Here is a 288,358-nt window from a genome sequence, read left to right as displayed (position 1 = left end):
TTCTGGGACATTTCGATGGGAGTGAGCAGAGGGGGGGTCGATTGCAGAGTACTTAGCTGGAGTTTTAAACCACAGGTTTAAACCTCTAGACCACAGAGCTGCAAAACAAGCGGAGCGGCTGACCAAAGCTGCGCAGTGGGGATTAGCTCTTCCAGTTGAAATGCAGCTCTGTGGTCTAGAGCTTTAAACCTGAGGTTTAAACTCCAGCTAAGCACACTCTGCAATGGACCCAAGGCGACCGGTCTGTTGTTGAAGATGTTCTCCATTTTCCCCCTTGGTTTTGCTGCACTGGGCAAGAGACTGGTTTAGTTACCATCCAGAGTGACCCATTCCAACAAAAACATACCTGTAGTGTGTGGTCAGAGGGGCATAAGATGACCTGTATGGGGGGTACATTTCCACAGCAGTGCGAATTTAATTTTTTTTTTACAAAACTGACATGCAGTTTTAAGCTGAAAATGGTAAGAAGTTAAAACTGGAAGGAGAGGCTTAAATCTGACTGCACAGTAGTAACCGACGATGGAAGTGAAGCTAATAAAACTAAGAAAGCTAATAAAGACAGATTGACGGTGAATCTTAAGGATTGCGGTTCTTTGCATGTTAATGTCCTTTCCTCTGAACACAATATGGCCTGTCAGTACTAAGAGTGTGTTAATTACCATGGTGATACACCGCCTCTTTCCTGCTAGATTCTGTCTGACCATTCGGGATAATGACTGGAACTTAAGTCATTAAAAGAGGAGAACAGACATTTTTCCTGTGTGGTACGGAAGCTGATGGTCCGAGGCTGAGCGCTCCTAACGAACGCTTTTTCGATTTTAAACATTTCGGCGAATCAGTGCCCAGGCTGTAGTTGAATATGCGATCCAGTCTTCCATGCCTCCAAGTTTTCAGTTAGTAAAATGTTCATTTGCAGAAAGAACAATCGACTTCTGGCCTGTCTTTTATTCCTTCTGTTTTTATTTTTTCTCTTTTTGAAACCACCCCTGCCCCCCCCCCCCAATCCCCCAAAAAAACAAAAAACAACTCATGCTTTGATGCTTGCAAAACCTTCAAAAAAAGGTATCATTAAATTGCCAGTATGACGGGCACACTTGAAATATCAACATAGACGAGAATGTTTTTCATCAAGACGATCAGGAACTGCATCTCACATGATTATCTTCGATCCGTAAAGAAAAGACTATGGGAATGGCTAACGAGACAGAGTTTTAATTAATTGGCTGCCGCCATTTTATTTATTTATTTTTTCCCCAGGATGAGCCGCTTAACTCCAAACGCTCGGTTAATTTCGGTCTGCGGATGGGTCAGTGGCTGAGCAATCCCTCTAATTGCCGTGCACCAAATTTACTGTGAGCACAAATGCTTCAGTTTGCCCTCAGTAAAGATGTCTGATGAGCCAAGCAGTCTAATATATCGAATGAAAGCGATCAATCTCTTCCCTCTTGCCTACTGCAGGGCCAAAATAATGACAGGAAAATATGCTTGGGTGATAATGTGACCCATTTTTATTTTTAAAAATGTATTTATTTATTTATTTTTGTCAGAAAGGAGGACTGCGTTCCCGCATTTTTAATGAGCCATTTCTGCCTCCCTGGCGTGGGCCCGCGCCAAGCAGATGGAACCAAGCTGAGATGCAACAAACTCCGTGACCAATCGCTGCCCAAATACGGAAACCAAACGAAACCTCGGACTGCCGTCCCTCTCCCACCACCAGGAATAGAAGTGGAACTAAAATCAACAACAAAAACACTGTGTAAAAAGCTGTGTATGTCACTCAGAATCAGAGTATCTGCTAAATGCCTAAATTAATTTTTAAAAATGAGATATATTATTTCATATATAAATATATTTTAAAAATATAATAACAATAATAATTACAGTATTATAATGAGTGATAATGATAATAATAATAAAAATAGACAGCTTGTGAGCACTGAACATTAAGTACTTGATTAAATACTTGACCACCATATACTATATATGTATATGTACATCTGTACTTGGAAGAAAAATAGAGGGAGATACACAGACATGAGAGCAAATAAACTGAGCTGGTGAACCGGAGGCAGGGTGGTTCTGCTTCTCTCCATTGGGTAGAGGAGAGGTTGGTGCATCTGTGTGAAGCGTACGTGAAATGAGACTCAATATGACTCGGTACGGCTGAACGGGGGGGGGGGGGGGTGGAGGGGCGGTCAGCCCGGCTGCTGGATATTAGGCTTCCACGATGACCCCCCTCCCCCCCCACGCACCGAGGAAACGAGTGTGACCGCCCGCAGCTGAGGTCTGGGGTTCGAGTGAAGGCCCGAGCCAGGCCATCGAGCTGGAGCCGTTCCTTTATCCACACAGAGCGGGGGATTTTACGCCTGGTTTAACACGATGCCCAGGCCCGGCAAGCTCCGTCCAATTTTGCCCGTCCCCATCGAACGGAACCGTGTGCCAGCGAAGTCCATATCGGACCACCCCCCCCCCCCACCCAGCCATTTTTGGGTCTCATACGGATGCTCGGAGGTTCTAGTCCGTTGATCTCTGACGTCTGCTTCCCGGAGAGGAAGTGAACTGAGGGAATTTAGCAGGGTTGAGGCAGGTGGGGGCTGGTGTGGGGAGGGGTGGGTGGGATGTAGGGGAAGGGGGGGGGGGGTATTCTTTCCAGGGCCCCACAGTGTGAATGTATCTCCCCAGAGCGTGAAAGATGTTCAGCTGAGGAAGGCGTTTCATACACCAGATGGGTCGGAAGAAGAAACACGTTTCCACTCCCCCGCCTCCCCCTCCCCTCCACCTCCCTCCCCTCCCCTGCCGATTTGGAATTGGCGATCTGGCGTCTCGAAGCCACAGCTTCCCAACGTGCATCCGTGCTTGAAGGCTACAGCTGAGCCAAGTACAGGCTCAGTGTCTCAAAAACCCCCCTTTAGCCAGGACTGCATGAGCACTGGGGCTAATCGATGGAGAGCTGGATCCCTCACCCAACACAACCGGACAAGGAAAAATATACTGTACATTACGCTTGCATTGTACTGTATGCAGAATGCAATTGTGTGTCATTTTTTTCCAGATGGGAACTAATTTAAATTTAGTTTTTTTTTAATTCAACCAAACTTCTCTGATATCTTTGCAAGAAAAAAAGAAAGAAATAAAAAAAAAAACGTTAACATCTGCTTTGGGCTCTGAGAAAGATCAAATCGATGCAGATTTCCACCGCTCCTGACGCATCGCGCCTGAAGCGTTCTCGTCCCATCGCGGGAAGGCTCCGTAAATGCGACTAATTAGCGAGCGTCTCCTCACTTAAAAAATGCCACTCTGCCTTTTCCCGTCTCCTTCAGCTCCTGTTTTTCTTCATCTACCTATAAAGCAACAGGAAACGGAAAAGTTCGCCAAAACCCCCCCCCCCAAAAAAAATCGACAAAACTTCTGAATTGTTTTGAAGACCCTGCCCATAATATTGCTCATGGAAAATCACATGCATCCAAGTCATAGGAACCATATCCAGCTTTGGACTGAAATCTTTATTGCATATGGCCAAGGATGTTGTAAAATTATGCCTACGTTAAAATTTGAGGGATGAACTTGAAGAACTTGAACTTGGCTGACACCAGCTTCCAGTGTTCCAGTGTTGTATGAAGTTCAGTGTTTGGCTACCCTGGTTCTGGAGACCCACTGTGTTCTCCATGCTGGTTTTGTTCCAACCATGGTAACAGGTTCTGTGTTGTAATGAGCTTTTAATCGTCTAATCGTTCTTAATTAGACTTTTTATGTCTACTGAAGGACAAATTACCCTCTTAAAGCCACGTAGTGCCAGAAATAGCTACAGCATGTATGTCTTAAAAATAAATGTCCCATATTCACATTCCAGGAATTTCAATCAGACTAACTTATGCTTTCATTTGCTGGGCTGTATGTTCTGTATGGCCAATAATTTCATTCGAAAGCGGTTTAATTTTTTTATTTATTCAATTACAAACTGACAGGTGAAATCAGCTGGGTCCTATTTGTTAAGAGTATGGAAGTCTTAAACCATTTGTGTAAAATGGATGGAGTTTAGCGACTGTAAATGGCAACCAGCCAAACACCCATTCTGTTAAAATAACTATAACCAGCACAATAACGGTAGAATACATTTTCAGCAACCTTAATTGACCAAGATTTTGGCTTGGATAGAAACCGGCATAGGAATTACATTCTCTTTTTATAGATACATAATACCCCGCATTTGTCTGTGCCATTCAATTGATGCTCGGTTGGTATTAAAGGGCCTATCGTGTGCCAAGAAAACATTACCCAACACCATTACACCATCCACCAGTGGCATATACCACTGGCACAAGGCGGGATGGATCCACGGATCACACCGAATTCTTACGGAACAGAATTCCGGCTGTCATGAATCACGCTTGCAATCACGATCTAGTTGAGAAGGTGTGAAAGTTCCTGATTAATGCACTGTACTGTTTTTTCCCCCCCCCCCGGCATATATACCTTCCAGCACGTTCTAATAAATATGGAGCAGAGGCAGCGGTGTGATTGGTTCTGAACGACTGAAAGGTCAGCTTCCGCTCGGATACGTGCCGGAGTCTCTCTTTCCCAAGGTCGGGCCAATCACGATCCGTCACCGCGTTCCCACGGTTACGCGGTAATCCGTAGGCAGTTAGGCAGTTATCAGCTCCCCCCGCCTAATACAGGGGCGGAGTTATATTTTACGGGGAAAAAAAAAATGAAGAAATTAAACGCGTATGCATCTAGTTTAGCTTTGACGTGAGCAGGGGGGGAAAAGATTTGTCTTTAGAGAGATTTCCTCACAATGAGAACGATATTTCTGATTTCTTCATTGCGTGAGAACAAAAATAAATAAATAAATAAAAAATTAAAATAAACCCAATTCCATTTAAAGTCTCCATTGGCTAACGTGGCAGTTAGCAACACAGCATAGCCGATATAAACACACACACACTTTTTTTTCAGGATGTGTTTTATGGGGACCAGAGATGGCGGTTGAGCGGACAGAATGAGGAGCGGTGTCCTGCCGTACCGCTGCCTCAGGGACGGTCCTGCTGAGGCAGATTTTTGATTGACAGCAGCTGGGCCTCTGACTCTGCGGCAGCCTAGCTCTGGAACGAAGAGTCAGGTCGTCGTGGGCGATAGCCCGCCAGGCCGGACGGGGGATGCGCGGCGTGGTCTGGCGCGGCGAGGCCCGTGGCGTGAAGGTTAAACTCACCCTAAATGGCGTCCGCCAAAAAACCCGCCCCGGCAGAGCGTGACAGTACAATTAGCGCTTCTCTCTCCAGCGTCACTTTCCTGTGTGTCAGCAACCAGCTCGTTCCTCCTTTCATTCTCTCTTTCTCTCTCTCTCGCTCCTTTCATCTCGGCTGAGTGTTCGCACGGTCGATCAATTCTCAATGCGTGGCGAGGGAGAGGGGAGGGCCGATCGCTCGCCGCCCCCCCCGGGGTCCTGTTCCATGCCAACACCAACCCCGCCCCACCGCCACCCCCCCGCCTCCATCGCCTCACCCCCACCTGTCCCTCTTGTCATACCCACTACAGGTACACCAGTGCTCACATGTTATGATGAAGTGGCCAACATCACCTTTCCCATCATAAAAAGAAACACACAGCAAAATGTTCAGTGTTAAATCAGCTCTCGCAGAGTACATATGATCCCTATTGGAGTGGAATTAACACCAAACATTTTACCTGGTACCTGGTCTCAGGTCATCAACCCTCCAAGTGTGGCATGTTCAAGGTCTGAAAATGTATTGGCGTCCCTGTGTGTTAGATCATTGAACACATTACAGTATAAAAAAGGTCTGTTTACATTTGTGAAAGTTGCATATTCCCCTTAATTCTTTCCTGTGCTGTAGTGTGGATAATGGGTGTATTTTACACAGCAAAATTACTAGTGTTAAATCAGCCAAAACACAGCCGACTAAACATTTTGTCCACATTTGCAACCAGAGAAATTAAGGGGAGGTTCTTTATCCAAAACACAAAAACAATAATCGTTTCACTATGTGGCTGATTATGCCACTTGGGGCAGAATTTTGGGGTGGAGTTTCTCCCAGTTGGGTGAGCCATAGTCTGGATTCAACATGTGTCCTTAAGTTCGGTTGGAGATAATGAATACGCTCTGCCTTGGTAAGTAAACCAACACTGGTTAAAGGGTAATTACACCCTAGATTACTTACTTCTTTTTCTTAGCTGAAAACGTGTTTGAATGCCTACTTTATAATGAAGCATCATAATCCATGCTGTTTTTTTTCTTCTGCATTTCTGAAATAATATGAAGTATATGAAGGTTTTTATTGAAGACCACATGCTACAATGTTCAGGGTTGTATTAACTGTCACAGTGTACATGTGGTGCCTGTTAGATTCATATAAACTCTGATAGAGTTGCGTTAACATTGGACATTTTACTGTGCATGATTAGTAGAACCAGGAGTTGCAGGACTGGGCTAAAGAAAAAACTTGCACTCATATCAGGCCAGTTTCGGATATGGCAGGATATCCCTGGTCTAGAAGCAGAGCATCTAGGATTAAGACAGGACCCACTTTATTCTGCTTGTCCGGGCAGTGGCCTCTTATAAACAGAACTACAAAGAATGACATGCTAATGTTTTGTGCAGACGAAAACCTTGCCTGCAGACAAAAACCTTGTCTTGTCAGAAGTTGTTGACTGTAGAGGACATCCAAAGAGTTGAAAAACACCTACTACCCCCCCCCCCCTCCCCCGCCACCCACCCCCACTCCCCCTATTCCCTGCCATGCATGCACACGCACACAAACACACGCATACGCATACACACTTTCTGCTGAGTACGCAGAAACCCAGACAACAGGAATAGTTCCTTTACACAATAAAAGGCACCGGGAATGCACAAAGTTTATGAGCTAAATAAATAAACAAACAAACAAATAAAATAAAACTAAATATATATATACGTATATATATACGTGGCTTTTTCTATTCAGTAAACAAAAGATGAGAGATTGTAGAAGCAGAGAGCATTGTTCAAATGAAAAACAGCACCTTAGCACGACACCGTCTTCCCTCACCTTGGAACCAGACAGGAATAAAAATGACTTAATAACACTTGATACCGCCAAAAACACCCGCGCAATACCGCCAAAAACACCCGCGCGGAACCAGCGCTAACATCCACGCGGACAGGTGTCGGTTTACAACGAGCACGCTAACCGGTTTGAACCGGATACGTATGCCGGAGACTGAAACAAAATGTCCGTCTCTTCCGTAGGGCCATTTTATCGGCGGCGGCATCGGGGGAACTGGAATGGAGGACCTCGGCGGCGGAGGTCTGGAAACGGGATTACGCGCTTTGGCGGGAGAGCCCGGCGGGGTCATCGGTACCCCCCCCCCGGACGCACGCCGCCGAATTCCGCCGCGCCGGTGAGGTAAAGTCGAAACTCGAAAGATTCTGGGCCCCTTTGTTCACGAAATAATTCCTCGGTAAGAAGAGGGCGGCGGTGGCAAAGTGGCAGAAACCATTTTCTGCCTTTCCGATAAAAGCGTGTCGCTTGAGGAAAGGGGGGGTGGGGAGGAGGGGGAAGCACTTTCTGCTTCAGCGAATAAACATCCCGTACAATCTTGGAGACGTTTAAAATATTAAACTGGAACGTGGAGGCTGGGCTCAGTAGGGACTTCAGACACCTCTTTGTCTTTGTCTGTGGGAGGACAATAAAAAAAAAGTGTACATACATGACTAGAATGGCAAAGTTGAAGTTCTGAAAGGACCGACTGAAACTCTGTAATTGGAAAAACCACGCAGTGTCACAAAGGGAGAACTTTCACTTAGGATGATGTGTTGCGCTTAGTTGTGAGTGGTGTGTGTGCGCGCGCGTGTGTGTGTGCATGTGTGTGTGTGCGTGTGCGTGTATGTGTGCGCATGCATGTGTGTGTGTTTCCATTCTGTGCATTGGGGCATCAAAGCGATGAGGAAATTAGCCAAGGTTATGTCTATAGGCATCACTCACAGATCTGACACACAGTAGTTGGTCTCATTAAAACGGCGGCTGTTTTCTGTACAGTATTTCCACACAAACCCAAGTCTTAACCTTGAGAGGTGGCAAGAATGCATGAAACCAAAGGGGTGGCTGACTGTCCAATCAAATTTACTCCTCCCAATGATCCTTCTTCTTCTCTCTGTATTTCAGAAAAGAGAGAAAAAGAGAGAGAGAGAGGGAGGGTGAGAAAGAGAGAGAGAGAGAGAGAGAGATTTGAGATTTAAAAACCCCTTTTATTGGGACATTTTCCAACCACAGAAATTACTGTACTTCAAAATAAAAATAATAGACGAGGAACATAAAGAGAAAAACTACTCAAAAAACTAACCACAGGCAGAAAAGAGAGAAATAGATAGAGAAAAGAAGAGAGAGAGAGAGAGAGAGAGAGAGATAAAAACACTGCAATCAACATAAAGATGGGAGACAGTGGCTGGTGTACGGGCCGGGGGGAGCTGGGATCAGGAACTTGGACGGGGACGACACAAGCTGCTCTCCAGGCCGCCATAACGGGCGGACCCCCCAACGCTCACAGATCTACGGAGACGTGGGGGGAACACCAACACGTCTGGTGGAGGTCTGCTCCAGTGCGACTCCATTTTATTTATACCATTTACAGTTAGTCTTCCTCCTAAGGCCAGCCAGGCAATTCATTTTTCTCCCCTGTGGGGGACATGAATCTCTGGCCTTAATCTCAAGAGCCATATATTCTGCTACTCTGTAACCCACAATACAAGGGACATTCAATAAAAATAAAATATATTTGAAAGTATTTTCACTGCAACATGTAAAAGTCAGCCAAGACACTTGTATTATGTAATAAAAAAAAATGAAAATCCTTTTTTTTTTTTGCTTGGTCTCAGGAGGATATCGATGGGTCTTTTGAACAGCATGAATGAACTCTTCCCCACCTCATCCTTCCCTCCCAGTGACAGATGGAAGATGTTTATTTGATGGACCACATGGAAGAAAGACAAGCTTTACAAACCCATATATCTCCTTGTTTACATAAATCCATTAAACACCGAACAACCAGTGCGGGACTTGCGCTACACCGGTTTCATTTATTTAGTTTATTCGCTTACTCGAAGACAACATGCGTGTGAAAGGAGACACGCTCGTCAAATGCTAGACGTGCGCATGACAAGACTGCAGATCTGCTTCGGGAGGTTTTAACAACAATCAGTCATAGGGACATATGCAGAATACAAACATCTACAGAACTGTGCAAAACACATCCATGCAATAATATAGCCACGCAGAATATTTTATTGCCTTTAAACAGGATTGTGTGATAAGCTTTATTTATACAAGGAAATCCCATTGAGACCAGGTTCTCTTTCACAAGGAAGCCCTGATTATTACACTGAGCAGATGCATAATTACAATGAAACAATTCCATAAATACACAACAAAACATTTTATCAGAACACAAGTTATTTAATTAAAACATGCACAATAAAAGGAAAAAACTTTTTTGATAAGGGTTCCAAATTGCCCCAGATACATAATGTAGCCTAATGAAGAAATCAATTAAAGATAAATTAATATCAATTATATAATAATAATAAGAGTAGAAGTAGGAGAAGCATTAGATGTTTTGATGTTGTGGTGTTACAATTGTAGCCACAGTGCTAGCAAAACAGTTGTCAGTGCGGCTGACTTCATGATGGTTGGAGCTACTGTGCTGTCAATCACTGTCTCAACCAATCAAAAGACAAAAAAAAAAGTTTAGTCCCAGGTTTATTTCATTTCTCAACAGCCTGGGGTTAGCATTTCCATAGGCCTGCGCATTTCAGCCAACCACATGTGGTTTGAACAATGTGCTCTTTGTGAGGATAAATGCTTAAATCACAGGCAAGAACACGTTTCTTTTTTTTCCTAATTATAATAAAAATGTCTTATTTTCACGCCGGAACATTTGCAATTATTTCTTTAGAAATTCTCACTTTTACTTTTAAGAGTCTCTCAGAATCATGCAAAAAATAAATTAATCAATTAAAAAAACCCTCATTTAGGCACACAACCTATGAGACAAACGGAAGAACTCTTGCAGTACCTTCCAGAATATGGTGTGGGCGGTATATATGTCTAATTAATTACATCTACTACCCATTTGGGCTTTTGAAAATGACATTTTCACCCTGGTGCGTTAAGCAGAAATGTTCATTAATCAGAGCTCAGTGATGGCGGAGAAATACTTGCTATCTCTGGGAATGTCATGTCTACATGGTCATTGGAAAGAACCTGTTGATCTTTGCTCCCCATTCTTTGCAGTCTACATTCATAATAACTATATTTTCATGTTTAATGATAAATAACATTATGCACTGCACAGTACCAGCATAAACACAATATAACCCCTTCATAAACAGGCAATGCACCAGCCACTGACACAACATGTGGTAATGCCATAGATTGTATGGCCGTAAGCATCTATGAATGTTCATATGGTGCTTATAAAAGGTGATACATAGTGCTTGTGAAAGGATGTCTATGAAAAAAGGACAACTCACAAAATGAGTTACTGAGATTCTCATGGTCTCCTGGAAATGTGCCTTTGAGGACATACGGTACATTTTCTTTTTTCTTTTTTAAGAGCACTGTCTTTTCTTTTTAACAGACAGGCATGTCAAGATGAGTTTCCCCTCCGTGGTCCGAACCACAACCAACCCTTTGCTATTAGTTTCACGTTTCCCCCCCCCACGCCCCCCCGCCCCACCACCCCACCCCCCCGCCCCCCCGCCGCTAGCCCCCGTTTCAGATGGGAGTCACGCGCGAAACATGCTTTCTTTCATCTCGCCTTTAAACCCGTTTATGTTTTTTTCCATTAGGAGCTCAAGGCGGGGGGGTGGGTGGGGTTTGGAGCTCGCGTGCCTGCGCTCTCCCTCTCTCTCCTCCTCTCCGCCGCGCCTCACCTCGTCCCACCGTGCGGGGCAGGAAGCGAGCCGGTGAGGGGGGCGCACGCCAAATGCCGGGAGACAGAACATGATAGGCTCACCTGGTTAAAAACCGGTTTTTAATGCATTATTGTACAGCCGGGGAAACAAGAGCGGGCGGTCGGAATAATGCCATTGGATGGGTCTTCAGTGCGCTGGAGTGATGCTGAAAAATGACCCCCCCCTACTCCTCCTCCTCCTTCTCCTCCTCCTCTTCCTCCCCACCCCTGAATACAGCCATACCAACCTTCCTGCTTTTTTCTTCTTTTTTTGGAGAGTATAGATGTATAGTGCTATGTTCGGAGTGCGAACATAAACTGCTGTAGCGCTGATCCCCCCTTGTTCTGACATTAGGGTCTTTATGAGGGTTTTACTTTCATTTCATTACCCAACTGCCAGTCCTGTTTATCAGCCGTGCTGTGTGACCTCTGCCATCAATCCATCTATCCATCCATCTATCTATTTATCCATCTGTCTAACTATCCATCAATCTATCCATCTGTCCACAACCATCCATCTATTTATTTATCTATCTATCTGTCTATCATCCATTTATCCATCCATCTAGATAGTTACCCAGCAGCCATTGTTTCTCTATGAATTACACATTTTGGCATTTTCAGGTTTTGTGGTTAGGTTTTATTTTTCTGTAAATGTCATGTGAGAAAGAATGTTTAGCATTAGCTAAATTGGTTGTCATCAAATTTTGTCATAGCGTACAAGGAATAGCATGCATTTCTTCATACTGCTAATCAATAAAAGCTTCTGCTATATTTACTTACTTGGGGGACTCTTGCTAATGACCAAGGGAATTTGGATGTCCAAAATCATTAATGGACTTGGTTTTTGGGTTTTTTTTCCCCCTGTCATATTCCTCATTAATTTGGCACTGTGCCTCCATTGAACATGCTCTGTGTTGAAATTTCTGTGGTGTTTGCCACAAAAAGCCTTCCGCCTAATTTATTAGACAATGCCATGACTATTATGGAGATGGACACATTCTCATCTTTCCAAAAACAAGCAAAAAAGAAAAAATGCGGTCTTGCGCGTGTATCAATGCCTACGCTGCATGACAAATCGAGCATTCTGAGCCACACCCTGGAGAAGTTGACTCCTCTCCTCCGGTTCCTCACCATAAAGAAATCCGTCCGGAGCAAAAGCAAAGGAGTAGAACTGCACAAACCCCCCCCATCAAAAAAAAAAAAAGAAAGCTGTTCATTGCACAAGTGCCTCTCTGACCACTCGCACACACCTAGAATCATCTGAAGAAGACTGTTGTGTGTTTGTAGTGCCGCGCGATGCTGGCAATCTGAAGATTTCATCGCGGTGATTTTTTCTCTCAGATTTCAGACTTGCTGAAAGAGAAAGCCGCCCCTGCTGATGCCTAGCAGGAATTCTTTTTTTTTTTGCAGTGAATGTACATTGAATTGAAATGCTGGAGAGAGGGGGAGAGAGAGAGAGAGGGGGGTGAGAGGGAGGGTGAAAGAGAGAGTGAGGGGGGTGAGAGGGAGGGTGAAAGAGAGAGTGAGGGGGTGAGAGGGGGAGTGAGAGAGAGAGAGAGAAAGAGAGAGAGAGTCAATTTTCATGCATTCCAAATTCGCGTTTTGATGAAAAGAAGCAGCCTTGCGACTATTTATTATGATTAGTATTGGAATAATAAATTCTTGTTGCTGTCACCAGAATGTCGAATTTTATCATATTTCATTAGAATTTGAATAATTTGAAATTTAAATTTAGAGGGATAGAGAAAGAGAGAGTGGGAATGAGACACCGAGAGAATGACAGAGAGAGAGAGAGTAAGTCTTGTCATTCATCCTGAAAAAAAGTTGAGAGATTGACGAGACTGATGGTCTGATGAAGCATAAGAAGAGGGAGAGTCTGAACTGCCTGGAGTTCAGGGTTTCGATCTCTCTGGCCGAGTCCAGACTTCTCCCAGAGTTTTCGCTTTGTCTTTCGAAACATCAAAATTCCCCCTCAATCTCGCAAAGGTGCTTTGGGCGCCCCATCGGTCCACCTGGCTGGAGGCGATGTCTGAGCTGCCTTTTTCACCGCTCAGAAAACAGCTAGCCGAGGGTGATGAGAAGCCTCACCTCTCCCTAAAGTGACTGAAATACGAGCGGCCAGAAGCCGGCCTCGCTAACGCCTAGCTTCACCTGCCGGCCCCCGCCGTTCGAAAAGTAATAAAGGTGAGAACCCGCCATTGTTTTTTTTTGTCTTACAGAAAACCGCCGTATTTTTCTGGCGCTGCTTTGAAGAGACGTGCCCGGAATCAGGTTTCGTGGGAGCCGTAGTCGTCCCGGCGAGGCTTCTGGGAATGACACAGATTTGGGGCGAACGCTGTTCGAACTGGGGAGTTTTTTACGCATAACGCCTTTCTGTGTGACGCACTTTAATGTTGGTTATTTTGAAAAGTAATTCCATTTGTGGAGCTTGCTAACTGTATGGCAACCCAAATTCAGGAGGACTGAAAATATCAAATGTGGGACAGAAGGAACCAAGGGTGTCCTGTATAATTATTTTTTTCTTTGCTGAAATGGCAAGGCATTATGGGTAATACTTCCGAATAGCCTGTCTGTGTGTCTGTCCGCTAGATGTCAGCTTTCCCCAATGTGGCTGTGCCCAGACCTTGTTCTAGAGGCTACCATTGCCCTAGGGATGGGGGTCGAACCTTAAGACACATCACTGCCAAAGAAAATGCTCCTATGCCACTGCTAACCTATAATTCTCCCGCTACCTTTCATCATAACCTGAAGGCCCCTGTTTTCAGGAAACACACCCCCCTTCTCCACTCCCAATTCCGATTCCACAATTCTACATCGTTCCTTTATGTTGCTCCATCCAAAAAAGGACAAAAAAAATCCTCTCTACCTTCCCTTCTACATGTTAATTCTAATGACGAATGGCACCCATTGTTACTCTGGATAAGCCTTCAGATAAATGTCTAAAAATGTAAATGTAAATAATCCGCTGATGTTGTGCCGGCTATGGAGCATGAATCGGAAAAAAAATAAGAAAGGCTCTTTCATTAACATAGTCAAGGCCGAATTCAATGACTTACCCTCCTTCCCCCTCTAAAGCCAGTCTCATGTGTTGTTGCACAATCACATGGCCAACCCTTTTGGGGAAACAGTGTTGTTTTCTTCCGCCCCAATCCCCCCCCCCCCCCCCCCCAGTTGAGGTTGGCCAAACTTCAGTCGCTGGGACTCACTTACAGACTGACTGGCCCCCGCTGACACAAACAAAACTCTCTGCATCAGTTACCGCAGGGTAGGTGTGCGTTTCCATGGCAACGCTGGGGGGTTCGTGGAGGCTCCCGCGAAACCCCCTATAGGGGTTTTTCGGTTTTTAATTGTTTTATTATTATCGGTTCAACAAACGCCCCCCCCCCCCCCCCCATTTCATTCTCCCCCACAGCCCCATGGGACCCAACAACAACAACAACAACAAAACTGTGGGTCTCAGTTTACAGATAAAAATAGGATACAAACTAACTAATAAAAGAAATAAATCATGAAAAAAAATATATATATATGAAACAAATGTCATTGTACAATCTAGAACCACTGCAGACTAACCCGCACAGATGTATATGTACTAGGGAACCACTTCAGGCTCTAGAGCCAGACTCGAGAACCTCTGGATTCTGCAAGGGGGGGGGGGGTTGTTCAGGGTTTACTGGTCTTAGCTGTGGTCAGCAGCTGTTCAGGAGTCCTGTCATTTTGCACTGACTTGCATGTGATGCTGACCTCAGCAATAGTAATTCAGTTAGCGGAGCAGTTGTTAGACACTCGCAACTGAAAGTCCTGTCCAGAGATTTAATCGAGAAATGAAAACGTAAGAAGTAACAAAAATGTGTTTTTGCAATGAAAACAGTAACATAACAAAAACAATAATCTAACAAAAACACAATAATGTCACAGAACAAAGCGCATTGAATCGCACTACAGAACAAGGACAGGAATGTACCATACCCAAGACAAATTGAAGAACATTAAAACACGATTATAAAAGTTCAATGAAACAAGGCAACATAATGCAACATGAAATATCGATAAAGTACAACTAAAAATAAGGGGGAACTCACTTAAAAGCAAGAATGTGTAAATGAGTTCTTGAGAAATTCAAAAGGAAGACACAAAATCAGGTGCTTTCAGACACATTCCTGAGATGTACGTTTATAAAAACCAGGAGCGCTTTTGGGTCATTCAGGGACTTTAATGTGCCGTTTTACAAAAAAATAATAGATCTCTCTCGACACCTTGTTATCCGCCACCACAGGCTGAACTTGCTGACTCCCCCAATCAGCGAGCGACCCCCCATCTGACCCCCTTCTCTTCACAGCCTCCTTCTCCCAGCATGCCTGTCCGTCACCGGTCTGTCCCCGGAGCTGCATGTCAGACAGCCAATCTGTGCTGGGCCTCAGCCTTCTCCCAGCCAATCCGCGCTGTGCTTAGCCGTTCCCAGCCAATCCGCGCTGGGGTTGCTCTGTTCCAGCCAATTTGCGCTGGGCTTGGCCTCTCCCAGCCAATCCGCGCTGGCCCTGCCCTCTTCCAGCCAATCCTTGCAGGCCCTGGCCTCTCCCAGCCAATCCGCGCTAGCCCTGGCCTCTCCCAGCCAATCCACACAGCGGCTGGCCTCGGCCACTCATCCACCTCCACAGCTGCCGTGGTAACGCTAACAGCCCCTGCCGACGGCCGGTTACAATCCATTACAGAGTGAGAAACCGTTATCAGCTGTCCGAAGACCACCGGACTCGTCTCATTTTATAAATTGCACAGCTTAATAAAAAGTAACACGATAAAAAAAGTGTTTGTGCGTGTGTGTGTGTGTGTGTGTGTGTGCGCATTCTACTGACTTTATGGTTTTTAAAAGAGAAGAAGCTGAGGTCTTTGGCTGGCACTACGCCTGTTGTAGATATATCCGTGTTTCAGGAAGACGGACAGCTTTTCTTTTCCTTTTTTTTCCCCTCCTGCTTCCTAAGCGTGCGTCACCATCAATTCCAGCAGAGGGTTTTCATATCCCCCCGCGTACCGCGTACGCACCGGCCATAAATTACCGCTCGTTCCGTCCATCTGTGTTTCTCGAAAGCGCTCGCCTGGGAAATAAAAACCTGGCCAGACATGCGTGGGCTCGTAAAGTTTAACACGCCAGGATCATGGGAGATTTTTACGCACCCCGGAATCAGCCGGCGGTGCCGTCGACGCCGCATTAGATTGTTATACTTTTAATCACCGGCTTTATTAGTCAAACTCCGGGGATTTGGTAGATTTCGTGTGGGCTTTTATTTATGAACGCAGAATATGCCAAACAGCACATGGTGGATTTTATTACACTTGCATGTTCATATGGTTTGGGACTTGTTCATCAGGAAAGGTCCAGGGTTCGAGTCCCAGCCTGGGCCTTTCTGCGTGGAGTTTGCGTGTTCTCCCCTGTGTCTGGGTGGGTTTTCTCCGGGTACTCTGCTTTCCTCCCACAGGCCAAAGACATGCAGGTAGGCTCACTGGAGACTCTAAATTGCTCATAGGTATGAGTGTGTGAGTGAATGGTGAGTGTGCCCTGCGATAGATTGGCGGCCTGTCCAGGGTGTATTCCTGTTTCTCACCCAATGCATGCTGGGATAGGCTCCAGTACCCCCCACGACCCTGTCCAGGATAAGCGCGTATAGATAATGATGGATGGATTTGTTTATCAGATCTCAATTTCTAAGCAGGTACATGTACAACTAACATATTTTTGAAATATCAAAAAATAAATTAACCTTAAATCAAATCAGAAAGTAAACACTAGCCAAAAAATGCATGTTGATGTTAGCCCTGCAGAAATTATAGTAATATTGCAAGTAAGAACTGCACTCTGTCCACATCTCCAGGGTTGCGTGATTCAATCAAAGTCATTCAGAGAACACAGTTCTGTTCGTCTTTCAGTCAAATAGCCTCCGCGTCGAAAATGACACCATTGCCAGAATCTAGCGACATTCTGCTCAGCGTTCCGAGGTGAACGTTCCGTGCCGAGTCGCTACTGCCTGCCAGGCGACTGCGGCATTGTGGGAATGTTCCGGAAACTGGCCTGGCTGAGTTTCCTCATTCAGCACTCCTCCAAATCACTGAACCCCCCCCCCCCTCCCCCCAGAATAGGTCAGGCCTGCTTTCTGCTGATATGAAAACAATTCAGGGACAGGAATAATTACCAATGACAATTATCTCTGTGTGTTCATAGGCCCCCCGAAAATGCAATGAAAATTAGCAATTATTTCTTGTTTAGAACTGTGTGAGAATTTTTTCTTTTTTGCTTTGCTGAAATGCACCATCATTTATTTATTTTGCTTTGCTTTGTATATAATCTGGAGAATTGTTGAATACAACTACAACTACATTTGCCTGTTAAAGTTAATCTAAGAAATGAAAGTACACAGTCTTATATCTGGGGGTTTTTCTCCCCTGGTTTTCTATTAGAACTACTTGCTCACTGAAATAGCCTTGTGCATGACATGCAGCCGCAGTGCATGCTCTCTATCATGTGTCTGTGGGGACTGCGTTCACGTTTTCTGGGTATGTTAGCAAAACAGCTTTCTCTGTAAACACATTATATGTCACTATGATCAGCCGGACAGTTGTTTATGAGTTTATTCATCAAATGAAATGTAAAATTACGAGCACATCTGTAAATATTACAGCGTGACCACTTTGTCAACAGATGTGCTCGTAACTTTGCGTTGCGGCCCGTGTTTATCGGATTTGATTGGATCAAATTTAGCTGATTTGCCGTGACAGAAACTAATCGAATGTTGAGCCATCCTCCCATGATCTAGCTGTCACTTAGCTAAGCAGCTTATGCTGAAAAAAGAATAGGAAAAACCACAACGTGAAAAAAAATATGTATTCAATTCAGTGATATTTTAACAAGTCTTAAAAATGTGTTCATGTTGCTACTCACAGCAGCTGACATTGAAAAAAAACTATAGCATTGAAACCACAACATGAAAAAAAAAATGTATTCAGTTCAATATTTTAACAAGTCTTAAAAAAGTTTTCATGTTGCTACTCACAGCAGTTGACATTGAAGAAAACTATAGCATTGAAAGCTTGGCTTAGCCCCTTTCAAAGTAAACACATATTTGACAAATTCATTGAATATGGTAGAGTTCGGAAGGGTCAGTATCTGATTTTCAAAAACCTCTTTACAAATTCGCAGGGGAAGCATTGTTAATTTGATCCTATTCTCAAACTCAAAGGTTTAGCCGAGCGCTATCCTGCTTTTCAGGAGACATAAATCTGACGTTTATTCAGGCGACATTGTTCCCTTTTTCATTCTAACTGACAAGTGGATAAGCGAATCAGATCTCGAGATTACAAAACAAAAGGGGATGAATCTAACATAGAACAGAGGGAGTGGAATGCAAAGGCTTTACTTAAATTTAAAAAAATATATATATTTCATATGAGGGAATAAGGATGTATTTTCACTATTTTGGAAAAAAGAGGCTTTCTTTCTGAATGATCACAATACAAACGACATCAAGGTTTTCCTGAATAATAAACAAATGAAAAATAACGATACACAAAATAAACTAATTATAAAGCACTGGAAAGTTTTTTGGAAGCACTCAAGTGAAGCAGTGCCCGCCCGTCCCAGAACCATAACTGCCTGTCAAAAAATAAATAAATAAAAAATAAAAAACTACCCCTCTCCTTTATGAGCAAAACATTATCAGGCTGGAGAAGAGACAGATGCCACTACCTGGGAAAATAACCTTGGCTCTCTGAACTATGGAGATTGCCAGAGGGGGGGTGGGGGGGCACTTCATTTCGTACCACCTGAGCCCGTTGGAGTAGAAAGCTAGAGCCGCTGTTGTAAGACTCTGCAAAATCACCACATGCACTTTCTTTGGTATTGCTGTATGGGTGGATCCTAAACATTACATTACATTGCATTACATTCATTTGGCAGACGCTTTTATCCAAAGCGACGTACAAGAAGTGCATTTTCATGATCGTAGACAACTGCTGAACACGGGTTCAGTAAGGTACAATTACTTATTTTGTACAGCTATTTCTAGCTGAGAACAATGAACACTATCCTGGTCTAACATCTGCAAAGCCAAACTAGGCAGAAGATTAAGCTAGAGTATTAGGACAAATACAATTTACCAAAAAAAAAAAGGTTTTTTTTTTTTTTTTTTTTTAATATATATATATATACACAGCATGGTGGTGGTTATTCTAGGTATAGTCTGAAGAGATGAGTCTTCAGGCCACAGCGGAAGATGGATAGTGAGGGGGAGGTTCGGAGAGGGACGGGGAGTTCGTTCCACCACTGGGGAGCAGGGGGGTGGGGGGGGGGCACTCAACATAAAATTGGGAGAATCAACACAAAAACAGCTGTGTCTATAAAATTGTAAGACATAGAACCATTTTACATAAAAGCATAAAATTACCAGTAAATAAAAGCTGATTGTCTCTACTTCTTTTGTCCCAAATTTTGATGTCAAAGCCAAATGCCGTATATAGCGAAGATAACAAGTTTCACTCTACTGTTCATATACTTTTGGAGGGAACTGTATACATGGGAACACTATTTACTGCTCGCTTTCTATTGATATATACAGCGGCCGAATTAAACCCCAGACACCGGGTGTGTGGACTGCATCAGTCACCAGTGACTTCTCGTAAATATTTGAACACCTCGATTTGAATTGCATCCTTGCTCGACCTAACGCTGAACATTCAACATTCAGCTCTACCAGCTCCACCTGTGCTGCATTTAACACTACAGTCAAATCAAGTCTTCTGTATGAAACAATGCATTCTCAGTGTCCCTCCTGGACCGTTATACTGTAGGTTTGCGTATGGACTACTTCTAAGTTAGTAATTTATGAGGGGTGGTTTAGTTATGGGCTCAGAACCAACTCCATGTTTCATGCGTCAGCAATTTCTCAGTTTTGACTGCACTGCAAACTTCAGACTGACACGATGCCCTGACAATGCTTCTGTGTTATGAAATGCAAGAAAGTGTGGTAGGAATATATTTTCCAAGAGTTTTGTGTAGATTCAATGTTTGACTTTTTGGTGACTGATTGATCTTTTTTGAGATTATTTCTGTTCCGCAACAATAAGGTATAATGCATAGTGCTAATATCTGACTGTGACTCTGACACACTATGACACTGTGACTCTCTGAATATCTGACTCACTGAGACTCTGACTCACTGACTCTGACTCTCTGATCCTCTGAATCTCTGACTCTCCGAGACTCTGACTCACTGACTCTGACTCTCCGAGACTCGGACTCACTGAGGCTGGGTGCTTTTTCATACGTGTCCTCGCATGTTGCTTTCCGTTATTTTATTTTATTTTTTTAAAGAACAAATAAAAAAGAAAACCCCAACGGCTTCTGTTCTTCATGACAGCTCTGTTTGTCAAAACAATTATCCCGGCGCTTTTTGTTTTCTTTCTGAACGTTAACAAAGGGAGAAGGCAGGAGGATGGAGGAGAAATGCAAGCCGAATCGCATGCCTGCTAAAAAAGCAGCTGATTTAGTCTGCGTTGTCTGTGGCATGATCTATGCAGTAAAAAATCCACCATGTTTCCTCATGCTATAAACCATAACCTATAAGCTATAACAAAATTAACATGGTTTACCGAAGGCTGAATACATTTAACTGGGCGAGTTTTAAAAAAAAAATTTTTATAACATAAACATAAATAACATGCATTATAAGTACAATATTGTATATTTATGCGTCATAAATATGCATACAGAAAAACAGAATCCATTTAGTTGTGGCCCCCAGGAAATGTTGATGAAGGTGTGCAGCACATGTGAAAATGCATCTCCCAGGTCTCTGTGTTTCTCATATACTGATATTATTGTTTTTGTAAAAAGATCATGCATAATTCGATACCGCAACAGCATATTGATTGATGCACATACTTTCTCCCCACATATAGAACTAGGAAAAGAGAGAGAGAGAGAGAGCACAAGATAGAGAAAAACAGCAGAAATAAATAGCCAGGATTTGGTGGTACATTTTGAATTTTATGAGACTGTTTTATTCATCGGGTTGATGCATCCTGTTATGTCATTTTTATTTTTTTATTTTACGTTTTTTTTTTTTTAAAACATCGCTTTTAAGTTTATGCAGCTGTGTTCGGAATACCCAAAGGCCTCCTGACAAGCCTCAGGCAAAGCAAGTAACGCATCTTACTGCTGAATCTGCAAACTTTAACCACTTCTCAAAGAGAATGAGGTCAGTAACTTGCTTGCTGCACACACACGAAAAGGATGAAAAAAGAAAAAAAAAAAACAGGCAGGAGAGCATTCCTCATTGACCTGCTCAATCAGGATCATTCAACCCCCACACCCCACCCCCTCCAATGAAAATAGACCCCCCCCACCCCCACCCCCTCCAATCAAAACATATGTATGTCAACCTCCTTTCAGAGATGCTAGGGATGCTTATTTAAAATAAAAATAAAAAAATAATAAAAAATTGGTTGACATATTTATATGTTAAAATTATATACACCATTGCATTACAGCAAGAAATTCAAAATAAATTAAATATAGTTTGTTGTTAAAATAGTCAGAAACTGATGTCTTATGCTGAACGGGTTCAATAACACATGTCGTGAATGCACAGGCCTGGAATATTACACATAATCCCGAAATGCTTCGAAAACAGGAAGTGACATAAACCAAAGGTCATCCCAACCAAAACTGCATGGACAATGATGCAAATATTCCTATTATTTCAATGAACATGAAAATTTAAGATTTTCTAAAAATATATAGATCTTGAGACCCACCCTTGAGTCCCACCCTTGTTCTCTGAGAGAACCACAGTCTCCAGCTTTTTGTTCTGAAATTTTCTCGTTTATTCTGAAATTTTATGTTTGGTGGAACTGTGATGCTATAGGCTACTTCACAGCGTATCACCACCCATTGTGCTCTCTTTTCAAACAATAAGCTCGGAGTAATGTTGAGTTATTTGTTATTCCCACAATAACTTCATGCTCGTGTACCTCTCTCACCTTTAAAACAAAAGATTAATGCGAGCCTTAGCACACTTAAAAAGAGCAATTACTTAACGTAAACAGAGAGAAAAAAAAGGCTTGCGCTGAGAATTTGCATCTGAGGAGCCTCGCTAAGGCGGTTTCTTTAATAGATGAGTCACACCTGTTATTCCGTTAAACATATTTGCCGAACATAAATAAAGTGCTGCGCGCTATTGTTCTCGCATAATGCAATAAAACAAGGAACCGGCTGCTCTCGGGAGTAAACCAATCATCTCCCGTTTAGCGGCAATGCGCCTTTAATCAGGACGACTGTGCGTTTTCCCCACACACACCGCCGTGGATAAGGAAGCAGGAACGGCGAAGGCGCTCAGACGCAAGCTACAGCTGCAATCTAAAAGCAGACGTGTTCCCTGACAGGCCCGTGCCCCGAGCGCCCACCCCTTTTGCCCCGATGTACCCCTTTGATTCGTTAAAAATAATATTCGAATTTATGTCGTTGCTGTCATTCATTTTCATTAGTTAATTTTGGCTGAAATACATTCTCTACAGTAACCGGGTGGGGAAAAAAACGGTTCTTTTTTATGTCGTTGTGTCCTTTTCTCACTTCGAGCACCTGCCCCTCAAAAGGTTTTTGCACGGCCCTGTTCTCTCCCGTTTATATGTGCAGAGCTCACACTTTGTCAGAAATAGAAACTCTGAGGTGTAAGTTTTGGAAAGGCCACGAGAAGCTTTAACCTGAACCGATGTGCCTTAAATTTAAGGCAGGGGTGAGCTGAGGTAACCGAAAGAAGAACAAGAACAAAAAAAAAAAAAACAACGCTCAAACTAGCGCCATGAAATATTAACGTTCTTTGGTTTGGGAACCTCCTCCGGTGGTGAAATGATGATCTTTGTATAATTCAAAGGCACAAAACGAGAGGATCAAACAGAAATCGTAATTAATTGCCTCAGCTTCTGTTAGAATTTGAACAGGTTACAAGGTGAAAGAAAACTATTCTTTTTTTCCCCCGCAAAAAAAAAAAAAAATAGAAAATGGGATTTGGTGAGTTGAGAGTGTATGTGGGTGGAATTTCCAGTTCTCATAATTATGTATTATGTCCTCAAGTTTTGGTCATTCTCTGTGGTCAGTAACGGCCCACTGAGTAATTTTGGTTTCTAATGAAACACTAATGGATCACAATGAAAATATGGTACTTCAGTAGAAAATTACTCTCCTGGTAAAAAATAATGATAAAGATCTCCATGAAAAGAAGTTCAAAAGTAAAAATAAGTTTTAGAAATAAGTGTCAGGCTGACACTACTTCCTTGTTCATCTTCCAAATTTCACTCTGCTTCGTTTATGATATCAGGGTTTTGTTTTGTTTTTTGTAGTCCTTGTGCACAGCTCATCACCATGGCAACAAACTCCGGTAACTCACTCGTCAGGTAAGATATTGAAAGGAATAGCGAGCTAATGTTCCGCCAAATGAACAAGGCCTAACTACCCCTAACAAAATGTGGCAGTGTTGTATAATGGGTAAAGAACTGGTCTTGTGACCTAAAGGTTGCGGGTTTGATTCCCAGGTAGGACACTGCCTTTGTACCCTTGAGCAGGGTACTTAACCTGCATTGCTTTAGTTTATATCCAGACGTATAAATGGATGCTATGTAAGTTGCTCTTGATAATAGTGTCCGCTATGTGCCTGTGATGTAATGAACTTGACATTGCCGCAGTAGCTTAATGTGAACTGCAACAGTAACACAGGTTCTGAAGGCTAAGCAAAAGCAGTTTCCCAGGTCATCAATACGTTAATGCATGAGCACCATCTTCCACCGAGATACTTAGTTGCCATCTGCGTAATTTTCGTTGACTAGCAACCAAAATTACTGAGTGGGCCTGCAAGTAGGGTACAGTCAATATTTGATCTGAAGTAAATAACAGGACTGCAGACACACACAGGCAGTGATGCTTTGGATCCATTGGGCAGCACTGGGGAAGTGGCTCAATCTATCCAGTGACATTGAGAGAAAAAAAAACATGGGGGGATTTTATAGAATTTTATTACTATTTATTACAATTTTATTGAAATAGGATTTCGTCATTGTATCTTTAGCATGCTTCATGTTTTCGAACATTGTTGACTACACGGTGCCATGTAAGTCACTGGGTTCTCCAAATATAGCTTAACACATTTAAATATGGTTTTACTCATTACAGATTATTTTTGCAATCTTCTTTTTTTTCCATTTCATCTTCAAATTTAAAATTATTCAGCGGTTTATTAATAGAGAATAAACAAAAAGGCCTTTAGAAAGTGCATATTAAACCCCGACACTGCAAACAGCGCTAAGCTCTTGATGGTATTGCTGTTCAACCATGAATAAAAATGAATAATTGTAGCATAATCCTCTGACTGAGCAGCCTTGCGTGCTCATAAGCGACATTTATTTTCAGCTGCTGCGAACGGGCGGGGAACAGAACTGATCAATCAGGATTTCCCGGAGACGGCTAACGGTCATTATCCAAACTGGGGAGAAAGCATTGCGGATGTCTTTTTGCATTTAGTCTTCATCAGACAGAACATTTTACAGACTTGTAATTTTGTCTGTGACGATGTGTGCAGGGCCTTACCGTGCACAGTGAACAGGATATTCAGAGTAAAAAGTGCATTTGATCCATTTGATTAACACTGCTAGAGTTAACACTGAGCATTTTACTTTGCAGGGCTAATAATTGATTTGGTTTCTTAAAAAAAGAGAAAAAATTATATTTCAAAATTGTTACTTTTTTTGTAATGAGGGAACAAAACTGAGAAACACTGAGAACCATACCTGCTCAGTCCGGCAGTATTTACTGATTTTGATCTCCTGGAACAGGGTTGGGCAGCCTTGACACAGGTGACTGACCTTCTCAAAAATGGAGGCCTCGAAGGTTGCCGAGGGGCTCATCCTGTTAAGGCCCCTGGTCCAGTGCATTGGATGGGCCCCATAGGCTAGCACCAAATCTGGGCCGTGCCCATGCTAGCTGTAGCCATCCACTGCAATGGGAGATGCATCGTTTGCTTTAGCCTCGTCCCAGAAGGCACGGTTCCAGCCAGCCGGGACGACCATGTCTGGTCGTGCACCGGCGCCCCCTACAGGTCGATGGAGATTCTCGCGGTTCCCCTATTGAGCTGCCCACGCGCCATTCCTCTGGCTCGAGTCTTTGCAGGCCTGGCTCATTGACTACGGCGTGAAAAGGAAAGAAGCGGTGGTGACATCACATGCCTCTGAGGTACGCGTGTGCTCATTTGCGCTTCCTGCATCAGCCAAGTAGACAACACTTTTCCAACAGACTACAAGATCGATGTTGGGCCGGGCAGGTCACATGATAATGTTAAAATCTTACATATTGACCACGCAAGGAACAGCTTCCGTTTACCATCAGCTGGAACACGTGTAGCTATGCGAGCCTGTATGGCTGATATGATGCAGTATTGGGCGGAAGCAGCCCCCAGCTCAATAGCCCACAGGGGGAAAGAGTGTGCTGCATGCAGAAGCACTGACGCACAGTGCAAGATCTCACAGCATGCACATGTGACGTCTGCATCCATTAGCTAGCCGTCACGTGGAGTTCCTTCTGAGAGCGTAAGTGTAGCGTGTACTTATGCCAAGCAGGTCCGTAGCCCCCTGTGGGCTAATGCATGCTGTGCTCCACAGCATTGCATGAATAATCCCCATCTATACCACAAAGGGCTCTACGTACATATAGCTTCTATTCCCACTCATCCAATCAGGTAGCCCTCTTGCCACTCTGTAACTGCATTGTTCAATGGTGGTAAATAGGGATAAGGTGTGTTATGTCACTACTTATGCCACAAGTGAGCAAACAATTATAAGTGACATGCTTTATGGCTATTTGCGGTTGTGGTTATAAGCATTTATGAATGTCTGTGTAGTGGTCATGAAGAAGATATACAGTTCTTATGCAGGTAGGATCTTCTATACCACTCTCTTATCCTGGAGTAACGTGCAAGTGGCCACATAGCATTAAAGGAGATGACGATGTGCTATTTATCATTAAACATAAATCTCTGGTAATTATGAATGCATGTTTCAAAGAATGCGGGTGAAGAACGACAGGATCTTTCCAATGACCGTATGGTTGTGCCAGCCGGAGAGATGGCGAGTATTTGTCAACCATCACTGAGTTCGGATTATTGAACATTTCTGCATAACGCACCCAGGGTGAAAATGCCTTAGATTGGATGTAGATGTAATTACTGGCAGAATGTATGACATGTACCACCCACGCCGTAATCTGATTGGTCTGGCCTTTGGCATTTTATATGAACACCGTAAATTCTGTGTATTTTTTATGTCTCTTTATGTATATTTATGTATGCCCCACTGTGTACCCTTGAGCAAGGTACTTAACCTGCATTGCCTCAGTATATATCCAGCTGATGCAAATGCAAATGCTATGTAAAATGTTGCGTAATCAGAGCGGATAAGAGCATCTGCTTAATGCCTATAATGCATTGTCTATGTGCGATTACCTGTATCCTGTGTATAGCATAACGATTTCCTATTGGATACGACGGAGCTGACATCACGGAACCCTACCTCACTTGAGAGCTCAGGTCTCTCGACGTCAGAGCTTCAGTTTTATCCATCCGAGGCGGGACAGGAGCTCAGATCTCTCTCTCTCTCTCTCTCGTCTTCTGCCCATTCCTCAACAGCGGGCGTGGCCGACCGCGCGGTCCATCAGAACCCGCGGCGGCGTCTCCCCGCGGTTCCGCGCGAAGGCTTTTAATTAGCGGCGGAGCACGGCGGCGCGTGACTTTAGGCGTATATCTAAGGACGATGTCATCCAGACGACGCCCCGACAATAAATATTTTCTTTTATTTTTTTTTATATATCGCGTTGACGTCGTCGCATCTTCCCCATCACACTTCAGCCCGGGCGTTAAACGTGTCAGCGACGGGACAGGCTATCCAAACCGTCCGTACCCCACCGTAAACAACGAGGTGTGACGCCTGCTCGTCCGCACGTGAATTAAAACGACAAAGGAGGGTCGGGTGAGTAATGTATTCACGGCGCGAAAAAAACGAACCGAACGTCGCGGATGTTTCCGTAACGCGGATTTGGAAGCCACTGTGCTGAGAATGAGGACGATCAGCACGATGGGAATTAATCTCACGGGAGGCAGAAGAAGTGTAAAGAAGAAAATTTCACTAAAGCCCTTTCTTAAAAGTTTTTAAACTTCAATTCCATTTTTGCTACCACCATGGAACTTAAGCACAAAGGTAAAAAATTGAGATCAAAGATGCACTATAAAACACGAATATATCCTGAAGTGAAATATGTTTTAATAACGGTTGGATAACAATGTTTTTTTTTAAATCCTTCAAGCAAATTATCACAGTCAAAACTAGAGCTTCAAGAACGTTGGCATAAATCTATTGGCCTAAGATGTTAGCAAACTAGACAGTACGCATGGAAATAACTTGAAATGATGAAATGATGTAGACTTATTGGAGCTGCAGATATGCAGAACAAAATGTGTGACATTGAAGAAAAAAGTCTTCCTTAATTGACAGACCACATGCTGCATTTCCTCTCCAAGCAAGTAAGCACTGGAGTGTAGAGGAGACAGTGGGAATTAATGATCAAAATCTATAGAAATTCTGTAAAACTCCATCATAAAAAGAGTAGTACTGACTGACATATACACATACGCACACAATCCATACATACGTACGCACACAGTCCACCTTCAATTCCCCTCTCGAACTTAAAACAGAACTCAGATCCACAAAATAAGAATGTGAAAACAACTAAAAAGCTTGCGTGCATACTTGCATGTGGTGTGTCTGCAAAATCAAAAACAAAACAAAATAATGTATAAAAAAATAACAATAATAAAAGCCCAAGCGCATTTGGGGTCAAAGCAGCCACATTGCAAGCAGTTCCCTTCTCTCCCAGGCCCTTATGTAGGCCCTATAACTAGACAATGAGCTGCTGCTGTCCATGGTCCTGCAGGACTCTCAGGTAGCTACACTGGAAACACTGGGTGCTGAATGGACAGCGCCACCTTAAAACACAAGAGTGCAGCCATCTTTCCTGCTGTGTGTGTGTGTATACATATGCATGTGTGTGTATATATGTATGCATGTGTGTGTGTATGTGTGTATATATACGTATGTGTGTGTGTGTGTGTGTATGCGTGTATGTGTATATGCGTGCATGTGCGTATGTGTGCATGTTTGTATAAAACAGTTTGTCATTTTATTTTATTAGTAACGAGGTCTGCTTTTCCAAATTTCAGAACTGTTAATGGTTTAATTAAGTCAAGTGCAACATTTTCAAATTGGTTTTGGATTGAATTAGTGGCCGTAAAACGTAAAAGCAAAAAAAAAAAAAAAACTCTACCGCTTCAGAGCAGAAAATACAGCCAGGCGGGCACCGCACAATAAAAAAAAAAAAACACTCCCGCTGCCTGGGTCACCACTGAGAACACAGAACTTTCTTCAGAGGCTCGAAAAATCAAATCCGCACTTAATACACAGCGGTGGAAAGATAGCCGTTGTTCTGTCTCTTTCCCGTTCATGCATTCCCAATAATTAATACCGGCTATGTTCGACAACTTTGCCAGCAGTGGCGGGTGCCCCTCCCCAGCAAAAGGTGCAAAAATAAAGGATCGACCGAAGAAGAAGAGAGAGAAGCAGGCTTGAGGACTCCAAAGACTCAGATGCTACAGAGCATGTGGGCTCCCACCCCCCAGGGAGACACACACACACACACACAGTACTAAAATAGAACATTTAAGATGAAACCGACCAAGTGAATTATTTTCTCGGCCAGAAGTGACTCACCATTTCGTTTCAGGCTTTAATATACAGTGGGCGAGGGACTGGGGTTTGAGGGCTCTGAGGCTCAGTGAAATTGTAGGAAACAATAGCCGAGAAGGACATGGCCTCCTCCCAGGGGGGTAAACCTCAGCACAACCGGCCATGTGCAATTACCGATACAACATGACAGGCTGCCGACCACCCAGGACCTTCAGAGAAGAACCCCCTTCCTACAGCTCGATTCTGCCCAAGGTTAGAACGCACGTCTTTCCATGGTGTCATTATGCTGTTTGTCACTCGGTTTAAAGTCGCTTTTTTCCCTTTTTCTTTCTTCTTCTTCTTCTTCTTCTTCATCTCTGGCTTGAAGCGATACCGGCTTGTGATGCCCTCCTCCCCCCACCCCCCCTCGCACCCCACCCCACCCCACCCAGTTCAAGCTGAGCAGGCTGTGGCTTGGGTAGTACCTCAAAAGGTAAACGACAGAAATTCAGGTCGGCGATGGAAGTTGTGATAGCGGGTGAACTTCCCTCTGGGCAAACAAAAAAACCGAATGTCCCAGTGAAAAGGCAAGGACAAAGTCCTTTAATAGACGCGCCGCTGCAAAGTTCTCAAAGTTAAATCAATTCAGACGGACTCCAGTAGGGCGTATTTGTGCAATCTGTAAGTCAAACGTACTCCACGGAGTTTGATTTTCACGCTGAACATTTCTGCTGCGTAAGACAATTACAGGAAGTCCTGACTCAGTGCGCTCGTTAAAAAAAAAAAAAAATCCCATGCCAATTACCGCAATCAACAAGGAGCTCCGCTGTGTCTTGGCAAAATTCCCCATGCAGTCATCTAATCATACCCCCGAGTCGCATATTGGGACTATAAATCTCTGGTCCTCCTCCTCGGCAGTTAATGTGTGGTGAAAGCTGTGATTGAGAATGGGTTTGCGATGCATTACCCAGGTGGGGTTGCTGCAGAGTGGTTAACTGTTGAGACCAGGCGCCATCTTCACCACAAAGCACTTAGTGACCCTTTAAAGGGGATTAAATGTACTCCAACAAAACAGTTCTGCTGTACTGCTATTGTTACTACTAGTCCTGCTCCCCCTCCTGCTACTAATACTAATGCTCCTGTTGCTACTACTACTGCTACTAATACTACTACTAATGCTGCTAGAAAAACTACTACGAACAATACTACTACTCTTGTTGCTACTACCACTACTGCTATTAATACTATTACCAATACTACTACTACGACTAATACCGCTGCTGCTCCTACTGCTACTGCTCCAACCACCGCCAACAATAATCACCTACATTGTCATCATCACTGTAAAAACAAATAACAAATAAAAAACATAATTTAAAAAACTGGAAAGCTCTGGGGGGGGCCCAAATAACTTTGAGCTCCACTTTTGCGATTATGTTTGGCTCCAATTTCGTGATTATGTTTCGTTGTTCCAATGTTTGATATTGTGTTTACAAAACCTACCGAGTACCCAGAGTGCCGAGGCAGTTGCTAGCCTCCCTCGACTTCAATTAAACGCGGCGCATTTAATGTTTAAACATTTCAATTGAAGTGCCTCTGCGGCAAATATTTAACAGATGTCAGATGATGTTCTTCACACAGAAACATTTGATAGCTGGCTGAACGGCCTTTTATGAGCGCAGATGCCAAATGCACCGTTTAAGTTCTGTATCAGTGGCCAACTAGCTTGCCATGTAGCCAGCATATGGGTGGCTGATATGATAGGATGGGGTAGAAGTGTAGTATCTCTCAGCATGCATTGGGCGAGAGTCAGGAATACACCCAGGAGAGGCCATCAATCTTTCACTATTATTATTATTATTATTATTATTATTATTTATTTCTGAGGGAAGCATGGGCTACTTTCCTCACTACTGTAATTTACCGCAGTGCCATATTTTATCGTCTTCCATTTAATGAAAATATGCACCGCAATTAAATAATATTTTAAGGATACATGTGGGAAAAGGGTATAAATACGCCCGATTCTCCACTCAAGGGCCTCTCCTGACGTCGACTGCTGAATTTCAGCTACGCGAGCGAAACGGTCACATGACTAAACGCTGCCATAATCGTCCTGTAAAAAATCGGCTCGGTCGCACGCCGAGTTGCTGTCGCCGCTATGTTTCCCCCGAACATCCCCCAGGTCCTATAGGCATTAGGGTCCTCCAGCTTCCCATGAATCCCCATTTCTCGCCAGGATCCACAGACCCGCTCCCCACGGGGGGCCCGAACAGGGCCTCCTGGATTGTTCGTTCCACACGGGCTTCTTAATTACCTGAGATAATTACTTTTCCCGACGAAGGCAATTAAAGCAGCTCCCGCAGGTTTAATTCTGTCGCCGTGGCGACTCTTGAGGAAAAGGGTCGCGGGAACGCGAGGGACTTGGACATCGAGACGCGGGGGGAGAACGCAACGTGGCCAAAAAAGGACATCACGCCAACCTCAGCCAAGGTGTCAGCGGGCGAAAAAAAAAAAGAAAAGAAAGAGGAAAAAAAAAAAGAGATAATTGCTGTAGTTGTAGTCCTCCGATACACTATGTTCTTCTTCCAAATCAGCCTGCCAGGTTAAGTGAAACTAATTAAAACATGCTGGAGCAAATATCTCACAAATTGGGCGAACCTGGTGCACAGTAAAGCATTCAGTGCAAAATCGACTCCCATGGAGTACTTTCAGCTTCCCTCGTTGGACTTTGACACTGTCAGAGTTGATTTAACACCGCTAGAGCTGATTCAACACTATGAATTTAGCTCTGTAGGAGATCGCGGGGGAAGGCCTAGAGCCACAGGAAGGCCACGGGAAGCAGAAAGGATCCCACAAGCCGAAGAGGAAGGGGTGTGGTGGAAGGCGTCCGTTTCCAAGATGGACGAAGGACAGGGCACTGCTCGTGTCAGGAGAGTATGTGCGGTTTGGATGAGGGGATTTATTTATGGCCAAAGCTTAGACAAACGCTTGTTGCCCCTCACCCCCCCCCCCCCCCTCTATGAAGAGAAAGGACAGGGGGCTCCTGCTGTGTGCTTTTACTATGAGTGTTCATTCCTGTCAAGGGCAGCTGCTAATGCCTCAGTCACACACACACACAAGCACACACACACACAGTCACAGGGCAGTATCAGACCAGGGCAAAACAGGGACAGTTTTGGGAACAAGGACCCTGTCTCATTGGAAAAAAGGACACAAAGGACAAAAGGACTTTGGGGGAAAAAAAACAACCAAACTAGTTCGAAAAAAAGTTTTTGAAAGTGAAATCCTTTCTGATAGCTTGAAATACTGGGAAAATAGAGGGGGAAAAGAGAAAGATGGTGTACAGACATCCAGAATCAGCGGCAGTGAAATTCATACAATTTAACAGCGACTGAAAGAAAGAAATTGTGCCCATTGTTAGATGCACAGCGGGAAGGACCCTGCGGGCTTTCAAGCAATTCAACCACATATTCTCTACGACCACCACACACTATACTCTTAACACCAAGCAATTAACACTTCCCGATGCCAGTTTAATACGACTTCTGATTAATTAATTAAGAAGCCAGACCGAGCACACAGCTATGACAAAGGACATTCCGTACTGCAGTGCGTCACTGAAAACAACGATCATCATCATCATCATCATCTAGAACCTTCCGTATTTAAGAAAGAGAGAGGATGGAAGGGACATTGGAAGCTCAGTATCTAGCGGGTCTGTGGATTATGTTATTGAGCCTGAGCGTGATTATATGACGTTTCACACAGGAATATTCAGGCAGAGGTCTTCAGGTCCTCATCTGGCCTGAAAAAAAAGCTATAGCCGATGTAGTAAAAGTTCAGTGTTTGGTAACCGTTTCAAATTTGATGAATTTGGAATGCACCTCATTTACATGACATATTGATAAAACTCACATGGCTAAATCTCAGCTATAATGCAATCTCTTTACTCGCTCTCTTTAAGGGGGTAAAGCTGAAACCAGTACACTCTAAAAAGCAGAACTCACTTCCTGAATGTATACTACTTATACTCAGCTTTAAATACATTTCAGACGCATTGAGCACTGCGGATATTCTGTGCGCCTTAAATGCCAAACCGCTTGCCATTCCTGAGCAACTTGAGCCACATAAACCTCCCTGTGGTTAAAATCTGTGGGGAGCAGCAGAGAATACAGGTAAGTCATTACGGGTAATACAGCTGAACTGTGAGACACATTGTGTATATGTTCTGAAAGGAGGAATTTCTGCCATGCAATATGAAAACTCGAGAAACTAACAGAGGGAAGGTGTATTAATGCCTCATTTGACACAAAATTAGAGTTTTTTTTGTGGTATTTTATCAGACGGGAAAAAAAGACAGTTACAACAAACCTCCGCAAACTTGAAATGCTAAGTAAAAAAAAGAAAAGAAAAAGGAAGGAAACATCCCCTGCTGTGAAGACCTTTTTCCTTTCCCCTGAACGGGGTGCGGTGATAAGCACTTGCGAGGACCACAGGTGCAAAATAGCCGCTCTTCAGAAGGGAAAAAGGCTCCCGTGAAACACACTCAGCTTAAGAGGACCATCGGGGTTATTTTCAGGTTTCGGTGACAGAGTGAGGCCCATTAGACTTCCTGGGGGTGTAAAATGGCGTGTGGCCGGGCCCCGGAGAGTACAGGCGAGTGTCTCAAAACGTAACGTCATTCTGTGAAGTAGATGCCCAGTCCGCATGAACGTTTCCGTCTGCGTATTTTATTTTACTTAAAAAAAATAATAATAATAATTTGTTTACCTTGACCAAGCATTTGCAACCTCCCTCATTCTTTCTTCGTCCTCATTTTCTTTCCCTCTCCTCTCTCATTCTTTCTCTCTCTCTCACACACACACTATGTGGAAGTGGTGCGTACTTGTATGTTTATTTTTGGTGAATTTGAGGGAAAAGCCTAGATAAACACCACACAGCTTGAAAAGTTAATTTTCTCAGCCCCTTTAATACAAGGTCCTCTCCACCGCACTCTCTCTCTCCACTGCTCTCTCTCTTTCTCTCTCTCTCTCTCTCTCTGGGCATCAGTCCTCTCAAGCTGTTGTGCTGTGTGGCCCAATTCTCTCCTGCTGGATTTGGGGTTGCGTTGATCCGCGCCCCGCCCTTCACTAGCATCTGTTAGCGGCATGGCCCTTATGCACCCAGGGCCTTCAAACCTCGTCTCTGCGACTGCATTCTGAGTGTGTGTGTGTGTGTGTGTGCATGTGTGTCTGACTGAGTGTGTGTGTGTGAGTGGGAGACCTACAGGGAAAGAGAATGCATGTGTGTTCATGCGTGTTCGTGTGAGCGTGTGTATGTGAGAGAGAGAGAGAGAGAGACAGGTACAGTGAAAGAGAGTGTGTGTGTGTGTGCATGTGTGTCTGACTGAGTGCGAGTGTGTGTGAGTGGGAGACCTACAGGGAAAGAGAATGTATGTGTATTCATGCGTGTTCGTGTGAGCGTGTGTATGTGAGAGAGAGAGACAGAGACAGGTACAGGGAAAGAGAGTGTGTGTGTGTGTGTGTGATCGTGTGTATGTGTGAGAGAGAGAGAGAGAGATACAGGGAAAAAGAATGTGTGTGCATGGGTGTGTGTGTGTGTGTGTGTGTGTGAGCATGAGAGTGTGTGAGACAGAGAGACCAGTAACTGAGGACCACAAATGATCCATTTATGTACGCAGAGAACCATGTTTAAATGTTTGATTGTGACCAACTGTGGCTTTGCTTAAGTATGCCAAGACACGGGACCATTAACAGAAACCTCCAAGGTTAGAACTTCAATAAGGAGTCTATGGAGGTGTGCTAACTCAGAGACATGGGATGTTACCACTGATCCCTTCTCCATGAGTTCAAATTGAACGTTTTCCTTGTGGAGCTTCAAACACCTAGAGGCTTCTCGCGAATCAATGCAACAAAATAAATCAAATGCACTGATGTCACTCTTAAAAACACGTACAGGTTAGTCATTATTACAAGGCAGGTTGGTTGTTATGGCAAATTTGTATGCAGTCTAATTCATGTACACAGTGCAAAAGATATATTATTCAATATCTAGGGGATCAATTTTTGCTTTCATTTAAAAAAGAAAATCTATATCAAAAGATTAAACATTATTAAAAATGCCCTGGCTAAAGATTTTTCCTCAAAGGAGAACATAACTTTAACAAACTATACGTTTATATGCCTGTTCATTTTCATGCAGTTTTTTTTTCCAGTGCACTAATTAGTAGTCAATCTTTAATCCCATGAATAAACATTGATTTGCCTGAATTCAGAGCATCTTTGCGCTTCACTGCTGAGCCTTAGCAGTATATTAATTACTCATATTAATGGCTCGGGGTAATCTAGCTGTGTATTTCTGTAATTTGAATATCAACCACACATGTGAACTAGAAAATGAAAGGAATTCAAAAAAAAAAAAAAAAAGAAGAAAATTTATCAAATTGGTTGGAGACAGTTGACGTGCCCCGCTTGACAATGGCACTGGCCTGACCTTCTCTTTCAAGAAGTATTTTTTGGTTCATGTTAACAAAGCGACGCGTGAACATGTAAACAGAAAGTGTTTGTCTTTGTGGTGTGTGTCAAAGTCAAATGTTATCGAAGACCACAAATGATTATCCTTCTGTTGCTTTTTCTCTCAACTGACAGAAAAAATAAAATTAATTCTTGTGCCATTAGATTGCTTTGATTGTTGCACACATCATCCACAGCACTACTCTTACTCAAAATATAGACCCCAGCACAATATGGAGTCTTAAACATTGCCAAAGCTAGAGTTTGCCTATGACAATTCATCCATTGTAGAATCTGTGACATATTTCATGAAAAAGGGGGGAAAATAGAAATGTGCAGATAGTGTGTCTGTGTATGTGTGTGTGTGTGTGTGTGTGTGTGTGTGTTGGCGCACATGGGGGATATATATGAGTGCATGTCTAGGCATGTGTGTTGGGGGGTGGGGCTATGTGTAGGTATGCGTGCATGTATGTGTGGGGGGTATATGTGTGTGCATGTGTAGTGTGTGTTGTGTGTGTGTGTGTTTGTGTGTGTGGTGTGTGTGTGTAGCATGTGTGTGTGTGTGGGTGTGTGTGTATGTGTGGGTGTGTGTGTATGTGTGCGTGGGGGGTATATGTGTGTGCATGTGTATGGGTGTGTTGGGGGATGGGGGGGGTGTGCACATGTACGTGTGTGTGTGTGTGTGGGTGTGTGTGTATGTGTGTGTGTGTGTGTGTGTGTGTGTGTGTGTGTGTGTGTGTGGTGTGTGTGTGTGTGTGTGTGTGTGTGTGTGTGTGTGTGTGTGTGTGTGTGTGTGTGTGTATGTGTGTGTGTGTGTGTGTGTGTGTGTGTGTGCACATGTTTATACCCTGCGCTGCTGCCAGGGCCCTTCCTGAGGGCAGGCTCATGCCCAGAGCAGCTTTGTCCCGTGAATGGAAGCGCGGCACAAGCAGTCCAGCCGGCTGCTGTTTACACTGAGAGCGCAGGCTCCATTACCCTGATTCTGAAGCGGGGGCCGTCGTGTGTAAATACTGCACCGCGTACATTCACATTACCTGCAGAATTACCTGCTTCCCTCACCGGGGAAACGCGAGCATTTGGGGGGGGGGGGGGGCAGGGGGGTGCATGCTCGCACGCCTCGCTTGCTGATGTCATCAGGCCCCCGTCCAAGCTTTTAACCCCCCAGCCATAAAACAAACCCGTTTAAGCCCCAATGCACCGTGGTTTGTACAGGAGACAGCAAGAAGCACTCATCCTCCAGCAGAACAGCACTGTCAGCGTACCGCGATTGCTTCCCCCCCCCGTTCGTTTAAGGCAGCGTTTCCCAACCTTTTCCTTCCGCGGCACGCTTTCTACATTTACGGAATCTCATGGCGCACCGCTCTCAAAAAAAAGCATAAAAAATAAACACCATTACCAACATTAAAAAAATTTTATTAAAGGATTTTTTCACACGGCACACCTGACCTCGCCTGACGGCACGCCAGAGTGCGGCGGCACACCGGTTGGGAAACGCTGGTTTGAGAGAGTAATGAGCCACAGGCTCGCAGGGAAGTTCAGGCAGTGCGCAAAACGGCATTGCCAAATTATTAATCGCATTTACTCTTTGATTTCTCGTCCTCCTGAGCCGTAAAGAACATCTCGGCGCATGGTGTCCGTCCAGCACACGATTGATCTTGAAAGCGAAGCTAAGGTTAATGGGACATGTAGTTTCCGTGCGATCTGCTTGGACTCACAAAGTTGAAAGCCAGAACTACATTACTGGCCAATGGTCGAGTACGTACTGTACCTTCCTTCTCCTGCTTAACACATTCCCGAAAGTTGGAAGGATTCACTTTGAACTTGGTCAGGCCAATAATAGCTACTTAAGGTGAAGGTTGGGACAGAGATTGAGTTTGGATATAGGCCAATCATCCATTAATCTATGTTAAGTAAGGACCTTGTACATGGTGAGCACTTGGACTTGCCAATAAAATTCTCAGACACAAAAAAAAAGAAAAAAAAGTTATTTGCGTCTTTACTAAAACATGAAAATGAGTGTAGATGTACTTTACATGCTAAATGATAAATGTAATGCAAACTAATATATTTGTATTTCTTCTTTGCAGGACACAGCTGCCAGCTGCCGTATAAATAAACAGTACACATGTAATAGCTAGAAAGCCGCCCATAAGAAGCTTAAGAAGAGTCTGCTTGAATAGACCCTGTTCAATCCCATGTAAAATAAGTCCGACAGAGTTCTCAACAGCATAAAAGTACCGACCGGAAGTCAACAGAGCAGCAGACACACAAAAAAAGGCAAGTCTAGGTCCATACTTTTGTGCCTATTGTACAGACGGCTTCCAGACCGGGGAGTTTATTTAATAATTTCACCCCCCATTCTTTGCTGTGAAAGGGATTCATCTTATAAACTCCTGACCGATGTAAACAGGATCTGCGAGCAACAATCGACGGGTCTTCCACCCAAGACAGGAGCACTTCATCCAATTATATCGGAAATACAAACATGATTACGACAACAAAGGGGGGATTACGGAGGCAACGAACGGAGGGGAAGTTGGGGGATGGGTGGGGGGGGGTGAGGACAACACGGATGAAACTGACAAAAAAAAGAAAGAGAGTAAGAAGAGAAGAAAGGATAAGGAAGGAACGGAAGAAAGGCTTCAATTGGCTCGGCGGTGCTGCGGGTTAGTCGAAGAACTTCAGCCGTCTGCCGTGGTGTCGGTTATCGTCTTTCATCGTGCGCTTAATTGACAGCGCGGCCGAGATGAAAGGAGAGGGGGGTCAGTGGAGACGTGCGGTCACTTCAGGAAACGGGATCCGCGCGACGAACACCATCGGACGCTGAGACTTTCAGCCCTCAATGCACACTTTACATACAACAGCGAATATAATATTTGTCATGTGCATTATATTATACGATATGAAATATGTTAAACGCATGCAAACAATTTCTAAAAAATCACACTCCATAGATCAAAGACAGGCAAAAACGTGAGGATGACAGTATCATTTTCATGATGAAACAACATTGTTGTTTTTTGTAGCCTCACAATCTCCTGTCTCTTTCCTAAATGAAAACGAGGACATCCACCATTGGGGGTGGCGGGTGCAGAAAAAAGTTAGATGCAGATTTTTGAAACCTGAATGCATATGGGTAGGTTCAGATGAAAGGAGAGGGAGATTTGAGAGAGATGGAACAAGTGATGGAGAGAGAGAGAAAGAGTCTGTGTGTGTGTGTGTGTGTGTGTGTGAGAGAGAGCGAGTCAAAGAGTTGGGAAGATAGGGGGAGAAAGAAAGAAAAAGACAGAGAGGGAGAGATATAGAGAGACGGGGAGAGCGAGATACGGAGAGATAGAGAGTAGACAGAGGGAGAGAGGGAGAGAGAGAGAAGGAGATAAGACATAAGGCACACATGGGGAAAGGGTTATGAGACGGCTGTAAGAGGGGTTAAGGGAGAGGCCATTCCGACAGGCTGGAGGGCTGCTTTGACGTGATGGCGTTGCCTTGATTTAGTGCTGTTATGAGATCCTGATCCTTGGGAATGGGAAAGGACCAGGATATGTGCCACAGTGGAGATTACAAATGCAAATGAACAAGAAGGCTGTGTGTGTGTGTGTCCCTGAAGGAAGAAAAGCAATCTCTATATGATATGATGTAGACACACACACACACACATCAATGCCTCGCATGATTATATGTATGAGTATATACAGAGCAGCCCATAGGTGTTTGGGTAGTTTTTTGTTGTCTCTCCGTAGGGAATACGAGTCTCTGGTCTGAATCTCAAGAACCATATATTCTGCTAAGATGAAACTCAACAAGGGGCATTCAATAAAAAAAGAAAATCCTATTTTTGAAAATACATCACTATAACATGTTTCTGTGATCTATGACACCTGTATTATGTTTAAGACCCCTGCTGGGTCTTGGGAAGATAGAGTTAAAAGCAAAAGCTTTTGGGCAGTGCATTTTTGTTGCTTGGCTTAGCACTTTGGACTTGAAATAAAACAATGAATATGAGGTTAAATTAATTGCTGTTCAAGTGTTGTCTTCAGCAAGTGAAAGGGACGCTCAGTTGCATTCAGGATGGGTGATGGACTTGGCCAGTCACAAACATTCCACTTCTTTAGCAGCAAGTTTGGGGTCATTATTCTGTTGCAAGGTGAAGTGCCGTCCAATGAGTTTAGAGGAATTTCATTGGATCTGAGCAGTTGTTTCTGTACATTTCAAAATTCAACCCGTTGCTGCCGCCTGACACCGATCTCCCAATATAAATATAAGTACCCCGAAATTAACTTACCCCCAAATTACTTTAACCTCATATTCATTGTTTTTATTTGAAATCCAGTGTGCTGGAATAAACCACAAAAAATTAGTCACTGTCCTAATACTTTTGTATTTAAATGTGTGTGTGTATGTATGTGTGTCTTCATTCTTGTCTTCAGCAAGTGAAAAACACAGACAGACACACACACACACACGTTCAAAGAGAGCATTATGGTTTAGCATAGCTCGAGACGGCCATTACCATCTTCAGAACGAGCCGATTATCCTTCAGACCGAAGCCTGAAGTGTTTAGCAATCAGTCTGGAGGACGCGCCGAGCCAAATGGAGACCGATAAGCCATCCAAAAAAAACCAAAAAAAAAAAAAAAACCACCGGCACCACGCACGCTGGGTGTACCTGAAATCACCAGGGTCACACTTCGGTGCTTTACTGCAATGGAGTTTCCGAGCAATGGCCCCACCCACGTTTGGAACGTAACCGACGATTCTTAACCAATCACATCAACTTGATGAAGGAAGTTCTGGAAGCAACACTTGAAACATTAACTGAGAAAAAAAATTGATTTGAATATGGAGAGAACAGTGGGGACTGGTGAGAATATCCATAAGTGGGGCTGTTCATATAGAATGCTGCAGATAATTTTTTTTTAGCTTTTGCAGCTTTTAAGTTGTTAATTCTGATCACTACTGAAGGCAGATAAGATAAATCATACTTGTTATTTTAAAAAATAGATCATACTTATTTTTCACATTAGTAAAGCAGGACTTAATCTTATTTAAAAGCAGACAGACTCATTTGTAAAAATAATGAGTTTTATTTAGATATTTCGGTGCCCTGCACACACCTTTTGAAAAGTGCGAAGAACAGTATATGCACTTGAAGCGGTGCAGGGAGGGCTTGTTCTCATACTGATGGGATGGTTCAGGACTTTCGTTGGAGGTGGGAGACACACAGCTACAAAGGGCGGGGTATTCCCAGGAGGAGGGAGGTAGACCCGATGTCAACTAAGGGAACGCTTTCTAGAGGTCTGGTGTGGTAAACAGGTATATCAATGTCTTATTTATAATCCTATAGGATTATACCTATTACCCTCTGTGTAATGGTGTGCTTGCCCAGCTATAGATTGTCCTGGGTGTATTCCTGCCTCTCGCCCAATGCATTATGGGATAGGCTCCAGCATCCCCCCGTGACCCTGACCAGGAATAAGCGGGTATAGATAATGGAAGGAAGGATGGATGAATGGATGGACTCCCCTGTGTATTCTGCTCATCTGGTAGCCTCAGCCTGACCCGACCCTTTTGGTCCAGGGGCCAAACGGAGCCGTGGCTAAGTCTTTATGCCGTTCTTCTTTTCTCTTAACCCTACGACCGTTTGTTCAGACAGACGCAGCCACTTCAAGGCCGGATGAGATAATCAGTGGAGAGCTGCGTTTGGTTGTCATACATTCCATGGGCGTGCCCGATGCGTAGGGATTCTGATTGGTTGCCAGTAAAATGACGGATGTATCAGACAGTTTCCTCCAGAGCTCTCTTTGACTGTCCATGAGAAGCTCTCCCTGTGTGCTCATTGGTCAATAACTGTCACTTATTTAACCTGCCGATGTTGTCTCATCCTTGGGGGTTACTGAATCTGTTCCTGGGGTGCTGGTCACTACATCAACTTGGCGTCAGGAACAGGACACTTCTGCAGAGGTACAACTAAGATATAGGAACTGAGGGCGAGCATGTTACGTGTTACAATGACGCGCTAAGTATTCTTTGACTTGAGAACGTGAGAAAATGGAAGTACGCTTGCTACTGTAGCCAACATAAGCCTTCCCTGTATATGCCGTTTAAAAGTGCAAGCAAAGAGCAATACACACAATATAAAAGTGCAGTAATATTGATATTCTAATAAGATTTTGGCTGAGACAAACTTACTCTTCTCTAATAGTGCAGTCTAATAGGGCATTTTAGACAGCAATTTACACAAGGTTTTTCGGATGTCTCTGAGATGCAATTTATTCAACGATTTGAGGAAGCCAGAATTCATTTGGTCCAGTTCCTAGAAAATATTCTTGTATGCTGGTTGCTTCTGTCGGATGGTTTGTGCTCGATCTGGACGTCAGGTTGTATGACTTGCATTTTCTCCGTTAATGTTCCCCTCTCAAAGGGTGCTATTTTGAGGAATTTTGTATGCCGTGAATAGGTCTTTATGGGGTGGCAAACAGCTAAGCTATTGTTCTGTGAAAGATTTGGCATCTGAGCAAACTCCAATTCACAGATCTCTAAAAAAACAACCACGTTTCACAAAGCTGTGGGTTCCACAGACAGGAACACTGAGAATAAACTGAGTAACATTTTATTTCAGGAAGCACACTATTTCAACATAGTTAATCATGCTGTCATAGTCTTTTTTTTTTTTTTTTGCTAGGGGGTGGGGTGGCACCCTAGCACCCTCTAATGGCAGGCTGATGGTGGTTTTGGGATCTCTTATGATTTGACCATTTTGATTGTGAGACTACAGCATGTGATCTCCCCAACCAATGCTCAGAAGGGACAGTGTGAACCAACTACATGCCTTCACACACATGTACAGAGCGGGGGGTGGAGGAGACCCAATCATACACGTGCAGTCAGGGATCCACAGGTGCCCAGACGGATAACAGGTGTCACTTCAGCAAATATACAACGCTATCCCTGCCGACTGAATCCCTCCCATAATTCCCTTGGGGTAACGCAATGCCAATTGCATGCCACCCCTGCCTGACTGCTGGTCACAGTCACGGCACGGGTTCGATCCGAGACCACGGCGCTCACTCGTGTACTGCAAGCGGCTCTTTTACCGAGTGAGCCACCCAGCAGTCCTGAGACACCATTTCCTTTAAACCCAGAAAAAAAAAATCATATTTTTGGCATTGAATGCTCACTGTGCATGAGATAAATACATAATTCATTCTACATGAAAGATGAAATACATATTTTCTGAAATCCAGTGAGTCAAGCTTATCATTATGCACTCAGTATGGTCTTGCTGCAATTTAAACACAAATGTTAACATCAATTCCAAAAATTTTAACTTTAATATTCTGTGCCAATTTCAAGCTGCTATTTTCAAAGTAATGTCTCCACGTAGAGGTTTACTAGCCTGTGAAATTATTTTCCTTAATTAAAGTTCCAAGAAGCATTTTTTGCCTCTGAGAGGTGTTTATATGATGTAAATTATATAAATCTGCTTCGGAAAGAGTTCGGTCTGTGAATAAAATGGATATGTTAAACGCCTCAAAGCAAAATATCCAGCCAAACATTAACTCCCACGGACCAAATATCACAGATAAAAGCTGCATTTATTGATACCAACACATAATTAATTTAATTGATGCTATGTGCTATGTTTACATTTAAAAAGTATATTTGAGAATTTTAATGTATTTTGCCAAAGTTTTACAGAAAAGTCATTTTAAGTTTAATTATTTCGCATTTCTGTTTGTTGTCCTTATCCAGAAAACAAAAAAATAAATAAATAAAAACTTGGAAATACACAGAATACCTGAAAGGCGTGAAGATGCCGGAAGGTCTGCGGTTATTTTAATGCGATCGGGCGATTTTACAGCGTCACAGTCGCGTGGGCGTTAGCCACTCTCAAACGAATGCAGTGTGTCAAAAGCCCCAGGCAATGAACGTGTTTACGCACCTTTGGCCACTGTGTAAATCAGCCGAGGGAGCGCGCAGTGGTTCAGACAAACCGCCATTGTGGAAAAAAAATGTAATTTTGGCGCCATTACAGAACATTAAAGAGCGGCTCCCTTTCCATCCTCTCCTTTCACGTTCGGCTTTTTGAACCGCCGTACAGAAACCTCTCTGGCGGGGGGGGGGGGGGGGGGAGGGGGAGGGGAATGAAAAATAAAAACAACGAGACGCGCAAACACTTAGCGGCCCCCCGCGTAACGGAAAGTGCGAGGGAGAGAAAGCCGAGGCGTTTCGCGGAAAGAACGCAATAAATCTCAATTAGCGACGCGTTACGGCAGATGCTGCGGCTGAACCGACCGTGCGCTCTTCATCCTGTGTTCCGAGCGATGGGGGGGGGGGGGGAGGAAGAGGAGAAGCAGAGGGCTGCCGGGTCGTTAACCGGCACATTGAATCGAGTCCGGGGGGGGGGGGGGGGGGATTTCACACGAGTGGAGCTCTGAATCACACAGAGTGAGTGTAAACAGTGTCGTATTTCTGAGATCCTCTGCTGCACTGTAAGAACATTCCCTTCATCAGAGCTGTGTAACTATACAATAACACCATCCTGACACCATATAAATAGGCAACTGGTGAGCTACGTCACCTCAGATGCACAGGGTGACTTCACCATGGCATACCATGGACTATTTTTAGTTATTATCATAAGCATTTCTAAATGATACAAGTAGTACTTATGATGATGTCATGTAGTACTTATAAATGAGTTATATGGTCTTGTAGTGGAAATGATAAATGTATATAGGATTATTGGACTGATTTTTGCAATGATCCACGCAGCGTTGTAACGATGGAAATATTTATTCAAACATTTTCAATTCCCAGAATGCAACAGGGATACAAAACTGTTACCTGCAAACATTCTATTTGCATAAGTATGCTATTTCAGAGAGGTTTCGGCATGATTAAGCACTGTAAGCTCTAACAAAGACGCTATTTTATACTTATACTATACTATTTATAATATTTACTTTTCTTGTATTACCATTAATGAGTCAGTGATTGGATGAGCTCAATGGTGGGAGTGATCTTTTATTCTCCCTGGTCATTAAGACACACCACACACACAACCCTCTCCGCACGCGCTCAGTTCAGGCTGCCTGTGCGCCGTGGTCGTCGTCTGCCGACTCCTCGGGCAGATCAATTAGCCGATTACGGAGCTATGGGGCGGTCGTTCGTTAGCGAGGGGGGGGGGGGGCGAGTCAATTGCCACGCGCCGCGAAAGAGAGCTCTCCGGCCGCCGCGAGCGTGGAGGGGATATCGCTCTGTGCTCCGCGAGAGCAGCGGAGGCTCGGCTGCACGCGTGTCATAGGAGGCTGGGCTCAGCCAATCGGGAGAGCCCTGGGGTTCTCTGCTGGTGAGGGAGGAGGGAGGAGGGAGGAGGGAAGATGGGGAGCATTCAATACACGTTTGCAGTTTTCACTAAAAGTTTGTAAAAGAGCGTATCTAATTCTGGATCTTTAAACCTTTTTTTCTGATCCAGGGACAGCCCACCCAGCCTAAACTACATCCAGGGGCCCGTCAATCATAAGCTGAGAAAAATATATATATTTTTAAAATATAACCTATTTTATTTTGAAATATTTCTCCAAATCTATGGTATATATATCTGGCCTGGGACCCCCTACAGTACACCTTGAAGAATCCCCAGGGGTTCGCAGACCCCCTGTTGAAAAACCCAGGATCTAACTGGCACTGAGAAATAAGAACCCTGAGCATTACGATGTCTCGGTGCCGATGACGCAGGAGCTACCCAGTTACACGCCCGCTGGATAGCTGCCGCCTCATTCGAAATGCATGACAGTGAAACTGCCAAATTACCGCCCGCTCAATAGCAGAAACACTCCCGGGCGATGTCCCGATGCGGCGTGGAGGCTTTGTTAATGCGTGCGAATTCGACGCGAGGCGCATGAATTAAACAGACCTGCACAAAACAGATACTGAGAATCAGCGAACGTCTATTGAGGCTTAATTATAGTGTTCGACAGTTAAAGGCAAAATTAAAAAAATTAGAATATGATAGTGGTGATGATGATGGTGGTGATGATCATTATTATTATTTTTATAGTTTTACAAACATTTTATGCTCACAGATTTGGACCTATTTATTCATACCATAAGACTTTTTTTCCAGATAATTTTTTGGGCCACTTAATTAAGTGAAGACTTCAGACTGTCCTCGTTGCTTTTTCCAAACAGCATTCCTCGCGTTCCTTAAGAGTTTGATCAATCAACACTGGCCATTTAACTAATGTGCCACCTCTTGAAGGATCCGGTTCCCCGACCACTGAACTACAGTGCTGTGGTTAAAACCGTTCAGAGACTCCAGAACCCTGTCCGCATTAAGGAAATCCAGCACGCATCAATCCCAGAAGGCAGCTCGCGACACAGAGCTGGTTTCACGGAGGGCTGGTGCCAGGCCAGCATACCCAATGGGCCATGCCAAGAGGCTGTTCGGCACTCCCCGACAGCTGTTACATCTGTTTTGCTTTTGTTTTCTTGTTTTTATTTATTTTATTTATTTTATCGGCACAACTAATTTGAAATTCACACAAAGGGGATGGCATGAACTGAGGCTCAACATGTTGTTGTTGTGTCCCCCCACCCCCCCCCCCCCCCCACCCCCCACCCCCCCCACAGAGTTAACACTTTTTAAAAAGCATTTTTGTGGGCTCTGAAGGTGATCTGGGACCGGCCTCAGTCCCCCAGCTCCCCCCAACCTCCCCCACCCCCCATCCATAATTACCTTGCCCAGGGCATAGATTAAATCAAAATGTTGACCCTCCCCTGTCATTGCAAAAGCATCTAAGCCCTCTGCGGTTAACAAATCATCAATTCAAAGGGAAGGAAAAACAAAAAACAAACAAAAAAAAAAACAGAACATCTCACAATAATGAGGTCTGCAAATGGCATAAATTTGTTTGTGCCCTGACATTAATGCAGGAGGCTCACACACCTGATATATCTGGAAAATAAAATTGACAAACCAGAACCTGAAACTTCCATGGCAAGACAAATATACCGACGTATAAAAGTATACTCAAGGGAAATGTGATCTTTGAGAAGAGTTGGCACCTTATTACTGCAGAGAAGGTTTGATTACTGAGGGACTGATTGATTACTGTCTGTTATCAGGTTTACTGCGTTGGTTTGCTATAGCAACTATAAAAACATGGGCATGGAATTATCACTTTCAAATTTGTGATGTATTACCAACAATGCATAAATCAACTGTGTATTAAGCCTTTTAAAATATTCTACCTTTAAAACATGCTCTTAATGTGCATCATGACAGAATCATTGTCCGTTTCTGCAACATGTCTCTGTGAAAGCACTATAGAATTTAAATCGAATTGAATATGGTTCTTATGAAATGACTGAGGAATTACAATGGGATGCCCTTCTCCTAAACCCAAATGGTTGCACACCCCTCAATTAGAATTACTGTTCCTATCTTTGCTGGGTTAAACTCCAGTGGTTTAGACAAGGGATGAGCAAGGACAGCCATTGTCTGTTTCTTGATTTCATGTCAAAATTGGACCGCAAGTATTATTAGCTAAATAATTTCCATTATCTGACATTTTTGCACAAGTCTTCATTAAGCTGAAGTCCGTTGAGCAGAATGGAAGTCCTGGTGGAAACTCCGGATTGGTTCCAGACTGTGTTTAAGCTGGTCCAGCTGGTTTGGAGATGGTCAAAGTGCCGACAAGGTTTGGAAGAGCTGAGCCGACTTTAACAAATCGGGTATCATGAGCAGCTGAGCAGTTCAGACCAAATAGAATTTTGCAGCGATTGTTCTTGTTTTCCTCTATGAAAGGTTATTCTGGGATCTAATTTGTGAGCAAAGTGGAGTTAGTATATATCTGGCTAAGCAGCTAATTGAGTAATAGGAAAGAGCAAAAACCTGCACAGAGGAGCCTTTGGGTGGCACTTCCTGTTAAAGCACTGCAGGCAGGAAGTGAAGGTCGCGTGGCTAGCTAATGCACACTGGTGCCCGAGTGAATCTGCATTCTCTGTGAACTTTCGAGTTTGCAAACAAATAGGATTAGAGGTCTCCCCAATGTCTCCCCAAGCAAGCAGAATATTTATTATGTTTTTTTTTTAATTTATTTATTTTTATAAAGTTCTCTACAGCTGGGAGACACGGTCCAATCCATATTCTCCTGTGTTTTGACTCTGTGATAAAAGGCCTTTTATTTGCCAAGAATCAAACAAATTTTCAAAGGGAAGTGACACCTCAGGGTCCTCAACAACAAACAAAAGTTCCATTGACGCGAGGGTCTGTTTCAAAGGCCCAGGTGTTTGGCTGACTAAGCAAGGTAATTTTTATTGTCCTATTCCGCTCCGTCCTTGATCGCGGGACCTTGAATCATCTAAAGCTGCTTCTGCAAAGTTTGTGTGAAATGTTCCCAGAGGAGAAGTTGACCCATGTATAGTAAAAAGGAAAGGAGAGAGAAATCAATCTGAAAAAAACTCCCCATGAAAGCAAGTACTGAACAAGCAACTCTTCATTTTCAGATGCGACTCTGCTGTCCTTGTTGCCCTCTAATGTTGTTACTGCAGGAGCAACTCCGAACTAACCACTATGAGACGTGGCTGTTTCTAGAACCGTCTAATCCAGTCGCAGCCAAATAAATCTGACAAATAGGAAGACTAGCAACTTGAATGAGCGACTTGAATGAATGAAAGGGTAGAAAATATCAGATGTCTGTTCTTTAGATTTATGTGAACAGTTGGGTAGCAGTAGCTTAGACCAATCAGGGTACAATGTTACCCCCACAATTTTAATTGAAGTATGTCTGTTACTTAAACTTCAGCAAGTTTACTCGTGTTACTTGACAAAATATATATAGACTGGATGTTGATGTTCTGTTCACATTCAACATCTTATGCTTTTAGTAGATGCTCTTATCCAGAGAAAATACACAGCCAACAATCATTAAATAGAGTCCATTTAAGCAGCTGGATATTTACTGAAGCAATTCAGATTGATTTCCTTGCTTGAGAGTACAATGCCTACAAGGCTTTTTCTTGGAAAGCACACATTTAAGTTGATTCCAGCTTCAGCTTTCTGGCTATCATAGTTAGGATCAGTGAGTCAGGGGGAAAAAATATGTTACAGTTTACAGTAGTAAACATGTGCGAAGCAAAGGGAAAATTTACCAACATGACTGTACTGAGAAAAATGTATCTCCTGGTTAGGGTGTTAACACAACACCTTGTATGATGACTTAAATTTAAAAGCTGCTTTCATACAAAAGCAATAATGCTAATAATAATAATACTACGACTAACAAAGGAATACATTAAAAAAATTATTTAATGTTAAATACTTGTCAAATGACTGAAAGTGATCAATCAAAAAAAAAAGTTTTGTACAAAATAATTAAATGATGATTCAAACCAACGCAAAAGCATGGACTAGACCACAGATTCATCTCGACTGCAACGTTCTCCTATTCTTTTCACCATCTTACTGCCCCTAGTGGTAAAATACAGTTACTGTAGTAGAAGTCTCTCATCTCTTAACACTAACACTAACCCAATATGCCAAAATGTCAGAAAATGATGTGCCTTATGCCTTGAACCAGATTCCTCTTCAGAAGAACGTTTAGAAGGTTTAATTTCCCGTAATAAACTTTGCGCCACACATTTTCTTAAGGTTAAATTAAGAAAGGAAACATTTAAAGCAGGTGCTGTCAAGCCACCGTTTCTTTTCACACCGCAATTCACACTAAGCTTTCACAGGCCTCAGACAGAGCAGACACCGGGTTCATTCCAATCTCCTATTTTATCCGTCCTCGTGTGACCTGGGAATACATTGAGTTCCACCATCTTTAAAGGACACTCCGATCTGTTAAATTCTCCTTGGAGGAGGAGGGAGGAGGCTCACAGTGAGGATACACGAGTTCAGTGGAAGTCTCTTTTTTTTTTTTTACAGAACGCATGATGTAATCGATTGACCTGTGGATCCACCTCTCCACATCTGCCATCGATGCGGCTTCGAACTGACGCTTGGCCGATCAAGGACGTTCCATTTGCCTGATACATGCTGCCTTATTCCTTCTCCTCCTCCTCCTCCTCCTCATCCTCACACCTCTTCCTCGCATCTTCAATCGAGCGGAACTAAGGAACGATGCAAAGAGTGAAAATGACCGATTGGATTGAGCCCAATTTACTTGGAGTTTGAGCAAGTGGACTGTGGGCAGCTAATTGACCAATAGGGGGGGGGTCACCGGTGAGCGATGAGACCAGTTGGGTGAAATCCCTCCCTCATCAATGCTACAAGGCAGTTATTCATCACCTTGCAAGGACTTCTAGCCACAGTCAGATCTGGCACAGTCTGGATTCGATATCAGACCGCGGGGGACCCCATTCTCACACTGGAGCGGCACAGTCAATCATTCTGGCATTTAATTACCTGGATTTACAGTAGGTGGACTGTATGGTTAAGCTACATGTGCACAGGAATGGCACTGCATTAACCTCGTGGTCATCCAGAGGAGATACGTCGGTCCTGCGGTTGGCGGAAAAGTTACATGGACAGAACACTATGGGGTACCTGTGAGTTTTCTAGGGACAGAACAGTCCATACAGTCCAAGATTTGTCCAAAATCTGAACAGATCATGGAAAAAAGCAACTGCAGATCTGAATGTGCTCTTCATGCTTTGGAGTTTCTATTTTAAGATGAATAACTAAAAGCAGTGCTGGCACGCTGAGGTGTAAAGGTTTGAGAGCTACGCCTGCTGAAGAAACGGAAAGTGAACAGCGCTCGTGTAGTTAAGTCATTTGACAAAAAAGACATTTAGGGAATCCAAAGATAGATTTTCCATCTCTGAACGTGACATCTGTACTATTTTTCTACCTCATTTTGAGGGATGTATGTTAGCACATTTTCAACACTGAGACAAGCACATTGTCTGGTTTGCCTCTATGGAAATGCATGCCATTACCTTTACTTTATGCTTTACATTTCAGAAGGGATTTTCTTTTTCTTTCTTTCTCTGAGTAGCTCAAACTTCCCCCCCCCCCCAATGAGAAGAGAGCGCATTTGGGGACCAGCCTCCTGTGGCTGGAATCAAGCCTTTCAAAAAGGAGGCCCCCATCCCTGCCAAAGTTTCACAACAAGCGTGAAGTGTGATTATTTTCCCAGGAACCTTCAGCGTTTTCTTTTTTTTCCCTCCCTCTTCTCTCTCTCTCTCTCTCTCTCTCTCTCTTCACACAAACTCTTACATGGCTGTGGGGAGCAGCTGTTGCCATGGCACCTGAAAAGATTCTCGGGGAAACGCTCTCCCGGTACCTGCCGGAGCGGAGACGTCCCTGAGCGCAGAGGCACTCGAGTCGGCCCGCGGGGTCCGTTCGAGGACCCGTGCGAACGCCTTTGGGGGAGCCCCTAACAGCACCAGAGGACCGGGACAGTGCCGGAACCATGGAGCTACGGACTGGAGCTTCTCGCCCCCTCTTATGCAGGCCTGCCAGGTTTAGCATACCGTTGTGAAAAATGTGCCTTTCTTTCACAATGGGCTTGCATTTATGTTATTTTATCATCATAATCATCATCATCATCAACTTTCTTTTTATTAATTCAGAAAAACAAGGATGTTTTAGCCTTGATTGACAGCCATCTTGCAAACTAGATATTGCACAGCACATCCACTTACTTCTGTGTCAACTATGACGTGCACGTGAAGTAATGTCTAACGTACACACACACACACACACACACAGACCCTCTCCTTTCCTTTAAATCTGGATGGGCATATTCATAAAGAACATAAGGACCAAGGCACTGGCCTTAGAACTGAAGTTGGTCCTTGGGCACTGCACTGTGGCTGCCCACTGCTCCTAAGTAGCTAGGATGGGTCAAATGCAGAGGAGAAATTACCCCACGGGCTCAGTATAGCATAGCTTTAATAAGACTGGCATTTAGGCTTTTAAAGTGCAGGCAAAGGTTCCAGTGAAGCTGCATAAGTGCTACTGGATGCTCAATGGTACATTGGGTTGGGATTCTCCCTCGACAGGTCAAGGGCATGTCTACAAACTCCAACGCACGTTCAAACTGTGGTATCCACAGTCTTGTGGGACAACGGTGTGTGAATTCGCACTGAAACAACCACAAGACAGCAGCCCAAAGTAATGACAGAGAAAAAGGTTTAACTAATTTTAGTGACTAATTAACCTAATTAACTCAAAACCGTTTCGGGCTAATCGAAAGCCTGAGCCTTGCAGGTGTTCTATTTATCTTCTTTTTTTACCCCCACCCTCACAATTCTGGGTTCCTGGCACCTTCTGCACCTTATGAGTTGGCGTTGCCGCCTCTAAGAATCTTGCACTCCTTCAGGTCTCCTGGGGACTGTGCACATTTCGCTCACGCTGGGAAAAGATGGGAGAGGGAAGGAAGTTTCCGGAAGGAGAATGAGATCGGTTTTGTATACAGAGGAGAACGGTCTCACTGCTCGCGTGCAACCTGAGATATGCTTCCCCCCCCCACCCCTTTCCTGCTGAGAACCAGATTTCCCTCCCACACTGAACTGCGGCTTTCCCATTTGTCGGTTATTTTTTAAAAATATTTTTCGCCCGTACGCCGCAATGCTCCGACAGACAACAGCGAGTAACAGGATGTGGCCTGGCTCTATTTTCAGATGTAACATTTCAAAACCTGCAAAAACACAGCGTGAGGAGAAGGGAGGGTGGGGGGGGGGTGGAGGGGGTGGTCGCGGGGGGAAAAAAAAGAACTGACAGCAAATACGCTGTGGTGCATTTTCAGCACGCAGTCAGCAGGCAGCACGCAGCTCCGTGTCTGTGTGTTGGGCGGGCAGCACGCAGCTCCGTGTCTGTGTGTTGGGCAGGCAGCACACAGCTCCGTGTCTGTGTGTCGGGCAGGCAGCACACAGCTCCGTGTCTGTGTGTTGGGCAGGCAGCACACAGCTCCGTGTCTGTGTGTCGGGCAGGCAGCACACAGCTCCGTGTCTGTTGTCGGGCGGGCAGCACACAGCTCCGTGTCTGTGTGTCGGCGGCAGCACCAGCTCCGTGTCGTGTGTCGGCAGGCAGCACACAGCTCCGTGTCTGTGTGTTGGCAGGCAGCACACAGCTCCGTGTCTTGTGTGGCAGCAGCACACAGCTCCGTGTCTGTGTGTCGGGCGGCAGCACACAGCTCCGTGTCTGTGTGTCGGGCAGCAGCCCAGCTCCGTGTCTGTGTGTTGGGCAGCAGCCACAGCTCCGTGTCTGTGTGTCGGCAGGCAGCACACAGCTCCGTGTCTGTGTGTTGGGCAGGCAGCACACAGCTCCGTGTCTGTGTGTCGGGCAGGCAGCACACAGCTCCGTGTCTGTGTGTCGGCAGGCAGCACACAGCTCCGTGTCTGTGTGTCGGCAGCAGCACACAGCCCGTGTCTGTGTGTTGGGCAGCAGCACACAGCTCCGTTCTGTGTGTCGGGCAGGCAGCACACAGCTCGTGTCTGTGTGTTGGGCAGGCAGCCACAGCTCCGTGTTGGGCAGCAACAGCTCGTGTCGTGTGGGCAGGCAGCACACAGCTCCGTGTCTGGTGTTGCAGGCAGCACAGCTCGTGTCTGTGGTCGGCAGACACCAGCTCCGTGTCTGTGTGTTGGGCAGGCAGCACACAGCTCCGTGTCTGTGTGTCGGGCAGGCAGCACACAGCTCCGTGTCTGTGTGTTGGGCAGGCAGCACACAGCTCCGTGTCTGTGTGTCGGGCGGGCAGCACACAGCTCCGTGTCTGTGTGTTGGGCGGGCAGCACACAGCTCCGTGTCTGTGTGTCGGGCAGGCAGCACACAGCTCCGTGTCTGTGTGTCGGGCGGCGCAGCAGACCGCGTGTCGAGTGTCGGCAATCGGCCGCACACGGTTTCCGTGCGCGAATGGCGCCGCGCGCGACCCGACAGAGCCGCGATGAGATATCCGTTCTCCTCCTCTTCCTCATCTTCCTCCTCCCCCTCCTTGTCGGTGCTCAAACCCCTGACAGAGAGGGCGAGAGAGAGAGAGAGAGAGAGAGCCTGGTCTGGCGGAACGGCGACGGGTGACCGCCGATTTCGAGCGAGACTTCGAAAAGGGGAAAGAGGAAGTAGGGACACTCGCGGCGGTGTCCGTCTGATCGTTATCGGCCTTCAGTTTCTTTATTTCTCCGACCCAGAGGCCCAACCGCTGCTGCCGCCGCTGGCTTATCTCTGGGACGCGAGGACGTTATCTGCGTCGGAGTCGGGAGGGGATTCGATCCAGCGCGACCCGTGTCAGGCGCTTCCCTCTCGCGGCACCGCGGGGACAACGGAAGGTTCCGGATCTAATCAGACCCACGGCGCTTTTTTCCCAAGGCCCGGAAACAAGCCAGCGTAGACCCGGGGCGAGATTGACCCCGAGATTCCGATTAGATCCGCTTTGCGAAACATTATGTCTCGCCTGAGATTGTACCGGATTTCTAATTAAACGCTTTTAAAAGCGTGACTCTGGTGCGTGACCAGCATCATGCTTACAGCTGTGGGGGACGCTACCGCGCCGCTGTGCATTTCATCACTTTTTCCACTCGCTTTTCCGACTGTTTCTGTATCAAAGCCTGATGAGAGGTTACGGCTTAATGAGTTTTTAACCTTCGCTTAAATCAGGTAAGATCAGCGGAGAACTGAGCTCTCTTAAGCCGTGATGACCCGGCCAATCGGTGTGGGTAGGGAACGCAAGAGAGCCAATGCGGCCAATCAGATGTGGAGGACGATTTGGCGGCCAAATGTAGAGAGCGCCGGTTTTTTTGTAGGAATTTGTCCAGGACTCCAGGGCTAACAGCACTACCCTTTCAAGAGAGAGAAGGGAAAAAAAAAGTGGCTTGGGAACTTTAATGACCACAGTGAGTCAGGAAGTTGGTTTAACAGCTCTCCCGAAGGATGAATTGAACGAGGCCTTCCATTTCAATTAAAAATGTATGATATTGCGAACGTTGTGGTAGTTCCGTCTCTTGAGAGAGTGACTTACTGGTGGATTTGAAACTGCCAAGTCATAGTATTCAGCACTAAAATAAGAGTTTGCTCAGGCCGAAGCTTGTAGTGTTATGACAACGTGGCTGGGCAGTTTTGCTGGCTCCACCCAGGACAAACTCCATTATTTATTTTCATAATGCTACCAGATTAGCATCGCTAGATGCTTTGTCTACATTTCAGGTATTGGATAGGACTTTTCCATAATGATTTATCAGGTTTGATTAAATCCATAATACTTAGCATTATTTACAGGTGAGAAGTTTTGTATTTTGCAAAGGCATAACAGCAACCTGAGAAAATGACACCAGTTTAAATTTCCCCCCGCAGGTGTCTTTGTTGTAAGTCAATGTGGATGAGAGCGTCTCAGATTAATGCAGTCTACTTAATTTCTTCATCAGTTTCCAGGGCACATAACTACAGTAATTATGCCTGGCCAGTTGATTTCAGGAGGAGTCCCGAGACAAGAGCTGTTAACTGTATATTTTTGAATTTGATCTTTCCTCCCTCCATTTCCTAGCCACAATAGTCAGGAAGTAATCCAGGAGTCAAGCACTGGACTGTAAACAGTGATTTGTCCTTTCAAAGCAGGGGGGGATGGGGGGCTTAAATCTCAAATGAAACTACAGGTAATCTGCCTGCTATTTCAGCTTTCTGCGATGGTGAGAGGAAAGCTCTTCTCTCACGGAGAACTGGGGGGTGGGGGGGGGGGGCGGGGGGGGGCATAAGAGTGAACGCCAGCGAAGTGTTGCCATGACAACTTCGTTTAAATTGTCCATCTCTGGGCCTATGGAGTAACAGTAAGGGCTCTCAGCAAGGAACCCCTGGCATTTTATTTATACGTATTCAATGATGATTTGTCTTCATCTCAAATTTTTTATTTGAACAAGGGATTGGATTCGATCAAAACTGTAGAACTGAAAGGCTAGGCTTAGCCACGTCCTTCACAAACTCATTTTCGATTCAGTTCAGCGCTCGCCAAAATTAAACGGTGAAAAACGAAATGCAGAAACTTCAGGACAAATGTTGATTTAATGCAAACCTGTGTCTGAATAAACTATAATTCAATGCATATTGAATATAAAGTACAAAATTGTAATTTATAAAAACAACAATGTATTCATAATTAAAAACATTAATAATCTTTCAGTAGCACTGCTGCAGGTGGCATATCGTTTAATTTTTTTCAATAAAATATTTTTTCTTCATCTCTTTTTCTTCATTAATCAGTGTCACACATTAGAACACCCTCTATCTTAAGGACAGATACTCCAGGGGCTCTGTTCTCTAATTTAATATTTAATAAAGTGGTAATAGTCCACTATATTACAACATTTTCTAGATCTGTACTTTTAAATGGATTCTTAATTAGATTCCTCCATTACTGTATGACCTGTTTCATCCCGACACGTAGACCTCGGTTTTAGACTGGGGTACAATGAGAGTTTATCAACGATCAGAACCAAAATTTAGTTTGACTTGAAATTTATCATTTGTAAATTACAATAAACCTCTCATGTTAATCCCTTCCCATTAGCTATGGAGATATTGTCGTTAAAGAGGTAATCAAAAATCGTGCTGGAAATTACTTGGGCAATAATAAGATTAATTTAAATACTAAATGTTATCACATACACACTAATTATATCCTTTAAGAAGGCTTTGGTGTAATCCTAACATTAAATGGAAAATGCAGGGTACAGCTTGTTGAATTTGGGCCAGGGGCAGCTTGTTGTAGTGACTGGTCCTTGTTTTTTTTTGTTTTTTGATAGTGTGCATTCATATTTAGATGTTAAATATGTCAGAGGTTAGTAGTTCCTCAAACTCTGTTTGCTTTCTGTAAGAAAAAAAAACCTTATTGTCAATTCTGTATTGCTGTTACAATTGAGATTTTTATTGTACAGGTGAATCTCTTTTAGCTTGCATTTCAGGTGATTTGTGATTACCCAGGACACTCTTATTGTTCTTATTCATGGGATCTGTAACTCATGGCCAAGGTCAGCTGAGACGTTGGTTGAGGGCTCCTTCCGATTGCTTTTTACCTCCTTGCATCCTTTTCTTGTGTCCTTTCCTTGCTTCCTACGCTCCACCCAATGGAGGACACCAGGAAAGGATGTGAGGATGGAGGAATCGAGGAAACATGTATCAGGCAAATGGAACGTCCTTGTTCAGCCAAGCGTCAGTTTGAAGCCACGTCAATTACACATGTGGCGGACGGGGAGTCAATTCTCAGGTTGATCATTTCCGAAAGAAATACTGTACTTCCTTGCTCAAGCATCCTTCAGGAGCCTCCTAGCTCCTTCAAGGAGAATTTAACGGGTTGGAACGTCCCCTTAAAGACAGCGGACCTCGATCGATTTCCCAGTCAGTTGAGGACCGAGGAGACAAGGACGAATAAAATAATCGATTGGAAAGAGCCCCAAATGTCTCATCAGAAGGTTTCTCAGCATGTCCTACAGCACACTGCCCCATGAGTGGGGTGGAACACGATGGGATTTCATCTGGTACTCTACAGGGGGGAAGATCGCCTCCTACTGGTCCACCCACAACTCTACCAGCAGCAACTTCACAGGCCTCTAAACCAATTACCAACCAAACCCAGTCCCTCTTAGCTTTAAGCAGTTAGCCAGGAAGAGATTACAGGGTGGTACAGCCGCTGCTAGAGCCATTACGAAGTCAGGGAAAACCCGATAGCGCTCTCAGCCGATTGAACAAAACATGCACAGATGCTTCGTGGGGGATTTTACATTACATTACATTATATTACAGGCATTTGGCAGACGCTCTTATCCAGAGCGACGTACAACAAAGTGTATAACCATAACCAGGAACAAGTATGACGAAACCCCTAGAGAGAAGTACCGGTCCAAGTACAGGGAACAACCGCATAGTTCAACTTGGACCCTGATGGTTAAACTGATTAACACTAACAACGAGAACGGCAACAACGCAATCTATGGAAAAATAAAAATAAACAAAAATACAAGTAGTTCTGGATTTCCAGAAACCCGCAAACAGGCAGACTCTGAATCGGTCTCAATTTCTCGTAACCGTTTTCTTCTCTCTCTCTCTCCACTGCGTTTTCCTTGGCGTGACTGACAGGCACCGCACTCTCTCTTCTGTCTCAACTGCACATGGATGGGATTTCTCTCGGCCTTCAATCCGAATTTCTGGGATCGTTCTCTTGGCAAGGCGAGAAGCGACGCTGAGCTAGTCCGTGCTGCAGATTCTTCACGAGCTAAAACGGGGAAGGAAGGTTTGCGTTGTGGCAATGGCATTACCCTCTCTCATCTCCCAAAGCCTCCTAGAATGTGTCATAATGTGATCACACGAACATTTGCATTTACGTAGTACCTTCAACCTTGGGCAAATAAAATTACCCTTCTTTACATACCAATCTTCCTGGATACCTTCTTCACCATCCACCCACCCACTTTCCCAGGGCATGGCAAGCCATTAGAATAACTAATCCAATGAAAATGTATATTAAAGCTGAGTGAGGGCCATGACCGGTCCAAGACCCCTCCCACCCTGTCCCGTTACGCCACGTCCACTATTTATTAGTCCATTATTTTTTTGCATCCTCTCTCAAACCTCCAAAGAATTTTGGTTCCGTTTCTGGTCCTCTGCCGTTTTGACAGGAGAAGTATCGTCTGCAGACTTATTGGCCCATTTTTAGTCCCCCACCCCCCCCGCTGCAGAATTCAGCTTTGCCAGTCTCTCTGGCTCGCTCGCGCCGTCGCGTTCGACTGAAATTCCGGGAATCGCGCGGCCGTCACGGTGACACTCGGATTGTAATGTACGGCAGAGATTTCACGGAGGAAAATGTGCAACCCGTGCGCTTTTCGATCATTCCGTAGATTACCTTCCACGTGTTTTTTTTTTCTTTTCTCTGAAAGCTAACAGAAAAAAAAATAAAATAAAAATTGGATGGTGCCGGATGATGTGACATCCACTTCAGATTGGACTTCGTTTGTCACTAGAAAGGAGCTTGGTTCTCTGGATGATAAATTATTTACCTCCGCTTAAGAGTCGTCGGGTTTAATGCAGTTTAATTCAGTACCTTGGTTATATTTTGAAATTTTTGCAATGTACTGTGGAGCTGAAACCCATTTTTCAAGCTTTCCTGAGAAACATAATCCCTTTATTGACAATACAGATGAGAGCCGTCTCCCGGTAGCAACAGATGCAGTAAAACCTCTAGTGTGTTAAATCATCTCTAACAGTACACACGAGTCCAATAGGGAGCATGTGCACTCTGATAGTTGATTTAACACTGTACAACTAAATTGAGAAATACAGAATATTCACAATAATTAATTTAATTAGTGACAAGATTCAAATAGACAACAACCTTCTGTGGAGTGATATGAAGAGTTCTAGGTTAAAGCGGTCTGTTATTTTCAGCAGAAATATCTGACCACCAGAAGTAACCAATCAGAACTGAGCATTCAGCAAAGACGTGTATTAAAAGAGAATACACAGCCCTCGTCTTTGGGCACTTTTCCTTCCTTCGCTGTGACTGCCTGTGCTCTCTTCAAATGTTTTTAAATGGTTCTCCTGGTTAACCCTTTCCCTGCTGGGTCTGATAACCTGAAGTTTCAGAGGATAGGGTAGAGATCACTGTGTCACGTTCCATGGTCTGCAAGAACATCACGTTGTGTGGACATAAAAACACATACACACAGCTAACAGCAGTGTGAAAAGACAATTCTTCCACACCAAGTCTCCTTCCCTGGGCCAATCGTTTGATCTCCTAGACGGGACCAGCCACTCTCTAAACTGTCTGCCCCAGGTTCACTGCGAAGAAGAGTCCGGAACAGCCCTGGCTTCTCTCCACCGGCGATCCCACCCTCCCGCCTCCCATCCCTGTCCTGGGACAGAGCCCTTTTTCTGGTCAATTTCCTCAGTCCTCAGTCGCCCCTTCTCAGCTTTATCATCTTCTCCCTGGCGGTCTCTCAGGCCGCGCGTGGATCCAGTCCCTGACTGAACCTCCACTCTCTTCCCCCTTCCCTCGCCCCGACCTTCCACCCCCCCCGCCCCCCCCCAACCCTCCACCATCTGCTGCCGGCCGCCAGTATCAGCCCGCTGCCAGACCCTGCTGCCGGTTCCTTCCCCACGGAGGAAATCGATGCTATCTTCCGCCACCGCCACACGCTCGCTGCCGCTAACGCTCAGCGGCAGGGCTTCGAGCAGTCAGCGCGCGGGTCTGGAGAGCGATGAGGATGGTGGCGGCGGTGATGATGATGATGGTGGTGGTGGTGGTGGCTGATTATAATAATGATGTTTCTGCTGATCAAAATAGGAATAACCACAACAAGGTTCTAAGCGACATTTTTGTCTAAATGGGTTATACACAAATAAATGGTGTGTTTATCATTCTTTGTGTGTGTATGGTGTGAAAAATGTGAAACCTTTAAACTCTGTTTACCATATATAGTTATATTAAAATGATGAACGTACAGTATATGGTCATTCATCTCACATTTAGCATCTTAGGTTGGGTAATCTTGTCAGTAAAAATAAAATGTTACTGGACTTGCTGTTCAATGTAGTTTAAATCTGCAAGATTCCCAGAGTTAAAAATGTTACCAGCTTAGAAGAACCCCTGCCTGAACTCATGTCAGCCAATTTAGTCTATTTTGCTCCAAACCTCTGAAATGGGTGAAGCATGCTTGTGCGCGCTTCTGCTCAGAAAAATTACAGTCTCATGCTCGTTTCATTTGTTATGTTTTATTTGTCATATTCAGTGAACTCGTAGCATCAGACGCTGGAACCAGACTCAGCAAGTAAGCAGGATACGTCAATATTCATTTGCCTGCTGGGAATATTTATGATGTAATCTCATTGCGAGACATGTCTGCATCTCTTCCTTCGTGGAATCAACTTAGGCACAGAATTATTGACAAATGCTGGTTGACTTTTCAAAAAATATCAATTCGAAGCACATATTAAGCTTCATTCACATCTTTGCTGCTAGATTTAGCAACACTGTGTGTATTTGGATGGGTTTTTGTCTGTGTGCACGTGTCTTGTCGTCATCGTAGTCGTCATCATCGCTATCTACAAGTCCATTCTACATTGTAACCCTTAGAAAAACATCAATTTCATTGCTGCATTAAACATGAGGATGTATAATGTATTCGGGCATACAACTTTAATCAAGGAGCCAAGATGGCTGCAAGTCTATATGGTTATAAACCTAGCTCACATCAAAGGAAAACAAACAGATCTTCATAAGGGGGGCTAAGACAGAAGCCTGAACTCTAATGCTAATAATGCTCCAGGAGACGCAATTATAGAAAATCTTACAACTTTAAACTCTCAGCAGCTTCACACCCTTTTCAAAATATGTTTATTCGATAAACTGAATGTCAAGAGCGTTACTTGTATGGTTAGTAGTAAGTACTCTGTATCATTACGATTAATGCAAAATGCGATTTCGTTTTATGTTATAAATACGTTACATGTCCTTTTTTTCAATAACTTCAAATTGATACTTACTGTTACTGTAACTGCCAGAGATGGGCAATTTAAATACTCAGAGTAACACTGGCATTTAACAGATACTCTTGTCTGGAGCGACTCACGCAATTTGACATTTTTTGCACAGTATTGCATTTCTACATCTGGGTATTCACACACAAGCCCTTAATTGGGGAAACAAACTTGCAATTTCTGGATAACAAACCCAGTTCCCCTAACCATTATACTACACGGCCACTATTCAAAACAAGGAATGAAGGTTGAGGTAGGGAGGGCGAGTAACAGTAGAAACATTGGATACTGGTGAGAGTATCTATTTTTACCTGTACGAAAAACCAGGTAACTGCATAAGGGGTCATCTTAAAATTCCTCTCCCAAATATTTGTTTAACTCCAGCTCTCGAACACTTCGGGGGACTGCTAAGAGAGCAAAACTCGACAGTATAAATCCAGCTATTAAAACCATTGCTATGTAAAAGTATATGCAGAGCAGAGCTTCTCAGCCCTGCCCAACCAGTACATATATTTTAAAACACTACCAGGCTGGTTCTCAGGGCTCCCCCCCCCGTCTCTCTCTCTCTCACTCTCTCTCTGCCTCTCCCTCTCTTCTTTCTCTCTCTGTCTTTCACTCTTCCCCTCTCTCGCTTTCGCTCTCCCCCTTATCGTTTGCTCTTTTGCTCTCTGTTTCCCAACTTAGCCACTTTTAATAAGTCCCCAGACATAGCCTGGCCCCAATGCCACCACCTGCCCTCCCACTGCTCATCCAAAAACCCTCTGCCCCCCCACCCCCCCCAGAATACCCCACCATGGCGGACCCACAGCCCGGTTTCCCCTCACGCTCTGGCGCCTGACTCGCTGCTTGCGGGCAGGTCAGAACCGATGACAAATTAACGGCGGGGACATTTTGTCCGGCCCCCTGCTTCGCCACACAAATCGATACCGATTCTCAGCCAATCAGGGTTTTTGAAGGACCCCCATTTCTCACAGGTAGGGGATAAAAAGTGGGTTCACTTACCAGACCTCATTCTTCCCAACCCCCCCCATCCCCCCCTTCCTCCACCCTCCTACTCTCCATCCTATTACAGCTGTTGCTGTAATTGCAGAACAGTGCACATTTTCCTTTTGTTTTTGTCGCGTAACGGAGAAATATGCCCGTGAGCGAAGAGGGGGAGCCGGTGTTTAGGTTCCCTCACATTTCTTGGCTTGCTTTTCCCATCCTTTGTTCTTTCCGCCGTTGCTCCAAAATAAAAAAAAATAAAAAAGACGAACAGCGTTGTCGTCACGTTCGCCTCACCACAAGCTTAATCTGAAATAACTGTGAGGCTCAAAGCTGGTTTTATTCCCGCGTGCAGCTCAGCCAAGTCCTCACGTGGCTTTTCATATTAAAATAAATAAAACGTTTTCGCGCGGACGCTATAGCGAGATTAATGTGATGACGGCACGCCGCGTTTACCGCTCGGCCGACCCCCCGCCGGCGCATTCCATTTTAACCGCCGCCCCATCGCTCACTTCCACAAAGACGACGGAGGACGGCGCCCGCATGCGTGAATTAGGCATTTCGCAGTCTATTATTAGGCTACGGCCCCTGCCGTTTCATCAAAAGAGCAGCTAAATATATCTGCTCTCCACCAATCCCCCCCCCCCCATGTAAGATAAACAAGGTCGAACGGGAGATTTACATTGCGCACATTTGTACAAAGTTTGTACCCATCAACCTTCAGGTGCAGCACAAGTGTGTATCTCTCACAGAAAACTAGAGAGCAAGCTTAGTTTTCAACAAGCATGGCAAATGTATGAGTTTTCCTTTTTGCAAAGAATGACTTATGAACAAAGCAAAAATGCATTTTTTCTTTACTATGACAGATACAAGGGAAAATAAAAGCTGATTATGAACAAGGTAGTCTGTTCTCATCATGTGCTTTAGACTGCTTATCTGCAACAACATGCTGGAATAAAAAGCTAGTTCCTGTCCTCTAATCAGGTGACAGGCAATCAAACTGTCATTGTCAGCTGTATGTGTGAGTTATAGTCTTTTATCATTTAATAAGCCACCAAACACCCATCCCCCCGACACTTAACCCTATGAAGAGTCATCTTTTTTCCCTTCCTTTTTTTCTCCTCTCCAGCGTTCTGGAACTCCACTGCTTTCAATTGCCGGTAGTGATTGTGACATCAGCATTAGCATGTTCAGTTAAGAACATTCTAATCACATATTTGTGATGTCACACCTTAAAGGCTTAATCCACATTTCCAGTAAGGCCCTATGGAATCAACATCTAAGCAGACAAAGACAGACTAGCCTGGGACGAAAGTAAAATCCCTTGTGCTTGATCCATAGTTCCTTTTATGCCGCAGTTCACCCCTTACACTAAGGGTGTGTCCAATGGGGTGGCCAGGGTAGCACTGGCCACTTCTGGAATTTTATTGGCCGCCCCAATCATAATGCACTATTTTTACACCTATAATAACGCTTTCTCGTTAGCTAATCTAACTGTTGGCGATTATGTGGTCCCCTTAAATCAGTGACCCCGCCCCCAGCCACCCCATGAATAAAATCCAGGTACCACATGATCGGAATTCATGAAGTGACAAAATGGCAGCTTGGTTAATTCAAAATGAGCCATTTATCTGAGGTGAAAAATATCCATGCAAATTCCTCTTAATGTAATTCATGCAACGCAAGCACTTGCATTCTAACAGGCAGGCTGCACTCAAATTGCCAGTGGCAGGCATCTTACAGAAAAGGATTAATCCTCGCGTCATCATTTGAGGTAATATCGATCGTCATTCGGGGTCAAAAGCATAAATAAAAAAAACGTGAACGTTTTCCCCGACAGAGGCGACGGGAAGAAGCCGAACCTCCTCGTCAGCTGAAGCCAATTAAGGCGGGAACTGAAGTGATCTTCAGCTCGACGAGGAAAGGAAGCACTCCGGGAGAGATTAATAAGAGCGTGCTTGTGGACCCAACGGTTTCATCAACTCGTTTCATCAAGTGGGTGATGCAACATGAGCTTATGAGGACACGGCCTGTTTCCTGATGAAACGTTTGCATCAGTTTATCACTAAATTTCCATCTGGAACTATACACCATAAAGTCTACACAACACTGACATAAACATGACATAGCAACCGTCATAAGCAGCTATGATAGCATAACACAGCTTATGAAAACACCATTGTGTTTTTTTTTTTTTTAAATGCACAAAACCGATTCTGAAAAACTGGTTCAAAACAATGCCTGTATACATTACGGCAGTGTTATGACATTGGTCACGTCCTGAAATACGACTGGTTATGACCACAGTTGAAAAGTTTAGGGGGGGTCAGAAAGTAAAAAGTCCCGCCAAGAGTTTCTCCCACCCCTGAACTCCAGCTCATTTCACGAATTAGTTCTACCTCCTGGCTGAACGATTGTGCAAATTAGCAAATTATCCAGGTGACTGGGACAAAAAAACAAGGGAGGTCCATTTACTTTCTGAATCTGGATTTTTCCACCTCTGGTTACGAGCAGAACTATGCCATGTTAAGTCAAGTCTTATGTATGACGCACTTATAGCCCCCCCACCCCCGCTCCCCCCTCCCCCCCCCCCCTCAGTTCAGACAGAAAGCAACAGGGTTCGGGAGAGCAGGCCTCAGAAGGCCATTTTCACAACACTGGTGTCTCCTGGGTCTCAGCTGGGCACTATTGATGCTGGTGGCCAGGACAGCAGTGGCTCCCATGCGGGATTAGGAGCTTGATGTTTAGCATAAAGGGATAAGCACGACCATTGATCTCCCACCACGCCGCGGCTGTGTTCCCCCGCTGCGAGGCGGAATCACTTTCATGGATTTGGAGAGAAGGGGGGGGGAGGGGGGGAGGAGGAGGAGGAGGAGGAGGAGAGGAGAGTCTGTCCTCAGTTCCCTCGTCGGCACGGAGACGTTTTTATTGCTTCGTTGACAAAAAACAAAAAACACAAAACACAAATGACTGACGGACCACTTTGAGAACTCTTCCTTCACGTAGACAAGTCTCTTCAAAAGTGAGCCAAGCATGCATGCACACACACGCATGCACACATCTCACTTCAGTCTGAGGGAGGGCATCTCTTGCCAGGCCCTGTGATAGGGCCTCTGTCAACCTTACAGAAATACTACCTAAGCGTATGTATAAAAACCACACATCACCACCACACTATAAAAATCATTAGAATATTCCAATTTCGTATTAAAATCAGACTTGACAACACACACACACAATTTGCCTTCAACATGATACTTAATAAAAAAAAAGCTCCACAAGAGATCATGCCATAGAGCTTCTAATTTGCAGTTTTAATGGATATCGAATTAGAGTTTTTTTTTTTTCCCCTCCTCCCTCAAGCGTGAAAGAGCCTAACGGCCGCGTTCCGTTCTTATCGTCTGCACAGAAACGCAAAGGCCAACATTTCCCCCCGAAATGAGGACGAGCGATAAGGCCTTCCCTTTCTGAGAGCGCCTCCTCTTTCTTGTTCCTGGTGAATATTCACTGCAGATTGGAAATGTACCGAAACTGACGGACAGAAGACTCTTAATCGTACCTCTAGAATCATGGCTTCATTCGGGGTAATGGAATGACATTCAGTATTAATAATGTGTATGAACAAAACAAGTACAATTTCATGTATGTATGTGTGTGTGCGCGTGTGTGCGTGTACATCTTTGCTAATGAAAATGGCTTTGCAGTCTGGCCTGAAGTCTGGAGATATCAGTCCTGCTGACAGTGCAGAGATTTATCTGACAAAGGAACAAGCAAACTGTCAAACTCAAGAAAGTGATAATCCACATATACAGCAGGAAGTGCACACAGTCGCTCAGAACCTGCTCACGGTTACCAGAAACATTACACCATATATTAAAGAACATTTCCAATGGTGTCATTTCAGTATGGCGATAATGAATAGATGCAAGCTATAGCCCTGTATGTATTCTACAGGGAAGCACGTTAGCACGTTAGCCTTCTCGGAGCATCCAGGTCCACCCCCCCACAGAAGAGAAGATGGGAATGACGCCATTTTGTTCAGGCGACATGGCGAGTGATTGATTATAACTTCACTGATTACAGTGCCAGGCAATTTGTGATGTTGGGTCTTTGACAAATTGTGAGGTGGGGAGAAAAAAAAATAAAATAAAGTAAAACAGGTGTGTTGGTGTGCTCCGTCTTGATGGAGGCTTGTTGCCGATCGATAACCGGGACTTGGGTTAAGAGGCATTTATTTTTAGAGCATGCTTGACCGGTGAAAATTCAGTGTTCTGCTGTGAGCAATTTGTTTCTGTTTTCAAACTGTTTTTCCTCCTTCCTCCACGTTATATCGGTGCAGTCAAATAACGTTTTTCTCCAAAAGAACGACAGGCGCCAGCCTATATATCAATATTATAGCCACAGTTTACGAGGGAGAGATTATTTTCGTAAAAAATGAAACTCTGAGAGGAGAATTTACTGAAGCGATAATTTTTTGATGAGCAGTAGAGTAATTGTCCAGAAACCCTCTTATAAAGATATGGCTTTATTGAATTGTGTGTCTTGTCTCCTGTCAAGGTCAGTGCAGATATGCATCTTCGTTGTGGACTCAGAGCGCCTATTTGAAGTGTTTGTGGCCTGCAACTGTCTAAGAACAAAATGACTTACCTTACCATGCTTTCTGTCTATCCTCAGTCCTAAAGAATACCTAATATTGCTATGTAGCAAGGTGAAATTCTCTCTGTGCCACAGCTGACAGGGAGAATACCAGAACATTCTTTCACCAACTCTACTCGACAATCTAATGAGCCCGTCTGAGCAGCTGCCATCGTTGTGAGAAAGGTAGCGATAATTTCCCAGCTATCCAGAGAATATCTTTAAGGCATTCGTTTAAGGTTGTGGACGTTTGTGAGAAATGTGTTGTCTTACCAGGGCTTAGACAGGTTCTTAAGTCTCTGAAGAGTAGAGGTTTTTTTCCCCTCTTAAGTCAGTGTTCTAGAACTCCATTGTTTTCAGTTACCAGTAGTGATTGTGACATCAGCATTAGAATGTTCAGTTAAGAACAGTCAAATCACATATTCATCATCTCACACCTTAAAGGGTGAAAATGTAAAAAAAAATTTCTGTGGGGGATAAAGATAATAGTAAAGTGAGATCAGGACCTGTTTACAATGTACCTTGAAAGTTGTGATTTAATAAATATTGTAAAAAGATTACTAGTGCCACAAAAAAAAAAAAAAAAAAACCCTGCAGATAAGAGGCACAGGAAAAGTCACAAAAAAATAAATACATAAATAATACATACATAAACTATCACATTCAACATTCAATGGCAACACAGACAGTGCACATGTAACATAATAATTGCCGCACAGCAATTATCAGACAAACAAACACATCACATACAAGTGACTACAGCATTCAGGGCCATTTCCAGGTTCTTTTTTGCGAGCCCCAGGTTGAGGAAGGAATTGGTGGCTTACCTGTTATTTATCAGACCATCTTTGAGCCGAAATCAAATTTCCCCAGAAGACACCATGAAATTACAGTCTCCTTTCCCCCCCCCACCCCCTCCTCCCCTCCCAGGCCTTCAGGATAAATTTCACAACTTAAGCTCCTGAAAGTCCCCAAGCTGTTCAGTAGATGACACTCTGACCACATCCTGTGTTCTATCCATTTATTTATGAATTATTTCCCCCCCACGCAAACTACTTTAGATGAGCTGCTTAGAGGGTCACTCATCCATCCAGTGCTATTCATTGCTACGGAAACAACCCCACTTGCTTTCTGCTGGTCGTATGGCTTCGGGTCTGATTGATCGCAGCAGTTGTAACATCACAAGATGAGCTTGTGTGCGCCCTGCCTGTCCAGATGTGGCCTTTCCCTGCAAACTAATGGAACAATGGAAAGATAACCAATAGCCCCTTACTCATTTACTGATGGTGTAGCAATTTGGCAGCAATTGGCGGGTAAAAAACTATGCAAACGACACAGAGGCGCAGAGTGGTGCTGCGTGCAAAATTCAGGAACGCATGCGGGGACCTGCGCGGGCATGCGCAGGCATCCACACACGTAAGCGCAGGCATGCGCACGCATCCGCACACATGCGTGCATACAAGTCCGCTTGCGCGCGTGTGCGGATGCGTGCACATTCCATGTCGTTAACGCGGGTTGGAAAAGCGTGCGTGCTCGTGCGTGTGTTAGCGTGAGTGCCACTCGGCGTGCGTGTGCACACGCGTGTCCCGCGGGCCGCGTCCCGGGGGGGAGACTGAAAGTGGACGGCGCTCGCGAAAGCGCCGGTTGACGAGTCGCCCGTGGTGAGAGAGAGAAGCTCTTTTTTTTTTTTAAAAACCGCGCTGCCGGGGATCACCGCACGCGCTCAGAGGGGATAAACGCGCGGCCCGATGGCGAACCCCAAAACGAGACGCCCTCCGTTTCACGCTTCACAGGATGAACCTCCTCGCCGCGCGTCTGTTTCCGCCCCTCAAATCTCACAAAAAAAAAAAAAAAAACATCCACAGGTATGTGTATCGACTCCAAGGAAATTAAATGAAAACTGATGCGTGCGGTTTTGATTGAGTTATTAATTTTTTATTATTAATCTGAGCGTTTGCGCTGGAAACGGCGAGCTCTGCTCAGTGAAGAAAACCTGAACGCTCTTAATGTACTGCCTGAGAGTCCAAACAAGCGCAGCGAGTCGCGCTTGAACTAATTCTCCATTTCAAAAAGGCAATCTGAGGCGGGACAGGCCGAGTTCCCACAATGCACCGGACATTAGCATGAACCACTCAGATAATCAACCGGAATTACACACTTGGATAAAGTCAACTAAGAACTGGAATGAGAGAGTCGCCAGAATCTCCATTTTTATTAGCATCTAATCGTATTCGCTCATTTGAATGTTCTAACCCCTTTGGAAAGACAGAGTCCGGAACTTGACTATGCAAATGCTCAATCATAAATTAATTTCTGGGTCCTGAATCGTAAACACAAGTTTTTTTTTGTTTTTTTTTCTTTCTCCGCCACCCCATCGCACATAAAAAGCAAGAATCCCTCTTTGGACCCGAGATTCATAAAATGGAAAACATATTTAATTAATGCACAAAAGGCGTCATTCAGATTCCGTGATATCCCTGGCGGACCTTACATCAGATGAAAACACTGGGCTATTCTGCCGAGACCTTTTGCGCCGTCTTATCGTAATGAGAACTGCGCACTGCCGCTTAAGAGAGCAGCGGTAGCTCATGGTCTGAAAGGCCCTGAGACAGGGGCTGCACCGCAGACGGGGTTGACGGTGACTGGGGGGGACAGGGGGGGGGTTCAATCGAGCTCGCCGGACTAAAGAGGTCAGATGATGCATTGCGAGGCAGCGGTTAGAGGAGTTTTATTCTTAAGGGTTTTTCATCCAGACGCAGGTTAGCGCTGCTTGTGTAGTGAGCCTCTTTCTGCTTGTGCAGTGTTCTCGTGTGTGGGGGGGGGGGGAGCAGAACACCCACCTGCAGTACTTATCTTCAAAAAGAGTAAGCAGTGGGCTGCTCTTGGTACTTGGTATTGAGAGTAAAAGCAACACAAAGCACTTTTGTCATGAAAAACCAACTGAGGCAATAGTAAATGTGTAGGCGTGTCTGTGTGTGTGTGTGTGTGTGCCTGCATACACGTCTGCGCATGTGTGTGTGTCTGTCTATGCATGTGTGTGTGTGCGTGCATCCGTCTGCGCATTTGTGTGTGTCTGTACGTATGTGTGCTTGTCTGTCTGTGCGCATCTGTATGTGTGTGTGTGTGTGTGTGTGTGTGTGTGTGTGTGTGTCCGCGTGTCTGTGTGTCTCTAAACTCTAAAAACTGCTGTCACTAGAATGGCAGATGTCCTCTGGGTCCGAGAGGGGTAGGAGAGACATCAAGAGACAAACGGGCCTCAACCCACAAATCCTCAGTACCCAGCAGCCCCGGCACCCTCTGGGATCCAATTAGTGTGATATCTGCCCGACGACAAAGGAAACCGCGGCTTCTTTTCCCTCCTTCTCATCTCATTTTAAAAGTGGAACGATTGTCTCTGGTCGTTTCCCCTTCTGCGAGCTCTGCGATGAGTCGTCTCTCTGTGTGTGTATTTATTTAGCAGGGGCTGAAGAGGTCAGAGGAGTAGTACACGCACAGCCTTCAGTTATTTTTGGGGGAGTGGGGGGTTTAAATTTTTTTTGGGGCGTACAACAAAGTGGCAGTTGATCAGAGGTGATCAGAGAGCCTTCGGCGAAAGACGGCTCGCGTCGGTGTCGAACGGCGAACGCATATTAAACACGATTAGAGGATTCATCTGGCATCCCCTCAGCGTCTCCGTCTCACCCGTGATTGATGGTTGCCAGGTACCATCTGGAGACTTAACGTGGAATAACAAACAGGCGCTCTCTTCCAGTAATTCTTAGAAGAAAAAAAAGGGGGGTTGGGGGGGGGAGTCCGTGCTCTTGCTTAACACCAAATTTAAAAGTTAGTTCTTCGTTCAGTGTAGTTCTCCATTTTGTGGCCTGAAATGACAGGGAAGGAGAATAATGAAAGTTTTTCCCATTCTCATTAAAAATTTTTTTTGTAAAATATGGTATACATTTATTTTAAAAATATGTTGTGAATATTTTCTTCTCCCTGTCATCATAATTAGATTGAAACCCCGCCCGTCCCCCTTGACACTTGATTTAACACACATTCCGGAATGTTCTTTCGCAAGCGTGCGCACATGCGCACACACACACACACACACACACACACGAGGCACTGTTTTGCGCCTACGAGCTACGAGCCGCGAGATCCCGACGGGGTCGTTTCGGGCTCATCATCCGCGGCGGTATTCAAGAGCCAGCCTTCCGTGAAGGGGGCAGCCCACAATTCCAAGGGGGTGGGGGGAGTAAGTAAGAAGGAACGTGAGGAGGTGTGAGGAGAGAGGATGGAGTGATCTGTTCTCAGTCTAGGTTCATTAATGTGGGCTGTCAGATCAATAGGGGGGGGGGGGGGGCAAAGAGGGAGGGCAAATACTCTTGAGGGGCAGGCGTGTGGACTGGGGATGGTGGAGCTGGGAGTTCATGCATCTGTTAAAACCGGTTTCTTCACCCACAGGTGATTCGACATCCTTCCGTTGGAGGATACAAGTCTTCTCTCTCAACGGATACAGATTGGTTGTTCCTCATTTGACCCCATACTGTAAAAGGAGGGCCTCTCCAAAAATTGGACCCCAGCAGTGAAAAGCCACTGGGCGCTCTGACCAAGATTGCATTCCCACCCCCAACACAACAAGCTTTTAATTTCACTTGAGTCAAAACAAACCATTTTACAATTATCTACCCTCCAAAGCCACATCATGTCAGAAGACTGCAGCATTGCAAATCATGACTCACCACTCATAACCCGCAGCATTTCTAAGTTATTAAATTAGGCCCTCTGGTTGGGAGGAAATTTCCGGAAACATGCTGAAAAACATCACCAGTGCCTGGCCTTACTGATGCTCTTCTGGCGGAATGGAAGCAAATCCCTGCAGCAATGCTCCCAACATCTAGTATAAAGCCTTCCCAGAAAAGTGGAGGTTATCATAGCAGCAAAGGGTGGACCAACTCCACCCATATTAATGCCCATAAGTTTGGATGAGGATGGATGTCAGGTGTCCGCATACTTCTGCCCATGTACTTCATGTCTAATTGCAAAGGTAGAAAGGCCATTTACACCAGAGCCAGACTGACCCACCTCAGTGTCTTCAACTGGTACAAACAATAAGCTTAAGGATTCAGGAAACAAGCCATAGCAACTTTTAGGGTTTATATACTTAGAAATATTTAGAAAGATGTGCTTATCCAGAGCAACTGCATATGATGCACTTATTTATCCAGGAGAGAGTCCCATTGAGACCATAATGTTTTTAAGGGGGGGGGAACCTTGGGGAAGAAAGTATAGAGACATCCATGCCATATCTTTTTGCTGAAGCAATTCCGCTTGTGTCCCCGGCTCAAATTACAACAGCAGCAGCTCACCTGGGCTTTGAACCTACAACCATGCAGTTATAAAGACCACTTCCCGAACCATGATTCCTTATTGCAACATAGCAGGGCTCCCCTTTGCTGGCATTACAGAACATGAGGGGCTTGTACTGTAAGTCACCCCGGATAAGTGCCTTCTGTTGTAATCTATGTAATTTATGCAATGTGCATAATGTTATGTGGGCAACGTAATGCAATGAGTCAGAAATGAATGCAATGTATTGTAATGAGGCATAATGCCATGTAATGAAGCAGTATGTAATGCAATGAGCCAGACTGTAATGTTATGAGCTGTAATGAGTCAGAGTGTTATGCGATGTTACGTAATGAGGCAGAAACACAGAAGGGAGGACACTCTCAGTTTTGAACACATAGGACACAGATGTCCTTGTAGGAAAAGAAACGTTACTTTAAGACCGAAATTAAATATGCTGCAGCATTGTAAACATAAGGACACTTTGCAAAATAAAGTATTTCACTGTTGTTAAAGAAATACTGCAATATCTGAAATTAGTGATAATTTTTTAACTGGATTTCAAAGGGTGTTCTGTAATATGAACAGCTGCGCTGCAAGCTATACAACCTGAACACATTTAATAAATAAATGAATAAATTAGTTAATTTTGGTTATTGGCTGTTTTGAAAATTTGTAATCCAAAAAATTAAGGGCCAATATTGTGGAACCCTGACAGAGAATCCAGACTCTCCCCCCCATGTACTTTAAATGTGTGAACATGCTGGAAATATAGAGCATACAGCCAATACGCACATGTTCCACTGTACAAAAAATCATTGCCCAGCTGTTCAAGCAAATCTCATTTATAACCGTCAGGAAGCTCACTCAGAGCAGATGTGAACTGAAAAATAAATGTAAAAAATAACTGATGAAAAATAAATAGGCATTCGAGGAGACACTGCGTTGTGTTAAAATAAAAAAAATTAAATATCAGATAAAATGGTATTAAACAGGACAGCCGTCCGCTAAGCATCCGACAGTGTACGTGTAACATTACTGAGCTTTACATACAATTTTTAAATAATACATCGGTTGTCAGGGTAAGAGGATTGACATCAGTTATGTGGTCAGTGTAGCACGTCCTGTGTTATGGAATTTTGTATGCCTTCAAGCCTTTACTCATCAAATGAAGTAGAGCAAAATTATTAAAGACTCACAAAGAACCTCAGTGTTAAATCAGCTCTAACAAGAGTTTAAATTCCAACAATGATCAGATGTATCCATCCATGCTATAAGCCCATTTTTCCTGTCAGGCCATGGTGGCGGGGCGGGGGGCACCGGAGCCTAGCCCAACATGCATTGGGCGAGAGGCAGGAATACAACCCGAGACAGGTTGCAGTCATCAGCAACGCCTTATGCCCTTGCCCAGAAAATGAAGGCTTTTTAAATCCATGTGAGACCCTTAGAATTTCTCCTTTAAAAAAAAAAAAAATGCAATCCACGTTTAGTTTATTTATTTATTTTTAATGAACTTTCTCTCCACCGTGTATGACTACACCCGTGAAACAGTACTTCCTTCACTTCAGTTAAACAAATCAGATGTACCATAGAGGTAAAAAAGTACTCAATAAAAATTGATTTCACGCCACGCGCTTCCCGCGAATGACTTCATATCCGAGCGCCTCGGCTTTTAAGACAAAACGGGATAATGGAGGTAGATGGATGCCTCAGGCTGGGGTGTCTCTCCCTCATTAGTCATTTGTATTCCGCGTTGTAGCCTCTCCTGCTATTGTCCCGGTCAACCCAGATAAGGGCGTCCGTTGAATTAATTTAATTAACATTCAGGACTGACCAAGTCACTGACAGGAGAGACCCTTTAGAGGGCTAAACCATCCCCCCGGGGGCTTCTGGGAGTCAGACCGGATCAATCAGCAGGGAAAGATATGAATAACCTTATCGTATATATTTTCATTAGCTCAGCAATGTCTTTCCTTGGGGGAAAAAACACATCTTAATTTTGAAAGAACAGGGCTGAAAAGCAAGATGAACTACAAAAAGCCCTGCAAAAAGTGCTTTAAGTTTAAGTGGAAATTCAATAAACACCAGATACATTTTTGCACATTTCCAATGGATGTGATTTAACTTAAGAGGCCAGAACTTTCATACATTAAGTTAATCCATAAAAAGGTCTGGATTCAGTCCATATTTGTCCTTAAAACTGACACACACTTAAATACAAGTGCTACTTGTTTCTTGCTTCATTTCTTTAATTCAGTGATCTCCAAAATGAATGTGCTTGTGATGAACAAACGAATATAAAAAGGAATTCAGCCCATAACCTCTCAATGTGACAATTATTTAATTTGAATTCATAAGTATAATAAAAATACTACAAAGTATAGGAGAACATAAATTGTGCCCCTTCAAAGAGCATATCTTGCTTTTGTTCATCTTTATTTAGCCAGGTAGGTGAAGTGTAAACTGATTTTCCTTTTTCCAGAGATTACCTAGGCAGGGGATGCAAGGGTTTGCGTGGCCCGGTCAGATACAGACAATAATTGGGGGGGGGGGGGCAGAAGTAGACAGTTTAGGAATTTGGCCACTTTAGTGATTTGGCCATGGTACCAGGGATCTTTTTTGAACGCGGTCTCCCTCAGCGAATCGGGACCTCGATTTAAAGTGTCATCCGAAAAACGACACCCCCTACACAACGCAGCGCCCCCATCGCTGTGACAGTGCGTTGGAATCTTGTTTGACCCAGAGGGAAGTGCGCCTCCTACTGGTCCACAAACGCCTCTTCCAGCAGCAAATTAGTTTGTCAAGGGTGCCTGCCATCTCAGTGTTAATCAAACCCACCCCTGCTATAATTCAGCAGTTTGGTAAAACTGGACAGGTTATGGCTGTTGGCCTTGTAGCAGGTAAACAGGTGAAGTGTGGATTTATAGAAAAGGCTTGGTGCTTTTTTTTTATTGAGCAAGGCTCTAAGCAATGCCCAGCAGCGCATATAGGACTTACCAGTCTTTCTGTAATGGACCCACAGAATCACCATGACGACCTCTGGCCTCTATAAATTGGTAACATGGCATAAACAATGCAAGCAGCACATTTCATCTTGGGCAAGTATATCTTACGAAGAAAATAAATCTTGAATGACAGAGGCCTGTGTAGATTGATTAACCTGAACAGATACAAACGCATTCTTTATGACTGCACTTTTGGGTTATACATTTGTGCCTGTTGCTATGGAGACAAGCATTGCATTGTCTTGCATCGTTTAAATCTGAACTTAAACGATAAGAATTGCAATGAGCTGGCGATCAATGGACCTCAAAGCTTTGAGTTTGATGACACAAACAAACATTTGTACATTTGTAGTCAATTCAGGTCTTCGGTCAATGATTTTGACAAACTAACTCTTGATTGAATATTGGCCTTTAAGTTACTTATACAAAGGTTAAAAAAGTCCATTGATGCTCTGGGTAATTGGACATTACATTAGCCAATTGATTACCAATTCAATGCATGCTATTTGGAAATAACGAGTCTTGCTAATTTTAGCCATGGCTGAATTTGTCTACTTAATTTTTCCCCCGTTATTCTTATCGCTGAATATTTACATTCATACGCAGCATTATGCTTTTTTTAATCTGCATTTAACCAAAAGACAAATCTCACCTTGATTAATGTGGGCTAATTGTTCTCACTTTTGTATTCTGAATGACTGGTGTTATATACAGTTTGGTTATAAGTAGGTCTGCCACAATCACTCAGTGATGAAGAACTAGAAACACATTCAACACAGTTGCACATGTGCATACATGTCTGAATCTCTCAATTTAACATACCTTCAGCAACACCAGATGCTTTTTTTTTTTTTACTTAATGAATATAGAAACGTGACAATATCACGCTTAGAGTCACATACTTGCAGACAGTTTCTATGTTAAATGCAATTGTGAGATTTTTTCCCCCCATCTGTATGTTCTAGGTGGAAAAAACATTAGAAAAATACTGTTACAATTCAAAGAAAAAACAAGAAACAAAAAAAAAAAAAACATACTTGTATAGCAATTAAGGAAAGTTTTCCTGCACACATTTAGTTTGGCAGTGCCCTATGTTACCTTGTTGGTCAGGTCCTATTTTTAGTGTAGTGTAAATTCAATTTGCATTAAGACAGTGCCCATTCTCATTAACTCCCATTCATTTACAGTATGGCGAGCATCGCAACTTTACGAGCGGCGTGTAGTGAGTAAAAGCCCTTGAGAAAGAAGCCTGTTTCCATCAGCACAGCACGAGGAGGTGACCTGGTGTTGCGGCCCCCTTCCAAGGGGACAAGGAGGGGGCAAGGGGGGACAAGGAGGGGACAGATGGCCCTTCCATCTCGCATGCCGGCCGTCCCGGGGAAATGACACGACCCGGACCTTGTGCCGTTCGGCACATATGGCCACTTCCTGTCTCCCCCCCCCGGTCACCCGTCCCACCCCTGTGGAGCACAACCATAATGCACTTGTCATGAGGGGAAGCTTGAGAAGCCGTGTGCACGTGTGCAGTTTAGGGTGTACAGGCCGGAAGTCAGCTGATGTCATCACAAGGCACCACTGCACATGCTGTAGTCCGTTTTTCTTAAAGCAAAATACCATGGCCATGTACAGGCGTGCTGTTAAACAAAGGAGGTAGGGCCATATTCATCTCAATTTTGAGCCTTTTTTAAAAAGAAAAATCAAAATAAACCCAAGTGAGCCAAGGAGATCACCTTGTTTACATTTGCAAGTAGAATGTTTGCATTTTGTTTCCCCAATAAAATAACGTGAATAAATTTACTGGCATGACACTGCAGAGGTCAGCTCATGTGAAAGATGTCTAGAAATTCAGCAGACTTCAGGAATGCACAGGATTGGGAATATTTTCCTCGAAGAACAATACAGTAAAATATTAGAAATGGTACCTCAATGCATTTTGAGGATTAGAAAAAATAAAATGTCAATGACAAGCCTTTGATGTACTATACCATAAATAATGCTAGTGAGCTGAAACTGGGAGCATGCATTACCTGTGACCAGGAGCTGAATATGACCTTTGACCCTTATCAATTTTCAAACATACAAAACTAAGCCTCACAGGAACCAATTAACACCAGTGCTGCCAGAACTGAAAATGGTGGCAGACATCCTCCCAGTAAACAGTAATGTTTCCCTCCACCCTTAACAGGAGAAATTGGCTTGCTTCCTTTGAAGGAATTGTGTGGGGGGCGCTACTCTCCTTGGCAACAAGGACCGGGATTTGGAAGTGAAACTCGTACGACTGATTCCGCCCACCTCCCCCGCTGCCTTCTTCAGCGCTCATCATCATCGTATCTTGGGTTGATGTGCAGACCCCCACTTCTGATCATATAGCTCTGGCTGTAGCCCGTTACTGCACAGCCTACCCACCCACAGCCTCAATGCAACACACACAAACCCACTAAAACACAGAAGGCAGAGACTCCATTTGGATGGAGAGGAAAATAAACGAATAAAACGTATTTCATGTTTCACAATAGGAAAGACAGGCTGGTTGACAAATCAACAAAATTAACAAAAAGGGGAGGACTGCGCCCCCCTGCAATAGGAGGTTGAACCCAGGATCCCCCCCACGAAACCAAAGGGATCAAAACAAACTAAAAAAACCAAAACGAGAACAGACTGCCAGCCTGTGAACAAACATTAAATAAATATAAAGTAAAAATAAATAAATCGATGAATCCTAATGGCAAAACAAAAACCTGCAGCAGCTTCTCTGCCAGAGCTCTATGGCCAGGAAGTGAGAATAGGGAGCCAGAACAAACCTGCAGCCCCAAATTTATGCCCCTCCCAACGACACGCACCTGAACCCGCCGCCCTAATCAATGGAGACACAAACAGGGGAGGGGTGCAGCACAATTAGTTCTAAAACCTTGCCCAGCTGATTTAAAGCCACGCCCTCAAAGTTTAAACCGTCTCCTTCCAGCGCAAACGTGCAGTCAATTATCCTCATCAAAACCTTGTGGTGTGAGGGGGGCTTCACACTAGAGAGGGGGCGATGAAACCCGTTAGCTCCTAGTTAATTAACCAGTTAACGACTGGTGTTTCGCATTATGAAGAGCCACAGGGGACTTTGGTGAAATTGGGAAAGTGGTTTGAGCTTTTAGCCTATCTATTTGTAAATGGATGGAAGTTTGACAGCGCAAGCCTAACTAATATGGGAATAGACCCGTCCATTACCATCCACAGTCTCCACCTAACTGCACCGTTGCCATGTTGTACGCTGTGATTGGTGCATTGCGATTGTGGATGTTGTTTTCACCATGAAACTCAGCACCAAGGTAGAAGCAGCGAATCTGGGTGAGGGGAGATAATTGGCTGCTTTAACTGATCAATTAAGTGTTGAGCAACAACGGAAAATCCCAATGTGTGGTTCTCCAGTATCAGAGTGGCTGCACTGCGTCTCTTCAACGCGCTTAACATCGGAATAGCGGTGTAACAGCATCACATGACTTCCAGAATTCCGTTCTCCTGGCTAACCATTCCTGAATCTTCACAAGACACCGTCCTGACAGCCCTGTTGTTAATCGAGTCAATAATAAATAAATAAATGACACTGGATGTACAATGCAGGCCTGGCTTTGATGCCATGTTTTTGTGAACAACCCCCCACCCACCCCCCTCCATTCCCAAAGAGTAATGCAAGCTAGCATGCCCCCCCCTCCAGAGGGAGAACAAGCCCAGCGGAACAGCAAACTCTGGCTGGACAGGGCTGCAGAGCAGGTCCCGGGAGACTGACACGGAACTCCAAAGCCACCAGTGTTCCGGAACACGGGCATGACTCAGCTCGGTTTCCCCTCTCCCTCCCTCCCTCCCTCCCTCCCTCGCTCTCAGAGTGAGGCTGAGCGCTCGCCATGGCAACGCCACCGCCCTTCCGACGAGTGCACCGCCGTCGCCGGCTGGTCTCCAGAGTGGGTGGCTTTGGAGGAGGAGGAGGAGGAGGCGAGGGGTGCGGAGGGGGGGTCTCTCTGATTTAATCCCGGCCCTGACACTTCACTCCTGATTGAAAGGAGCCCCCCCCCATCACCTCAGCCGCGAGCCGGATAAGTTATTTTGCGGCGCACAGGGGGCCCGCAGGAAATGGAAATGCCTCAGTCAACAGGTGGCATGAAATACAGTCGGAGCGGTCAAGTACATTACCGTGGGATTGCTGCTTTACTCCCCCTGTCCTTCCTGCTTCTGAGCGCGTGCAGAAGTGCACGGTTCCACGCTCGCATATGCACATGCACACACGTGCGCGTAGTGGCACGTTGACTCAGTCTGCAGTTCAGTACAGAAAAAAAAGCGTAACTCAACGTGACTCAGATTCATAAATATTAGATTTGTCTTAACGTCCCCTCACTGTGCACCAATAGTACAATGTCCAGCGTTAATTCAACTCTGATGGAGCACACATGAGTCCAATATGGACTGTATGCACTCTATTAGAGTTGATTTAACACTGAAGGAAATTTTATATAAATGAAATGGCTGCCTGCTTATATTTGCCGCACTGCAAGAGGGACCCTCCCATTGAATTGGCTAAAAATATGTTCTCTCCCTCCGGTGGAGCTGCTCAGTGGCCAACAATAGAGTATTGTGGTTGTACTGGGCGGCTCCCAGGTGTGAATGTGTGTGAGTGTGAAGCAGGGCGTTGCTGCAAAAAAGAGCATACGTGCTCAGCGAACCCACCCTGGGCAAATAAAGGTTAAATAAAATAAAATATATTGAATTGAGATCTGTCGAAACCACAGGTTAAGGAACAGCTACCAAAACCCGACACATTGCAAAAGCAATTATGGGCGTTCCGCAAAACGTCTGCGGGGGATAAACCGATTAGCTTTCCCGAGCGGCTAGTGGACGACGAAACCGCCCTACAGTTACAATAGGAGGGAATGGATAGCGACTCCAGGAAACGGACGAATTTTCACACAAGCGCTGTTTATTTTTTATTACTACGCAAACAGAGCCGTGTAATGAAATGTGTGACGTACTCAGCAGTATTTTATAGAAGTCTTTTTAAAGATAAACTGTGGTTTTAAATGATGCTCTATAGGCAGTTGCAGACTGTGATGGTTGGGAACAACAAACTAAGTATTCAAATAACATATTTGTCTCATTATTTTTTTAATCATATGGATACTGTTTTTAATCATAAATCAATGGGGTGTACTGACAGCATGCTGTTTTTATTTACTTATACTTGGTGTATTTCCTATAATTTGTTCACATCAAATTATGGAAAATAATATAGTAAAAAGTAAAAACGTTCTGAGAACTCCAATATTGTATTTCTGACTTTGATTTCATGATCTAGCATAAAGAATTTCTACTGACATCACAGGCAACACATTTTAATTGAACACGTAAAACTGAATCGTGTCACATCTGAATTCAATTGAATGGGAGCTAAAATCGAACTGAATCAGAGTTGAATCGAATCGTGTGGAATCGCAGCTGAATTTGATTGAATCGTTGCATTTGTAAGTGTATCTTTCCTGTGTCCTTTCATAGACTCTGTATCGAGATGTGTGTCAAATCTGCTGAGAGGAGAATATTCGCCCCGTGCTGTTTGCGGTTCTTGTTATTGTTAGGGAGAGATTCACACCCCTACTGTTTGCGGTTATTGACATGAGGAACAATTACAACGGCATGAATTCCAAAATTCCAAAAATGTCAAAAGCGTTTTTCTCGCCTGCCTTGGCGCTCACGCCGAGTTCAATAAATAAATTCATGAAGAAATCAAATGAAATATGTATTTATGAGTTATCAAACTTCCCAACCTTCTTTGACTTTAGAGATTTGTTCACGGGAAGTGAAACTCCCTGTGAATGGAGGTGTTCTGTGCATCCAATTCACACTTCAGTATATGCTCCATAATTCGAAAAAAACACATTCCATCGTCTAAAGTCCAGACCCGCCCCGATGTTAGTTAGGGACGCTAAGCGGTATCCCTTTTATGTGTCGCTTTAACGACGTTCCAATTAGGGCCAGGGGCGTTTCGGTTCACGCGGTCGGCTTCTGCGTTGAGCGCGGTTTTCTTGAGATCGCTAAGCAACCGCACATCTTCGTTTGATTTAGATTTACAAGCGCAATAAGAAAAGCTCATGCAGCTGCCCCCAGGGTCGTTTGATTGGTCTGTTTTTTGTGTGTTTGTTTTTGTTTTCAGCCAATAAAAGACGGACGGTGATAAACCCAAAGGTGAATTAACCCGATTTGACCTTACCTTACCTCACCTCACCGCGTGTGCAACTGAAACATTTGATTCACTGATAAAATGCTATAATGACGCACAGAATCTCAGTCAATCTCACAGGAAATGTTTCAGTAAGCCAGGAGATTTGCTTCTAATATGCCACACACATGTGCACAAGGACTGCAACAGCACAAGAGAACGAATCAGTCCAGAGTCTTTTTTTTTACCTAATACAAGTGTCTCTAATGGAAAAAATCATGTTGCAGTGAAAATATTTTTAAAATTATTATTTCATTTTTATTGAATGTTCCTTGTAGTATACTGTATGTCTCAGTATAGTTGAATATATATATATATATATTTTGAGATTAAGACCAGAGATTCATGTCCCCTACAGTGCACAAAAATAAATGTCTAGGGTTTTTGGAAGATTTTGTGTAACTGATACATTTGTGTTTGGCTTAAATTGGCCTATGTTTTACTTTGACGTGGCACAGGGCCGCATATTGCTAGACCACACTGAGGAAGTGAACGTTGGTCTCCTGAGGAATAGCACCGTAGTATTATCCCATTAGACAGCCACCGGACCTGCTTATTGGCTGCAATGTACCCCTATTAACCCCCAATCCTGGGAATATCACCTCACATTTCAACCTATCAGCCCTCATAACGAAACTCAAGACTCCTGACTGCCTGCAAAAAACGAGGCTTGCTTTTACGATGTGCTCGGAGACCGCTGGTTAAGGCTCCGATCACAGCGGACGCGCTTTGTAGGCTTGGAAACAGCTGGGCACACCACTACCTGTCTCGGTTTTATGAAGCCTACCCTGTAAAAGGCACTGAAGGGGGGTCTTTCCTGCTGTTGCTAGGCAACCACACTCCCCTCCTGTCAGTCACTTGGCTGACGATGTTAAAGTCGTCAATGGCATTAGCGAGCTAATTTCACCGAAAAGTTTGGTTTGTTATTTGTTTTTGTTTTTTTTTAAACCAGTGGATAAGCAGAGAGCACTTGCTTTTTACTCTTTTGGAGAGTGAGTGACAAAACAAGCTGAAAAATGTCACAATTTTGTGAAATCCTATAACTGTGTGCAAGTCGAAAAAGAGCAACAAGTAATTTCTCCTCCATCTTCTTTGTTTGCAATGGAACCTAACGGCAAACTCAAGGTCCGCTTCTCTTTTCGTGCGATTGGACAGCAGAGAAAAGATGACAGCGGCGTAGGAGGCTTGTTCCTTGGAGCACATCGAAATAGGATCATTTTCTGCTCCGTGCGTACCTAAAAGCAGCCAGGCGTCCGGCATAGAGGTCTAATTGTTTGGTAACTATATCTACACTGCGTGACCAAACCATTTTAAAAAAGCAAGACAGAAGGAGATCATTTTGATTGAGTCACGGCAATTTTCTTAAACAATGTAATATGAGATTCTGAGAATCAGGTTTTCTTTTTTTTTGTGTGCAGGAGTTACTTTTTGAAAACTTTTTTTACATTCTTGCATGAATTCTGTTCTTTCTTTATATATGAGACCGACTCACATTTGCTTTTTGTGTTGACATGCAGATCAAGTTTCCAACGGAAAAGTTGAGACCCAGGGGACATTTAGATGAGATTCCCCACTGAATTGCACACACTCATAGTGCGGACATACCGATATCCTCACTGTGTAATGCATTTTACCCAATTTACATAATACTGGATATCGCATTGCAATTTGCATACCATTACATACATTGCGTGAATGCTACATATTGTCGCGCACATGCAGTAGGACGGGGGAAGCAGTGGGTCAGCCGCAGGTTAAGCAGATGGCTGTGAACCACCCCCCCCACCCCCGCAGTAACCGTTATCACCATGGCCACAGCTGAAATGCTATCCGCTAATACCGCGCGCTTTGGAAAGCGTAATAAGCCGCACTCGTAATATACTGCTTTCAGCCTCCGAAGGTGTTCTCGGAGATCTGAAGGCTAGGAATCAGGCCATGCCCCCCCCCGCCTCCCCCGCCTCCCCCGGGCGCTCGTGGGGGGAAGGCTAACAGTCGGCCATTTAATCATATTCAAGGCAATTCCGCCTTCCGCGGAGAGCTAATGCAAGGCTTCAGCTCGCGGGAGACAAGGTTACAGCAGGTACTGGGAAACTAAATAAATAAATAATAGTAATAAATAAATAAATGAAAGAAAAAAAAAACAGAATCACATCCCATCTCGTATTGGCTGCTAAGAGTTTTGCCTCCTGTGGCAGAATCAGCCTGACGTCTGACAGAGGAGCGGAGAGATGAAAAAAAAAGAAGAAGAAAAAAAAGAGTCCACACCGGGCATAAACCGTACTTACCGCTCAGACAAGGTGCAAGGTCGATTTGTTTTTATCTGAAGCCACGCGCTGCTTTCCTCTGCGCCCCTCTGTGTTTTAACCTTACCGGGTCCCCCCTCTCCAGACAGAATGATTAATATTCATTCGCCCGGGGTTGAAAAGGTTTTTTTTTTTTCCGTGAGTATCGGGGTAAGGCTGTAAATATTTAAAGCGAGTTATAGCGCGGCTATTTGAATTGAACCTTGAGCAATCAAAAAAATTTTTAAAAACGGCAAGCGCCCTCCCCTAAGTTGAGTGATGACGACTCCGCGATGGAAAGAAACGACCTCCCTGTGCATTTCATTTTCCCTCTGCGTCTTCTACGGGCCTCTCGTCATTAGGTTATGAGGAGCCGTCGACGGTTTCGGCGTGTTCCCCTCCACGCGATTAACAGCGATTCATAACATACGAGGACCTCAGTTTCTAATGGCCCCTCACTGGGAGGCCATGACGATGCACTTGCGTTGAAGGAAAATGGCGTTTCAAAACCTCAGTCCCACTTACGTCATCAGGGTGCTGTAAATAGCGTTCCTAACGAGGAGAAAGGCCAAAAATCTTTACATTTTTTAATTAAAATTTTTTAAAAGGCAATTGAGTACATGTATTATAAATGTACTGGGCAGGCTTTGACTGATATTTGTCAATATTTTGTAAACCTTGTTTTCACAAAACTTCAGCTACCTGCTGGAAAATGCCTGTGACATGTTGGTTCATGCATTCCTGCAGAGCAGTTTGTGAAAAATGTAGAACATTACAACCGTGCCTTTGCGATTCAGGTCTGGTGTCCAAAAATGACAGGCTTTTTATGCTAAACAAGCCCAGGACATAGGTATCTCAGACACCTTAAATTAGCTTCTAACATTAGCGGTTTAAAAAAAGAAGAGAATTTATGTAAGTTCAAACTGGTACCTCTGTAAACTCTAGAATTGCCTTGAGGTAACCACGGTTCACCTTTTAAGATGGCGCTTAAAAAAAAAGAACAAATGCAGTTCAGTTGATGAATTGTTCCATTTAGAAACTGAGGTTGCAAGGCTACAAGCCGCATTGTCACAAGTATAACTAACAATTCAGCGGCAAACAAAAAAACATCAATCTTGGAGAGTGGTACAAGCTATCAAAGCATTTCAGACGGTTTGCCTTATTAGACTTTACATTTGAAACACGCTTTCCATATATACAGTTTGAATCTTTTCAATTAGAAAGAGCCAAGTTAATGAAGCTTTCAAAAATTATAATAATTAGAAACAGCTGTACGTCTGATTCCTTAAACCATGTTTCTCTATATAAAAACGGAGACAAAACCTTATCATTCTTGTCTGTAGTTATCTTGAAGGCCCTTACCTTCTCCGAGATACCTTTTGTTCTCTCTTTTGTTATGAGATAATGAGCTGTCATTTTTCCACCTTTCTTCTATTTGCGATGTTTTGCTTTGATACTCTTCACAGTCCCAATTGTGGTATCTCAAGAATTGGAAAAATGTCTATTGAGAATTTTTGACTCTGTGAAAAATGTGTGCTTTCATCAGTTCTGAAGAGCCAAGCGGTTCTGTGGATTTCTACATTCTCAAGCTTAATTTTTGATGGTGAACTTTTGTTGTTTTCTGTTTTCCAGAGGAATGCAGTCAGGGCTGTAGACTTGTCAGGAATCTCCTTTCCTTTCCTAGATTTACTTTGACCCTACTGGAAGAACCTTACAGTACATAAATATACATTAAAGAATCCATTCAGTTTGTAATAAGCGATATTTAGCTTTTAAAAATATATGAGAAAACCTAGTTGTCTCCTGACCTCAATGCTATCGATATTGATATTGATATCAAAATCAACACTGACGTTGATCATTGTTATCAAACGTATTGCCATACCGGTATGACAGCAAGGCCTGTTCAGATTTCCATTATGTCATTGCAATGAGGGGTTTGTGATCACTGCATTAATGATAAAACTCAGATAAAGCTCGGATAACCTTTAAAATATTCCACAGAAGTCTGCATTAATTAAGAGAAAATTCCATACACTACAACACCTTTCAGGGGTCTAATTGCCTATGTAGTGAACGACGATGCTTCCTTTGTGAACCACGCCATCAACCTCAGATTACTCAACGCCGACATTAATGCCAATCGGCATTCCGTGACGTTTAGCAGAGGCTTTGGGAATTGATTTATCGTTTCATTGATCAGATTTTGGGGGTGTTGAACAAACAGTAGTAGCGTCGAGGGACTCCAATCCGCAGAAAGTAAATCTCGTTGCAGCATGTAGACTCCCGCGCGTTTATTCTGCTAGCTAAGCAAAGGCAGAAGACCTGGGATGCAGGTTGCAGTGAGAAACAGTGACGTGCATGTCGAAGAGCTGCGGTACAGTCCATTCACCAGGACTGTCGCTGTTCACCGTTCAGTACGAACCAGGCAAAGGCCTCCATGTTCTGTGACATTATTATGAATGACTGTGGCCTAGATTCAGTCAATGGAATGATTACATTTTTTGTTTGGTTTTGCTTTTTGTTTTTTTCTTTTTTTCCAATAGTTTGATTTTGATGATGACTAAGAAAATGGAACACTTGCCTCTAACTGGAAGGGTGGAAGGAGGTATCATGTTATTGGATCTTTTATGGGGCTGGCCTCGCGTCTGCGCTTTGATTGGCTGGCTGGCAGGTCAGACAGGTGGTGCAAACTGCAGTTTATCCCACTCAGTGTTTGGACACACACTTAAATCAAGCTGCCTTGAGCGAGTGGAGATGAAGGACTACGCGTTGATTGAGTCCAGGCCTGTGTTTTTGGGCTGCGGGGGCTGTTAGATGAGCACGCCCGCACCTCATTCCTCATGCCGGCGACACTCTGATGCCTCGGCCAATAAGCTTCCGCGAGGGGGGCGTCTCCAAGCGGTGCGGACGCGAAGCATGGTTCTGACAGCGAGTTGATGAAACCAGGGCGACCCCCGAGTCTTCGCGGGCGTGTTTTGAAAATTGCTCTTCGCCCCGAGATGGGCAATCAATGAGACTTGAGGCCATCGCTGGCTCCCCCTCACCCCCCCCTCCCCCTTTTCATGTCTTTCATTAAGTGCCGCCCCTCCACGTCGCTAACCTCTATCATCGTACCCAGGATCCTCCATTCTCCCCAAACTGGAGGCCTGGAATCAATTCGCCCGCCCCCCGGTGCTGCCGCTGCCAATGCCGTTACCCCCTCAGAGGCCGCTTAACCACCTCAGAGCGCGGGACACGCAGCGAAGCGCTGCCCTGCCTGCTGATAGATTGTACACGCCAGACAGAGCGATGCCTGACGTTTCGTTCTGTCCTGGGTGACGGTCGGCCATTTTGTCCCATGTTCAGGAGGGGCCCGTGTTGTGGCTTCAAGCTTAAACTTCACGTCTGCGTTTAATTTCCGTCGAACTGAAAGGCAGGATGCTCTCGAGTGCGAATGCACCCTGAGGGAAACATGTCCCTGTGTTCCCATCTTCAGGGTTTCAGGTCTACAGGGAAGTGGAAAGTGCATCCATATATGCACATTTAAGACACACTACTACATATTCACATGCACACACACATACACACACACACATTCTCTCTCTCTCTCTCTCCCGTTGACACACACACACACACATGCACATAGTGAAATGTTCAGTGTTAAATCAACTCTTTACAGAATACATATGGCCCCTATTGCAGTCGCATGTACTCTGTCAAGATTTTAATTAACACTGGACATTTTACTGTACACACACCCACTCACTCACATACGCAGGCAGACACACACACACACACACACACGTATACATACACACACACAGATACAGACACCCCCAAATAAACGAACGTTGAGGGATCGGGTGTTTTTCTCCCCGGCGAGTCACCAGAGCAGTGAAAAGCTACGAGACTCCATTTTACACGCATGAGGCTTTTCTCATAACGCCCTAAAGAAGCCGGGGGGGGGGGGGGTGGGTTCCCAGCACACCAGCCAGTTATCCCTCTTTTGCTCTTATCCGAGAGGAGAAAATAATGAGCAATGGGTTAAAGCACGTTCTTATTATTCCCTGCAATGCAAACTGATCTGAGCGTTATTATTATTATTATTACGGTGGAATCCTGAGCTCTCAACGGATTTCAATACAAACCTACTTGATTGTATCTACTTAGTTCGCTTATATTTTATGCAAGGGTTAAAACAAATGTGAGAAAAATGTAGAATATTCAGAATAAAAATTATTACAAACCATTATTACAAGGTTCCTTTCTTACTATTAATTTATATTTTCTTGCCTAATTATATTTTCTAGGTCTATATTTGGTCGGTTAAAAATATATTTATTTTATGCATTTTATACTCATTAAAAAATAAAATGGATCGCAACGCAAGCTGTTGTCACATTGCCCTTGCCATTGGACATAGTTCAAGAATGGCAATCTATCAGCCGGAAAAGCCGCATTAATCAATAAAAAAAATTATTATTTCATAACACGGGTATCTTGGGATACAGAATCATGAATGCGTAATGTCGCACTTAACAAAGCAATTCCCAACCAAACAGGACTTGAAGGTAAGTACTGTAAAGTTTATGGCATAAGAAACATACCTCCAATCATTTCTGAGTAAGTGGCCTTCTCCATTTTGTGTCAGAACGATCAATGCGACGGGGGGGGGGGGTTGGTTTATGGGTTTAGGAAGCATTAAATATGGAAATGAAAGGGCCGTCGGGTGCACTGAAGTAAAGGGCAGCGGAGGATTACGGAGGCTGAGCACTAAAGGGCCTCGCAGAGCCACGCGGGGAGTTACGCAGCTTTGCTAAAAAAAAATACAATCTGTTCCCCGGAGACGTGAGGAGAGCCCGCGGCCTCTGGGGGCAGGCGGTACAATGTTCCGAGTCCAATCGGCTCTTGCGGTGTTCGTACGGTGATATGTAACTCTGAGAGAGTTGAATTACCATTTCAACATTGGACATTTTACTGGGAAGGCTGAGGAAGGCTGATTCCTTTAAACCGTACGTCGTACCCTCCATCTGCTGTACAAGTGTGACACAGATTATGATGTAAGTATTGCTACTATTACTATTATTAAAACTTCCACCCATTTTAGCTCAGTATGAACTGTATGAACCCACTAACCCAAGCGATGCTATGCTGAATATACACCATTTCAATGCGTCACTCGATCATAATTCAATGCATTCAAACCTTTAAACATAAAAACACACACACATGCACACACACAAACATACACACAGAATCACTCATGCATGCATGCATATACACACAAGCACACACACACACACACACACACACATACACACACCCTCAGTCACGCACGTACGCACGCATGCACACACACATCATAGCCCCTCATGAGCTTTAAAAAATAAACAGGCCAGCTCAATTTAATACCTATTGGATGTGTTCTAACACTGATTTTCTCTCTCGCCACAGATGTCTGAAGGAAATGCAGTGGAATTAAAATGGCTGAATGCACCCGTGACCACATCGGCGCACAAGGGTGACCCGCTCTTTTGAAACGGGTGGCCACAGCGGTGCCCGGAAAAAAAAAAAAACTCAAATCAATCGAACGCCTCTCAGCGGGAGGGAGGGGGCAGGGGAATCGTGACATTCGCATTTATCATCGTTCAATCTTCCAAAATGCCGGTCCGTGGGGCACGGGGACGGAAAACGATTCCGAGCGTTTCCCCGACGCCGTTCGGGGTAACGCGCCTTAATGTCGAGGAGGGAGCCGGTCCTCGACAACCCGTACGTCTCGCTCGCCCTAACCCCTCCCTCTGAAAGTCAAAATCTGTTCTGAGTTTAGACTTTTCTTCTTCCCCTTCTTTTTAGACCTGCCGCTTTCAGACGGGACGCCTCGAGCAGACGCTAAGAAGGAGAACGCGTTCGGAGGGATCCTTTAATATTTCACGCGCCGCGTGTCTTTAACGCGCTCGTTATAATGCGATACGAAGGGGGGGGTGGGGGTTTGTTTGACTTTTTGAAACGGAGAGCTGCGGAGGAGCGGCAGAGCGAATGTTGACTTTTTGCGGTGTGGTCTCGGAAGGCATTATATTCCGTTTCACAGAGAGCGCCGTTCAGTGTTCTGAGCCAAGGTTACGCACAACAGAAAGCACCCCCGCTAAATATTTACCACTTAAAATGTATTATGTGGAAAAGAAAAAAAAAAAGTGTGAACTGAACACTGGCTTATTTTTTCTCTTTTCTTTTGTAATTCCAGTCTATTGATGCATACACTGGCTCAAAATACATAATATGCTACGCTATGCCAGTTATAGGGCTTGTCAATGTTATAAGCAATGTGTGAATCAAATTTTTTATTTTTTATTTGCCTTCTGATTTTTCATTTCTGCTTGGTGCCAGACTGCCAGCTCCTGTCTAGTAAACAAGTTTACTACTAATTCACTAATTACGAATGCATTTATTTGCAAACATGTCTCTGTGTGACACGCCACTAGGCTTTATGGGATTATTCCGTCTGGAATGACACGGTAAAAAATGGATTGATTGGAGTGGAGATTCGTGGATACATGGAGACTACATATGTGGTGCAACTCTTTGGCTCCTAATATTTCATTTTTATATTCCACATAATCCATTGGGGTTTGCTGCTCTTTCACAGCCAAAGACGACTGACAGACAGGAGCGACATAAAATATCTTGATAATGGGGATACGGAGGGAAGTTTGCAGTGGGAAACGCACTCTGTGTACAGAACGCAAAACGGCACTGAGGGGCCATTGTTTCTCGTTCCTGCATTTAAAACAAAGCGAGACGGGCGTCCTTGAATTCGGAATTATTCACTGACTGAAACGTTGCGCTATTTAACTGGAGTGTGAAGGGGGGGGGGGGGCGCCTTTTGCTCTGCAAGGGCAGTCTTGTGAAGACATCACATTGGAAGATATTATATAACAGTCCGACTTCTCTGTGATAAATCAATGGGAGCTCGGAACAGGGTGTTTTTGATTCATTTATAGGGGAGAATAGAGCGAAAGGGAAAGAAAATGTGATTTTCAAACCAAACCGCAAAGTCACAACTTCGTAATATTGTACTGCAGCGAAACAATTCATCCATCCATCCATTATCTATACCCGCTTATCCTGGTCAGGGTCGCGGGCGGGTGCTGGAGCCTATCCCAACGTGCATTGGGCGAGAGGCAGGAATACAACCTGTTGTGTGTTGTGCTTTTTTTGATTCGTCGCCCACTCCCAGCACCAACAGCGCTCAGCTCTGCATAAGAATTAGCTGCAGGGTAGAGGAGTGACCCACATCACACCCACCCCCCTATGCAGCAACATGTTCAGTATATACCAACTCTAGAGGATAGAATACATGAGTAGTCAGTCAAGTAGGAGTCTCATGTGTTCTATCAGAATACTCTGATAGGCACAAGACTCCCACTTGACTCCATGTTATATAAGATTTGACCTGGCACTAAAAAAAAAACCAAAAAAAAACTTGCACACATCGGTTGTGATTCTCTTCCCTGGCCTTCACTACAGAGCTTCGAGAAGATGAAAGGCGCTATATACATTGAACCCTTTGATTAATGCTAGTGACCGTGACGAGTAATCACGCTGGCACTCCTCTGATGCCGACAAGCGTGGTTTCTAAACACCCGTTGAGGAGTTGTGTTGAAAAGCGCTGAAGTGCTCATGTGGATATCCCTTTCATTATCGGCGGCTTCTCCTGACTTCACTACAAATGTGTTTACGGTCAGCCGGTTATTACCGTTTATTATGATCCGCTTCAATCTCAGCGCCGTCCCTCTCTGTGTCGTATTAAAAAAAAGTGAAGCGGCGTTTATGGCCTTTCTAGTGAAAAAAGCAATTTGCTTCACGAGGAGACGGCGTAGAACGCGCCCGTTTAATTCGCCCAAGGCTGCTTTTAAGTATTCAAAATCATCCTTCAAACGAAGGAGGGATCGTAAGAGCAGCCATTTCCTGTTCGGCTGGCTTAAATCTGACAATGTTCTGCTTCCAGTGGCGAGATGGATTTTTTATCGTTCATGTTTATATGTCCTACTGAGAAAAGTTTGAGTGTTTTACAGTGGGTAGCGCTGTCGCCTCACGGCAAGAAGGTCCCGGGTTTGAATCCCGACCATGGCCCTTCTGTGTGGAGTTAGCATGTTCTCCCCATGTCCTAAAAGGGGACAAAAAAAAAAAAAAACAGAATTAATTGCGCGCAACAGGAAGTGGCAGCGAATGTGATCGATACCTCTAAGAGTGATACGCGGAGCGATTGGATGTGAGCGGGATGGATGTGAGGGACGCGTCTGAGAGTGAGCGTGACTGACGGTGTACGCGAGCGACTCACCGACAGACGGGACACAGCTGTCACTGGGCGGCGGCGGCGGCGAGCACGTATCCCGCGGCGATCAGTGATTGACAGCGAGAGGCGTCCTTATTGACGGCGTCGGGCTGACGCGACGGACGGCGGGTCCGGGCGGTGATTGGCGGCCGAAGAGGGCGGCGTGATTGATGGGCGAGGCTGGCGAGCTGGTGGGCGATCGGCCCGACCCGACCGGGGGAAAAAACCCCCCCGTTCCTCAGCGACGACGCGGAGGTCTGTCGCCGCTCGGACCCGATGACCGAGGTGGTTCTGATGGATTTGAGCCCGACCCCCCCCTCTCCCCCCTTCCAGCCTCTCCCCAGAACTTGAACTCTCTGCCTTTTCACAAAAAGCCCAGCGTTCCGCCACGGGCAGACTCATCTAAATGCACCGCCGCTTGCTTCGCCATTCAACACACCCGCCCCCCCCTCCCCCAAACCCCCCCCCCCCGCACCCCTTTCTTGCAGACATGCTGACACAGCAGTTCAGCCGTGGCAGCGCGGTGGGGTCCTTAACATCACAGGCGCTTTCCGCTTTAAACTGCCTTTAAGATTCTCCCGGCTTTCAAGACGTGAGGCGGGAGACGGGCCTCTTAGAACGAGGAGCGAGCTTCGCACGGACTCCGCGAAACAGGACCCGACAGCTCCGCGCGCGCTAAACGCGTCCCCGCACCGCTTTATACACAAACGCCATTGCTCAGACCTGCCGAGATTTCATCGGAGACGGCTGATAGAATCGCACGGGAAACGTCGCACCTCGGTTCTTATGACAACGGACGGCGCGTTCCGACCGCGCGGACGTAATTTAAGCTCTGTCAGACTATTGGTGGGAAATTAAATCTGCGAAATTAAATGTATCAGTCCAATGAAATATAGTGATTCGGCTAACATTCCGGTGTACTTCCTGCTAATGCAATTAGCGTTGCATTACTTTGCAGACACTCTTATCCATGGCTGCTTGTGAAAGAGGAGAACATCAGTGTTGTTATATTTAGCAAACGAGAGTGCGATATCATCAAGGAGGTGCGGATGGCTTGTTTATAATAAAGTTAATCAAGCAAACCAAATATTATAAATAGAAGTAAATACCCCTTTACAGTTAACCTATCTTTACACAGCACTGCCTATAATAGAATTCCAAAAAAAGAAAGAGAGAGGACAGCTAAAGATAGTCAGAGGAGTCACTGACTATCCTGAAACTCATTCCACCACCGGGGGGGCAGAACAGATGGGAGACATGTCCTGGAAGCACAGGCATGCAGTGTGGGAGGGGCCAGACACCCAGGGGTAGCAAAAGGTCAGCCGGTATGTAGGGTATGATGGTATCTGAAGATATAAGGGAATGGTGGCCAAGGCCGGCACCAAGATTTTGAATTGAAGTGAGCCGAAATCGGTCATCAGTGGAGAAAGGGGGTGACATGCCTGAGTCCAGGGAGGCTCTGGATCAGGTAAGCTGAAGTGTTCTGCGGAGCTGCAGAGGTCTGATGGTGGAACCATGCAGAACTGACCTGTCACGCCTTGGAGTGCACAATGTTTGTTTCTGGTTAAAAACTTGTGAAGATCTTATTGTCCAGTCTTGCCTGACCAAGCCAACTCGCTACTTCAGTCATAAAGGGAATCACGTTTGTTTTCTCAGCAGGCTTCGGCTTGCCTCTCTGCAGTGTTACTCGCTGATAGAGTTATTCGTTTCTGTGCTTTCTTGTGGCTTTTTTTGACCCGTTGCTCCTCTGTATATTTGTACGGTTGAACGCCACTGTCTCCGGGAGCCTGAGCCCCTGTTTCTCACTCGTCTCCTTCCCTCACCCCAACCCTTCACGGCTCTGATCTGCCAGACTCCGCCACGCTGCGGACAACTGGGGTCAGGGGTCACAACGGTCTGTACTACTGTATACACTCAGATACCTCCACAGAGGACAGGTGTGGTGTCTCTCTATCTTTCTTTCTCTATCTCTATCTCTCTCTGTCCATCTCCCCTCCTGCCAATGTTTTTTAACGAATAAAAAATATTTACACCCGGTATCCAGGGTCTCCTTTGGCCCGGGACAAGGTGTCCCAGATAACCCCCCCATTGGTGGCCATGCCCTCCAGGCCCTGCCCCCCCAGCCTCCCCCCCCTCAAATCAAGAGAGGAGTCACTTATGGGAGCAGAAAACATAAGAGTAAAGCCCGACACTAACTCCCCCAATCTGTCTCCATTTCATAACCCATCCTATCGGGGGGGATGTCGGCCTCCCACTTCAGTTGCGCTGAAATGTCCGGTTCAGGGGGTTTCGTGCCAAAGTGCCGGCCTCCCGCCGGCCCGACCAGATGTTAGCCGGCACTGAACAGAACGTCCCGAGCCTTCTGCGTCTCCGGATTAGACCCTTCAGGCCCGAGGAGGGCTCCCAGAGCTGACTCGCTTTCGCCCCAAAACTGGCGCGTCGCCAGACTCGGCCTGCATCTCCGCGAACTTGAGGGCGGCCATCGCTGAAGTCCCACAGTCCCTTCGCGCCGCAGAGTTCGTTACGGATTTCAGCCCTTTAAAATGTTTCGGTGTGTTAGCAACGACGAGGCTACCTGCGTAGCTTAGGTTTCACGCGGTTGGCAAAGATCAAGGCGTACGCTGCCAGTACTGAAATCCGATCCGCCATTTTGCGAGTCTGAAAACAGAGGCAAGAGCTGCCATACTGCTAAAGTTTCTAACTAATACTTTCCTAGTGTTTTACATGCACACGTGGCAACAAAAAATGTATTTTGTGGTCTGTTTAAACAATCTTAGATATTAAAATATGTGATTCGTTTTTTCTCTACTTTGAGCCAAGCACCTAAGGTTCCAAACCAGAAGCTAATGACTTGAAATTGAGTTTTTATATATTGACTTAATATGTGTATTCCCATTTGAAATGGTGAACATAGGAAATCTAAAAGAATAAAAAACAATGTTGATTTAGTTAATAATTTTTTGACCCAAGGCAGCTAAATCAAAACTCTGAGCTCTTTGGATAATAATACATTTGCATTCCAGGCCATTTCTATTTCTATCTGACCTCTCTAGTGGGGTGAGATCTCTGCTGATTGGCTGACAAGATACAAAAACAAGAGATGATGACATCGAGGCCTTTCCCTGCTGCTCCTCTGCCGACTGTACATCAAGCAAGGCAATAAAATACAAGCCGTGTTTAGAGTACACACATACAGTACAAACACACACATATACAGTACACACACACACACACACACACATACAGTACACACACACACACATACACACACAGAAACACACACACATACAGTACACACACACACACACACATAAACACACACACATACAATACACACACACACACACACACACACGCAAGCATGCACACAGAAACACACACACACACACACGAAACAGCACACACAACAACACACACACACACACACACACAGATACACACACACATACAGTACACACACACACACACACACACACGCAAACATGCACACAGAAACACACACACACACACACACACATGCTGTACACACACACACACACACATACACACACACACAGAGATGAAAAATTGACAGAGAGAGTGAAATAGTAGTATTGGGCAAAAAAAGGCTGTAAAAATCAAAATGGGAAATGAGAGAAAGAGAAGACTAGCGGTACAAGAACAGAGGAAAAGCAGGAAAACAGACGAGAGAGAGAAAAGGATGAACTGAAAGACAAAGAGTAGGTGATGAGGACTGAGACATATGAGAAGACAGGGTTGATGGTATAAACCAGGCATGCCAAGACCCCCCCCCCCCCCACCCCACTCGAGTACACACATTATATGAACAATTAGCTATGCATTAAACCCTGATTATATTGGCATGTAGCAAGGTCATTTAACAATGTGAACTGTTGCATTTCTAAGATGTTAATTAATCGTTTGTAGAAACCCCAAATAAAACCCATTCCACATTGTGTCATTTAATTACATTGATTAGTCTGCACTTAAAAACACTATCATGGTGGAGGAATGAATTTCTTTTCTTCACTTCCTGTTCATTCCCACAGTTAATGTATATTCTAAAACATATTCTACCGTCTGAAATCATAATTTTAATGAAGTATGATTACACAAGTAATGATGCATGCAAATTGAGCCTGTTTGTGGTATTTACAAATCCTTGAATTAAATGACCGTTGTGTAAGTCATGTTACATTTAAGAGGATGTATTGGCAATGAAAAGTCGTGTCTCCACCGTTCACAGTCGGTGTGGTACCAGGCTTGCGTTTCAAAATCTGCTTTCAGTTTGAAAAGTGAGGAGAGGAGGGAAAAAAAAAAAATATATATATAATAAATAGATAAAAATAAAAACCCCGCCGGGAGTCGCTGCTAAGTGGCGGGCCGACTTAAGGAAAGGCGTTTATGACCCCCGTGCGGCTTCATCAGCAGGATCAAACCGGTTCTGAAGGCGCGTACGCATCACGAGAGCGGCTCAGGTTTTTTTTTTTTTTTTTTTAAATAATGAGGACAGAACTTCAAAAATAAAGAGCAAAGAATATATATAAGCGGCGGGAGGAGATGAAACCCCTCCGTCGCCGTGGTAACGATCGTACCCTTTTGGCCCGTGCGGTCTCGGGCCCCCTCATTGGTCGGGGATGCAGGCCTGCTGAAGTCTAACCCCCACAGAGCGCACAGTCAATGACTCAGAGAATCTGTGAAGCAAATCAGCTCTGCCTGATATATATATATACATATATATATATGTGTGTGTGTGTGAGAGTACTGTGTGTGTGTGAGAGTAGTGTGTCATTTATTATACGAGATTCTCTTACATATTTGAGATATCATATATCATGACTAATGCAGAAAGGTGACTGCTAATCAGAAATGAGACCTGCTTTGCATTTATTAAACTAAATAAATAAATAAATAAAAACAGTAAATACCGCTCTCGCTCTCTATATCTGTGTGTCAGGAACCATCAAAAATCAGTGCGTTTTAAAGGGGGGAGCGAAGTTCAGAGGGAGCAGGCTTCGCGCGCGCATCGAAACGCTTATTTTAACGCGCAGTTTGACTAATTGAGGGATGCATTTCTTAATTAACAGTGCCAGGGGCAGTTTAAGTTGGGCTGTGTTGTCAGAACCAATTAGCAGCTAATTTACTGCGTTAAGGAGCCAATTATAAAATGAGAGGCATCAGTCTGAGGCTTGCGCTCTTGCAGTCTGGATAACACTCTGAGCTCGTCGGCGCTGACTGTACTGAGGGAGACCTCCTGGGTTCGACGGGTTAACCTGGGGAGGGAGAGGGAGGGTTTCGGTTAGCTGCTCGTTCCTCGCTGGCCGGCTGGCGGACCGGCGAGAGAGAGAAGGAGCTGCAGAAAGGGGCCGCGTCTCCTTCCTGTGCTCCTCCCCACGGGGCGAAGGACGTCGTCGTGGCGATGGGGTCGGCCTGCAGATACGACCAAACATTCCAAACAGTGGTGGGAATTAATTTCACAAATGTCTATAATGGGCCATAAAAGAGAGTGAGATCTAAATATAGAGAGAGAAAACGATGAGAGAGAGGTTGAGAGAGAGAGAGACTGCAGCTAGAGTCCATAAGAGTTCACTAAAAAGCAGCTACAATTATGTAAACAAGAGCAACTAAAATAATGCAGGTTACTATGTGGCATGAGTTTTTCGACTGCACGTATCTAAGAAAAATAAGCACACGCATATCTTTCGCAAAAGTTAAGGTTATTTTGTTGTGAAAACAACAACAGTAAGCCGTGCCGTGTTTTAAGCTTATATAGTATACTTTTTCTGTGAAGGTACAGATCAGTCTGTGATCCTGGATATGTGCATTAGCTCTCGTTTAAGACTTACAGGATAATATAGCTGCTATCACAGTCTCTCTCTCGCCATCTCTCACTCCCCCCCCCCCCCCCCCCCCACCCCCCACCCCCGTCTCCTTTTGCCACATTTGACAATAGCACTCCTTTCATCTTCTCATACCGTTAGACAGGAAACTCTTTATGTCAAGGTAAGACTAAAGGAAATTTATGTTTTCATAAAATAAGCTGCCAGCCCATGCTTTCATTTCGACTGTTACCCACACTAAATCCGTCCATGTGCTCTCTTGATTACGCCTTGATTCATAGTTTGCTATTGCCTAATATCCTGTGGGAGGTATCCACCAAATCACCAACAGAAGACAGACCAGGTAAGGGGAAAAAAACAGGGAATCTCTATTAAGTACACTTAATGAAAACTGTGTGGCCATGTACACCAAGCAGAAAAATAGCAGCATTTTCCACTCCTTCTCTCTCCTGCTCTATTCATTTTGCTGACACCCCGCCCCCATTTTGTAGCTATTTGACAAAAGCTGGTTAGCTAATGCTAACCGATAAGGCTGTAGCACAAAAAACAAACAGAAAACGCTGAAATTCAAACATTTTAATCTGAGCTAATCTTTTTTTGATGAATACTAACCTTGTGGTTAGCTGGCAATTCCCTATGTGTCACCACTTCTCACAAAAGACAGTGTTTCGCTTCAATAGGCCGCAAGGAGCACCAATTACTGCACTCGGAGGGTAGGAATCGTTCTGTATGGTCCTAGTACCATTTCCCCCGGTGGCCTTAATGCACAAAGTTATTTCCAGAACACTCTCAAGAGAAAAATCAACATTTTTGCTACTTTTTAAAAAGAAAAAAGTGCTGGGGACAAAATTGGCCACTTGAAAAACTGCTGGAGGGTATGTCCCTGCTGAAAACTGAGCCCAGGGCATCCACATGGGGGGGGGGGGGCGATTATCCCAAGGGCATTGACTGACAGGGGCCCTCAAAAAAGATTTCTGGGGTGGTGGGGCCCAATGTGACACTTATTCGTGGGGCCCAGAATCCCTGGCGGTGCCCCCGACTACACCTCCGTGTGGACCGAGCGGTTTCGGTTAGGCTGAGCGGTTACGGAGAGCAATCGGGGCACCACTTGGAACCGGACCCATTTCGAACATCTGTACAAATAGGACCACTTACGCTCGGACCCAGAGGGGCACAGATGTGTGTGGTTAGTCTCGATCAAGAGTGTTTAATCTGGGGGCCGCAGAGGCGGGCAGCTTAATTAGGATTAAAGGACATGAGGAACACAGACCGATTAGCCCGGTACCGAGTGCATTTAATAACAGCCCTGAAATCTTTCCAAATAACGATTGGTGCGCTATTTTTTTAAAGGTGATTTTTTTTTTTTTGCGTGTTTTTTGTTGTTAGGTAGTAATCTATAATTTGCAGCCAGTGAGCAGGTGACTCACATTGGTCCTTTTTTGGCATATTTTGGCAAGTTAAAACCACCTCCTCGACCTCTAGTGGTTCTTTTAAAAAAATTAATTCACACATAAAACAAGTTTATAAAGGGGCTTTGCAACAAGACGGGCTGCAAATTCACACGAGTTGTTAAACAGTTTCTGTGGAAAACCCTTTCCAAAACGAAGGAAAAATAAATGAGTTTTCTCAATCGATAGAAGAAAATCTTTACAGAAGAGGACAACGAAGCACCCAGGCAAAATGATAAAACATATACGTAAGATTCAGAGAAACAACCAGACGCATTAGTGTAAATATGGAGGGCTTTTCTTTTGCTCTACAGCAATAAAATATCTACTTTACTTTGTCAGGGGATACTGACACACCTGCATGTATATTTGATACCCATTAGAGGATAATTAAAGAATAAACAGTAATGCACTGTGTAAAAAAAAAGATCTGAAACCAAATCAGCAGTCCCTGATGGCATCTGTCCAAGATCACTAAGAAGTTGGAGAGATGGTTTAAAAACCATTAACAGGCATTTTTGAGCAAGCTCGCAAAACTGGAAGACTTCCAAAAAAAAACCCCAAAGAAAACAAAAACAAAATCAATACCTGTGTTGAAGAAAAAAGGATCAGGCATATCCAGAAATGGACAAACCTGTTAAATTACACTTACATCACATTCTGGAATTTGCCATTAGACCCTGTCAATCAATAATACACTTACAGGTGGTGAAGAAGACAAAATGGAAGCACCATGTAATAAAATTAAGTGAAAATAAAGTAATTTAATAGGGTAGTGGGCCATGACGTGACCAATATGGGTTGTGTCTTAGCTGTAGTGTGGAGTGTACTATCATCTGGAATTGCCGCAGGTGTATGGCTAGACTCTTTCATGAATGTGTCATGACATATCATGACAGAAGAGGCCATGGCATATAGATAACGTTTTTTGTAATAATTTTTTGAAGAAATAATCGAGTGCAACACATAACCGCGGAGGCAAAATGTTGCTCTACAAGCCGCTTTGAAGTAAATTGATGCAAACTGCGCCAAGACTTCTGACAAAGGCAGGATCAGAACGAGGCATTTCTGTAATTAAGCCACCTTTTTTTTTTTTTGTTGAATCTGCACCTGAGGGCTCCTAGTTTTTGTATTGTTGTTTGTGTTTTTGTACTTTAAGTTTTTGTTTTTGTGTTTCCTTGCTGTTGTTTTATTTATTTATTTAATTATTTATTTTGTCTTTTGCTACTTCAGAGCCGAGGGGTTTTTTGTTTTTCGAGCGCTACTTCTGCACCCCCCCGGGGGCCCGGAGGTTCCTGTCTTTGATTGCTGCGCCCTGTGCTTCAGTTTTACACACACACACACACACTACACACACACACTCACACAGTACACATGTTTGTCATTAGACCAAAAGAAACACGTACCCATATATACACACACACACACACACACACACAGTCACACACACATACACACCACACACACAGTCACACACACACACACACACACACACACACACTACACACACACACTCACACAGTACACATGTTTGTCATTAGACCAAAAGAAACACGTACCCATATACACACACACACACGCACACATACACACCACACACACACACACACACACACACTACACTCTCACACAGTACACACGTTTGTCATTAGACCAAACGACACACACACACACACACACACTCTCACACAGTTCACACGTCCGTCACTGGGTCAAATGAAACACACACACACACACATACACGCTCACACGCATGAATAAGTAACTTCATTAAGTTTAAACACCCGCCCGCCCTGCTGAACAGAACTGTCACGGCAGACTTCGCTCCTCTGCCGTGCGTCGGCAGGCGTGACGCGTCAGGTGACCTAGCGTGACCCGGAGTCCACGCGAAATGGCCGGACGTTCGGTTACATTAACCCCCCCCGAGACCCGCGATCGGTTCCGCGCGGGCTCCTGACTTTCGACCGCGCGCGGCCCTCTCAACGGCACCGCTACAAACGCGAGCGCTCGCCGTGGCTCGCGTGCTAATCTGGCGCGGGCGTCCGTCGCTAAGCGATTTGAGCCTTCCTTTTCCTGCAGTGATTTTATGAGCTATTGGCTCATGGCACCACAGTGTTAGAGGATAGCCAAAGCCAAAGCTTTCCAGCGTGAGCTAGACTAGACGTGATGTTCAAGGCTATGGATAGCTGCTAGCCAAAGATCATTAACAAACTCTGACCTGTTTGAGTTTGTTAACGATCTTTGGTATGTACTTATGGTACGTGGCTTTGGATGACAACGTCTGCCAGGATTAGAACCCAGACCTTCTTGCGGCGAGGCGACAGTGCGACCCACTGCACCACCGTGAAAATACATTTTAAATAAATAAATAAAAAGCTGGAGTTGTGAGTTTGTTGTTGCATGTTATTGAACCTTCCTCAGCTTCTTTAATTGAATGTGTGCAAGCCGCCAGACAGTTCGTGTAGGCAAAGCGATCGTCTGCGAATCCGAGCTCCACAGTGTGGGCCCAGACGACAGGTGCAAAGCAAGACCCGGGCGAAATATAATAACGTAATGTTTGCCTTGAGAGCGGCAAACAAACCACAACTTCTTTCCCCCTCGAAATACAGCTGACACCTGTGAGTGACTCACACGAGCTCAAATAGAAAGAGATTCAGAAGGAAAAACCGGCAATGTTCAGCGCTTTCACTGTTACGTAATCACACGCAGAATTAATAAAATGTCAACATATATATATATGTATTTACAAATAATGATTTCCATGCTCCTGAACGGTGGTTTCCTGCGCATCCGTGTTGCTAACCGGGTTGCTATGCAGTTTCTGTTAACCTCAGCCCTTGTGATTGTACTCTGCATTTAGTCGATGTTGTTCCAGTACGACAGCGCTAAAGATTCGTCTTCCGTAAAGCAGGGAAAATACATCCATAATACACTCTCGCAATGCAGTTTGTGCCACTTTGATGTTAACTGGATCCAATTTTTACCCATTACAAAAAGAAATATTGTAAGCTCTCACTGTCATGTTAGAGTAAGGTAGACAAACATCCCTTGTTTTATTATTCTTCCCCTTTCTAAAAACAGTGAAATGAATATAAGTAAGTGATCGAAATCCTCTGTACGTAAGGCCTCTCATACTGTGAAATGTAGTGCAGAGAATAATAAAAAGATATACAAAACGTCTGAGGCTGCTGGAGACTAGTCTGTAAGATCATGTGTTTCCAGGAAATTCATTCTGCCTCTGCAGATGATCTCACAATCTTTTCATAAGACCAAAAAAAAAAAAATATATATATATATATATCATCCTTGAAGAAGTAAAAATATCAATACCTACATGTCTAGACAGATTGGTCTAACAATTGATGAAAATGAATGGCGAACAACATTCCACACTTGACATTTTTGGTTAACATAAGGTTAATCGATACGCATATTGTCTTCGACAAAACAATGGTGACATATGCTGAAGGATTATATACCTAACTCTGTGGGGTCAATAAAGGTCAATAAACGTGTACAAACCAATTTGTGGGAAACTACAGACCAGAGTCTCTGTTTTCAGGTAAGCCATGAGGTATTTAACTCAGCAACGAAGACTAAGTCTTCGGATGGTTGCGAATTACAGCTATGGCATCTGTTCATTACTTGATGCAAATTTTGGAAACTTTCGAATGGAAAATGATATCGGATGCTCACTGAACGATGGTTCAGATGTGGCAGAGGTGAGGCACATGCGGCTATCGATGAGGTGAATCCCATCTTGATCTTCCTGTTGACTACCGTATAAAATGGACAGTGTTAATTCTACTCTAACAGTGTAAACTCAACTCTAATTCTGTTAATTCTTAACAGATAACATTTGGTCCCACTCTGGAATATGGGACCAGGTGTTATCTAATAAGTGTTGAATTAACACTGGACATTTCACTGTGTACTTCTAAGAGAGAGGCAGGACCATATCTCTTTTATTGTGTGTCTTTACATCCACATTCAATGTTTATTTAAACATGTTGGTAGACAAGGAAATTATAGGCGAACTATGAGTCAAAGCCTCTATTTTCACGTAGGCTATTAACAACTACTTAACTTGTGGTGGCAAAGCCAAAAAATAGAGAAAAAATAGAAATGGATTGCCCTCTTATTTCAACACTTTTTGTGAAACGTGGAGGTGTGAATACCTAAGAATTTAGTAACCGTGTTTGGCAAAGAACTGTATAGAATGTTTTGAACTAAGAGGAAGCTAATAAAAGCTTAAAGATTAGAAAGGTTTTTTGGCATGTTGCCTTCATCAGTGAAGAGGTGTTGTATGCTGATTCGCTGTCATGCGGTAAGTAACTGTTAAGAACCTACCTGTAAATAGAGGTTCTGATTGGTGTTTCCCTTCTAATTAGCTTGTACACCTGTGGTGATGCTGTGGAGTGAGGTATATAACATTGGCACCAGCATACCTACTCCATTTCACTGTTAAAGACGATATGATGAAAGTCTGAGATCAGTCAGCCTTAGCCACACTAACAATGTTTAGTGTGGATCTTTCTCGAATTTAGAAGGTGGTGTCCATTCACGGCCCAAAGCTGGGGGGTGGGGGGACAGCAAAAAAATCAATTTGTTTTATTAAAAAAGGGGGACCCAAAGCAATATTCTTTCAGGGGCCCCAGAATTCCTAGATGCGCCCCATTACTTACCTCTGATCTTAGCCTCTGGCTCGATACCCCTGAGTTTTAAAAACTCTTGCTAAGGGCCTTTGTTTGATTTCAATGACAGAAACCCCTCACACATTTAAGAACTGCAATTGCATAAACGCCAGTTAAGAGAGATTAAGAGATTTTTTTATTGAAATAAATATGGATGTAGCCAAGCTGTTTTATTGGGAAAATGTTAGTTAGTATGAAAGTGACAACGAGTAGGGTGGGGAAGAGAGGTGCAGTTCTTTAACTGGCCCACAGAGGGCCTGTCATAGAGAGGTCACAGCACGTGCACACATCTGAATTTTAGCTTTTGGCTGAGCGTTTTAGGCGATAACTAAAATAATCCGAAGAGATTAAGAGCTTTCGGCAATTACATAAAAGCACTGCTAGCTCTTAAAGATCATATAATACTGTTCAGTATTTTTTTTTAAAGTGTTTTGTAACTGTTGTGACTGTTAGTAAGTGGAGCAAGAGGAGATTCTGTTGGTGCAGAAAATTGGACTTTTCATACAAGACATTGCATCCGGAAGCAGCAATGGCTTGTTTATGTCTGACTAGGCTTCAGTAAGAGAAAATCTCATATCAGCTTGAAAAATATGCTGGGCCTTTTATTGGTATTATATATTATAAACTCTCACATTGAAGCCTGAATTTAGAGTTTAAACCCAAAACCGGTTTTAAAAAAGACTGACAAAAGAATGTCTGTCCCCATGTTCTATTATTTGTATTGAACTACAATATTGTATGTCCAACAATATATATATATATGTATATATAATTTTTTTTTTTAAATTCACATATTTCCTTGTTCTTGTGTGAAGGCTGCTGGTTCTTAAACCCACATGATGGAACTCCTGTCTGTATTTTAAATGATAAACTGCAAAAGCAAAAAAAAAAAAAAAAAAAAAAAAAAAATAATAATAATAATAATAATAATAATTTTTTTTAAAGCATGTGCTTCAACCATGTTTGGAGGCATTGGCAGGCTGTAACTGGGAAAGTCCCCAACCAGAAACCCCCCAGGATTCCCTGAGCAGAGGCAGAACATGCCAGTTTCGGGCTTTACGGACGCAGGAAAGACCCTCCTTTGATCTCCACGCCCACAACGGCAAGCAAAAAAAAAAAAAGAGCGTTGTGAATATTTATCATCGGCCGTTTTAAGACTCTTTGAACTGGAATGCAGGCCCCGTGTCTCTCCTGCAGCCTCTCAGGTTCAGCCTTCTGTATTTCGTCTCCTCTTCAAGTACCAGTGATGAAATTCACTTAAATCACATAAAGCAAAACAAGGCATTTAAACACAGCTGATATACATGTAATTACACGCACAGTTAAATCATCTAAACATTAAAATTCTACTCTAAAAAAGCTTTCACAAGTCCCACAGGGGACCATACATACTCTTATTAGTTCATATATTTCACACTGAGCATTTTTCTGCATTCAGAAAAAAAAGTATACATAAACTGTTTATTTTAAATGAGTGCAAATTGCAGAAATACTGTACCGTAGTTATTTTATAACTCATCGCAATTTCCTCACGGCTCATTATTCATTCGGGGGGTTGTGAAGTGAGCGGAGTGAAAGTATCTAAAGGAAAGTTATGCAGCGTGCAAACGGAGGAGCCGGGCCCCGAGGCTGGAGTTATAAAGCTAGAGAGCGATGGAATCATCCGCTACTGTTTCTCTAGGTTTAAGTCCAAACAGCTCGGAGATTAATCTCCGAAAGATTCGGAGAAGGAAGGGAGATCGGTGATTTCTCATTGTTTTTATTTGTTTCGTTTTTTTTGAGACAATCTCGGAGATTTGTTTTTGTAAAGTTTTGTTACTGGGGGGAGGCGGCGGGAACAGAAATGTTCTGAACGCGACGCGTAGCCTACCGGGAGGACGCGCCCGCTTCTCGCACGAATCTTTATGCGCATTATCTCTGTGGCGCTAAGTCCAAATCAAAGTGGGCTTTCCGCTAATTAACAGCTAAATCATTTAATAACAACTGTATGGAGAGGGCTTTAAAGAGCAAATAAGGACATTAATTGCTCCGTTTCCAAGTGTCTCCTTTTTTGTCATTTGCCAGTAGAGGAGCGAATCAGCATTCAGAGCATGGCTCTTGTCGACTGAATTATAACCCCGGTGGTCAACTGTTACCTGCACTGAATTAATCCGAGAACGAGGGAGAGAGAGAACCATATCCTCACAAGGCCAAGAAGCCATATTAGCACGTTAGCCGGAACGGAATTGTGACTGATACAGGCCCCAGCAAACGGTAATGTAACAGCGCGTATTAATTAGAGCGAGAAGCGAAATCCATTTATCAGCTGCGAGAAACGGGACCGAGGTACCTCTTAATGCGCCGCCCTGTTTGGAAGAGCACCCTCTATCATCGGTAACGGGGAAACGGATCGGCCCTCGAGCCTCCGCGCGTAGCGTAGCGTCCCCGCGGACGGTTTTCCGGTTTCCCGTTGCCAATCTGGACAGCTGTCGTCGTTCCCCAAGCGCGGGAGTCCAGCGGGCGTTCAGATTTGACAATCAATCCGCACCTGCTGCACACACTGAATATGCAGCGCGGGGGGGGGGGCGGAAAGAAAAAGTCGACATTAAAAACTTAAAAGCCGGGGTGGGGGGTCATGGGGTTTGTAATAAAAAATCAGTTTTTGTTCCTTCCTTTTCCGTTCTATAATCCCGGAGGGCGTGAGTGGCGGTTTATACAGAGCGGGTCTGAATGAGATCCGCATTGGCGCTTTCGTCCGTTCCGCAGAGAAAAAAAGAACGAGCGGCGGTGTGCGCGTTATGGCGCGCCTGCGGGGGGCGCCCCTGAGAGAGAGATCGGTCCCGTCCGTGTGTTAACCGCGCAGCCTTAACGTCGCACGTGCAAAAACACACATTAATCCACCGACGTTTGATGCCGTAAAAAAAAAGGGGGGTTTCAAACTCCTTAGAGAAGCCTTTAGCTGTCAATTAGCACATAAGGATTATAGAGTATGTTATTATGCAATCATGTGTCTGCAAAATAGACTGTCATTTTTTTTTCTCTCTCTCACTCTTTTTTTTTTGACCTCCGGTAAATTTTCTGCATTGTGCTTCCATTCAGTTTTTTTTTTTTTTAACTTTGTGCCAACCTTGCCTCCTGGCTGCTCTTCTGAGACGCTGCCGATGAACACGATTCATTCCACCCAATACTGTGTCTGACATTTTCACATCCTCGTTTTACCCTGTAGTATGTAGATACGATCTTTATTTTTTTTTCAAATGTAGGCTGTTTAATTTCTATTCTATTCTGTTCTATTTCTATTTCAGTTTCCACTCGATGGTGGCCCTTCTCCGTATTGTAACTCATTGGGAGTCCGCACCCTGTCTGTGGCCCGAACTTGCCTTATTACACATTATTACAGACAATTTGACATTGGACCATTCAATGAAGTATGAGAAGAAACGACCCCTAAAACAGCTTATAAGAGATTGACCTCCCGTGATACGGGATTGAAGGGCCCATCTCTTTGGCTTGCCGACGTGCAATGAGGCATGTGAAAATTCTGAAATGCAAAGCAAATGGAATGATTCCATTTAGTCCGTGTTTTAGCAAGGTCCTGGGTATGGATCCTGTCCTGGGCCTGTCTGTCTTTCGGTGTGGAGTTTGCATGTTCTTCCCATGTCCGTGTGGGTTTCCTCCCACAGTCGAAAGCATGTCTGCAAGATACCCTTGCGTCTATCTCCCGATAGTCACTGGCACCATTGGAGATGCATAGCTACTTAATTACTGAATTTCCGATGTATGCATGTTCACTATGTGACAACATACTTGTCTATTTGTTAACAAAGTAGGCCTACTAGGTTTTCATCAATGATTACCTTGGAAGGAAACTCCAGGTGTTGAGCTGGGCTAGTTTATGGGAGGTGAACGCTGGGATAGGCTCCAGCACCCCTCGTGACCCTGCCCAGGATAAGCGGGTATAGATAATAGATGGATGGATGGATGAATAATTTATAGAAGGTATGTTGCAGATTAGGTGACGCAGTTGGTAGAATGATATCCATGCACAATGAATGTCAACAATTCTGATGCTAATCGTCGAAAGACTACGCTTTCTCCTGGCCTCCAACTAAATCCGGTGATCTGCGCAAATGGAGATTCCAAAGTGGGGGGGGGGGGCATTCCCCTTTTTCCGTCAGATTATCTTGGAACCTGGCCACCCGGAAATGGGCCACGCTGCAATCGGCCAACAGGAAAGCGGTAACAGCTGCGGGCAACACGACGTCCGACGGCCGAATTTAATACTGACAGCAACGTCGCTAACTGCGCTCTGATATTCCAGCGCATGCCTTGAAAATAAGCCATGAGGGACGAGGGGGGGTTAAAAAGATAAATAAAATAATACATTCTGAACGTTATCCTCTGGGACTTTGAGCCCAACGCTAAAACCCAAGGGGGGCGGGGGGGTGGGGGGTGGGGGGTGGTGGGGGTGTGGAAGCGACAGGATTTCCGCGATTGCGGGGCTCTTCTCTCACACGCAGCCTCACAGCCCCGCTGATAGATGTGGGAACGCCCCTGCGAGCGGCCCATCTGTCTCCGCTACCCGTTTAGGAGGGCCCGTCGGCGTCGCCGGGGCACCGAGCAAACGGTCCGCGTCGCGACGATTCATTTAAAAACGGTCCCCGACATCTTAAGCACCGAGTGGGAAGTGTGTTAAAGAGAAGAAGAAAAAAAAGTTTAATCTGTCTTAATGTTGACTAAAGACTGGTGTGAGTCACCGTTTATTTCGAACAACACATGCGTCGGTCTGCTTCCTCGCTAAAAATGTTTGTTTGTTTTGGCGTCGATTCCCACCTACGATGTTCTCTCCATGTCCGAGTTAACCCCTAAAGTGTGCCCGTAGGCACGAGTGCGCCAGTGAATACCGCTCGCCTCATTTCCTGACGCTAGCCCAATGCATTCTGGGTTAGGCTCCAGCCCCCCTCTTGAGACCCTGACCAGGTTCAAGCCACAGATGGATGGATTCAAGCCAAAGATTGTCCACACTCTACGAGCAAAATATGTGACGGCTACCCAGCTAGTTAGATCCGGAGACAGTTTGAACTGGCAGGCCATGCTGTAGGATTTCACTCCAACCTTAACGAAGCACACCTCGTTCAGCAGCTAGAGATTTCATTGAGCTGCGGGTCAGTACAAACAGGCGTGCCAAATGAGGGTTGAAATGAAAACCTACAGGACAGTAGACCTCCAGGGACAGGGTTGTGCAGCCCTCCCTTAGGTTAAAGGCATTTTGTTGCAGCCAATCACATCACTCACACAACACCAGAAAATATCCCTCTCCCCACCCACCCACCCTTGGGTGACTTTGGGACACTCCAGACGAGCCTTGACGAGGTGAGAGACCCGTTCTCCTCACAACGCTTTCTTACGTCCTCATGGAATTATAATAATCTTTCTCCATTTCCTGCAGTCCCACCTGTACGAATGCAACAGCCGTGGCATTACCATCAGCCGAATTATCCCCCCGGCCGCCGCCACCTTTCACAGAAGCGGCAAATGAGAGGGGAGTCCACACAGTCATGCATGCAAGACACGCTTTTAACACCGCGACCCGCGCATTATCGTTTTCGCACAGGCATAACCGATTTCCATTTCCATGCGGCACGCGTCGCCGCGGGGACGAATAACGCCGTCACCTTAAATATTCTCGCTTGAGGTTGAGCGGGAAACATAATATCCTTAGACGGTATGGACACGCGTAAGAGTTCTAACCTACGAGAGAGTCTATGGAGAAAATGCTTAGCAATGACCAATTAAGCTGTTAACAATAGTACATTGTTTTTAAGTTCAATATTTCTCTGTGTTTTATGTCTTTATTTCTCTCCGTGTTTCGGTCTGTTGCCTTTATTCTCAGAAAAAGTAACCACTGTAGCTGAATATTCAATCAATCAGAATTATTGCTAGCTAACAGTTTAAAGGATTTTTCTTTCGCTTCGGCTTTTACATTTCGTACTGTTAATTCGACACCTCTTATTTAATTGGATCTTGTCCGTGCTGAGGCAGGGTCAACGGGAGCTAACGACTGCCTGTCTTTGAAAGCTCCCTCGCGGAAAAAAAAAAAAACCCGTTTGAACATTGTGAGAGGGAGGCGAATAACCTTCAGTCTCGTCAAGTGCATCGGATCGCACGATGTCTCCTCGGCTGTGGGGAACCAAACCCAGACGTGTGTTTAAAGCATTCATCTCCTTTCTTCTCTTTTAAATTTGACGGTTTTTTTTCGAACGAGAATAACCTTTCGGTTTCGATTGGGAATATGCGATTATGAACTGTGAGAAAGATGGTTTGCAATCCCTGTAAAAGCCTTATTTTTTTTCTTTTTTCTTCTTCTTCTTCTTCTTTAGGGCCAAGCCAAACAAGTAGTTTGGGAACAGTGAGTACTGACTGAGATTTTGCATTGTATGCCCGAGGACAAGATTTAATTTTTAATTTCCCATAGTAATAGGATGTCTGAGCAGGTCTGACCCGATGTTGAGTGGTGTTAATGGCATCATATTGATTTTCTGATCTTCATATTGGTGGATTCCAAACCATATTCATAACAGTCATACCAGCATTTAATACATTCCAGGCACATACAGGCGATCTGATCCGTTGCAAAAGCAAAAAAGGTCAACGGTAAAATCGTAATACTAAGTGATTTAAAATGTGGCGTAAAAATGGCATGATCTTATTTGAAAATTTCAGTTTGGACATCAGTTACATATCTATTAACCTCATGAACATAGTTTTTCATGACCGCCTCCATCCTGCTCGTGCACTTGTGTAAACAGAAGTGGTGCAACCAGCTCCTCTAGTGATAGAACTTCAAATAGAAACTGATTCATCTTCTTTTTTTTTTTAACGTTTATCTCCCAACCACCAGCTGACTTCAGCTCCAGCTGCTGGAAAACTGAATTCACACACGTACACACACACACACACACACACAAAACTATAATTAACAATGTTTAAATTAAAAATTATGGTTTTAATGTGTTCACAGATCAGTTTTCTTGTTTGTTCTGTCAACAAATGAAATTCTCTTTCAAATTTGTTTTTGGCACCTTCATAGGTTTTTTGTGAGTGCTGTATTTCTGGTTGGAAACTTATCATTCTAAATGCTCACACTCCAGCACAGTAGTAAGTAAGGTAAGCATGTTTTTTTTTTTTACTTTTGCACTTGTCAACAGACGAAAGGTGTGCATATGAAAAAAGAGAAGGGCCAGAGTAGTGTGTGTGTGTGTACGCACGTGTGCTTATGTGTGTGCGTGTGTTCTTTCAACAGAGCAAAGGACAGTGGTTTACAACTTAGTACATTTTCTATTTTACCGTAAAATTCTGATTTTTCAAATTTTTTCACAGGGAATACACCATACTGGAAATCAAAAAAGGTTCAGTCTGATCATCACATTACAGGCAGTCTTTACCAGATGTTCTTATCCAGAGCAGCTTACTCATATTTTCACATAGATTCACACGCATCTGTATGTATCCGTATAGGCGGTTAATAACTGAAGCAATTCCTGCATCCTTTATGCTACAAGGCCAGCTCCCTGACCATCATACTACACTGCCACCCTACGCAGATGCTTCGAGAGAAATGGATTCCCTTTAAGTACGGGAGCAGGGCAAATTACTCTCTTCAAATATTAACTGTTCTTTAACTTTTAAGTTAAATCCGTTTTAATTGAGGTCTGCTCAACTTAACGCCATTGTGTTCGGTCGAGTTGAGACCGCTGAATTAATTTGGCGGGATTTAATTTGTATTCTGCCGTGTCGGACTAAGAAAATGAATCATTTGAAAAATGTTGAAGAAGGACGTGTGCAGAATCCCACAGATGCCCAGTTTATAACCAGCCTTTCTCAAGGGATGGCCTGATTCTGTGCTGGCTCACTTGGTTTTTAAAATATTTTATTGGTCTATTTTTTGGTTGGCTACTCTATGCTCAACCATGAAGCAGTTTTTCTTCCAATCACCCAGCATATTAAAATTCTGGCATTATATTCTGGATTTTGTTGGAACTCCAAGATGATTGCCATCCAAATGTTATACTTATATATCAAGACAGACTGACATAAGTTTCAGAGTGCTAAAGTACTGCAGAATGTTACGTTATTTATTATACATGTTATATATATTTATTTTACTTACATCGTCACATGTCAATCATGACTAGAATCATATAAGTTGACTTAATAATGTATCTATGCCATAAATGTTAATGTAGGGTCAATTCTTTACATATTTCATATTTAACTCCGCATAATATGTGAGGTAGGTGCGCACCTTCTTCACGCCCCTTGAAAACCATTTCATAATTGCCTGAAGAAGAAAAAAAAATACAGTTCCAATCATTTCTAAATTTTTCTTGTGGTTCACGGTTTCTCTCCTCCACCGGCTGCCCAACTGTAAATCAATTTGGCTGCCGTCAAGAGTTTGGAGAGTCACTGCGGATTTTTATTTATTTATTTATTTTGTGACTGTGGAGTCCACTGCTGGACTCTTTTCCCTTTTTTTTTTAGTAGGAAAGATGTATATCACTGTTTCCTTCTCATGGGGAATGTACTTCTGCGGTTCTTCACAAGAGCATAAGGGGAGGGGGGGGGGGGGTCTGTATTAAATATTAATGTTATATGCTGTACAGATTGTGTTTTATGATTTCTTTTTTGTATTTATGCTGTTCGTGGAAGGACACATTTCTCCCGTGGGGACGAATGTGGCATATCCTCTTCTCTAGCGGAGTAACTGTCCACTGAGCTGACGGTAAGGTTGTAAGAATAAATGAAAAAAGATACGGCAACATGCCTTCTGGTGTCAGTCGCTCTGTATAAGTGCATCTGATTAATGACAGTATGTTAAATGCACAATGCAGATGTGTCCTTCATTTGAGTAAATCGCCCAGCCAGGGTAACAGTTAGAAAACCACAGTCAGAGACCACACCTCCCGGTCTAACGCTCAGCCTTGATGATCTCATACATCTCAGGTATTCTTTCTTTCTTCCTGTTTTCGTTTGGACTCCAAAGAGAATTTTGATTGGGTGAAAAAAAGACAAGACTTGTAGCAGAAGCTCCTAGTTGTCATAGCCACTTTCCTGCTCCGTAGCGCCAAACATATCCTCATTCACTCCAGTTAAAAACACCACCGCCGCTGGTGTCCTGCGATTATTCACTTAGCCACACAGGTGTAGGCAGCAGTGCAGTATAATGGGTAAGGAGTCGGTCTTGTAACCTGAAGGCTGAATAGGTTCGATTCCCTGGTAGGACACTGCCGTTGTACCCTTGAGCAGGGTACTTAACCTGCACTGCACTGCTTCAGTATATATCCAGCTGTATAAATGGGTGCAATGCAAATGCTATGTAAAAGTTGTGTAAGTCGCTCTGGATAAGAGCATCTGCTCTTAATGCCTGTAATGCAGTGTAATGTAAGGGCAATCTAATTCTATTCACTTCTTCTTTTAAGCTTGCGTGGAGCTCCGGGTGATCAAAGATGTCAGTAGCCGGTCTACGGCGGGTTACCACGAGGACGGCTCTTGTTGCCGTGACGGCGTTTGTGTTGTCACTCCAGAACGGAATGCGCCGGACGCGTTTTCCAGTTTACTTTTTCCCCAGTGCATTCACACAGACACACACACACACACACAGACACACTGTGCAAAAACACACAAATATCTCTGAGGGAGTTTGTTTTCCCTCAGCAGGGGACATTCCTTTCCACAGTCCATAAAGACACGGAACAGAACCCAGGGGACATGTGGCAGGGAACATACACAGAGCACACTGGTAATGTGTTATATGTGCTTGTGGTACGGATACTCCAATACGTCCATTCAGGGGCGGAGCTAGCCTGTCATAGCCTGTCATGCAAGAAGAGCACTACCCCCCCCAGCCACCCCACCCCCTTCCCCCAACACACAAATTTATAAGGCCTACGTTTGTGTCGATGTTTGAGTACTAGGACGGTACCACACACAATAGTGCCTTTTATCAGATGATACCACAAGGCAGAATTCTGAGCGCTGGTTGGAAACGGTGATTATGTTTTTCTCTTCACGCTGAGCAGTGAAGGACTCGAGTTTGTATTTCTTTCAGTCCCTGACTGTTTATTTTGTTACAGAAAAGAAAAAAAAAGAATTTACTTTCTCCAATGACACGTTTGTCCTGACTGTGACAAAGCCTGGCCTTGTGCGGTAGTTAGTGTCATCGCTGCTTACAGAAAGCATAGCTCACCCTTTTGTGTGCGTTCCCCTGGCCAACTGTCACAACTGTCAGCGGTGGCCGAGAAGAAAGAGCTTTGTAACTGACACCGGCTTGCTGCGCGCCTCCGGCTGTCTGTGGGCTGGATTACATCTCCCGTAAAAGCTGTGCGTGGGCAGTGCAGTCCTCGCGTCATTTCTTTCTCGAAAAAGCGCAAAGTCATTTTTTGGAACTCCGTCACACCCGACAAAATGGCTGACGAGAAGACTGATTCGCGGTTGCACACAGCAGCAGTTTCAGATTCAGAATCGTTATCGAGCAACCGTCTCATTTCGAACAACGGACTGATTAGAGACTGATTCAGGCTAAAATTGACCAAATGGCCGTGTTTGTGTTTTGTTTGTTTTCAGCAGAGCAGACAGCCCACCCTCCTTATGTATTTTTTCCCACACTTTTTACAGACTGGAAGGAAGCAGACAGGGTAACAGATAGAAATGGAATCATAGTGCAGAAAATGCCAGGGTGGAGAATCAAACTGGCAGCCCCACTGCAGGATTTTTATACAGGTTGAGAGCTGGCCACTCTATAGACCAGGGGTGTCCGAACTTATCTAAAAAGGGCTGGTGTAGCTGCAGGTTTTTTGTTTTAGCCTAGAACTAAGACACCTGATTGTACATATCGAGGTATTGATTGAAGATCCAGGTCATATGAATGTAAAAATGGACTACTTGTACTTCGGTTTCAATTGTATCGCATTTGATTAAGTTACGAATGTAATTGAAACAGGTAATAGTTCGCCCGGATGTGAAGCATTGTGGGTAACACTCAACGAGGCCCACAGTCTTCCAACATTTTCTTTGCTCAGCTGTCGACGCCGTGCCTGCCTGGGTCCAGAATCTGCTTTTCAATTTTTTTTTTTGAGCTGAAGCCATCCAATTTTATTTGCCGGGGAAGATAATTATATGCTTCGGAACTTTCGCAATTTCTCGTTTGCGGAGAAACCTATGGCGAGACGGGACGGGGTAATTAAAAATGCCACAGTAAGTGACTTCGGGCCGTAGACCTTAAATCATCCTCCCCGCCCCGGCGGGTTGCTACGTATGAGGCGCCGCCGCCGGTTTCGCCATCCCCCAGGTTCCCCCTCCCGCACGGCCGGGCGGACGCGTCCGTCAAACTTCCGATAACCGTTTGTTTTCGTATTTTGATGAATTGATGACCCTCTTATCAGACCTCTCTTGGCAGCAGCTGTTGGCAAAGCCGGCACTTTGTAAACTGACACCGCAATTTATGTACGGTGGTCTCGCCGGCGGAGGGAACATCCGCCAACTATCTCTGCTTCCCTTAGCGGCCGATGTTTGCCTCGCCTGCCCCATTAGCAGTCCGCCGTAGCGCCAATTTCTAGAAACGCTTGTGGACGTGCAGCTATGCCAATGGTGAGATGCTAGCAGGGAGCTACCAGTAGGGTAGACCAGATTTACAATTTTCAAAACCAGAAGAAATGGGTGGGGGAAGGGGGGGGGGGCTGCCAGGACTGATGGTGGACTTGGGGGTGAGACAAGAATTCCTTAACAAACGAATGGAAAAAAAATGTAATCAATGACTCAAACCACAAACTGGGTCGGTACAAATAATATGAAAATCAGACATTCTTGAATCTGGCAACCCAAGCTACAATGGCACTGTATGCTGTAAACTGGCGACTGTCCTGGTGCAGCTGATAAATTAGGCAGTATGGAACAAGTAGTAGAGGAAGTGGCAGCCATATTGCCTACACAGACGCTTGGCTCACTGAGGAAGCTGTACAGTAGATATCTATAAATCCCCCTCGATTGAAATCCGCTGCACAGCACTGTTGGACAGAGGGAGTGTGGGTGGCCGTGGTATCAGTCGCTGGTGTTTGATGTTCAAAAAACGTCCCCAGTGACAGCAGTTTCGTCGGGGAGCTTTTTATCTCGAGTGACAGGGCGACCAACCCGGCAAGGCGGGGGGTCCGGTTCTGTTCTAAAACCCGCTCTGTTCAGTGCTCCTTTACATCGTCTTCTCACCGCGTTCTCGTGGCCAATCACGCTCCTCTGATATATTTTCTCTGAGCAAATTTTAAACGGCTTATATATCAGCATGCAAAACTGAGCGTAGCGCCTGATTCACGTAGCGTAGTGCCTGATTCACGTAGCGTAGCGCCTGATTCACGTAGCGTAGCGCCTGATTCACGTAGCCTAGCGCCTGATTCACGTAGCCTAGCGCCTGATTCACGTAGTGTAGCGCCTGATTCACGTAGCCTAGCGCCTGATTCACGTAGCCTAGCGCCTGATTCACGTAGCCTAGCGCCTGATTCACGTAGCGTAGCGCCTGATTCACGTAGCGTAGCGCCTGATTCACGTAGCCTAGCGCCTGATTCACGTAGCCTAGCGCCTGATTCACGTAGCGTAGCGCTTGATTCACGTAGCCTAGCGCCTGATTCACGTAGCGTAGCGCCTGAGTCACGTAGCGTAGCGCTTGATTCACGTAGCGTAGCGCCTGATTCACGTAGCGTAGCGCCTGATTCACGTAGCCTAGCGCCTGATTCACGTAGCCTAGCGCCTGATTCACTCCTGGAGCAGAGCGGACGTGTAGTGGACGCCGCGCGGTTTCGCTTCCTTGCTGCTCCCGTGCTGGCGGGATCAGGGCTTTTATATACCAGGCGAGCTCAGCGGCGGGTCACCGCTGGAATAAGAGGTGTAATCCGCCGGGCGCGGGCGTCGAAAAAGGGAGCGCCGCGTCCGCCCCGCAGCCGCCGTAAAAATCGGACGCCACTCGGGTTTGATCGAGAGGGACGCAGCGCGCGGAAATCCGACACGAGCGCTTCCGATGCACAGATACTCAACTTTTTTATTTTATTTTTTCATACTGAGCAGATTTCAACTTGGAAACGCGCCCGTTAATGTTGCCGTTATAGCCAGGGGTGTTGCTCGAAATTCTGAGCCCTGTGCGTGTGCAGTCCCTGTGGGCCCCCTTAAAAGTGTAGACCGAAGCAAACTTTTTAATCCAGGCCTTTTGAGACAACCCCCGCCCCCCGCCGAGCCCCCGGCCAACAGGGTAGTCGGTTCCACTATGCCCCCGAACTGTTACACTCCTGGTTATAGCTAACATCGTATTGAATGGTGGCTTGGACACGTGCAGTACATACTGAAATTCTGTATCCGCATGGTGGCTGTGCCATTGTAATCCTACGCTGTTTAAAATCCTCGCTGGTGCTTCTCTGTGCAAAAAAAAGAAGAAAAAAAAAGGTGGGGAAAAAATGGCAACATCAAATAGAAAATCTCATGGGCACCTGCTCTGCAAAGTTCACGTGCCATATTTGAAAAACAAAGATAACGTATCCTTCTGCCTAATCCGTTGCCATGGTTGCCGCGAGCAGATTTAGAATAATAAAGCCCGGATTTGTAAATTCGGTGGAATCCTATGGAGGTTCTAGCAGCGGAATGCCGATGGCCGGGCTGACAGGGCAAACCGGAGGACCGGGAATCACAGCAGCGAGCTCTCATTACTGACACATGATGAAACAGTGTATATCTAAATGGGCCTTCTTCACACATAAACGCACGCGTGCACCGAGGCGGAATTACAATGACAGCAGAGCGTCTGAGCGTATGAACCTGCATCTGTGTGTGTGTGTGTGCGTATTTATGTTTGTGCGTGTGTGTGTGTGTGTGTGTGTGTGCGTATTTATGTTTGTGTGCATGTGTGTGCATGCGTGTGTGTGTGTGTGTGTGTGCATATGCATGTGTGTGTGTCTGTCTGTGCGTGCGCATGTGTATGTGTGTTTGTGTGGGTGCATGCACATGTGTGTGTGGGCACGTGTGTGTGTGCGTGTGTTTTCCCAGACCATTGAGCAAGGATGGAAAAATTGTATTTATTTCCACCACTGTGTTGCAGGTGGCGCTATAGACACAGTTGTGGCCTCTTACTGCTGTTAAAGTCAACAGGACTCCTTCCCCCAGATCAGTCCTGTGAACTGCAGTGCTCTGTTAGTGCTGAGAGTCCCCCCCCCACTCCTTAACCCCCACCCCCATTAGGTCGAATTGGGGAAGGGACCGAACAAAGGTACTGGTGGAGACAGTGAGATTCTGGGTCATGACTATTGTACTGGAATAAAATATACCATTGGGATGGTTGGGGGGTGGGGGGGGGGGGGGTTAAGGAGTGGAGGGGGACCAGAGAGGGATTTTTGAGAAACAACACACATTATGCATAACTACTAAATTCTATTTTCAATTTTCTGTGATTCCATTTCTCCTTGAACCACTAGACCCTGAGCCAGCCTGTTTCTCCAGTCAACAGTGCTTAATTTTAGTCATTATTTTGTTCCAAATGACAACCTGTGAAGTTGTTTAAATGTCAACCATTCACTTGGTAAAATAAACAACATTATTTGTTTTGTAGGAGCATTAAGCAAGTGTTCGAGTGTTGTTTTTTTCCTTCCCTGATCTTAATTTGTTCCTGTGAACCAGCTCCTTGCGCACGTTTTCTCTGAAACCTAAATGGACTGCATTTATACAGCGCTTTTATCCAAAGCGCTTTACAATTGATGCCTCGCATTCACCAGAGCAATTAGGGGTTAGGTGTCTTGCTCAGGGACACTTCGACACGCCCAGGGCGGGGGATCGAACCGGCAACCCTCCGACTGCCAGACAAGCGCTCTTACCTCCTGAGCTATGTCGCCCCCACCTGTGAAGTTTTTTTTTTCACACAAGCAGGATACATCACGTATGAGGCACTGATGCGGTAGCCGATAACGCCCACCGGTCTGTCTCTGCCCATCGCCGCGTGGTAAACGCTACGCGGTTTAGAATCGCCGCATTACATCTCCGTGCCGTAATTTCAAATGTCATCTTCGGCGACGCGGAAGCATCTCCAAGGAGTAAAAACATCCAGGAAAATATTAAAGTCTGCCTTTTACATCTTGTACTGGTTATTTCTACACTCCGCCACATTGCCTCTCTAATAACGTAGGCCCCGTTCTCTGTGAGCTGCAGAGTGTGTACAATTTGACATGCCACGCAGGCTCTGAGCGTTATTTTTATTTTTTTTAAACACACCCCTAATGCAGGGTGTAATGCGCGGTGCTCGTAAACAAGGAGCCCGTAGCCACAGGCACACTGCGGCACTCAGAGACACAGCCGAACCACGAGCTTCGCTTTCGACTAATCTGAATCCGCACCCTTTATTATTCTTATTATTATTATTTTTTATTACGCGCCGCCAGTTGGGTGGAAATTTTTTATTTGTAATAAGTGTGTCAGAGCCTTGGAGGAAATATGGGGGCGGGGGGGGGGGGAGCCGTCTGTTTTACACGGTGTAAGCTGTCCTTGGAATCACTCAGCTGCTTATTTATTTATTTACTTCTTTTTTTTTTGGTCGTCGACTCGCTATTTGGAATGTTGCATTAAATCAAGGATCTGTTCAATTTGCCCGAGGTCTTGTTCCTCAGCTTCAGTCAAAAAAAAAATGCATCTTTAGAGACTTGGTAGCGGCGCGCTGCTCATGTCTGGAGTCGTCATGAATTTGCGCGGCCGTGGGAAAAAGCCGACGGTGATAAACCAGGCGCTGGATAAAACCCCGCTTTAAGTAGGTTATTAGTGTTTGTGAGGTCCTCACCCACAGGGCTTAAAAAAAACACAGTGTTGTGAATAAACACTGTTTCTCACTGTTTGTGAAACACCTAATCACTCTGAGGAGAAAAGAATTATGAAGAAATAACCACTGTGGCTGGCTCCAGAATGCGGACACACACACACACACACACACACACCCGCAGGAAACAGTCTGGAACCTGAGCCAGTCAGGACCAGGACAGGTGTGGAAGTGATGTGTGTACACGCACACCCCCCCCCTGCTGTGGGTACCCCCACAGCGTCACCACATCATGTGAAAAGTGACAGGTTTTATTGAGTGAGGAGGATGAGAACTCTTAATAATGCACGTGTACATGTTAACTTTGAAAAGGCAGCGCTACATGTGTAAAAATGGGAGGGAGGAGGGAAGGAGGGAGGGAAGAAGAGGGAGAGAGAGAGAGCAAGAGATAAATTAAATCCTTTGTTGACGTAAATGTCACAAACTTCAAAATCTGTCACACTGCAATCATTTTTTTTAAATTTTTTAAAGTGACAGATTTTAAAAAAATTTTAAACTTTTTTAAATCCTCCTGTTCAATATCATAATCAGTTCAAGGCATATAATTCCTGTAGATTACTACTGCAACTTCCACACACCCGAGAGAGAAAGACGGTGAGAGAGAGAGGGGGAGAAAGAGGGAGAGAGAGAGAGCGGGAGAGAGTGAGAGGGAGATAGAGAGAGAGAGAGAAACAGATAGAGAGAAAGACATATTTAGACAGTGTTCTCAGCACCTCCTGCCTCCTCCTCCTCCTCCTCTTCCCACCTCCTCAGCCCAGGGGTGTGTGTGGGGGGGGAGGCCCACACAAAGCAGGCCTCCCTAGAGACACGCCTCACCACCAACTATGTAATGTAATGTGTAAGATAAAATAACGATAGGCTGCCTTATTTCCTCACCTACCCCCCCCCACCTCAGGGATCTGGTACAGCACCCCCCCCCCCCCCCCCCTTTCCTCACAGTGTTCCATCTCTTTGAGGGGTGTGGGGAACACACCTGTACAGGGCTCCGTGCAGGCGAAGCACCAGCCGCAATGCACCAGGGAGCACCTTCTAATAGCGCCGCTACACCTTTCACATTACGCTACATTTACTCGGCAGACATGTTGGCGCCTGGCTGACTGACTGCAGGGTGAGTGCTATAGCGAGCACTCATTAAGCAACAACTAAAACAGAGATCTGCGCTCCAGCGTTATTATCTCCATGATAGCGTATAGAGTTATCACTGGGTTCTGGTCCGAGGGTAAAACCAACACAGCACCGCTGTCTAATCAATTTAATTCAGTTTGCCTTTATTTATATAGTGCCTTTAACAGAGACACTGTCACAAAGACGTGTTACAGTGGAAATACAAAAGAAGACTGGGTAAAAAACCAGGCCTGAAATGAGAAGAAAAACACTTGTGTGGAATGTCTATCTGGACGGTAAGGAAACACACATCGTCCATAAATGAAGCCCCATGTGTTACAAAGATATTCCGCATTATCCTTTCAATCTGCATGCATTAAGAGCATTCACCGATAGAGTGAGAATCTGCCTATACTGGCAGACCAACCTGCACGCACATCAATACAGCACAAACACACACACACAGTGAAACACACTCACACACACACACACACATACTCACAGAGACACACATACACACACACCCACACACACATGCACACACACACACACACATACACACTGAGACACACATACTCACACACACAGACACACACATGCACCCGCACACGCACACACACGCATGTATTCCCTGCTCCCTCCGGGTTGCCGTGCCGATAAATCGATGCTATCTCCCGCCCCGCTATCTCCCCGGTACATGCGTGCAGTGAGAGGGCCACGCCCCCCCGATCTCTCTCGCATCGGACTCTCACGAGCGCACGCAGCGTCCCGCGCATTCATTCGATCCGCGGGAAGGACCGCGTAGCCGTTAGCACGCACACGACCGGAGCTCACCGCTCAGCGAAACATCGCCCGCCCACGATTACTCAGCCCACGGGGCGTCCCGAACATCTCTCTCCCAAGCAACCGAAGACTGCCGGGTTGTTCACCTTGAACAGATACTGTATTCGCGAATCCATCATTCTGTTTGTAAAAAAAAAAAGAAGTAAATAAATAAAAACGGGGAGGTGGGGAACTGATGGCCAGAGATAACGCAGATCGATGCGCGCTAATCTCTCACTTCCTATCCGCTTCGGCCGAAACCCCGCGCGAGCGAGCGCGGGTACGAGAGGAGTGACGGGTCCCGTTCTCTCCGCCAGCGCTTGAACGCGCCGCGCCGCGCTCGCGGGAAATACGGACGGTTCGGCTGCGTTCTAAAAAAAACGCTCGTTTGCATTTTAATTGCATTTCGGGGAGGCGTGCCCGCCCCTGCTGTCCTTTCCCGGCTTCGATGGGATTCGACTAGAGAGAGGTCGGAGGTCGGAGGTCGGAGGTCGACCGTCTCCTTCACTGCAGCCATTTCCACCTGTTTTTTTTTGTTTGTTTTTTTTTTAACAGTTGAAGCCGGGGCCGTTTCAGGATTTTTCGCCAACTTAGTTTTGAAAACCCACAGGTATAACTGCTTTTTGTGGGCTGCCAAACAGACACAAACTGTCCGACCTTTAGCATACTTAGCATACATTAAAGGCAAAGGAAAACTGTTTGGAAATTTTACAACAGTAAGCAAACATCTTTATCTCCAGGGTTAATGAATGTTTTAAATGCAAGAAAAAATGGCGATTGCACGGGGTTTGTGAGGTAAATGAGGTTTCCACTGACCTCACGATAACCTTCTCAGAAATAACTGCTGAACCTAAGCAGGTTTGGGCTTTGTTAGGACTTGGAGGGGAGACCCCAATGGGAAAATAAGTTGCCGTGGAAGCAGTGTTGGTGAGCCAATAACATACCATACCTTGGTTAAACCGAGGTCATGGCTCCCTCCCTGTGGTCAAAGACTGTGAAACTTTGTGAAAGAGTCAGGGCCAGTTTCACACAGATTAAGCCTAGTCCTAAAATAAATAAAACTTTGAATGGAGATTCTCCATAGGTACGCTCCAGCACTCCCCGCAGCCCGGACCAGGATGAGTGGGTGTAAATAATGGATCACACTCGGACACGATAACTTAAAATCATGAAAGAAAAAAAGGAAAATCAAAAATGTTGAATGTTGAATCTGAGCTAGTGTAAACACAAGACACAAATCAAATCAAGTTGTATTTCACTGATTTTAAATATAGTCTTGACAATGTGAGCAATAAAACTAAATCACCCTGTCATCTCCTACAGAGATACATTCAGCAAAAGGGAAACAGCTACAGTATCAACAATTAAAAAAAACAATATTTATACTTTACATAACTGCCAATTAATTATAATTGTTTTGACCATCTTAATTGCAACTGTAATTGCTATTTGTATGCCACATATAGCCATGTCACACCAAGCTACGTTATCTGCATGCCACACAGAAACGACTCCCGACAAACATAACGACGGCGGAAACAAACGGGCGGGCCGCCAAGGCTTTCTGTCGGAGATGGGCGCGAGATCACGGGAGATATTTCGAAGGACAGAAGCAGAAAATGGAGAGAGACGGACTCTGGGGCTTTTTTTTAAAAGAGAGAGAATCAATCGCGTGTGTCAGGGGCCAGTGACTGAAAAGAACGGGATCAATTCTCACGCAAGCGCCGGTCCGTTCTCTGGGTGAGACGGTGGTTTAATCTTCACATTTTGGGGGGGGGAAAGAAAGGTTCGCTCGTTTGTGCCATAACGCCCTCTTGGCCAAGCTGTGCCGGAGATAACGGACCGACGGAAGACTCCAGGTAGCAATTACCGAACCGGACGAGCAACGCCCCTTTCTCCCCGTAGCGGAGATTACGCGCAGAGACAGAGAGCCACGGTTCTTACGCGTGCACATCCAGAGCAGGAAACTTACCCACAAGGGGCTGTATTGACATGGCTGCCACGATCGGGGGCTTAAAACATACATTAAAGTCGCGCGCTGGATTATTCATCAAAGTGCAGCACAGAGTTTTCTCCTGCTTTGTTGTCTTTACACATCAAATCGATGCAAATCTTTGACATGAAATCTATGCGCGAAATCTATACAGAACAGCCGTAGGTTTTATGTTTTTTTTTTTTTTGCAATACCATTTCATGTTCTCAAACCAATTTTTCTTTTTTGTACAGTTTCAGTCACTCAGTATATATTCACCCCGTTTTGGCAAATAATTGCACGCTCCACATTCTCTCTGCGAGAATCACATTAGCAAATTTTGCTGTTCCTCATTAATATTGAAAACAGCCTTATGTGTATTCTCGTTCTGGTTGCACCTGTTGCGTCTATACTTGCTGGTTTGGGAAAGCTATCGCGCGCTATTGCTCATATCGATCTACTGAGTACACTCGTTTCTCCCACATTGCAAGTTTCTCAGGATAAGAGCATCTGCTAAAGCAATGCAATGCTTCAGGTGCTAAAGCACAAGTTTAGCTGTTTAAGCTGCATGACAGGCTGCTGTGCCCCGTGTATTTTTTAAAATTTTATTTTACAAAAATTGGGCACCCAACGAGGAGTGGAGCGTATTCAGTTTTCGTTCTAATTTGGGACGGCGAATTGTCTGCCCCCACTGCCGATTCGGGAGCGCGTGGACGTCCACGGCTCTCCTCCGAAACACGCGGTGTCAGCCAGCCGCTTCTTTTCACACCGCGGCCTACAGCCAAGCTGCGACAGACGGGAGTCAGAGGAAGACCTTTCATATGCGGCTTAAGCATGCAGTACGCAGCCAACCGAACTGACGTTAGATAGCGATGAACGCAGACCCCTAGCCGACTGAACCCTCCCATACCCTGGGCGACGCACTCAACAATATGTGGCTACCCTATGGAGCTACCAGTCACAGTTGGCGTTTGCACTAGCACGGGATTGATCCGAGACTGGGGCTCATCCACGCACCACAGTGCGGCGCCTTAACCGAACCAGCCACCCAGCAGCCCCACATCCACTGCATTCCAATGAAGGAGAGTCACGTGATTTAGAAGCCCGCCCAGAGACTGGAGACGGAACACCGTCTCTTGCAGAGTTCCAGGGAGCTGCAAATGTCAGTAAGAGTCCTTCGCCCCCGAATTATAAACGAAGATTGAGAGCGTAATATTCGTGCGGAAGGTAAACCTGATATTTCCCTGTTGTTAAAACCGGTCCCTGGCCGTACCACCTGCGCTGTCACCGTACGAATCAACGTATTACATTTCTTAATCTGCGGCGAAATTGGCCATTAAATCTTAATGCAATATCAACATGCCAAGCACATAAGGGGGCGTCTGTTACCCATATGTGGCGTGGACTCCACCGATCAAGCCTCGTGTGAGTACGACTGCCATTTAAGTATAACGGCCCTCTGTTGAGCTTTCAAAGCCCCTTGTGAGTTAGCACGCCGACGTCGGTTCAAGGACAGGTAAGACCTGCTGTGTGGTGTGTCGAATGGGCAGGTCCACACGCTCGGTGACCTTGCTTTCCACCGCTGCGCGTCAGGGAGACTGTACATTCACAACAAGGACAGGGGCAAAAAGAAAATGTGGGTCCACCGTGATATGTGAAAGCGGCTTTAATTCCCCTGCCCATGGACGGGCCATTCAGTGCTGCACTGTCCGTTCGTATCTTGATAATATATCTTGGGTCACTGGCAGTGGGTTGCTTAATGGGTGGTTGAATCGATGTTGTTTTAATTCCAAACTGCTTTAAACTCCTATCACCCGTGTAGGAGACATGAGTCTCTGATCTTAATCTCAACAATCATATATTCAGCTGTGCTGAAACCTACACCTACATCCATCCATCCATCCATCCATCCATCCATCATCTAACACACAGGGGGTGGCAGGAGGCTATCCCAGCATGCATTGGCCAAGAGACAGAAACACACCCTGGACAGGTTGCCAATCCATCGCAGTGCCCAGTCTGCCAACACACCATTCACTCACACACTCACGCCTACAGGCAATTTAGACTCTCCGATTAGCCTAACGTGCATGTCTTTGATCTGTGGGAGGAAACTGGAGTACCTGGAGGAAATCCACACAGACACAGGAAAAAATTATCTTGCAAAATTGTAAGAGAAAAAAAGTTTAGAAACTTTCTAATAAATATTTCCTGGAGACCCCGTAAAAGACATTTTCATTATCTTCAAGATTTCCCCTTCCTGTTTGAATGTACTGCAGCCGTAGGTTTGGTCATCCTAGGCCAAATTGGGGAACTTGTTTCCTGTTTCAATTGCGGCTTCATAGCCAATTCAAGGATGTGCTTCTCTAGCTGTGTCCAAATAATTTGGACTGTCTTTTCAACAACCCAAACAAACAAATAAGTGAAGACAAGACAAAAAGAAAATGTCTTTCTGTTTTGGTCTTTGTGTGAAGACTGCCTGTGATCTACGGGTGCTGAGAAGCTGTATGAACAGGGGGATTGTGGGATTGTTTGATTCATCCGTAAGGGAGGACACAGCGGGGCAAAGCACAGCGATGTTTGGGAGGCAGCGCCCGGGACCGCATCGCAGCTTCTAATGGCTTTTTAGGTAGAGCTCGCCATGAGACTCCACACCCTTTATAGTGTTTCACAACTCCAGCCCACCTGAGAATACTCTCTCTCTCTCTCTCTCTCTCTCTCTCTCTCACACACCTCCTCCCTCTCACTCTCTCTCTCTCTCTCTCTCTCTCACACACACAAAAACTCTCTCTCTCTTTTTCTTGTTCCCTTTTTTCTGTTTGTCTTGTGTGCGTATCTTGGTATTTGTTGTTCATTTTGATTTGGTGGTTTCTTTATTTTGCTGTTGCTGAAAGCTGAATGCTGTCTCTCAATCTGTGTTGGTGATGAAGTTAGCACATGGTGTCTCAAGGGGTCAGTTTTTTTCTTCTGTTTTTTTTAAGTGTATGTATAGACCTTGCTGATGCTCTGATTGGTTGCTCTAAAGGAGTGTCAAAGGTCTCTCTCCCGCCCTCCCTCCAGTTGGAAGCCGTAGTTTCTCTGCACCAGCACCAGCTGAAGAGCAAAGCCACTTTCCAACACTTCACGGTGGAGGGGGGGGGGGCGGGGGGGGGTTGCACAGGGAGAAAAATGCATGTTTTTTTAAAGAGAGAAAGAGGGGGAGCGAGTGAGGGAGAGAGAAAGAGAGAGATGGAAGAAGTCACCCCGAGTAAAGTCGAGCACAAACCACAGAGAGATCGTAGAAGATTCTAGAAGCCTCCGGAGGCCGCGGCGGAGACCGCAAGGGTGACTCGGAGTCCATCGTCACTAACACACAGGCCTGGAGACAACCTGACAACATGTCTCCCGTTTTCTGCGTGACCACAGGCTACCTTAGACCACTTCAGCAACTCCACATTCTGTCTTTCCGGGAATTAACTCATAAATGCTGTAGAGCCATTAACTTTATGCGTGTGAACATTAGCCCCCAGCCCCCCTCTCCCCCCCCCCCCTTATCAGATACAATATTAGAAAAATGTATCATATTGCTTGAAGCTAAGGAGGGGAGTGGAGTCTGTAGCAAGGTTCGGATGATGCAGTGCCGCTTGGATTTATACCAATTTTCTATTGGCAAAATGCACGGGGTAAGTGATTACTGAGATAAATGCCTTCTGAAGGTTTTATTGAGCTAACGCCATACCCAGACACCCCATTAAATGCAAAAGAGGAATTTCATTTTAAACGCGGAAGCGTCGCTTTCACTCCCCCTCTCCCTCCCCCCCCACCCCCCCCCTCCTCCCCCCGTAGTCTGAAAAGGCAGAATGAATAATCTATAATTGGAGTGGAACTGGGCTTGGCGAGCGACTGTTTACCCCTTCATCCGAGGCAATCTCCGCAAGTTTACATTTTAATTGAGCCACGGGCTCACAACCGCGAAAAAGGAGAAGGGAAAAACAACGCACAAAAAAACACACCGACTCGCTTAATTCGGCTTTCCATTCGACCCCCGGGGACCTCCGGTGAGGGTCTGGTGTGCCTGTTCCATCTGTGTCTTTCTTTTTTTTTTTTCCATCTCCCAGGGCTTATATTAACATGACTTACATCTTGATTATTTTGATTGAGACACATCAAACAGTGTCTGGCAGGTGAAATGTGACCCCTGTCCCACCTAAGGTTTAGGTTTAGCCGCCACACACAACCCCTGTCCCACCTAAGATTTGGCCGATTGACACACAGCCCCTGTCCCACCTAAGGTTTACCCACCACACACAACCCCTGTCCTGCCTAAGGTTTAGCCTCTCCACACACAAGCTACGCATCCCTCTGATAACCAGAGACCCACACCCTCCCTTTTGCCTGTCAGATTTCTTTTCCCCCCACAGTTCAATCCACAGAAGACAGGGGTCATCCAGTGCTGTCAAACCACATCGCAACACTGGAAGCCGCCCTCAGTTCATACGGCGAAAAGGTCAAAACGATATTCAGGGGAGCAGAAAGATTTTACAGGGTAATTGGTGAAGTCAAATGTCTTTTTTTATTTTTCCAGCATCGCGTACTCTCAACCTACGCATACGTACATTCTCACTTTAAGAGGCAGGTTTTTAATCAATGACTATATTAGGTAAAACCAGAACCTGACAGATGGTGTTATGTTATGGTCGCCTGATGCCTTTAATATTGTTGTCTTCCCAAGACTGGCAATATCCACTCTGTCCGTGTATTGTTCTGTTATGATCAGTGAGCTCTAAGAAAAATTTAAATTTTACACTTTAATTAATGGGCAAAGTATTCTAATTCTAATTCCGTAACAATCCGGCTAATTGCGTGCTTGTTAAAAAACAAAAAACAAAAAAAAAAGAACAACACAAAGCATGATGAAAGATCTAATGTAAAAAAAACTCTGTTGCAATTAATCTAAAACCGAAGACACACAAAGTACATTTCACACAAGGGATAATCATTTATTTATGCGCTGAATATATTAGCAGAACTCATAATGGTAGCACCGATCCTGCTCCTGGCCTGCATTCAATCAACATTTGTCCCTAAATTTGTCTTGCAAGTATTACACTTTTTTTTTTTCTTGACAAATTGTTGGGAGAGTTAGTTTTAGTTAGTTAGACTGCTGAACATGATGAAACTGTGTCTGTAAAATTACTTTTTAATTGTTAGCCAGATTAAAGACAAATGTTGATTGAATAGCAGCCTTGAATTGCGAGACACTCTTTAAATAATAAAACTTTGGGACACCTTTGTTGCAGCATTAAGGTGAGTGAAACCTCGAAGACAATCATTTTAATAATGCGCTGAATTGGGAAGAGTTCAAACAAAACAACTGGATATAATTTGGACATCAGGTACATAATTAATAGGAACTAACATTCAATGCAGGGCAATTATGTGGTATTTTAGTCCTAAGACAATTTGGACATTTGGGACAGTTTCCTTCCAGTGGTTCTACTGAAGGATAATAAATGAGGCCTTGTATCCCATGGAATCATATTTGTAACATATTGTACACAGTAATGCAAGTTATCAAATAACTTTTAATTCATGTACTTTTTCAAAACTATGCTGCACCTAGGTTTGATGTACTGTCAAATGTGTGGAGACAAGAGTCTAAATCAGGGGTGTCCAATCTTATCCAAGAAAGGGCCAGAGTGGACACTAGTTTGTGTTTCAGCCCACCTGATTCAACAAATTAACCAATCGTGGTCTTCAATCAAGACAATGATACGTAGAATCAGGTGACTTAGGGTGGGGCTAAAACAAAACCAGCACCCACGTCATCTCTTTACGGATAAGACTGGACGCCGCTTTTTTTTTGAGTCTTCTGATTGGTTCTTGCTCCGTTTCTGGTCTTGTCTGCCACTATGCAAAGCGTCTTTGTGACAGTTTTCAGTAAAAAAGTGCCGTACAAATGAAACCGATTTGATTTGACGTGTTGGGCGTCTCGCCCCACTTCACCCTTTATATACCCCTCAAGCCCACGTCCACCTGTGGACTCACCTGTCCCCCCGGAAGTACGCCATTAACGTCTGCGAGTCCACAGTCCACGAGTCCAGAGGGCTCTGTCTGGGATTAGGCCTCAGAGAGGCCTTTTTCACAACACTGAGCATTCTTAAGCCCTGCTGTTCTCTTACACCGCATACAGTATATGTACAGCCTTAACAAAAAATGGCAGATAGTAAATTCAAAATGATTCTTAACTAAATTGGCCTGTCGGTTTTGGCTGTTCCTTTTTTTTTTTAACGGAAAGCCGCCTGAGGAAAATGAAGACGTAGGGCAGATGACAGCTGTAACGCGAATCTTTTTTTAAATTTTATGGCGAAGCACGTCTCTCGTCTGTTACTGTGGCAACACTTCTCTCGCGAACAGCTTTCAAAGGCTCAAACGTTCTCCCGGCGAAGGGGGTACTCAAAGTCGGTCCTGGGGGACCCCCTGTGTCTGCCGAGCCTGTTCTTGACCAATTAAAGCTGCCAAACAGGTGTTTATGTCCCTTTCTGCAGTTGCAGGCAGGCTGGCCTCGTTTCAGCCACCAGGAGCCAACACTTTCAGACGTCTGGATCTCGATTATTGTACCTCTCAGCGGGGTATGAATTATGAGGGGGGGCAGGGGGGGGGGGGGCTGACCCCCAAAAGAGACTTCAACCCCCCTGAAGGAAGTAAAAACAAAACGTTGGGGGGAGGGGGGGCCCAATGGTCTGTGAACTTGTGATAAATATTAACCTTTTAACTTTGTTAAGTGACCTTGGGCCCTGGAAAGGTGTTATATAAATGAAATGTATTATTATTATTGTTGTTCCAGACCCAGGAATAATATAATAACATAATCTTGTCCTGGGCACTGGGATTTCGCCCCGGCTGGGTTACTGTGGGTGTCCTGGATGGGGAGGACCTTGCTCACTGACAAAAAGCGACGGTGTCTGAATCAGCACGTCATCCTGAAAACGCACAGGCTGCTCGCGCACAGGCTACAGCGAGGGCTGGACACAGCCGCGCTCATCACCGAGCTAACGACAAACGGCAGAGATAAATTTAAATTAACGCGTCGGTCCGGTCACCGCGTGACGCCGTTAGCTTCGTCCATCCGTTATCGTGATAAGTGGCTCTCTCAACAGCACCTGCTCGGCAGTGATGCGTGCGCGCAAGCGGTTGGTCCAAATTAAGTTTGCGAGATATTAAGATTTATATGCATTATATTAAATTATATTTGTATGTTTTAAATCAAAGTTGTGAGATCGGTCACAGTGTCTGCAGCTCCAGGCTACAGCACAGCAGCAGTGCCAAATTAACGAATTTGTTTCCTGGGCCCTACAGAGACCTTTGGAGGGGGCAGGTACTCAAAGCAAGGAAAGGGCACGCGACTTAGAAGCACTGTTTTATGATACCCAGTTAATGAGTATTAATGACAGCAACAATACGAATAATTTTTAAAAAATCCAAATCAAAGAGGCACATTGGCCACTTGGTGCAAAAGCGGTACAGTCAGGTTTGGGGGGGGGGTGGGCGGTAGGGGGAACTCCCGCAGGACTCCCTGGCACACGTATGGCCCAGCGTAGCTGTAATAAATGAAATAGTGGGAGGGTTCAGTGTTACATGGATCGCACTTTCTAATGACAGCAAAGCGCTACATGCTTGAAGCAGGTGACCACTGGCCCGCTTCTACATGCTTTCAGACTGGGGGTGTAGGCTATTTCAGAGCCCTGATTCGCTCCTGTCATGCCCCCACCCCCGAAAAAAACTTCTCTAAACCACTGCACTCCTGCAACTCGCAGCTCATGTGTCTGCGCCCGGTTGCTTAACACTCACGTGAAGATGGCCGAGCCAAACGTTTCGGAAAACGTAGGTCCCTCGCTCGACAGTCTTTTTGAGCTGGATCCTCGTCTTAGACCGTATGAAACAGACTTCCGGAGGAGGTAACGGAGTTTAATTTGATTATCGAACTCAGCATGCCAATGTCATTTCCCTATGTCTTGCTGAAACGTGAGGTGTGTGTTGGCATGCAAGTTTTTTTTAAGAATAGGACACATTCCGTGATTAATTCTAAGAGATCGCAACGTGTAATGTCCAGTTAACGTGCAGAAAGAAACAACTGCCTTGCTGATCGCCAGAATATCAGTATTTAAACTTCCCAAATGTCTGACCAAACGCGTTTTCCGCGATACCAGAATCATACCATAAACTGACCAAATGCTTTCTAAATCGTCCGTTCTGGAACATTGCGACTGTGCATCAAAATAGAAAAGTTTACCTCAGCAGCACATTTACGAAGCTGTCTTGTTTGTGTTTCACGATACGCGTTCACAATGGTGTGTTTGTATTGACTTTTTCATTCGTCCGCCCAGTCACGCCACTGATTTGCAGAGAGAGAGAGAGAGAGAAACGTGGCCACCTCCCCTCAATGGGACAAGCTCCCGTCTTGTTTCACTGCTACCGAAGTAACTGGAGAGCTCCTACGTGACACTAATGCAGTGCTTTAATAAACGAACAAATGAGAGACACTGTAGTTAGCCGTATTGACTTAATCTTACATTGTGGCCGGATGACTGGATTTTTAAAATTAAGCAAGACTGAGAACGCACGCCAGAAGACATGCTACAACGTGCACGCACTGTCACACTGTACAGGAAGTAGCGGCACACGCCTACCTAAATCGCACCGCCCCCTTAAAATAATGTTGGCGTCCAGCCAATGTCAGAACTCGGGTATTAATATTACATAATAAAATTCGCTTGCTGCTTTTTCCTGGCCTGCATTCTTCTATTCCCTGTAACTCATCTGTCTTTTAAGGCAGCCTACGACAACCCGTGGCAGTGAAATCCAATGAACCGTATCCGCAGTCACAGTGCACTGGATCGCCTATATAAATTGTCAACGTGTTACTTATCTCATTCAATGTGTTTTTTTTTAGCCATAAAACAACGGCTAATGCAGGCGCATGCGACTTAATTTTGTCTGTACATGAACAATGACGGTGAATGTGGGGAGCGTTATTTTATTCGAAATCGCGTCTTTTTATGTGAAACGGATTTCTTACGGAAATAATGTTTTGGTGTGGAGTAATGTGCTGGTGTTGGGTGTTACAAGACAGCTGTACTAGCGGTATCTTATAATTTCGTCCTGAGCAGGACTAAGTTTATTGAGAATTGGGTTGCGCGTCTACATATGTTTTTGAGGGTGAGGGACGCGTGACAGAATTCTGTCCCACGCTCTGGGCTTTACGTTTCGTTTTATTTGAGCGGTGGTTGGCCAATTGATCATACCTGCTCCTCTGCCTAACGAAGACTGGATGCAGCGTTTTGGGCACTGTCACAACCGTCTCCGCCTGGGGAGAGTGTTGCTAATTGGCGGGCAGTGCTGCAAATCCTGTTCGCTGAGACGTACGATACGGTGGGCCTGGCAGATGAGCTAACCAGCGGAGATGGTCGTGCCTTGTTAAGAGACGGGCTAATGCTCCCCCCCACCTGCACGGGTCCGGTCTGAAATAAGGGATGCGGTGACGGCTGTGTGTGCGCGCGCGTTTGTGTGTGTGTGTGTGCGTGCGCGCTTGTGTGTGTGTTGGTTATTAGCTGGGCATTGTCAGCGTCAGTGTATAACTGTTCTCTAGCGGAGGCCTGATTAGCAGAAGCAAGGAGTAAAACCAAACTCAGCTCCCCCATACAAACTCGGTGAGACCAATATAAGTTGTAATGTAAGTGGTGCATCTGGCATATATATGTATATATATCACACATGCATACACACACACACAGTAAAGGTATATATTACACACACAGATTTCGCTCTCTCTTTACTCCCTCCCTCTCTTGATATTTGCTGTGGAAAGTCTTGTTTTTTGAGGTAATAAAGGCTACCGTAATGTGTTTTGGGCCCTTTGTCTAGTCCCCCCTGGTTGACCCGCCGATGTTTCTCTGATGAAATTTCCATCGGGGAGAGTACTGCATATTGACTTTGGTGTGAACGACCCTGTTTTTTTTTTTTTCCTCTCTCTCTCGCTCTTTCTCAGTGCTGCATTCCCACAAGCCATTCACAGTTGTTCGCTGTGTGTTTCTCCTTAGATCTGTTCACCTGTCAGGTATAAACCCCCTTCTCTCTTTGTGAGTTACCGTTGTTTCTCACCTGGACTTTAAGTATATGTCTGTGGGGGCAGGTTAATGTTTCTCCAGGCAATTTCAGCCTCGTGACCTAAGGATCTAAGGAATGCTGCAACAAGTGGGCACTGCTGGATGCTGTAGTACATTGCTACTTTCGGGCAAATATATGCTTGTATTTCAGCAAGATTTTTTCAGCTCGGCTTATGTTTCTGTAGGCATTTGTGTGCCAGCTTTGTTTTTGTTTTTTGGAATTTTTATGTATAATTTCATCACTGACCTTTGCTCAGAATAAGATCTGATAAATAGATAAACTGACACTCAAGTCATACTCAAACACATTATGCTGTCGCTCATCTTTTTATTTTATTTTATTGCATTGTTAAAGATTTGGATGTTTCATGTAAAATGTACACTCAACGAAGGGATTTAAGGACCTCTCTCCCTCTCTTCCCCCTCCTGCTTGGCTAGAGTTTAAGGCTTTCTTCATCTGAGGGACTCTGTGTCCTCCTCCAAGCTTTCTCTGAGACATGACAGCTTTCGCCCGCGACGGCCAATCAGGTGGGCGAAAATACGGGCCTGTTGCTTTCCGCGCTTTGTCACAGCCGCTAATTCAACATGGCCGCTCCCCGTGACAGCTTTCTTCACAACTTATCCCTTTTTTAATATCCCTCCAGACATAATATCCCTCCAGACACCAACTTGCAGCAGTCACTCTAAAAAAATAAATAAAAAAAACCTCCATTGCTTACAGACACATCACTGGGTGCTGAATAACAGTAATTGTGTTTTTGGCTGGATTTGGGAGCCTTCTTGGAAGATTTATCATTACATTACATTACAGGCATTTAGCAGACGCTCTTATCCTGAGCGACTTACACAGCTTTTACATAGCATCCGTTTATATAGCTGGATATGCACTGAAGCAATGCAGGTTAAGTACCTTGCTCAAGGGTACAACGGCAGTGTCCTCCTGGGGAATCAAACCTGTGACTGTTATAAGGTTATAAGACCAGCTCTCCTTACCGATTACGCTACACTGCTGCCATATCATTATCGTTGAACATTCTGTTTAATTAAAGACTGGGTAATCAGTCTGATTATACTCGGTTTACCACCGACCTGAGAGTATTTACTGTAAGCGGTTGTGGTGTATTACGGTAATTTTAAAACTCTTTTAAAAAAATGCATTTTTCCACAGTTCTTTTTGCCCATTTATGATGATGCTTGTTATTTTGGTCTGTCTCTGTATATCAGGTGGATTTCCTAATTGGTGTTCAACTTTTTAAGGGGAAGCAAAAACTCTTAAGCAGAAATTGTTAGGCTATTCCAGTTTTCATATCTACCAAAACAGCAAAAAAAAAAATATCAGGCCTCCCCGTGTTATTGGCCTTCCGTTTATTGGGTCTTATTTAATATGCATTTCCTCAAACATTTTTTTTTTTTTTTTTTTTTTTTGATAAGGTTCATTTCTATTCCAGGAAGGGAACTCTGGGGGAATGTGCAAACGCAGAGCTTTAATGGGCTGAAAAAATAAAGTAATATAATTTAAAACATAACATTTGAATAAGACGGCGTGGACCAATTAGAGCGACTTTCGCTGCCCAGGCGCATTTCATACAGAATGCACTGCATAAACAACCTCGTCGCCAGCTTGCCCCGCGAAACGCACGCAAAACTTTTTTCATTAAAACTTAAAAAAAAAAAGTGCAGTCATGCGTCCACAGTTGCCCCCTTCGCTGAATTAAAGATGAGATGAATTGCCGAGCCAAATATTCATGAGCGAATTTATTAACACGCGCAGGTAGAAGATAAACTTCAAAGCCCCCCTTTTCCATTTCAATGTAAAAAATGTCCACTGTCAGATTAGCCCTTGTCTCTGGTGGGAATGTAGTGCCACTTCAAACATTTTTAATGGATCCAGTGAAATTCTGAACAGGCTCAAATATACTCACAACTGTGCGTGCGAGTATCAGACTTTTAAATGGTGCAAGTGTTTTAGCTAGACAATTCAATAAATACCCACATAAATGTATTCATTTCCACAAATGTTGTCAGAATGTATTTGTCAAATTCAGTTTATTGAGAAAAGTTCCTGTTCATCAGTGGCACAGTGATGATTTACCTGTTCAGGTGTGATGTGTCTGTATGCAGAATATTAAGTAATCAGGGTGTTTACATTTTTCATCAAACCTTAAAAAGTATATTCCTTTCCCCCCAACCAGATTATAGGCAAAGTAATCACAATTTACACTCTGTGGAATCACACATTGCACTGCCAATTTTTAGACTTTGATTAAATTGAATGTGCAAAAAAATAAAAATGCTTTTCCACAAATCCAGTGATCACCAGCATAAGATACTGACAAATAAATCTGACGCAGGAAGTGAGTGAGGGGACCTGAAGTGAGCGGACAGGAAGTGAGTGAGAGGACACAGAGCGAGGGGACAGGAAGTGAGTGAGAGGACACAGAGTGAGGGGACAGGAAGTGAGTGAGAGGACACAGAGCGAGGGGACAGGAAGTGAGTGAGAGGACACAGAGTGAGGGGACAGGAAGTGAGTGAGAGAGTACAGAGTGAACGAGAAGACATAATAGTGAGGGGACAGAAAGTGAGTGAGAGGACACAGAGTGAAAGAAAGGACACAGAGTGAAAGAGAGAACACCGAGCAATCGCAGGAACAGGGTGTGACGGCGGTGTCGGGGGAGAAACTCCTCGCAGAGTTCCGCTTCTCGGAGCCATCTGTCTCGCTCGCAACCCCGGACTCCACCTGTCTGTCTCCTCCCCCTCGGGGGACTGATCAGGGAGCTGATTCAAACACCTGTCTTCCTGATGAGAGCCAGATATAAATTATTTTACGTACAGAGAGCTACGACTGCCGCGCGCGGGAGGGAAAAAAAAAAAGTTATTACCCGATCAACCGCGGAGAGCAATTCCCCCCCCCGAGTCCCGCGGAACATTCCGGCGAACGCGAGCGGGAAAAAACCCGGTGCTGCGCGCCGAGCCGAGCCATGGAGTGCCCGCACCGCACCCCCTGCATGCTAAAACGCGGCGGCGGGGGCAGGGCGGCGGGGGGGGATTCACGCCGCTCCTCAAATAAAGAGACCTTTGATTTCCAGGGGATGATGGATTTGTTTAAGGTAAATGTATACATATTCATGGCTGAGAATGGCAAGGGCTGGGGAGAGTCCCGCCAGCAGGTAACATTTTCCAAATGGCAACAATCAATCCGGGCAGTTTGAAGGGGTTAAGGTAACCGGGGGGGGGGGGGGGGGAGCTGTGTTCTGAATGTAAAGCTCTCCCGGCTGCTCATGCTGCTGGATTTAGGATTTGTTTGACCTCATTTGGGAGAAAGGGTTCCATTAGGCCCGGTATTTGTGCTGCTTGCTTAACCAAGGGGAAAATGGGTTTTTAAAACTAAGGTCCCCGAATATGTGTGTGCGTGTGTGTGTGTGTGTGCACCTGTGTGCATACACGTGTACATGCAATTTAGGTTTTGGAGTGCTCCTATCACATGTGCACGTGAATGTGCACGCACGCACGCACACACACACACACTTTTTCAAGAAGCCACTTAGGGGTCTAATTTAAGAGTACATTACTGCAAGGGACAGTGATTTAAGCTTCCGACGATTACAAAAAGGCAACAAATAAATAAATAAATGTATTCTTTCTAGGTTTTCTCTATGCCCGCATCTGAGTAGTTTTTCCAAGTGGGGCCCATCTGTAATCACAGTGCTGCACATGCTAGCAATCAGGTATTCAAGCTTGAGCTGACAAATAATAGATCTATGGATGTGCCATAAAAGCTGACCAACGAGAACAGCAGGAATGATATATGTAGCTTTTAAAAGTGCAAATCATTACTTGCTAGTTTTGCGCTTCCCTCCAGAGAAGCTCTGTTTGTACATTCTGTTCACATACAACATTCAATGGCTTGTGGAGCTATAAGCTTTTGAAAAATTGAAAAACTATCTGAATCATCTGACTTGTTTTCTTTTTCCTCGGTGTCTGTGTTCGGGATCGATAGTTTCGCCCTATCTCCGCGCCGATGATAAAGGGGGTTGTTTTATTTTATTTCTTTGCAGGTTTTAACCGTTCGGATTGGATGGTAATCCAGAGGCGTGCGTTATTCGTTTTCTGGTGACAGCCCGTAGCTGTTTCTGTTACTCGTGCACTCGCGGTTGTTTGCTGCTCCCTCTGTTTCATTGCGGAGATCTATAAATGAGTTTTCAGAACCGATAATTTGATAGCGTGTGAATAAAATTCAGCAGAACCCTGCATTCTGAAGTAAGCCTTTTGGCAGAGCTTAGAATTATAGGGTTCTGTCCGCAGGTCGTTTCAAGATACAGGGAATTGAACATCCCCCATCATCTCCTTGTTTTGAATTAACGTCAATGCGCATTTGAACACGCGAAGCTCTTAGGCATTGTATAGCAAAAAAAAAAAAAATCGCATAACAAAGGGCATTCTCCCGCTAAATAACATTGACAAAATGTCATGCGGGGCTCGGGTTTTTACTCGTATTTCTCTGCGCTCGTTTTCGTTTTCACTTCGGCCGGCTGGCAGTGTGATTACGCCCCGCTTCCGAGCATATGTTCCGGCGCTTCTTTCTTTCGCGTGTGCCCTTTCGCCGCGTTCGTTCTGACCAGGCGGAGATGCAGATCCGCCTATTTGACTTGACCTTCCCGGACGTCTTCGTCTTCGGCGCTGGTGTAATGAGGGAGCTGGCCCACCGCGATCCAGCGCCTCCCCGAGACTGGGTTGGGCCGGAGAGAGTGCGGTCTGGGTCCCCCGTTCATTTCCACCCTGCCCACTGGACGACTAGATGAACGATTCGCCAATCTACTTTTGTTAGTTTTGTTTGTTTAATCTATATACCGTTTGTTGGATTCAGTTGTTTAATCTACATAACTTCTGTTTGTTTTGTTTGTTTAATCTGTATAACCTTTGTTAGTTTTATTGTTGTAATCTATATAATTTTTGTTTGAGGTGGAACAACCTTCCCCAACCGGCCAGAAGGACAGACCCCATTGGCTAATTTCTGCAAATATGTAAAACCCCACGTTTACATTAGAAAACCAACCATTCTCTCCTCTACTCTTGTACTTGACTTGAGGCATTTGCCTTGGCAGCAGTGCTTGCATGATTGTAAATTGTAAAATTGTAAAATCTCCAGCTCTAGTGGTGTTTGCTCATCAAATTAAATTCACTTTTTAAAGTCACTTTGGCTAAAAGCATCTTCCAGTTCACTCATTTATAAATTGAACCCATAAAAATAGAATGTGCTAAAATATTTATTGAAATAAAATATAAAGATATTTCAGCACTTCACAATATATGGGCAAGTTCTTGCAATATATTACGTGGCTGTGTAGTAGGCTATATCATATTTCAGAAAAGTCCACATATTCACAAAACATTACGGCATATTCTGACATATAAATGTATGAATTCCTACCCCTAGAAACAGCCTTGGATGGCATCTGAAACAAACTGCTGCACTTCTGGGCCTTTTGTAATGCAACAATCCCATTTGCATACAAGGTTTTATCTCTTATTGTTCGACTGAATGTTAATGTTCTGTGAATAAGAAGACAACCGTAAACAGACGCCAGCGCTGTAGTCATTAGTGCGCTGCCTTTGTGAATCAGTAAGACCTTCTCTTGTGCTGGTTTTTATTTTAAGTTTTCTATGTGCTTCAGTGATGCTACCGGAAACTTCTATTTATGAATAACTGTTAATCTCTTCTGGCACGGCCAAATGAGACTGAGGGGGGATTTGAAAGTTTAAAGGGTGTTAAAGGGGTAGTTTAAAGGGATAATTTAAATGGATTACATGCTCCTTTCTGTCGGAAGAAGAAGGAGGGAGAATAGCTGGAAATGTATTTACTCATTTGTTTATTTATTTCTCAGGGACAATATACAGTCAGGTGCATTTATGGCAATCACACGGTGCTTGGTATACAAATTGGCCAACAGGCTACTTTGCATTGGTAATCCCACTGTAGCTGGGGTTGCATAGAACACTGCACATTAGAAGCGCAAGAACATCACAGGGAAATAAAATGAGTGTGGTGCATTCAAAATTGACACCAGGACATTAGAGCATGCAGCCCCCCCTCCCCCCCACACAGGGAATTCTTAATACATGGAAAAGGGTTCCAGGTCATGTCCTGTAGAGAAGTAGAGGTAGAGGCCCTTAGGGTGTTCAGGGCCAGAGTTGACATAGCTCTAGGCAGATGAGAGCGACAACCGAAGACTCTCCTCTTCAGGCTGCACCTCTCCCCATCCCTCCCTACCTGCCTGTAATCTCTAAATTGACTGTAAGCTTAGGGTTGTAACTAGGTAGCTGTATCTTAGTTGACATAGTTAATGGACTCGTGTCTTAACTACTGCTGTATTTTTTGCATAGACTGCGTTGTTGCTGTTCTCATTGTGTTAGTGTTAATCAGATTAACCTACAGGGTCCAGGTTAAACTATGCGGTTGTTCCCCGCACTTGGACCGGTACTTCTCTCTAGGGGTTTCCGACACACTTGTTCCTGGTTTTGGTTTTACACTTTGTTGTACGTCGCTCTGGATAAGAGCGTCTGCCGAATGCCTGTAATGTAATGTATGTGAATGAGTGAGAGCAGAATGATGACCTAGTTCGGCAGAAGGGCCTGTCATCAGACGTTCTTACGTTCCCACGGTTCCTGTTTCCAGCCACGCGGCTCGAGGCCAGGGCCATCGTGACCTTTGACCCGCGGCCGAATAAATCGAAGGGGCGCTTGAGTCCACCTTGGTTTCCTTGGGCCTTCACTTGAGGCGAAGTAAAGGGAGAATTTCAGAAGCGGGAGCATCAGGAGGGGAAAAAACAAACCCCCCCCCCAGGAAGCATCGGTGAAGTCCCGGTGCGCTGCCTGGTGCCCCGCCACGCGAGGAGGAGCCGTCATCCATCACCGCAAAGGCGTGTTTTGGGGGCTCCTGGATGGGGTGAGCTGGGAGCCAGCAATCCCCCCCCACCCCCCCCCCCCCCCCCCCACCCCCCGTGTCTTTGAAAGGGAAAGAAAAAAGGCAGCCGTTCCCCCCGGTCTCCGCGCGGTGTTCCGCGTTCTCTCCCGAAATCCCATCTGTGCAGTGATGCATTCCTTCACCTCAGCTGGCTTTCCGAAAACACCCCCGTTCTCCCTCTCTCTTTCTCCTTTGCTTAAGGTAGAAGAAGAGATTTGGATGTATTAGTGACTCCAGACATTTTAATCAAGTCTGAACTGCAGTACAAGTATTCCTCTCTTACAGGAGTCTGTCTCTGAGTACAGATATGAAGATTTTTTTCAGGTCAGAAAGTTTATACCTCCACAAAGTCTTCTGCAAATGTCAAATGTCTTGTTTTTGCACCTATAGATGCTGATAGTGATAGTGTTTTTGTATTGTTTTTCAGTGCAGTTTAAATTTTGACTTTGACTGCCGGTGTTGACCTACATTTAAATGGTAAATGGTAAATGGACTGCATTTATATAGCGCTTTTATCCAAAGCGCTTTACAATTGATGCCTCTCATTCGCCAGAGCAGTTAGAGGTTAGAGGTTAGGTGTCTTGCTCAAGGACACTTCGACATGCCCAGGGCGGGGTTTGAACCGGCAACCCTCCGACTGCCAGACAATCGGTCTTACCTCCTGAGCTATATCGCCCACAAAATGTATTCATCAATCAAAATGTATTCATAATTCTGATTTACAAAGGTGTTAAATCCAAGTTCTTTTTTTTCCAAGTTTAATTACTTATTTATGATAATAATTAATAATGATAATATTCATAATCCTCATCACGACGATGGCAAAATGATAGTTAATGATGTTGAAACCGTCATGTAAGCCGCACAAAGCAATTCTCCTTGATGGCTAATAACGTTTAATCAAAGGAGTACTGAACGTGAATTACAACACCGAATCATTAACGCTTTTCCCTGAGAACGCTGATCAGATTCTACATTCGCTGTCCTCTCCGTCAGAGAGGATGTTTCCCCCGCAGTGTCCTGGCATCAAACGGTTCCCACTACCCATTGTATCCAACGCCCGCGGATGTATTTGTCATTACGGGCACCAAACAAACCCCTTTGAATGGAGCTTCACACATTTTCCGCTAATTTGAAAAAAAAAAAAAAAAGCGCTCTCTTACACACATTGTTGTCCTCGGGCGACCTGTCTCAGCGTGCATAATTTAAATATGGAATTAATCAAAATATATGCGCACACTGAGGGGCATTCATTATGCAATGAATTAATTTGATTCCCGCGTTTCCCGCCCATCGCGCCTGGATGCGTTCCAAGAGCCTTCCCGACGAAGAAGCGCCGGGACTGCGAACCGGCCTGGCGTTCCGTGGAGCGCCCCGTGCGGTTTTCCCAAGCCGCGGTTCCGGTGTTTCGGAATTTCCGACGGGATTCGCTCCTGTGCGCGTGTTTTTCGGGCACCACGTCTCGCTGCGCGTGGAATACCCCGGAATCACGGAATGTGGAATCTTGAGGCAGCGGTGTAGAGTTTGGGAGATGCTCCATGGGAACTTGCGTGTTTATGTGCGTACTGTATGTGTATAGTGAGTGAGTGAGAGAGTGAGTGAGGGAGTGAGGGATGACCCCTCAGATTGTCCCAGAAAAATGTCTGTACATTCAGTCCTCCGGCTTGTGAAGAGTTCATTCAGTCGAAGTGTCCCTGGACTCCTGTGCTCTTTTCATGTGTTGAGAGACAGACCCTCCGTGAACATGTGATGACATTACCCCCCCCGAGCACGGCTAAATATCAAAGGTCACAGAGCTCTGTCATGGACATGCATGTGGTGTGTGTGTGTGTGTGTGATCTACCTCTGCCACTGCAGCACTGCCATTCAGCAGTAATGGACACTGGTAATGGCTTTGTGTCCTTTACTAAATGAATATTCACTTGTTTCTGATTCATGCTCACCAATATGAGTGAGGAATGTGACTGATGCTCTCTGTCTGCTAGGAGAGCAGCATGCGTGTGTGTGTATGTGTTGGGGGTTGGAGGTACTATGTGGAAAACCAATTGAAACCCAAGGCTATGCTACTTCATTTCCATAGGATTCACTCTTTCAGCACTTGGTGTACATTCAGTACACACTCTCCTTTCAGTACACTGTAGCCTCGGTGTACATTCAGTACACTCTCCTTTAGACCTGGCGTACTGATCCATCTGCATTTTCAAGCATTACTGGCTGCTGCTAAGACGAACAGTGTGACGGTTGAACAGAGTTCGTCTTTTAGTTAAATGCTTTTCAAAAGTAATCACTGCAGAAGTCGAAGCAGATTACTGTCAATGCTGTCCGTGGCAGTGGCCTTATTGACTGAAACGTGAACGTGTCTGTGCTTGCCCGCCCTCTGTGGTCTCTTCATGGCCTTGCTGTGTTTGTCTGCAGCAGGCAGTGCCCTTTGACCTTCGTGTTGCTCAACTGCTAATTTGCTTTGAAGATCCCAGCCTCCATGTTTGCATGTTTGAGTGTAGTGACATCGAGGTGCCGTGTGGCGAAGATGTTTATTTCTACAACCTGACTGGCTATACTCTGTAGACACACTTGGGCAAGTCTGCAAAGAATTTTTCCGATACACTTTCCTGAAGAAGATCTGTGCGCCTCTGTGTTTTGTTATTTGTATTCATGCAGGTGTATTTTAATAAATTAATAGCAAATTATTGTGTTTTATTTTCTAAGATAAATAGATATAAGGATCAGAAAATGATTAAAAGCATGCTTAGCGGTAAATTTCTTCTGTGTGTCTGAAGTTCTATAGAGTAGCAGCCTAGCCGAGTAAGGGATAAAACAGAAGCTTCATTAATTGATTTCACTTGGTTAATATTTCATTAGGCATTGATTTAAAGGCAATTTTGTTTCCATTGGTAGAAAGGTGGGGACAAAGGGAATGCCTTATGTCTGACTTCAATTTTTGAACGTGTGATAGTTCAAAAGCTTGGCTTTTTTTGCTGTCTTTTGGGATTCTCTGGTTTAGCTGACAAAATCTTTTTCATTACCTTCCCTTCACATGTTGGGTCAAGTGTAGTATTTTCGCAGCTGAGATATTTATTTTTAGTAGACAGACCCAGGTGGTGTGACCACTCGCGTTTATGGCGAAGCATCTTTAACATGTGCCTGTTCCGTCTTCGACACTTTTACAGTTTCCTGAAGTGACAGTTAAGGAGATTACTTAACTCTCCTTCCGCTGCAGTACACGTCCTCCAGAACGGTCCGTGTTGTGCTTTGTTCAGTATATTAAGGCACCTCTTGTGATTATAGGGCTCACTGTGTTGGAGATAGAGCTGGGCTTGTGGGCGTGATGAATTTCCTCTGAATTAGATCACAGGGAAGATGAGTCGACTGGCACTTGTCTAAAGAAAATATATAAAAATTACAGTTACTCTTTGGCAGAGATCTTTCTGAGAAAATGTTTTGAAAGTGGCTTTTGGAACACCAGTGACAATGTGTGTACGTGTTACACATAATTAAGCCATTTTGTTTCAGCTTAATTACAGAGACTGAATTTCCTCAGCAAAAAAATGCAGTTAACTTCAGGATCATATTACTGATGTTGTTGCTTTAGATAAGGCAGCCCTGTAAGTTCTGAAGTATCTCACCTGTGTTGAGTGTGGCGGGGAGGTTCTGCAGTTCTCCGTGGAAGCGGAGCCAGGGAGTCAGGAGGCTCCCCTATCCCATAATGCAGCAGCAGATTCTTCATTCATTCATTTATTTAACCTACGTTTCATCTCACAAAACCATTGAGGAAGAATCCTCATTTACGATGATGTCAGGTTACAAATATTAAGACAGTAGAAGAAATATGAGAACAGAGTGATAAAATAGAATTAAAATGAAATAAAAAAAAACATTTCTTGTTAAAAAGAATTAAAAGTTAATAAGTGCAACAGAAATGAAAAACAATTACACTAATGCTTAAGCTTGGAGATCAGAGATTTGAACTGGTGGAGCTGCAACAATGAGTTTAGCTTTAAGGTGCTTTGTATTCTATTCCAAGTGTACGGGGCTTAGTAACTGATGGCAGTTCTTTCCAGATCCAGTTCTCACTGGTTGTACTGGTCGCTCTGCTGTCACTCTGGCATCCACTGGAAGTGCGTCTCTCTGACACGGACACAAGACACGAGACACAGCGCATGTACCGCACAGGAATGTCAGTGATAGCGGATACCGGGAGAAAGGGAGGGGAAGGGAGAAGGGTTTGGGGGGGGGGGGGGGGGGCGGGGGCGGGCGGGTGACTCCTTGAGGAAGGACACCCGACACGGCCCCGTGACGAGGGGGCGAGGGGACGCGACAGAAAATGCGCCCCGCTCTGCCTGGTCACAGATCACGCTGAGTCACGGTCAGGTGCAAGTCCTGCTTGTAGGAGGAGCTGTTTCTATGGCCTGTCACAAAGGGGGAGGAGCTGTTGCTATGGCCCGTTCCAAAGGGGGAGGAGCCGTTTCTGTGGTCCGTTACAAAGGGGGAGGAGCTGTCGCTATGGCCCGTTACAAAGGGGGAGGAGCTGTTGCTATGGCCCGTTACAAAGGGGGAGGAGCTGTTGCTATGGCCCGTTACAAAGGTTGGGCAAGTGGCTAGAGAAGCTGAGGGAATTTAGAAGCTGAAACAGAAATTTGCGTTCAAGTGGCCCCCACGGGACATGTGAAATGTCACTTCTCTGATATAATGCAGAGGTTGCCGGTTTAAATCCAGTATTTGGGTTTCTAAACTGTGCTGCTGTGTGTGTGTGTCCTGGCTTTGTCGAGCAAAGGAGCTTTGTAACACGAGACACGTTTGAACAGTTTTGTAAGACGAGACAAGTTTATTTAAAACAGACAAGGTGTTGTTTAATTAAATCCCATGTGATTGAGTGTGTGTTTGACAGGTCTTTCTGTGATTTTGACTCTGTTACTCTCTGACTGTGTGAGGAGCTTGCTGTAGATTTACCATGGCTGACTGCATAAAACATTTCCGTAATTTATTTTACATTACATCACACTATTTAGCGGATGCTGTTAGCCAGAGCAATTTGTACACAAGAAGGTAATAGACAAAGAGAAGGGATGAGGACAGGTCATTTACTCCTACCTGAGTCAATCGGTTTTTACATTTCTGCAGTTATAATGCAGTTTTTTTTTCGTTTTCAGAAGTTTGCTTAAGGGGACTTGCAGTAGGTGATAAACTTTGACCCAGCTGGTGTTTAGTCTGTGTATGTGCGGTGGCGTTAGCATTCTGTGATACCAAGCTGGGAACATTGGCTTCCTGTCAGAGAAAATGAAGTCAAGATGGGCACTAATGAACATTGCTCAGGATGCTAACGTTGCGCTCACAAGCGTGAAAGGTGTGAATTCGTTCTGAGAACTTGTTCAGTCTCTTCTTTTCACCATGGCCGTCTGCTTTGCTAGACTTGATTCCTTGCCAAACGTGTCGGTACAGCCATTTTTAAAGTTGTACTCCGTTGCTTGTGTCAAAAATGGGTGTGTGTGTGTGTGCTTTATTTTGTTTTTGCATTTGACATTACATCATCACATGCCGTTTTCAGTGCTCCGAACTTGAAATTTCATGAAGTCTTCAGAATTTGAAGGCTTCCTGGATTATGAATGACTTTGTAATCAATGCTTATGAAGCTCACATAAAGCTGGAACGATTATCAGGTAACTCTTGCTTTAATAGTCCCCTAAGTACTAGGTATCCACCAGGTGGTAAAACATAGCACATGACTGGGTAATTACCACTGGCAAAATAAATAATAATAAAATAGGTAAATAATAATGAACTAGAACTGAAATACTTAGAAGCACTTCCTACTGTTACCTATCAATGTATCATGTAATTATCAAAGGTTTAGGTTGGTTATAGCCTGAGTTAAATGTACATCATTGGAACGTAGTACTTGGAAACACCTCTAGAAAGTACAGCCTAATTTCATATAGCAATGCAAACAACTATTTTCAGGAGACGATACGATTTGCTAGGCAGTGTTAAATCTCCCTCCTCTCCCTAACAGTAGCTTAGCACTGCCCATTTTTAGGAGGTCGTGCCACAGCTGCAAGAAATGACAAGAGGTGCGAATACGCGCTGCTTTGTTCTGAAGTAGCCTGTTCTTTGTTCCAGCCTTGTGCCCCAGCGAACTGAATTCATGTACTCCTGTGCTGCACAAGATCCCCAGCAATAAATAAATAAATAAATAAATATATAAATAAACAAACAACTTCCTGTTGCTATCTTTCAGACTTGCCTTTGGCAGTTTTTCAGATTCTTTCCTTTGCTACAAGAGAATTCTTGACAGCTTGGGATTCCAACATTTCAATGAGTTCCTTTTGGCACCTGGAGTACCTGGAAGAGGTGCCATCGATGGTAATTTTCTCTAAATTGTCTGAAAGAAGCAGTGTCTGGGACTGTAGACAGACAGACCCCTTGATATTATGAGTATACTGAGTCAGACGCATTCACAGGAATTTCTTTTTTTCTTCGTTTGCTGTTACTTGCAGCTACAGTTGGGAAATAAACACAAACGGTGCGAAATATCACAGCAGACTCCAATTAGACAAGAAAAAATATGCAGCGTCTTATTAATTAGGACTGAAAAACTGGACCGTGCGTGAGAAAGGTGACATGTTTCACCTCATGCGTGGCGCATGCATGTTGAAATCAAAACAGGCGAAGCACGAAAGTCTGTCTATTTCCTTCTTTTCTGCAGTGGATTGACATGTTTTCGGTTTGCTAGCTAGTAGCGCTCGCACTCAGTGTGACACTGATTTGACAAGATCTTTTTTTTTTTTTTTTCCACCTCTGGGAAATAATTTTCCATTCAGCACACAGTACTGCGCATAACTCACCGAACACACTCGCTGTGACTACGGTAGAGCGCAGACAATGTTTCATAGTTCCTGTTCGGGGGGAAAAGGCAATAAAAGCAATAAATACATGTAATAAAATGGCCGTCCATTTATATGTATGACCATATCGATGTTTACAGTGACTTTATTATCGTGGAATGCTCTGAATCTGCACAAAACAATTGCTTTCATTGCTTATCAATGCTATCTTATTACCACATAACCACCCCCCCCCTCCCCACCCAACTCCCTCTGTGAATAGGTATCTGTGTTTTTTGTGCACTGTGTACAGTATGTGGAAATACTGAAGCTATGCATGACAAAGCTTGAAGCATTGCATTCGCCTATTAAATCTCTGTGGCGGGATGCGAGTTAGCACGTCCGCTACGGAATGTGACATCGCCCCTACAGAAGCAGCGAGAACGTGATTGGACCCGTTAGCCTGAGGTCATCGATCTTTAGCAGGACTGGGCATCTTTTGTTGATTTGTGGCTCACAGCAGACCTGCCCCCCGTTAGTCCTACACGGTATTTTGACCTATGCTGGTCATTCGGCGTGACAGCAACATGTGTTTGGGAAAAAAGGGTTTTATTCCTGAGAAGAACATTTAATTTGTTTTCATTGCGTAATTAAAAGCTCTGAATTGTGCCCTGGAGCCCTGGCGGAACGTGCTCATCAAAGGGTTAAAGTGGGCTAAATGTTTCAAATTAAAAAGTTTTGTGTGCCAATCAGAGAGGAGAAACCTACGACGGTTAAAGATCATGGACGTAAACAGAATTTTTACCCAGAAAATCCCTGGTTTCCCGTTTACTGAAATACTCTGGTCTCCTAGCAACTATGGAACAGTTGTCTTGGTTGAGTAAGAGCCTCCTACCATTCCATATCCACTCTCAGCGTCCCTTAAGCTCGCTTGAACTGGTCATAAATGAACAAAGGAATGGAAACATTTAAATATTAACATGGCCTTTTTAGGTAGTTTATGCAAGTATGGAAGTTATGCATATTTAACGGTTCATTCAAAGAATCCATACATAGATATCCTTTCTTGTTAAAGTAAATTCATGTATGTTTCATGTGCACCACTCTTCAAATAGGACCACACCTGACATCATCCTCACTTTAGGCAAGGACAGGGGCTGATAGCCTGTATATTTCACCCGCTAAAGTCACTGATCAGTAAAAAGAACACGGCAAAATGGCCGAGCAGAGGAGATGCTCCACCCGAGAGTGTTTATTTTTGACTTTGTTGTTTTTCTCGCGTTCTGAGAAGTTGATATTTGTGACGTCTCGACGGGGATTCGCTGACGCGCTTTGACATAACACGAAAAGGAGGCCCCGTCGTGACAAAGCCTCGCCCCAACACCTCCGATAATTAGCTCGCTAAGCTGCTTCGTGCTCGTGCCGTTGCTTAATTAGCCGGGTATACAATTGGGTTTTGGCCCTGTTGATGTGACTGTGTGAGCTTGGGGAGTGTACCAGTGTAGTATAATGGGTAAGAAACTGGCTTTGTAACTGAAAGGTCACAGGTTCACTTCCTGGGTAGGACATTGCCCTAGGACCCTTGAGCACGGTATGTAACATGTGTATCATATATCCAGCAGTACAAATGGATGGAATATAAATGTTATGTAAAATGTTATGTTATGTTATGTAAGTGTAAGTGCAAAATGTCTGTAATGATATATATAGTGCCACCGGGCAATCTTGATGGAGGTGTGGTGGGTCGTGACCCAGAACCTCTGCCACCAACATGGTGGGGGCTGGACGCAGGGGGCATAGGGGGTAGTGGGCAGAACTTAGGGGGCGGTATCCGCCATACCACCTCCGTTTTTGGGCGTGCCCTTCCACCCCACAAGAAAGGCATTGTGGTGGATGAGAACAGTGTCGGCTGCATCTGAGGAGGCTTAGCCCAGGTGGTTGACATCATGGGTGCGCGTGATTGGCTGACAGATCGTGCCTTGTCGACCGGTTACCAAGGACTATGCAGAAGGCTGTTTACATAGACTGGATCTATTCAGACTATTTTTAGACTGGTTCTGAAGAGCCACAGTGTCTGCTGGTAGTTGTTCAGATCATATCTGATCAATTAAAGCGGATGATTATGCTGTTATCTGGACAATCCCGGCTTTTTGGGTCTACCCGTATTGCTGATTTTTAAGATGAAAACAAAAACCTCCCCAGGATCAGCGTTGTAATCTCTGGCCCCAAACATACTGTACAGTCCGGGCTAGTGACAGGAGAGTGAGGGTTTCTAGACCTCATAACAGGCAGGTCTACATTGAACCGTCAAAGCCAATCACAGGGTTTTGCTTTCGCTGAAACGTGCAACGATTTGTTGGATCAGGGTTTAGGTTTTGGTTGCTAAACGGGCTAATGGGCTTATGTTGTATATATAATTTAATGGGTAGTAACTGAAATGACGACTGAAAACCTTTTCACCGACAGTATAATAACGAAATATTTCCCCTTTTTTTTGCAATAATTGCACGGGGGACATCTTCGTGCTCATTAAGTTAGTCATTCTTTGTGAAGTTTTGAACTTCAGAGAAGACCAGCGTTTCATCGAAAGATCAAGGGGGACCACCGTTTAACAAAGCTGTTGATTTTAATGTAATTTGTCTGCCGGAAAGCCTTACAGCTTGTTACAAAACTTGTCATTATATGTCTTTTTTTTGTGAGCCTTTTGACTCTAGTTATGTCTTTCTATTCTGTAGTGTGTAAACATTTTTGAGGGAGAAGAAAGGTAGCAATCACTGTAATTTAATTTTGTGGTCCCACTGCTGGGTGTAGATCACAGCTCTGAGACAGGCCAAAACTGTTCATTGATAATGAGTTGTTAAATATGTCACTGTTTTCATCACACAGCTGTTTTACAAACCATTGCTCTAACAGGCTGGGGTGTAAGACACTGATGTTATAATTAAAATTCACATTTCTGACACCATATGGCGGAAACAACGAGTGCAGTTATGCTATGTGTATTTTTAATGGTGTCTCTTCTCAAACAGGTGTGAATTTCTTTTAATTAAAACAAAAAAAAACAACTTAAATTGGTCATTAATACAATATAATCATAAGCCCGAATCAGCAGTGAAGGCGTTGGATAATGTGTTGGCCTTTTTTCTCATGAGTGGGGTCAGTCTAGCTGCTCTCCAAAAGAGGACAAATCTGTGAAGTGCTGAAGAAACTGTTGATCTCAGGACAGTTTCTCCCATGTCACAGATGAGCTTCCCCCAGCCCCCCCCACCCTGTTACGAACATATGCCCTCCAGACAGTCAATACACAGCCCTGCGGAGTACACCTGGCCCAATTTAGCTTGATAAATGAGGTGAGTATTTGTATTTTTTAAGCAATCCAAAGACATCCAAAATACTTTGTTTCCTTTAGACTTTACAGAGGTTAATATTTTGGAGGGGGAAAAAAATCCCATTTAACCCCTTGAAGAGTAGGTTCTTTGGCATGTTTTTTCAAAATTCTTAGTCAGTGTTCTAGAACTCCTTTCCTTTCAGTTACCAGTAGTGATTGTGACATCAGCATTAGAATGATCAGTTAAGAACACTCTAATCACATATTTGTGATCTTTACACTTTAAAGGGTTGCATAAAGCCAGTTGCTAACAACATACATTAATGAAGTCCCATTTTTGAAACTCCAGAAACTGGACCTCATTTTTCTTTTCGTGACGTGTGTTGCCTGAACCCCCCCGGCTTGTGCTGTTCAGCTGCGGGGGTGTCGCAGGGTCCACAAACTGACACGAGCTAGAAGTGGGGGCTCCTCACAGAGGACGCCGCAAGGACGCGACCGCCACCCAAAACCTTTCCTTTTTTATTTATAGGCGTGACATTCACCGCGGCTCGCCGGTCTCCGTCTGTCGGGGGGGGGGGGGGGGGAATCTCCCGGCGGGGAATTCCCGCCCCAACCCCCCCCCCCCCCCCCCCCACGCAGCCCGGAGAGTCCCTCCCCGCGTTCCCGAACGCCGGTGGGGCGGAATGCTGGCCCGCTCCCGGGTCCCCTTTCAAAGTTTACCTTGAGCGCTCGTATTTGCGCGCCACCGGGTTCGATTTGGGGGGCGGTTGCCTTTCACCGTCCCGTCGTTACCCTCGTGATCAGAAGCACACTGCTGTAAAGCTGGCATGTAAAAAAAAAATATAGGAATCTCTGCTGTTCTACAGGCCAGACCGCTAATCTTACATTTCTGTTATATGTGTGTGTGTACAGTATATCATATAGTTCCCTAGTACGGTAACGGTACAGTGAAATCAAAGGATGACTATGAGACAGAAGGACAGCTCTTGTTTTATGGTCTTTACATGCATATGTCTTTTACCATTCTTACTGAAACGGCTATTTTTGTGTCGAGCCCACCAAGTTTTCAGTTTTGTGCGAAATTAAGTCAACGGACGTTTTGGGTTTTTTTTTTCACACAGCCCTTAAGATTCAGCTGTCATCAGCTTGTTCAGTCATCTTCCTTGGCCGACCCGTACGGTGCTGTGTTCCAAGTCCCCCGGTGGATTCTTTTTGTTTTTCGAAACTTTCCAAATTGGCGTACTTGATGAGCCCAGCTTCTACGTTATCCTTCTTAATGAATTATTCTGTTCTCTCGGCTTACAGATTAGTTGTTTTCCAGGCATAGTTCTCTCGTCTTCTTGATGGCGTACGCTTTCTGACTCCAAATGTAATCTCCGCAGAAGAAAACAAAGGGCTAAAACCAAGGCCGGGCATTAACTGCTCTTTTATGTGTGAACAGTCCAAGCCAAAGGTGAAGATGTGCAAAACAAACGCAAAAACGGCTGTTTCTATAAAATGGTAAATGATACACTCATGTAAATACCATGCTTATCAGTATTTCTACCATATTCATCTCTAATCCCATATTCCCATAAATCCCATATTCATCTCAATATATAGCAAAGAGAGAGAGAGAGACAGACAGAGAGACATTGCGTAATTCACTTGAAATTATTAAATTATTAAATTTATGTGTGCTTATTTCCTTAGGAAATACCCTTGCCCATATGTCCTGTTTACTTAAAGGCATACTATGCAGGAAGTTTCTGCCTTGCTGTTGTCCTGTTGCCTCCTCCCTCTTCAACCCCGCCCACTCACCCTAGAATTCCTGACCATCGCAGAAATGCAAATTCATTATAAACTACTGGTAAATTTCTCCCGTCATTTACTCAGACTGGACAATACCTTGTTCGGACGGGACCATGAACCGGACATGTACAAATGATTAGAAAAAACCAGACATTCCGGTAAAAAAAACCAGATAGCTGGATAGCTAGAGGTAATGTTACCTTACAGGTCCAACAGAAAAACAAGCCAACTCTGTGTAGCTTTTCATCCCCTTGGCGAACTTCAGCTGACATCTCCGAGGAAAAGCAATTCCAAGGTTAGCGCTAATTCTTGAAAGCGCCCCGTCAGCTTGTCTTTTTGCTTTGGTGTATCTGGGACAAACGCTCCACAGGCTCGGTAGCCGCACCCACCCCTCCCCACGCAGAAAAGAGCGCCAAGCCAAGAAACATCCCAGACACATTTTAGAAGAACAAATACAGGCAAAGGTACACAAATTCGGCGAAAGGCAGAGATTGCCAGTGCATCATAGATATGCCTTAGCGTGGTTATTTTATATTTGCAAGATAGAAAATCTTGCATAGTATGACTTTAAGTTAATCTTCTGCCCTTTCTGAATAATTCTGTTTATTCTCTACCACCTCAGCTTCATATTTCCTTCTGTTCTGCTGAATGCTGTGGCAACACTGAGATATAAAATGCGTGCTTTATTTCAAGAATTAACGGCTGTTGCATTTTACCAAAGCCCAAAAACGGTTCTCGTGGTGAAGGGTGTTCGGCCTACTCAAAGAATAAACCGATTGATTGATTGATGTGAATATTGAATCCGCTCAGATTGCCTGTTGCCTCTTTTGTTAGCACGAATCTAATTAGCTGCTAGTGTGTTGAAGAAGAAGATGGAGTCACAGAGACAGTTCATTTTTCCGGGCTCAGAGGAAGCCACTCCAATGCTAATTTTTCAGATGGCTGAGCAGTGAGATGAAGTGGCAGTCGTTTTGCTGAAAAGTAGAAAATGTTGGGAAATGTCACAACGGCATGAGTGTACATTAAATTTTTTCCCCCTGCAAAGACCGTGTAATACACCCTCGTTAATTTTACCATTAATATCTACTTATCGCCGAAGTCGTTGGAAAACAGTTTTTAACTTTTTACACAATGTTGTTTTTTCACTTGCAAATCATTTCTCTTTTCTCTGTTTATCAGCTAATTAGATGGAGTGATTTTTTTTCTCTTTTTTTTTGCAAGGATTTGGGTCGCTGTGGAATCTTAGCCGTCGGGGGGTGTGGGGTGTGGGGGGGAGATGGGGGGTTGGGGAGTAGCTGTTTGACGCGGTGTAGCTGATAGCAGCAGCTCTGAAGTCCCAGTTGCAGGAGTCTTTCCCTGCGGTGCTCAGCCGAGCTGATACCCCTGGCTCTGGCTCCACCAGCGTTTTCCCCACGGAATGCCCGCGGGTTTGCTTAGATCGACTTAAATTAAACCTGCAGGGAGGGAGGGTACAAAATGTACTGTATCATTCAGCTGTGGCACAAGTTTTCCGATTTTTCCAGTTACTGCAGTGTGTAAGCACCCAAATATGTACACACACACACACACACACACACACAAATGTGCATGCACATAATGTGATGATCAAGCATTTTTGTTTTTAATATGCAAACTTGCTCACAAGTTGGAAATCACGTTTCAATCGGGAAATATGCAAAGTCTTGAGTAGCCTAAATGACATGCTGGACTCAACCCAGTTGTTTGCTCGTTTTAAGGTAGACAAGCCCATTGGATGATGCTCCTTAACCAAAATTACTTTTAATTGCGCATGGTCAGTGCAAAAGCCATTTAAAGCCTGTTTTTGTGTGTTGCCTTGTGCTGTGCCCAGAACTGCCAACGCGAGCTGCAAGCTGTAGCCTGGTTATCTAAGTTTATGAACGTTGTTACAGAGCACAGAAACTCAGGCCCTTGTCTGGACCCGTGCAGAGCAGTTCTGTTTCGCATTTATTTGTGGAACTGATATTGTTGCTGGATTCTAGAATGAACATTTAGTATTTTCCTTTTGTGCTTCTCGTACTGTATGTCCGCTGAGGTATGTCAGAGATGGTAGCTGTTTGTTTGGAAGATGAGTTAGCTAGTTGCTAAGCAAGCGTAGCTATGTTTATGCCGATTCTCTTGAGTCTGCCCTCGGCAACAGAAGTAGTTCTCTCTCTCTCAGGTCACTGTTCGTTCTGTTGTTTTCCAGAGTGCCTTTGACTTCTGCGAATGTTCCTCATCGTGCAACAGTTTTATCATCAGATAACGCTGTCTGCGATCCGTGTCATTATAGCGAAGCAATGCAGCTGTGCAACATGATTTATCATTGCTAACGTAAAATGTGATTTGTAATGAAGTTTTATGTTTTAAAAAAAAAACAAAAAAAAAAAAATGCAGGGTTGCCAACTTTGGTTAACTGGCTGGAATGACATTTTCAATTTGTGATGCAGGTGGTGTTGGTGGTGGTGGTGCAGGGTGGTGGTGGAGGGGGGGGGGGGGGGGATGGCATTAAGACTGAAAGCATGAGCCTTACTCCTGATGCATGAGAATTGGCAACCCTGTACTAAATGTTAAGCACCTGTATGCTTTCTGGGTATGTTTTATGTGTGGGCATCATATATATCTTAAATACCCCGGGTGTGTGCATATATAAGTTCCTTGATATGAGTGCAATGTTTGTGAATGTATCTAGATTTTAAATAGAAATGTTAAAGACCTAATGTTTTCTGTGAGATTATATAACTGAGCTGAAAAACAGCAGCTTCACACAGCAAGGTTCACACAGCCTGGTAAGCAGTAGCAATCTAGCGGAGTGAGAATATGATAAATACATCCATTCTTCTCTATCTAGTGTTCTCTCCCCCCCCTCCCTTTTTATCAGTCATTTACCCATAATGCAGTGCAGTTTAAGACAGTTTAAATTCTGCTCTTCTAATACCTGTTTGTGTGTGTGTGTGTGTGTATGTTTGTGTGCATGCGTGCGTGTGTGCATGTGTGTGGTGTGTGTTGTGTATGTGCGTGCGTACGTGTGTGTGTGTGGGTGTGTGTATGTTTGTGTGCATGCGTGCGTGTGTGCATGTGTGTGGTGTGTGTGTGTGTATGTGTGTGGTGTGTGTGTGCATGTGTGTGGTGTGTGTTGTGTACGTGCGTGCGTACGTGTGTGTGTGGTGTGTGTGTGTATGTGCGTGCGTATGTGTGTGTGTGTGTGTGTGTGTGTGTGTGTTTGTGTGCATGCGTGCGTGTGTGCACGTGTGTGGTGTGTGTTGTGTATGTGCGTGCGTACGTGTGTGTGTGTGTGTGTCCGTGCACAGGTACGGGCTTTTTCAGAAACGGCTCGCCCAGCTGGAGGAGGCCGAGGGGGGCTTCGATCAGTTCTCGCGCAGCTACCAGACTTTCGGGGTACGGCGACTCCCCAGCAATGGGCTCTCCTTTAAAGAGTGGGCCCCTGGAGCCGAGGCACTGTTCCTGACGGGGGACTTCAGTAAGTGAGCTGCCGTCTTCCTCGGTACCCCCCCTAACCCCCCCCCCCCACGCTTTGAGATCTCCTGTCTCTCTTTACATCATATTCGCAAACCACTGAAGTGCCTGATCACTGGTCCTCTCTTATTCATTCTTTTATGACATATTCTGATCAACCCACTTCTGTGCGTTTTTTTTTAATATTTTTATTTTTATCTTGTGTGAGTGCATGTGTATATCCGTGTTTGCTATTTGTGCGTATGCTTGTTATTTTATGTATCCTTTGTTATTATTGAGAAGTGTTTTGAGACCTATGTTGGCTGATAATGAACTTTAAATAAATTAGACTTTGGCTTTGACATTCATTTAGCACACGTTCTTATTCTGAGTGTAAGGGGACATAAGTGTTTTCAAATGAGTTGTATGGGTAACGGTGCTAGACATGGCTAATGCTGCTCCCAGCCTAGCGAGCGTATATGCAACACCCCCCCCCCCCCCAAACACATGTACTCCTTCTCTTTTTTAAATTTATTTTTTCTCCCTCATCCAGAGACACACAAATCAAGAGTGCTGAAAAGTTAACGGTTGCTGGTTGCCAAGGAAACCACCTCGTCTCATTTCTGCCTGCTAACCTTTATAATGTATTCCACGTTTGTGAAAGACAAAGTCTGCGGTTTATGATTAATGATTTATGCCACCGTAACGATGCGGTCCCCCTTACATTCGATCTGTTTGTGCTTCTCCTCCGTTTGCAGGAAAGAACTTATTTTTATCCTTTTTTTGTGGGTGGGGAGGGGGTGTGTCTTCTTTGCTCTATTAATTCTTAATTTTGAAGCGTGAAGGCTCCTGTTTGGCAAATGTTTTCTTTTTTCGCTCGCATTTGAAGTCTGTCGATTTTTGCAATCCTTTTCCCGTTTCTCCGAGCCAAGATTTTGAGCGCGGGGAGCGAGACTCTTATCGATACCGTGTTCATCCATCCACAGTCCCTCTGAAGAGCCTCGAAAGTCAATCGAGCCAATTAAACCTGCGCGGATACGGGACTGGGCTTCGAACTGTCGCCTTTAAGTTGATGAAATGACGCTCTCGAGTCCCGCGGGATCAGGACTTTGGTTCCTGTACTAATGAGCCAAAGGGAAAAAAGGAAGAGGACGATGGGAGTGGTGCAGAATGCTGAGAAAATAAATCTTAGCCAATTGGAAAGTTGCTTTGAAACGGCATCCGTTGGTGGATCCAGGGGGAGTTCCATGGGATCATGTTGAACCCTCCTGGGTCTCCATTGAACTGCACCTTCCCCCGACCCCCTACAACAGACTGATTGAATGGAGTTGCCCTGGGTTTGCAGCGTGTTGGCAAAATTTATGAGCAAAAGTAGGTGCGCATAAAAAATGAAAGTGTATTGTTTCCAGAGGCGTAGAGTAGGGTAGAGTGCTCAAAAATTATACTGAACTGCAAGTATTTTTATGGTGATAAGTAAAGTTAAACTGGGCTTCTTACAAAAAATACTGCAGTAAGAGAGAAAAAGGATCCAACCTTATCTAACCATGTTCGGCATTAGAGTTTACCGTTCAGAGTTTGGCCTTCAGTATGCTCCTGTTCCACCTTCAGTGTTTGACCTTCCATACCCTTCTGTTCCCCCTTCAGTGTTTGACCTTCCATACCCTCCTGTTCCCCCTTCAGTGTTTGACCTTCCATACCCTCCTGTTCCCCCTTCAGTGTTTGACCTTCCATACCCTCCTGTTCCACCTTCAGTGTGTGACCTTCCATACCCTCCTGTTCCCCCTTCAGTGTTTGACCTTCCATACCCTCCTGTTCCCCCTTCAGTGTTTGACCTTCCATACCCTCCTGTTCCACCTTCAGTGTTTGACCTTCCATACCTCTTCCAGTGTTGACCTTCCATACCCTCCCCATGTTCCCCTTCATGTTTGACCTTCCATACCCTCCTGTTCCACCTTCAGTGTTTGACCTTCCATACCCTCCTGTTCCCCCTTCAGTGTTTGACCTTCCATACGCTCCTGTTCCCCCTTCAGTGTTTGACCTTCCATACCCTCCTGTTCCCCCTTCAGTGTTTGACCTTCCATACTATCCCCTTCCACCCTCACACCGTGCCACTGGGGAATTTGGGCCTCATGAAAAGATGCCACATTGGGCCCCACCACCCAGAACATCTTATGCTCTAATAATGTTTGAGGGTTTCTGTCAGCCAGGGCACTTGGAAAAGTCCAGACAGCCTGCACCCCCCCCCTCCCCCCCCCCACCCCTCCCTGGACAGCTATTCCCCTCAAAGCCTTTGACCTTTGGAGCTTTTAGTAAAGGTGTTCTTAATTACCAGCGATAAAAAAATCTGCCATAAACACGAGTACGGGACACATCTAATAAGCATCGGCTGGTCGTAACGTCGGTTGTTAGGGCGATTAATGCAGCCCAACGCTCCCTTGCTCTTTCTGCTAAGTAGCATTATAGTACCTGTGAGTGAGTGCGGTTTTCTGTGGCCTTTCCCTTCGGCTGTGTGATTAGTTTAAAGAGAAGAGAGGATTCAGGAGATTGTTGGGGGGGGGGTGGGGGGGGGGGAATTGAGGAGACTGCTTTCGGTGTTATATAATGCGTGTCTATGCAAACTTGAAGGGGGAAAGAAAAACTATTCCAAAGTTACTTCACTTTTCTCTTTTGAACTGTTTTCTTTTCCCCTTTTGTTAATATTTTATACTATGGCGCGGGTCTCCCACTGTGAAAGGTAGAGTACGTTCTTTTTTTGTGTCTGAGCAATTCTCTCTTCTGCGTTCCCACTGCTCTGAGGGTACTGTCGAGTCGCGTAAAGAATCTCAGTGCTGTGAATAGGTAAATAGATAGCGAGGCACAAGCTCGCGGTCTCATTTTGGGGAAATAAAAGGAAGACGAGCAACGTTGGCGTTGGTTCCGGTCGGCCTCGTTCAGCCCGATGGCGGCGGGCGTACTGTTCTAGACGGGCGGCGAAACGTGCACACACCAAGGGTCCTTCATATCTGAGCCACGCCCTTCTGTTCCTCTTACACTGCAAGTCATAGCCGAGTGGCCAATACCTGGCTTAGTTTTTGAAGCTCACTTCCTGGTCTTGTTGAGAGTCGTTGCTCACTAGCGCCAGTGTGGCTAGCTTCAGTATAGGCGTTTCAGCAATCAGTTTCAATATCAGTCAATGATAACAAATACAGTCAATAATTTTTTCCTGCAAGAAAATGTAGTTGCAATAGGCGTTTTTTCTTTGTCTAAAGTCTCCCCATAAGCCGATTTATTAAGTTGTTGTGTTATTTGGACAAGATTGTAATAATTTTGTGGACAAATCAGGGACTGTTTGCGTCACTGCCAAGTTTATTAAGTCTTGCACGGAGAGCGAGGAACTACGCAAAAACCATTTGTTCTCCTGCATGGACCGGTTCATTTATGATATATGCATTTTACATGTTTCCTGGACAAGAACAGTGTACAGTTTTCAACAAGGATGTTGGCGCATCCAGCATATTTGCTGCAGTTAGCTCAAAGGCTAATTTTCTTCTGTCGTTCCTCAGCAGTTTTCGAAGAAAACTTCAGACGTGTTTTGTTCAAAGAAAGCACTGAAGAAAATCAGTGAAGTGCTGAGAATGTTGTCAACCCCAGGAAGGTGAAGGAGCTTTATTGTTACCACTGGCAGTGATGTCTACCAAGTCTGACTCTCAAAAATCAAACTGCGTGGAGACAACAAAGGATCGGCTCGTCGAGCCACTTGAAACCGAGCGATTGAGCTTTCGAACGAACCCGAGGATAAAAGTCTGCCCGACGCTTTGAAAATGGAGGGGCGTGCGCAATTTAAGACCGTTTGACGCGGACCGGTGGAGACGTAGTCGTCGTGCTCTGAAGGGGCCTCCAACGCAGGAGCTGCGTTCGTACCACAGCCGCTGAGCCATTGCAAAATGGCCGCCTTAGCCATTTGAGCCGTTCTCTGGGTCTGGTCGGTGCGACACGCAGTCTGCTCCCACCAGGGCGAGAGACGGTCGGGCCGCTTTCCAAAAGCTGTAAGATGCTCTTTCTCAGTCATGAGAGCCCCCAGAGTCTAGAGCCCTCTTTACTGGAACACTTTTTTTTTTGGCCTCCAATAAAATGCCCGTCGCCACACACCGCAGGGAGGACGGGCAGAAGAGGAATCGCCGTGGGGATAATGCCCCTAAACTGCCACTCCCGCCCCACTGCCCTCTGTTGGGCGTGAAGTGCTCCCATTGGCCGAGGACTTCGCCTGTCAGCCAAGTGGAAGGGGAACCGTGTTTGTTCCCCGACTGATCCTAATCAGATTTGCTTGTTTGTTCTCACCGTAAAGCTGTGGCTGTGTGAGACTCTGGCCTCTGCTTTCACCCCCCCCCCCCCCCGTTTATTTTCCTTTCTTTTTTTCCTTATTTTCCTTTCTTCCCCCCCCGCCCCCCCAGCAGTTTGGTCCAAGTCCATTCTGGTGATGGTCAAGCTCTTCAGACCTCTTTGTGCGATGAAGAAGGGGGGGGGGGGGAATAGCACTCAAATTTATTTGTTTGTTAGCGCTAATCAGCCGCAGTGATTGGGTCCACAGCTTACTTCCCATAGGGAGCTGTTCGGCCATCTTAGAACTTATGAACTTGAACGTGCTGATTTTGTGTTCTCACTGTGAACGAGAACCAGCATGTTTTCTTCTTGATTTAGTGGCCCATTTTAAGGGCTGAGTGCCTCAATCACAGTGATGAAGGCTAAATGGCTGAAAATGCTGTTTTCTGACTTCAGGTGGTGAAGTGAAAGCAAATTAAAGTTTGAGTTCCGGGCCTTTTTGTTGAAATATTTTTTTTTTACTAATCTCTGATAAACTTGAAGACCCTTTCAGGCCGCTCAGGAGTCATGTCAGTGTTAAAAAAATAATTAATTAATAAACGATGACCAGATTTTACATGACAGCATGTTTTGAGTGGGAGCAACCTTATGGACTGGTGCCCTGATTTGTATCTTCAGATATGTGCACCAGCTACACTCACACTGAACTAGAGCCACAGGGAGGCACCATCATGTACATCGCCCAGGGAGACAGAAGCCTTTTTAAACTTTTTTTTTAAAGATTCTACACTCAAGTTTAGATCTTCTGGAGTGACTCTTTTTCTACTACAGTGTTAATGAGTAAAGGGGATAATGTTTGTTCAGAATGTGTCTCGCCTGTTGTAGAATAGTAACGTCGGAACAGACTGAGATTTTAGCATCGTTTCCCGTGGCTAACGTTACGATGGAGGCGCGTTCGCAGACAGGAAGTATTCGCGGGCGTCGGCGCAGAGGAGCTAGCGGGCTCACCGGCAGCGAGAGGCAGAGGAGCTAGCGGGCTCACCGGCAGCGAGAGGCAGCGCTTCCCGTGATAATGTCGAAAGGCCAGAGCGATTCCCCCGCGGGATAATGCTGTTTACGAGACCCCAGTGCCGTGCTCCGCCGTTTGAGAGCCTAACAAAAATGTTGCGGGTCAGACTCCTTATTATCCTCCCGATATTCTTATAAAGCCCCCCCCCCCTTCCCCTCCCCGTCCCTCAACCAGACTATGTTCCCTCCCATCTCTCTCTCTCTATCTCTCTGCCTCTCTCGCTCACTCTCTTTCTCTCACTCTCTATCTTTCCCTACTCTCTCCCATCTTTCTTTCTCCCTCTCTCTCTCTCTCTCTCCCATTTCTCTCCCTCTCTGTCCCATCTCTCTCTCTCACTCTCTCCCTCTCTCTCCCATCTCTCTCTCTCTCTCTCCCATTTCTCTCTCTCACACTCTCTGTCTCTCTCACTCTCTCTCTCTCGCTCCCTCCTTTTTAATTATCTTCCCAGGAACCTGGAGGCAGCGGCGGAGTAAGCTCCAGATTTCAATTCTGCGAGAGATTGCGTTTGGACACGGCTCGCATTATTTGGTTTCAATTTCGCGGCGAGCGACTGGCTGGCCCACGAAGGCCACGCAGGTGGGATGAATTATGTATCCCCCCCGCCTTAAATCTTTTTCTGAGATCTGTACGACAAGAGAGAGAAAAAAAAGAATATATACATACAAATGGGAGAGAAAATATCTATAACACAACCCTGCTAGACAACCCCAGGAAAAGGGCTCGCATAATCTCCCTGACCTACTCTTTGCAGGGACCTCAAATTGGTTGACTGTCTGAGGCCATTTTAGTCTTTCGCTCTTCCGTTATGAATCCCTTGTAGTCCAGCTGATTCTGAATCCCAGAGAAATGCATTGTTTCTTGTTTGTTCGCGTTGAAGCGTGTGCATAATTGTGCCTTTAATGCCCCCCCCCCCCAAAAAAGGAAAATACATTAAAGTTTATCATTCATGTATATATAATGAATTATTCATAAATATACTGTAATGTATGAAATCACAGCTAAAGGCAAATCCCTCATGGTATAACATGGAATGAGTGTCTGAAGTTATTAAATGCAAGGACAGACCAGGGTACACTTGAAGAGCTCCTCAGTGCAATTTGTGAAGAGGAGCTTCATAGGCTAACGGTGGGGAGGACCGGCCATGTTGTAATCCAATGAAGTGGCTCCAAAAATGTACTCCTTTTCCATCCTGAGTGTCTCAGTTCCGTGAAACAAAACCTCTGCAATTCCGCATTAGTTTCTAAACATCCTCTTTTTCAGACCTTCTCAATCTTCGGACGCAAGGATCGGTTTGCCGCATATAAGTATTTATAGAAAAATAAACAAGCGGGGGGAAGAAAAAAAAAATCTTTACCGAGAGTGGACAGCTTTCATTTTTCCCCAAAAGCAATCTCAAAAACAATATCCCCTCTGGCCGGTTCCCGCGTGCCTCTGGACTGGAGCGAGGCCTCGCGTGTCCGCCGAGAGACGGGGCCGATAGATTTTATGGACGGCGGTAAAAATCGAACGTAATCATGCAACACCGCGCACTGTTAGGAAAAAAAAAAAAAGAAAAAAGTAGCAAGCCTTTATCCAGTGTGATCTATTGAAAAAAAAAAACAGACAAAATCAGATATGATCGAAAGACCAGACCAGAGAAATTGAAAAAAAAAATGCTTTGTATTCTTTGTTAATAACTGCCGTATTCAGGCTCAATACATTATGCAATCTAATAGGGAAATTATATAACCCCTGCTGAAAATGATAGCTAAATGACAGCTAAAACCAGCTGGAATTCTAAGGTGCTCTTAACTGGTCAACTCAACCGCTAGAGATCTTGTCGAGCTGCAACAATCGTTGTTTGTTATTTTTAAATCTTTTTTTTAAAAATTCATAATGCATGCATTATGAAAGTTTTGTCATGAGCTGAAATGCACCGTCATGGCTGGCATTAATATGCGTTTGTCACGTTTATGACGGGCTGTGCTGTTAAGTTAAAGCATTACCGAGCACTGATTGCATGTCTTTTTGCGTTTGTTGTCATGGTAATGTCTAAAATTGGCTTTTTTTTTTTTGTGGCACGCGGGCTGCCTGTAGCCTAGGTGCCACAACAGTCTTCTCCCCCTCATTGTTTCCGCACGGGGTGGGCGGGGGGATTGGGGGGAGTTCCTTTAAGCGGACGGCGTTATAATTGTATCCTCGTTGTACCTGATCGTTTCGGTCCACCTCCCTCTGCGTTTAAAATAAATCGGAAAGCGTTTTAACGGCGTTATTTCCCGTAGTGTTTTTTTTTTTTTTTTCTTGATAGCTTAATTGCGACGTTAGCGTGGATACGGGGGCCCCCGAGCTGGAAGCTTGTCGAGGTATTGTGCGCGCCACTCTCTCGCTGGTACGACGCCGGGATTAAACAATTCCTCTTTTTAGTGCGGGACCCGGGTGCGGCGCTTTCGTGAGTGATCGTTGTCAACACGGATAATTGTGCCTGCAGGTGTAGGCTGAGCTGACGGAAGAAGAAAAAAAAAAAACCAAACCGAATTTCTCTCTGTCTCTACGCTCGGTGCAGTTTCTGTTTTTGTGAGAGAGAGAGAGGGAAAGAGAAAATGGGACAAATTTGCAAATGTTTTTTTTTTTTTTTTTTTTAAAGAGAGTAAACTCTGCGTTTGACTGGGGTAAATGTGCCTGTAATGAGTGCAAGCCGGGTCCTATAGTCTAGATATCACGGGTTCGTGCGAGAGCATTCAGATGCGAGGCGAATAACTTAACAGCCCGAGCAGCTGGATAATTAGACGTCTTTAACGGGGACTGGAGAGAAGAGGCAGTGTCTGCGCATCTAAAAAATTTCGGAGTTGCCGGGGGTGTGGAGTAGACTGAGGAGAAAGAAAGTTACACAGAACACTGCGTTAATTACACCCTCCCCCCTTCCCTCCCAATTTGGAATGCCTGGTCCTATATATCAGTGCTCGTAACCGGACGCTCGGCTATTGATTGGGGAGACACGTACCCTCCTGTGAAGCCTAAAGCGCCACTTCTTGGCACACCAAGTTGGGTTTGCGCTGGGGCGGGTTGGAGGAAGACCCTTCATGTGCTGATGGACATGTGCTCGGCCGACCAGTAGGGGTCAGTGTGATGCAGATCTCTGCCAAAACGAATCCTTGGGGCTACCGGCCGTCTGAGAATCACAATTGTTCCTGACAACTTTTCTTGTTTTCGGCCAGATGACTGGGACCCTTCCTCGCACCCCTACACCAAGAAAGAGCACGGGAAGTGGGAGCTGTACCTCCCGCCCAAAAAGGACAAGTCCCCGCCCATCCCGCACGAGTCCAAGCTGAAGGTACTCCCTCAGTCCACGCTGCCGTCACGTCAATCACCGGCCAATCGCGCGTAGAGCCAGCAGTGGTGTGCAGCAAGCCGCCCTGGCCTGTTTGTCATTGCTAACAGTGAGTGAGTGTTAATGATAGCTTATGATAACAGTAATGATGATGATGACGATGATGATAATCGTCGTTACATTACAGGCATTTAGCAGATGCTCTTGTACAGAGGGAATTACAGAACTTTCACATAGCATTTACACTGAAGCAATGCAGGGCAAGTACCTTGCTCAATGGGTACAACGGCAGTGTCCTTACCCGGGAATTGAATCCGACCTTTAGACCAGTTTCCTACCCAGTATACTACATTGCTGCCCCGGTTGTCAGTTTGTGGACGTGGCCCTAAAGGTCAGTACAGTGGCGCAGTGGAAAACACGGTTGCCCAACAGCAAGACAGTATGATGAAAGTACGATTAGCATGTGAGGGAATGGTGTGTGGGCCCTGCCATGGATTGGCAACCTGTCCGGGGTGTATTCCTGCCTCTTGGCCAATGCATGCTGGGATAGGCTCCAGCAGCCCCCGCTGTGACCCTGCCCAGGAATAAGCGGGTTGGATGATAGATGGATGTGGCCTTAACCCGAGCCTCAAAAGTACAGCTTCGTACGTGTAAATATTATCAATTTACTGGACATGGGCTGAAACCTTTTCAGGGTAAGTACCTTGCTCGAGGTGCAGCCCTCCACTGGATATGAGCCAAATTCCAGAGGGCTCCCCCCCCCCCCCCAACCCACCCCCCCCCCCCCCCCCCCCTTCTCCCCACTCCTCCAAGGTTTGCTAAAAGCCTTGATTCGGCTAATTGGATTCAACTCAGTGCACCGCTCTTTATCCTCGCCGAGGTAAATTTAGTTCTAACAAGATAAAGCATTATTGAAATGTGTTTTAGACGGTGTTGGGGAGGGCACCTTTTACTCTTGCCTTTTTCTGTAAGCACGACTGCGAGAGACCCGGGGTTGTCGAAAATTTAAAAAAAGAAAAAAAAGAGATGAAAAAAAAGAGGCTGCAGACAGCATTCATTTTCCTCTGAACCCTTGTGTGGGATGATGTGGCCCTCTTTTGAGAGCCAGCAAAAGCCTATTTAGAGAGGCTTTAGCTATTCATTCCCAGGCACTCTCCCTGTTTATAGTCGTTCAGCAGATACTGTGTTTTTTATTGATTCTGTTCCCCGAATGACTTTACTTCTTGGTACTAAATTTCTTGAGGTGTTTGGGATGCTGTCTCGGTTAAGCTGCACTGCTCTGGGAACCAAAAAATATAAAGCAGCGAGACTTAAGTAATTTCAGGAGATGGTAAAATGTTTTATTTGCCTAATACCTACCCTCTAGGGCCACCCCCTGACCTTTGTGGGGCGCATACAAAGGTTTATTGGGGACACTGGGCAGGCGGGGGTGGGGGGGGGGGCCGGGGGAGGGTGGTGATGGGCTAGTAAATTGGGATGGTATTTATCATTGTGGATTGTGATTGTGGACTGGGGGGTGTAGTGTAATTGGGGGGCAGGGGGGGAGACCTTGCCAATATTTCTGTCCTCTTGTGGGCCCTATGCAGTGACAGGGCTCCTGACACCTTTATTACCCCCCCCCCCCCCATTTTTTATATGTGGGCTTGCCTACCACACCAATGGAAGTTCCAGACTTTGTACTGGACGAACATGCCCTGTAGCAATGGACTTTGTCTCCCAAATAAAAAGCAGTGCACTCCAGAAAAGGTTAAGTGTTTCCACAAAAAGAAAGAAAAAATTAAATGTACAAGTGTAAAATATGAAATGCATAATGCAGAAAAATGGGGGGGGAAAATCCTTAATAAAACAGAGAAGGATTTAAAATTAATTTCTAATGTTTTATTGATGTTTTCTTTTATCCAAATAGCCTCGTTTGTTTGCCGCCTAAATTCAGAATATTATAGGCCCCTCTCAGACAGTAATTGAAATCTGCATTTTTTTTTCTTCACAAACACAGTTTGGAGAGTTCGGCAATCACTGGAACTAAATTGGCAAACTGAGTTTGTGAAGAAAAAGTGTAACGATTGCATTTGTTTGAAAGTCAAAGTTAAGGACAAATTGACTGTGTGTGTGTCTGCGGGTCTGTGTGTGTCTGTGTGTCTGTGTGAGAGAGATTTTCATGATTTGAATTGTAATGTCCAGAGCAGTGAACTAGCATCCTGCCCACTACTGACTCTATAACATTGACTTTCTATAATGTCAGTGTTGTGTACTTTTAGGCTCACATACGATACCCCTCCACCCACCCTTATGCCTCTGACAAAAGTTACAGTGAAGCCGGGTCTCGAGGTGAAGGAAAAAGTGATAGGTTCCATTTTACATTTCCTTTGCTTATGATACTTTGAATGTCACAATGGCGTGTCAGTGGGCAGTCTGAACTTTGGGGAAGATTCCTTCTCGGCATTCACAGACGTGGATGGTGTGGCACGGAGCCCGCTAGAACCCAAATGCCACACTGCGTGCAAAGTAACTGAAAACGTTGTCAGGCATTGTCCGCTTCCAGCGAGCCCTTAATCTATTTAAGATTTGCGGTCATTATTAAGGCCAGTTTGAACAATTTCAGAGCGCTCACACGCTTCCGTTGCCTGAAGGGAGCTCAGCAGCTCTGTGCCGGAAGACAGTCGGGTGGCATTTTGCACAGTAAATCGCTGGCTGGGTTCGGATGGCCGTCTTGCAAATTGGCGTTCCGACGACCAACCTGGAGGTGCTTCAGTCGGATTCGAACGGCGATGGATTTGGAACAGAGGCCGAGGCGGGGATGGGACGAGACTGAAACAAGCCTTTCCGGCTTTAGGTGTTAATTTTCCCTTTTAAGGAATAAACTTGGGTTTACATTTGTTTTTTTTTGTTCTTTTTTTGTAGTTATTAAATTTATTTAACGGTGCGAATTGGAGTTGGCTGTTGAGCTATTTTCACATGCTTTACAGAAACCCTATTGGTCACAGTCTGTTGATTGACGTTCTGCAAGAGAGCGAGCCTGGAACCCAGGCTGGGGTGGGGGGCTGAGGTGGGGTTGCAGAAAGGACAGAGCAGCTTGGCTTGGCATAATTGGGAGGGCAGCTGACAAAGCAGAGGGGTGCGTTGGCACAGTCACCTCCTAACCCACTGCCCCAGCTAGCGGGTCACTGTCCCCATCACCTGTTTGGAGTGAGGTGAGGTTGAGTGCGGTGGGGTGCTATTGGGTGAGGTGGAGGGGGTGGTGTTTGGTAGGGTGGTGTTGGTTGGTTAAGGTGCGGTGGTATTGGATGAGGTGGAGTGGAGTGGTGTGCGGTGGGGTTGGGTTGTGTGAACTGGGGAGGTGTTGGGTGATTTGGACTGTGGTTGGGTTGGGTGAGGTGGGGTGGTGTTGGGTTTCCTTGGGTGGTGTTGGGTTGGGTGAGGTGGCATTGGGTTATTGGGTTAGGTGGGGTGCAGTGGGGTTGGGTTGGGTTAGTAGTGCGTCTGTCTGCATCATGTTCCACTGATCTATCCAGCAAACCCAACATAGCTCTGTATTTCCATAAAACCCTACACCATTCTCTCTTCTTTCTGGATTCACAAATCCAACAACAAGTGCATTGTTGTGAAATGACATTGGACTGAAGTTGCATTGTGTTTGATGCCACTTGCATCTATATTATCTTAATATAGTCTGAAAGCAAAGGCGTAATATTGGGTTTCAGTGTAATTATTTCCATGGCTTGCAAAGTGGTTGTGAAGTTCTTTCTTTTCTTGGAAAGGTATTCATAAACCTGTCTAGACTGATGGGGAAGACAATTTATTCCACCTACATGTCTATTTTTTTTTGCTATGTCCATAACGTTATTGAACAAAAATGTACTGTACCGCACATTACAAGATATAAAGATGCAATTATACCTAAATAAAGTAATAAACTAGATAAACTGTGATTTTATCCAGTTAAATGTTGGAAGAAACTGGACTTGTAACCGAAAGGTCGCAGGTTCGATTCCCGGGTAGGACACTGCCGTTGTACCCTTGAGCAAGGTATTTAACCGAAATTGCTTCAGTATATATCCAGCTGTATAAATGGATACAATGTAAAATGCTATGTAAAAAAGTTGTGTAAGTCGGTCTACATCCTATTTTATTTCTTTTTGAAGATGATCTATACATGTATTACCTTACAATGTAATGCACTACATTGATTTGTCTTGTGGTTTTTGTTCAGCACCCGGTTGATTGATTATATTTCTCATCTCATATTTATAGTTTTGGAGTCGTCTCTTGAAACGTAAAATGTTCTTTCCGTGTCCACTTTCATCGAAAACAAAATGGCCGCCGCGCTTTTCACATTTTATACGTCTTAGTGTTTAAGAAAGGAATTCGTAGCATCACGTGAGTGACTGCCATCTCTCCGCAAGATCTTAACAGCGCCTTTAATAGCGAGATGAAAGCACCAATGATGAGTCAGGTTTTTCCACCAGTGCCGTCTTCTATTTCAGTGTATTTTTTCCCCCTCTAATGCACAATTTTAGACCCGAGATGATCTCACTCAGGCTCTCCGCGTGCCAGAGGGAATATGTTGAATGAAACCCATTCACAGCGGTTCAAGGGTAAAGTGGGAAAAATAGTAATGGAAAATAGTGTTATGTTTAGCCCTGAAACTCTAACTCTGACTCTTCTTCTGCCGGGTGTGTGGGTATGTGTGTTTTTTTTTCGGCTCTCTTTATGAGAAGTGTTTAACTTCACCGAAGCCCCGCGGAACGCCTTTTTTTTTTTTTTCTTCCCTCGCAGGAAATGCTCGGCAGGATCGCTCTGCGGAATTGAAACCTGGGAAAAGGAAGGAGGAAAAAAAAAGAGCAGGCGACAGACTTAGCTGTTGACTTCTCCTTCGGGGTCGTCTCGGGCATCGCTGGGCTTGCTTCGGCGCTTCCGAAAGTTGCGCTTTTTTTTTTTGTCTCACATTTAAATTTAATCGTTTGTGAGACTTTGCTCAGGTAGTCAAAATGAAAGATGTTACGGAAGCATGCTCGCTCTCTCACACCTGGCCCCTAAGGCTGCCTTCAGTGAGAATAACACTGAGCCAGAATTTTGCCGGAAGAGGAATGCCAAGCAGTACGCTGCCGTTTTTTTTTTTTTAAACGGCTGATATCGCTTTTCGATTTTATAAGCCGCTGACCTCCTCTCACGATGTTACGATTCCTTACTCCCGCGTCAGACCTCCAGAACCGCCTTCTTCTTCTTCCCTCCCGTTGTTGCTTGGAAATGGCCGAGGCCCGCACAATGGCGGCTAGCGGGCAGCTGTTCCTATGGCGATGGACAAATCAGCACACAAGGACTTGGATGGAAGGGCGGGTGGGGGCGGGGGTCAGAAATGGAGATCAGTGGAGGAAAATGGTGGGCACATTTATTAGCCATCCACAAACCCTATTCAGTATTATGGTATGGTATTTCACCATTTCTTGATTCAATTGCTCTCCCCCCATTTGCGAATCCATGCCATTTTTTATTTATTTATTTTTTGTGCGTTTGTCCATGAGCTGGAAGCAGGTTGTTAAAATGGTAGCGTACTGTGAGCCCCTTGTGTGAAGGTACTGCATTCGGAGAGGAGCGTGGGGGGGGTTAGGGGGGGGGGGGGGGTGAATAGATTTAATTTACTGTGCACACTAGAACTCCTCAGCTGGGCCTGGAGTCTGAAGCCTGAAGGCTTTGTGAAAACCATTTGCTCGCCCTCTTCAGTGCCTTCGTATAAAAATTCTGTTTATTTATTTATTTATTTTATTGAACTGCAGATAAGCGAGGCCGCGCATTAGACCGTGGATCATTCCGGATTGTAATTGGTTGTCATGCACAAGTTACCATATTTGGCAAATAGAATTCGGAGGATTCTGTAATGGGGGCCTCTGGTCTGAACTATTGCTGTGTCAGGATCATCTGCCGAGCCAAGCGATGTGGCGGGGGTGGGGGGCGTGGGGAGGGGGGGGGGGGCTGACAGGCGGGGGTGGCTGTAAGGGGATAATAATGTACGGTAAGCAGTGTGCATTTTCTGATATTTTATCACTTTGTGTCAGTTCAAGTTCAACAGAACGTTGTTGTTGAAATGCATACGTGTGCGTATATAACACTGTCATAAGCACGACATAAAAAGGTCGTAAGCAGTCGCGACAGTGTATTACAGCTTGTGATGGATGTTATAATGCATGCACTTTTTAAAATCCCATTTGTTTCTGCGGTGTATATTATATTTTGAATTGGAGGCAGGCGGCAATATTGCTCCTTTCATTTTTTTTTACACCAAACCGTGATTCATCTCTCTTCCCTGAATCATGGAGAGGATATTTCAAACTGTGCATAAAGCTGCATATTTCTGCATGTTTTCTTGCAGATATTGGCATCCCGTTGGGGTATCGTTGGTTTTCACAAATGCAAATGAATTTTTGCAGAGCAATAATTACGAAACGTCTCAGAAGAATCCGCGATTTGACATGTTTTCAAATATATTTAATTTGCCATCTGTTGTTTATGTCATCTTTTTATGTTTCTTCGTACATTCTAACAATCTCATCTTGTCACTCGCCTTTATGCTCAGTTCTGCGGCTCTCAGAAAATTACAATTTGGCGCAAAAAAAATAAATAAATCTGTGATTGCAGACGGTGGTCAGGAGGCAGGGACTGAGATGGATCTGAAATGCTAACTTTGAGCTGAGTTATTCACTCAGTAAAATGCCTTGTGTTAATTCAACACGTATCAGTGTTAATTCAACTCTTAACAAATAACACTAGGTCCCACATTCCTGAGTGGGTCCAAATGCCGTCTATCAAGAGTTGAATTAACTCTGGACATTTTTCTTTGCAGGATTCTTTCATTAGAACCTCTGCTCTAAACACTTTAGCACATTCGTTTCTTAATCATGTGACTACTTGTAAGGTTTACTCAGTGGTCAGTGGAGTTGGAAGCCAGCTGTGGCCAACCCAGCTCCTGGGGAGCCACAGGGTCTGTTCATTTTTATTGTGGCTCAGCATTTAATTGATTAATTAAAGCAGTGAATTACACTCCTTGATGGATTCACCTCACCTGGTTTCTTGGGTCTAAAATGGTTGTATTTAACAAAAACCAGCAGACCCTCCTGCGGCTCCCCAGGCTATTCCTGGTCAGCTCTCTCTCTCTTTCTCTCTCTCTCTGTTTAGCTCTCTCACACACACAGAGAGAGAGAGAGAGAGACAGAAAAAGAGAGTGAGACTGGAATTTTGCTGAAAATGATCTCAAAATGACACTGGAAAAGAACACATTGAACTAAACAAAGGTAGCGGAGATGGGAGCTGAGAATGGAATCTAGGGTGAGGAGGATATGTGCTGAGGAAGTGATGTTTTATAATCATGGTGTGATTGTGTCAATTGCCAAAAAAAACAAAGCAGTTGCTGACAAACCCGATAATTGGCTTCAGGTCTTATTTGGCATTTGCGAATAAACGTCATCACTCACACACACACAAACACACACACTGACCTACACACACATGCACACACACACACAAACACACACGCACGTACACACACACCTCACATACACACATCACACACACACACCACATGAAAACACACACAAACGCAGGGACCAACACACACACACGCACCCACTCAAACACACACACACACACACACACACACACACATACAAACACATGCCCACTCACACCCACTCACACACACACGCACACACACAGGAAACAATGCGGGATTGAGTGCTGCTGCTTTTGGAGCAGGTTCCTGTGATGAGCCGTGGGTTGAGTTGTCTCATTTTAACACCCCCCACCCACCCAATTACAGTTTACTCCGAAGAGCTTGCTCGGAGAATTGGAAATGTGCTTCCGTGGTAATGCCCTGTAGCGATATCTCACATGCTGCTGGAATCTTAAAGTAGGCCCGCGTGTTTGTTAGAATCAACGCGGAGGGCTCATTCTAACTGATTTAGTGTGTTTATTTTAAACTATTCAGTGTTTATGCTGAACCGTTCAGTGCATGTATTCTCACTGGTTATGCTAAACAACTCAATATGCTCGATCCGACCAGTTCAGTGTGCGTTTATTCAAACTGATTCGGTGCATTTTGGACTAATCAATTTAATATTATTCAGATTCAGTGTTTATGCTAAACAGTGCAGTGCTTGTTCTGATTTAGTGTGTCTTTGAAACAATTCTGTGTTTATTCTGTCCAAATTAGTGTGTTTTATTGTAACCACTTCAGTGTAATATTCATACCGATGTGGCATTTATCCGAAACTAAGCAGGGCGGCGGTGTGACTGATTCAGTGTTTATTCCAGCCAATTGCAGTTCATTCGAAACTATCCAGTGTTTAATTCCAACCTGCGCTGATTTGTCCTTAATGCAATGTCGCAGGTGGCAGCAGCACTACTTTTCCATTTCGGCAGTTACCCAGTATCTCCATCTGCCAGAAATCAAATTCGGGGAAGGCAACGGAAGGAAAGCTTCCCTCCCCTGGTCTTCCGAACGGGTCTCGCTGCTCGTCCGCAAGCCGTTAAAGATGCATCAGCCAATACCGTAAACGAGCTGAGCAGTTCTCACGGCAACGTGTTCAGTGTAAACTCACTCTCGATAGATGATTCTGAGCTCCGATAGACTACGTGCGGTCGCTGTTTGATTCATGTAGGATCTGTTGGAGGTCTGTTAGCGGTGAGGAATTGCGCTGCGCTGAGACTGAACTGACTAAACGACTGTCCTGTCTTGCTAATCGATCCCGATCGCGCAGGTCGGTTCTAGGCATGGTTCTAGGAAGGATGGGGAAAAAAAAAAAAAAAAGAAAGATCCATGTGTTTTCATCCCAACCTTGGATAGCAATCGATATCCTCTCCACCCCCTCCCCCCCCAAGTCCACTATTGCTCTCCTCCCATCCCTCCCCATCTCCCACCCCCACCCATGTCCGCTCGTCCCTCCCCCCCCCCCCCCGTCCCCCCCCGAATTCCAATCTCGTCTACGACACATAAAGGCTGCAGTCGTCCCTGTCAGCTGTCCTCCTCGCTGTGTGTCTCTCTCCTCCAGTGCAGTCCACACTTTCTGGCTTTACCGCTGTGGAAACATGGGTTTGTCAAGAAGTCCCAACCAAGTCAAGCCAGCATATTATATGTGCCTATGAATAGGGCCTGGCAAAATTATAGTCATCTGATAACACAAGCGACTGCTGTAAGTGGACGTGTTGGGCTGTGCGTTAGAGGGCATGCATGCATTTGTGTGCACGGGGGATTTTAAAAGAAATATATATTTTAAATATTTCATGCGTACGCACTTGAGTGCCTGCAATGCCTTCCATGGTTATGGCTATATTTTATTTAATCAACGTATCCAATTTTAGTTAGTATTTCAATAAATAATTTTGTGCTGTATGCCTGCACCTATTAATAACAACCTCTCTCACACATGCATGCCTACACATGCATATCTGGGTGGGGTGTGTTGGGGCAATGTTTTGGGCCCCCCCTCTGAGCTTGAGGTGCTGCAAAGAATTTGGGGTAAACAGAGGCTTTGATGGGACTAAAAACCAAATTAGAGTTTTTTTTACAGCACACTGACGTGGAATAACGCTCAGCTGAACACTATGCTTGTGTCAAACGGATATCCAAATCCTCTTATCTTCTAAATTTGACTTGTGGTAATCCGTGACTACTTTGGCCAATTCTGAAGGAAAACGTCTGTATGTCTTTCTGCCCGCCCATTATATCTTGGGGCCACTGTGTGACACACACACACGGACACACACCGGTATACACGCTAACCTTGTGAGCACACACAACCCTTAGCATTAGCATACCCTTAGTTATTTTCTGGCCGGTCTGTCCTTTACTGCAGGGTTTGGTCGGTTTCATTCCTGGGGGGTTGCTGTGTGTACCGATTTTGCTTAATCAGCTAATTGACGTCCTTACGCCCGGGTTCGGTTCGTTTGTACATTGGACGGCGGTGAAATGGGCATAGAGGGCTCTCGGTGCTTATCGATACGTTTGGCTAGCGTGCATTGAGTTAATAAATTATTGAGCGATTTGACCCGGCCCCCCCCGCCCGTCCCTGCTCCATCCTCAGGCGCTACGAGCCTCTTAGGAGTGTCATCATGAATTATTCCTCTGCAGCGGTCCTAACGCTGGCGCCCGAGGCACTTATGGACTTATGATGTCAGAGACCTGGGTCTGATCATCTATGCACACCTACAGTAGTGCACATGTACACACGCTTACAGTGCACACCACACACATCTACACACACATACAGTGCACACCACACACATCTACACACACATACAGTGCACACCACACACTTCTACACACACATACAGTACACACCACACACATCTACACACGCATACAGTGCACACCACACACATCTACACACGCATACAGTACACACCACACACATCTACACACGCATACAGTGCACACCACACACATCTACACACGCATACAGTACACACCACACACATCTACACACGCATACAACACACACACACATCCACACAAAGTTACATTACACACCACACACATCTACACACGCTTACAGTACACACCACACACATCTACACACACATACAACACACACACACATCCACACAAAGTTACATTACACACCACACACATCTACACAAGCATACAGTACACACCACACACATCCACACATACATACAGTACACACCACACACATCTACACACACCTACAGCACACACACATCCACACAAATTACAGTACACACCACACACTTCTACACACACCTACAACACACACACACACCCACACAAAGTTACATTACACACCACACATACATACAGTACACACCACACACATCTACACACACCTACAGCACACACACATCCACACAAATTACAGTACTCGCCACGCACATCTACACACATGTACAGTCTATTACACCTGTACAATACACACCATTTTAGAAAAAATTGGTAAATTTTAGTTTTTAAATGTTATATTTTTTTTTTTTTTTTTTTTTTGTCCTCTATTGAGCCTAGCCAGGAAATGGTTTAGGGTTTAATCACAGGTGAAGGACAGTTCTGTAACTCTGCGACAGAGAAGAGGACAGCTTCGGTAAGAGGGGCATTTTGATGTCTTTGAACATCGGCAGGCCTGGACTGAATAAGAGCAGATTTGATTTGCTCCATTTCACAGAGCGATCGAGCGTTTGCTGTTTGAACCTTTTTCGCCCGGTAATGTGAAAAGAGTTTTGGGACGTGTCCCGGGGAGAACTATCCGGCTCGGGGGGGGGGAGGGTTTCGGGGCGAGTGTGGGGCGGGCTCTGATTCATGGCATTCAGCTGAGGTGATGAGCCCCCTGTTGAGATGTGCTGTAGGACGTGCTCATTAGCATCTGTTCACTTTGCAGCTCGACTCACCTCTGAACTGGCTCCACACTCAGAGAAACGAATCATTGGATTTGCTTTAAAAAATTATGGACAGCGGTTTGCACGCAATATTATTAAGTATGTGTGACCCCAACTGATTATTTGCTTGGTGCAAGTACTTAATTCAGATATACTTAATAATATTGTGTGCAACGGCTGACCATGATTTTATTAGGTAAATGTGATTGTAGGTACTAAGAAGGTCCTCAGTGTCAAGCCAGAAATTATGTAGTGCTGGAGAGCCTTTACATATATTATTTTGTAGGTATTTTGTATTATTTGTTTTTTTGGATAACATAATTTCAACCTGTTTGATTCACAAGCTAGAGAGATACTCTCCCCTTTGGATCATAATTCAGAATAGCCTAATTCAGAACAGACATTGTCTGCTACTTGAAATGCAGTTCTCCAGCTGCATGTTTGCTGAGGCAGATCAGGATTGGTAGAGTGTACAGGGGTACATCAACAGGGCCTCACGTGGGATATGAACCTGTAATGGGTTAGAAGTCTCCTTTCCTAATCCAGATGCTGCTCCTGTCTGGCACTGTGTTAAAGACCCCCTATGTCTGTTTGTCCCAAACAGATTGTGGTTCTAACAGAGGAGGGTGAAAGCCTGTTCCGAATCTCACCCTGGGCCAAGTACGTCACCAAGAGGCTGGACTCCAACACCTACGACTGGATCTACTGGGACCCTGTTCACCCCTACCTTGTGAGTGTTGAACACTGAGAATGTGGAGATAATTCATAGTTCGGTCGAAACAGGAAGTCGTCCTCTGTCTGACTCCTCCCTCTCAGAGGGAGTTCCTGTCCTTTTCCCAGTTCGCTTGGAATGAAACTAGGACTTATCGTAACACTTACCGAAACACAGAATACACAGAAAAACATACCAAAATAAAACACATTAAAAACATAATAAAGATATTGCAGCACTTCACAAAATACGGACAAACATTTACAGTTGTATTTTCAAAAAGGTCCAAAATATATTGTAGTATGTTCCATTTCTGTGCAAAAATATACCTTCAACATATTCCATATGAGCAACATTAAAGATTGCAGAAGCGCCACTCTTCAGCCCAGTGGAGTAATGCGCATCAGAAACGCCATTCCACAGATGATGGCAACCAGGTAATTTGGCTCTTCTAGAAACGGTTGAGTGAAGAGAAGAGTCTAAAAACGACTGAATGCGGTCAAGGGTCAGGGGGACCCACGGCTAATTGGGTCGATGCTAGGGGCTCCCGTGATGGATGGGTGGATGGATGGAGGGATGGATGGATGGATCGACGCTAGATGAGAGCGAAACGGATCGATCCAGAATGGGGGACCTGGAGGTCGTGTCACTGAAACCTACAGTAAAGCGCTTGCCGCTCCTGCGAAAGAGCGCTCCAAAATGGGGCGTGACAAAAGGCTGTCCGTGACCCCAGAGAAGGAGGTCAGTGAAGAGAATGGGTTTAATAAGCTCCCCGCTAGACTAATGTGCTCTCTGCTGCTCTGCCAGAGCAAGCTGTTTCACTGCAACACCAGGTTTGATGCGAATTATTTGTGGATGTAAAGAGGTCCAAAAATGTGTTTTTTAAAATTAATTTGTAATGCACAATATGCGCAAATATAATCCACGCACGAACTCAAGCTTGAGCAGATATATGTACAAGCAAACACGGCACACCTCACTCAACAGCTAGAGATCTCACCGAACTGCTTATTAGTAGAGTCAGGTGTGCCAAATTAGGGTTGAAATGAACACCTACAGGATGGTAGATCTCCAGGAGCAGGGTCAGTTACCACTGGATCCTTCTTAACAGCAGTTCATGTTTGCTTGGCGGGGGGGGCGGGGGATGACATCATCCTTGGCAGAACGCCGGGCATCACCGCCGTCGCCATCCTTGTGGCAAGCGCACACCCCAACACCACCCCCCCCCTCCCTCCTCACACACTCTTCTCGCTGTTTTGTTTTCGCCGAAGTGCCGTTTACATAATTCCTAATTGATGATGGCTGCCTCTCTCTCTCTCTCGGCGCTATTAATATGTGCAGCCACTCGGCTCACAGAAAGAGCAATCATAACACACTTCAGTCTTAAGAGCAGGAAGAGAGAGCCACCCCCCCCCCCCCCACCCCCCGTTCCTGTGTCTGACTGCTGTCTTCGATGAACACATGCAAACATGAATGAATGCCTCATGAATGTACAGGGAAACCATCAACCCGTATGGAGTTGGACAATACACAGTAAAATGACTGGTGTTAATTCAACTCTCATCAGTGTTAATTCAAGTCTCAACAGACAACATTTGGTCCCACAGTCCAGAGTGAGACCGAATGCTATTTGTTAAGAGTTGAACTGACACCGTTAGAGTTGAATTAACGCTGGACATTTTACTGTGTACTACGGTAAATATGTGCACATTTTGGAAATTATACTACCTATGTGCATCATATCCATCTAGGGCATATTTGTTTTAAAAATATTTTTTTTAGTGTTACTTCCTTTGTAATTACCTTCATTTCTTGCCGTGTTATATTTTCATTATTTTTCAGTACTTTCAATGCAGAGTCTGGGTTCAGTCGACATTGCCCTTAACTTTTGACATTTACATTTTTTTGGAATTAATTTTTTTTTTTCCCCAGAGAAACTTACAAAGATTACAATATTCTTTTCGCACACAGTCAATTTATACAGCTGAATGTTTGTCTGAGCAGGTCGGGATAAGTACCTGGCCCAAAGGTACAATGGGAGAGTGCCAGCTGAGGACTGAACCTGTATAAACTGGAGTTACTAGCCTAGTTTCCTAGTTTCCTTGTTTTTCAGTTTTCAAAGCTCATCTGTTTCCAGAATTAATTCTGAGACACTATTATTCGTAAGTTCAGTGCTGAGGACAAACATTAAATCCAGACCTATTCACTCGGTGAGGCTTCCCTATTGTTAAACCACACAGAAGAAATTCAGATTCCTGGGTGCTCAGCTTGAAACTACAATTATGACTAAAACGGAGAGAGACGGAAGAAAAGGCAAGCTTGTTCAGACAGATTAATTGGCTCATTGCATTTTTTTGTTTTTTTTGTTTGGGGATTACGTTCAGGCCATCGCATTTTTTAATTTCTTCAGTTGAAGGTTCACATCAGATCATGTATTTCCATGTATGTGTGTGCGTGTGTGCACATGAGTGTGAGTGTGTGTGTGTGTGCATGCCTGTGTGTGTGAGAGAGTGTGTCTGTGTGTGTGTGTGGGAGAGTATGTGTGTGCATGTGTGTGCGTGAGAGAGAGAGAGTATATGTGTGTGTTTGCATGCACGTGTGTGTGTGTATGTGTGTGTGCGCTTGTGTGAGAGAGAGAGAGTATGTGTGTGTGCGTTTGTGTGTTTGCATGCACGTGTGTGTGTGTGTGTGTGTGTATGCACTCGTGTGTGAGAGAGTATGTGTCTGTGTGTGTGTGCATGTGTGTATGTCTGTGTGCATGTGGGAGAGAGTGTTGGGTGTGCATGTGTGTGCACGTGTGTGCGTATGTATGTGTGTGTGTGTGTGTGTGTGCACGCGTCTGTGTATGTGCGCGTGTGTTTGCATGCACGTGAGTGTGTGTGTGCGTGTGCGTGTATGTGCATGTGCATGTGTGTACGCGTGTGTGTGTGTGCACGTGTGTGCGTATGTATGTATGTGTGTGTGTGTGTGTGTGTGTGCACGCGTCTGTGTATGTGCGCATGTGTTTGCATGCACGTGTGTGTGTGTGTGTGTGCACGCGTCTGTGTATGTGCGCGTGTGTTTGCATGCACGTGTGTGTGTGTGTGTGTGTGCACGCGTCTGTGTATGTGCGCGTGTGTTTGCATGCACGTGTGTGTGTGTGTGTGTGTGCACGCGTCTGTGTATGTGCGCGTGTGTTTGCATGCACGTGTGTGTGTGTGTGTGTGTGCACGCGTCTGTGTATGTGCGCGTGTGTTTGCATGCACGTGTGTGTGTGTGTGTGTGTGTGTGTGTGACTGCTCTATCCTCTGTGCCCGCAGCACAAGCACCCGCGCCCCAAGAAGCCGAAGAGCCTGCGGGTCTACGAGGCGCACGTGGGCATCGCCTCGCCGGAGGGGAAGATCGCCACGTACAACAACTTCACCCTCAACGTCCTGCCCCGCATCAAAGACCTGGGTGAGCCCACTACCGCCTCCTAGAGGCTCTGCACACGACCGCGAGCGGCGTTCTCACTGCTACAAATCACCACCGCCAACATCAAACAACGTCTTTAAATATTTACAGCTAGCATCTTATAGCATACATTAGCAGCTCGCTAGCACGATTGGTAATGTTTATTCTTTTTTTTTTGTTGTTCTTGGAATAACCCGGGTGTTTACAGGATGGGGACGAGATGCCGGCAGAAAATATCTCGCAGAAAATAAGTTGGACTGTTCTCCTACGGGGAACGCTCGCTAAATGATTTAGGACAGAGCGAGTGTACGGGGGCATCGTTCTTTTGCAGATGGGGTTTTCGAGGATGCTGGCAGCCAAAGTGCTTTGTCAGTTAGCGCCACGGGTTGCTGGTTGGCAGAGGCTTGAGCAGTGGAAGCTGATGAGGTCATAATGGAGGCTCCGCCCCCCCCCCCTTCTCTGTGACCAGTGTCCTTAATCCCCCACGGAACTCTGTGTGTTGTTTAAATGCCAACGTTCTCAACAGTCACCCAGGCTGTCTGGTGCCTCTGCTCTGCTGGGCCTTTGTGCCCCTCCTGGTCCCTGGGAAAGGGCCCTGGTGCAATGTTTACTCTCACAGCCAGGCACTGTGTGAAGTGGCATCAGCTGAGGCTGGACAGGCCGGCCCCGGGGTGTGGATGAGTGGGGACAGGGAAGAAGCTGAGGGCACCGTGCTTTTTCAGGGCTTTTTCTATTGGCTGTGTGTGTGTGTGCTGTGTGCTGTGTGTGTGTGTGTGTATGTGTGTGTGTGTGTGTGTGTGTGTGTAGGTGTATGATTTAATTCATTTATATGTACACACATGCACACACACCACGGACCAAAATTATTTGTCACTGTAGCCAAGTAAAACGTTGAGAAACTATGGCATGCATTGTCATGATAATTCAATTTTGTATTTTTTTTTTTTTTTTTTGCAATGACACTTGTTATAGCACACACGATGCCATAGTCTCTAAATGCATTGAAAGTTCAAACCCTGGATCTTACAGCATTTTTGAATCAGTAAAAATTAGAACTCTGGGAGCGGGAAGTTTTTTTTTTTCTGTTTTTAGGCATAGAGTAAAGCATTCCACAAAAAACGAGCAGGGAACTCTGGTGGACATGGAATTTGAGGAGACTCTGGAACCATTGATTTCTGGTGGCTGTGACCTCACAGGGTCTTCTCCTACACACCCAAGTGAATGCCATTGTTTAATCTGTATAAAGGCCACTGCTGAAAACATGTGCAGTTTAACTTTTATTTCTTGCTTCCACGCTTTTATCTAATCTATAAAAACACAGTTTATTTAAAATAGTTCAAATAGTTGACTCAATTCAATGAGAATTTCTTTCTGGAGAATGTGTATCAGAGTACTTTCTCATCTTGTCTCTTCATGTAATGACTGTATAATAACAGTCATTAAATGAAGCTTTTGCTTGGTTCCTAACCTGTGTGATCGTGATATGCGATGTGAGGGAATATATTTGTTCTCGGCAGAATGTTGAAGAAAGTCAAATTAGCAAACCATTGTCAGGTCATGTAGTCTCCTGAGACTTTTTTTAATTTGGTGCTTTTTTCTTGACATAGGGAATATTGTGCGGCAGGTTTGATGTTTACTTTGCAGATGAATAGGCCTCAAAACAACATACGGGTTTTGTGAAGTGAAAGATCTTTGGTTTTCTGCTGCAATTAACTTTCTTTTAATAAAAGGCTGCTTTGAGCCAGTTGACAAATAAGACCCTTTGGGTAAACAGATTTGCCCCGAGTGGAACTCCGTTCCGGAATTGTACGTAGTTCTAGAGTGAGTGATGATCTCAGCTTAACAGGGGCAGCTATTCTGTAGAGAACCTCTTTGTAATATAGGCATTCTCTTCCTGATTAAGAGGCTATGGCTAAACGGCTTAAGGGGGGCTCTTGAATGATGTATGTTGATTTAACCATTTTGAAGAATAGGTTTTTTTGTCAGTGTTCCAGAACTCAAAATTAGTGTTCTAGAACTCCATTGTTTTCAGTTAAAGAATATTCCAATCTCATATTTGTGTTAAGAAATACTGTGTCTGTGGTAGTATTATATTCCCCAGAAGTTCAAAACTTCTTGGTAGTGTGACATAGCTTTGCATTCTGCTATACACTGTGCAAACATTTGACCATTTTTGAGGATCATTAGCAGTGAGGCGATGGCACAAGAGCTCGAAATATGCAGCCAAATATTATTATTATGAATTATTTTAAGCCACGGCAACTACAAGCTCATCTATTGTAATAAATTTGCATGAGGGGAAATTTCCATTGCTGACGAGCGCTGGCTCTGAGCATAGCCAGGCCCTCGGGCAGGGAGGAGGGCTAATTTTACACGGGGGCCACATCCCTGACCGCCATTCCTCCGAGCCTCAACAGCACAAATTCGCTCATAGTTATTTTATTATACATTATATAATATATAATTATATTGTCGGGAGGTGAAATTAATAAAATAAAAATAATAAAAAAACAATGAAGAGAAAACGGTCAGTTTCAAGGTCCTTGGCAGCGGTTTGACAGCGCTTGATTAATTGCACAAGCTGTTATTTATTCATGTATTTATTTCTTTATTTATTTATTTGAGGGAAGAGGTGTTGAACAGCAGAGAGAGAGAGAGAGAGAGAATGCCCGTGGTGTGGCGGCGATGGGAAATGAATATTCAGCAGGTCGGGATTCAGGTCCGTCCGCCCAGTCCCAAACTGGCAGCCTCTGCGCTAGGCAACGGGGGCCTTCGCCCGCGCTTCCCGACGCTAACCGTTTTCCCGCCGAGCTACTCCGCGGTGGCCCGCGGCGTTTCCCACGGTTACACGCCGGGCCGCTCGTTTCCACGTCGACCGCCCGTCAGCCGCGTCTAAACGCGTCTTCCGAAATCCTTAACCTTGAAATCGGCACGGTGTGCCCAGGGCCCGCGATGTTATTTAAAAAGCGCGGGTGTGTGTTTCGCAATTCCCCCCGCACTCGGAGATGCACTGAAAGCATTCAGCGTGGCAGATACGGATGGTGTAATAAACCTGAGAGAGAGAGAGAATAGATAGCCTCTTTCTCCCTTTCTCCCTCTTCCCCTCTCTCTTACTCTCTCTCTCTCTCTAATGCTTCCCTTCTCTTGTTTCCGTGAGTTAGCTCAGCTGAAGAATTTTTATGGAGGAATGCTTGTGTTTGCACAGTAATAAGAAAAAAGCACCAGTTCTATCTTAAGTCCTGGGGTTGCCATTCAGAAACCCATTGTACCAGGGTGAGAATAAGAGCACAATAGCTGTTTCTGTATTTCAGACTTCTGCTCGTGTTTTTATTTTTATTTTTATATATATGTTTCGTCTGACCTTTCAGCTACATGAATCTATAAGCTGGTATAAGACAGCTGAAAACTGTTTCAGTGTTATTATGTGAAACATTTTACTGTGATCTGCTCTACAAGTTGACTGCTTTGTGAGAGATAATGGCTCTCAGTTTACTCTTAGTATGGCAACCTATCGATACAGTAGACGCCATTTGGCCTCCTGAAATCTTTGTTTCTGTCTGACACAATCGGAATCGTTGTCATGACTTGACTACTTTCGAGATGAATACTTTTGAACGAAGAATTGTGTAACTTGTGCAAGGATGTCGTCATCTTCATGATTGATCGCGCAGGGATTTTAAATTTTGTGAAAATTTGTGTGTCAATCAGACCTGGGTCAAATACATATTTGTTATGGATTCAAATACTTTTCTGTGCTCTGTTGATCTTGCATTGTAATTAAAATAGATTTGACACCATTCTAAACTCAATAAGTAGATATATTACTAAAAAAGAAAAAATCAGATACTTTTTTTTTTGGCGCGCATACCATGGCCACTGTCCTTTTTATGACCACTGGGATAGAGGGTACTCATTTCCTGTTGCCGGAAAATTAAGACTCGCCCCAAATCCTTGGAGAGAGAAGGGCTAAAACTCAAATGTGAGGTACTGACATGCAAGTATATTAAACCACAGAGCATACCAAATGCGACAGTGGTATTATTGGTCTGATATGACAGTATATTGCAATTTTGGAAAAAAGTCTTATTTTTATTGTTTTTTAAGTTATTTTATACAGTTTTAGGTTTATTTACTGTATGTACTGGACAAGGAGACTTTATTGTATACTGTATATGGTCTGAAATGAATTATCATTATACAGTTCAGTTCTGGGACTGCACCGTGATTTTATTTTTTGTTGTTGTTAGGTGGTCAATTCTGTGGGGTTTAACCTTAAGATTAATCTTTACTTAAAATTAGATCGTTTATCAAACTTTATCCACAGAGGCCCAGATGTTCCCATTATGGAGAATGCTACTGCAATAAAAGCAGAAACATGAAGTATTGCATTAATTGCTCTCACCAAAAAAACGTGAGTTAATATCTTGGAGTTAAATGTGTTTTCTTCTCCTGTTTGTTCACCCTGCACAGACTACAACTGCATCCAGCTGATGGCCGTGATGGAGCATGCCTACTACGCCAGCTTTGGTTACCAGGTTACCAATTTCTTTGCGGCATCCAGGTGAGAGGCCGGGGGTTTGAAGTACACTCTGGATTTCGAGGGGTCTGTGAGGGGGGGGGGGGGGGGTGTTGCGATTGCAGTCTGGGGGCGGTGCTAAGGGCTTTTGGAGGGGGGGCTGGGCTCACCCTGTCTCCCCCATAATTCAAACCCTGTGGTGCGTTCTCTCTTAATAATTTGTGTGCTTATGTCATGTCATGATGTGATGTACTCTATGCGGTCAATCTCAGTGGTTAGGAAATGGTATGACCCACCGCAGGGGTGTTCGAAATTGTAAAGTACAATTTTACTTCAGACACATTTGGATATTTACTATTAGAATGACTTAGTTCGTGTAAAGATTTTAGAACCCCCCCTTAACCTTTTGTTTCTACTTTTCTTGGTCGGTTGGGGGGGGGGGGGGGGGGTTCAAGACTGAATTAGGGGGATCAGACCCCACAAACCCCCCTGCAAGTGGCACCCAGTTGGGGTCCTAGCGCCAGTGGCTTTGCGAACACGTCCTCCCGGTTTCGGAGTCGAGCCGAGGCTCTGTGTCATTGGGAGCGGAGTGGATTCCCCACTCTAGCGTTGGGCGTGCACACACAAAATTGTTAAAGAAAATTAATTCACTGCCCTCTTTTTTTCCCCAAAATACATAATATAATAATAATAAAAATCAACAATTCTGTCATGTCTGGCTATGAACAGTCCTTTGTAGAAGAGAGGAGGAGGAGGAGGAGGATGAGGAGGAGGAGAAGAAGAAGAAGAAGAAGAAGAAGAAGGAGAAGAAGGAGAAGAAGAAGAAGGAGAAGAAGAAGAAGAAGAAGAAGAAGAATGCATCCCCTGTGCCCCGCTCCAGGCCATTTTTTATTGGTGTCATAGCACAAAGCCTCCGTAGCGGCATGTCTGACAATAACTGAACGCTTTTCGCCTCCCGTTACCGTAAGGGATGGTTTTCTCGGGCGGCGGGGAGCGCCGGGGAGCACCGGAGCCGGCCGCTCGGCCCCTAAATCACGGCGAGGGACGGCGACACCGGCGGTAATCTCCCTGTAAACACATTTGCGGTTTAATCCCCAAAGAGAAGTGGCCCCCTCGATAAATCCGCCCCCTTCGGAAAGAGAGAGAGGCTGGAGAACGAGAAAAATAAGGCGTTGGGTGAGAGGAGAGAGAGCGGGGACTGGGGGGTGTGGGGATGGGGGGGGGGGGCTCCGTTGGGCTTAATAATAAATGGATGATTTGTCAGGAGTTTTTTTTTTATTTACGCGCCTTATTCCTGTGGGCAGGCGCTCCTCCTGCTGTGGAGTGGAGTGTAGATAAAGTGTAATGTATACGGAGTAATTTCACTCATGATTGATCTCCCGCAGTCATTTAAAACCTGTCCGTTCCCCCCCCCCCACCTTTTTCTGGGAAGTGGGGGTAATGTTATCAGTGTGTGTGTGTGTGTGTGTCTGTGTGTGTGTTTGCAAGGGAAGCCGATCTAACAAAACCCCCCCCACCGGGAGAGATGGGTGGAGTCAAACAGGGAAAGGCGTTGATAAGTGCACCCTGTTATTTTCCTGGTCTCTCAAACGTTTGGAGTGTGGTTTGGGGGAAAACATCTCTTAAATTTGATTTGAACGTCAGAGTCATCCTCCTAAAGAGGGTTCTGTTTATTTAGTTTTGTGGACAGGGCCTCCAGACTCGGCGGTTAAGGGGGTGAGAGACAGAGAGAGAGTGTGTGTGTCTGTGTGTGTGTGTGTATGCCTGTTTGTGTGTTCGAGCAGGAGTGCGGTGGGGATGTGCGGTAAAGTGAAAAGCCGTAAGTCGAAAGACGTTTTTGAAAATGTGGAGCTGGGGGAGAGGGGGATAAATAGCTTTGTCCACATGAGTTTTTCAAGGCTTGTTTGCGTCTAAACGCTCAGACGGCTCCCGCTCATGTGGTAAATTGTCATTCACGGAGCGGGAAAAAGGTTAAACCCGTTTAAGGAGGTCGGTTGCGGGCACAGCGGTGGCAGGGTAAACGCCGGCCTTTCCTCCAGGGGGGACGTCCAATGAGATCTTCCGTTCAGCGCAGGGGGGCGTGGCCCATCTCTGCCCTATGCGGCGCAGCGGTTCAGGAGCAGGTGCTAGCGTGATGGGTGTAGCACGCAATTGGATCAAACTCCCATCTGCACAGAGCCCCCGTGCTACTGTGGCCAGCGACGGTAAATTTTGGACGGATAAAGTTGAGAACTTAGGCTGTGCAGCGAGCGATCCTGACAATGGTCAAAAGCGTAGGCTAGCCCGCGCAACGGCGCTCTTTGGCAGGATAAAGCCTTGTTTTGAACCGTTTCCATGGTTACGGACATTAGCCAATAGCGCAGCACGTACAGTAGGCTATAAGCTCTTTGACCAGTTACTATGGCAATTATTTTTGATATTTTCCGATTTACATTTTCCTTTTTTTTAAGAATATGCTGGCGAGTCCTCATTTATTCCAGCGAGCGGCATCACCCCTAAATCTTATGTGAAATGCTCGGGCCTTTTCAGGGTTCCTGGCAATGATGTCAGAGTTAGTTGCGGACTCCTGCAAATCCAGTCCCGCAGATCTGTAGAATGTTCTAGATGCTGCCTCGTTGACAGGGCTTATCAGAAGCGTATGCGTGTCAGGTCTGTTTGAGACAACATGGGACCACTGGGGTGGCAGTGCGTTCATTGCAGAAAAAAATAAGACTCTCTCTCTGGAAGAGGCTTCCGGAACCTGTTGAGGACCGCTGTTGAGCACCCATTTAGTCCTCTTTTATTTGGCTGGCTTGAAGCACTTGAGCATCTTCCTTTTTTTATAGGTTTCCAGAACCCTAAGAGATGGCTTCATACGTTACCTAACTGATAGAAAGTGCCGACATCAAATTTCTTTCTTATAGACGAGACGCCGGAGGTGAAATTCACCCATTTGCGTCGTGGTGTTTACAGCCAATCAAAACTGTGCTTCCACTTTTGCTGTTATTAGGAGACAATGCTGAATTACCTGCATCCTATTGTATGCAACTGCTGCTTGCCATTCACGAGAGCTCATGAATATTCATACCCGCTCCTGACTGACATAAATTAGCAGGTGATAGTAAGGGTGAGGATTTTCTGTCTGCAGTCATTAAGGTATTCAAGGAAAATGACTTCAGAAAATGATCTCAGTTCCACACCTCGCATTGAGTTTTTATTTTAGAAACAGCGCTGAGGAACTCAAAGAACACTGTCATAGAGGGGAGCAGTGTGTGCCTTCTCAATTTAGTGGGAGTTCACACAAAGGTTTTACGGGGTTGCGTCCGGTCATGTAAACATTGATTTTGTACATATGCACACCGTATGGCAAGAATTTCATTGGTTATATTCAAAACGACAGCTGCTAGTATTCTCATATTCATAAGTTCGTGTTTACACCCTCATCCTTTGGCCCGTGTAACATTTCTACTGGCTGGTGTAATAACACTTTTGTATTTGCTATGTCAAGTAACAGGTGTCTGTAGCTATGCTGAGCAGATACTATAATACAAAACACGCTGGCTGTATGAAGACAAAACTTCTTCTAGGCGCCAGCTTCTGAATATTCCATCGACCTCCGTTATCCTGCCGTACCCTTCCTGCGAGACTCTTTCTCCGAGACGCGAAGGTTCAGCTTGTGTTTTTCCGTGAACTGGGCGGCACGCTGGCTTCGTGCTAATGAAAGCGCGATATTAATGAAAATGGGTCGTCGGCATGGAGACGCATCGCCCCACGCCACGTTTTTTTACCCCACAATCCACCAGGCCGTGGGCAAAATAATTGAAAGTATCAACTCTTTTATGAAGAAGGTCATGGATTCAAGTTAATTCTACTTAAAGCTACTATGTACTGTGTATGTCTAATACTGTCTGTTTAAATCTAATATTGGCCACACTTAAGACAAATGCTTTTTGAGTTTAATGTATTAGACAGTGGGTTATTCGCTTTAAATAGCCAAGAACATGGGGAGGCTCACCGTTTAGCAGGCAGTCTGAACTAGAGCTTATATGGGCCACAGTGTGCCCTGCTCCAGAACTTCTAGCAGGATTACAGCCTGGCACCACATCAGTCCCTGCATATTTATAAACACTGAACTCATGAAAGTATAATGGGCACTCTGTGTGCTAAACTGTACGAACAGTGTTAACATTTTAAAAAAATATATTTAGAACTAGATTTGAACTGTTGTAAAATAAATATTTTAAAAAACAACTTGGGATCAATGTGGGATCTCAAACCCCAGTCCTGGAGGGCCACGGTGTCTGCCCGTTTCTATGGTTTCCTTTCAGTCAGCAGCCAATTTGGTCCTTGGAAACGAGGTGTGTGAACACCAGCCAATCACAGCTTAAATGAAGCGCTTGCTGAAATGACGGAAAGCCAGTGGACGCTGTGACCCTCCAGGGATGGAGTTAACCCTCTAAGGTGTAAAATCATGAACATGTGATGAGAATGTTCTTAACCGAACATTCGAATGATGATGTCACAATCAATACTGGCAAGGGAAAGCGCTGGAGTTCTAGAACGCTGACGTAGAATACTGAAAAAAAACAACATTCCGGAGAGCCTCCTCTTCAAAGGGTTAATGTGAGTGTGCACAGGGGACTGTCCCTAGCCCTGCATGTGGAGGTAGCCTTGCCCTTTTAAAATGTGGTCCCTGCCCCCCTCCCCGTCTCGACCCACAGCCGTTTCGGGACCCCCGAGGAGCTGAAGCGGCTCATCGACGTGGCGCACTCCCTGGGCATCGTGGTCCTGCTGGACGTGGTCCACAGCCACGCCTCCAGCAACACGGAGGACGGCCTCAACAGGTTCGACGGCACCGACGCCTGCTTCTTCCACGCCGACGCCCGCGGGGAGCACGCCCTCTGGGGCAGCCGGCTCTTCAACTATTCCAGGTGAGCGTTTACCTGCTGGCCCCTCCCACCGTACGGAACATCTACATCACCCATGCCTCCCTCCTTCACCCCCTGGCATTCGCCTTATAGTTCTGCCTGGTAACACAGTCATTGAACTCTATGTCATAAGGTCTACATAACACTGTTATAAGCATTTTATAACACCTGTTATAACAAGATATGACATTGTACTACATACTTTCACAAATGTTATAACACAATCATTGTGTTTATTGCTAAAATTTGGATTTTTTTGTCTTGTTTATATATATATATATATATATATATATATATATATATTATTTTTATAAATTGCAGCATATGTAATGAATACATTCTCACAGCATTAATTAAATGAATTTTATTCTATGTTCTAATGCGTTGTCATGGCTGGCTATAACAGGTGTTATATCATGCTTATAACCGCCTCATGTCAGCTTTATGGTATGTAGCTCAAGTGACATAAAAGCACTTCCTCATACAATGTGTAAAGTATACCTGGCCACTTTATAGGGTGATTTATCGTGAATGTCGAAATGGAGTTTATTTATCCCTAGTTTGTGATCAGGGAGTTGAAGGCCCTTATGATTGCAGTGTTATTACAGCAGAGTACAGAAGCCATGCACAAGCCTTATCAGGAGATGATTGACCACTGAATAGTTTAGCATTTGTTTGCATAAAAAGCCTGTTAATTCGGAGTGCTCAGGTTTGGTCCAATTTCAGAAATTTAATTACAGCATTAGATTGAATTAATGAGAGATGTTAGCAAATTAGCTGCTCGGCATTTATCATTACTCGTAATTTTGCATTTTACAATATATTATGTGGAGCAGTAGCAGTTTGTAGATTTGAAATTCAAATAACATTTTTTAAGGGTGTGTTGGGCTGTTATTATTCGCTTTGATTAATGGCATTATTACAGTTGCTTGAGTGATTTCGTGTGAGAGGGCCCGCCCCCCGCCCCCCACCTAGCCTGGAGCCCAGCGGTCCTGTTTCGAGTCGCGGCCCCTCTCCGAGCGCGAGCCCCACCCCACCCCGAACGCTGGCTCTCGCCACCTGCGGCTTTTTCCCCCGGCTGAGAACTTTCTTCCACACCCAAAAAATAAATAAATAAATGAATAGAATAAAATAAAGTAACGTAAAAAAAACACACGAGGAGAAACCGTGGTGTCAGAATGCCAAATAATGAGGCTTACAGAGACAGGAGGAGGGGGGGGGCTTGGCTGTCATCTTGCCAAGGGAATGTGTGTGCGTGTGTGTGTATGTGTGTGCATGTGTGTGTGCGTGTGTGTGTGGGTGGGTGGGTGGTTGGTGGGGGGATTGTGTGCCACGATAGCCAAGCCCCCCCCCCCCTCCTCCCCCAATCTCAACCCTTGACAGGCACGCTTTGTGTCTGATTTGCATTGCCACTCCCATTCCCATACCCGCAGCCCCCTAATGAGATTTCACAGCGCCATTGCTGTTCTGTTGTGGCAGCGGTTATAGCTGTAGTTTATTTATTTATTATTATCTTTTATTTTTTGGTTTTTTATTTGCTAATCTTGTTTCTGTCCTTATTAGTTGGAACTCTTTTTGTCCTCGTTGCTGGTTTGTTTGTTTCTTCTGTTATTGTTGTTGACGCTGTCTGTGGTTTTTTGCTGCTGTTATTTTTGCTGTCTTCATTTTGCTGGAAGTGCAGGATAATTCTTGCTAAGCTGAGGTTGAGCTCTTTCTTGCCCATTTTGGTCGCTGGTTGTGTTTTCTAGTAGCTCGAATAATATGTATTATGGCCATTACCCAAGGTGGTCTACTGTATAAATCCACTTCTTATACTGTATAAGAGAGACAAGGCTTTCAAACGAAGTGATATTATCGCTCACCAAGTTTGAACCGTTTTCCTTTTTTTTTTTTCTTTAGACGCTGTCAAAGAATGCCGTCAGTGTTCTCTGTCATCCGCCACATCCGTTCGCGCCACATCGCACTGTTTTCAGAACAGCTTGGGCTCATTTTAGGAAGTGGGACACCTTTAACTTTTAATTGGGTGTGAATTTGCTTGCCGTGTGATGAAATTGCAACCTTGTGATTGACATCTTGACTCCGCCCTGAGCCGGTGACGTAGCTGTATGTCTTTGCTCTCTCTCTCTCTCTCTCTCTCTCTCTCTCTCTCTCTCTCTCTCTCTCTCTCTCTCAGCTCTAACAAGCTCTCAGAGACCTTAGGGAAACCCTTAGGGATTTGGGTGTAACTGAGGCTCGGCCTGTCGCGTAACAGGACAGACGCGACCGTAATCGAACTACGCAGAAGGTCCTGAGCAAACGAGCGCACGGCGGCGTTACTCTCCGCAGAGTGAAAGGCTATCGCCATTTCAACGCCCGCCGCGCCCTTTCCTTCCTTCCCTCGTTCGTTCTGCCGTCCGTTCAATTTCCTGTTCCTCGTTTAAAGTTTTCCTTGCTGTGCCTCTTCCGCTGTTCTCCTGCCGCGGTAGCGTCCGACGCTAACAAGAGCCGGTTTGGCCCTCTCCTGACGCATCGATTATTTTTACCCTCCGCCCGCTGGTCTCTGGCGCCGCTGCCGCTAACGAGCGAGCGCGCCTCGTTTGCAGGGTTTGTCCCTCTGTCGCCGCGTTCGGGGAGGGAGGGAGGGAGGGAGGGAGAGAGAGAGAGAGAGATATATATATAGAGACAGAGAGAGAGAGAGAGAGAGAGAGAGAGAGAGAGAGAGAGAGAGAGAGAGAGAGAGAGAGGAGGAGAGAGGGAGAGAGGGAGAGAGAGGAGAGAGAGAGAGAGGAGAGAGAGAGAGAGAGAGAGAGAGAGGAAGAGAGAGAGAGAGAGAGAGAAGCCGCGGGGTTTAAGGCTCTGTTTAAGGGGCCGTGGAGTTGCTGGGGGGGGGGGGCGGTGTTTCTAGGGGGTTCTGGGAAAAAGGACTTGAGATGTAGGAGGCCTTAATGGGGCCACTACTGAGTGGGATGCTGGGAATGAATAAATAAATAAATAAATAACAGAAGCTTTATTGCATGAATCCTCCATTTAAAAAGAAAGAATGCTTCTCTCGTGTGCTTGTTCTCTGAAGCCAGTGTTTGTTGCAGTGCATTGTGGGAGGCCAGCTGTCCTCTACGGAAACCATGTTGTTCGGTGACTGAAATTGCTGTATTGTAACATGCACTTGGTCTGATGGTAGGGATGGAGCAGAAGGACAAATCCTTTTTAAACAACTTATCAAGTACGCACAATACAATATAATATTCCAATTTATATTGCCTTATTGTAATGAAATGTTAAATTGTCATTTAATACCCAGGCTGCCTTAGAAATGGCCCTTTGGCTCAGTGTGAAATAAAGCAGAATTTGAATGTGAGAGTGTGTGTGAGAGAGAGAACTGTGTGTGGCAGATCAGTTAAAGGGAACAGGAGAAATCCACGACATCTAACATTCTGAAGACAAAAGAGGGAAAGTTTTTCCCACCACTGCTGCTTGTCAGTATTGGACAAATAAAAGTCTGATTCTGGGATTCCTCACGGTAGCAAAGGAGAACAGTCTCATTTCAAAATTTGCACAAGGTCTGCAAAAAAAAAATAAATAAAATAAAATAAATCATTTAATACTGAAACTTACTTCATTAGACTTATGAAGTCTAATGTCTTGTTTCTTCTGAATGGACACCTAAAGTGTTTTAAAAGTTAATGCTTTGATTTTCAAAGCTCAGCCCGGCTCTTATTAACTTATTTACCGCAAACTTTCCCGTTGCCGTGGAGCTTTAATCGTTATTGACGGTGGCGTGAGGCTCGCGGCGCCGGCTGCGTCCGCTAATGCGTCCAGATGTGAAACGGACCCCCGTCGGACGGTCCCGGCGGCTGACCCCTGCGTTCGGCTCGGCCGCGGAAAATCCGATCTGACGGGACGCGCGCACGCGGCGTGTTTTAATTCGCCGGGGATAAGGCGCTTAAGAGAATGAGATAAGCAGAAAGAGGCGGGGGGGGGGGGGGGGGGGGGGAAATCTGACAGGACGGCTCAAAGAAACGGCCCTTCGGTGGCCCTTCTCCGCTCCCCCCGTCTGTTGTTGTGGATGAAGCGTTTCGCCGAAAAAGTTTTGCTGTCTCGTTTCTGAATTCGTTTCATGCCTGTCCGGGAAACAAACTCTTCTGAGGGGTAATTAACGCTGTGCCATGTTGTCTTGTGCGCTAAGAGTAATGTAATCACCACTTTTAAGTAAATTGTATGGGCTTTTTTGCCTCTCATTTATTTGACAGGGACAACGTACAATTTTTAACATAAATTTCAGCAATAGCAATTTGATGCATTGTACCAGATATAGCTAAGAACTCATTTTCATCTGCAGTCCCTGGGCAGGTGTACAACAATTAAACAGTCAGGACAATCACAGTATACACACACAGTATCTTTACATAAGTCAATAAAGTTGTAAATTCAAACAGCTCCTAAGTTGGACCTGCTACTTTCGCCCCTCAATGCTTTGCTACACGGAGATATTTTCGCAGCTGTTTTGCAGTACCGTTTTTTTATTTATTTATAAAAGCTCTTTGAAAATAGGCCTGTATAAATCGATTACACGCAGCCCTGGTAAAAGGATGCCTTTTTGCGAGAGAAAATAAATCCGCGCAGTGCAGGAATCAAACACCGCTATAGGGCAGGTTTCACTGCCGAACAAAAGAAACGATAAGAAACGATAAGCGTAGCTTTCCTCCCCTTTCCTCATTGGCCACCCGATCGCTTTATCTGTAATCGTCTCCCGTGAATGCGTACGGGGTTGTATTTTTATTCCCGTCTATGGATTTTCAATATGAAATGGAACTTGGTTTGTTCTGGGGTGGGGGGGGGGGGAATAAGTGCATACGAATTACCCTGCAAACGATGCAGGCAGCCATTATCTCTAAATGATGGTTTGCAGGCTGCGAGCAGCTCAGGGCTTTTGGCAGCGAGCGGCTTGGGGCCGGTTTGATTTTAATTGCCCGCCCGTAATGAGAGGGTCCGAGCGTGGTGCCACTCCGTACGGTTTCGAAGCCAACAAAGGAAATGTCCAGAAGATTATTTGTTTATTTATATATGTATTTATTTATTTGTTTATTTTGCTGAAGGCTTATCTCGGCTGTTCGGCTCTCCCTGGCCCTCGCAGGGCATTGTGGGAGAGCATCTGTGGAACGTTGACCCGTCGCCCTGGCTTGTGCTCAGAAAAGGGACTTCCCGCCATTTTGTGAGCCAGGTGCAATCGCGGAACCCGACGAACAATCCGGAATTAATAACTGTGAGCTCCCGGCTGCCGGTCGCCTGGCGAAAAAAGTCCAGGAGGCGTGAGTGAGGCGGGAAAGCCGCCCGTCCGAAAACTCTTTCTCCCGCGGCCTCTTTTCCCCCGGCCGCAGTGTGTCAGTCTGAGTCGCTCGGTCACCGCGGTAACATTAATCCTAGCTCCAGGACGCGTCGTGGATTTCGGCGTCCGCTGCGACTGAAACTGCACGGAGCGCGCTGTCCGGACGTTGTCCTTGTGCGGGAGGACCCCCCCCCCCCGTCTGTCGTTCCGCTAATTTATTTCTCGCCGCCGTCCGTCTCCGTCTGTCAGAAAAGGGCCCTCAGACTGCAGCTCTTACGCCTCATTGATATCATTGGCTGGCTGTCTGCATGAGGCCGATGTCTTTGCCTCAGCTACTGTGGCTGTGTGCTGTGTGCATTATCAGAACAGCTATGTGTGTGTCCCAAAATATAGGAGGTTAACACCCTCATGATCTTTCTAAATGTGCTATGGGTATATGTAGTCAGTTCTTTCGTAAAATGCTGTTCTTAATTATTAACCCTGTCCCGCAAGTTTTTCAAATTTTTTTATCAAATGTGGTCTACCACTTGTTTCGGCGCACGGTTTTAGATGATGGCTTGAATGAGATTGGCATCAAATTTGTGCTTCTGGTTTGATGTACTGTGTGGTGATGGTTTTGTGTATGTGTGTGTTTGTGTGTGTTTGTGTGTGTGCGTGTGTGTGCGTGTGTGTGTGTGTGCGTGTGCGTGCAGTTGTTTCCTGTGATCTCATTCATTCACATGAATTAATAAACCTTATGCTAAATTCTTTATGTGTGGATCCACTTAAAGCTGATGGAATTAGAAACGCACCATCAGACAGTAGCCATAGCTTTTTATTTCTCTTAGTGTGGCTGCGTGTGTGTGTGTGTGTGGTGTGTGTGTGTGCATGCATACGTGTGTATGTGTGTGTGCGCGTGTGTGTGTAACCCGCGTTCTCGGCAGAACAACGCAGCAGTCACTGAGCATTCATCCGTGGTTCAGACCGCACGCTCTGAAGGGAAAAGGGAACGCCGCTCGGAAACGTGTCTCGTGAGCAGGAGAACGAATCCCGGGTCCATAATGGCTCGGTCGTTAGCGAGAGCGCCGTCGGCTAGCGCGGGCTAGCTGGATTCTGCTAGCCGGGCGCGCGTTCGCTTAGCGCTGCGTTATCGACTCCTTTCCCCCCCCCCGCTCGCGTGTTTGTTTGCGCGATTTGTTATTTATGAAATGTCATGAAGGAGGATTAGCGAGTCTGTAGCGCCGAGCCCGTTAGCGACGCCGTTTGCGGTCCAGCGGATCTGACTTTAACCGGGTTTTAATTGAGTCCCGGGTGGGTCCCGCGCCTGACGAGGAGGCGGAGGCCGAGGAAGCCCTCCGCGTTAAAAATAAACACGCCATCGAAGCGAACGCGTTCCTGCGTCATGGGTTACGGTATGTGACTGAGCGTGTGGTGAGTGTTGTGTATGTATGTGTGTGTGTGTGTGTGTGTGGGTGTGTGGGTGGGGGTTTCAGGTTTGTGTGTGCACGTGTGCGTCTGTGTGTGTGTGCGTGTATATATGACGTGTGTTGAAGTGTTGTGTGTGTGTGTGCGTGTGCATGCTTGTGTGTATGCATGATGTGTGTTGAAGTGCTGTGTGTGTGTGTGTGTGAGTGAGAGAAAAATAAATATAGAGAGAGAGAGGGTGAGAGAGAAAGACAGAGATTTAGAGAGTGAGACAGATATGTCGAGTGAGAGACACAGATAATTTCAGAGAGAAAGATACAAAGATACAAAATGTCAGAACAAGCAGCAGGTTTCCCTTCATTACTAAACCAGCATACCCACCATCTGCAGCCTGAAGTCTCTCCTCCAGCTGCATACCAATTCACCGACTGCTGTCCCACCACGCTGCCTCAGAACTGCTATGAAAACAGGAGCTCGTGTATGCTAACTAACCTGCATTCACCGGGAATAGTTTGCTCACTGAGTTTAGCACAAGCGGTGTGAGTATCTCCATTAGGCCAGAGTGAGTGGATGGATAGCTGTGGCTATTATGTGCTTAAGCAAAGTCTGTAATGCATTTCAGCCCGTGTCACCTTCAGCCCAGGGTCTTTGAATGCGTCCCAGCCCATGTTCACTGAGTCAACCCCAGCCAGCGAGCATACAGAGGCCCGCGGGTGGCCCACCGTCAGTCCGCCCAAGTTTACAAATCGGCACACCGGCGGCAAGCTGGTGGACCGTTAAGCTGAGACGCATCACGTGATCTACTGTCGCAAACAATGCTGAGCAGTCACGAGAGTCCGAGCTAGGCGGGGCTCTGGGATTCGAGGTGGTAAATGGTAAATGGTAAATGGACTGCATTTATATAGCGCTTTTATCCAAAGCGCTTTACAATTGATGCCTCTCATTCGCCAGAGCAGTTAGGGGTTAGGGGTTCGGTGTTTTGCTCAAGGACACTTCGACATGCCCAGGGCAGGGTTTGAACCGGCAACCCTCCGACTGCCAGACAATCGGTCTTACCTCCTGAGCTATGTCGAGGTGGTCCTTCAGCCCTTTTCCGATGGCCGCTCGGCGGGTGATGGCCGCTGCGCCGGGCTGCCTGACTACAAGCCCCAGAATTCTCCCTGGCAGACACACAGCACGGCCAATCCGGTCCGAGCTAGGAAACGCACTGTTCCATCAAAGGCTTCCGCGCAGCTCTTTCCCCTCCCCGCGAAAGACCACTGACTTTGACACTTACTTGAACGCCCACCCCCCCCCCCCCAAATCAAACCGGGAGTCCAGCTGTGACATGATTCCCTAATAACACATCACACTTTCCGCTCCAGGGCTTCCTTTCATCTGTTACTCATGTAAAAGAAACCAAACCACTTTTTAAAAAATGTGAGATATTTCTTTATAAAGAATGGCACTGGAAACGGCTTTGCAAATTTTTTTTTTCAATCACAATTAACATACTGGACAAATTCTGAACGGGCCTGTGTTTCCAGCCATGCTGAAAATTGGAACTTTTTTTTTTTTTTTTTGGAGAGAGGGGGAAGATTTGGGGAAGGAGGAACGAGGTATAAAACAGTGGTATCCCACTCGGCACCTGACACGGGTAGAACCAATCAAAGGACTTCATCAAGCAAGGATAGCACCACTGATTGGCTGTCATTTTTGCGCACATGTGCATTACACCCGTGTGCGTGAGGTAAAATACACGGTTCTTGGTGACGGGTAAATCATTTCCCGACGGGGCTGGCCATTTTGTTACTCTTCTCTTCCAACACGGTCGTCTTCGTTGCGTTCTCGCCAGCTGTGGCACTTGTAATTTTCCGTTGCCTTCATCATTATCCCTGTACTCTTCCCCCTTTTATTCTTCTTCGTCTTCGTCTTTGTCTTCTTCGCGGAGGGGGACGTATCCTCTGCTGCTCTCCCCTCCCCCCACCCCCTTGTATTAATCTTTACAGCTGAGCTATGAGCGCGTTTTTTTTTTTCTCTTCGTTTTTTTTTTTTTCAAAGCGTTGTTGTTTTCAGTTTTTCCCCTCCCTCCCTTATTACTCCCGGAGTAGCTGTCATCCTCCTTCCCATCGGGGGGGGGGGGCGGGGGGGGGGGTAGAGTAGCCTTCCAAACTGACCCCTCTCTTAATTAAGTCGCTTTATTAGGCTTCATCACGCCGTTCCGCAGACAGTGACACTAAACCAATTGACGAGAGGCCGGCAGCAGACGGCAGTTAATTGGAAACCGCCGATGCCGTTTTTTGTTTTTTTTTTTTCATCGCCGTCGGAAAAAAACGCGGCAGCCCGTGCGCCGCGGGGCTCGGCACGACGCTGTCGGGCGTCTGAGGAGAGCGCCAGGGGGAACGCTTCGCCCCCGTCCAAAAGAAATGTTTTCGATTTCGGGTTGGGCCGGTCCCCTCAGGCAGGGCCCTTCAAGGAGGGACATCTTTACTTCACACCCCTGTTAACGGAGCTGGGGGGGGGGGGGTGTTTCATTGCAGGCTTCCATTTTCCTGTCTTGACACCCTCCCCAAACCCTCTCACCCCCACCCCCCCTACACTTTAATCCGCGGCTGCTGAGTGCGTGGAAATCAAAGTCGCCGGTCTCGAACCCATCTCGGACCTCTCACCTTCGCTCGTTTGCATTTTGCAATTAGTGTCCTTCAGAGAGGCGGTGTCAAGCCCAGCGGCTGGCTCCGGGATACTGCCTACGGTCACAAAATCGCCGACCCGGCCGAATCCCCCCGGGTCCCACTCCGCTGGGTCCCGGGACGTCCCCGCCCACCCCCCCACCCCCGCCGTAAGGGCATCGCTGCCCCTGTGTGATTATCTCCGAAAATAAACAGGGAATAATCGATACTTACGTGTTTTTTTTTTTTTCTTGTGTGTGTGTTTCTGTCCAGCATGCAGTCCCGCTTGCGCTTGTGCGTATCCCATCATGCAGTTGGGGCGCGTGCGCTAAACGGAGGGAGGAGGCGTGGCCTCGTCCGCCTTTTCGCGACGGCGCTGACCCGAGCGGGTTTGCGGCCGCAGAACGGAGCTTTCCGATTGGCGTTGCCGTGGATGCCGTTAATTGAATGTTTTCTCATTCCGATACCCGCGCTTTCCTAAGCCGGTGACAGCGAGTCCTCCCGCGCGCGCGGTAAGTGGAGAGCTGGGCTTGCGGCCTCTGAGCCCGCTCAATCCCCTTCATACGAGCCCGAAGCTAATGAGCGCGGCGCGGCGTTAGCGTCCGCCTCCGAAAAAAACAGCCCCACCCCCCCGTAGCTTAGCGCCACAGCTAAAAATGAGTTTGAGTCTGTTTGGCCCCTCGATGAGACTACGAGACTGCGATACTCCCATCTCCGGTCCTGGCGGTTTGTACAAATTAAGAAGCGCAGTTTTTTTTTTTAAGAAAATATTTATGCGCTGGCAGAGGGAAAAGCCCTCGGGGCGGCTCAAACTTTTTTTATTTTCTGGGGCCGGGAGGATCCTCAACGGGGTGGTGTGTGTGCGCGATGCCAGCGGTGTGTGCGCGCGGTGCCAGCGGTGTGTGTGCGCGCGGTGCCAGCGGTGTGTGTGCGCGCGACGCCAGCGGCAGATCTGATCAGGAGGTGTTTTTTAATCAGCGGGCTTTTGATATTAGCGGTCGGCAGCCCGTCGGGCCGCTCTTAATTGCTCCGCAGATTCTAAACGGCTTCAGGTGAATCGCGTCTCCCTCTCCCCCATACCGCCCCCCATAATCTCTAACCTGCTTGGCTTTCATGTGGGAAAAAAAAGTTGTGTAAGTCTTCTCTCTGGATAAGATCGTCCGCTTTAAAGATCGTCTGTTAAAAGCGTGCCCACGTTCACGCCCCTTTTACCGCCACCAGAGCCGCCGCCGTCGTCAAAGTCTTCACTGGCCGCTTCGAAGTGGAGGGAGGACAGTGGAGAGGTGGCGAAAATTAATCCAGCGAGAGGCGAGCTTTTCCCGCCAAAGGGTAGCCCCTCGGCCCCAATGCGCCACGCGGCCAGAGCCGCCATCTTGGTATGGAACATTCCGGAACATCCTCCAGTCTCAGAGTGTTATCTGCATACGCCCTACACGTTCTGTCAGGACATTTCTTTATGGTTTATTTATTTATCTTTTTTTTTTTACTTGGGTTGATGTACTGTCTATTTGCATACGCGGTTTTACATATTTATGGTGTGGGGGTTCAAGGAGATGTCACACTCTGTATGCATGCAATTCGCCGATAGAAACGGTTGCCGTGACGGTGGGTTGTGATTCTGGAATGGCGGACGTTTAAGTAAAATGAGGTTTGAATTTATATACTGAGGGAAAGGAAATCTTGTTCGGGTGATTCTGACCACAGCTAATGCACCGAACACCAAAGAAAAAGAGTGACAAGTTCACTCTTAAGTCAAAGTTAAGGGCAAATGTTGATTGAATGCAGGTCATTCGTTCAGCTTTTAGCCTGTATGTATGTACAGACATCCAGATATATGACCTCTCTGATATAAACCTCCTTCCTTTAAGCCGAATGCATTACTAGCGATCTCAAGGACTGCATTACCACCATCGTGCTCTGAGGAATCTTTTCAAAGCACCTTTCGAACGACAGAAAGGAGATTCTAGCGACACAAAAGCACGCGGTGTGCTGCTTTGTTTTGGTTTTTTTTTTTTTTTTTATCTCGAGCTCGAGTTTGTTTTCTTGTTTTTCGTCAAATCAGTCAGGCTGAAGAAAAGCAACACGGAGAAATTAATTGCGACCTTTTGAGAAATATTGAAAACGAAAAGCGAGGAAAATGCTGCTTCATTTCTTTTCCATAAACAGCGGTGGCTGTTATCTACTTCTGGAAAATCCAATCTGCGCCATATACACGAGTTTGCTTGAGTAATACAGAAAAACAATTAAGCAAAAACATCAAAGCGGGGGAATCTATTAATGCATATGCTGTTTATACACTAGATAAAGAACATTTTGATCTGCTTAAATGTACTGTTGGCTGAACCCATTTGCAATGGGAAGTCTGACAACAATGAAGAACATATTGTGCTTGGAACTGCGTGAGTGAGTGGGTGGGTGGAAGAGTGAGTGAGTGAGTGACTGATTGACTGAGTGAGTGACTGAGTGACTGAGTAGGTATGATGTATGAGTGAATGAGTCAGAGAGTCAGTGAGTGAGTGACTGACTGAGTGAGTAGGTATGATGTATGAGTGAATGAGTCAGAGAGTCAGTGAGTGAGTGACTAGGTGTGGTGAGTGAGTCACATCGTTTGTTTGTTGTTGTTTTTCTTTTCTGAACGACGGCGCTCGGGGGCTAATGCGCCGGTTCGGTCTTATCGGAAATCATCTCTCTCTCCCCGGCCATTATCGTATTCATGAGGACGGGACGGGACGGGGACGGGACGGGTGGGGTCACGGCCCCTTCTGTTCCCGTTCGGAGGGCGGAAGCGGACCCTAATCCGTTTGTCGAGTGGACCGCGCGAGCGGCGAAACCTTTGGAGCTTATCGTGTCTGAGCAGGCCCGCCCACGGGCTGTACGGTGATGTCATAAGCTCCCTCGCGCTCTTATTTAGGAAACTGCAATCCGGGTCCCCACACTAGACACCCCCTCAACCCCCATTTATTTTATTTCTTTTCTTTTTCATCATTTATCTATTTGTTTATTTGAGCGTCTTGAAACGTCCTGGTTGAGAGTCTACTGACATGCAGTTACTGTGGCACTTGATACTCTGTTGACGGTTTGTTTATCATCTACCGGTGAACTATCCAAATGAAGTGTTATCTGATTTATTTATTTTTTGGCTGTAGTGGGGAGCTTCGTGGTGTAAACCCGCGTAAATTTATAACCGAACGGGAGAGGGAGTCGCGTGGAAAGAGAGTCCGCGCGGTGCTTGTCAGGCTTCATTTCTTGGTTGGGGAACTTTTCACCCGTAATATGTTTTAAATTACACGGCCGCCGCTGCACAGGCAGTGCTGTGTGACTCCACATTACGCGCGCAGTTTTTAACTCACCGGGAGAAATGTCAACCGTACATGTGACCGGCGGTGGAAAGCGGAGTGCGCCGTGCGAGCCGTTCTCCCTGAATACCAATGCGAAAGGAGTGACGCTCTTCTCTGAAACAGAAGCTTCAAAGCATGGTAATTAAGCGGATTTTTTTTTTTGCACCGGCTCTAATTCCCCAGGGTAATTTTCGTTATTTGTCTTGAAAAATGAGCGGGAGGACCGGAACGTTCGGGATTCGGGTCCGACCTCGTTCGTTAATTACGGTCCCGGGAGAGAAGCAGTCGGGAAACGACCAGAACGGTTTTCGATCTCGTTAAGCCGTGTACGCGACAGATGCGGGCCTGACAAAGCAGTTTGACCCTTGACCTCGCTTGCTGGCGTCGTTGTACTAGCATCCAGGTTTTTATTCCCCGCTTCGTTCCCTAATGCATCTGCCAAATTCCCACTAACCTGCTCTAAAAGTTTCTTCTATTGGCTTTGCGTAACATTTGCCAGAGCCTAGCGCCGCTAGCTCAAGTGTTTTGTTTTTCGCGGGAAAGAATATTGGTCTTCCTCCATCTAGCACCTGTGAGTCCTCACCTTTGTGAGAAACTACAGGAGCTTCTGCTCATTGTAAAGATGGGGGATCCCATATAAAATGTGGGGAACCCATATGCGTCTAGGCACTGTAATGTAACAACCGCAGTTAAGTATAAGTGACTAGTGATTATTTCTCCTTTTGCAATTTCTCAAGGAACAAAAATCTGCGTTGTCCACACACTTCAGAAGACAAGACAGTCTCAACTTGTCTTGCGTTTTGAGATGGCTTGGCTCCGGACACCTGCAGTAGGGTCTCTTTAACCCCCTTTGAATATTTTTTTTTTTTTTTTAAGTCTTGTTTTTTCACCATTGAATTCAAAGAGCTCTCAGGTGCAAAAGGTACTTTATTCCATCAGATTGTGACTGAAGGGTTAGTATCTGTTCAAACATGCATTTTTCAGATCAAAAAACCCCTCCATGAACTCAGTTTTAGTCCACAGGGGAGACTGTCGCACTGGGTGGGGAATCTGCACAGGTGACACGGTGCAAAAGTTTAAACTGTCAAGCCTCTCATAGCTCTGATGATGAGATTCAGCACTGCACAGTCCAGTCGGAAGTCAGAAACTGACAACGCATCACAAAATGTCGTTCGTTATTTTAACAAAACATTCTATTTTTCACCTTACTGGGGTGTTTAGCTTGAACAATAGGTCGCCATCTACTCTGATGACCCCAAATAACGCGTAAGTCTGAATAAATGCATTTAAAAAAAAATGTTTGCATGTTTCAATGTTGTGGATATTTTAGCAGCTGTAGCCAAGTTAATCGAGGGAACGCTGTTTGCAGAAGAGTGCTTGCCTTGTTTTGGTAATGGACAGCATGTAGCGTTGCTTTGCTGGAGCGTTCCCTAGCGTACCGGCTAACGTTGTTGTTGTTGTTTTGCCTTCGGCGAATTTTTGTTTTTTCTCACCCAGCGGAGCTGCTCCGTTTCCCTGGTCGCCGTTTGCCCCATGAGCGAGTGCCGTTTTGGCGGATCTCTGGGTCAACAGCCCCCTCACTGCAAGGGCTGCATCAGCTCTGTGGTCGAAAATGCGCCCACCCCCCCACCCCTCCCCTCCAACCCCCCACCAACTCTCCCGCCCTACTTCTTGTGGTTCTTTGTAACCTCCTAAATTACCCGCTGGAGGCTGGAGGCAGCAACTCTGTTTGTTGCCACACATCACAACGCATGGTAACAACAGCTCACGGGTTTCCATGGTAACCCGACGCCACGACGCCAGTGTAGGTGATGGGGGTTAGGGGGGCTGGGGAGGTGTGGAGGATCACCCCTGCAGGGGGTGGTGGGGGGGGGGGGGGTGGAGGTCTTAAGCACTCTTGCCCTTTTTGAAGTAAACACCCTGGGGCATGCTGGGACATGGGGAGAAGCCTCATGGAAAATTGAGGGTTTTTTGAGTGTTCTCTCGCTGTCCCCTTATTGGCATTGAGGGGACGGGCTTTCTCCACTGCCTGTTTTTCCGGCTGGGCTGCAGTCGGACCAGTCGCTCCCCCAATCTGCCCGCCAGACACGTCTTTTCCGGTCTTTTCCGCGGGAAGCGAAGCCCGCCTCTCGATCTCCCGCCCGTGGAGCCGGTTGCCTGCGCGGGATCCGACCGGCCCGTGTTTGGCTACGCCGCGCGACCGAGCGAATCTGTCTCACGCTTGGTCTTAATCCCTCTCCCGATTGTTCCCCCCGTTCATTTCCCTACTTCCGCCGTTTGGACACACGTTTGAAAGAAAGCAGATGACTCTTTACAGAGATTATCGTGCCGTAAGCATTAAACTGGATTTCAGCCTATCTTGGATTAGCCCATTAAAGCAAGACAGACGGGAGCCCACTGTAAGATAAAAAGATTTATGGCATCAAACTCATTGTTTACAGTGTAAGTAAGAAGTGGAATAGCGGGAAGCTCAATTTATCAAACTTTCACTGAAATGACACTAAATGCACACACTGGGATAAAAATTATAATAAATTATATCTCAGGTGCAAAAACATTGTGTATCGACCACATACGTGTAATACCGTTTCATTGGTAAATCAGAATTATGCTACGGCATTAGCTTTCATTAGCTTTTGCACCGTTCCTAACACCCCATCCCCAAAATTTGCCTGGTGTTCCGAAGTGGCTTTTTTGATAGAAAAATAACGTGTCGTTTTGTTGCGGCCTCTTGAGAACGCCCCGTGACGGCAGGAAGTGATTTCATCAGAGGTTGAGCGACGGGAGCCCAAAATTCGGCTGAGGAGGAAAAAGAGGAAGCTGTCACTCTTCCGGCTCTCACTCTGGAGCAAAAACACCCGACGTGCACGTCTTCATTAGATTAACTGTCTCTGTGCAGCGTGTAGAATCTTTAAAGACAGGAGCGTTCCGCGTCTGGGAATACCGTAATGCACTTTTCTTCCACTCTGCGGACTGGAATCTTCTGCAAATTTAATCATTTTTTAAAAAAAATCAAGAGTAAGATATGGTCATAGTTTCTTTTTTTTTTTCATTTTGCTAGAATATTTTGGAAATTAGTCTGAATTACATTTGTGGATCCTTTTCAAAGGAAGCACTGTTCAATATGCGCACGCAAGGTGGTATAAACAATTTAGAGTTTTAACAGTTAAAGGAATGCATCCCTTTTCTGATAAAAATGACATTAAAAACTGTAATATCTCAGATAATGAACAGTTTCACCATGTGCAGAGTCTGTTGACGTTTCGGAATTAGCCTAGCTGTATGTCACATGGTCTTACTGTCTAAAGAAAACAGTGCTACCCAGCCTTCCAGCGATCCACTGGTTCGGTCCCAGGAAGGTGTTCACACGCGATGCGTTGAGGATACCTAAATTCGGCGAGCACCCCGAGCGACTTCCTGTCCCGAGGAATCGTGCGTACGCGCTGCGAGGCCCGGAATTAAATTCCGTGCCTACGTACGGCTGATAAACGATCCACAGGCAGCCGGTGCGGGGGGGTGGGTGGGGGTGGGGGCGGAGGTGGGGGGGGGGGCAGATTAATGGTGCCACTAAGCCCCGCTCTTAAAGCTTGAAGCCTGGGAAGGTCCTCTCAGGTCTCCAGTCAAGGTCGGCCCATCCAGAGAGAAAGGCTTCGGGCTCGACCTTCCCTCCGCACGCAGAAGCGGGGCGGGTGCGGTTGACTGATGGTTAACGCATTAACGCGGACACTTTAATCATTTCGCTCCTCCGACTTAACGCGGAGGGTTCTGATAGGTTAACAACCGTCCAATCGCAGAGAGGGGAGCCGTGGCTTTTACACCTAATAGACACATCTACCGGATTGAGTTTTAAGCTCACCTCTTCTGATTCTAAATCCTGAACAGCTAAATCAGCCACAGTGCTGAATTTTGCTGTTATTCAGCACTTAATCGTGTGTGATTTTGTAGCTAACCCTCCTTTGCTTGTTTTTTTGTGGCTGGTTTTGTTGCTAATATTCAGGTGCAAAACCCAGAAGGCCCTGTGGCTCTTTCACTCTATTGATTTAAAAAAAACTGTAGGATATGTAGTTTTTAAGTATATTTTTTTCTCTTAAACGATCAGGTTAAGCAGTATATTGCTTTGTTACTGTAACTCGCCTCACCTGGTTTCTCAGATCTGAATTGGTTGCTGATTTTGAGGACTAAAAAAACATCCACCTGGTGGTTCTGCAAGAGCAAGTTTGCTCTAGACCAGTGGTCCCCAAACCTCTCCTTGGGAACTCCCAGCCCGATCCAGGTATTTGATGTGTTTCGGCTCAAGCACACCTGATGCTACTAATCAAGCCCTTGATTTGTTATATTAGGTTTGTTTGAGGTGGAACACATCGAGTACCTGGATCCGACTGGGGGTCCCTGAGAAGAGGTTTTGTTGGTCCACTGCTGTAGACCAGCGGTGTCCAATCATGTGCCACGGAGGGCCGACAGTTTGCAGGGTTTTATTTCCAACCAATCGCTGCACCTGCTGCTTTCACTAATTAGTTCCCTCCTCTCTGGCTGAAGGTGTGTTAATTAGTGAAATCAGCGGTTGGTTGTAAATTGAACCTGCATTCGCTCGAGCCCCATGGCGTACGATTGGACGGCACCGATTTTGGCAGTCGATTGTGCAAAATGACAAGGCTAGACTGGCTGAATGGCCTGTTCGCAGAATCAGTTTTTCATATATTTATATTGGTCTCTAAGTCTAAGTCTTAGGTTGGCATCTGCCATAAAAAGACAAAAACAAATCCTATATATCCTTACTCTTCCAACAGGAGTTTTCTCCCACAGTACCTGTGTTTTTTCACTTGTATCGTTATCTTGATGTTATACAGCAGGTCTATCAATACTTGTCGTCGTGCCTCATTCTAGTTTGACTTGTCATAACTTTCTGACCTAGCCTATGCTAACTGTGTGAACTGGACTTAATGTGTTCATATCGGCCCTGTGTTCTGTCGTTGTTCCAATGACCTCCGATACGCACTCATTGTTCGCCGCTTTGGATAAAATCGTCTGCTGAATAAATGTAACGTAGTGATGATGCAGGAATCTCCTGGGCCTTCCCAGCCCTGCTGTGAGCTCCAGAACAAGCCTATGTCTGCCCTGCCTGGATTATACATGGGTTTGCAGGTGACCTTTGCAGTCCCACCGTTGCTTAGAGGCACCGCTTTATAGCGCTCCAGGTGAAGGTCGAGGGAAAATGGCGGCGCCCTGTCGATCGGGTGGTGGAAGCGGCAGCGCGGTCTCTCGGGTTGGCTCCCCCGCGGCGCGTCTGTTTATCGAGCGCGCGGTCCGGAGCTCGGGTTCCGCGGCCTTCCTCCGGCCCGGCGGTCTGCGGGGAAAAACAAGAGAGCGCGGGGAAATGGAGACGGAGAGAGAAGAAGAGAGAGGGATGGGGAAGGGAGGGAAGGAGAGGGAGAGAGAGAGAAAGGGGGGGGAGAGACAGGGAGAGGATGGGAGAGAGAGAGAGAGAGAGAGAAAGAAAGAGAGAATGTCAGTATAATGTCTGAAACCGTATTTCTCTTCGCGTAAGGAAGGCAACGAACTGGAAAAAAGAAAATATTCCCAATGTCAAGCGGCGGTGAAATTCGGAAGCCGTGGGAGGGAAGGTCGGAGTCGCGGGCGGAACGCTCGTGCGACGGCAGTAAGGGAGGCGGCTCCTCCCCCTAATGCTCCGCACCGCTGGCCCCCCCTCGGGTGGGACGCTGCCCCCTGGAGGAGCGGGCGTGTTACTGCCATCTGCGCTTCATCAACGCATCGCGTGTGTGTTAATGCGAGGGGTGTGAACGCGTGACCACCCCCCCCCGGTTAAACAGGGAGTCGAGTTTCCTGCCAGGCGCCCGGCTGAGAATTACAGATCAGCCGAGTGCTTGTTACCCCTCCTCCGTCTGCCTCAGCTCTGCCGCACTTGCATGTGAATCTCCCCTGGATCCCCTCTATCCAGGGTTTTTGGTTCTCTTCTCTTCAATTCTCTCTCTCTTTCTCTTTCTCTCTCACTGTGTTTGTCTGTCTCTCTTGCTTTCTCTCTTTTTCTGTCTGTCTGTTTCCCTCCCACCCTCCAATTTCCTGTTTGCTTTATGTCATGAGTGTAGCTTATTATCGCCCCCTGATGGAAGGAATGGGTACTGCATCTGAATGTTGGACCATACCGGAAACCAGTGAGCGTGATGGACTTTAGTAGACAGGCTAACCTCTCCATCTGTCCATCTCCCTCTCTCTCTCTCCCTCCCTCTCTTCTCTCTCTCTCTCTCCCTCCTTCCAGCTGGGAGGTGAAGCGCTTCCTTTTGTCCAACCTACGCTGGTGGATGGAGGAGTACCGCTTCGACGGCTTCCGGTTCGACGGCATCACCTCCATGCTCTACCACCACCACGGCATCGGTAAGCCGTTAGCGAAAAACCCGCTGGTCCCAGATCAGTCGCGGCCCGGCGCTCTCCGAGACCTCTGCGACTGATCTTGGATCAGCGCAGCGTGCTCCATCGCCTGCATCTGTCTTCCCCTGTGTGCGACATTGTCAGGACCCCCGAAAACCGTGTAGACTTCCTTCTGTCCGGCGCTCTCGCTGTGCAACACTCACGGTGGAGTGATGGATGTCCTTCTGTTCGGAAACGAAACACTGACGGCTCAAACGCATTAACGCTTATTGAAGGGAAGCACTTTTTTCCACAGATTGATTGGTGAATACTGATTTTTTCAGACCGTACGTGTTTTCACGCTGAACATCCTCTCCTGCTATCAGTTGTCACAGAATGCTAAACTCTTTGTGTGTGTGCTCCTGTCTTAGTCTTGAATGTCTGATTAAGACATTCAGGGTCTGAAAATGAGTTTTTTTTCCCAGATTAATATGTAAAAATGCATCCTTGCCATTATAAGTGGATTGATTATGCATAGCCTCTAGGTTAAATAAAAGGATAAATAAACTGAAATTGCTGCGTAACCCAAATGTAGTTGCCTATCAAAGAAGACCTTGGGAATTTCTGCAAATAAAAAAACCTTTCTTCGTCTGGTTCGGCACTTCCTGTCAGTCTGAACTATTAGCCTGTTTGCTGCATGTGTTAAGGGACGTTAAAGTGTTCAGTTCTGGAACGTTCCGTCCTTTACCTTCTCCCACAGGTGAGACCTTCACGGGGAAGCTCTGCGAGTACTTTGGCATGCAGGTGGACGAGGACTGCCTGGTGCACCTGATGGTGACAAACCACCTCCTGCACACCCTTTACCCGGATTGCATCACAATCGCAGAGGTGAGAGCCGATTGGACAGCATGCCTTTCTAGGGGGTGGAGCTAACCTCATTGGCCTGCATTTAGGATATATATATATATATCACCTGTATTCTGACTTGTATAAAATAATTTTGTTTTTATTTTAGCAAGTGTTGCTTTTCTGGTCTCTTTCTTGAGTTCATCGGGAGAAGAAGTTTTTGTGCAAAAGAATTTGTGCAGGTGTTTACGTGGTTACGCTTTCACCTGTCAGCCTGTTTAGCCTGGTATAAATCACCTTTATGTTAACCGCTTTTTATTTACATCTCGGCTCAACTGTATTAAAGTTCCCAGCTTCATAATTCAAGCTGATTTTTTTCTGAAGGAAATCATTTTGCCGGGTCTCAGTCACAGCTGGTTGCTTGTGTTTCATTTTGAATGTTGATAACTTAAAGTGGTTAAAACCGTTTTTCTAAGAGGATTGTCTGCACTTCCAGTCTGATTAGCTGCAAAATGCATTAGCAGCTACACTTATCTCCCAGTTATTAGTCATTTGGTGTGTGGAAACAGGTTCTGGTTTAATTAATGGGGTGGTGGGTTGACATAAACTCATCTATAAGAGATTCAAATAGCTACCAGATGTATGGTAGGCTGTGTTTCTTTGTATTGTATTGGTTATTATTGTTGATGAATACAGTAACCTCTTGTAAATGTGAAAAAAAAATGCTCATTTTGCTAAATAAATATATAAATTAAGTTGTATTTATTACAGTGGCATTTGGAAGCAGGTCACTTCACACGTTTTTCAACTACCAAAAGAAAAACAGAAGGGATATTTCAGCAATTATCTGAGCTGTGAATAAAGCTGAAAATAATAATAAAAATAATTGTTTCTATTTTGTTTCAAATGACCAATTATCTTAGTCTACACTCATATGGTAAGTACTCTCTCTCTCTCTCTCTTTCTCTGCCCCCCCTCCCCACACACACGCACGTTAGATGCCGTAAACATTCCATTAACAGTAAGACACACAAAAAAAGCCTGTGTGTTTTTTTTTTTAGATCAAAATAAACAGCCTGGTAGCAAGGCCCTAGTCCATTTAGATTTACTACCAATGTATCAAAACAGGGCTAGGGGGAGAATTAAAGGGAGCAGGCTGCAAGGAGGAGCTTAGAGGAGGGGGAAAAACCTTGAAGGTCAAATCCCCTTAGGCGGAAAAGGCCCGGGCTTTCCCAAGGTCTACTTGGTGAGCGAGTAGGAGCGTAATTTCTGATACCATCAATAAATTACTCGCTCGATGCTAGTCACATACTTGTTCTGAGCGTGACGTGGTGGGCGACTTAATCAGTCTGGCTTCAAAGACCCGCCACTCTGCCCCTGCTGTTGTTCTGACAGTCCCTGTGGCGGTCCGTCCCACAGACGAGACCTACCTGTCCTCTGCCCCGATGCACCTGGATCTTATCAGCCACCTGGCCCTCTGGTCGACAGACTCTGCCTCGGGCACTGCCCTCGACTCCCACCTCCCGTTACCCGTGTGGATGTTCTTGCCAGTTGGCTCGGAGAGCTGGTTTCTGGCATTGTCTTTTGAAGGGAGTTCCACAGGGATCCTTGTTAGGTCCCTTCTCCCTTTTCTGGAGCTGTTTCTTTTGATGGCTTCGCTTACCGTTTTTGTGCTAATGATACTAATGATTTTTCCCCATTTTGTGACAGAATCTCATTGCACTTTTGACCATCCCTTAACGAGGGATCACACGCACCCTGGTAAACTTGGAATTTTTTGATCAGTGATGTTAAATGATAAAATTGCCAAAATGTCCTAGAAAAGAAATTTGTTGTCCTGGAAAATAATGATATAGGCTAAAACCAAAACCGGTGACGGTCTGTGATCACAGTCTGCCCACCCAGTCCGCAATTTAAATCTGCTCCCCACACCCACCCTCCCACCCTCAAATGCACACAATCCACCCATCCCCTATACCTATATAATACAGGCGTATATTAAATCTCCTGGAAAATAATGTGTTGAAAACAGTGGAAACCCTGCTTAATGATGTCCCAAACTGGATGACTAATCAGTGTGTGAAATTCAGTCTCGTCAAAACTTTGTTTTTTCAGTGTGGTTGAGGTACTCTTCCTCCCAGAAAAATCTTCACTCATTTGGGATTTTGCCTTTATCCTAAATAACAAAAACAGTGTCTGGATATCCAGCCGCCTGCGTACCTGTGGTCTCTGTTCTTCACTCGCATTTATAGTACTCTATCAGTGACTTGGCGCTGTGTTTTTCTTCTTTCAATTTTTTATTCATTTCATTTTTTACAAACTTTTTGATCCAGTCCCGAGTCTAGTCCTTCCTACTCTTCCTGCCTGGCTTGTTAGGAACTACACGCTGGCCTCCCATGCGCCTTTAAACCTGTCCTGCTTACCCGGAATGCCGCCCAAACTTGTCGGCAACCGACCGGAATGTTCGTGCCTCGCCTCCGCTCGTCTCTTTCCCGCGGCTGCTTTGGATTCGCGGCGTTTGCGTTTGTTCTGAGAGCTGCTTCAGTCTTCCGCCGATCCCGTCTTTTCCAACCCCTGGAAGACTTCTCCAAGTTGGGCTGACAGAACTTTTGTCAAGTGCTTTGGTCCCTGGTCCGTAACGGACTTGAAATTCCACGTCTTCGCACTACGCTTAACTCGCGCGAACAATCTTGTCAGATTCCGACTCGGTTGGCGGGTTCTGTTATTGCACTTAAATGCATTCCGCTAAGTTGGGGAGAGACAATAATGTAGCACTGTCCCAGTTTTGCTAGGCCTCATTGAAATTCTGCAAGTCTGTGAGTATCAGTGAAGTTTTTAAAGTGCTGTTATATCACCTTAATCAAATCTGTTAGTATGCCACTTGTTTTTGAGAATGTTAATTTTAGCCTTATTTAGCTTCATTACTATCTAATTCAACAATCTATAACTGTTCTGGATAAACACATTTTGGTAAGTCTAAGCATGAACGCCAACTAATTTACATATATGTGTTTTTTTTTAGGTTAATGATAAAAAATAAATGAGATGACTCACCATTTTGTATTCGTAAGTACAGATCCTAGCAAGCCCCCAACCCGAAGTAACACAGGAACACTCTGGAGAAATCTGCGGAACAACTTTTCCCTCAACAGGAACAGTGATGTCTCCATTTTTTTTTTCAAAATGGAGATCTCATTTGATCTTCCTTTGTACGCTTACTGAGATCGTTAAATGCTCTGGGAGATGGGAATAGGGCAGTGATTTGAATTGAATTGAGGTGATAATTAGGTAATTACTACCTGAAGGGTAGAAGGGAGACCGGGAGCAACGTTGGTCTTCAAAGCGCCCATAGCAACAAGCCTCGCTGCCCCCCCCCCCCCCACCCACACACACACCTCCCCCCCCAGTACAGCGGCTGGTCCTGAGTTGGGCTCATCTCCTTAACACATTCCGCGCAATCGATAAGCGCTCATCAATACCGCCCGAAGCCAGGGTTAATGAAAGCAGTAATTACACAATTTTTTTCCCCGTTATTGTCCGAATCGGCACGATCTGCTCCACCTGTCTGCGTAATTAATTAATTACGATCCTGGAAACTCTTTTTTTTTTTCTCTTTTTTTCGCGGTAGACGGGAGAAGGCCGTCGTCAGTCCGTTTGTTCGCGGGACAAAGCTCGGGCTCTCTCTCCTGAAGGTTCTCGGGATCGGGCGACGGTTATAACGGAGGGGTGCGTTTGTGTTTGTGCGAGAGAGAGAGAGAGATGGTGAAAGGCAAAGGGAGAGAGAAAAAGAGAGCGAGAGCAACTGGGAGAGCGAGAAAAGAGCGGGAAAGAGAGAGAGGGGGTGGTGGTGGTGGGGGGGGGGGGGGTCAGAAACAAGTAAACAGAGAGGTCTGTGCTCGCCACTCACACATTGTGTTGTTTAGCGGGCCAAACGGCGGGATCACTAAAGCACGTCTCAGAGGAGATCTGAGAGTGCTCTCTTCCTCCGGAGTTCAAACCACACAGATGCGCTCCTGTCAGCTTAATTCCCCCAAACCGTCCCCCCGGGGGGTTCCTCGGAGCCGCCAGTCTGCGGGAGCACGGAGACGGGGCGGCCAATCGCAAACCGAAACCACATTACAAGGTTATACAGGAACTGACCTCAAATTGAAAGGCAGACGCCTTTTTTTTTTTTTTTTTACCCACAACTTTTCCCGACAGGTTCATGTCCAGCATGAGTGAAACCGCATGATCAGATTGTGACATCACAATACGGAACGCACTTCTAATGGTTGTGCTGACCCTTAACCTTCAGTTAAACATTTATTTCCACGTAATTAAACCAGCGTGATTTTTAGACTTTTAAGTGTTTTCTTTCTCTCCAGATTGTTTCTGATGGGGTCTAAAATAAGATGGCATTCCCATTGCAATAATTTTGAAACAAATAAAATGAACATATTGAGCATGAAAAAAGGAGCCAAATTAATGTCATTAATCAATATGTTTCCTCATTCAGACAAGCTGAATGACTGTGTACTTTTCAAGGATGGGATTTATGGGGTTTATTTACAAGGGCAAGTGGGCAAATTTAACCTTTGGGGCTCATCTGATGTTGACAGATCATGCACAAATGAGCACTTTTGGTCAGTTGTCGTAGCAACCCATAGAGTGACAGCAGTCTGCTTAACCCTGCCCCCCCCTCCCCCCCCCCCCCTTTCCACAGGACGTTTCGGGGATGCCGGGACTGTGCCGGGCAATCACCGAGGGAGGGTGTGGCTTTGACTACCGCCTGGCCATGGCCATACCGGACAAGTGGATCCAGGTGAGACTGCAGCCCCGTGCCGCGTTCCCACAACGCACCCGTTCTTTTTGGCCATTTTAACACGTTTGCAGTTCCCGACTTTACCAAAGAAAAACATCTTTTATGTTTCAGAGGGCCAAAACTCAAGCCCCGTTTTGTGTTAAACGGCTGCGTTTTTGGGTTCGGACGGGTGCCACTTGCTGCGCTCTGTCAGCGCAAATTGATTCTCAGACATGAAATAGAAGGCTATTTCAAGTAGCTACAATTATGTACGGGGTAGAGCAGAGTGTGGCTATTGAATATTGCAATGCGGGTTAGATATCACTGCAAGATACCCATTCACCCTGTTGTATTGAATCCATCTCCTTTTTTTGGAAAAATAAAATAAAAAATAAAAAAAGCTATGCCGCTGTGAAATATTTTGCCGGATTCCTCAGTTAGTCAATTCGACGGCCTTTTCTGACAGGGGAATGAATTGCTTCAGAAGGGTCCTTTGTAGGGACTACGGCACGATCGCACGTAAATATATATTCCTTTCCTTGTCTGCTTTGATCTAGGCCAGGCGCGCATTCTCGCCATATTTTTATTTTACTTATTTATTTTGTTTTATTTTATTTATTTTTTTCGAATGGCACAAAGGATATGAATTGCATTTCCTGTCTTGTAATCCCGGCGCGGGGGGGGATCTCTCACCTGCGCACAGATAGCGTCGTACCCCCCCCCCCCCCGCCCCCGTTTCGTTCGCGTTTGAAGTTCGCGATAATGCGCTCGGCGGGAAAGCAGCCGCTAGCGCGCCGCGGCCGTACCGCCGTCCCTCTCTCTTCAAATACGAAAAAAAAACAGGGGGGGGAGGGGGTCAGCGACTCGCTGTTTTACAACGGGGGAGAGAAAGGGATATCAGTCCTCCGCTGAGTCGTCTCTCCGCAGGGAGATTAGCATCAGGTCTCTGAGACGCGCTCTCAGAAGGAACATCCGAGCGGCTCGGGGAGGAAGAAGGCGAGGTGGCTTTCCGTTTGTTGTCGAGATAAACATGTCCTTGAGAATTTTTTTTTTTTTTTTTAAACACGGGAGTCTGGTGCTGCGTTGGGCGCAGTTCGCCTCAAAATGTATAAAAGGTCTTTGTCGTGCCACAAACGGTGGAGATAGAGAGTTAAAACATGACATGTATTCTTAGGTTTTGGGTAGAGTAAGTGCGTATTCACTGCCCCGAATTTCCTAGGAATGTAATGACTTAAAACGGGAAGTTGAAAGTTAAGGTATTCACCTCTAGACTACTCCTATTGGCTGTAACCTTGTTGAATTGGCATAAGTGCTGCTCGTTGCCTGAACCTGTATTATGCACTTATGAAACCTAAGTCTCTCTGCAAAAGAGCTAAATGCCTAAATTTAAGATGGAAAAAGGTTTCCGCTGTGTGGGGTTGCACTTGCTGCACAATGGACTGGGCGGATGTGCTTTAAGTCAGCGAATTTCCCAAACCCAATAAAGACACTGGTTCTGATTTAAAACAGGAAATCCTACCCCGAGGCAATGTTATTAAAATAATTCAATCAGGAGTCCATCTTCACTTCTCTCTCACTGACTGACTATGCAGCGAGAGCAGTATAAAAACAACAGCCGTGGTGCTCTGGGCGGTTACTGTTAGCCTCGATATCGGTGAGCTAAGAATATGGGAAAGGGGTCTATATTTAAGCAACATTTACCATCAACATTTACCGCATTTACCCTTAACATTTATGCTTTTTTTCTTTTCTTAAACTCAGTTTGTCAAGTTGCTTTTCGTGATACCTGAACTCACCTAATTTTCTAAAAATAAATATATAATTGTTGTTTTCGATTGTTAGTGAAAGTTAAGAAATCAATGCTGATTGAATGCAGACCAAGGCTGCCAGGTAAGCATGGCTCCACAGATCCTGTTTGGACACCGAGTCTCCGGAAGGTTCTATGCAGCACTTGAAGAAGCAAAACATTACATTACATAACATTGCAGGCATTTAGCAGACGCTTTTATCCAGAGCAACTTACATAACATTTTCATGGCATTTACATTGCATCCATTTATGCAGCTGTATATGTACTGAAACAATGCAGGTTAAGTACCTTGCTCAAGGGGACAACGGCAGTGTCCTACCCGGGAATTTAACCTGTGACCTTTAGGTTACAGATCCAGTTCCTTACCCATTATACTACACTGCTACCCAGCAAAACAACAGGAAGACAAAATTCATCAAAAATCAAATTTTTGAAGGCTTTCCCCCCCTTTTCTGCCAAATTCGGAATGCCCAGAGCTCGTCTCTGCCACTTTCCCCATCGACCCTGGGATGACTGATTGGCAAGTCCAGCTCAGGTAGACATGAATGGGAGGAAGACAGGCTGACCTATAGGGACCTGGCTGACCAGCAGTGACTGACTGAAGCCCTCTCTTTCCCAGGCTACGCTAGACCATCTCCCTGTATGCTACTGGCCACAGTCAGCACTGGCACAGTACTCGAGGCGTGGAGGGGGGAGATAAAGGGCTTGCTATTAAGAAACAAGTACATATTAAAGCAGTAATAATTATAATTATCTCAACAGCCCTCGGGTGGATGATTGGCGATGGTGGCTTTCCGACTGGTGAGTCAAAACTGAAGCGGTAAACAAGCGGGATCGTTGATTGGCCGAGAGCTCTCGTGACCATCCCCCCCGTTTCTCAGGCCTGTCGCGCTATTCGCTGTGGGTCATTCCGGACTCTTCATTGGTTGGTTGCGTGTCCACTCAGGCTTGGATTTGACAGGGCTTTTAGCTCAGCGAGCTCACCGAGCCCCAAAACCGGTCGCTGAAGCCGAGCGGAGTGAGGAGCGTTCGCAACGGGGCGGACCTGATCGGGGGTGTGACAGCATCCAGCGGTGCACGGCTTTTTTTTTGGCGGATTATGACATCCTGCTCTCCAAAAAAAGAAAAGGAAAAGGCAACAACAGACCTCAGTCTGTGCCAGAAAGAAACTGACCAAACCTGTAAACAAGCTCATTAAGTTCCATTATAAAGACCGTCCATTGTATTCATCTCTGTGGTGGAGTCTGCGTGTTCTCCTCGTGTCCGCGTGGGTTTCGTCCAGATACTCCAGTTTCCTCCCGCAGTCAAAAGACACTCAGGTAGGCTGATTGGAGACTTTAAATTGCCTGTAGGTATGAGCGTGTGAGTGAATGTTGTGTGTGCGCCCTGCGATAGACCTGTCCAGGGTGTATTGCTCCCTCTCGCCCAATGCATGCTGGGATAGGCTCCAGCACCCCCCTACGACCCTACCCAGGATAAGCTGGTGTACATAATGGATGGATGGATATTGATGCCACCGCTATTATGTAGCGGTGGTCTCCCGAGCTGAAACTGTCCGTTGGTGGCATGGCAACCCTTGACACTGTTTGCTCCCTCCTTGGAGTTTTTGCCTGGTACCCAGCCAACCTGAAACATTTCAAGAATATTCCGGAATATTCCGGTTAGACGCAGTCCCACTTGTTTGTTAGACAGTGGTCAGGCAAAAAAACATTCCTGAAACGGTTCCTGAAAATTCCCCAACCGTAATGATCGGGAAGGTTGAAGAGACTGAATTTGTCCTCATTCAAATTCTCCAAACAGTGGCAGAACAAATAAAATTCAATTACCAGTTATTAACAACAGTTGTATTAAAAACGTACAGATAATCATTATTGCCTCCTTGTGAGACGTAACACTGTGAGACTGCTTTTGTGAGGCTGCTTAAATGTCAGGAGGCGACTGTAAAATGGCAATACTTTTGATTTGTAAACAAATGAATTTGAATTAGCTGCTGCATAACTGCCACAGGCCCTGGCTGCAAATATCCAGAGAATCAATTATGCGTTTCTCATACACATGTCATAAAAAATGATTTTGTGTCATTACAAAATGTCGAATAAGAACACACCCACACACATACACACATACATACATATATGCACGCACACACACTCACACACACACTTCAGCGTAATGGCATTCAGGCAGTGGTCTGAATAAAACATTCGGAGGAGGTGTTGTTCTCTCGCGCGTCCTTTATCAGACACAAGAGGTGACGGCGGAAAGGTCTCCTCCGCGGCTCGGTGACGCATCTCCCCCCCCCCCCCCGCCCCTTTCCGGTCCCCGTGTCAAGAGGAATAGAAACCGCGCACCTGCATGTGAAGAACTTACTGGGTAACCGCGAGCGACCGAATTAACGGAATCGTCCCCCCTTTCTCCAGGATGGGGGGGTGGGTGGGGTTTACTTCAGCGTTGATCAGAACGCTGTGTTTGGACGACGGTAATTACGAACCACGATGAAGGCGGTTCGCAAGAGAGAAGAGAGGAAAGCGATTGCGTGCCGGTGTGTGCAAAGACCGGCCGGGTCATTTGGAGCGTTTCCCCCCCCCCTGCTCCCGAATGCCGTGATTGGCTGCTCTGCTGTTCCCTAGGGGGGGCGTGTCATAGTTGGTTGACGAGTCGGTTGAACTTAGCCCCTGAGCTTGCGCGAGAGAACTGCACATTATTATTATTATTAGACCCATTATTTTCCCCCGGAAATTATATATTTTCAGGCAAGGCCGCTCCCCATGAAATGCATTTTGCTCTGCGATTGGTGACGCACCTGCAATGCCGCATATCACGCAGGGTTGGCAAATCTCACGGTTTTGGCGGGAGACACGCGTTTGAGGTCTTGCGGTCTCACGCCGTCACACTACCCAAACCACATATCGACAAATAAAAAAAAATATTTGCAAACCAAAACTAATCTGGTTTGACCTGTGCTAAAACTGTAGCCTACCTTATATAATGACATTAAACCCGTGCTGCCTGTGGCGCTTGTAAATAAATATCCGACTCCCCGGCACATGGAATTTAATTTTCCAGTTGCCTGATAAGAATTTCATAAATGAGATGTGTGTGTACATTCCCTGTATTCTGTTTTCCAGCACTCCTGGTGTTTTCTTCTTTTTGAAATGGATGACAGCTATATGAAGCTTTCTTTTTTTTTTCCATTAAATAATTGAATAAATAAATTGTTATTGGCCTGCTCCGGGATATTGTCTCGTGTCAACGGTGCCGTCACGTCAGCTCCAGTCTGAACCGGTGGCAGGTGACTGGCTCAGCTCGCTTGCGCCCTCTGCTGGACGGTAGCAAGACTGCAGCCGCGAGCGCGAGACCGAACAGGCTGCCCCTGCGTAGTTGCGCGCTCTTGGCTACAGAGCTCCGATCCGATCTGCGCTTCCACAGATTTCTCTCTCCATCTGCGTCTGCGAGCGCTCGGCAGAGGTCAGAGTCTCCGTATGCTCGTGTAGTCATTAATTCGCAAGCTGTACATCCCAGTCTGTTTGCGTTTGCTTTCGCGAGAGGGCTGGTTTTCGCTAACTGCGCCCGGCCTCTGCGCTTCTCCTCTCTTTTTCCCCGTCTCGTGCCCTTCCCCTCCCCCCCCCTTCCCCCCCCCCACACATGAGCTGTAGGACGTCTGTTGGCTCCAAGCTGGACATCTCAGTTCAAAGTCAGAGCCCTCAAGGTCGTCTGTTCGCTTGTCTCTTCACCTCTACACAATGAAAGGCTGTCATGTTTTCTATATATCCTTTATTTAACTGGGTAAAAGTCTCATTGAGATTAAAATCTCTTTTTCAAGAGTGACCTGGCCAAGAAAGCAGCATTCTAGGCCTTCCTGGTTAATTAATCATGCGACGTGAGGACCGGCGGTGTCCGAGCCCACGGGTAAGCCCACTCTAGGCCCTTCTTTTATGGCCTTGTGCATTGTGGGCCAGAAGCTGGAATCCCATACGGTGTGTATGCCCTACTCACTGCCTGCCCTCAGACTGCCACTTGACCAGGTCAGATTTCCCACTCGCTCCTCTTGAAAAACCCTACTGCTGAAAAAATACATTTCCCACAATGCTTTTGGGTCCATTATTGCTTAATAATGACTTATAAGGTCATACTGAAGGAGCCTTCAGCTCACGAGGAATCTTCACTCCGACCTTTCCTTCGGTGCGCAGGTCGTGACATTTTGATATTTCGCTCTTGAGTCTATCGTTTAGCCTCTTAACCAGTTTGGTCATCTCAGTCAGACCGGGTCAAAGGTCGCTAAAAATCATTAAATGAAGACTTACCATTGCTGCCAAAGGTAAACAAGGCAGCTGTATTGTCCACCTAGACTGTAGCGAGCATCGGGCGGGAATTAATTGTCATTGTCTAAGATTCATTTTTTATCTTGTGTTCTGTTGTTTGGGTGATGGTTTTCTTTTTCACTGCCATAGGTTGCATTTGGAAGCAGCTTGAAGAGATGCCTGTTGAGCACTGCCAAAAGGAGCACATGCTTTGACATGAACACCCACCTGACCTTATATATATTGTTCTATTGAGCTCTTCAAGGTGGCTGTGCATCTTCTTCCATTCAGAAGGACAGTCACACTTCAGGTGACCGATCCAGTGCCCCTTCCTAATTGGATAGCATTTAGCTTTGCTTTTTTCTTTTTCTTTTTGGAAGTTGTTTCTTTCTTTCTTTTTATAACATCACAAGCATTTCTGGGCCTTTCTTTCGGTCCTTCTCCTTTGAAACAAAAGCCATAAAGTATGCCGAACCATCTGCTCTAACCAGGTTCCAACCTGCTTGAGTTCATAAAAAATAAAAAAAACAAAAAAAACTGTAAAGGACAAAAAAAAAATGAAAGAGGGGATTTATCTGAGATTTGTAGATTCTGGGTACGGGGGGTGGGGGGTTCTGGGGGGGGGGGCAAAGCTTTGTACTGTAAGTCTCGCTTGGCACCACGGTCGGTTTCCCTCGATGCCAGCGGTCCTGTGAGGTCTGTGCCCACCTGTCCATGCCGTGGGCGAGCCTCCTTCACCGGGCACAGGATCCACGCTGCCAGCGTGAACGAAGTTCGACTCCGCGGCCCCAAATGGCGTCCAGGAAGTCGCCCGCGGGTCTCTGACCTTTCCGACTGGGTTTCATCCCGTCGCCCAATCCCCCCTCATTCTCAGGATCGAGAGGGTAGCTTCCGCTGTTTTTTCCGCTGTGTCATTATCGATAATAACGCCCGTGACGTCCCTTATCGGGCGGTGTCACTTTCAAGGGTAAAACGAACCTTCGCAAATGCGAGCGGAACCGCGGAGAGGAATCGGATATAAATACAGTACGTATTACATTACGCTGCAGAGATAGCGCCTGCGCTCGCTTCCATAGCCCGCTAAAAATAAAGAATAGATTTCATTAAATCTAGGAGAGGAGGGAGGCGGGGGGGGAGATCTTGATCTGGAGGTAAGATATGAGAAAAAGAGGACGTGTTAATGAATCTGGGAATAATTCTGGTCTTCCGCTACGCCGGGCTCTCTCCTGCCGGTATACACGCAACGGAGAGAGAAACACGCAAGTTCGTCCCTGACGTTACCTCGCCAGACCCCTCAGAAGCAGGGGGGGTTTCCCTGGCGACAGCGCTCACGGAAGTGGGGTGCGGCTTAAAATGGCCGAAACGCCGCTCTCGACTCGGTGGGGCTCTCCCGGGTGCAGTAAATCCACCCTTTTTCGCGGAATTGGCGCCAGCGCAGCCTCCCCTGCGCGCGCTTGCGCACCCGCTATCTGTCCCTTCGCGTGGGGGAAACGGTGTTTCAGAAGCGAGAGAGCGTCGCTGTAAAGGTTCTTGACCGGGCCGGTCTGTCCCTTCACGCACATCTCAGCATTTCTCCATCCCCCTTCTCCAACTTTTTCATGCTTACTCATGAAAACAAATCGGGCATCTTTCAGGGTGAGATAGATGCCAGGCAGAGCCAGTGAGATGGATGCCGTTCTGCTGTACAGATGTATTTAACGTATTCTGCCTGAATGTAAGCTGAAGGAGGGAACATACTGCATGTGATAATTAAATGCAAGAGACTGAGACCAGCTTTTGAAATTTCTCTAATTGATTATTAGGACATGAAATGAATAAATTATGTATGCGTTGTTAATATATTCTTCTGGTATAGACCATAAGATAATATGAAAATGCAGTATACATACATTTAGTGTGTGTTTGTTTACCATGTGTGTGTGTGTGTGGGAATGTGTGTGTGTGTTTATATAAGTCTCAAGCACAGTGGCTATAATATGAAACATTGATCTGCTTATTCATTACAGCCCTCACTTTGAACCCTAAGCCCTGTGACGAGGTCTCTGCAGCGGAGAGCGGGATTCTGAGATGGAATGCGCTGGAAAAGCCGTGGGGTCTCTGAGCTTGTTGACTAATCTACCTGCGATTCGCTGGGCTCCCCCTGGGGGAGGGGGGGTGCAGATGCGGGGGTAAGAACCTGCCTAGACCCCCCCCCCCCCCAGATCGATTTCATTCATAACAGTGAATGCCCCCCCTCTCACCTCAAATGAGCTGTCGCCAAGGGCATGTTTGTGTTCCTTACTTTTCTGTGGAAGGATGTATTGTATTGATCCGGACCACATTTAGTTATTTAATTAGATGTGGAGAAAGGAGGCCAAAATGTATTATGTATGTGACTGTATAGAGGAGGGTACAGGGCTGCCCCCCAGAGCTTTTGGGGACATAAGCAAAATTGGAAGCATTTTTTTTTGGGGACCCCCCTTCCTTTTCATTCGATTGTGGACTGGGAAGGGGGAGGGGGGTTATTTAGAACTGTGGTTGTAAGTTAAAAAGTGGTCCTTTTGCGGGAGGAGGGGCTTTGTGCGCTGTGCGTATCTGGCATATAGGACTGTGACTGGGCTTGTGAAAGCTTCCCCACCCCCCGCACCCCCCCCCCCCCCCCACCCCCCTCACCCCAATGTGTGGGCCTGGGAGGATGTAAGGATCGCAGCCGACAGCAGTTCTGAGCCAGGAGGCCAGCGGTACCGCTGGCTTTCATTCTCCTCCTCTAATCAGAGACCGGCTTACACCTGAGACGCCAGGTGACTGCGGTCTCCGGCCAATCGGTGAGATAATGACCCATCAGGTGGACGGGGAAAAAACTGCCGGTCGCTGCTGGCCCCCGGAGATAAGTCCGCGGCTCAGACCCGCCGTAGTCCGCGGCAACCCCTGTCAGAATCGGGTTACGGCGGTATTGAGCGTGGCGTTTGTCCTCCTCCTCCTCGCGGTTCTCCTCTGTTGGGGTTGCCAGCGCGTGACCGGCATCCCTCCGGAGAGCCCTGTTTGTTGACTCGGGGGTTCTGCGGGGTTCTGGTCCGGCCGTGTCTGTGGGGAGAACCGCCGGCCCGCCGCGGGCCCCGGCCCGTCTGCCGCGGTTACGGTGATGGTACCGGAGAGGAGGGGGAATTTTCGGAGTCTGAACCCCCCTGCCCCCCTCTCTCTCCAGCGACCGCTGCTGTGTACAAAAACAGTGGAGCAGAATGCAGAGTGAGCGGCTGCTCTGGTGTTTCTCAGACTCACTGTCTGCATCGGAGATGACGGCCTTGCCTTTTCATTTCTTCTGTTCTTAAATTGTATTAGGTCTTGTGTCTGTATGGTTGTGAGCGTCATACATTTGGTTTGAGTGCATGTAACAGCAGACAAATGGCTTTCATTACCGCTGGCTGCTGTGTCTGTGTGTGCGCGCGTGTGTGTGTGTGTGTGTGTGAGAGAGAGAGTTCAGTCACCTGGCTGGCCTCACACACAAATGTAAATCAGACAGTTTCAGTGGGCATAGACCCAGGGTACCCACGGGTAACCTGTAACCACCGCAGTGACAGGGGGCCACCGCACCCCTCAATCCTGGCCCCGCCCTCCTCCCGCTCTCCCGCTCTCCCGCTAGCCCGTCCTTCACCCGACCGCCTGATTAATGCCGCTCATTTAGCGCCAGCGGAACGTGCCGGAAAGGCCCGGCGGCTCTCTGAGAAATGAAGACGTCCTAATCGGCGAAGCGGACAGGCCGTGCGACACGGGTCTCCGTGATTAGATCAGATCGCTAATACAAAACGCTGTCACTCCTAACCGATAATGTTACAGAGGCGTCCTGCGGCTAACGAGCGGCCCTTCCCTTCCCAGGCCCGTGATTGGTTGGGAAGTAATGGAAACTGTTAGCGGGGGCTGCTGGATGTGGAAAAGGGTTCGGCGGCTGTGGCATGCAAGAAGGGCCCTGTGGCAGTACCTCTGGCGCTGAGTTGGGCACGCTCCTAAGCGTTTAGAGGGGGGGTAGGGGGGCATGCAGAGCTCTGCGGGGCCTAGGCTGCGCAGTTGGTGGGTTAGCTTACAGAGCTCTGCGCAGCCGGTGGGTTAGCATACAGAGCATACTGAACTCTCTGGGGCAGTGACTGCGCAGCTGGTGGGTTAGCATACAGACCTCTCCAGACCCGTGACTGCGCAGCCGGTGGGTTAGCATACAGAGCTGTCCGGTGCAGTGACTGCGCAGACAGACGGTGGCCATACAGAAGCAGCCGCGCGCGGTAGGCTAGCCGGGAGGACGCTTCCCCGGGGCGGACGGCTGAGCGGACACAATAAAAAACGCGCGATTACGGCAAAGCGCCTTTATGGGACAGGTGGCCCCGCCCGAGACCCGTTTCACTGATCACAAGGCAGCCCGGCGGAACAGGCCGACTGGAGGCGTGTTGACAGGGCGTCAGATAGCTTAATCTTCAAAAAAAAAAAAATGCTATCTCGAAATCTTCTTCAAAGCGGGAAAGGTAAAGGGACTGTAAGCTGGTGTTCAGACTCCCTGGAAGCTCTGCTGTTCTCTTGGAGGGCTTTCTGAAGTGCAGACTTTGTTCGGTGATCCTGCGGCTTGAGCACTAGAGTCACTGCTTCCGACAGGACTGGCACAGAGATTCCCTGACCTATGCACAAATACTGCTAGACTACGCATTCACGCACACACACAGTCGCACACACACACACTCACACACACGCACATCAGACCTGAGTCAATTATATGAAGTAACATGTATTGTTGATATCTGTGATGGAAGATGTGTTGTTAATATCGGTGAAGTAAAACGGATTGTTGATACCAGTGAAGTACCGTGTATTGGTGAAAATACTCAGGGATGAAATTTAAATTCTCAGGGATCTGCAGGAATGTCGACAAACCTGCATTGGAAGTTTCAACTATTTAAAATACATATCTGACCCAGATATCTCTCTCACACACACACTTTCTCTCTGTCTCTATCTCTCACACACACTCTCTCTCTGTCTCTATCTCCCACACACACACTTTTTCTCTGTCTCTCTCTCACACACAAACTATCTCTCTGTCTCTCTTTCTCACACATATTGCCCTGTTGGGGGATGGGGGGGGGGGGGGCAGGGGCGAGGTCAATCAAAAAAATATGGTTGATCTGCGACGAGGGTTTATTTTTATTTATATATACTGTATATTGAATGTTTGTGGTTTGATAATGTGTGTATTTGTTTTGGTCCTTTTTTATTATCACTATTTTAATTTTTTTTTTTTAAATCTTCATTCTCGTGTAATGAATTGACAATGATGGGGCATCAAAGTCTCTCTCACACTCTCTCTTTCTCACACACACACACACACGTTCCCTCACTCCACTGAGGCACGCAAGCGTTGGGAGAGAGAGAGAGAGAGAGGGGAGAGAGGGAGAGAGAGAGTGTGTGAGTGAGTGAGAAAGAGAGAGAGAGAGAGAGAGAGAGAGAGAGACCTTCACAGCGAAGCGCGGCGGTGGCGGCGGGCGCTAGTTAATCATCCATTTCAGACACGTCCCCGGCGCTGTTCCCCGCTCCAGGTGAGCGCCGCTTGCGTCGCGGTTCCCCGTCGCCTCCCGCTGGCCTGCCGCTCCCTCCGTCTTTTTATATCCCCGCTAATGAAAGCCATCTGTCCTCCGCCGCGTCGGGCGCGGTCGCGAGCGAACTCCCGAGAAACGCCCGCATGACCCCTCCGCGACCCCGCCGACCTCGCATCACGAACAAGAGACACCCCCCACCCCCCCGCCCCCCACCCCCTCGACATACACCCCTCTGATAATTCCAGCTTAAACCAGCCTGAGCTGTGTTTTTCTACCCTTCTGGCTGGGTTTAGCTGGTCGACCAGCTTGTTCACCAGCTGAACAGCCTATAGCCAGCTAGTCCACTCTACCAGATTAATGAAAAGAACTTAGTGTTTGCGCGTCCAACTGGCACCGTCAGCGGCAAGGCCAAAGAATGAGACAAAGAGAAAATAAAGAACACCCACACTCCAGCAAACGCTCCATTAATCCTCCTCTGTGATACCTTAACCAGTTTTAACCGGCTTTAACCGGCCACAGACAAGCTTTTAACCAGCCTTGACTTGCTCAGACTAGTTTTTAACCTGCTTTGACTGGACACAGACTAGCTTTTAAGAAGCCATGACCTGCTAGAAGTGTCGAAAACGCACCTTAAAACCAACTTAGAATCCCGGCTGGACTAAGCTGGAATTTTAAGCAGCTCAGGGTTAAGTGAGCATGCACCGTTTCCCCCCAAACAAAGACGCCAGTCTTGCTTATAGAAGCGAACTCTTTTAAGTCTGAAAGAAAAGTTTATATAGTAGGTAAAAAGAAGGAAGCTCTGTTTACCCTGTGAGTGAGTGAGGGTGGTGGCGAGGGAGGGTGGGGGTCGTGGGGGTGGGGGGGAGGCAGGCGGTCCGTGCTCTCCACTCTAAAGTGGCCACATTGATTGCCTTTTTGCCTCTATTGATTTGGACCCTTTTAAAAGCGGCGCTGTAATAAAAAAAGGTTTCCTTTCCTGTCACTCACCTGTCAGTCCTAATCACGCTCTCGGGGCCCGGCTTCTCCCGCCCGTCACTCCGGCGCACCTGTCAGTCTCCCTGTCCCCCGGTGCCCGCGGCCCGGCGCTTTCCGCAGCCGCCTAAACTCCGGCAAGGCCCCTCGGAAGAAGAGTAACCGGCGGCAACCTGCGCTTCTTTACCTGTAACGCATCTTACCTGAGCGATCCTAGCACGGCGTCCTACGCAAAGGTCACTGTAGAATTTTAACCATTCCACTACTCTCCGCTTTAAATTCTCTCGTTCTGTCACAGGTACATTCTAACACAGCTATTAGTTTATATCACAGCATATCTTTTTATGGCAATACATTACATAAACATTTTATTTGTATGTCCATCTCTTTATCTCTGCCTTGCGCTCTCTTGGAGAGCCATGGAGGATTCTGTGAGTGCAGGTTTAACAGTCATGTACAATCATGAAGGACACAGCATTAATGCAGCATCTCAACTCCAAAAGCCTGTGACCTCTTCATATAGGAGAAAAAATGTATTGACTTGACTCTGGAGCACAGTTACAAACTTCCCGTAAACTTCTGTGACTTGACTTTGGAGTAAGGTTTAAATTCTGTGGTTCAACTGAGGTGTTAAATCCTGTGACTGAAATTCAGAGGAGGGCATACATTCTGTGTGACTCAACTACAGAGAAGGTATGAATGTGGTGACTAAAGGTGGCTTTGGAATAGGTCATTTTCTGTGACTTGGCTTCAGAGCAGGGTGTAAAACCTGTGACTTGGCTTCAGAGCGGGGTGTAAAATCTGTGACTAGGCTTCAGAGCAGGGTGTAAAATCTGTGACTAGGCTTCAGAGCAGGGTGTAAAATCTGTGACTTGGCTTCAGAGCGGGGTGTAAAATCTGTGACTAGGCTTCAGAGCAGGGTGTAAAATCTGTGACTAGGCTTCAGAGCAGGGTGTAAAATCTGTGACTAGGCTTCAGAGCAGGGTGTAAAATCTGTGACTAGGCTTCAGAGCAGGGTGTAAAATCTGTGACTTGGCTTCAGAGCAGGGTGTAAAATCTGTGACTGCTTCAGAGCAGGGTGTAAATTATGTGGCTCTGCTTCAGAGCAGGGTGTAAAATCTGTGACTAGGCTTCAGAGCAGGGTGTAAAATCTGTGACTCTGCTTCAGAGCAGGGTGTAAATTATGTGGCCTCATTTCTGAGTAGACGTATATTATGTTTTAGAATAGGTCTGCATTCTGTGACTCAGGATTACAGTGAATTTGCTGCGATTCACTTCACCGATCATCAAAAAGGATTTTCCGTTTCATTTATTCTCTCCAAAGACAAACCCTTTAATAGCAGCTACTCACTTCACACACATTTTTTTTTCCCTTTCAAAATCATCAAAGCGCCCTGACATTGTTAATACTGTATCTGAATATTTAATGCGTTCCCTTGATTTTAATTAAATTTCATTTCCCTCCGTGTACCTTGACAGTTGGAAGCCAGATACTTCTGTCGCCGTTCTTTGTACGGGTCGCCCGTTTATTGAAGTTGTCCGGTTAATTTTAATTTGTCAGATCAGACAATAGACACCGGTGCCATAATACCCAGTGGTCTGACTGGGGTGGGCGTTCCTCTTTGTCTCCACAGATACTGAAAGAGTACAGGGACGAAGACTGGGACATCGGCGACATCATCCGCACTCTGACCAATAGGAGGTCGGGAGAGCCCTCCATCGCGTATGCCGAGAGCCACGACCAGGTTGGTTGACACGGCTGTCGATCAGCGTGCAGCTGGGAGGGGGAGGAGTCTGCGTGAAGGGAACCGCACCACTAATTTTCAAGCAGGTGTCAACGAGAGGTGTCAGGACAACGTGTTTCAGAACATATGGAGAGGAGGGAGAGTAGCTTTAAAAAAAAATTCTAATGCGCTGATCTGTCAAGAAATTAAAATATCAAATCTGTTTATAATCCTCGGAGATCAGCGAGGTGCGGAATAATTATTCACACCGAAGTTTGTTTAGTAGACAGCAAATTATTTCTTGCGGGAGATTTGTTGCACTGCAGACAGGAACTCCAATTAAACCTGCCTGGTTTACTGGAAGTCCAGGGCTGAAGGAGAAGCTCTGTGAGCTGAGCCAAGCTCACTTATCCAAGACCAAAAGGCTCTGCTCTGGAGAACAGGAACTCAGGCCGGACCCTGGGCCTCGCGTGCCTCATTATCAATCAGCTATCTGAGGGCCGTCTGTTTTGCACAGTGTCGTTTGGTGTGGCTGACGAAACGCTGCGCTTGATTTGTAATTTTCACACACTTAGAAGTGAAATGTTTTCCAGAGAGATTGTGCTTCGCGCTTCTGGTCCAGTGGTTTCGTCCCGGTATGGTTTAAACAAGCAGATTTCCATTCGGTGTATGGAACGTGTAAAACACTGGCGAAGATTAATACGAAAACCACATGTAAATCAGTATTCCTGCTGTCTGCGATCTGTTATTATCACTGCCATTTAAAAATCAATTGTATTTACACGTGCAGGAACTTCTCATCAACTGAGATAAAATCGGCATGCCAATAGGATATTTAAATCTTTATCTTGAAAGACAGCGTTTGCAGCCATCTCAGTGTTTCACTGCTTCCATGTCCCATAGTTCATTGCGTCTTTATTTAAGCTGTCTGTGAGATCTTGGTAAAAGTGCATGATGGGAATCGTGTTAAAATCGAAAGACCGGTATTGCTGAACACAACAGAACTGTGCAAATGGTCACTTTAAAAGCTTCTTAAGAGGAATTGAAGCTACATTTGGTATGCGTTCCTACCACAGTAGCCACAGGCATTAATGAAAAGAGGTGAATATTTCTTCAGCTCTAATAAGCTAATAAACTGTAATAAGCTAGATCAAGGGTTTTCAACCTGTTTGATCCCGGGACCTCGCCCTGGCTCAGAGGCATTCAGGATACCCCCATCACAAGTGATATTATTTTTAAAAAAAGGTTTTATATTTCGAAATATTTTCCCAAATTTATTAAAAGTCATTGGCAATCCATATCAAAGACTGGCCAGGGAGACCCCCTACTGTACCTTCAAAGACCCCCCGCTGAAAACCCAGGAGCTAGATTATTCATCTGTCCATTCATTATGTACACCTGCTTATTCCTGGTCAGGGTCACGGGGGGTGGTGGAGCCTATCCCAGCATGCTTTGGGGCGAGAGGCAGGAATACACCCTCGACAGGTCACAGGAGCTAGATTATTATGGACTGTAATGAGTGACTCACCCCAACTCATTCAGGCGACTATCCAAAGCAGTCTTGGTGAGAGGGAGTGAATTTGAGAAAAGGGTTGCTAACGTCTCCGGGACATCTGTGCTCTCACCACCCCCGCCCCCCCCCCCCCGTCAGGCACTGGTGGGGGACAAGTCTCTGGCCTTCTGGCTCATGGACAAGGAGATGTACACCAACATGAGCCGCCTGGACCCCATGACGCCCGTCATCGACCGTGGCCTCCAGCTCCACAAGATGATCCGGCTGCTCACGCACAGCCTGGGCGGGGAGGCCTACCTCAACTTCATGGGTGAGTCGGGGGGCGGGGGGGGGGGAGATGGCGCTGCGGTATTATGACGGATTTTCAGGGGCTGGCCTTTTAACTCAAAGGTTGCAGGTTCGAATCCCTAGGACTTAAAATGCCATGTCTGCTTTAAGGCGCCTGTATGCTCAAAAGGAAGGTATTTTAAATTTTCTATGGTGTGTGCGACCCCCCCTGAGCAAACTGTTCACATGCAGTTCAGGGACAGCCCACCAGACTGCAGACCTCCCTCCATTTGCAATCGGTCCATCCGAATATCACATGGTTGCGCCATTTTTGATTGGCCAGAGAGCATGGAGTGACACAAAACTAAGAACGTGGAACTTGTATTGAGTGCACTGACAACGGTGCTTGGCGGCAGGTTTGCCGGTGGTTCGCTTTTGAGAAAAAGTTGGAACGTCATTTGGAGTATACTGCCTGCTTTACCCTTGAGTACCTTGCCTTGGCGCATAACTTGAATTGCTTCAGTAATAATGAATGAGCCGACAAATGGATGAATGTGTAAAACTGTGAGCTGTCGGTCTGGGTTAGGGCATCTATTGACCAAACGAGTGAATAAACAAGAGCGGGGAAACCCGCCAGTGGGGGGGTTTCCAAAAAAGCACGTTTAAGTACGGCACGTGAGGACATCCTGTGTAAACGTACTTGTTGCCCCCCGCCCACACACCTACCCCCCCCCCCCCCCCCGAGTGAACTGTTCTGAAGCAGGTGTGTGGGCGGGGGTCAACAAGTGCGTTTACACAGGATGTCTTCACGTTCTGTACTTTAACTTGCTTTTTTGGAAGCTTCCACTGGCAGGTTGCCCTGCTCTTGTTTATTCACTCCTTTGCTCAATAGATGCCCTAACCCAGACCGACAGCCCACAGTTTTACATATTTACCCAGTTGTCCGTTCATTGTAAAGGAACTTGTTGCCCCCCGCCCACACACCCAACCCCTCCCCACCACACCCCACCCCCCCCATGTTGTGAGGTTGTTGTGCATTCGCAGGATCTGTATGTTCCTCGGGGAACGCGGGGAGGAACGCGGCTTTCTCTGGGTCTCTGCCACAAAATCAATTACACTCCAGCCGGCTGACATCCCCGGCTGTGCTCACGCAGGGCGGAGCGTCGTCTGTGATGAGTTTGAGGGCCGCTCATTGATTGATTTGGGGATGGGGGGGGTGTGTGTGGGAGGGGGGGGTTTGGGGTGGGGTCCTGGGACTCGTTAAAGACCAGACGGGCCTGGCGGTAAAGGGGCTGACCGGGGGGCTCGTTAAACGGCGGAACCGGTGACGCATGGCGGGGAGGGGCGCAGGGATTGGTTAACGAGTTAACGAGGAGCGGATTGGGCCCGGCTGTGCGCATCGTCCGCCTCGGCCGTCGGAGCGAGGAAGCGCAGGCTGGGCCGGCCGTGGCTCTGTAGCGCCACCCGGTGACGAGCACGTGTACTCACCCAAACTGCAACTTTAACGGGGACTAACAGTGAGGGCCGCCACTCGCCCCCCGTACGATAGCATTTGGACATTGGCGAACGCTCTTATGATTTACACCGCTTACATTTTAAAGCCGGGGTCCTGAGTCTTATCCAGAAAGGGCCGGTGTGGCTACAGGCTTTAGTCTCAACCAAGCAGCCACGCACCTGATTCTACCGATTCTGCCTTATGGTACGCACTTATTCTACATCGCTTTGGATAAAAGCATCTGCCAAATAAATGTAACGTAATGTGATGTACTTTTCAAGGTGCTTAGCAAAGACTCTAATGGTAGATTAGAAGAAATGAGGTGTGTGAACCGCTCTGTTGGAACAACAGCTGCCACCGAGAACGGCCCTTTCTGGAGGACCCCTGGCTAAAGGGCCAGGCATCAAGCGCTGTTTTTTGGATGCTGCTGCCCACAGCTCGATGCTATCCCCTCTAGCCCCTGTAGAGAATCTCGGGGCCCTCAGATTTCGGAGGGAGCCGCTGGTTGCTGGGGGGACTGCCGTCTCGTGAGTACCCCCTCTCGAGGTAAAGGGGGGGGGGTCTCAACGTCGCACAGCGTGACATTGACTGCGCAGCTCTCCGTCAGACGGAGAGAAAGTCTTCATTCGGAACAGGGGGGAGGAGCCCGATTGATTGCTTGGTCGGCACGCTGGCTCCACGCCGAAACGCTGATGTGTTTTTAAACACCCCGTGAGGGGGAGGGGGGGGGAGAGGGGGGCAGGGGTGAGTGCGTGGGAGGGGGGGAGCGGGGGTTCTACCTGTGTAATTCTGTTCCATTACCTGCGTGTCAGTCAGTCCTCAGTGGAGCAGGGAACGCAGGGAGCAAAAAAAAACTCAATTTCCCAGCGTACCGGAGAAATGGAAAAGCACTGTGTCAATAAAGTGAAGGAGGCTTCGGTGGGGGTTCCATTTTAAAACGCATACATTTCGTCTTTTTTTCCTCTCTCTCTCTCTCTCTCTCTCTCTCTCCCTGGGAAGCAGAATTCAGATTTTTCTTTTTTCTTTTTTTCTTTTTGAGTAGGCAGTGGGGGGGTTTACAAATCCACCAAGTGTGATGACACGCATTGGGAAAGGGCAAATAGACTTTTCTTAAAGGGGGAGAAAACATATTTGTCTGCCTGTGAAGAAACCGTGACAGTGTTAGCCTTTATCAAAAGAGATGGGTGTTTCATGTGCTTCTGAAGAGAAACCGATGGTTAATCTGTTAATGGAGGAATTTGTGATGAGATCCGGAGATTGGCCTGGGAGTGGTTGCCTAATAAACGCAGGGTCTGTGCTCTTTGATGTCACAGAGAAGAGCCCATGCAAACATTAAATTACATTACAGGCATTTAGCAGACGCTCTTATCCAGAGCGACTTACACAACTTTTACATAGCAGTTACACTGCATCCATTTATGCAGCTGTATATGTACTGAAGCAATGCAGGTTAAGCACCTCGCTCAAGGGTACAACAGCAGTTTCCTACCTGGAAGTTGAGCCTGTGACTTTCAGGTCACAAGACCAGTTCCTTACCCATTATGCTGCACTGCCGCCCCAAACAGATCGTGTGGCGTCCGAAATGCAATGTGCAATAACAAAAAGAAAAGTACAGCGTGTGTTTTGACACAATTCAAGGTTTCTGTCCGCCTGAGTAGACTCTATATCCATTATTGATGCTTAACGTTAGCCTGGATAAAAGCCTCCTATTACGCTTGGTTGGTCGTTTTTGTGAGGTACGCCAAAAACAGTAATTAAATAAAAGGCTCAAAATGTTCCCCCATCCCTCAGAGGCTGACAGACACCCTCTGTTTTTTTTAATTGTGTGGGGGGGACGGGTGCTCTTCGAAACGCATCTGAAGGAACATTGGGGATAATGGAGGAGGAGGAAAGGGGGGGGGGGGGGGGGAGGGTGCCCCCCCATCACGGCCGTGGTGTCAGGCCACGTCGATGGGTAAACGGGGGACGGAGTCGTTCGTCGGGTTGCGAATCGCGAGCAGGCCGCTCGGGCGAGGGGATCGATCGGACGTGCCGAGCGGGAGGAAGCCCCGCCTGCAGGAACCGCCGTTTCGCCTGACCCGCACGAAACTTTCCGCACCCTCCTCGAGACCCTTCTGGAATATCCTTCTCCGTATTTTCGCACAAACGTACCGCTGTGAAATATCTTTACGCTACACCGCAGGTGTTTTACTCAAGCGATTTGCGCAGCGTACGCTCTCTAATCGCCATGGAGAAATAGCGGATCCCCTCCGTCGCGGCCCCTTGTGACTCCCGCGTATCGCCGTGGTAACGACGGATCTGGTCCGACGCCGCTCGGTTGCTCTGACACGGTGGCGGGGTTTTTGAGAAGTGTTTTTTTTTTTTTACTGCATTCTGAGAGTTTGGGGGCAGGGGGGTGGGGTGCGGGGTGTGTGTGTTCGCGAGCAGAAGGTCGGGCCGCGGCGAGGCGGATCTGCATACAGTAGGTGTTTGCGCAGGGCTGTCGGATCAGAGGACACCCGCCATCGATCTCGATCTCCGGCTGCCCCGGTTCGTTTAAACAAACACCATCGATCCCACCCCCGGCGCTCGGTGCTAATTACTGGCGAGCGTCCGGGCCGCGTGTCCGCTCTCTCTCGAGGCTCTGTACATACCGCCATGTTTACCAGCTCCTGGGACGAGGCTAAAAGGGTGCATCTCAGCCTGGAAAACTCCATAGAGCAGAAACCGCTAAATCTACAGTACACGATGTCCATAATCAGGTCATTACTGGGATACACTCGCCCCAGATATCGTTTTAACTGCCTGTTCTGAAGCCAGAGACCTTACGCAAAATGGAACCGGCTGAAGAAGTTTTTGGAAATTTGAGCTTGCGTCTAGTTTCTGAGCTATGTACATCACTTGTTGTACGTCGCTCTGGATAAGAGCGTCTGCTAAATGCCTGTAATGTAATGTAATGTAATGTAATGGTAGAGTTGGTGAGCTTATGACACTGGTAGCCTGGGGGTGCTTGATGCCTTGTTGGAAGGGACTATTGCTGCGACAGTGTGGGACCCCGTCCTAAATACAACGTACCCAAATCACAATCGGTGGAAGCCAATTCCTTCCCACCTCTGCAAGTCACAGTTGGTTAGTGGTTCCTTCCCAACACTGTAAGTCACAGTTGGTTAGTGGTTCCTTCCCAACACTGTAAGTCACAGTTGGTTAGTGGTTCCTTCCCAACACTGTAAGTCACAGTTGGTTAGTGGTTCCTTCCCAACACTGTAAGTCACAGTTGGTTAGTGGTTCCTTCCCAACACTGTAAGTCACAGTTGGTTAGTGATTCCTTCCCACCACTGAAGGTCATAGTCAGCTAGATGACATAGCCAAAGCTGGGGTCTGTGATGTTTAGGCAGTAGGATCGGGCCTACGTTTGTGGGAAGCACCTTTACGGTATTCACTGGTCCACTCAGGGTCCCACAGATGGCTTCTGTCCACCCGATTTTCTGACTGCCCTTCAAATCATATCCGCTAGCTTGACGCTAGGTATAACAGCTAGCTTCGCTCAATGGATGAAATATACACAAAAAAATTTTTGTATTTTTTTTAAATTTGTGCTTGTCTCTACAATTGACTCAGATTCGTCTGTGCGGTAATTGATATTCAAGTTCTTGCGCTGTTTTTCTGACCTTGTTAGACGCACTTATAAATCAGCCAAAGGCCACATGGAAATTAAAATTAGGGAAGCGTTCACATGTCAATCACAGGGACTGCGAGACTGAGGAAGGGTGCTTATTTACGTCTCCTCCTCTCGTTTATAAGAGGATAACCACATCCCCATGTTTGTTTTTGTCTCTTGATGGGAATCGTGGGGCATAATTTCCAACTTCGCATTTTGGCACAGCTAGACTAATTTCCGTTTTGGAAGCTTTTCAGCAGACAGTGTGCGGAATAGGCGAGGATTCAGTTAGACGCTCTCGCATAAAAAGTTGATTCAAGCTTAATGGAGGGAAGAGATGACAGATTAAATAGTTGTTTATATATAATAACAACTTGTGTTATTTATATTCATTTCATAAATATGGAACTGACAGTTGTGCATGTTATGTACAGGACCATACATTTGCTCAACTATAATCTGTGTCCCAATGTCCAAAGGAACAGAGCACACAAAAAAACAGGAAAACTAATGAATAAATAAATCAATAAATAAATGATGTGTCATTACACTTTCTAACATACAGTATCTTGTTTTTTCCAGCGCTACCTTTCCAAAATTTGAGACGAGAGATAATTGCGTGTTGCTATCCACATCAGGAGTCAGGACTGGTCAATTAAGAAAAAAAGTAACAAGTTCAATTTGTTAATTTAAAAATTGTCAAAGAACATAATATTTTTCATTATTATGACAATTTCTTGATTTGACTCCACTGAAATGGAATTGATGCCAACTCTGGTCTGCATGGAAAAAATATTCATTGTTCTTTGCCATTTGAAGAAACCACACAATAATAATAATTAGCAAAAAGCAATTACTCTCTATAATTCGCTCTAAATCACGATCAGTTACTCTCCTTAAGGTAAATTCTGATTTCTCCCCGGCTTTTTTCTCATTAATCTTTCCTCTCCACTCAGCTTTAACGCGAAAGCATTTCATTTAATCCACATTATGCTCATCGCCTGTTGTTCGGTTTGATTGTTTCTGCACCGCGAGAGCAGGGCGTGTTTCCAGAATGTTCTGACATTGTCATCCTAGACTGATCGGTGAGACCTTTAATAATTTCGGCTCCGTTGTCGCTGATGAGCTCATTTCTAACTTGGAGAAGAAGAAGAAGAAAAAAAACAAGTGTAATTAAAAAGAAAACAAAATATATAATGTTTTCAAATAAAAATAAAAAAAAACTAGATGAAGTAATTAATATGCTGCAGTATTGGTGATCAGTATCTCTCACAACACTTCATAGATAGTGATTTAGATGTGTTTTAGATTTGCCTACATGTCTCATGTCTTTGCCTACATGAATAACCTTCTGGACTTATACTCTGATTGTGGCTGTAAGCAAGCCGTCCCTGTACACTGTATTTATTCTCCTTTCCCTAGCCCGAGCTGCTTTGCATTTGCTGCTTTACAGAGCCTCAGCTGTAAAGACTGCGGAATATTCGCATCCATAAATCACGCTCTCACGCTGAATATGGCGGCGTTCCCGACAAAGCGAATGTTACCGTGAAATGGCCTCGAGCGAACGCTCGAAAATACCGTTCTCGTGTAAATAAGAAATAGCGGTAATGACGTTTGTGACAATTCCTTTTGTGACCGGGTGTGCTTCGGTGAGAAGTTGTGAATAGCGGTGAGGCTAACGCGTTAGCGCGGAGCTGAATGAGACGCGGGCTATTGAGCTACGTGCTACCGTGGCCTTGGAGGTTATTGTCCTGCTGGTAGCCACGGTTTCTGAACGGCGTGAACGACGGAAGAATCGAAAATGAAAGGAGACCGTGTTCCTCTCTCGCCCCCTCACTTCCCTTCATAAGTCCCAGGGGGGTCCCCTCTCCACCTCTCCCCCCCCCCTCGACCCAACGATCGGAGACGTGCTCGGCGAGGAAACGAGGCTAGCTCGTTAGCTGCATCGGCGGTCGTCGCCCCCGCGGCGGCCGGGCTTCGAAGGGAAGCGCGCGCGTCGCTCGCCGCTAACGTGCTAACGTGGAATGACCTCAGCGGCGGCGGTTAGCCGATAATGAGGGTCCTCCGGATCAAAGCTCCACCGCGTCCGGGGGGGGGAGCTTTGCTTTGGACCCCAATATCCGACCTCTCGCTGAGACAGACGGCGTGTTTGTTCTGGATGTTCCGCTCGGCCGAGGAGATGAAGTGTGGAGCCCCACCCTGTTTTGCTGCCCCCCCCCTCCCCCCTTTATAGCAGCTGGTTCTGTACAGATGCTGAAGAAACGCCTGTCCTATGTTTTTCACATCAGCTTTCTGTGACTGTACAGAGGTTAGATCTGTGATGTCGTTAATCATCACAGATCTGACATCTGGACAGGCGTTCAAATGAGCAAAAAGGTGGCTTTTGCTTGGCTCTGATTTAAAAAAAAAAAGAAAAGTTTTTTAAACTAACTTTTTCTCTTCAATATGGAGTTGACAACTGTCTCAGGTTAATACTGTGCCATTTACCTAATGCCTAATACTGTGCCATTTACCTAATGCCTAATACTGTGCCATTTACCTAATGCCTAATACTGTGACATTTATGTAATGCCTAATACTGTGCCATTTACCTAATTCCTAATACTGTGCTGTTTGTTAATACTGTGCCACCGTACAAGAGGCAGTGTGTTTTGAAATGTGTCCCTTTCCACGGTGTTACACCACAGGCCGCGCGGTGTTAGCGGAGAGGGGAGAGACAAAGACCTCGCAGGCCACAGCTGCTGGGCTGCGGGCTCCTGGCCGCTGTTGCCGGGCGGAACCCGATGCAGCAGTAACCGGAGGAAGGAAGCGCTGCCAAATTACACCGACCTTTCACCCCCGACAGGACGGGCCAATCGCGCGCCGCCGCTGGGGAACTGCCGGGGTGTCCGTGATTAGCGATTTGGCGGGGGCCGGGGGCCCTCCGTGTCGGCACTGTTGGGTCAGCGCTGTGACAAGCACCTTTTCTTAACGACCCCGCCACCTCAGTAGCCTATTGGCTACTTTGTTGACGTTAGCATTCTTTATGCTTTTCCCCATAAGGAAGTGTAGAACGGCCGGTTTTGTCTTCACCGATTCGATTCGGTTTTATTTGTGTAGCGCTTTCTGCGGAGACGCTGTCACAAAGACGCTTCACAGTGGAAATACAAAAGCACTCGTTTCTGCATTCTGCGCTGTCCTCACATGCTTCGGAGGAGATACTAGCATGCGCTGTCTTCTCTCCTCTCCCCTCTTCTCCTCACCCCTCTTCTCCTCTCCTCTCCTTTCCCCTGCCCTCCTCTCCTCTCCTCTCCCCTCCTCTTCCCTCTCCTCCTCTGTTATCCTCTCCTCCACTGACAGTCACACCACAGTTCCCAAGTCAGGCCCACACACAGACAGCAGAGTAAGATGATTAATGTGAAGATCAATCAGTAGACTTGCAGTAGCTCGATCGACCAGCAGGGGTCGTTGGTGCACAATCCGATGCGATCGTCCCAGCCAGCTGAAGCCCCTCACCCCCCCACCCCCACCCCCCCATCCCTTAAAAAGCAGCTGTCTACCCCATGTGACGACTCACAATTGGCTCAACTGCCACCCTACCAGGCTGCCAGCCACAGTTGGCACTGGCACACTCCCGATTCAATACCAGACCATGGGGCCCATCCATACACTACAACAGTGCCTGAACAGTGCCCAGAACCCCATTATATGTACACTCTGTGTCTGTTGCTTTTTCACAGACAAACACACGTGCTCATACACACACACACACACACACACACACGGGTGCACGCGCGCACACACGCTCATGCTCAAAACATTTTTATAAATGAAATTGGAAAAATCAGTAAAAAAACAAAAATGTTATTTGATGTGGTCAGTGAGTAAATGCACAGTGGGCAATCAACTAGATACACTTTAATGGTGCTACTGCCTCATTATAACTTTTACATCTAACTCGTAGTAACTTTTCAAAAAGTTCCCTTTTGCCTAACAATCATTGGCTATTGTTATTTTTTTGTGAATCTGTGAAATCAAGAGCTTCATTATGTTGAAATAAAATAGCGCAGGGGTGTGTTGTTGCACTTGGTAGTGCTCAGAGGACCAGAAAAACAGCACTTAATTAATAAACATTTCCCAACGGTATTAGCTGACTGTGACCGTGACAGCTCTGAGAAACCTCTAAAAGCGGTCGTTCCTGTTTAGAAGGGAGGCAAAAGGGACGTGTTTGTTCGGTGTTTAATGGAATTTGAAAGAACTGGCACATCTCACCTAATGCACACGGGACTCATTGGCTGTGTTCCATAGATGTGGAGCTCCAAAGTTACTGAGAAGAAAAAACAGGCCCCAACCCCCCCATCCACTCTTCCTCAGTTTTTCTTATAGACCACTTATTCTCTCTCTCTCTCTCTCTCTTCCCTCTCTTCTCTCTCTTTTCCTCTCTCTCACTCTCTCCCTTTCTCCTCTCTCTCTTCCTCTCTCCCCTCTCTCTCGCTCTCCCCCCTCTCTCTCAAACTCTCTATTGCTCTCTCAGAGCAATTAATGCCTTTTTCATCGCTGCAGTCATTAGTTAATTTTGTTTTTCCTTCCCGCGATGCCAGGTTCGCGAGTGCACTCTTCCGTAATCAGGGCATTGTCGTGTGTAATTGTCACTCAAGATGGTTTCCTCGCTTGCTTTGGAGTAACTTCGGCGCTGGAAAAACCGAACCACCTAAATAAATGGCGCATTGATGTCCGTGCCCCGCCCGGGTATTTTGCTGGAGGTGCAGGGTCTTAAATTACCCCCCCCCCCCCGCTGGAGGCTGGAGTGCAGCGAAATATTCCTGCTCCCCTCTGCTCGAGTTTACCGTGGGAGATGTGTCTTTTGCGCTCGACAGGCACGCTTCTGTAAATAAATTCATCAAAGTGTGTTTTCTTCCTACTGCGACCTACGCCAGTGGTACTTTAGCTGTCTCTGTGAAAGGTTCTTCCAAGAGCACAGGAAGAGGCTGCTTCTGAGTTTGACGGCTGGGCGCTTTCATTTATTTATTTATTTATTTATTTGCGCGATAACCTTGTCTCTGTATAAATGCGCTGTAATTGACGGTGATTAAGCGTCTTCTTAATTCGCGAAGGGGAGGCTCAGTACGAGGTGATGACATCATTTTTGACATGCTGTCCAAGCTGGTTGCCAGACACAACACTGATGATGTAAAAATGTATTAAGGAACCACTATGTTTTGGCATAATTTGTATTGTGAGAAATAAAATTAGTGATGGTAAGGACTGTGGCGGAAATTCTCTAGATCTCCAAGTTCAATGAGAAGAGTCAAATAGACTTTCACACAATATCCAGTTCAAACATTTATTTGGCCAAATAGGAGAGTTCACACAGAGAAAAAAACAGTTTCTGCATGAAGGCTCTCTGAACACTAGAGAGCCTTCTCTTTTATAAGCTTACACTTCATAGGCATGGATGACCAGCATAATTCTACCTGTATAGTGTCTGTGGGCACAGTGCAAGTAGGTTTTTAGCCAAACTAAAAGTGCTAATACTTCACCAACCAGCAGGATCGATACTGGCTTTGAAAGTACCGAGAAAGCCTCCAATGTCAGAGGCATCCTTGGGCTTTATACAAGCCTGCTGGTTTTCAAAGGCTGCAGTCATGACTTCCCTGTGACAAAACCGAGAAGGCAATGTTAGATGCTGGGTAACAGTACAGCACGCTAATTCGCTTTGAGCTTGAAATTCAGCCTTGAACTACTGTTGTGTTTCAGCGAGCAAAGAAGAGTCCAAATGAAAAAGAGCAGGGGGTCTTTGAGTCATTTCAGTCGGCCAGTATTCGCGAGGAACGTCGTCGCGTTAACGAAAGGGGGATCAGGAAGAAGGGGAGCGAGCAAATGAGCACGAAAAGAAAGAGATAGCGATTGAAACAGACGGCTGGTGCTGGCTAGGTTCACTTGCGTCTGAGAGTTGAGGAGGTGGCGCCCTCTAGAGGGAGAGAGGGGTCGAGAGCGCCGCGCTCTTTGCGACCTCTCCCTTTGCTTTAATTAAGAGACTGGTTCGAGCGAAACGCAGACGAAGCGTCGGTTAAACAAAAAGCGGGCACGCCGGTGGGCTCATTACGGGCATTCTCCGCCCCTGTAGACACCTCGGCCCGTCAGGTTTTGGGTGGGGGGGGCGGGCGGGGGGCGCGATGGCAGACTCGGCTCCTGTCAAGGGCACTCATTTGCTTTTACATTTTTAATCAGCTCATTGATCCGTCGATCGATGATGAGTCTCAGCATATACAGTGCCGTTGCTCCATTTGCATTCATACTGTCACGTTCACGGGCATTCAGGTTAAGTAGCTTGCCCAAGGGTACAACGGCGGTGCCCATCGAACCAAACCACCTTGAAGAAGTTCCCTGACCGTCCCGCTACATGACCAGTGCCTTGCACAAGTCCGTCAGTGTTTCTTCTCAGTCCTCCATTGTTTGCTTTCCAATTTTTTTTCTTTTTTTTTCTTCCAAATGTGCAAATAGCTTCCGCGGGACATCTGGGAAAGTTGCGCGCGGACGCAGCGCACTGCTGTGCATGCTGGTATAGCAGGTCCTCCCAATTACCAGACAATCCGTCAGGGGAATTCCGTGTAGACAGCTCCAAAGGCGGACCGCACCTGTGAAACAGGTGTTTGATACATTTCTTCACAAACAGCTGTCACTGTCTGAACCCTCTCCACATTGCCAAACAGATTTTTTTCTCTCTCTGTGCATTATGGGAACACCTTGCCTGGCTGTGTTAGGGAAACAATGTTTCTTCATCTGCTCATGGACTACAGATGTGAATGAGGTTTTTAACGAAATCCAGCATTTATTTTCGTACTTTTTCCCCTCTGCATTCTGAAATAAATTAAAAGTAATAAAATAAACATACAAGTGTGTAACCATGTAGAAATAAATGAATACAGCCTTGGGTTCGATTAAGAATCAAGTTTAGGACTGGAAAAAAAACATAGGTTGACAAGTTTGTTTCATGGTCACTTAAATTATAACTGCAATTGAAGAGAAGAAAAATGGACACTTGACTTGAAATGAGAGGGCAAGTTAAGGACAAATATTCACTGAATCCAAGCCAACATCTTTTAAAATCCCCATAATAACACTCTTTTCTTTGCTTCTGCTTCCCACAGGAAGGAAAATTTAAGGGAAAATTATTTTTATTCTGTTCTGATTTATTTTTATTATTATTATTTTTTTTTCTCCATTTTCCGTCTTTCTGAGTCTAGCAGCAGGTCTGCCATTGACCCGGTCCCGCTGACAGAATATAAAAGGTTTCTGAGAACCCCTTGAAATCACGGTGAAGGTTGCAACATTTATCTTTTCAGATTTTCTACTCAAATCTTGCCTGACCGTGTTAAATGACTTTCATGAACATTCACATTCAAGAGGGGGGGGAGGGAAAGGTGAAAGATTTTTGAAAAAAATAAAATAAAATAATTTTCAAGCATACGATTAGATTTAATGGCACACAGTTTTCCCTCTGCTGTGGCTTTGTCGAGGAGGCCGCCTGTAGGGGGCGCTGGCCGAAGTCATGCCGCTTTCACTCTTAATGACCCAGAGAAGAAGCCGACGCTGATTTTCCACCCGCCGGAAACCTGCTTGGCCCATTATACGGCGTGAGGGTGCCCGTGGCGTTAAAATGGAGGAGGCGGGGCACAGCTGCATTAGCGGTTAGCAGAGGGTCTCGCTGGGTAACTGGCAGTGATGTCATCTCGGTGCTGTCCTCGGCTGACAGTGAGGAAGGCCTTCGGGCTGAAGCTTTGTATGGCCTTGGCGATTAAAACCGCATCGACACTGTGTTGAGTTACATTACTAGCGTTAATGCCTCCTAGTTTGACTTGACATTACTCTCTGACCTGGCCTATGCTTACTGTGTGAACTGGACTTAATGTGTTCATGGCTATGGATAACTGCTACATAATGAGTATTCTACCTTATCTGTACGGTTTTTTTTAGTTGGTTGGCTGTACATGGTAACTAGTACAAATGTGCAGTTTATATAAGGATATCTGCTGAGAAAAACGATCATTTGACGATGATGTAATCGCTCTTTCGTTCTGGGTGCTTTGTTGCCCAGCGATCCGTAGGGTTCTGGAGCCGGGGGGGGGGGGGGGGGGGGGGGTTCTGTCCACGGCAGCCCCCGAAGAGATACAAAATTCAAAGAGCATCTAATCTCTACCTTGCAGCTTGTTACACCTGAAAGAACAGAGGGAGGGAGGGAGGGAGGGAGGGGAAGAAGAAGAACAGGAGAGCACTGTGTAATATTAATGAATTTATTTTTCATTCAGACAGTTTTAAATTCCGTCTGAGCGGTAACTGGCGGTCTTGTAGCTGACCAAAGCTGAGAGAGCGGCTTTGAACATCACTCCAGATCAGCAGTGATTATGAGCCTGGTGAAAACCCTGAGAGAGAGAGAGAGGGAGAGAGAGAGGGAGAGAGAGCAGGAGAGAGGGAGAGGGAGAGGGAGAGGGAGAGAGAGAGAGAGGGCGAATGAGAAAGAGAGGAGAGGGAGAGAGAGAGAGAGAGAGAGGGAGGGAGAGAGAGAGAGAGAGGGAGAGGGGAGGGAGGGAGGGAGGGAGAGAGAGAGAGGGAGAGGTAGGGAGAGAGAGAGGGAGAGGGAGAGAGAGGGAGCTACGGGAAGCACTTCCTGTTTCAGGGCCGTCTTTTATGCTGAGTGAGGTGCTTCACCGCGGCAGCAGAGAATAGTTGTTTACCTGCAGATATGCAGCACATACAAATAAAGATTTGTACTGTCAATACGTAATTACTTACATACCTGCATATACACACACACACACATGCATGCATGCCACCAGAAATCTTCTGGGGGGCAGAAAATGAACTGCTAAAATCGGCTATTTAAAAATACTTCAGTGAATAGTCTTTAGTTTATTCACTGACGATGTAAAACAAGTCGATTTTCTTTGTTGCGACAATAGCTTGTTGTATTATTTCCGTGGCTATTAAGTGTGGTTCTCTTAATTTCCTGGGAGTACAGCCAACCCAAACCTGCCTGAAGCCAAGGCTGCGTACCTGTGCCTGAGGCCCCTGAAAAGACTCCAAAAGAACAAGGTCATGGTGTCTCCAGTCAAGGTCAGAGCTGTTCACAGAGAATGTGAGGAAAAGTACAGTGTATTAGCTTGTGACAGAGGGGTCAAGGCCTTTTTCCTTCTCAAAGCTTTTGGCCTTCTCTTTTCCTTTGAGCCGACAGGTGGCATTTAGCCCGGAGGGGTGCACGACAAAGCGAGATTGTGGGGTTTGCAAGCTAATTTAAGCTTTGACCCTTGGGTTTCTCACGTTATGAAGCTGGCTCGCTTTCAGTCAGGGTGTATCGCCATGGTAACGTATGCTGCACGGTTAACCTGGTCCAGGTTCAGGTTATGTTCAGGCTGACGGATTGAAACGTGTAAAAGCACCGCCCTTTGACCAATCAGCTCCTTCGGAAAAGGTGTCTCCATTCCTGGAGGATCCTGTAGGGCTTGGGTTAGCGTTGGGGATTTTGAGGTGGTCTCTTTGCAGGGCGAGATTATTTACAGACCAATAGAATCTGCTGGCTTTCCCCTAAGGTTATATGACATATACGAGATATAGATTTTCAAGGGAGGGAATACAGTACATGTGCAAGCTATTTGAACCCTGAACATCCATATCCACGTATCCCTGTATTATACAACAGTAATAGGCCTGAGTCCCATAATTCCTGAGCCGTCAGAACACACTCAGGTTTCCTTTTTTGGGAGTCACTGTAAAATTGACCTCTTTCTTTTATGAAATATTTGCGCTTACTCTATTTACATACTGCAGTTTCCTGCTCAGGCAGAGTAGTCAGAATTCTGGCCAGAGAAACAAAACTCAGGTCTTCATTGTTTATTAATTAATTTATTTATAATAAAAATGTGTCTATTGTTTGAAGTAGGGTCAATGGTTGCGTAGCAGGGAGCTGCAGTTTAGCCCCCTTAGCGCTCGCTCCTCTCTGGAAGCTTCTTCAGGGTTTGGCTCTTTCCAGCCCCTCCTCGTGCCGCGGCTGCAGCCTTGCTGCTCGGGCGTCGGGGGAAAGAGCGAGTCGGGTTATTGATCCGAGCCCGTCAAACAATGAGCTGAGACTTCATCTCTCTCTCTCTCTCTGAGCAGCCTTCCAACCTGTCAGCCCCCCGCCCCCGGCCAAAATGAACCGCAGGCTGACGTACAGAGAGACAAACGCCTCTCCATCCGAGAACTCCTAGGCATTTATAATTTTCTACCCTCCCCCCTGCCAACCCCCCCCCCAAAAAAAGTCAGTAAGTTACGGGAAACGATTGCGGTGATATCGACAAAACAGACTTAGCTGAGAACTTTCTCACCTTTCGGTGTCTTTATCTATTCTGCTGCTTTCTCTCTTTTTTTCTTCTGTTTCCTTCTTTTTCTTCTTCTTCTTCTTTTTTTAAAACTTTGACTTCAGCTCTCACCTCTAAATCTGCGAGCCGCGGCGTGAATCCGTTATCTCTGCCTCCGCCCCCCGCCCCCCCGCCCCCCGCCAGCTGGGGGCGTTCATTGTTGCTTCTTCATTCAGAACGCGGCGAGCGGTAATAATCTGAGATTCACGTACGCCGGAGAGGAGGGGTTAAAAGGGTGAAGAGACGCAAAGTTAGCCTCTCGTTTGAGTCTTTGACTTAATTTACGGAGTCGGGCCTGTCGGACGCTTTGTGTGATATATCCCCCTTTTCATACCCGATCTGTACGCCACCTTTGCCGTTCCCACGGAAACGATACCGGCGTCTCCCGCCGACGTAACTCGCGTTCGCCGCGGAGCGAGGTTTTCCAGCGGAAGTTTAGGGATCCCATTGTTCCAATACGCTGCGTAATTCTGTTTCGCTAAATTTGGAGCCTTGAAGTGCTTTTAATCGGTGGCTAAGAAAAGTTAGCTGCCGCTAAGTGGTGTTTTCTGGGGGGTTTATCAGGTAAGGGAAAATGGGGAGACAGAAGGTTGTACACAATGTGTACACGACATTAAAAAAAAACACGGTGCGTAGTGTTCAGGGACTTAATCAGAATTCAGGTGAAGGGAAAATGAATAGATCAAGATGTAGATAATTCGTATTGCTCTGACCCAACAAACAGAACAGGCCACGGAAAAGAAAATGGCGCCCTTGCAGTCCCAGGTGAGCAAGAGAGGTAATCCCAGGATAATAAAAAGGCACTGAGACGTTTATTGCGTCTAATGAAGGATTAATAAACTGTTTAATAATAACAGTGGTAGTAGTAGTAGCATCATTTATATGGAATTTTAATAAACATTTTTCAAGCCAATGTTAATCTACCGCTGGCTGTACCTATTAAATTATTCCTTTTTTTACGTTTAAATTTTAATAGGTGTTTAATAATTAACTTTTCTTTTTAAAGTTTAAGATCTATCTAATGGCCTTGTCGGTCATTCTGCTCATGAACAGGGAGGTGACGGTACCAGGGAATCGGAGCATGTTCCATTTTGTTCCTCAACTGATGATGTTCTGTTCTAGATCAGTTAAGCTAATGTAGATGCAGACCTGGGTCAAATACGTATTTGTTTTGGATTCAAATACTTTTCTGCGCTTTACTGATCTTGTCTGGTGTATTGGAACCAATGAAATACTCTCAAAATTGGCGGGCTCAATTATACCAGGCAAGATCAACAGAGCACAGAAACGTATTTGAATCCGAAACAAATACGCATTTGACCCAGATCTGGTTAGATGAATGCTCAATGTAGCCAGCATCTATGAGGTGCCTAAGCATCGATGCACGGTGCACATTGGGCCTCATCCAAAAACGAATCCCACAATCCCCTTCTTTACGCAGCGGAACCTCAGAGATATGACGTGGTTAGCAGAAGCTTTTATCCAGAGCTGCTTACACAGAGGACGTTTTAAGATACAGCCCGTTCATACATCTGGATAATTTACTGAAGCACTTCAGGTCGATTACCGTGCTCAGGGGTAATGCAGTGCTCTAGCTGGCTACTGAACCTATAGCTTTTAAGTTATGCGCACACTTCTATAACTATTATACTACAGCCTACCCACACCCCCCCCCCCCCCCCCCACCTCCACACAGACCCTCAACTTGTGGACAGACGCATGCAGTTTTGGTTCATGAAGGTCTAATTTTGTATAGTTTTGTATTATTGCTGATGTAAACAAGGCCTGCAAAAAGTCACACTTCTCACTGATCAAAAACACTAAAATACTGTCAGAATTCTACAAGGGGCATATCTTTGTACTCTTGCTGAAGAACACAATGAGAGAAAATGTTTGATTTCACATTTCACAAAAGAGGCCAAAAATAGCAAGTGACTGAGAAGGAAATGTATCATTCAGTAAGCTCTTGTCGAACAAACATAACGAGTGTTCCAATTAGATCACTTACTTGATTATTAGGTAATTTAAAATACCTTTTTTAGCCTGAAAAATGGGAGAAGCCTATTAAACGTTTGTAAAAAAAAAAATAAATAAATAAAAAAAATTTTTAAAAAGCCCAAGTCAGTAAAGGCTTCAAGGTCTTCAAAGTTATGTATTTGGCCTCCACCTTTAACGGTTCGAACAATTCAAGGATCTGAACTTTATTGTTTTTAGTAGTTGTTGACAGGGACGGTACTGAAATTAGTTGTCCTTGTGCCGTCGAATTGCAGGCAACGAGTTCGGTCACCCGGAGTGGCTGGACTTCCCCCGGAAAGGGAACAAGGAGAGTTACCTGTACGCCCGGCGGCAGTACAACCTGGTGGACGCGGAGCACCTGCGCTACAGGCAGCTGTACGCCTTCGACCGCGACATGAACCGCACCGAGGACAAGTACGGCTGGCTCTCCTCCGCTCCTGTAAGTCCAAAACGAGCACGTGCGTGTATGTGTGCGCAGTACGTGTGCACTGACGCGTGTGGATGTGCGCGCACACACACGCAAGCATGCAGAGACAAACACATGGACACAAGCTTGAGTTTGTATGTACACACAATCACATGCACAACATGCATGCACACAGGCTTGCTATCGTGTTGGACTCATTTGTGCTTTTGTGTCTGGTTGCAGACTGGGTGAATGTGTGCAGGTTCAGTGTGAATTGGTGATAATGCACTGTGGATCTAAGTTGAGACTTCATTACCAAGAATCCCTGTGGAACTACCCAGAACAGTCTTCTTGCTGCTTTCCATAGGCCTATTTCACAAGATGGCGACTAAAACCGGATGTAGGGATACTTTGTTTCCGGTTACCGTTGCTACGGACGCAAGTCCATTTCTGACAGCGAAAAATTGAGCCTAAACAGCGACGTGTGTTCTCAGTCCCTGATAGCTCTGCCAACGTTCACTGTCCGATGTTATCCGCATTGTCGAAGCATTGCCAGTGAACGTTAAGCGATCTAAACTGGACAAGGGCTATAAATTCTTTTTTGAGAAGTTTATATTCGGTTATGAAGGTAAGTATAACGTTAGCTCTGGTTCACCAGAAAGCTAAATAGCTAGCTTGCTAACCACATCAAGTTAGCCGATTAAAGAGATGTTTCACTTCGACATAACAAATTCTTTTCTGGAGGCGACTCCATTGTGTTTTCGTAGCGTGAAGCAACATCTGCTGTCCGTTAACAGCGTCTCTGTTCCTCTCGGTTGTCCCGAAAATGAATGAATAGGGAGCCTGACAACTGTGAGGAAAAGCGATTCTGTTAACATTGACGGTCAACAGGGGAGGCAAATGCTATGTAAGTACAATGTTAGGCTCCACAAAATTACTTATGTTATTATACCGAAGTGAAATATCTCTGAATTAAGTTTTGTACTACCGTTACTATTTTGTGACATGTTGTTTGTGCTGTACTTGTTCTAATAAAGATTTATATTGCTTGTCAGATCGCCTGTGTAATGGTGTTCAGTTCACTACCGAGCTGTTTGTTTTCATCGCTGATAAAAACTACCCACACATTTTTAAATCAGCTGATATGTCTTAAGTAGGCTTGCGCGATGTCCGTCAATACATTTTGTAATTACAATTAACAACTAAAATAAACGTGCATCTGCAGTTTCAACATTGAATATCCAAATATGTGCTTGCTAACAAGCTAGCTGGCTAAAACGTAATTTGCTAATCATAACATAACATATAGCTCGCTAACTGATTTTATGACATTCCAAGTTCCAGCGCACACCAAACTACGGAGGAAGAGGTCTGCATGCTATTTCGCCGAGGCTCTCAACCAGGCGAACGTTTCCCTGCTCCTGTTTACAACCTGAGACACTTCTCCAAACCGCGCAAAGAGTACAGATGAGCTGCTTAAACTCTGAATAACTCGCGATGTCGGTGTTTGAGGTGCTTGGCTAAGTTAGCTAGCTAGATGCGTTTCCTCATTCAGTTTGAAATGAGCAATGACAGTGTTTCCAAACGCGTTTTTGACAATGTTGTCTTGATTATATAACCAAGGGCAAAGTATTCATACACATGAATTATTATTTTTTTGTTTCTCAAAGAGTGGTAGGGCCTATGTTTGGTGGAACTGTCATGGCAGGCGCACTGCCGCTAGCCATCTTTACCTGTTATGAATTGTTTTCGTGTTTTTAGCCGTTCTCAAGCAGGCCAACTCAGACTAGAGTGCGGTACGAAAATGGAAAAAAACTAGAACTGTTACAATCACTAGGCCTGTTTGATTTTGATTTGTACTTTGTACTCTTTGCGCGGTTTAGATAATTGCCTCAGGTTGTAAACAGGAGCAGGGAAACGTTCGCCTGGTTGAGAGCCTCGGCGAAATAGCGTGCAGACCTCTTCCTCCGTAGTTTGGTGTGCGCTGGAGCTTGCCATTGAGCCATAACACGGTATTCTGTCGCATGCTGCAGCAAGGGTTTCTATGAAACTCTCGCTGGTTAAGAGATTATTTTCTATTTCTCTAGCTCTTTGGGCCATTCCCTGTGAAATTTGGTGCCCCTACTTGAAAGGTCCTAATACCAAGAAAATAAGGACCCCTTAATGAAGTCCGAATTATTGCCTCATTCAAATTTTAATTATTTAACGTTTTTGTTTGCTTATCCTTGATTGTACTGTCAAATTTTACTGATGCTAATGTTAAACTTGTTTTTCTCACTCAGTAGCCCATGAAGAAAAAAAAAGAAATTATTCAAAAAGTAAAAACGGCTGTCTTGTGATATGCCTGATTATAAACCGAGTTATATATATATTCGGAATTGTAATTTATATATTCAGAATTGAAGTTATATATTCGGAAATTGAATTTATATATTCGGGAATTGTACTTCTATATCCAGAATTGAATTTATATATTCAGAAATTGAATTTATATATTCAGAATTGTACTTATATATTCGCGAATTTAATTTATATGGGTGGTTCTTAGACTACAAGCACTTTCATGTCCTTTGGTCATATTTTCAAAAATACATATAATTTTGTACAATTCCCTCTCTCTTTGTTAAATTAACAATAAAACCATCTTAGAAACTTTTTACCATGTGTCCATTATGATTTTTTCTTACTTTTCAACAGCCTTATAGGCTTCAATATCACTGTTTTGCCCTTGTCCCACACCCAGACTTTTAAAATTAAACAATGAAAATAAAGTGTAAAAATGTGTGGGTAGTTTTTATCAGCGATGAAAACAAACAGCTCGGTAGTGAACTGAACACCATTACACAGGCGATCTGACAAGCAATATAAATCTTTATTAGAACAACTACAGCACAAACAACATGTCACAAAATAGTAACAGTAGTATAAAACTTAGTTCAGAGATATTTCACTTCGGTATAATAACATAATACCTAACACATTGTACTTAGATAGCATTTGCCTCCCCTGCTGACCGTCAACATTAACAGAATCGCTTTTCCTCACAGTTGTCAGGCTCCCTATTCATTCATTTTCGGGACAACCGAGAGGAACAGAGACGCTGTTAACGGACAGCAGATGTTGCTTCACGCTACGAAAACACAATGGAGTCGCCTCCAGAAAAGAATTTATGTTATGTCGAAGTGCAACATCTCTTTAATCGGCTAACTTGATGTGGTTAGCAAGCTAGCTATTTAGCTTTCTTGTGAACCAGAGCTAACGTTATACTTACCTTCATAACCGAATATAAACTTCTCAAAAAAGAATTTATAGCCCTTGTCCAGTTTTGACCGCTTAACGTTCACTGACAATGCTTCGACAATGCGGATAACATCAGACAGTGAACTTTGGCAGAGCTATCAGGGACTGTGAGAACACACGTCGCTGTTTAGGCTCAATTTTTCGCTGTCAAAAATGGACTTGCGTCCATAGCAACGGTAACCGGAAACAAAGTATCCCTACATCCGGTTTTGGTCGCCATCTTGTGAAATAGGCCTATTGTTCCTGAACACCATGTAGAGGAAACACAAACAAGTGTTACTTTACTGTTTACTGAGTAGAGCCCAGAGACCACTGGAAAGAACAAAATATTAAACGTGGGCATGAATACCCCCCTCCCCCACACACACACCTTCCTGCTCCATTTGGGGCCCAAAGTCCCCCCCGTGACGGATGTCGGTGTGAAGATAAAAGCTGCCTTTCATGTTCCCGCCGTGGGGTTCGAGATGGGACGCCACGCTCCCTGACCGCGTCGATGTCACGCCGGACGAGCCGGTCGGCTTTGTCCTCTCTCTCCAGCCGACGAGCGCGCTGACATCGAACGAATCTCTCGCAGCGGCCGAAATGCCCAAACGGATCAGCGGCGCGTTTTGACACCTGCGCAGCTGGAAGCGGGTAACAATGCCGTGATTGTTTTGGAAATTTTGCCTCGTTGAATTTGGCACAGATGCAGTTTTTTTTTTGTTTTTGTTTTGTTTTCTTTTGTTGTTTGGCACCATTTTCTCTCACCTGTGAGATACGCTCTGCACCAGCCTCTGTGAACTACAAGATAATCCACGGCGATCCGTTTGCCCTTTAAGGCGTGAGGTCACAAATTAGCAATTAGAATGTTATTAGCAGAACATTCTGATGCTGATGTCACAATCACCACTGATAATTGAAAGCCACGGAGAACACTGACTTGGAATCTTGAAAAAAAAAAAAAACATTCAGAAAAGACCTGCTCTTCAAAGGGTTAATGGGAATGGAAATGAGCCGATTTTGCCGCCCTCTCGGGGTGGGGCCCGTAGGGCAGGGAGCGATCCTCTGTTTTCTTACAGTAATTGGAAAAGGCGAATGCAAAGAAAGAACAAGTCCCCCTGAAACGATCGACTAGGCGTTCCCTCAGATTAGACCTCCCTCACCCTGCCGCCTCTCCCAGTGACCTTGGTTCCGACTCGGCCCCTGATGCATTGTGGGTAAAATGTGGGGGGAAGGTTGAGTGGTTGCCAGTGGTTGGAACAGCACATTTAGACCTGTGCTCAGCAGTCAATCGTTAGCCCCCCTCCCCAGCCCCCCCCTCCCCAAACATCTCCCTTCGCCCCCCACACACACACACATCTCCCTCCACCTCCCTGCCATCCCCCCACCCCCACACACATACACCAACATCTCCCTCCACCACCCCCCCCCCCCCCACACACACACATCTCCCTCCACCACCCCCCCGCCCCCCCCACACACACATCTCCCTCCACCACCCACCGCCCCCTCCCCACACACATACACACACATCTCCCTCCACTCCCTCCCTCCCCACACAAACTCACACACACACACATCTCCCTCTGCCCCACACACATCTCCCTCCCCACCCCTCACCCACCCCTCCCCACACACACACTCACTCACACACATACACCAACATCTCCCTCCACCACCCCCCCCCCCCACACACACATCTTCCTCCACCACCCCCCGCCCCCCCCACACACAAGCATCTCCCTCCACCACCCCCCCCCCCCCCACACACACACATCTTCCTCCACCACCCCCCTCCCCACACACATACACAGACATCTCCCTCCACCACCCCCCCGCCCCCCCACACACACACATCTTCCTCCACCACCCCCCCGCCCCCCCACACACACACTCTCCCTCCACCACCCACCGCCCCCTCCCCACACACATACACACACATCTCCCTCCACTCCCTCCCCTCCCCACACAAACTCACACACACACACATCTCCCTCTGCCCCCCCCCACACACATCTCCCTCCACCACCCCCCCACCCCCCACCCTCCCCACACACACATCTCCCTCCACTGCCCCCTCCTCACACACACACACACATCTCCCTCCACTCCACCCTCCCCACACACACACACCTCTCTCCACTGCCCCCTCCCCACACACACACACACCTCCACTTGCAGCTCGGTCCACATCCCATTTTCACCTGCGCGCGCACAGCTGAGCGAGCGAGGCTGGCGAGGGTTCTCCCCGGGGGGGGCGGCGGACGTGTTCTCTCCGCTCTCTCAGGACCCGGCCAGGCTGAGCTTTAGTTAATGGATCACGGGCCCGGCTCCACTCTCCCGGCAGCCTCAGCCACTAAAGCGTCCGCTGTTCCCCCGGCTCCCTCTGCACTGGCTCTATTAATCTCTGCGCTCTCCTGCATTGTCAATGAGCGTGGAGGGTGGAGGGTGGGGGTTCGGGGGGGTTTGGGGAGGGGGCGTTGGGAATATGGACGTCTGGATCGGATCGTGTCTCTCTCTTTCTCTGTCTTTCACAGAGGGGCGGTGCCTAATGAGGTTCTCGCAAGTGGGGGTCTCACAAACGTACCGGGTTTCCATGGGGATCTCGCAGGAGAGCTCGGACTAATTTGTCTCGTGTAATTGGTCCCCGTGTGCGCAGACACACACACGCGAGTGTACGCTGACACAAACAACAACACACTAAGACCCACACAGCTACATTTTCACATAAGTACCTCTAAAACATCGATATACAGTATAACCCCACTCTCATCCTGTAGAAGAGATCTGTCAGCATGTGTTAAGACTCACAACCAGATGTGCACACACACACACACACACACACACACACACAGAGGCTTAAATTCAGTCCACCTGACATTGCCTTTAACTCTTATTTACAAATAATTACAAGCAATTGCTTTTAATTTTGAGAAAAAAAACATTGTTAGGGAAAAAACATTGATTGAAACCAGGCATGGGTAATACACACTGGGAATTCACGGGTAGGCTAAAGAAGAGTATGTTGTGACAACACCTACCTTGAATAGCCGTGGGATTTGTATCCATCCTTTGGTCTCCAGTGCCCTCATGCCAACCACTGCGGTGTCTGTAATAAAAACCAATCCCAGCAGGCATCGTGTAGAGGCGAAAACAGGATGGGGTGGGCGTGTCCTAAAAGTGCTGCGTGTCGAGTGGGCCGCTCACTGTGCAGGGAGAGCTGCAGAAGAGCGGGGGGTGCTAGCGTGCTCTAATCCAGAATAGGCAGGAACAGGGGCCTCCAGCGTTCTCAATCTAGCATAGGCAGGAACAGGGGGCAACAGTGTGCTCTAATCCAATGTGGGCAGGACCAGGGGGGGCTAACATGCTCAAATCCAGTGTGTGCAGGACCAGGGTTGGTCCCACAGAGGTCCCACCACTGTGAGGTAAACGGGACATTTCGGCTTATTTCTAATTTTCTGCACGCCCCCAAAGACCGCGCGGGATGGTAATCCCCTGTCACCCTAGAGCCCCACTGAAGCATCCAGAATTACCGCCGAGCTTCAAGGCCGAATAGCGTCTGCGGCGGGAATACTGACTCGCTGCCTCTGTGGCCTTTTTCCCCTTTTTCGTTTTCTCACCTTTTGTCCCTCTCACCTCGGAGAATCATCTGCGGAATATTCCGGAGAGATGGCGGGATGGCGGGATAAAAGGGAGTGGTGCTCATAATCTGATCCAATCACGGATTATCTGTCCGGCGGTTTCTTCGCTGGAGAAGGCGGAACAGTACATCTGGGCTGTTGAAAACTGCCGGTTTTGCTCCCTCCTGGAGCGGACATTTTGTGAATGTTACTGTACAGTCTCAGTCCCAAGTTTCTGGCAAATTCTCAGATTTCCTTAATTATTTTCAATTTCCTTTCCAGTTCAGTCAGTTAAGAAATTAATCAGAATTGGAAAAAAATCAAAAACTTTTTTTTCAGTTCAGAAATTACACAAGTTAAGACAGACTAATTCTAGTAATAATGAATGTTGATTTTTCAGTTGGAGCACTAAACAGATTGAAATGACAGTCATGTCGTTTTGTTTTTCCTTGCAGGGCATTGTTACCACTAAGCACGAGGGAGACAAAGTCATCGTCTTTGAGCGGGCCAGCTTGACCTTCATCTTCAACTTCCACCCGACCGAGAGCTACAGCAACTACAGGGTGGCAGTGGCGTCTCCTGGAAAGTATCCTTCCGCCTAGAGTTTGGAACTACTTTCTATCTGTATGTGCTGTGGCCTTGCTGCATCTAGTCGGATCGTCAGTAAGGAGTTTCGCCCCAAAGAATTTAGACCGGCTGCATTTTTCCAGTTATTTGCACTTTAGGATTTTCTTGTTTTTGGTTCTGGTCCTGGAGAGCCACAGGGTCTGCTGGTGTTTGTTTAAGCCTTAAAATCAGCAACCGGCTGAGATCAAGAAACCAGGTGACCCGAGTAAGCTGTGTAATCAGATTCATTGACCGATCAATCAATTTGCTGTGGCACTCAAGAGCTGAGTAACAATGAAATCTGCAGACCCTGTGGTTCTCCAGGACCAGGACTGAGGACCAATAGCTTAAGGTCAGCGGAACAGCAAAGACAACGCCGGACCTGATTTAATTCCTCAAAGTTCGGAAGGACTGGAAATAGGCCGTTGAGCTTGACTCCATTCTTCAACGTCAGACGGAACTCTGTTTTATTAAAAAGGGATTTCCATCTGCCCTTCAGGAATTACTCAAGTCAGGCTCAGACACAAGCGCAAGGTGTTTCTGCAGGCTCAGCTCGCTGATTGGACGACGTGCGGGAAAGGTGTACGAATGAAAACTGTGACCTCATTGACAGTCATTAGTAGTCTTTTTGTTTGGGTTCGAATGAGTCTACATTATGCTTAGATGCACAAAGTGTGATTTCATTATTTTTAAACGTCCATGTGTGCTGACATATGTGTGAGAGATTTCTTACACAACTTTGTCAGACTCTGTGAAATGCCTGAATTAATCAGGGCAGAGTACTGAGCTAGAAAGCCAATCTTGTAGAATTCCCAGAATATATTTTGCAATGCCAGATGTGTTTGCATATTATAGCAGTCAATCAGGGATGCGGTGTAACTTGGCTTAGAGGAAAATCCAAATTACACTTTCACAATTGATGTGAAATGTGCATCTTTCTAGATATGACTCCATCTGCGGTGCTCAGATAGTCATCCGTGTAACTCTAATGCTGATGGCATTGTCCTTGGCCTAATCCAACTCTGGCAACTACACTTTAACCGTTTGAAGAGTAGGTTTTTTGGAAGGCTTTTTTTTTCTTCTCAAAATTCAGTGTTCTGGAACTCCTTTGCTTTCATTTACCAGTAGTGATTGTGACATCAGCATTAGAATGTTCAGTTAAGAATATCCTAATCACATATTTGCGATCTTACACCTTAGAGGATTAAATCCATTTACGCACTGGCTTATCACACCCTCTCCTTTGCTGTGTCCAATGCCCTGTGACTTGAAAATGAAAACACAACTTTTTTTTTTAAGCGTCAACCCTCATAAATGCACCTCCCATGGAAACTAATTTCTCTGAAAAAAAAATTCAGTGTTTTTTTATTTTATTTTATTTTTTTAATTTGCAACAGATGACACAGCACTATCACGACAGGACCTGCCTGCAGATTCAAGATCTGTTTTGTTTTGTTCGTCTGCGCTTTAAGTGCACTTAATGGCGGGGGAAAGTGCAGTTAATAAACCGTGCTCTGTTTATATTGCCTCATTAAATCCCTCTGCACTTAGACACCCTGACCCAGAGCCTCATACTGAGTTTATCATTTAGCTTCCCTTGCGTTTTTTTGCAACGTACACATTTTACGGAGTTTTATTTGAGGCAAATTAGCTTATTTAAGCCCACCGCGGACCCCCCTGAACCGTAAACACCTGCTTGTAATCACTATGGCACGATTCCCAGGAGGGACACCGCTGTTTTAACCTTTGACCTCGCTCTTTTAACCTGCAGTGAAACTGAAATATACTGCCAATATATTGCAATAGAATGTATTATTAAGATCACGTATATTGCAGTTCTTCATATATGTGCAAATATACAACTTATTACCACTTTTTTTTACATTTGATGCAGTATATTCTTTGCAATATCTGTTTTTGTGAGATACATGTTTTCAGTGGACATTCAGTGAGCATTCAGTGTCTCATTTACAGTATGTTGCTGTATATTTAATTTCTGTCAGGGTTTCCTCAGTGAACCGTCGGCTGTGCGAGTGCACGGACGTGGAAAGAAAAGAAAAAGAAAAAAAAAGCTTTGTAAGTTCTGAGTTGGCTCCGAGCGAGAGACTTTTGCTGGGGAAAAATGTGAAATCTTCATCTGCATCTCCATCAAACGCACAGCGCTTCGCTGTAGCAGCTACTGCACAGACCTAGGAGGAGTGGGGGGTGTGTGGGGTGGGGGGTGGGGGGTGGGGGGGGCAGTGGTGTAATTTACTCCCTCCAGAGCGGTTTCGGTCGGGACAGACAGGCAGGAGCGCAGTAGTCTTAAAGGGCCGTCTCATACGCGAATGCCGGGGCCCTTCGCTTTGAACCACGGAGCCGCATTCGCAGTACCCACGAGAGCGCAGACAGGAACTTTCTTTCCTTTCTCTTTTTTTGTGTTTTTTTTTTTTTTTGGACAAGACAGATTGTTCACCGTGAGTTCTTCACAGCAGGGGGGTACGGGGAGGTTTTTTCGGGAGCGGTAGGAATGTGATTATGGAATGGAGCTCTGCACGGAATACCGAGGAACCCATTCACGTAACCAGGGCAACCGAGGGGCGGAGCAAGGGGGCAGATCACGCCCCTGAGAAGCTCAGTCCCAGAATATGGGACAACCAGCAAGGGAGGGATTGCTTTTTTCAATTTTTTTTTAGTTTTTATTTATTTTACTTATTTTATTTACTTTCTTATGGGGAGGGTTAGTCAAGGGGCAATAGTCAAGGACATGAGACTCTTGAATCCGCGGGGGAGAGAGAAAGCACACAACGCGAGCGGTTTGTTTTCATTTGTTTGTTTTGTTTGTTTTCTCGGTTCTGCCTGTTTGTTTGATCCCAGCCGGGGAGGAAATGAAAGGGGATCGAGGCGGAGCCGAAAAAAAAGTGCCTTTCCATTTACGGACGAGCGTTATGACTGTGGCCCGCGTGGGGAGGCCCTGCCGGTTTGGGGGGTGGGGGGAGGGGGGAGGAGCGGTTATAGTCCCTCCGTCTCGTCCCGATCGCGCTCCTGCGGCTGCGGCCTGCTATCGCGTGTTTTTTACCGCGAAAAGCGCTCCGCCATCACTCTCCCTCAGAGCTGATCGAGCTTCTTTTACGGGACAGTTTCTCCTAGTGATGCGGTATTAGTGGCCCCTATTCTGGGTTTAAATGTGTGAAAGTGATAAGGCTGCAGTGGAGCGGATGTAGAGCAGAGTTTCAGTGGAGCGGTCTCAGGCACAGAGGCCAGGAATGAATCCAGTACATAAATAGATCGCGGCCCAAATAATCAGGCCAGCCGCAACCCTAGGTTGTCCGCAGACGCGTGCGTCCTGGTACACTAGAATGATGACCGCAGACACGTAAACCTGAACTTCCTGTACCTGTCCTTTTTAAATATGTAACAGGGGCCAGTGGAATTCATTCATATTCACTGACCTTTTTTACGCTTGCATAAATGAACTTTTTCCATCGTATTTACGCACATATTTCCTCTTCATTGTCATGGTTACTTTCGTCGTTATTCAGGTGGAGTATTCTGTTGCGTGCGTAGCCAGTAGGAATGAGGAAATACAGTGTTGCTACATGCAAGTTAAATGCATGGTTTGTCAACACCTCAATGAAAGACTGGAAATTCAAAGCACACCAGTTCTTGACTTGTGCCATCGTGCACATGGAACAAATATGGTGTCTTGTGCATGCAAAATCCAACTGTTTACCCCAAGGAGGATGTGTGAGCAACTGTAATATATCAGCAGTGTCTCATACTGTTAGTGAGGGTGAAGGTCAGACACCCCTAGTCAACAGGTGTGCGTGTGTGTGTGTGTGTGTGTTCATGCGTGCATGTGTGTGTGTATGTGTGCACGCATGTGTGTCTGTGTGTGTGTCTGAGTCTGTGTGTGCGCGCGCATGCGTGTGTGTCTGGGTGTGTGTGTGTGTGTGTGTGCATGCATGTGTGACTGCATGTGTCTGTGTGTGTGTGTGTGTGTGTACGTGTGTGTTGAGTATGTTGTGTGTGTGGGTGTGCGTACGTGTGTGTGTGTGAAAGCACACAATGCCGCAGGGGAAGAGTTTTGTGCCTAAACTCTGTTATGACAGGGGTCCTGGGGCGGTGGGGGTGGGGGGGGGACACTGCCTCCGGTCTCACCCAGCATTTGTGCAGATGTTCCGCAGGAAACGACTGTCCTCCAAAAATGAGCCATCTCGTTCCGAGAGCATCTTTCTTTTGTGCGCCTGCATTATGGCCGACTGATAATTACATTTCTGCGCGGACGCGGTGCCGTCCCTTGTTCTTTAAAGCTTAACGTGCATCTGCTAACGCGGAAACTAATTAAAGAGGAGCTGTGTTTTACGGTCAGACGAGAGCCCCCCTCGTTGTAATTACCCCGCTATTTCTCCGCGATAATATCCCGGAAAAAATAGAATCTCCGCGGAGTGCGTTTCCTCCGTTGCCATGGTTATGATTTTAATTGTGAGAAGAGGGTCTGTCACAATGAGAGAATGATGCGATGAAATTGTCGCCGCAGACAAAAGGAGCTATTTGTGCATCCGACGCACTGAACAGGTCAAGGGCATTGCTTACCTGTCAATGGGAAGGTGCCGGTTTTAGATGGCAGTTCCCTGGCCAACGTCTGATCCTGTTACTCAGTGACTAAACTCTCATTAGCATGTTTATAGAAGCGGCGCGATGGAAATATGGTATTTGTGGCCAACACCTCTCAGCTTCTGCCCAGCGTTCTCATAATAGCATGCTTATGTATGGACGTTATGGACAGTCACATAGCAGGCTACTGTATCTGTATGCATTGTTGTGGCATGATATTGCATTGGTGCTGTGGGAGTTTTGAGATGGTGTGTGTGTATGTGTGTGTGGGTATGTGTGTGTGTGCATTTGTCTGTGTGTGTGCATTCATATGTGTGTGTGCGTGTGTGTGCGTGTGTATGTATGTTTGTGTGAGTGTGTGTGCCTGTGTATGTGTGTGTGCATGTGTGTGGGTGTGTTTTTGTCCAGGCGTGTGTGTGTGTGTGTCTTTGTGTTTTTGTACTTTTCCATTAAAAATACTCGCACGTACATGTACACACAGACTCGCACACACCCTGTAACTCGCTGTGCACACACTGTGCAGACAGCGTCCCGCTCCGCTACACAGCACAGCCTCATGCCGTCAGGCACGCAGACTCGTCCTCCCCCCTCCGCCCTCCCCCCCCCCCCTCCCGTCGCCACGCGAGCGAGCGAGCGGAGAGTGGAGAACAGCTCTGTGACTGCGGCGCAGTCCGTCGGGCGCGACCCGTATCCGAAATCCCCGGTGCGGTCTGGGCAGGAAGGGGGGTGGGGCGGGGGCGGCAGGCAGTTCAATTCCCACCCCAGACACTCTCTGTACTGTGATCCCATCTCTGAGCGTAACCCTCTCTGCTTTCCCTCCCCTCCGTCCCGATGAAAAATACATGAGAAGGGGAGACGGACCCGGTTCCTCCTTTTTAAACTAAATAAATAATTAAACGGAGGCGGGAGGAGAGGCGAGGCGGGGCGGGCCGAGGCTGGGATGCGGAGTTTGAGAGAGAGAGAGAGAGAGAGAGTAGGGGTCAGGGGTCGCGAGCAGAGACAGAGGGAAGGGAAGGGGAATAAAGGCAGAGATTTAGCAGAAAGAAGAGAGTTCACGAAAGAGGGAGAGAGAGACAGAGAGAGAATCTGCAGGAAAAACATGAGCGTAGCCGAGAGAGGAGCTGTCTGTCTGGTCTCGTCTCCGCTCCTGTTTCAGGGTGCTTATGTCTGCTTATCCGCTCCTCATTTTCAAGTTTTCCTTTTATTTTTGTTATTTATTTATTTATTTATTCGTGGCTCGGAGTTGTTTGGGAGGTGGATCTTTGTGGGATGTGAACCCGGTCGATTTTTCAACCGTACTCCAAGCCCTTTCGGTTCTCATTCTGTCAAACTTTGGTTTTCTTTTGTTTCTTCTTTTCTCTTCTTCTTTTCCTCCTGCTCCTCCTCCTCCTCTGTTGGCTTTAACACACCCCTCCTGCGCCCCTCTTGGGAGCGCCCTGATGTTCAGCCATCTTTTATTAAGGCTGAGCGAGAGAAGGGGGGGGGGAGAGAAGAGGTGATGGATAAAGTTGAGAGAGAAGAGAAAGACAGAGAGCGATGAAAGGTCACTGAAGTAAAGTATGAGAAAAGCAGAATAAGAGGTTGAAAAGAGTGGAGATAGACAGACGGAGCGGTGCGTCGGGTGGAGAGGGAGGGAAATAGAGAGAAAGGGAGAGAGGTGCTGGGTGGTGAGGGTGCAGGAACTGCGACTGGATCAATCGTCGGTTTTGACTGGCGTCTCCCTTTTAATGAAAGAGAAGCTCAGAATATGCAGTCACCAGCTATTCGGCTAAGGCTAACCCGGCTGTACAGAGAAAAAGGAGCTGAATAGAGGCCAACGAGCCGGTCGCTCGTCTCAATAGCACATAGAAACCGCCATGATATGTCTGGTCTAAAAGCCTGTCGGTGAGCATTTATCTCTGCACTTTTGCCGGCACGCAGAGGAGCTCTGTGCTAAACGGATCAGATTTGTTTGGATCTTACACCATTTGCTGGCAGAAATGTACCCTGTACATTTTTTTACATCATTTTTTTTTAAGCATCTCCAAAAGAACGGGTAATATTTCTGCTTCTAAGTCTGCTTCCCTGTTTCATGGCAAGTCCGGCTGTACTGTTAATAATAATAATAATAATAATAATAATAATAATAATAAACCATCAATCCATCCATTATCTATACCTGCTTATCCTGAGCAGGGTCGCGGGGGATGCTGGAGCCTATCCCAGCGTGCATTGGGCGAGAGGCAGGAATACACCCTGGACTGCCCGCCAATATATTGCAGGGCACACACACACACCATTCACTCACATGCCCATACATATGGCCAATTTAGAGTCTCCAATTAGCCTGCCTACCTAATAATAATAATAATCTTTTTTAAAAAGAACTTAAACTCTGTTCTTTGGCAGTGAATTCTGGCTGTTTTAAATGCCTCATGGGGACTAAAAGAAGATTTTTTGACTTTTTTTGTATTTTTGCTTAAGGAACTTTTTAACATCTGTTTTACAAGATATTGGTAGCCAGAGTGACGTGACAGTGATCGGTAATGATGGGTCCTTTTTTTCCCCTGTTAAAAGTCTCACAGAGAGATAATGAATGCCCATTTAAATGCCAATAGAGAGCATTACAATAGTCTTTCCTTGGGGAGATTAATGCATGAATGACCTTTCTCTATCTGCGAATGACAAATGTTTCTTAAACGATAGTGGCATTAGTGGGATGTCCTTTAAATTTATCACTCTAAGCCAAAATTGTATCAAAAAAAATAAATAATAGCCAAAGTTGTTAAATTCAGATTTAACATTTTTCGATTAAGCTATACAGTTACTGAGTAAATGAAATCAATCTTTTGTTTTGGGCTCTACGGTTAGCGCTTAGCGCCAGCGAGATAACCGTGGAGATCAGGTACTTTACTTGCGTCAGTCAGTTTCGTTAACAAAATGAGAACAGAATGGGCTCCAGGGTTGATCCCTTTGGAGGGAAAAACTTTATCAGTTTACATTAATTGATGAGCGTAAATTGGAGCAACTGGACAAAATGTCGATTTTTTTACAGTTTGTGATGAAAGGGTTTCTGTTTTGTCGTTTTTAGTGTTTCCCGTGCATTTTTCAGATTTCAGCTTTGTGTCTGGAGGTCCAAAGAAGTGATTCAAAGCTGACAGAACAGAGAAAAGGCGATTCACTTAAAATAAAATAAAATAAAAATAACTTCTGTTCACATATCCCCACCCCACCTGTCTGTGGTATGGTTTGTGACCGTGTTAGTGCGCCCTCTGCAGCTGCTCACTGGAACTGCAGTCTGCTGTCAGCATCAGCTCGTGCTCATTACCCTTGGCGTGCTGTTCCTAAAATAGAAGAACCAAAGTTTAACCTAACTTCAGATGTTTGTGTGTGTTTTTGTGTGTGTGTGTGTGTGTGTGTGTGTGTGTGTGTGTATACATGTGCTCTTGATACTTGACTGATTTTTATTTTTATTTTTTTTGTGTTGTTTTTTTGTTTTCTGGTTGATTGGAGCCTGAGAGAGTGATGTAGCCCGATCCCCTATTTATCTTTTCCCTCAAAGCGATAAGCGCTTGCCAGTTTTCCGAAGACATTTATTTGATTTGACACGCCACTCCAACAAGACAACAAATCAAAAGACAAGCCCGGTCCTTTGTTTGTAAATTGAGTCGGTGCCCAGAGTGTGTTTGGGCATAGACTGCTAAGCACCTGGGACGACACACACACACAGCGCGGAGTCATTTTGTGTCCAGAATGATTTGGTTGTTTTTCCCGTCTGAAAATCATACCCTTGACAGCTTTTTGGCAAGGTTTCGCAGTCAGGTTGAATTTACTGCGTTGTTTCAACCTTCTACGCTACGGTGGGCGTTTGTGCCTTGTGTGTATGTGTACTGTACGTGTGCATCTGTGTTTGTTTGATGCGTACATGTCGTTGGGTGCTTCCTGACTAGGCATAAGACTCTGGCTTATTTCTCCCTCCATTTTGTTCAGCTGAAATCCCCTTCCTCTCTGGAGATGAGTCGTTTTTCCGTGAGAACGCCCCCCAGCTCAGTGTCCCCACGCTGCTCTCCGCACGCGGGTCCCGTCTGCACGTCGTCGCCCGGAATCACGTGGCGTTCGACGACGTGCCAGTCGCGGCACCTGTGTGTCCGTCTCTGCCTCGCACAGGCGCCAGAGGCTTTCGCGGTGCAGCGGCGTGGCTAACGAGCTAACCGCGGCGGTGTGGCTAATGAGCTAACCGCAGCAGTGTGGCTAACGAGCTAACCGCGGCAGTGTGGCTAACGAGCTACCCGCGGTAGTGTGGCTAACGTGCTAACCGCCCTGGGCCCGGGCGACTACCGCCCCTCTGTCCACCAGGCATCGCCACGGCAACCCTTTTACCTCCTGGAGGCCAGACCCCGTGGAAAGGTCCCCATGTAGCTGCAGCCCGCTAACTGAGCCGCTAACTAAGCTACAAACCGCCGCCATTCAGCCACTAGCTCAATAGGTGGCTCTGAAACACGGCTAACAGACTAGCCTTTCAGAGATCAAACACTGGAGGGAGGGGGGTTGGCGGTTCTGGGTTCGGGGGTTTGGGTTTACGATGGTCGGTTTAATAATGACGAAGCCCATCTATCCTCTTTCTCTCTGTATTATCATTTTCTTTTTTTTCCACCTCGGCACTTTCATCAAAATGACTCCTGTAATGAGTAGCCCCTGCGAACGTGTCTCTCGAAAGTGATTCTCATTCAGTCCCCCATCAGCAGAGAGTCTGTGTCATTGAAATTCAGGCAACTTCAACGTTTGAAGGGCTCACAAGCTCAACTTTTCTCACTATCCCTCCAAACACTCTCCATGTCCTTCACTCTGACTCTCTGCCTCTCCCTTCTTTCCCTCTCTCTCTCTCTCTCTCCTTACCATCTCCTCATTTTCTCAAACTTTATCCCTCACCCCTTCGCTCCCTTTCTATCTGAACTGCACTGCAGACGGGCCTATCTCCCTCTATCTTACGCAAACAGGGTAACCATGACAAATCCGCCCACACCCCCCCCCCCCCCAGGTGTCATTTCCTGTGTTTTTCCGCTTAATCTGGGGAAAGCACTAACTGACGCGTCGCGCATCGTCCCCGGCTGCGACGCAGGCTCAGATAGCGTCGGTTTAGACTCCGCAGCGGACATGCACTCCGCCGTGTTTGAGAAGGAAGGGCAGGTGGGCCTAGTGGGGGGAAGGGAGGGGGGGGGTTAAATCAATCATCTCTTCCTGCTCCGGGTTATCGACTCCGTCGTCTCCGCGGCCGTCGCTAGCGCGGAGGTGTTGCGGGGAGCGGCGGGCGGGTCGATGGGATCGCCATGGCGGCTGATAGGTGATCACTCACCTGCTTTTTGATCCGGGCGGGACGCGCAGTTCGGTGGCTGATCGATAGGGTGCGGCTGGCAGGTCCTTGCATTGGCAGATAAGAGGCCGGGCCACCTACAGTCACAGTCGCAGTGGACCCTTCAGTCTGACCTCATTTCCTTAAACTCCCTCTCTTTTTCGCCTCTCGCTTGTTTGTAAATTGAGCAGTTGCCTGGGCGATTGCAGTTTCCTGTCTGTGATTAAGGGTTTTTTTTTAAATAGTTCTTGATATGAGGTCAAACCAGAGGTAATATTATACTTATTAGCATATTGTGAAAGGACTATCTGATCTTTATTTATTCATTCATTTTTATAGCTTAGCTGCCAGAAAATGTATTCAATTATGTAAATGTATAAATGAATAGATGAGCATGTTATTAGTGAGCCATGGTCAAATTCTGGTTCCATTTTACATTATATAGCCTTTATAACCGTGTAATTACATACTAACTCTGTATGGACTGGGTGGCTGCTGAATATATACACGTTGTTACATTGTTATTGCAATTGTAAAATCTTGTACTTAATAGAATTTTAAGTTTAATTATGCCATGATTCTGGGTGACAGGGAGAATAGAGTAGGTACCCAGTGTTTAAGATTGCGGATTTAATGGTGCGACTGCATTCAGATTAAGAGGCAACTTCAAATGGAGCCACAAATGACATTTTTCCAGTCTAACTAATCCATTTGTTATTTTTGAATCTGATACATGAATATATGCATAAATATAATGCATGCTTCGTCAGTTGTGTACTGTCGATGCTTTGTGGTTCAGCGAGCAATGAAAGTTAATATAATCGTAAAAAATGTTTCTCCTGTCCTGAAAAGGTACCTTTATGGAGGTACAAGGTTGTTTTTTATTGGTGCTGATGACAGGTAACAGTGTGTACATGAACAGTGGCTACACTATTCCAAAAACACTGCTTTAGCCAGCCAGTGAAGAGTATTAATATACAGGTGCCACAGAAAGTGATCACTTTATGTAAAGGGACATACAGCCTATCTTATGGGGAGTCCACATGATCTGCTGTGGTCACTTGCTGTTTTAATTACTGCTTGTAAGCATTTCCTGGATTGACTGCTTCTCCTTGACTGTCCTCTGTGTCTTGATTACTAAAATACCGTTCTTTCGCACTCTTATAAGGCCTAATTACTTCCTCTAAAAATCACTACACTGCCAATTTAGTAGGAAGTCCTGCTTACTGCATCACATATCCCAGACTGCATTGCTTTAATGGTTTGACTCTGAACCCATCCCCCCCCCCCCCTTCCCAGACTGCATTGCTTTAACGGTTTGACTCGAACCCCCCACCTCCCCCTTCCCAGACTGCATTGCTTTAATGGTTCGACTCCCCCCCCAACACCTCCCCACCCCGAGCGGCAGCATTCATCATTAATTTTGATTTCGGAAATAAATTTTAGTTTTTTTTTTTTCCCTCGATGCAAACTCAATATTTCTCATCAACTTTGATTATCGCTGAACTTGCCAAAGTGCATTTGTGAATATAAAAAGCACATCCATTTAAATGTCAGCTTAATTTAAAGGACAAATGTTGAATAAATTCAGAGCTGGTCTTAAGAAGACGGAAAATACTGCGATATATTGAAATTAATAATATAGCGACATTTCACAATATATGGGCAACTGTGCAAATTATTGATTGAAAGTTTTAAAAAAAATACAATTTAGTGAAATATATTTTCAATCTATTTTCTAAAAAGTATTATATATTTCGCTATATTGCAGTTTTGTGAGGGTGTGTGTGAGAGACTCCTACCTGGCTGAGAACTCAGAAGCACCTTTGGTTTCTTTTTTTTTCTTTGCTTGTTTGTTGTTTTCTTCCTACTCTCTCTTTTACATTCGAGGTGCCTTTCCAAGAACGGCGTCTGCTAATTTTCTCACGCCCCGTCAGCCCGTCTGCAAAAGACGGGGAGAAAAAGCATGAGAATGACTTCAGCACAAAGCAGCCAAGCTAGGGGAGCAGGCTGTGTGTTGGTTATCTCTCCGCGGATGTCCGCCGGCAAAAAATTGGTGTTCTTATCGTGCTGTTGAACCGATGTCAAAACTGGAGTAAGGTTACAACAAACACTGTTGGCCCTGTGCCCCACATTGCCTACGCAAACACCGTCCCAAAGCAACACCTGATTTTCTTATATTCTATCACCTGACCTGACCTTAGTCTTATCCTGGCAAATTCTGTTCATCTTATCATGTAAAGATAATGTCTTTCAAGCTTAAATAAAACTGCCAGAGATGAATGTGATGGCATAGCCAAGGCTAGAGAGTTGTAGAGATGGAATCCAGAGATTCTTATTTGAAACTCCATCATGCGCATTGAATGGCTAGTGTGATGGAAAGAACAAGCGGATGGGTGGAATGAGGAACAGACATTGGAAAAGGCACCCGAGAAAGAGGATGCGTCGATGGGGGGGGGGGGGGGTTGTAAGATGACCCTGGAGATACGAGATGGGGGGGTGCTTTTTGAAGGGCGCAAACTGCGACAATCAAAGGGAAGTCCTGTTGATTTTTTTATCTTATTTTATGTTTTTGCCCCCAGAGAATGTTGAGAATCTTCTCTTCTTTTCTTTCTTGGTTTTAGTGGAAATCCCCTCTCTAGTTTTCCAATGGGCTGTCGTCTTATTATTGGCAATTAGAAGCCTGTCATTGAACCGTAAGCTCTTTGAAATTATCGGCATGTTTTTTTTCTCCTCTTCCAGTAGGGGTCTGCCCCCCTCCCCCCAAGATTGTCCCTCACTTCATAGTCTTAGAAGTGAGTGAGGGGGCGGATAATGTTCGATGGTGATTGAATTTGCGCTCATCTCTCACACAGTTGGAAAATTTCAGATTTTCTGTATATTTATTGTATGCACTCATCTGTTTACATTAGATTTTTTAAAATCACGCTATACATCAAATTTGTCCGTGGAATTTTTGTGAAGCCGACTCAGACTACCTCCGGATGTAATTTGTGTCGGATTTAGAAAAGTCCAGGTCCAATTCCGATCTCTTGTGTTTATACTCCAGTCACCGGTTTCAAAATATATCGGTTCAAGAAGGTACTTTGCATAAAAATACGAGAGTAAACGTTGCCGACAACTGCATCCCCCTGTAAAAGAACGGGAGTTAGCTGACCTCCGTTAGCTGGCCTCCGTTAGCTTGCCTCCGTTAGCTGGCCTCCGTTAGCTTGCCTCCGTTAGCCTGCCTCCGTTAGCTGGCCTCCGTTAGCCTGCCTCCGTTAGCTTGCCTCCGTTAGCTGGCCTCCGTTAGCTGGCCTCTGTTAGCTGGCCTCTGTTAGCTGGCCTCCGTTAGCTGGCCTCCGTTAGCTGGCCTCTGTTAGCTTGCCTCCGTTAGCTGGCCTCCGTTAGCCTGCCCGGCCGCCTCGTTAGCCGCGTTAGCGCCCCCGGCGGCTCCGAGGCCTCCGTAGCCTGGCCCTCTGTTGGAGGAAACGGACGCGTAACCTGCCGCTCCGCCTACAATCACCCTCGAGCGAGACGGACGCGTTAATTTCCCTGCCCTCCGCCTATCAACACTTAGAGGTAAGTTCCGCCGAAGAAAGATTGCCTTAATAAACTAAATTATTTTTATTTCCTTTTTGCTTATCATTAGAAGGGGGGGGTTCGTTTTATTTATTTATTTATTTATTTATTTATTTTTTTTTTTTTTATTACAGCAATGCGCCGGACTGATTAGCTTTGAAAGAGGCTGTTAGCGCATTGCGGCCGCAGTAACTCCTCTGTCTGATTCGTCTCCCTCGCCCAGCTGCCGTGAGGCTTCGCCAAGCAGAGTCCGCACCCCAGAGCAAGACTCTTCTCCTCCTCCTTCATAATGAATTTGCAATGCGTTGTATTTGCCCCCTTATCTAACCGGGTAGGTCAACTGATGAGTCATTTCGCTTTCACGGTGACGGCCAATCGGATGCAGGGTGGTGATTCGGTGGCCAGATTCATAGTTTCCTGGATTCCCAATTACCGGAATTAACTTCTTTTTCTAATGGGAGCGTGGGATCTTTAACGACCGCAGTGAGTCAGAGCTTTGGTGTAGCATCTCATCCGATAGACGTTACCTTCTACAGCACAGCGCCCCCACCAACAGTGCGTGAGTGTATTTCATTTCCGTTTGGGCCATAGTTAAGTAGGCTGGCCCACCAACACCTCTTCTAGCAGCAGCATAGCTTTCCCAGCTGGCCTTCCTGTACTAAGCAAGTATTAAGCAAGACCACACCAGCTTAGCGTCTGGGTTTCCAGAATGTTCTCCACTCCCCATGGGCTAATAATCTTCACTGCATCCAGCTGCATTATTCCGAGAAATGATTTGCTAAGGAGGATGATTCCAGCAGAGCTGCAGCCTAAACTGCAGGATGAGTGGGGATGTGGGGTTCTTTTCAGGACATTTGGATCGTCACTAAATGCCACACGTCGTTTTTAGAGAGGCTCTTAATTTATCTGCAGTGGGAAATGCGTTATCGCGTGGACATGCTGTTCAGCAGGGCTCTCAGACTCCAGTGTTGGGGTTCTCCAGTCTAGTGTCTGTTGTGCCTTTTGTGCTTCCCCTGGACTTTCTTGTTAGGCTCTTTAGCCAATCAGTGTCGAAAATTGAGTGTCGAAAAACGCTCTGAAAACCCAGCGAACGCCTCGGCCCTTCAGTGCCGGAGTCGGAGAGATCCACCGCGGTACAGGAAGAGAGATGGATGGAGCCGGTACACAGTAAAATGTCCGGTGTTACTTCAGCTCTTAACAGATAGCGTTTGGTCTCGCTCTGGAGTGTGACATTTCGGTGTGTAGGGTGGGGCACGGGATACTCGGAGAGTCTCAGAGAACCTTCCGGAATGAGAGAGAGAGAGAGAGAGAGAGCAGGACCACAGTGAACGCTGCAGCCCTCCTGTGCCAGAGTCAGAGATTCCCGCGGTACAGGAAGAGAGATGGACGTAGCTGTTAGGATGGGGCGGGGGATACTCGCGGAGTCTCAGAGAACCTTCCGGAACGAGAGAGAGAGAGAGACAGCAAGCAACACCACAGTGTACGCTGTAGCCCTCCAGTGCTGGAGTCAGAGATCCCCACGGTACAGAGATGGACAGAGCCGTTAGGATGCAGGACGGGACACTCGCAGGCTCGAGTCTCAGAGAACCTTCCGGAAGGAGAGAGAGAGAGAGAGAGAGACGGCGTGCCGCGCCGCAGCCGTCCCAGCCGAGGCCGGGGCCTTCCTGTTGCTCACCGCGGGTCTTATTGTTTCTCCGAGCCGGCTGCGCGCGCGCGCGGTTCACGATGTCCTCCCCGTGGGTGGCAAATTAGCTTGTAGCTAATGATTACTCAGAGCTGGGGATGAGCCCTAGGAGCTCCACGGCGGGGAGGTAATGAAAAATATCCCTCACACACATGCTTCTGTTTTTTTTTTCCTTGCTTCCTTTTTTCTTTTTTATTTCTCTCGTGAAATAGGTAGAGGAGTGTAAGGGAATATTAACAAAGCTCAGTACCTTTATTTGCCTTTAACAAACCTATTATTATTTATTGCTTTTAATAGTAGTAGTAGAAGTAGTAGTAGCCGTAGGAGTATTAGTAGCAGTAGCAGCAGTAGTAGTAGTCGTAGTAGTATTAACATTAGCAGTAGTAGCAACAGTGGTAGTAGTAGTAGTTGCAGTTGTAGTAGTAGAATTAGCAGTAGTACTAGCAGTAGTAGTAGCAACACTGGTTGTGTTAGTAGTAGTAGTAGTAGTAGTAGTAGTAGTAGTAGACGTAGTAGTAGTAGCAACACTGGTTGTATTAGTAGTAGTAGTACTAACAGTAGTAGTAGCCACACTGGTTGTATTAGTAGTAGTAGTAGTAGTAGTGGCAACAGTAGTAGTAATATTTGTAGTATGTGTGCCATGGTGGCTGTGACTCTTAAGTCTGCTCTTGTCTGGTTACCATGGAGACATCTGCTGAAGCACCAAAGTCTTTGAGTCAACAGCAGGTCATACTCATCCTGCCGGTAATTATGACCTAATGTTTTTTCATGTAAAAATTTTGCAGTTTAATTGTGATTTATGGAAACAGTGAGAGCTCAGGGTAAGGGAGGGGTCAGTTATAACTGCCCCTGTTAGTTTCTGAGGTATTTCTTTTTGGCTGGACCGCAGCAGCTGGGCCAGCCCTACAAACGCGAATGTCTGTGACTGACTGAGTGAGTGAGTGAGTGAGTGAGTGATGAAGTTAAACCATTGGTCGGCCGAGTTATGAAGTCACACCGTTGGTCGGCCGGATCACGTGTGTTCAGCCATATACTGGGTTTTAACCTGGTCTTGTTTGTCTATGCACCATGAAAGTGAAGTGGCAAATGTAGATGGAAGGTCTACACTATCGCACGTCAATAACGGTCCTTTTATGGCATCAGGTGAACACGAGTCGTGCGTTTCTCTTAAAGGTACGGCGCGTGGCAGGCCCCGATTGAACTCGAAGGCTGCGCTTTTACTCACATAATCAAAGTTTCTTGGGGTCACAGAAGGGGAAAATATTAATTCATGCCGCACTTAACGATTTTATATTTAACTGAATCATTGCAGTAATTACACACACGTGGATTGCGGAGGAAATATGAAATATTTAAAGAAGCTTTTACTTTTCCCTCTTTGATCTCTAAAGAGGAAGAATAAATCAAAGGGCATTATGGGTAATTTTGCCGCAGCTCGTGTTTAGACAGGAAGCGGTTTATTTCCCTTTCAGGCCCCAGCTCCGTTCGTTAGCGGAAAGGAGGCCGCTCTTCCATAAAGCCCTGCTTTGCGCGTCTTTGATTTAGAGAGGCTCGTAAAAAAAAAAAAAAAACGCGGACGCCATCGCGCCATCCGTCGTTCTGCGGAGCGCCGGCGGCAACGGCGGAATCTCGGCTCGCCACCGCCGCCGCCGCACGAAAACCCACCTGTTCGTTAATCACCTGTTTCTTGTGACGGTAATTAAAATAAATTCTCAGGGAAAATAACGAGAGAACATGTGACAGTCCTTTTTTTTTGCCTCTTCTGTGAAACCCTCTCCTCTCCTCCCTCCCCTCCTCTCAGTTGTCTGTGTTCCTTAACCCCGCCCCTCTCTCAGATACACCATTAAGCTGGACTCGGACGACCAGCAGTACGGGGGCCATGGGCGGCTGGAGCACGGCACCGAGTTCTTCACCGAGCCGGTCCACTTCAAGAGCTACCCCAACTCCATGCTGGTGAGCCCAATCATTTCCAGCCATTACTGCGCTAGGCCCACTTGCCCCTGTATGCACGCCTCCCTCCCTCCCTCTCCCCTCCCTCGCTCCTCTCTCCCTCCCTCTCCCCTCCCTCACTCCTCTCTCCCTCCTCCTCTCTCCCTCCCCTCCTCTCCTATCTCCCTCCCTCCTCCCTCCTCTCCTCTCCCTCTCCCTCCCTTCTCCCTCCCTCTCCTCCCTCTCTCTCCCTCTCTCCCTCCTCTCTCCTGCCTCCCTCCTCTCCTCTCTCTCTCTCTCTCCTCCCTCCCTCTCTCCCTCCCTCTCTCCTGCCTTCCATCTCCTCCCTCTCTCCCTCCCTCTCTCCCTCTCCTCTCCTCCCTCCCTCCCCTCCTCCCTCTCTCCCTCCTGTGGGACCCAGCTGTACAGCAGGTATGGCCGCACGGCCGGGCAGGTGGTAAATAAAGCCCCTGAGCCTGGTGTTGTTATTGATCTCAGGAGCTCGGGCCGCGTGCGGAATAGCAATGTGTCCTCCGCCTCGTCCGCTCGCGTCCAACGATACCGCCGGCGAAACGCGCTCTTTCCCTCCGTCCCCACGCCTCTCCCGCCGTTCTTCAGCCCCGCCCCCTCTGTACCCTCTGTCTCTCCCTCGCTCTTTTTCTCTCTGTCACTCTCTTTTTCACTCATTCTTTTATTCTCCCACTGTCTGTAACTGTTTTCCTTTTCTGTAATTGTTCCCATGTCCCCATTCTCTCTCTCTCTCTCTCTCTCTCTCTATCTCCCTCTCTCTCTCTCTCTCTCTCTCTCTCTCTCTCTATCTCTCTTTCTGCATTCAGCTAGCTCGCGGCTCCATTTCAATAGCCATCGAAGCCATTTATCGGCGGACCGGTCTTTCGTTTGATTTGTGCAGACTCGACGCTTCGCCCTCGGCAGGCTCGGTCTGCGATCGACGGGCCGAGGGGGGTTTTCAGCACCGAAAAGCCAGCGCGTGTGTTTTTCCGCATTCGCTAAAAACCGGAGGAGACGCCAGACAGGGTGTTACCTCACCGTCTCTCTCTCTCCACACAGAAGCACGGGCCTCTCTCTCTCCTCCTCCATTATTCAGCACCTCGTTCCATTAATCGCTGCAGCGACGGCATCGGTGTAATATGTGCGGAGTAATTGGATATTAAAAGGAAAGGCTAATACGCCGGGACTAGGAGTGTCGGTTTCGATCACGCCTCGGCCCGTCTGGGCTAGGCTACACTTGGGGGGGGGACCGTTCCTAAGTGTGGTACAATAGAAGGAAAAAGAAGAAAAAAAATATGGCAATTATTCTTCTTTTTTTTTTTACACTGTGGACACTTACTCGTTTTCTCCTCTTTTATCTCTTTTCTTTTTATCTGCGAGTTTTTAAAAACTTTATCCGTGCAACTTTATCAAAGTGAAAGGGTGTTTTTTTTTGGGTTCCCTTCGCAGAGGTTTGCTCTGGGCTAATAGCGCGATACAACTAAAATAAGTGAGTAAGTAAATAAATAAATAAGTAAATAAATAATGCGCCCTCTATTTATTTGTATCTGAAGGCTTCGGGACAGGAAAGAAAAAAAATCCTTTTCTGGTATTGTTTTATCTCTTCATCCCTTGCAGTTCTGTCAGGGACAGGAGTAAAACACCTTTCAGCCTCAGTTACACTGTCATGGGCTTTAGAGGGTGTGAGAACAGCAGAGGAGGTATATGGGAGAGAATAGAGAACATGTGCAGATCAGTGATGGAGGTGGCTATTAGAGAGGGGGATGGTGAGACAAAAGAGAGGAGGAAAGGAGAGGGGATGAGAAGAGAAAGGAGGAAGAGGGGAGTGTAGGAAGGAGGGGATGGGAATAGAAAACAGAGGGATGGAGGGGATGGAGTAGAAAAACAACAGAGGATAGAGAGAGGGATGGAGAATAGTGAAACAGAGGAGGATAGAGAGCATGTGAGTAGAAAGAGAGGATGGAGAGAGGGATGGAGAATAGAGAAGTAGAGGAGGATGGAGAGAGGGATGGTGAATAGCAAAACAAAGGAGGATAGAGAGGGGGATGGTGAATAAAGAGGTTTAGGAGGATAGGGGGATGAGAAAGGGGAGAAGACGGGGATGAGTGTGATTTGGCCTACTGTTTCATCTTGGCAAGATCCCCTGCCTGAAAAACACACCTCTTCCACGTTTCAAAAGATTTTAAATTCTCCTGTTCAGCTCTCGCCTTTTCTTTTCTTCTTACCGTTCCGTCATCATCAATTCCTCCTCGCCAAATGTGAAGTTGGGTTAACAGGTCCTCTGTTAATCTGTATCGCTACGGTAACGCGCGCGATGAAAGGGAAGGAGAAGCCGATTCGCCGCACGGCTCCTTTCAGCTAATGCGTTTAAAGAGCAAAAAAAAAGCTGCCTCTCCCCATTTTGCTCGATCATGACAGGAAATGAATTATTAAGCCGCAACACAGGTGCTGTAAAAAATAAATAAATAAATAAATAAGGCTCCGTCTGTTCCAGGAGGCCGGCTGCATGTTTTATTGAAAGGGGCCGTTGCTTCGGTTTAAAGTTTGCCATTCCTTTTCTTTTAATGGAGTCCATCAGTTTTACCGCCCTTTCACTCATAACGGCGGAGAGCCCTCGTTTGTACTCGAAGCACGTCTCTCCCCTGACAACACGCACACATAAAGGAATGAATCTGGCTGGATTAGGCACTTATATGTATCCTAAATCTCAAACGCCAGCCTCGGCGCAGTTGGAAGCTCTTTGCGAGCGTCTCCCCGTCGTCGGAAAGTTCAGCCAATGAGCTCGGCTGTCCGTCAACCGAGATTGCGAAGTAAAAAGTTCGCTTTTTAAAAAGTTGCGGTTATTTGTCTAACCTGTGACTGTTTTTTATTATTTTTTTCCAGCTGTCCTTTGACTCAGCAGATTGCAGTTCTGGTAGATTGCGGAAGTTTTCCTTGTTCTGTGCGCGTGTAAAATCTGTCAGTCAAAATGTTGTTGCGGTGCATTGTTACAGATATACTTTCAGAACGTTCTGGGCAAAGGAATGGGCTGAATCCAATCAACGTTAGTCCTTTACAGAAAATGTTGGTGACTCTGGGCGACCGCCTATATCGTCTATGCCTAGAACCGACCCTGGTTAGAGTGCATTTTCTTCTGTGAAAGAAAGAGCGCCACAAATTAGCCATTAGCATCCCAGTTAATGACAGGTCGGTTTAAGTGTGTGTGCAAGATTTTTATCTTCTCTAAGAGGTGTAACATAAGTAAGGGTGTAGTGTATTCATAAAATACTAGTAACTAAGTAACATAGTCATCTACTTCACCTGTGACTCTTTAAGACATAAAGACATACTCTTTACTACATACATTAGCATTGGAGTTTGAGGGTCACGTGACTAGTCACGGTTGGACTACAACCATGGGGAGCAGTGCAGGAGCATGGATGTAGTCCTTACCAAACTACATCCATACTCCTGAGGATGTAGGTGTAACTCCCAGGAGGGAAACCCCTGTGCCCCGCCTTGAACAAGGTGCTTGAGTTTGTCCAGTAAATATTAGGCCACATAAATGTATTCTATCTTTAAAAATGTACGGCGTGTAAGTCTCCCTGGATAAGGGCGTCTGCTAGAACCCTGAATGCGATGTAAAACACTGCGATGCCTGTTAGATTAGGTCTGTGGCGTACGTGCGGGGGAAAAAAGAAGATAAGTCCTTCGTACCCTGCAGAGAAGACTAGCAGCAGTGCCTCCCGCTGGAAGCTTTCATAGCTGGATGTGGCTTTAATGTTTCCTGAAGTGAGCTTTGCTGACTTGGCTTTTCGGCGAAGACACGCGGCACATTGTTAGCGTCTCCCGTTCTGTTTACCCCTCCTGAAAGGGCGCGCGCACAACAACTGTTTCACCCGTCCTCTCACGCAAGACAGAGGGTGTGTTTGTGTGTGTGTGTGTGTGTGTGATGACTGATTTATGCAAAATATCCACTCCAGCACTTTTCCTCTCTCACACGCACACTCACATACTTACACCACCCCACACACACACACACACACTCCATCAACACTAGAACGCACACACACTCCCTCCATCAGCTCATCCCTAGGCTATAAGAGGACTCACATACATGTATATTTACACACACACACACACACTCACACATACTCCAACAGGCATGTCAGGATGAGGTGCAGGTGAAGTGCACTCACCCTTCCAATCTCTCTTTCTCTTTCTCCCTATCCCACTCTTTCTCTCTTCCTTTCCCCCTTCTCTTTCCCCCCTTCTCCTTCTCTCTCTTTCTAACTCTTTCTCCTCTCCTCTCTCTCTCTTTCTCCCCACTAACTCTATATTTTTTCTCTCTGTCTCTCCATCCTTCCCTCTCCCCCTCTTTTTCTCTCTCCCTCTCCCTCCCTCCCTCCTCTTTCTTGCTCTCCCTCCCTCTCTCTCACCCCCTCTCTCTCTTCACCATCACCATCATTCTCACCATCAGTGAAATCATGGCACGCAGAGATCTCCGCCACGCTTCCACTCGTAGACGATTCCCGCCTTTTTTTTATTTTTCATTTATCGCCAGCGAATTACCACGGTGCGGCGGCCATGGTGACGTTAGACGCAGCCAGCCTCCGGGGGTGGGGGGGGGGCACTCAGTCACGCCGATGACAAATCCCCTCCGTGTGTGTGTCCCCCACACTCTCCACCTCCCACCCCCTTCTGCGAGACACCCCCCCCCCCGCTGCGGCTGCTGTCTAATTAGCCACTATATGTCTGATTGGGTTGTTTAGTGCCAAGTCACTGCGCTCCCACGGCGACGGGCGACGGGCAGAGTCTTAAAAAACATCCTCTCCGCTCTCTGATTGGCTGACTCGCAGTCGTGGCTCAGTGGGAGGCTGAGGCACTTTGATGGCGGTGTATGAATTTGCTGATGCTAAGAGATGATGTTTCATCAGAGCCTTGTGTCTGAGGTGTAGACTTTGTCTGTCCCACGCTACTTCACAATTTAACCTTTTCTGTTTAGCTCACAGGAATAATTTAGCAGGAATTGTTCCAGCATTGATGTTTCTCTTTTTAAAAAAAAAAATCAGTTTCATTCAGACTTTCAAGAGTTAAAAATGTGGTGTTTCCCCCTGGTGGATTAACTGAGACAGAAAACAGTGTGGTTCATATCAAGCTGATGATGATGATGATGATGATGATGATGATGATGATGATGAAAGATTTGTCTGAGTCGCTCTGGATTAGAGCGTCTGCTAAATACCAATAATGTAATGTAATGTAATGATTATGATTCAAAGTTGGCATGAATCATCTCCTATAAAATGACTCATTTTTTTTTATTATCAGAAATTAATAAAACAGGCTAAACAAAGAAATTGTTTAACATGCAGTGAAATATAATTACAGCAGGCCCTGATTGGACAACCAGCCCTTTATTCAGTCTTGGCTGTGCTTTTCTCTTACTGCTAAGCCACAGATGTAAACAAGTGGGCCAGATTTACCCAGAAGCCTCTTCTCCTCCTACTGCATTCTACCCTTTACACCGAGCAACACATTCAAGTGAGCGGTAGTCGGTGGCTGTCTCTTTATGTAAGTGTTTCCTTACACAGCATATTTTCAGTAGTTGCTGGAAAAATCCCAGACTGATAATGCTATTTTAAAAACCCTTTCATGCACTTATATAGATATATATTTTTTTACTGCCTGCAAAATTTTTGAAATTGAATTCCTTTCTGTTTTTTAAGTTATTTTCCGCCTATATTTTCCCGTAACTTTTCAATTCTACACATGTTCTTGGGGAAGTATCTTTGGCATTGGTGACAATGGATGATGTCTGTGTAAAAGACAAGCTGTATTTTGTGGAGGGGAGCAGGGGGTTAAACTCATCACCCAAATGAAAGCCCAAATTCATTGTAATTAGTTGGATGCGGCGCTGCTGTGCAAAGCTGTTTAGAAATCTACGCCAGGGTCATCGGTTGGAACAAAAAAACGGTACACAGGCTAGACCTCCAGGACCGGAGTTGTACAGCCCTGGTTTAGCATATATAGTAGCTACGGGGGATTCTGTTTGATATTATAAATTTGTTAATAAAGAGCACAAATGTGTAAGTTTGTCGACTAGTATTTTCCACCATTCCTCGTCTCCCCTCTCTCATGGCAAATCCTCCAAAGTCTGTCCGTGTTCCAGGGACTACATCGCGACAGTCAGCTTAAAGGTCATATCTGTGACACACTTCCTCTTCGTGCTCTGCTATTGAAAGTAAAGAGCGAAGCCCAAACAGACAAGGCGAGCTCTCAAAAAAAAAGAGAAAGAATTCGAATGAAAAAATCCATTGTTTCAGATGAAAGCGGGGGAGAACCAAATGGCCTTTAGCCGGCCGGCCCTTTGATGCAATAGAGGACGCGCATGCCGAGGATGAAACAAAATGGCCGCTGTGATGTCGTCATGACGCTCATTTTGTATGCTCTGCTTCCTGTTTCAAATGGAAAAATCCTGACTTTTATGAAAGGAGCCATGTCCTCTATTAGGCCTTGGACGCGAGTTGTGATTTATCAGTTTCTTAGCTGGGTTGAATGTTGATTATGTCTCAGTGCAGTTTTTTTTTTCATCCTTCATTCTTCATGTTCTTTTTTCAAAAACAGAGGCACACACACACACACACACACACACACAGGCCAGTTCCTAGTCTTTGTGAATCTCAGAAGATTACCTTAGCTGAGATCCGTGGTACCCTTGCTGAACGTTTCTTTGTATTACCGCAGACAGTGATATAGAGAATGACATTACACAGCAATTCCGCCTATTGTGTCCTGATGTTGATTTCACCGGTAACATCAGCTGCAAACTCTATTTGTCCTTAAAAGGCCTGCCCTTGGGAAGCCAGCCTGATGCAGAGCTGTAGCCAATCAGCAATCAGTTCCGGATGGGTGGGGGGGGGGGGGGGGGGGGGGGTTCAGAGAAACCTGGGTGACTGAGAGTCCCAATCAGCGAATGAAACCTTATCTTGGGGTGGACTCATCAATGACCACATTGTGGCAGGGCTTTAGGTCAGTGTCTCACTAGAACGAAGGCATCTTCTACTACATGGGAGCATTAGAGTTATAGTGTCCAGAGGGAATAACAACACGCTGAACACACTTCTACCATCAACCACTTTTTTTTTAACTCAAAGGTCTCCCATTCGAGAGCTAATCAAGTCGCGCTCTCACTTAGCTTCTGTTGTTTTGCATGAGAGGGATCCGGGGTCTTGTAACCGCTGCCATAAATGACCACCTCATCGAGCCCCTTTGTAGATCTCTTATTAATCAAGTGGCAGGTTTTCCGCGCGGTGCTATGCACAAGCACGAGTAATCCTTCTTGCGTCGCTGTTGTTTCTTATGTACTGTACCGCTGTCTTTAATGGGCTCCTGGCGGTCGATAAAATGAAATCGATATTGAAGTGTTACCCTTGTGTAAAACGCTATCCCCCCCGGTCAATGGCTGTGGTACCTGGGAGAAGATCTCTGATGTCGCCCTGATTGGTTGCTCTATCTGGAAACAGCCTTGGCTAATTCTCACAGAAGAGGCTTTTCATTTCTATGTTTGTGTTTTGTTTTGTTTTTTTCAAATTATTATTATTAATAATAATAATAATAATATCGCTTTTGTTTTGCTGCGAATCTCTCGGAGAAATGAAACACCGACGCGAGAGCTTGGCGGCGTTAGCAGCTGACGGTCGTTCGGTATTCCGGGGGGAGATTGCGGAGAAGTCCTTAGCGCGGATCAATTCGCAGTGTATTAGCGGGCTTTTTACCGCGCGCGGAGGCCGCCGTTTATCAAAACAAATGTACTCGTCCCCTGGGCTCGCCGGCACGGCCCACAGTTGGGGAGTCGGGACCGTAAGAGGCTCCGGCAGCGACATCTAGTGGCGGCTCGGGGGAACTGCGCGCGGTGGCGGAACAGTGGCAGTCGAGTGCAGATTGCAGCGGGGTAGCGCCGTTGTGACGGATGTTGCGTGTCCGCGTTTAGCTGTCGGTGCGACCGGGGCCGTCTCTGCCAAAGCCTCTGCGGGAAAGTGAGCACGGCGGCGGTGTTGCAGATGTATTTTGGTGGTTATACGCCAGAACGGTGCTATGAATCGTTTTGGGAAAAGGCATGAGTCACTTGCGGTATGTCACCGTTTGGTCAGGGTCACAGCTGGTCCCGGTTATAAAGCGTTGCTTCTGATGATGTATCTGATACTGGTCTTTAACCCCTGTCCTCCCCTAAGACCAAATCCAAGCTGTGCATAAGGATTACTTTTTGGGAAACACAGGACCAAGGTTACAAGGCATCACAGAGCCTTCACGGTGCTGTCATACAATTGTCATAGCAGTGTCATAGAGCTGTCATAATGCTGTTTTGGCTACATCCCCTGGACCGAGACGCATAGAGCAGTCCTGATCAATTGCTAGAGAATGTTCACAGCCTGGCTACATTCTGGACCAAGGTTATGATGCATCACAGAGCCTTCATAGCACTGTCGTAGAGCTGACATGTGCTGTTTTGGCTGACATACCCCGGACAGAGGTGCATAGAGCAGCCCTGATCGATCGCCTGTGGCTGTTCACCGCGGGGCCGAATTGGTTCCCCCCCCTCTTCCTCTGTGTTCTGCAGTGCTGGGTGTCCTGCGGTCTTGCTGATGCTGCAGGAGGGAAACGTATTTTTGCTTTAGCCTGTTTATTATTGGCCGCCCCAGCGTGCCGCCTCTGGCCCCGCAGGTCTCCGTTCTGCAACGGAAAGCGACGCGCAAGCAGCAGCCGGAGCCACTGGTTATCACCGCCGGCCGCGCTCGTCTCGCTCCGCTCCAAACCGCCACGGCCGGCTCCAAACCGCCGCCGTGCGACGAACGCTAGCTCGGCCCTCAGCGGCGCTAGCGGGCTCGGCGCGCGACCGCTCACCGCCCTGGTTAACAAACCGCGGTTTCTGGTCTCGGGGGAAATCCGACCGGGTTCCGGAAGCACGGCGACGGCTCTCTGTTTCTCCCCCCCCCGAGCTGATTTATTCATGAACACCGTCCCCCCCCACCCCCCCACCCCCCTCCAGTACGCACGCTCGTTTTTAGCCCGAAGCGTCGCTGCCGGTCCTCCCCGCTCAGCCCCGCTCTCCGGCACGTTCTCCGCCCCGCCTGACCCCGCTCCCGAGCGCTGAGCGCCAGGAGGTCGCGCCGTCTCGTAATGAAAATTACATTCCGTGCCCCCCCCCCCCCCCCCCGGGGTTAACCGCGCAAGTGTTTCAACTGCACCCAACGCTGCTCCCGTTAAAAACGAAATTCAGGGCTCTTTTAACCCCCTCCCCGTGCCCCCCGCCACAAAGAAATATATTTTTGCTCGTACCCTTTGCTTCTCTAAGTTAGCCGTTGCCGATTGCTGCCTAATGGCTGCTATTCATCAGAGCTGCCTGGGCGTTCTTTTGTTTTTAACCTTTCGGCTCCCGAGCGGGCGTGTCGCCGAACTGAAAAACAGACCGCGCTCGGAACACGGGGAAATCCAAACCGCAATGAACTGTGGGAAAGAAAACGACGCATCTGTTACAGGTACAGATACCGAGGAGGGTCGGAGTAATTATCTCTCTCTCTCTCTCTCTCTCTCTCTCTCTCTCTCCTCTCCTCTCTTTCTCTTCTCTTCTCCATCTTCTCCAGGTCTACCTGCCCTGTAGGACAGCCCTTGTTCTGGCCAACGAGGAGATTGATTACTGCTATTAGAGGCGGTGACTCCGTGGAGCCGGGGATCGTGGGATACGCGCATCGCCCCCTGAACGTCCCGTAAAGATTATCGGCCGGATAGGCTGTCACTCACTCATCGCCGATCCCCCTCTTTGCCCGGCCCCCGCACACCCACCCCACCTTGCCTAACCATCCCTTACGACAGGGCTGACCGAATATGTTCCTGGAGATCTACCGTCCTTCAGGTTTTCACTCCAACCCTAACAAAGGACACCTCACTCAGCAGCCACGGTTCTCGTTGAGCTGCTAATTAGTAGAGTCAGGTGTGCCTAATTAGGGTTGAAATGAAAACCTACAGGACTTGTAGACCTCTGGGAACAGAGTTGGGAAGCCCTGCCTTACGGAAACTTTAATGCTGTGTCCCAAATATATTTTTGCAGTGTTTCTTTATTACCTCTTTCTCACCTGACGAGGGAAAGAATCTTACCATTACTTTTACGGAGCAAGTGACGCTAGACCAGGGCTGCCCAACCCTGTTCCTGGGGATCTGCTGTCCTGTGGGTTTTCACTCCAAGCCTAACAAAGCACACCTCATTCAACCATGAGAGATCTCATTGAGCTGCTAATTAGTAGAGTCATGTGTGCCAAATTAGGGTTGAAATGAATACCTACAGGAGAGTAGATCTCCAGAAACAGGGTTGGATACCCCTGTGTTAGACCAATATGTGGAACTTCTATTCCATTGATTTATATTAGAAAATAGCATTCATGATTGTTTAATGTAGTCGAGAAAACATATATAACGTCCTTTGGAAAGGTTTTGAATTGCACAATGTAAGCAAGCGTAAATCGTGTGGTTTTTGTTTGCTTTCAGAAAAGACACGTGTTTTTGAAAGATTACATTAACATGCTACATTTATATAATTTTACTCTTTTTTTGAAGCAATATATGGATGGATAAGTCATCTTCACAAGTCTTCCTATGAAAATGGAACTGAAAATAAAAAATAACAAAGGATAATGTGACATTGCGTTTTGACTCTTGTTGATAATTACATTGACAAATTTGGATTATTACATTGTTGAAGGGGATGACCCAGGAACGGATCTTTCCTGAGAAACAACAAAGGCTTTTGAAATTCAGTCTGTTCACAACAGCTATGGTCCTAGACCCTTTTATTGCTTTCGGGTTACACACATAAAACAAGTGCTACACTTTACTTGACAAATTTCATTGAACTTAGTGAAAGAGGAGTACTGTTAGAGGTGAAAAAAGGAAAAGGTTTGCTTGGTTTTTTAATTAAATTAAGAAAAAATGTGCCAATGCAGTTGCAGTATATTTAATCTCCCTTTTTTTACTCTTTTATTAACGTTTGCTATTTTCAGAGAAATACTTTATTGGGTGGTTGAACCTGTGAATGAACTTGCATAATTCCAAAATGCCTCCTCTGCTTTTTTCTGTTTTCTTCCTACCTTCCCTCAGGGGTAATAAAATAGGCTTAAGACGGTCGTGACAGTTTCACCTTATTGGTAAAACAGGAGAGGAGCTCGAACAATAGCAGACTATGTTGGTAATAACCAGTGAAGCAACACAGATGGTGATTGGTGGATTGTTCTGCTGGGTGTTACCGATGTACTTTGTGATTGGTGGAGAGCCTTTTTTTAAAATATCACTGCCTCTTCTCAGAATGAGATCTTCTATTGCCGTGTGCTGTGAGTTCTGACTGGGCCTAGGCTATGCGGAAGCCCATAGTAATAACATGTTAATAACATTATGAATGCAGGGTATAAATGGCATTGGAACTGCAGTGTATTTTGGTGTACCATTGGACACCGAGGACGACTGAGGCTGTGACTGCGATGATCGGTAGCTTTATAAAGCCAGCTCTTCTTGGCACCTTCATATGTGATCAAACTGACCTCTCCTCTCCTACTCTCCCTCCCTCCCTCCATCCCTCCCTCCCTCCCTCCCTCTCCCCGCGGTTGATAGAGTGCCTCAGATCCCCTTAAGTCTCCCGCCGTCTCATCCTCTCATCCCGCGGCTATAAGCAGCTTTACTGGCCCGATCCCTTACTGCCCGCCGCGTGAGACGCGTCCACACGCCACTCGCGCGTTTCCAACACAACGCCGGCTCTTTGCACTTGACCCTTTGGCGCGCATTTTACACATTAGTCAAGTTTTTTTTCCCAAGTTTACAATGAGCATGAATATCGCATGAAATACAGCACTCTGTATATGTGCTTCTTCAGTGGCACATGGCGGTACACCTCTCTCTCTCTCTCTCTCACTATCATAAAGAACACTTTCTGGGCTCACCTTGCTCGGACCAGTGACCATGAGCGTGTTGTCACAAGATCTAACCAGGAAAATAGGTTAGCGCAGAGTCCTTGGTGTAATAACATTCTTGTTCTGTATAAAAGTACCCAGACTAGTGATAGAAATTATTCTAATTTCCAGCTAGGCTTTGTTTGTCAAAATTCTAGCTCCTAGAACTAGGTTTTAGAACTCCAGTGCTATTAATTACCAGCAGTGATTGTTACATCAGCATTAGAATGTTCAGTTAAGAACATTCTAATCACATATTATTGTGATTACACACATTCAACGGTTAATGGAAGAGGCTACATAGGCTTAAGGGAAATTTTTCTTCCTTGTTTACTGATAACCTTAGCTGAGATTAGCACGTCCGGTGACTCTTTAAACGATCTGAGGAGGCTGTGTTGCTGTGTTCCTGTCGTGACCCTGTGATTCTGGCCCTAGATAATGCAGCTTTGCCCTTCTTCTCCGGTCTCTCACCGGACCAAACGTTCTTTGTGTTCCTGTGAATGTGTTAGCCCGGTGATTTATGGTTGTAATTATGAGCGAAAGTGCCGGCGTGGAGGAGGTGGAGTGGGGAGTCACAGGGGCAGGACAGCCTGCTTCCAGGATGCAGGAAGTGGACACGTGATCCGGCCCCATGGCCCCCTGGGAGATTGAGTCAAACAGAGCACAAACACACAGGTACGGATAGGTAAACACACTATTCATAGTCAATGTATGTATGTTGTCTGTTATGAAATATTGGCATGGAAACATCACTGAATGAGCTCTGCTTACTTCTACAGGAAGCATCTCGTTAATGCTTCTGCTTTGAAACCCCACTGGACCCCACCCACTGAAAATTTGCCCCCGAATTTCAATGACTAAGTGACTGTAAATGTTGTTTAAAACACAAACATATTTTTATTTTTTCCATTAAGTTCAGTGAACTCCAAGAAGAAAGTAACACTTGGCACTGCGATGCAAAGTTGAGGATAAATATTGATTGAACCTGTACTTTTGAATGATTGATGCGGTTATTGTTTTGAAGGGGAGGGTCAGCGGTCACCGTGGGGACTGCGAAGGAGAGGTGAGAGAGAGAGAGAGAGAGAGCTGATGTTCTGAGCCCGCCTCTCTCCTCCGAGCGGAACAAAGCCAGACTGTGAGGTGATAGAACTACATCCGCCCTCTTTTAACTTGAGGAGGTGTGTGTTGCGGGGTGGAGAGGAGCGGTGGGAGAGAGGAGACGGCAGAATTATCCGCATGCCAAAGCCTGGGAGGAATCCTGCAGGAAAAACCCTCTGCTCTGCTCTGGTCTGCAGAAACACCTTTTCACACTCGTGTCCCACTGTACTGCCATCGAGCAAGTCCTGGGTACTCTAAAAAAAATATATATGTTTTAAAAAACCACCACACATTTCAGGAAGGTCTGTCGAACTCTGTAAAACCCATGGCACAATCCAGGAAGATCTGGGAACTCAAAAAAAAAAAAAAAAACCCACAGCACACTTCAGGAAGGCCTGTGAACTCTTATAAAACCCACTGCACGCCACAGAAAAGTCCAAGAACTGAGGGCACACTGCAGCAAGGTCCAAGAACTCTGAAACTCAAAGCGTGCTGCAGCAAGGTTTCGGAACTCTACGAAACCCAAATAACATTTCAGCAAGGATGTGGAACTCTACGAAACTCAAATAACATTTCAGCAAGGACGTGGAACTCTACGAAACTCAAAGCACACTTCAGCAAGGTCCCAAAACTCTACAAAACAAGGTACACTGCAGCAAGGTCCAGGGACTCTACAAAACCTACACATTTCAGCAACTCGAAATGCAAGGCACGCTTCAGCAAGGTCTGGGAACTCTGCCACTTGCAGGGGAATCGGGTTTTGTTCTCACAGTTACCCCCTCTCACAGCTTACAACTCGTCAGTGATGTCAAGCATTGGACACATTTTCAAAAAGATTGTACAAGGAGCTTATGTTATATCTAAACTATATGCTATATCTAAACTAAATGTGTATTACATTTAGTAGATGCTTTCAGAGACTTGGAGAAGCACATAGAGATGTATTTCAGTAACGAAGAGTTTACACCAATTCATTAGGTTGACTGCTGATAGTAACCCTTAATACCTTAATGCATAACATTTAAGAGGCACAGGCATACACTTGTAACACAAAGTTAAGCACAGCAATAGGTGCAACTACTACAGTAAGTGGGTGTGATGTTCTGTGCAAGGACCCAAACGCAGACCAGGGAAATCCGGAAAACGTTGTCTTGTGTCATTCAGTCCGAGGTTCGAAGCCAGGTAATCAGAGAAAGGACGGTGCAAAATCGAGTTCCCAAAAGAATTGTGGTAAACGGGCAAAAAATCAAAAACCAGGAGATCAGATCGGCGAAGGTACAAAGGGACAGGCAAAAGAGAAGTCAAAGCAAAGCGAAGGTCAAACCAGAAAGCAAACAAACCAAAAGGGGCAGGCAAACTCGAAGTCGTACAAAGGGGTGTCGCAGGAATCACGATAGACAAAGGCTTACTAACAATCGGCACAGTGAATTCGATCAACGTTCTGACCGGGAGCTGGTGGAAAAGACTGACATTTATACACTGGGGAAGGTAACAATCAAGGAGGGGTTAAGTGAGTGAGGGCGGAGTAACAAACAACATCCAGGTGAAGAAAATTAGGATAACTAATTAAATGACAGGGGGCTGACAAAACGCGGACTGGAATCACATAGACAACAATGATAATAGATGGCCTGGGTTTAGCAGGTAAAAACGCGTGCAGAGATTGAGAGGTGCAGTCAGAGCAAGAGACAGGTGCAGGCAATTGCAGAACTCAGCGTTAGAGCAGGCTAGACAGAAAAGGGGCGGAGCTACAGTGCAGCATGGAAAAGGGGAGAATGGTTAATGTATTAGTATAGTGATCTAAACTATCAAAACCCAAAACTAGTGTGTGTTAGTCCATAAGTAATATTCACATGTTAGTATATTAATGAGGTTAGTACTTTACAATCTATAAGTTAGTAAGGATTAGTAGAAATTAGTAAAACTAGATATAAGCAGGAAGTAAGTAAAACGAGACTGGAAAGAAGGGGGGGGAAACCACGAAAACCCGGAACCACCCGAATAGTGAAATCACACAAACACAGGGGAGTGAAGTAGCTCAGGGAACACAGACACAGAGACAGTACTGGGGAGACAAGTGACCGGGAGATACAGACTACAACAGTGGGGAAACAGACTATGCAGTGCTTCTTATAGCAAAGTCCTTTGAGTATGTAGTTTTCAATGTAGCATAGATGGGGCTGGTGTCGTCATGTTCAATATTGAAGATCAGACGTTCAGATCCAGAATTTTGAAGCAAACATAAGAAATAAATGCAGGCCAGATAGCCAATCCAGTTGCAGTACTTCTGGCACGGTCTTCCCATGTGCCAATGGGGCCAAGCTTAGCCAAAGTTTTTCATGCTTTAATAAATCTCTTTAACATACAATATCCAACGAGTATATTATATTCATAACAAGGACGCGCGGTGTCATTGATGCAAAGCACCACTCTTACGTAGCGCCCCCAATACCTCACCTGTGGTCATCCCCACAACCCAGCTGAAATACTACAGAAATGAAGAGTGGTTTGCCTGGAGGGCAACACAAGCTGACACA

The 288,358-nt window shown here is 45.8% G+C and overlaps 1 protein-coding gene across 1 annotated transcript; it reads left to right on the top strand.

Moving 5' to 3' along the window:
• Positions 1-130,961: 130,961 nt before the first annotated feature.
• LOC135264030 (1,4-alpha-glucan-branching enzyme-like) lies at positions 130,962-282,520 on the top strand. Its single transcript, XM_064352604.1, has 16 exons — positions 130,962-131,214; positions 155,629-155,798; positions 164,336-164,451; positions 176,429-176,554; positions 179,836-179,971; positions 184,439-184,529; positions 189,185-189,394; positions 208,358-208,473; positions 209,207-209,334; positions 213,995-214,093; positions 228,342-228,452; positions 230,083-230,254; positions 247,987-248,171; positions 255,493-255,623; positions 272,649-272,766; positions 282,375-282,520. Exons 1-16 carry the CDS (start codon positions 131,018-131,020, stop codon positions 282,435-282,437), a joined length of 2,169 nt encoding a protein of 722 aa, XP_064208674.1. The 5' UTR covers positions 130,962-131,017; the 3' UTR covers positions 282,438-282,520.
• The last annotated feature ends 5,838 nt before the right edge of the window (positions 282,521-288,358 follow it).

This window comes from Anguilla rostrata, chromosome 9 (assembly GCF_018555375.3).
Source record: "Anguilla rostrata isolate EN2019 chromosome 9, ASM1855537v3, whole genome shotgun sequence".
NCBI classification, from domain to species: Eukaryota; Metazoa; Chordata; class Actinopteri; order Anguilliformes; family Anguillidae; genus Anguilla; species Anguilla rostrata.
Note: the sequence above shows the minus strand (reverse complement) of the source record. Positions and strands in the feature narration are given on the sequence as shown.

Coding starts and splice junctions, on each gene's coding strand:
- LOC135264030 (XM_064352604.1), top strand. CDS start 131,018: ATGCCCCCACCCCCGAAAAAAACTTCTCTAAACCACTGCACTCCTGCA. Junction 155,799..164,335: donor GTTCCTGACGGGGGACTTCA/GTAAGTGAGCTG, acceptor GTTTTCGGCCAG/ATGACTGGGACCCTTCCTCG. Junction 255,624..272,648: donor GCAGTGGCGTCTCCTGGAAA/GTATCCTTCCGC, acceptor CCCCTCTCTCAG/ATACACCATTAAGCTGGACT.